This window comes from Rhinopithecus roxellana, chromosome 10, assembly GCF_007565055.1.
Source record: "Rhinopithecus roxellana isolate Shanxi Qingling chromosome 10, ASM756505v1, whole genome shotgun sequence".
NCBI lineage: Eukaryota > Metazoa > Chordata > Mammalia > Primates > Cercopithecidae > Rhinopithecus > Rhinopithecus roxellana.
The window spans coordinates 39098486-39386843 of NC_044558.1; the positions used below are offsets into that span (position 1 = coordinate 39098486).

The 288358-nt window shown below is 38.4% G+C and overlaps 1 protein-coding gene and 1 pseudogene across 2 annotated transcripts in view; one reads left to right on the plus strand and one right to left on the minus strand.

Moving 5' to 3' along the window:
- Nucleotides 1-22872: 22872 nt before the first annotated feature.
- LGR5 (leucine rich repeat containing G protein-coupled receptor 5) lies at nucleotides 22873-171183 on the minus strand. Its single transcript, XM_010370727.2, has 18 exons — nucleotides 170670-171183; nucleotides 103358-103429; nucleotides 83753-83824; nucleotides 73061-73132; nucleotides 54996-55211; nucleotides 51549-51620; nucleotides 48608-48676; nucleotides 46431-46502; nucleotides 42883-42954; nucleotides 42658-42726; nucleotides 42446-42517; nucleotides 37806-37871; nucleotides 36440-36511; nucleotides 31509-31580; nucleotides 30581-30706; nucleotides 28784-28929; nucleotides 26659-26742; nucleotides 22873-25540 (listed from the first exon to the last, which is right to left on the minus strand). The coding sequence occupies exons 1-18, from the start codon at nucleotides 170879-170881 to the stop codon at nucleotides 24453-24455; spliced, it is 2724 nt and encodes a 907-aa protein (XP_010369029.2). The 5' UTR covers nucleotides 170882-171183; the 3' UTR covers nucleotides 22873-24452.
- A 29853-nt stretch (nucleotides 171184-201036) lies between these two features.
- The window catches only part of LOC104668097, a 106387-nt pseudogene continuing 19065 nt past the window's right edge, over nucleotides 201037-288358 (plus strand). The window contains exons 1-2 of the transcript XR_004059723.1: nucleotides 201037-201146; nucleotides 201287-201611. The product of XR_004059723.1 is annotated as a 60 kDa heat shock protein, mitochondrial pseudogene (transcript). The remainder of the gene's footprint in view (nucleotides 201147-201286; nucleotides 201612-288358) is intronic.

Genomic DNA, 288358 nt, shown 5'->3' on the forward strand with positions numbered 1-288358 from the left:
TTTTATTTTGTTTTCAGTTTATATTTGGTTGTTTTAACCTTGGCAGGAAAAATGTTAATGACACACACACACCACCACAAATCTGGTCTTAACAACTTGCTCTTGAACTGTTAGAGGCAGAGCAGCAACCCCATGAAATACCAGGCAAACTTGTACATGTTTACATTTGTATAATGCTCACTAAAAATAGAACCATATTTTGAGTCCCTATTTTGTGCCTACTAGACAGGGCGATTTGGCTAGTAAGTGCTGTTTGATGGGGTCAGGAATGGAATCCATTTGTCTAGTGTCTTTCATTTAATCAAAAAGAAAGCTGGAGGCTTACTGGTTTTTCCCTAAAACCAAAAAAATGTGGGTGGAAGATAGTAATCCCAGAGGAATAGATATCTATCTACTCACTGTATGCATTTAACTTTATATAACTTTGAAAGCTTTTCCTGCTCTGATTTTTTTGAAAACAGTTGTTAGGTTTTTAATAAAATATTTCCAGTGTATGCCTCCATAGTGTAACAGTTTTTAATGTTAACTGAAATGTCTCAGTAGTTTTTAGGAGACAGTGCTAAGCTTGAACTTTTATTGCAGTAACAGTTCCATCAGCAGTAACTATTTTGTCTCTGTCTCTTTTTTTTTTTAATGAGTTCTTTGCATTGGTGTATGTAGAACTCCACTCAGTGCGTGTAGTCACAGGGTCCATCCATGGAGGCTGTACACTAACAACTCTAGGGATGGCCATTCACATGTTCTGCACAGTCTTGTAGGAATAGGCCCTGTTTCCTCTTTGATCCATTGTCATATTGCTATTTAAAGGTATCTTATACAAATGGTATTGCCTTAAAGATAAATTCTCATATCATCGTTTCTTCCTGTCAGTTTATAAACTCACTTTAACCTTCACATTAAAAAAAAATCACACACACTACTTAAGGGTGAGGTACATGTTCCTGTCATCCTTCCGTTATCAGTTTTACTTTTTTTTTTTTTTTAATGAAGTGCTTTCAGTACATGATAATTAAAGTATTAAGCAAATTTGGGTTAAAGTTTTTATGGTTATTGCAGAAACATGAATATAAAAATATTTAACATACTGTGTGACTAAAGTCTTTCTTTTGGACAGAGAAAAGACTAGTCATTGAGAACTGCAGTCCCTTGTATCTGCCACCCCTGCTGGGGGACCAAACATGCTAACAAAAGAGGCCTTTTTAGGCTGTGGGATTTTATCTCTGATAAAGGAAATGGAGTGGTAGATTATGATGTATTTTTGTGTGTTTTCGTTCATTTTAGAGAACAGCCTAATATTTCTATTTGCCTTTTAACGGAAAGTGGACCTTGTAACATTGTTTTTCACTCGATTATCTAAGGCGGTTTGCTTTCAATTAAAGGGTGTATAAACCTACATCATAAAGTAAGCAAGAATCTCCAGGTGCAACATCTAAGAGCTAAAGGCACTAAGCAGACAAGAAAAAAGTGATTAAGACTGACAACAAATGTAGAGGGACTTTATTGAAGATTGTAGTTCAAATATTTATTTTTCAAGGTTGTTGAAAAGATAGGAACATGTGGCTAGAATACAAACAGGGCCAATATTCTTGGTTAAAGCTGTCATGTGTTCACAGATAAGTCCTAATTTCCTCAAGTCTGCTTTCATGTCTGTATGTTAACATTAATGTGAGGGAAGAATGGGGAAATACAATTTTAGTGACCTTTCAGGTTTCAGGATTATGCCTGCAGGTGTGTCATTGCCCTTCAGTGCATATTAACAGTAATTATACAGAACATTTTGAACAAGAGCTGGTCAAGAAAAGGCAAGCTTCTGATGAACATTTCTGATATTGTTTCTTTTTTGTTTAAAATTAGGACTATATCTTTCTAAGCTGTGATGCTTCTTAATGTAGGTGGTAGAGTCAAACTGAAAAAGAGCTTTTTCTTTCTTTCGTCTTTTTTGGGGGTAGAGGAGTTTATTCCATATGCCACCAGAATGCCCCCTTTCTACAGGTGTTCCTCAGTTGCGTGTTTCACTCTCGGGGAGAGGGGCAGTGAACAGCTACCTCAGGACATGCTGTTCCATCCTGTCCTCATTCCCGTCTTCCACCATCATTCACATAACCTTCCTCACTACTTTTTCAGTACTACCTGATTTAGATTATGATAAATGTGAAAAGATTTTTCAATTTTTTCTGACATCTTTGAGGTAGATAATGGAAACTTGCCTCTGTCTTCCACAAATGGTAAGATGGATATAGAGTTTGTCTCCACTTCTCATTTGGTGACCTTCACAAGAGGGACCCCACAACATGTTTTTCAGAAGCCTCATGGAGAGAATCAGGCATTTTTTCATTTCAGAATCCATTTGAGCTCTGTGCTAGGCATTCTCAATACAGAGGAGAGTAAAGGGATCCCCTTTTACATTCTAACAGAAGAGGAACGTATGCCAAGGAAGCATCTCCAAAGGGTATCTATCCTAACTTGAGTTAAAAATTGGGAAAGGCTTCCTGAATGGAAGTGAATCATTGAGCTAAGGGGGAAAATGGAGGAAAAGATGAGACCAATAATAATTTCAAAAATCGTGTCACTTCTGTCTGCACATTTGGAAACCTGTACATTTTTTTAAAACTTTCTGAAAAAGCTTTAACTTTCCAAATTCATTCACAACTGAAAATTTATTAAACATGGTAACAGATGTGTAAAAATCCATAGCAGCCTAACTGTTCAGAAGAGAGTGCCTTTGTGGCACCCTGTGCTTCAAAACCCACATGAGCATGAGTGACTAGGAGTAATCCTATTAGAAGACCCAGTTTAAACAGCCTTGATTTCCAAAGTCTGATTGTAATTGCAGCAGCTGCTACTAGCTTTTACTTTTTTCCCTCTCTCTAACTTCTTGGGTAATGCATGAATAAAATGTTACTTTCAACATTTATTATCTACAACTTGCAGAGCACTATTTCAATTCCAATCTACATGGTTTTTCCATTACTTTTTTTTAAACCTTTCCTATGGTGTTGAGCCATTACGTTTTAAGAGTCATGGTTATTTTTCTGTTTATATAGAACTACCGAAAGTGGGCTGGGGGTGGTCACGGCTTACGCCTGTAATCCCAGCACTTTGGGAGACCGAGGCGGGCAGATCACGAGGCCGACGGATCACGGGGTCAGGAGATAGAGACCGTAGAGACTATCCTGGCTAACATGGTGAAACCCCATCACCCCTTCTCTACTAAAAATCTAAATTAGCTGGGCGTGGTGGCGGGCCGAGTAGTAGTCCCAGCTACTCGGGAGGCTGAGGCGGGAGAATGGCGTGAACCTGGGAGGGGGAGCTTGCAGTGAGCTGAGATTGCGCCACTGCACTCCAACCTGGGCGACAGAGCGAGACTCCATCTCAAAAAAAAAAAAAAAAAAAAAAGTGGCCCAAAGTGTCTTCACTGCTTTAAACTGCTTTTTCCATATGACCCAATACCAGAAATGTTTTCAACCAATGTAAAGCTAATTAAAGCCAGGAATAAAATGATTCTGTTGAGGAACAACAGTAACAAAAAAAAAATGTTTAAACTTAGAGGAATGTGTGCTTCCTAGTTTGATAAAATGCAGAAGTTCCAGAATATCTGAAGCCATTACTACTCTTAAGTGGTGGGTGCTGTGATTGATCTGAATTTTCCCTCCAGTGTAAGAACAAAACAATACAAAACAGTGAATAGAGCATTAAGAGTATGTGAGTTAATTGTATTTCAATTACCATAGAGTAACATGAATATTTTACTTTTACACAAGACTATATAATAAATTTTGAAGACTATCCAAACTATAAACAAATACGACTTTTCAAGGGCTATCTTCTATGAATTAAGTAAAATTTTAAATTTAAACATGAAAACTATTTGCATAGCCTTTCTTAAAAAGTATATACATTTGCCTTTTGGGAATCTGAAAGTCTCAAGACTGATTATCAAGTCTGCTGAAATCAAAGGTAGGTTTACAATATTGTTTGGTCAATCAAGCAGCTTAAATCTTGCAAAAGTTCTTACCTAGCGAAAGTAAGCCATATGAAAGAGAATGATAGCCAACAGTCTAAAGGAGCTGAATCAATTAGGAAGAGTGACAGACTGGTGAGCTGTTTGCATTAGTGGACATAATCAGGGCATCTGCTGCCAAGGCCAAAACAAACACTCAGCTTGGCACATCATACAGTGAAATTTATGAGATTGCCAGGAGATAGATTTAACATTTCATACTGTTTGAAATGGAGCTACAAAGAAATAGTTTCAGGAAATGGAGAAGTGTGAACCAATGTGAGTGATGAAAAAGTGTGTATCTAAAAGATCTGGGTATTAAGATTCAGCTCTACCATAAACTAGCTATGTAATTGTGACAGGCCATTTCACTGCCCCCTGTCTCTTTTTCTGCATTAAAATGGGGAATTATGTGTACTTACCTCAGGGGTGTTGAGATCAAATAATAGGAATTACCCTTAAAATAAGAGAAGTATTTTGAGTTTGGAATCATGTTCCAAAATTTTGAAAGCAGAGATGCTGCAAAATAATAGTTTGCTTCCTCTGGACCTAATTTTTCTTCTTCTTCTTCTTTTTTTTTTTTTTTTTTTTTTTGAGACAGGGTCTCTTACCCAGGTTAGAGTGCAATGGTGCAGTCATGGCTCACTACAGCCCCGATCTCCTAGGCTGAAGGGATCCTGCCACCTCAGCCTCGTGAGTAGCTGGGATCACAGGCACACACTACTATACTTGGCCTTTTTTTTTTTTTTTTTTTTTTTTGTAGAGACAGGGTTTCACTGTATTGGCTAGGCTGGTCTTAAACTCCTGAGCTCAAGCAGTCTAACTGCCTAGGCCTCCCAAAGTATTGGAATTACAGGTGTGAGGCACCATGCCCAGCCCTGGACAGAATTTCATTGCTGTCACTTGATGAAGAGCATATAACTCTGCCAGTGCTCAAGCATGAATTAGTTGCTGTTTGTAAGAGAGACAGCAGAAAATTGTAGTGTAGGCCAGGTACCATGGCTCAGGCCTGTAATACCTGCACTTCGGGAGGCCAAGAAAGGAGGATTGCTTGAGACCAGCCTGGGAAACAGTGAGACCATGTCTCTTAAAAAAAAAAAAAAAAAAAAAAAGCTGCTGTCTAAATTCAGTGGCTCATTCCTGGCATTACCAAAATAACAGATAAAAATATCAGTTAAGAGATGGTCTTGGCTGGACGCGGTGGCTCACGCCTGTAATCCCAGCATTTTGGGAGGCCAAGGCCGGCAGATCACGAGGTCAGGAGATCGAGACCATCCTGGCTAACGTGGTGAAACCCCGTCTCTACTAAAAATACAAAAAAGCCAGCTTGGTGGCAGACACCTGAGTCCCAGCTACTCAGGAGGCTGAGGCAGGAGAATGGCATGAACCCAGGAGGCGGAGCTTGCAGTGAGCCGAGATCGGGCCACTGCACTTCACCCTGGGCGACAGAGCAAGTCTCTGTCTCAAAAAAAAAAAGAGATGGTCTTGAGACAGGCGTGGTGTCTCATGCCTGTAATCCTAGGACTTTGGGAAGCCAAGTTAAGACCATCTCAAGTTTAGGAGTTTGAGACCATCCTGGGCAATATAAAGAAACCTCATCTCTTTAAAAACAAGGTCTTTAGGTTTTAAAGTCAAAAGGAATCAAAATTTAGTCTGCTCCTGTTTTCAGTTCTGAGGATTCTCAGCATGTTGGCTGTATTCCCTTTGTGGTGAAATAGGGGATAAAAACTACCCCTTAATTCAGTACTCAGAATTTAAGTGTAGAGAGTATCTTAATAATCAAAGCCACTTTCCACACTTTTTGTAGTTGCCTATAAAAGGGCATGAGAGTATTGACCAATTAAGTTTACTTATTTCGTAGGCAGCAGTCATAAAATGACCTAACCAGGCAAGAGAACTTGCGTAGAGTTTGCATATAAGATAATCCTCCAGGAACATACTTTTAAGAGAAAAGAATTGCTGGGTTTTTTAAACCATAATTAGACCAAATTTGGCTGAAGCTCTGGCCCAGTGATGAAAAGAAAAATCACAGAATGCAGAACAAGGGGTAATTGGTAGTGTTCATTTGGTGATTAATACTGTTCTAAATAAACGTAGTACCTAATTTGGGGGTGGGGAGGAAAGGATGTGAGTCAAAATAGCCAGTAGTAGCTTACAATTCAATGTGAATGACGCTTTCTATATTAGGATTGACAGATGAAAATAGCAGTGGTTTAAAAGTTTAAGTAGGGTGGACCAGGGCTGACTGTATGATACTCCACTGTAACAGAGACCTAGGCACCTGTTTGTCCTGTGTGACCTCCTTTCCCAAAAGAGGTGCTACATATCTTTGTGTTAGTCATGTCCTGTGCAAGGACACATGGCCAAAGGCTGAAATAGCAGGGGATGAAATTAATTCCATGATCAACTCATCAAGCACCCTAAGGCACTAGTTGAGTCAGCATGGAGGAATGGTGGCCTTTTAAAAATCCACACAAAGGGATCATTAAGAACCCAAGCTCTATGGGGAGGGTTGGCGTTTTTCTAAATTGCACAACAGCACCACGTGGGCTGGTGGTCCTGATGATTCTAGATGGTTGCTCCACACCCAGCTCTTTTGTTCACATTCTATTTAGCAGGAAGGAAAAATGAAGGGAAGCAAGACCCGCCTCCTTTCTTAAGAGGACTCAGAAGCTGAACATGCCACATTTGCTTTTGTCCGATTGTTCAGAATGTAGACACATGGCCACTGCAGCGAGGCTGGGAAATGTAGTCTTTATTTTGAGTAGCTACGTGGACCGCATAAATTCAAGTATGAAAGGGAATACGTATCTGAGGAACAACTAAATACCTGCCTACACTACCATCAAGTGGAGTAAACAAACTATAGAGTGAAGTTAGTGGCTTCAACCTAGCTTGTTTGGAGGTCTAAAAAAGTTTTAAATAGTGAACCTGTAAAATCTCTTCTAGTTCTGTAATTCTACTCTATAATCTTGAGTTTGGAATAGGGAAGCTGAAAGCACATTTCCCAGACCTAGCTGGTCTGGAAATTTAATAAACGGTTATTTAATAACAACTAACACTTTGTTGAGATTTTAGTCTGTTCCACCATTGTAAGTGCTCAAGGAATATTTATTTACATTTTCACAACAACCCTATGAGATATTGCTGTAATCTCCATTTTATAAATGTAAACTGAGTCATGAGAAATTAACTCAGCCAGGTCACAAAGATAGTAAATGACAAACCCAGGAAGTTGACTTCCGAGTGCGTGCCCTTAATTTGCAACCTAAAAATCCCCTAGAGTAAAACTGGTCCACTGAGAAGCAATCCTGAGAACTTTGAGGGAATTATTGAGAAAGAGGCACTTTCTTTTTGTTACTAAGCTACACCAAGTTAGGGGAATCTAAGCCTGGAACAGTGGGTAGTTGCCTTGACACAGCATTGTTAGAGCCCACTGGAAGTGAGACCCAGGAGGAAAGCAGAGCCAAGAGCTGAGGAAAGACATATTCTTGGTAATAGCAGGATTTGTTGTGTCTGAAATAATCCTGAATTATTCAGGCATTTAAATGTTTTCATTCTCATTGACTACCTCTTCTCCCCATTTGAAAAATTGACCTGGCTCTGCACAGTGTCTCACACCTATAGTTCCAGCTACTATCACACATCTCTTATGGCTAAGCCCTTTACTAGCTACTCAGGAGGCTAAGGTGGGAGGATCATTTTGAGCCCAGTTCAAGGAGGCAGTGTGCCATGATCACATCTGTAAATAGCCCCTACACTCTAGCCTGGGTGACATAATGAGACTTTGTCTCTAAGAAAAATTTAAAAACTAAAAATTGAGCTTCTAAGACTCAGTATAGGTTCTTGTCCTCTGAAAACACTAAATTTAAACATTTGTGGGTGTATGCCTGCAGAATGTAACATCACTGATTAAGTCATTGGACAATCAGGACAAAAGATGGTGTAAGTTCTTACAATTGTATGAATTGTGATCTAAGTTGAGAGGTATGAAAGTGAGAGAATTGCATATTTAGATATGTAGGGGGTAGGGCTGAGAAGTTTCAGCAGGGAAATAAATACAGCCATAGTGCTTAAATTCTTTTTGGATTTTCCTTGGATTGAAAACTTGGCTGTATGATCAGGAGAAAGTTCACTTAACAATTCTTAAGTCGACATTTCTTCATTTTTAAGATGGGATTAGTACTAGTGCTTATTTCACCTGAAGTTGTCAGGATAAAATAAGAGCATACTAGTAAAGGGCTTAGCCATAAGAGATGTGTGATAGTAGAAGCTATTTGAGGATAGAAGGCTTGGAAATGTGGGTTAGGGCAGTGTTTCATAACAATAAGAAAAGGGTAGGCAGGTGCAGTGACTCATGCTTGTAATCTCAGCACTTTGGGAGGCTGAGGTGGGTGGACCACTTGAGATCAAGAGTTCAAGACCAGCCTGACCAATGTGGTGAAACCTTGTCTCTACTAAAAATACAAAAATTAGCTGGCATGGCGGCTTGCGCCTGTAGTCCCACGTACTCAGGAGGCTGAGGTGGGATAATTGCTTGAACTTAAGAGAGCAGAAATTGAAGTGAGCCGAGATTGTGCCACTGCAGTCCAGCCTGAGTGACAGAGCAAGACTCTGTCAAAAAAAAAAAAAAAAAAAAAAAAAAGGAATAAAACAACTTATTAGTGGTGGGGGGGGTCTCATTGCTTGATAAAACTTTTCACTAGAGGAAGAACAACAAGTAGAGACAAAAAGTGGAATAATTGAGTTTGAACTGTTATTTGGCGAAAGAAAGTTCTAGTAAAGGTTTGGAAACTAGTATTGATGGATGGGATGGCACTTGCAAAGAGATGAAAAGAAAGTACGGCTTTTTCAGTTGGAGATTCCCTGGTGTAGGGAATGTGCTAAAAAGACTACAGTGATCTAGGCCTTTGCCACTCAGTGTAGTTCTGGATCTACAGCATCAGGGTCATCTGGAAGCTTGTTAGAAATGCAGAATCTCAGGCCCTACCCAGACCCACTGAAACAGAATCTGCATTTTAATAAGATCCCAAGGTGATCTCATGCACATTAAAATTTGAGGAGCACTGCTCCAAGCTAGAGAGCAAAACATGGATTTCCATTGTTTAAAATGCAAAAGAATGAAGAAATGTGGTCCCAAATCACTGGGACATCTGTTTTAATATCTGTGATACAGTAGCAACAAGTTGCGTAGTTTTCTTTAGGCTTACTGTTTCATTATGCAGTGTGTGCCTGCCGGGTTTCAGAAACACAAAACTAACTACTAATTTTCATCCTTATAAATGCTCTTTCCTCCAAAACTGATGCTAAGGAATACTTCTGGCTTCCCAAGTTTTAAATATGGAAGTGCTCTTGAAATTTAAGTGAACTATAACTCCTTGCTTACCCACAGTATTAGTTATCTATTGCTGCATAACTATCCCAAAATTTACCAACCTAAAATAACAAACGTGTCACAGTATCTGTGCTTAACTGAGTGATTTGGCTAAGGGTCACTTGTGAAGTTGAATCAAGCTATAGGCTGGGGCTTCAGTCAGTCATCTGAGGTTCCACTGGGGCTAAAGGATCTATTTCCAAGATTGCTCATACAGTTATTTGCAGGCCTCAGTTTGTCACCATATAGATGTCTCCCTAGGCTGCTTGAGTGGTTTCATGGCAGGACAAATAGCTTTGCTCAGATTTAGTGGGCTGAGAGAGGAAAAAAACAGAAGCTTTGGTCTGATAACCTAATCCTGGAAATGACATGTATTAATCCATTTTCACACTGCTATAAAGAACTGCCTGAGACAGGGTGATGTATAAAGGAAAGAAGTTTAATTGACTCACAGTTCAGCATGGTTGGGGAAGCATCAGGAAACTCACAATCATGGAAGATGGAGAAGGGGAAGCAAGGCACCTTCTTCACAAGGCAACAGGAAGGAGAAGTGCTGAGCAAAGGAGGAAGAGCCCCTTATAAAAACATCAGATCTTGTGAAAACTCACTCTCACGAGAACAGCATGGAGGAAATGGCCCCCATGATTCAATTACCTCTACCTGGTCTCCTCCTTGACATGGAATTATGGGAATTACGATTCAAGATGAGATTTGGGTGGGGACACAAAACCTAACCATATCAACATACTATCACTTCTGCCATATGCTGTTAGTCACACAGACCAAACCTACCTAATACAATATGGGAGGGGATTACACAATGGTGTGAACACCAGTGAGTGAAGATCACTGGGAGGTTGTCTTGGAGCCTGGCTACTACAGTGATGGGAAAAACACTTTGCTTTGTGCAACCAGACTCATCAATAGCTCCAGGTGCAGCTTACACAGCTGGGAGCCTCTTTAGTCTCTATGGAGAGGAGGGAGTGAAACAATGAGTGACTTGCAGATCTCACACCCATATTCACATTACTTCTAGGGCGGCTGATCCAATCAGAAATGAATTTTAATCTTGCTTGGATGGGGGAAATAGGGGAGTATGAAAACAAAGAACACCTATTTGGTTGAGACTGCCTTTACATTTCAAAAAAGTTTAATGCAGAGTAGTCTCATCAGTTCTTTAATTCATAATTGTATCAACATTGGGGAAGGATGTTTTGCTGGAGAGTGGTCAGACTAACTCTTTGAAACAGGTCGTATCTACTAGGCATACTGACTTTCCCATGTCAAAACTTGTTTTTTTTTGTTTTTCTTTCTTTTTTTTTTTTTTTTAATCTAGAGCCAAAGAAGCAATGAATGATGTGTATAACCAAATGATGGGATAACTCCTTTTATCAATAGGCTTGCATCCATTTCTCTTTATCCTGATGCTTCTTAATCAGCTCTGTGCACCTTTACTCTCTGCAATTCTCCATACTTAACCATGCACATAACCAGCCCAACACACTATACATCCTACGGTCCATAAACTCTTAAAATTAGAAAAATAAATTGTATAGAAGAGTTGTCAGTCTCCACTGAAATTTGGCTGGGATAGATCGCTCCAGTCATACATTAAAAATATTTAAAATTTCCTTCTATTACAAAGGTACTCAGAGAAAAATCTCTGAATATTCCAGAGATTGCAGAGTGTAAAATCAGCTACACAATATTTATCTAATTATTGTAGCAAAACAGCATACCAGGAATTCTTATTTTGCCATTGGGAAATAAAGTTATGATGGCAAATAAAATTATGCTAATCTGAAGCAATGACATTTGGTCCACTTTAGATCAAAGGCCTCTCTGTACCCCAGAGGGCCAATTCTGCTCTTGTTAGGACAAAAGGCTTGGGTAAAAAGTACAAGTATTTCTTTTTCTTTTTTGTGGGTCACCTTCTTGTTGTTGCTTCCAATAAACCTCTCAGTGGTTAGCAAGTTTTAACCAGAATATCAAGCAAGATCATTTTCTTACTATTAAATGGAGATTTAAAATTTGATAAGTTAGATAAGTATCAGGTATACAGGAACAGCGTATTCCTCCAATGAAAATACAACCTTTCGTGCCGGGCGCGGTGGCTCAAGCCTGTAATCCCAGCACTTTGGGAGGCCGAGACGGGCAGATCACGGGGTCAGGAGATCGAGACCATCCTGGCTAACACGGTGAAACCCCGTCTCTACTAAAAAAAAAATACAAAAAACTAGCCGGGCGAGGTGGCGGGCGCCTGTAGTCCCAGCTACTCGGGAGGCTGAGGCAGGAGAATGGCGTGAACCCGGGAGGCGGAGCTTGCAGTGAGCTGAGATCCGGCCACTGCACTCCAGCTTGGGCGACAGAGCGAGACTCCGTCTCCTAAAAAAAAAAAAAAAAAAAAAAAAAAAAAAAAAAAAGAAAATACAACCTTTCGCATAATTAATATATCTCCATGACATATATTACTGTTTTTTTATTTTTACAGTTAATTGGTGTCTTAGTTCATTCAAGATGCTACACCAAAAATACCATAAACTAGGTGACTTATAAACAACATTTATTTCTCACAGTTCTGGAGGTTGGGAATTCCAAGATCTATGAGCTGGCAGAGTTGGTGTCTGCTGAGGGCCCATTCTTCATAGATGGTACCTTCTATCTGTGTTCTCAAATGGTGGAAAGGCTATTTGGGGCCTCTTTTCTTCTATCTGTGTTCTCATATGGTGGAAGGGCTGTCTATCTGGGGTCTCTTTTACAAGAGGACTCATCCCATTGACAAAGGTTCTGCCGTCATGACCTAATCACGTCCCTAAAGGCCTTACCTCCTAATTCCATGACCTCAGGGATAAGGATATAATACTTGAATTTTGGAGGGACACAAACATGCAGACAATAGCAATTGGAAAGTGAACTTTGCTGACAGACACAGTATAATATGATTGTATCAACTCCATTTTACTGATGAGCACTCTGAAGAAAGAGAACTGAAGATCTCTTGAAAGTTGGAGTTGGGATTGGAATCCAGGTGTACTGGTTCATTTTATGTTGCTATAACAGAACACTACAGGCTGGGTAATTTATAAGCAATGTAAGTTTATTGGGCTTATGGTTCTGGAGGCTGAGAAGTTCAAGACTGAGGGGCCACATCTAGTAAGGACTTTCTTTCTGTGTCATCCCATGGCAGAAGGCAGAAGGGCAAGAAAGTACAAGAGTGTGAGAGAGAGCCCAGAAGGGGGCCAAAGTCATCCTTTTATTAGGAATCCACTCCCTTGCTGCCACATCCCTTGATGGGTAGCATTTATCTCTTCATGAGGGAAGAGCCCTCATGATTTAATCACCACTTAAAGATCCCACCTCTTGGGAGGGGAACAAGGGTTAAAAAACTAACTATTGGGTATTCTCCTCAGTACCTGGGTGATGGATCAATTGTCCCCCAAACCTCAGCATCACACAATATAACACAGGTAACAAACCTGCACATGTCCCCCCTAAATCCAAAAAGAAAGTTGACATTATTTTTTAAAATATATATATTTATGAGGCACAATGTAATGTTTTGCTACATGTTTACAATGTAGAATGACCAAATCAGGCTAATTAACAAAATAGCCTTATCATAGTCTATCTTTTTTTTTTTTTTTTGAGACAGAGTCTTGCTCTGTTGCCCAGGCTGGAGTGCAGTGGCACCGTCTCGGCTCACTGCAAGCTCAGCCTCCCGGGCTCACACCATTCTCCTGCCTCAGCCTCCTGAGTAGCTGGGACTACAGGCGTCCGCCACCATGCCCAGAGAATTTTTTGTATTTTTAGTGGAGACAGGGTTTCACTGTGTTAGCCAGGATGGTCTCAATCTCCTGACCTCGTGATCCGCCGGCCTTGGCCTCCCAAAGTGCTGGGATTACAAGCGTGAGCCACCGCGCCCGGCCCACAGTCTATCTTTAAATAATACACTGCAACACCCATATTATAAGAACCCCATAGCAGCATATTTGCATTTTTTCTTTGTCATCATTTGCACTATTATTCTCAAATATTTTACTTTTACATCTATTCTAAACCTCAAAATACATTCTTAATATTTTTGCTTTAAATAATTATCTCTTTGCCAGATTTATTGAGTTATAACTGGTATACAGAAAACAGCACATAATTAATATATACAATTAGGCAAGTTAGTAGACATTATCATCACTGCAATCCAGATAATAAACAAATCCATCATCTCATAAAAGAAAAAAAAATCTCGACTCTTAACATTTGCATTGGGGATTAAATTTCCAAAACATAAACCTTGGAGGACATTCAAACCATAGCACCAGGCTACTTGGATTCAAAGTCTGAATGCTCAGTCACTGTATTATATTACCCCTGAAGGTACACACTCAATGAATGTTTACAGAATAGTTACATTTTTCTAAATGTGTGCTACATAAATTTTTTATAGACAAATTTTTTAAAAATACAAAAGGATATTTATCCAATTCTATAAATATTTCTCCTAGTCAATGCTTTAGCCAACATTTTTACTCATTTTTTAAAAATATGAAATAAAATGTCATGCCTCCACTACTCCCCTTTACCCTGGACTCAGGATAACCACTTTTTCTTTTCATTTCCTATTCTCCCTTGTCCTAGGAATGATAGCTCAATTCTCTCTTAAGGTCTACTCCTGTAGTCAGTAAAGCGGTTCTTCAACTTTAACCTGCATCAGAATCACCTGGAGGCCATATGAAAACACAGATTGCTGGACTCCACTTCCAGAATTTCTGATGCAGTAAGACTGGAGTGATGCCTGTCATTTCTAACAAATGTGCATTTCTAACAAGTTCCCAGGGACCATAATTTGAAAATCACTAGTGTAGCTGTTAAAAGAAATGTCTCTGAGACCTGTCTCCCCTATTTACTACGTAAATGATCTTAGGCAAGTTAACAAATCTTTGTGCTATTGCTTAATCTACAAAATGGCAGTGATAACAAGACACATCTCATAGGCTTGTATCCTAATTAAGTGACATATTGTGCATAAAGCACCCAACATGCCACCTGACATGGATCAAGTCCTTATAATAACTATTATGACAGGCTGGCTTTTCTAGACAAGCATCCACTTAAAATATATTTAATAATAAAATAATAGTTATTAGCAGTAAAAAGATATTCCTCATTCTTTTTGTTTGCTTGTTTTTGAGACAGTCTTGCTCTGTCACCAGGCTGAAATGCAGTGGCATGATCATGGCTTACTGCACCCTCAACTTCTTGGGCTCAAGAGATCCTCCTACCTCAGCCTCCTGAGTAGCTGGGACTATAGGTGTGTACCACCACGCCCAGCTAATTTCTACGAATTTTTGGTAGAGATGTGGGTGTCATGTTGCCCAGGCTGGTCTTGATCTCCTGGGCTCAAGCAGTCCTCCTGCCTTAGCCTCTCAAAGTGCTGGGATTACAGCATGAGCCACCACGCCCAGTTTATATGCCTCATTCTTGATACTTCCTTCTCTGTAGAGGGAGCTCCATTAATGTCACTATCCCTGCCTTTTGGTATATTCATTCACTGTCTTCTCCAAGGGGAGCAGGAATAATAGATTTTATTGGAGCATTTGGGAAAGGAATCTGGCCTGCTTGGGTAAGCCCCGTCCTCTTTTTTTAAAATTTTGGAATGAGGTTGTCCACTTGGATCTAAGTTCTGCAGCTCCACGATTATAGGGCGTCTTGCCTCCCAGTGGGGAGTATGGCCATCCAATGCTGCCAGCGACTGGGAAAAGAATATGACTAGCTCTGGAGAGCTCATTGCTGAGATATTTAAGGCACATTCTAAATATTAAGTTTATGATTAAGAAATGTGGCAGATTGATACGTATCTGCCTTATTATTTTTTCTTGTTTCTCACTGTTTAGAGCTCAGGCCAAGGGAAAGGATGCTATTTGTCAGAACCTTTCAAATCCAGTATGAGGTTTGAATCTACAGCTATGTGGTATTTTTGTCTTGATAGATTATTGAGGTTTATAGAGGCTGTGTCCACAGATGAGTGTATGTTTTCATATAGACTACCCTGGTCTTTAGCAAGTCTAAGATATTCGAAAGCTGAGAAAAAACAGGGTATTTGGGGAACATGACATTACAGAGCCTTCTAGAGACCAAATATCCTGCTCCTCCTGGTCCCGGGAAGATATCTCCAGAAGCTGGGAAACAGCTTTGTGAAGGTGGAATAAAACTGCCCTGTCTGCAGTTGAGATCCTCCTCTGAGAGGACAGCCACATTTCTGGCTTATCACAGTCCCACAGGGTAAGCCTCTAGATTACACTGAAAGAACAAAACGTAATGAAGTCTAGGGGAGAAATCACACTCACTCCCTGATGTTTCCTTCCATAGGAGGGAGCACTATTAGAGTAACACCCCTGGCAGCATGCCAGCCTCTTACTGGTTTTTCCATAGGAAGGATAAGTGACATATCTATTTTTTTCTTCCTTCTGTTACTGTCCCCAACAAGGTTACATTTGGCTCTGTTCTCCCATGATGTTATTTTATAGAAGCACACTTTTGTGTGGGGAGGTGTGTGGTGGTCTGATGTTCTCTGTGTCTCAGTGGACAAATCCGCCGAATTCTCACATTAAGCATTAGGAAGCCTAGTTGCTGGTGGATAAAAACCCTGCTATCTTTGATCAGCTTTATCGGTAATGAAGGTGATGTTTTACCTCTGTTGCTTTTCTGTTTGTCCCATTTTTAATAGGTTTGGGGCAAAGGTGGTTCTGTTTATTGTGCCATTCCAAACTCTAGACAATGGCTACACCTTTATTGAGCATGTATGATATACTAAACACTTTGATATTAATAATTCCTCAGTAGGGAGTAAATAAGCTGTGAGGAAATAAGCCATTATTATTCCCATTTTATAAACAAAGAAATTACCACTTAGAGGAATTAAGTAATATGCCTAAGGTTACCCAGGTGGTAAATGGTGGTGCTGGCACTCAAGCCTAGGGGTGTCTGTTGCAGTTATTTCTAGCACTCTCTTTGTCCAAATTTCTTACTTGAAAACAGAAAGGAAGTTTTTAAAGATAGAGTTTTAGGTTGTAAACTCCGAGAATCTGAGACAGATCTCAGTTAATTTAGAAAGTTTATTTTGCCAAGGTTGAGGACATATGCCCATGGCACAGCCTCAGGAGGTCCTGATGACATGTGCCCAAGGTGGTCAGGGCACAGTTTGGTTTTATGCATTTTAGGGAGACATGAGACATCTCAATCAACATATGTAAGATGTACATTGGTTCCATCCAGAAACGTGGGACAACTCAAGCAGGGAGGGGGCTTCCAGGTCACAGGTGAGAGACAAATGGTTGCATTATTTCAAGTTTCTGATTATCCTTTCCAGAGGAGGCAATTAGACATGCATTTCTCTCAGTGAGCAGAGGGATGACTTTGAGTAGAATGGGATGCAGGTTTGCCCTAAGCCGTTCCCAAATTGACTTTTCCCTTTAGCTTAGTGATTTTGGGGTACCAAGATTTCCAAGATGTATTTATTTATGTATTTATTATTTACTTATTTTCCTTTCACAAGGTAAAAAAATTCCATCTGTATGTACTGTATGTATTATATATAAATGCCTACTTTGTTTTGGATGTTGTATAAATGTATCTAATGTAATGAACAGAGCAAGTGACCATAGCAAATGAGGGATAGAATGATGATTCATGGATGGGTCAGTGGTTTCCTGCTGTATATCCCCTGTGGCAATGGAAACTGTACCTGAGCTGGGGAAGAAAGGCTTAAAAGATTTTGTCCAGACATTTAGGAAAGACAATACAGCTATACTTACAAACGTTTTGGACAGTTAGGGGTGGGCATTTTAGTTGGAGAGTGGTTTTTTTGTGAGGGATAGTAACAACTACAAAAAGTTCTTCAAACTAGTTCAAGTATAAAAGGGGTTCATTGAAAAAATACAACAGGCAAATTCCCAGACACCTAAAAATAGGACCAAAAACCATGACCAAGCCACCCAGGGAATGGAACTGTCTAGAAACTTTATTCATAGAGCTGCTTGGCATCTTCTACTCCTTTTTGCTTGCTACCCCAGTCTTTTGTTTTTCTCACCATAGTGGCCATTTCTACTTCTCAAAACTTAAATTTACACATAATTTTGGCTTCTCATGGTGTCATTGCCAGCCAAAATTCTGTTTGATCTTTCAGTTCAAGCATCTTCCCTTCATGATCTGACTGAGTGTAGCAGTGAGGATGACCAGACGTCACTCTTGTCGCCATCTTGGTCTTGGTGGGTTTTAGCCGGCTTCTTTACTGCAAGCTCTTTTATCAGCAAGGTCTTTATAACCTGTATTTTGTGCCAACCTCCCATCTCCTCTGTGACTTAGAATGCCTTAACCATCAGGGAATGCAACCCAGTAGATTTCAGCCTCATTTTACCCAGCTCCTTATTCGAGACGGAATTGCTCTGGTTCAAACACCTTTGACAGTTGCAGTGAGTCGAGATCACACCACTGCACTCCATTCTGGGTGAGGGAGTAAGACCTTGTCTCAAAATAAATAAATAAATAAATAAATAATAAATAAATAAAAGTGGAAGGCTTATAACCCAGCCCTGGGATAGAGTGTTCATATTGTCCCCTTCACCCTATGGATTTCTCACCAGTGTGGTGACCCAGTTTTTCTTTGTCTTTGCTTCAAACACTTCTCTTGCTTCCAGTTGATCATCTCTATTCTGTATTTTTTTCTTTTCTTTTCTTTTCTTCTTTTCTTTTGTAGAGATAGAGTTTTGCCATGTTGCCCAGTGCCCACGCTGGTCTCGAAATCCTGGGCTCAAACTCCTGGGCTCAAGCGCTCCTCCAGCCTTGGCCTCCCAAACTGCTGAGATTACAGGTGTGAGCCACCCCACCCAGCCCAATCATCAAAATTCTGTAACTTTTCTCTATGGCATAACTGTATTTGCTGGTGCTTGTTACTTCAGCCAATTTCCCCAACACTTCCCCTACAAGGTTTTCCCTGAGGGCATGCACTTAACTACTAAATTGTCTTGCCTCAATTTGAATCTTCTGCTTCTCTAAAAGGGAAAGAATCTGGTTGTTCATTGTCCTTGTGGGACAGAGCCCTGGGGGCTGGGCCATCCAGAGGTTCAAGGACCAAGACAGATTTTCCTTACTAAGGGAGGCAGATTGGGGGTACTAATCCAGCGCATGCTCCCATATTTGCAGTTGTTTTCCAGCCACAACCCCTAACACATCCTCTGTGGATGCAGCATCATGACAGTTTACAAATACCATGGCAACGCCAGGGTTACCCTATATGGTCTAAAAAGGGGAGGCATTAATAATACACCCCTTGTTTAGCATATCATCAAGCAATAACCATAAAAATGGGCAACTAGCAGCCATTAGTGCTGCTCTGTCCATGGAGTAGCCATTCTTTTATTTCTTTAATTTTAATTTTTTTTTTTTTTGAGATGGAGTCTCACTCTGTCGCCCAACCTGGAGTGCAGTGGCCCCATCTCAGCTCACTGCAACTCCACCTCCCGTGTTCAAGCTATTCCTGCCTCAGCCTCCTGAGGAGCTGGAATTACAGGCACATGCCACAACACCCAGCTAGTTTTTTGTATTTTTAGTAGAGACGAGGTTTCACCATGTTGACCAGGCTGGTCTCGAACTCCTGACGTCAGGTGATCCTCTGCCTTGGCCTCCCAAAGTGCTGGAATTACAGGCGTGAGCCACCGCGCCCGGCCAGATTCCTGTTTTACTTATTTCCACATGTGTTCTCCCAGTAACTCTCTACTCTCCATCTGAGTTATGATCAAAAGAGGCTGACTAACCACAGTCATTGAATATTTCACCTCAGTAATCTAATATTTACAGCCTTGGATCAAAAATGATATGAAGAAAGAAGGAAGGCAGGCAGCAAATAGAGTGACGGGTAGACATCTGAGGACTGTCAGCAGCTAAAGAGACAATCTGATGTGTGATGTCTTAACTTTGCCATCTATTGCTGTTTGGTGATGGTATTTCTATGATTTGGGGCTGTGGCTCTGGCTTACTAGACTTTTATCTGTACTTCTTACTACCTGGGGAGAGAGAGGAGTAGAAAGAACAGACATCAAACCTGCTAGAACCTTAAAGAGTTGATATTGTTTCATCAGTAGTTTGAGGGCAAAGATTAGATTCAGTCAGGAGCCAAAAAAATGAAGGGACTTTTCTAGTGTTCCACAGCAGGTCTGTAACAAGTGGGCTTAAATCTCACGTCTTTATCCTTCACCATGCTGAGTGGACTGGCGAACACCTACCCACTTGTGACAACTATACCCTCTGGTTTCAGGATGTTGATATAAGGTCTCACTGCCTTCCTCAGCAATCTTCTGAATCTGGCATTCCTTCTGAGAAGACTAACAAGCATTCATCCAAAACGCTGGTCATCGGAAAGTGAGTTGTAATTTGATCTAACTTCTCACTCAGTATGATAGTTCTTTTTGGTATAGACCTGATGGAATCTTTCTTAGGTAAGCCAAATCTGTCTCTCTGAATTGTTCACCAGTTGGTTCTTGTTCTCTTAAAGAGTAAGTCAGCTTACTCTATGACTGTTTTTCAGTGCTATTAAGTGAAACTTGGGTTTTAATCCTAGTTCCTCATCTGTGACCTTCGAAAGTCACTTATTCTTCTGACTCTATATTTTCATTGGCAAAATGACAAGTCCTGCTTTGCTCATTCCATAAGGCTGTCAAAAAAGGGGGAAAAGACAGGATCCATTTATTAAATACGTACTATTCAATACTTTTCAGGTAGTGTGATGATAACTTTATATACACTGAGTTATTAGTATTTCCAATCCTATGAGACTGGTGGTATGATGCCCATATTTTTGAGGAGAAATTTGAGGCTGAAGAAAAAATTAAATACCTTGTCCAAGGATTACACAGATGGTAACAGAAGTAGGATTTGAACCCAGGCCTGTCTGGCAGTTGAGTTTAATCATTTTACTATTTGGCCTACTATAGGCTGGTACTTAGGAAAGCACTTAGTAAATTTCAATTATTCAAAGATTTTAAATATTTTCCTTTAGCCTGCTTTTCTCCAGGTGATACATTCTCCATTTTTTAGGCTATTATTTGATAGGATATCATTTCCCTATTCCACTCACTGTTTCATTCACTGTTCTCATGGAGTAGCATGTTTTCAACATTCCCATAAAGTACAGTCTCTAGAGTGGAAAGTCATGTCCACAATGAGTATGAACCTGTATTCCATAATGCTTCTCCAGCCTATCACATGCATTTTCTGCCTGTTTCTGAAGTTTTATCATCCTACCCGATAGGCTTCAGGAACTTGTGTGAGATGAATGAGTCAGTGTAGAATCTGAGTTGAACGTCTTTGGAGATGTTCATAAGGACATTGAAATGGGGATATGGCTACACAGCCCCTCCCCACTTCACTTGCAAGGAAAAGCGACCATAACCTAATCGTAGTTAAGGGTCTTTGTGGCCTGAGAGAGAAAATGGTTAGTGTTTAGTGGCCCGTAGGAAGACAGTCTCTTTTATCTGCATAGTGGAACTGTAAAATCAAATCTCCAGTACTGAAGAGCGTGAATGGAACTAGTAGAGTCACAGCAATCCCGTCTATTTATCTAGGACTTCTTTCTCATCAGATGGGCCCCTCAACTAAATGTGGTAAGATTAACAAAGAAGCAGGACAATGTTATTTTTTCATATGTTAGAATTTTTCTGGTTCTAAATGAACAGGGTGTGGCTACTTTTATTTCCTTTTACTACTTCATTTTTCTATTTTTAGCCAAAACTAAATGAGTAGATGTTTTTTATTTCATATAAGAATGATTTTCTCTTCAGTAAGAGTTGAACAAAAATTATGTGTGGTAACAGCCACCTAATATATTTTTCTATTAAAATGTCCTTCAAAATAGTTTGTTATGGGTGACATATGAAGAGAGGGACTAGAGATGATGAGTTTTTTGATGTAACTGGTTAAATTCAAAAGCATAGGTAGCTCCATTGTGAGCATAAGGTCTTAGCTTAAAAGGTGGTTTTCCAGAGAGGCCTTTCCTGAGCTCCACATCTAAAGCAGCACACTAAGCATTCCCAACAGGCTATTTAAAATAGCTTCATTTCCTTCATTTATGTTCCTGTCGGATATTTACATGTTTATATGTTTATTGTCTATCTCCCCTCCACTGTAATGCGAATTCCAGACCTTGTTTTTTGTTATCCCCAATGCATAGAATACTGCACATAATGGTGCACAGTATTTGTTGAATAAATGAACCTGCTTTTGGAAACAAAATTGTTACTCCCTTACTTAAAGCTAGTTCACAGTTTATGGTTTTTACAAATTTGCTCCATGGTTTGTTCTTTACTGTTGTTCAATCTGTCCCCTTCTCACTGTAGATTTATTTATTTGTGGATATAATTCAAGTTCTTTCTGATTATGCTGTATTAGAGTGAAGAACATTTATCAGATGTCAGTGTTTTGTGTAAGGTGTATTATAACTAGTGTTTTGTCAATAAAATAATAAAGCCTGTGGATTTATCTAAAGAAATAAGTTGCAGTGAATTTAAGTATCTGTTTTTTTTTTTTTTTAATTATATTACTGTCTTGTGTTTTCTTGAGTGGGAGACAAAGGGGCTGCCAGGACTTGTTCCTGACTTTGGGCAAGTATATTAAAAATATTAAAAAGAAAGAATGAGATGCATTGCTCTAGAGGCAACTTTTATATCTGCTGGCTGGGCTAAGAGGTGTGAGAGTAGCAGGAGTGAGTTCTTGTTTCAGCTGAAGATAAGCCAAGCCAAGCATGGACTGCACAAGAGAGGATCCCATTGGATACCTGTTAACTAGGTTTGGGCATGTGGTTAAGTCTGATGGGTAGGTGGAAAACTCAGTGCCAGGTGCCCTGTGGGTGCTCTGTAAACATGTTAATTTTAGCAATAATACTGTGCCTATCAGTACTTGAATCATTTCATTTTGCAATCCATGCAAGGAGGGCAGGAATCACCACTGGAGTTGGTAAAGTCTGGCACAGATGTCTAGAAAAATAATTTCATTTCTCATGTTTTTGGGGATGGGGACTGAAGGGGAACAGTGTGTTTCTTTGTGCCCTGGGAATTGCATGTCCTCATGTTTTGGCCTTGACATAATCATCAAATGAATTATTTAAGGTTGATTTGTTATTCATATATTTCTTTCTAATTGTGAGGTTTTTTCCTTACATTGCAAAAGAGGTTTGAGACCAAAAAAAGTTCTAGCTTATAAAATCCAAACTATCATAAGCTTCACAACAGCCAGGACAAAATGGCGTATCAATCATAAACAATTCAGGAGTTGGTAATGATATTTTGATTTGTTTTGTGAAAGATTGATTTTTTAAGATAAGTCCAATATATTTAGAGTATTAAGAACAAATATTAATACTTAAATAGCAAAGGTACTTATACTCCAAAACTTAAAAACATTTAGGAGACTATATATCTGCCTGTGGGCTCAATAAATAGACTTGAAAATATTTTGTTTTATAGTCACATTTTATTACAAATTTATTTTTTACCCAATAGAAAAGCAAATTTAGAATCTATTTACAAGTACTATATATTTACATATATACAGTTCATGAATCTAAAGAAAATGGACAGAGAAACGCAATATATATGGAAGAATATGCCACTGTACAAGGTTTATTATCATTATCATGGTCCTTAATGTTACTGAACCTTTACTATAGTAATAAATACAGTTCTATATTTACACATCTTATAAAACATCTCATAAATGTATTTTTTCAAATCCAAGTTAAAACATCTGATCAAAATAAACATGCTTATATAAAAATAAATCTACCTAACAACAATTTGGTTTGGATGTGTTGAAGCTAATATAGGATAATAGAAGGTAAGAATTAATACTTTGACTTTTCTTATTTAATAACTTGCTTCTTAAAATACCTAACACAGTATTAATATCGAATAAGCAGAGAAGTAATGTTCCTGACACAAGTGGGTTATCCAGAGAGAACACAGCTAAACCCAAGCTAAATAAACAGGATAATATGTTACTGAGTCTCTTGAGTCCAAAGTGGTGTCAGATATTGGGTTTGCCAGAGCTGCTAGAGATGCATGTGTGAGAAGTTGTATCAGTGGACTTAATTTATGTCATGTGCACATTTGATCATTAAGATACACATCAGTTTGAATCAACTGATAAAACCTCTTGCAAAAATTATTTACTAACCCAGGAAAAAAAAAAAAAACCCAAATTGCTTATTGTCTTTTCCAGGTATGTTCATTGCTGGCAGTGGAATTCCCTTCTGAGCTTTGGGCACCAAGGAGTTAAAAGCAAATCAGATAAGACATACATCACCTGTGCATGATTGCCTTTGTAACAATTTAAGAATTTCGGTCAATTTTCCTTTCAAAATATTTGTAAGCAGTTTTATTCCACCATGAGGGTGGAACCATCTAGCGCTAATATATAAAACCTGGTATCTCTAAAAATGATCTCAATATGAGTGAGTTAACAATACCTTACATTATCCATCCAAGGGATTGGTGCCTTGGAAGGATCCTTTCTGAGGAAAGGCAAAGGAGGGCTCAAACATCTTCACATGGTCATTAGAATGAAATCCTATGGATCACAGCCTCTACCTAGTAATGCAGTTCCTTGAAAACCCTTATTTTCCTAATTCCCCCAACAACCTCTTGAGTTTGTGGGTTTGAATAAACCCATTTTTGGAAAGTAAGTGGGTTCTCCCTCCTCCCAAAATGATTACATTGGTGAGTTTAAAGAGAATGCAATTCAAATCATAGAGAATCTTTTCTAAAGGAAATTTCAATCTGCTTTTTTGATCTGGGCTCACTTAAATAGTGTGACCAGTCTATCCCTTAGCTGAACAAATTATAGAAGCAGCATTTAGACTTATATTCACTCTCAAGTATCAATAGGTTTTCAGCCTTTTCTCACTAACTGAGAGATTCTCTTTTGGTTTTTAAACCGAGTTTCACCTCAGCTCTTATTAGTTACTACTCTGATATACTCAATCTCACATTTCCAGGTTCTCAACCTTTGAAAACATTTTCTTTCACATATTAATTAGAGACATGGGACAAATGCCACAGAGGAAAGATGGCAGTTCTCAGTCACTGGATAAGCTGGTGATGGCACGGAACTGGGAGGCAGGTCATAAGCAATGCTGGAGCTGGTAAAGGTTACCAAGGCTTGGGTCGAGTCACAGGACTGTTTTTCGACATCATCAGAGTTAATTGACACCAGGCTTGGGTGTTTTGATCTCGTCCAGAAGTAGGTTTGCTTTCCCAGGCTCACCAGATCCTCCTTAAAGTGAGGATTGAAGAGGATGTAGAGAAGGGGATTGAGACATGCAGGAAGTGGGACTATCACCAGAAGGATAAACTTAATTACTTCAGGACTGATAAATGTGAGGTTTAGTAAAGAGGAGAAGGACAAGAAAGCCACGGGGCAATATAGGATGCAGTTGGTGAAGAGCAACAGGGCAATGTGCTTCACCATAGAGCAGTCCCAAATATTCTCCAGGTCTCCCTTGTCCAAATTGCAGTAGAGCTTGGTGTAGGCAATGGTCATCATGAGGAAGCAAAGGGAATTGAGCAAGATGAGAGCGACCATGTAGCCCGTGGTGCTGGGCTCCCCAAAGGGCAAAGGCAGACAGAGAGGGGAGGCGCCATACTCGCTGCCACCCAGCAGGGGAACTGTGGCCATGGTCAAGGCCAGCAGGGCGCAGAGAAAAATGATTACTTTCAGGCTAGAAAAGGGAGCTTTCGTTTCAAATTTTGCAGAACATTTCACAGAGAACCCACGCTCCAGGGCTGCCAGAGTAAGCAGGAAAACAGATGATTCTGAAGCAAAAATGGACAAAAAACCAATGACTTGGCAACCGACCCCATTCTCCCACCAGGCACCATGTCGTGCAAAGCTGCCAAAAGTGAATGCATCCACACCAGCCAGCACAGCACTGGAGACTCCCGTGAGCATGTTCACCACTGCGATGGCCCCAATTAACAGTTTAATGGGGGAAATGTACAGAGGAGATCTGAAAACTGTTGAAGTCACCAAAGCATTACAAGTAAGTGCCAGAACTGCTATGGTCCACACTCCAATTCTGATCAGCCAGCCATCAAGCAGGTGTTCACAGGGTTTGAAGGGGCCTAGAAGTCCAAGGAAGGAAAAGATTGAGTATCAAATTAGGGTTTACAACTTTTGCTGAATTACCCTTTTGTCTCTTTATTTAGGATGCCAAAAGATAGTGGTCAAAAACAGCCTGATAACACACAGTGCCCATGTGCATGCTCCACTATCTCAAGCCACTGTCACCCTGGATCTTCTGCAGCACTAGTTGGGTAAGTACACCAAGGTGCTCCTGTTCCAGGGTATTGATGGAGAAATGAGAATGGAGTATTTTGATCACTTGATTGAAGTCCCTAAGATACAGCTGTGTTGGCGCCAGGTAAAAAGCCAGATCTCCTGGACTTTTCATTACATAATTTTTCAGAATATTTCCACAAGTTTCCATAGGCAGACAAGGAGAATCCTAGGGAAATATTCCATAATATTATGAACGTGCATTTCATGAAAATCTCATCTTAGTTTTAGATTAAAATTTGAGGTTAGGGAGCAAAGAACAATCTATTCATTAAGAATAAAATATCAACTCCTCCTAGCTGTCTTTTTTCAACTGGCTCATCCTGTTTTTTGGAATGGGACAAACTATTAAGTGAATTCAACTTCACTTTCCTCCCCTCCCTTCCCATCTCTTCCCCTCCCCTTCCTCTTTCCTTTCCATTCTTCCCTTCCCTCCTCCTCCCTCCTTCCTTCCTTCCTTCCTTCCTTCCTTCCTTCCTTCCTTCCTTCCTTCCTTCCTTCCTTCCTTCCTATCTGTACAAACTATTATTTACTTTTACCAAATAGTTATTTATAAGAAAAACCTAAGTCACTTTCAAAAGTCGGTGATTACACAAAACAAGATTATAGCATACTATTTCAGGGTAAATTGCTAATATCATTTTAAAAATTACATATACCTCTAACAACACACTTGATTCTTTAGTTTACATTAAGTTAAATCAAAAGTCCTCCCACCTCAATCCTATTGGCAAGTGAAAACTCCAGGGAATGAACATTTGTATTTGACAGGCCACTATGAGGGTTACTGATGAGCTGCATAGTTGGCACAGATTTGGCTTTTAAAGTATAGCTGCATTGTTTTTCATGGACTCAGAATCAGTGGTGCATACTGCTGTTGAGGAAGTTTTGATGCCTTTCTCACCTGGGGAAGGTGAACATTGCACTGAATGAAGAGCTTTCAGGTCTTCCTCAAAATCAAGCAGGAAATCTTCAAGGTCACGTTCATCTGCAGGCACAAGAAATCCTGGAATGATTAGTTCTGCCTCTCTTTTCAAGGGACCAAATCCCAGAGTGGAGAGTCCTGGGTTATTCTGGAGACATGAACTGTCACAAATTCCTTGTGCTCTAGCTTTCTTGCAAGTCTATTATAACGTTGCCTTTGGATGTTCAACTGAAGCTGCTGTGACATACTATTCTAGTACAACTGGGGATGAGGGAGAGTGACCCAAGACTCTGGGTATAACATATAAACTCTCCCATTCTGCTCTTGTTTCCTGCAGCTCATGATGTTCCCACATTGAAGAGCTAAATTAGAGGAGGCTATGGGCCTCTTCATTCAGAGCAGAAACCACTTTATCCAAATTTCTAACACTACAATAGCTATAGTGCAAATGTTCTAGGCTGTGTTCTCTGAACACCAGAGGAAGAATCAGATACAGTACGTTTCAATCTTCCCTGGGAATTCTGCATAACAGAGGACAAATCAAGTAACTACTTGGTGCTTGGTTTAGCTATCCACGAAATAGGAGTTTTGTGATCTAACATATTTCCCCAAAGACACAGATTTAATTGGTCTCATGTGGGAATTGGGGACCAATATTTTTTAAAAGTTGCTATGTGATTCTAATATGTGGTCCAGGGTTGAGAATCACTGCTTTTGAAAATAAACTCCATGAATGACCGTCTCTCTCTGTTGTTCATTGTGTGCTTTCAAGGCCTAGAACAGTGCCTGGCACAAAGTTGGCTCTCTAATAACTTTTTGCTTGTGTTTTTATTTTTTGAGTGAACATTTTTGAGAGACATTAGAGTGGGTGAGGCAGGAAGAGCAAAAACTGAAGCAAGAACAGGAACAAGACACATGCTGTGGCCTAAAACAAAAAAGGCAAGGACCAAGATATCAGTTCCTTAAACAGATACGCAGACAGGAAAACCTGGTAAGGTTATCTGCCGACAGACTGATCATACTTGCTTTGGAATCAACAAACCATTAAGGCCCAAAGGGTGAGAAGCCATCCTTCTGTTTAGTCTGTTTAGACCTTGTGCAAACTCGCAGGGTTGGCAGGGAAGGCAGGGGGTGGTGCCCAAAGCACCTCCTCATTACCACAGGTGTGGTTTGAGAGGCATTGTTGTCTGTTTAGGTAACGTCTTAATTCAAGGAAAGCCAAGCTTTACAGACATTATCTCATTTCACCTTCCGGACAGATACCTTGGGGTGGGGTAGGTGAGGAGAATGATTTAGAATCAGTTGAACAAAAAGTAGGATTCTTAAGCCCTTCTGCTGAAATACGAAGGAATCTAAAATGTTTATATCTTTCACTCCTTCCAGGCCATAAGAATGAAAATGGATTTTGCCTTCTGGAGAAAAAGTTTCTGAAGTATGTATGAAAAAGTCATCCTCCGAAAAAGCACCCTGTAAAAAGCTGATGGAACACCATGTCAGTAATCACCCCTGAGGACAGTATATGCTAAGGGGGAATCTAATTATAAATACAAATAAAAGAATTCACCTACAGAACAGATGAAATTTTAGAATGAATCCTGAGCGAGTTTTCTCTTTCTCAGGTAGTCTTTAAAAAGTGGGATTTATTCACAATTTGCTGAGGTATAAGGACTTGTCTGAAGTTCAGATAATTTGTTTGATAATTATTTTTTTCTTTTTTTTTTTTGAGATAGTCTTGTTCTGTTGTCCAGGCTGGAGTGCAGTGGCGCAATCTCAGCTCAGCTGCTTTGGAATCAACCTGCCTCCCGGGTTGAAGCAATTCTCATGCCTCAGCCTCCCAAGTACCTGGGATTACTGGCATGTGCCACCATGCCTGGCTAATTTTTTTGTATTTTTGGTAGAGATAGGGTTTCGCCATGTTGGCCAGGCTGGTCTCAAGCTCCTGACCTCAAGTGATCCATCTGCCTTGGCCTCCCAAAGTGTTGGGGATTACAGGTGTGAGCCACCACGCCCGGCCTGTTTGATGACTTTTCATCGAATGTAATTCATTTTCATGTGTTCCGTCGAACACAACACAATTTCATTACCATGGCATAGCAAGTCCTACCTTGAACCTGAAACATTCCAGCGTCTTTCTTATGAAGGTTGTCCATACTGCTGTTGTCACCTTTATTCCATTGATTAGAAATCTTATAGGCATTCTCACACACTCCAAATGCACAGCACTGGTAAGCATAAGGCATTTCTATAACCCTTTAAATGAACAAAACCCAAACAAAAAACACTTAAAGAAACGGATAATTAAATATAGTATTCATCTTCTTTCACCCAATTATTCTGCCTTGGATTTTAGCCTAAATAAATAATCCAAAATATAAGTTATGGGCATAAAGGTGTTCATTACAGTGCTATTTATAAAAACAATGAAGTTATTAAAAATGATCACTATGAAATCTTAATTGCTGAAACTGAGAGATGCAACTTCCATTACTCAAATGATGGAAAATTTCCAAAATAAAAAGGTTAAAAAAATGACTGCTAGGAAAAATTGTAGCAACATGAAAAACTGCTTATGGCAGAATAAGTGACTAAAATATGACATATATTTCTATGCACCTTTTGAGTCTAACAATTAAAAATGCACTGGAAATAAAGCTTGGAAGGAAGTAACTTAAAAATGTTGTTTAGGGGGGCATTTTCAAGATTTTTGTTCTTGGATGCTTAACAGAGACTGGGAAGGGTAGACTTTTGGGGAGGTGGGGCTGGTTAATGAGTACAAAAATAGGAAGAATAAATAACACCGACTATTCAATAGCACAATAGGGTGACTGTAGTCAATAATAATTGGGAATTTTAAAATAAATAGTGTAATCGGATTGTTTGTACCTCAAAGGATAAATGCTTGAGGGGATGGATACCCCATTTTCCATGGTGTGCTTATTACATATTGCATGCCTGTATCAAAACATTTCATGTACCCCATAAATATGTACACCAACTATGTAACCATAAAAAATAAAAACATTAAAAATTAAAAAAAGATTTTTGTTCCCTCTTATACTTTCCCAACTCTCTTTTGGGGTTTTATTATTTTCATAATTTTAAAAGTATGTAAAAACTACCGTGGGTTAAAAAATACATAATCTTGGCCGGGCGCTGTGGCTCAAGCCTGTAATCCCAGCACTTTGGGAGGCCGAGACGGGCGGATCACGAGGTCAGGAGATTGAGACCATCCTGGCTAACACTGTGAAACCCCGTCTCTACTAAAAAATACAAAAAAACTAGCCGGGCGAGGTGGCGGGCGCCTGTAGTCCCAGGTACTCGGGAGGCTGAGGCAGGAGAATGGCGTGAACCCGGGAGGCGGAGCTTGCAGTGAGCTGAGATCCGGCCACTGCACTCCAGCCCCGGCGACAGAGTGAGACTCCGTCTCAAAAAAAAAAAAAAAAAAAAAAAAAAGCATAATCTTTCAAGATACTTCTTTGTCTATAATAAGCATAACCAATTTTAAGCAGCATTACGTCCTCAAACAAATATTAATTTAGTACATTTTATTAGATACATACAAGCTAAATTAAAAATTGTAAACAAGAGTAGAATAATGTTATAACGTTATTTAATGACATGCCCTAGTTTATATATATCCCACGGATCAATGGTGTTCAAACTCCTCCAATGAACTCTGATTCTGGGAGGCATCTTTGAGAAGGAAAGGAAATATGGTCAGGAGGACACATTTTCCCACTGCAGGGCTTGTCCTAACAATGCTCCAGGGTTGGGAGACTTGAGGGCATGAAATGCAATTCAAAAGGGTTTCACGACCTCATAAATTTAGAACACCACTATAATACATCTATTATTTCACATGACCACAAATGCATCTTATTAGTTTTAATGACAAACTCACTTGAGTTCTGGAAAGTTTTCAGATGATATCAAGCTCTGTAAGGCATGATTTCCTGTTAATTTTAAGTGAGTTAAACCATGTAACCCAGTTACAGGAAAAGACGACAGGAGGTTGGACGATAGGTCCCTGCAAAACATCAAACAACAATTGGCTTTTAGTCTATGTTAGCATAAAACATTTATGTTAAAAAAAACAACAACCTGAAGATCGTCAAACTACTCAATAAAAACTTCTAAGCAGGGTCCTTACTCCTAATGGTAAAAGTAACCATTTTGGTTTAGCTAGGGATAACTTTTCTATTCACAGTCAGGATGGCAGGGGAGAAAAGGTTTTAATTGTATTCAAATTGTTCTATATTCAGCTTCATTTTGTCAGGTGGGGACATCTAAAATCAAGGGGAAGGTGCTATATTTAATCTGAAAAGTGATGCTGACTAGATTAGGAGTGAGAAGTAAAAAGTGTAGGGGGTGTATTTACTCCCGTTCCTCTTATAACTTCTGTCTAACCAATTTCTTCTTTCTTTATTAGATAAGAGATGGGGAAAGGAAGGAGCAAGAGATGGGAAGTTGGGGCTGGGGGAAGGGACGGGAAGATTCTGTATCAGTCAAAATGGCATAAAATAAAATGGAAGCCCTTCAGACCTGAATTGACATCTTATTCCATTCCACCTGATTACTCAGCAAGAATAAAAAACTTTGGCTGAATAATGAGAACCAGGTGTCACCCAGATCAATTATCCACTTAAGGGCCCATGTGGCCCTGGAGGAGCAGAACTCCTCCTTGGCTCTGACAAGCTCTAGGCACGGAGAACACAGAGGGCAGGTAATCTGCGCATTTCCAGCCTCTTCAACAAAACCAACTTTTAAAATTAACTAGATGGTCCCCAGTTATTAAGAGACATAGCATAAACAAGTTATGGAATACTCACAGCTTTATTAGGGATGGCAAAGTGGAAAATGCATTGGGGTGAATAATAGCAATTTTGTTCCAAGCCAAATTCCTATTTTGAAAAAAGGCAAATGAGAGAATTAAATAGAATCAAGAACATGTGAAGTTTTATCATAGGCATTCAGTCTTCTACCAAAAATAATTTAATTTCCATTCAGATCAGAAACAATTAACTTATCAAACTGCCCTTCAGATTAAGATGTTAGTGGTGTAAAATGACTAATGAGAGAACTTTAAATCAAGCTTGTTAAAACCAATTAAGGAAACATCATTCAGGTGGATATTTTGGTTTTTACTCTTGCTAAAAGGTTAACTTTAATATGGTTGTAAAATTTTATTAGGGCCTTTCTAAAATGAGTGGTTGTAGCAGTGTGGGAAGGGACAGAAACTTCTGAGTCTCTTCTTCTGACAAGTAAGTTTTAAATTACAAAATGTCCTTGGATGTGTAATGAAACTCAAAAAAATTTGGGCACATCACTCATATATGTTAGGCCTTGAGAGAAACACAAAGATGCTTTCAAGAAAATTTCCAGGAAGGATACTGACAGGTAAATTATTAGCCAGGATATGAATAAAATAGGGGCCAACATATGTTAGAAATAAAATTCTTTGATAGTAAAGAAAAAGTACAGTTTATGGGGAAATAAAATTCACTTCCCATGTACACATAATGAACTGCAGATAATTAAGTAGGAATAAAATCTTTTGCAAAACTTCTGTAGATAATTTATCAGGAATAAGAACTACATTTTTAAAAAGGAAGGATGAATTTAAGATTTTTAATTTTTGTAAATGACTAACAATGGTAACTAAGATGTAGGCATTTGAGAGAACTGAAAGTAAACAAAGTCAACTTTTCTCAAGTGTAGAAAAGTTTATGATATTGGGCTCCAGGGTTACCTTAATAAATGGTATGCACAAAATATTTACATTCTCATTTGAAAGGTTCCTTACGGACCTGTCCTCCTTTCCTGGAGGAAACCGGAAGTCTTTTTCCTAGATCCCAGAACAGAAGAAAATTGCAGCTAACAAGGGGAGGAAATGTATGGAAGGTAGAAAAGCTACAAATGGCGGCTGGGCTTTGGGTAATTGAGTGAGAAGACTGTCTTCTGTTGAGCTGCTCAAGAAATACGTGTCACTGAGGTGAGCAAGTAATACCATCTGTCAGAGTCTTTTTGGCAGCTTTAAGTAGATCACGGTGCCCTGGGAGAGCTTCACAGAGCAGAATATCTGGAATGTAGGCCAAGTCCTGCCATGGTGCTTAGAGTGATTTGACTGGGGTTTAAGTAAATATGTGAGAATTTATATGTTCAAAGGCCTGTAATTCCTTTTCAATTCATGAGCCTGTGTGCTGGAATCCTCCCAGCAGCCCCAGAGGAGTCATTTTCTGCTTTCCTGCCCTGCTCTGTGCCTGGGGCTGATTCTGCAGGCTGCATCCCCAGAGCTCCCTAATGGCCTCAGTTGTATTCTCAGGAGAAGACCCAGGAGGAAAGGGAGGTCAGGGCCCTCATGGTCTTCTCTTCCCTGTTTTGGAACCATATCTCCCATGGCAGCTACAGACTTCTCAAGGGCTGCAACACTTCTCCATGTTTAAGCTCTTTCTGTGTCCTGGAAACATCATTTCCTCCCTGTGACTCTAGCCCCAGATGTTACTGGTTGCTGCACACCTATCCTTTGCTTGTTCCCTGCCAGCACCTATGTAAGTGTCTTTTCATTTGAACTGTCTTTTTTAAAAATTTAACTTAATTTTAAGTTCCAGGATACACATGCAGGACATGCAGGTTTGTTACATAGGTAAACATATGCCATGCTAGGTCTGCTGCACCTATTAACCCATCACCTAGGTATTAAGCCCTGCATGCATTAGCTATTTATCCGGATGCTTTCCCTCCCTCTGCCACCCTGATAGGCCCTGGTGTATGGTATCCCACTCCCTGTGCCCATGTGTTCTTATTGTTCAGCTCTCACTTATAAGTGAGAACATGCAGTGTCTGGTTTTCTGTTCCCGTGTTAGTTTGCTGAGAATAACGGCTTCTAGCTCCACCCATGTCCCTGTAAAGGACATGATCTTATCCCTTCTTATTGCTGCATAGTATTCCATGGTGTATATGTACAACATTTTCTTTATCCAGTCTATCATTGGTGGGCATTTGGGTTGATTCTATGTTTTTGCTATTGTGAATAGTGCTGCAATGAACATATGTGTGCATGTATCTTTATAACAGAATGACACACACACACACACACACACATATTTTCTGAGATGGAGTCTCACTCTGTCACCCAGGTTGCAGGGCAGTGGTGTGATTTCAGCTCACTGCAACCCCTGCCTCCCCGGTTCAAGCGTTTCTCCTGCCTCAGCCTCCTGCATAGCTGGGATTACAGGCACCCATCACTATGCCCAGCTAATTTTTTTGTATTTTTAGTAGAGACAGGGTTTCACCACATTGGCCACACTGATCTCGAACTCCTGACCTCAAGTGTCCTGCCCACTTCAGCCTCCCAAAGTGCTGGGATTACAGGTGTGAACCATTGTACCCAGCATTATGATTTATATTTTTGGGGGTATATACCCAGTAATGGGATTGCTGGGTCAAATGGTATTTCTGCATTTCAACCATCTTAAATGATTTCTGTTTCTTGCTAGAACCCTCAAAGGTTATATACTTATTTTCATAATAATAATGTTGCATAGTTACAATGTGCCAGGTACAGTTATGAGGTTTCTTTTTTTTTTTTTTTTAACAGGTTTTAATCTCATAACCCTCACCACAACCCTAAGAGGTAGGTATTATCATTTACCTTCATTATACTCATGAGGAAACAGAGACACTGTGTGATAAGTCACTTGAGTAATAAATTACAGCGTAATCTCAGGAGCTGCGATTCAAACCCAGGCACACTGACTTCACAGTCCCTGATCTTGTGCTCAGAACATGTTTAAATGCTTAATAATGAAAAAACCACTGCACTAGACCCTGGGCTAGAAGTTTTACTGAAATTTGAATTTATGGGAACATAAAAAAATTCTTATTGTTTTCAGGTATGGCATAGTCTACCTGATGACAGTGCTAAGTATTAAGTTCTATAGTAGGGAATGTGCAAAGTGCATCAGAGTGAAGTGGGCCCAAAGATAGAAGATCTTGTTCTTGTGAAATGGGCAGGGGGACAAGTCACAGGTGGCGAGGAATCCTATACGCAATGGGAATAGGAGAAACAGTGGCTCATGTGTCAGGGACCTGGAGTGTGTTGAGGAGCGATCACACTGTACCAGGCGGCTGGAATCAGATTTTGAAGAGTGTTGCTGGGAAGTTTGGTCTGATCTTGAAGACAACAGGGAAAATAATTAGAAAGTTTTTGAAGCAGGAAAATAACATGATTAGATATTTATTTAAGAAAGAATAAAATGAATGGGTAGAGAGATGATAGAAGGACTGGTTGGGAGGATGACAGTGATCCAAACGAATCATTAAGGGCCTATGGTAGAGGAGTGGAAAGGATTAATTGGAGTTGAACCCAGTTTGGTGAATGATTGAATGTGAGGTCACAGGGGAAGGAGGAATTCAGGGGGATTCAGACAATTATTCTTCAGAGTCTGTGTCACATTCTTTTGGTATCTTTAGAGATCGCCTTTTTTTTTTTTTTTTGACAGAGTCTTGCTCTGTCACTCAGGCTGGAGTGCAATGGCGTGATCTTGGCTCACTGCAACCTCCACCAGCTGGGTTCAAGCAATTCTCCTGCCTCAGCCTCCTGAGTAGCTGGGACTACAGGTGCATGCCACCATGCCCGGCTAATTTTTTGTATTTTTAGTAGAGATGGGGTTTCACCATGTTGGCCAGGCTGGTCTCCAGCTCTTGACCTCGTGATCCACCTGACTTTTAATATAGAACTGACTTTTGGGGCAGCCAGAAATCAAACTGGGTGAATAAGACAGGTAATAAAAGTATTTTCCTTTTACACTTTTTTTGTTTTTTAAAAGTAAAACATTATATAAGTAGATTTCAAACAAAAGTAAGAGAAGGGCAACACAATGAAATTCAGAACAAGATATTATTCTGGTAAACTTTTGGGAGAAAGTGACTCTTAAAAGTAAATTTAAAGTCTTTTGAGGAATAGTATTATTTTACCAAACGTATAGTCTCTTAAGTACAAAAAACAACTTTAGAAGTCAGCAAAAGAGAACAGTTTTTAACAAACGTACTATAGTTTAAACATTACCTATCATCACCATTCATCAAAATCATGTTGAAATCCAGTTTCAGTATTGAAAAGTTTTAACTGTTATTTCACAAAATAATCTGCTAGTAAGTTAAAAAAAATTAATATATAACATTTCAATCATAAAATGGAATTAAATACAAGTATTTACAAATCTTAGTTTCCTGAGCAACAGAAGTGTTTCCTAGAACAGCTGTGTTCAAACCTTAGTGTACTTGTTAAAATGCAGATTCCCAGTCCCCACTCCAGAGATTCTAACTCATGAGGCAGATAAGGGTCTGGAATCTGTATTTTTTAGTCTCCTCCAGGTGATTATTAAGCACTTTGAGACACACGTTGAAAAACTGCTTAACCAGGAAAAAAAGCAGGCAGATAGAATTATGTGATTATCCCATTTTTGCATGTAAAATGTTTCCTGTTGATTCCAGGTTGTGGACAGAAAACAGAGTAGGCTAGTCAACAGCTTAGCCTCCTTCCTCTTCATTAAAACTTCCTGCCTGCTGACTGGTAGAGAGCATAATTGCAAACTTACTAGTTTTAGATTTATTCTTGGAAATTACCAGAAGCAAAATACTTGCTGTTTCATAGCAAATACATGCACAAAAGTCCAACCAGAACAGTACACAATGAAAAGAAAGCATTAGGGGAAGGCCATGCTCTGTGCGGGGGAACGAACTGGGAGGTGATACTCACAGAGATCGGAGGCTAAGCAACTGCTGGAAAGTGTCAACTTTAATTTCGTAGATTTCATTATGTCTTAGGTCACTGAAATGACAGGGTTCCAAAGATTGATTTCAAAGTTACTGGTTTCAAAGATTACAGACTTCAGATAACTTTTATAGAGGGACTACCTGCCCTCAATCAAAGGAACACGTGAAGTGTATCTATCAAGTGACTGATTTTTGTTTGTTTAAAAAAGAACATTACCATTTACACACTCAAGTATTGTCTCTTTCAAAGGAGCTAGTTTGCTTGGAAGGACGTAAAACCATATTCCAAACATGCAATCATCATTCAAAACACTGGAGGACTCTTCTCGTGCTGCCTTCTGAGTCTTTCTTGGATTCTTTGAGGGTCTTCAGGAGGGTAAATTCTTTGCCTTTTACAGATAGATTTTTTTTGTTTTTTTTTTTTTTTTCCCTTAAGCACCCAAAGGCATTGAGAGAAAAACTAAATGTGAAGGGATAGATGGTTAATATTGTTCTGATCAAAACTGAAGTATGACTATAAAACAACAAGTCTGGCCGCATGCGGTGGCTCATGCCTGTAATCCCAGCACTTTGGGAGGCCGAGGTGGGCAGGTCACGAGGTCAGCGGTTCGAGACCAGCCTGGCCAACACGTGAAACCTCGTCTCTACTAAAAATGCAAAAAATTAGCTGGGCATGGTGGCGGGTGCTTGTAATCACAGCTACTTGGGAGGCTGAGGCAGGAGAATCGCTTGAACCCATGAGGTGGAGGTGGGAGTGAGCCGAGGTCACGCCATTGCTCTCCAGCCTGGGCGACAGAGCAAGACTGTCTCAAGAAAAAACAAAAACAAGAACAAAACAACAAGGCTGATGTTTTGTAGCAGAGTCAATATTAAGAGAGGAATTCTAAAGGGTTTCAGGCATAAGTAGCATCTGTAGCACCTTAAATACGACAAATATGGCCTTCCCCTAAAGTTGACTATTGTGAAACAAACACACCAACAAACCCAAGTCCCCACATATTAAGAAATAACACCACTCATTGGATATGTAAGTTTGGTTGTACTTCTAAAATAAGAAAAATTTCAAAGCCCAAACACACCCAATTCACTAGTACCCTGAGTTAGGGGGAGAAAAAAGCAAATATATAATAAATGTTTTACTGGTATTATGCTACAGTTCATGAAAAAATAATATTATCTATGTTTCCCAACTTTCTAACCACCCTGCACAGTCACACCTTGTGTGTGTAAGAAGGAAAAGGATCACATGTCTCCCCAGTGAACTACAGGGTAAATGAACCAATGACCCTGAGAAATGCAAGTTTTGATTCTTGATTTTTGCTAGATGACTTAGAGACTTCTAGACTTACATTTTCTGAAGCCTTTGGCAGACCGAAAAACTGGGTAAATCTTCTAATAGGTTGTAAGACAGATCTCTGAAAAACAGAAGGTGCAAAAAGGGGAAATCTGTTACAAATAAATCATAAAGAAACATGCTTTGCTCTCCTTTTCCCTCCAAGATGCTATATTTCCCAAAGGCAGACTCTGATCATTTTCACAGCCCTGACATGGAGCAGGTAGTCACAGGCATTACTGGATTAACCAGTAGATTCAAATGTTGACTGAAATGTAACTGTTAGACTTCTTTAATTGATTTAAATAATTTACTTAATGAATTCATTTATATTCTGTTAGTACTTCTCCATAATGCTCTAGCTATTATCTTACTGCAATGAGTACAAATTAAATTAAATAATTGTTCCTCTGTCTCTAAGAGCTGCTACATTTCTATAGCTAAGATAAATCATTGTTGTTTCTTTTCTAATCAACTCTTTAAAAAAAAAAAACTAACAATTCAAAACAGCAGGAGCTTTGAAATCAATCGCTACAAGAAGGAGGCGGGGGAATGGAATCTAAGAAAATCTTCAGCCAAAATTCAACAAATTACAGAATAACAAAAACATCTGGACATATTTATAGTATAATATAACTAATCTAAAGCAAGCCATCATAATTTGCAGAAAGTTTGAAAGAAAAGAAAGTTGGTAGATAACGTAACATAGATATACAAGAATAATTTTGTTTCATGTTTTAAAAGTTATCAGCTAATCAACTAACACATTTTCATGCCTGATTCTAATTCTTAAAATCAGATCACCACTATGCAATGGGAAAATCATGCTTTTTCTAAGAGGCTTTAAATTATTCTTATAATTGATCACTTTATCCTAGATTTATTGAATAAATGGGATTTATAAAGGAATGAAGTCCATTTACTCCACATAAATAGTACAAATGAAGCTGCCTGTAAACTCAAATTTGTAACTTTCTGAAGGTTTGAAAGATACCCCCCCAACCAATACCTCCAAAACCTCACACCTATGCACAAATATACCTGATTATTAATATGGTATGTATTTTTGAATAAGTAGTGGATATAATACAATGGACACACATATTATCAAAGCTGATAATTGGTTTACTCATCTCTGCAGACTGCAAAGGGGATAATCCTTCATTGTCTACCTCTTAATAGAGGGAACATAAGACCTTCTACATAAAGGCATAGTGTTGCCTTCTACCTAATGATTTTCATGGCTAACACTGACCAAGCACTTTAAAAAAATTATTACTTTTTAAAATTCTGGGGTACTTGTGCAGGATGTACAGGTTTGTTACATGGGTAAACGTGTGCCATGGTGGTCTGCTGCACCTATCAGCCCATCACCTAGGTATTAAGCCCAGGATGCATTAGCTTTTTTCCTTAATGCTTTTCCCCTCCCACCTTCCCCCAGCAAGGCCCAGTAAGTGTGGTTTCCCTCCCTGTGTCCATCTGTTTTCATTGTTCAGCTCCCACTTACAAGTGAGAACTTGCGATTTTTGGTTTTCTGTTCCTGCATTAGTTTGCTGAGAATAATGGCTTCCAATTTCATCCATGTCCCTGCAAAGGACATGATCTGATTCCTTCTTATGGCTGCGTAGTATTCCATGGTGTATATGTAGCACGTTTTCTTTATCCAGTCTATCATTGGTGGGCATTTGGGTTGATTTCATATCTTTGCTACTGTGAATAGTGCTTCAGTGAACATACATGTGCATGTATCTTTATAATATAATGATTTCTATTCCTTTGGGTATATACCCGGTTATGGGATTGCTGGGTCAAATGGTATTTCCAGTTCTAAATATTTAAGGAATTGCCACACTATTTTCCACAATGGTTGGAAATTATATTCCTACCAACAGTGTAAAAGCATTCCTATGTCTCTGCAACCTCACCAGCATTTGTTGTTTCTTGACTTTTTAATAATTGCCATTCTGACTGGTGTGAGATGGTATCTCATTGTGGTTTTGATTTGCATTTCTCTAATGATCAGTGATGCTGAACTATTTTTCATATGTTTGTTGGCTGCACGTATGTCTTTTTTTGAGAAGTGTCTGTTCATATTCTTGGCCCACTTTTTAATGGGGTTTTTTTCTTGTAAATTTGCTTAAGTTCCTTGTAGATTCTGGATATTAGCCCCTTGTCAGATGGACAGATTGCAAAAATTTTCTCCCATTCTGTCAGTTGTCTGTTCGCTCTGATGATAGTTTCATTTGCTGTGCAGAAGCTCTTCGAATTAATTAGATCCCATTTGTCAATTTTTGCTTTTGTTGCAATTGCTTTAGGCGATTTCATCATAAAGTCTTGGCTCTTGCCTATGTCCTGAATGGTATTGACTAGATTTTCTTCTAGAGTTTTTATAGTTTTGAGTTTTACATTTAAGTCTTAATCCACCTTGAGTTAATTTTTGTATAAGGTGTAAGGAAGGGATCCAGTTTCAATTTTCTGCATATGGCTAGCCAGTTCTCTCAGCACCATTGATTAAACAGAGAATGTTTTGTCCATTGCCAAGCACTTCTTATATAAAGCTACCATGTTTATAGCTTTATTTGTATTATCTGGTTTAATCCCTGTGGCCACCTTATGAGGGAGGCACTATGATTCTAACCATACGATATGAAATGACTTGCCTAAGTTGACCCAGCTAGTAAGTGGGGAATGTTACACATAGCCTATAGAATGGGCTAAATAATTCCCATGCACATGATGCAAAACTAGGCATGTACAGTGAAATTTCCTCAAGTAACAAGTACTCAGTGGAAGATTTAGCCGAAGGGGGAGAGCTCTCAGATCTGTATCTCCAGGAGAACATACAGCACCTTATACTAGGGGTGAGGCTCCTGGGTTCTAGTCTCAACTTCAGCTAATTCTACTTGGTTGATACACTGGCTAAGCACTGGCATCTTTCTCAGGTCTCCTAAATGAGAAGACACCATTTTGCAGGGTCACTGGGAAGAAGAAATGATTATTATAGGTGAAAGTGCTTTGAAAATGACAAGATCTACTATGAATGTTATGTGTATTCCTGACGGCTTTTCAAGTTCCTACTTGAGGAAAGAATAATGGTTCCAAGGAAGTGAGAAAGATAATAAAAGCTAACACTGACTGAGAGTTACGGTGTCCCAGGTACTGCTGTAACTGTTTGACATGTAGTCATTTAATCAGTTCTCATGAGAACCCTCTGAAGGAAGTGGCTACATCTCCCTTTTATAAACTGGGAAACTGAGCTGCAGGAGGAATAATAATGTGCTCAAGATCCCATGCTGGCATATAGAGTCTGGATTTGAACCAGAAAAGCTGTCTCCACAGCCTTTGCTTTTAAAGTCATTTTGCCAGTGAGCCTCCATTCATGCAACTCTAGACCTCAGTGGTTACCACTCTTGGTGTGACATAGCAGAGACAGAGGCAGTTTAAACACTGGCTCCTTACTTACTAGCTCTAGTATGTAAAACCCTAATCATATAACTGAGACAGTTTTCTGGAGAAATGGGGATGATTATACCTGCTCTGGGTGTGGTAGGCAGAATTCTAACATGGTCTCCCAAATTTCTGCCACCTGATATATACACACTTCCTCCCAGTTATTCAATCAAACTGGTTGTATTTGAATTCAAACTCACTTCTTTCTTGCCTTGTGACTTTAACATATTAACTTCTCTAATTCTGTTTTCTTATCTGTAGCTGTACTTCATGGGGTGGGGTGGGGAAGAAAGATTTGCTCTATACTCCCCTCTTTCAGATGTGAATCACTGACTCCAAGGCTACCAAGTGGTGTCACTACACCCATTGAGCAACTGGAGCCTGAAGTGACACGGCAGGCTGGGGCTGGGGAAAGGCAGAATCACAGCAGCAGCCATTCCCGCTCATCTACTTAATATTCCGAGTGCTGCTAAGTAAAGCTTATGGCGAATTTACAGGCACTCAACGGCCACAGGTGCCTTCTATGTGAGTGCAGAGCCATGGCAAAAGATTAAGAGTCCTTTTATTAAGTCCCTACAATGCTTGAGAGGACAATAATTGTGTTGAGTGGAAGTTGAGGGAGAAGGCTGAAAATGGAAGGTCAAAACAAGGCTCCTTGAATCCATGTACTTGTTTTCATAACACATGGGAAAGGCAGAGGAAAAAAGTCCCAAGTCAATAGAAATAACATATGCAAGCTGTTTAACCATTACAGGAAACATTAGAACATGGCACTGACAACTGTACTGGAAGAATGTTTGATCACCTTTATCAAGGATTGTGTGGATCTGATATCTCAATGTTTGATTTTGGCATCCATATTGGGTGGTTGATCCATTATGTTATTTTGTTCTGCTCTGCAAAGCCTTTAGAGGGGGAAATAAAGTGATTTGGCCTGTTCATATCTTTTCTGAAAGAAAACATGTGCCAACTGAAAGTCTAGTGGGAGCTCGTTTGGGACTTAGAAAACAAAGGTACATTACCATTGTTATCAGGATCATGTCAGAGAGTCTGGACCAAAGAGGGCAAAGGAGGCCTGACCTCCTACAGATCTGCAGGGAAAGAACTTTCTCCTCTTTTAAAGAGATTATTGAAATCATGTCTGCCATTTCACCCCTAAATGGAAGTTGCCTGTTTACACAACATTATTGCCTTACTGATACGCACAGCACTTGGAGATTAGGTAACTGATTGCAGACGGTTTGAGGAAGAGATGAGATCTGTGCTCCAGTTAAAGTCCTGTTAAAACACAAACCAGACATAATTCTTTCATTTGGGCATCACACAGTGACATATTTTGACTCACTGATGTTAAGACTGATCAAGCTCTAGTGGCAGTGTATGTTCTGGGCGAAGTCAAGAGTCTACTCAGTACTTACAGACTCTCCAGGTTTGCAGTTCCAGTTAAATCAGGAAATTCAGTTATTTGTGAGGCACTATTCAGAGTCCTAGAAGGAGGAGTATATGAGTATTACTGGCAGAAGATTCTAGACAGGGGTAATTTTTATTGCCATTTTCAAAGGACTTCAACCTATAATATTCATTTGGTTTTTCACAGCAACCCTGTAGAGGGAAAGTGATCCATAAGAGACATAGAAACTTACAGTGTTCTTAGCTCAGGTAAATGTTGAAAAGCAGATCTCCCAACAAACTGGATGGGATTGTCATAGAAATGTCTAAAAGAAAGCCAAACAGCAATTAATATCTTAGTATAAAATTTGAAAGATGAGTATCTGTTCAAAATTTGAGCAAATACATTAAATGTACTTATGTAATTTTTGATTATACTGTATTATATAACATTCCCAATTCCTTGGTTTCAGGCAAACCTCAAAAGTGTTTTGACTCACAGTATGAGACTTCTGGTAGGGAATCTGTACTATATAAAATTGAAGATTTCTGACAGCAAGGGAGATATGAGTGATAGTTACTAAGGAGAAAAGCAAGTAAACTGAACACTTAACAGTTTCCTCTCCCTCCAACATCTGTAGAATATCCATTGAGTGGCAAAAAGGTAATTCCAAGTACTGGCAATCAGATCTTTAATTAATGAAAGATGAAGTCTGTCTATCGATATCTACTGAAGGTTATTATATCTGCTGGTCACCATAACATACACAAGAGACTCATCAAATTATTGGAGAGGAAATGAGCTATTCTGCATATGTCTAAAATTAGAATTTTCTTGAATTAATTATTGTTTTAAAAGGTGGGATATTATTAGAGCTTAAATAATATTTCGTTTTACAGATGTTTTCAGTGTAGTGGTATTTGAACTGCCTTGTCCATGGAGTGCCATACGCTTTTTAGCTGAGTCTTTCTTCTAGTCCAACTAAACTCAACAAATATTCATGAATGTCTACCATGTTTAAAGTATGAGGGTAGGTATGTGAGGATTTAAATATTGATTTATTAAAAAGCTGTCACTGGGCAACTACTTTGGGCCTGGCATTATACTAGATGCTGGGGGTTTGAAGAAGAATGATAAGATGTTCCTGCAGTAAAGGAGCCTGGATTCAGCTGGATAAAGCAAATAAATAACAGCATATCACTTTCTATTTAACAAAGCCCTTGCATATATATATAAGCTCTCGCATATATATATATGTAAGGGCTTTGTTAAATAGAAAGTATATATATATGCAAGTGTGATATATATATATAAGCTTAATCGATCCATGCAACAACTTTATAAGATTCATAGTGTAGATACTATTTTCTTCACTTTTGGAGGAGCAAATTGAGGCTCAGATACCTTGGCAAGCTCATTACCTCCCAGAGCCTCAATTTTCTAATTTGTTAAGCTGAGATAATAATGCTTAGTGGTAGGGTTTGCATAAAAATTAAAAGAGCGAATGCATGTGTAACATTTGAAACAGAACCTGGGATACAGTTGTTACCCAACAAACCTAAATCCTCTTCTGTCCTCCTACCCACTGAGCTCTTCTTTTCTCTTGGGATTAATCAGTAAGAGAAAGAGCTAGAGCTGGAATATGGGCCTTATGATGAAAAAATGGAGCTTTCCTCTTACTAGCTTATTAGCTCTTAGCTATACCATGTACTCATATGCATAAAATTGTGTTCACATACATGTACATATACACACACACACACTATATATATATATGTATATATATACACACACACACTGGGCAGGTATGAATATACATGTTTGTGTGCATAAGTTAGAAGTATCATAAACACACATAAGGAGTTTTAGGGTTCTCAGGAGGGAACTCTCTCGTATGTTCGGGAGAGATTATAAAAAACTTCAAGAAATGGCATTTGAAATGGGCCCTGAAAGACAGAATTTCAAGAAGCATAGTGAGGGAATGGGATTGTAGGAGCAAAGGAAATAAGAAAAGAGCTTTGTTCCATGAATGTAACTTAGTCAGTCTGGTTTATGACTTAGGGTGATTGAGGAGAGCTTTGGGGAACTGGTTGAGAAGGTTGGCTTAGGCAATGTGTAGCCTTAGGCTGTGAATGTTAGGGTGAGGAGTTTGAATTAGTGTAAATAGGCATCTTGAACACACGTTTCACAGCAGGAGCAACAAGATGGTTGCTGTGCTTCAAGGAAGATGACCCCGCCAACAGTGAAGGGAGGGAGGCCAGCCTCATGCAGACTGGTGAAAATCTAGATGTCATGGCTGGCAGAGAGGCTGGTGCAGTGGAGGTCAGGAGGTATGGATAGGATGGGGACTACAGAGGTGGAAATGAGGAGTGCGTAGCCAACTGGACCTGGAAAGCATTCACAGAAATGCGGGCTTTGAAGAGATGGAAACAGATGCAGGAGCAAGGAGAGGAGAGTTTCAGGGAGAAAGTGGCCACTACTGTCAAATAGTGGATAGGAGCTCTGATACTTATGGTGGGGGGCCGGGGGGTGCGCTGCTAGTTCCTCAGGGAGTATTAGCATATCAAAAGAGTGATGAAAAACCAGTACTGTGGCTGCAGAAGGAGGAGCAAAGGCAACGTAATTTGTCAACCTCTTAATATGCAAATACTCTCTAATGAGGGCTAATGTTTACTGTCAATATACTTTAAAACTCTTAGTTTGGCAAAATATTGCCAGAACATTTCAGAAACAATGAATAGTTTTTTTCTTCCAGTTGTCAGGGCTAATTGGGACTCCTGCTCATTTGTGACAAATAACACATGGTTCCAGAAAGCCCGTCAATCCAGTTGGCACAGGACCAACATCTGCCGAGAAGTGCCCCTAGAGTCACGTTTAACAGTTGTCCTTACTCTCCTCCTCTATATTCAGGCTTCTCATTCACAACCTCAGGTTTGATGGTGTCCCAAACCTGCCTTGGAGAGAAGCCTTTTGTCTAAGAGCCAGCCTCATACTTATAACTATATATCATCATTCTTCTATATTAAATGTGAGACATAACATTAGTTATACTTTGTAGTTGTAACTCTGTTTTATTATTTTGTTTGAGACAGGGCTCTGTTGCCCATGGTGGACTTCAGAGGCGTGATCATAGCTCACTGTAACCTCCAACTCTTGGGCTCAAGTGATCCTCCTGCACTGGCCTCCCAAAGTGTTAGAATTACAGGCATGAGTCACAGTACCTGGCCTATTTTATTCTTTTATGGCATATAAATCCTCATATACACCTTTCTAAAACATTATTTATCTTTCTAGATTTACATTCCAGTTTGTATAAATGTGATGTTTGGGCATAATAATGAATGAAGATAGAGGCTTAGCACAAAACAGTATAAACCCCCTACCATCAATTTAGGCTGGAGTCTATTGCTATAAAAGACATCTATTTGTATATAATAATTTATATTTCTAGTATACTCGGGTTTAAGTTCAGAATGACTATGCAGACTTGACATTAATGCTCTAAAAATCAGTTTTATTCCTTGGAAAATAGAGGTAATAAAAAGCATTATACAAGATTATTTTAAAGATACCTAGCACATCTGGAGATACAAATCATAATGTGATCTTTAAAAAAATCTTTTATATTATTTCAGTGTTCAGCTAGAACCTGGCAAAATGCATGCGTATATACTTTTCTGTATGAGCTCTTAGATTGACTGAGATGAAACTCAAGCAAATATAGAATATTCATTGTATTTAAAAGTATAATATATGCTATATTTCAGGATGGAGAAACCAAAAAGCATTATAGTCACTTACATTGTAATAAGAGAAGGGTTGCCTACAAATGCTTTCTCAGGTATTGACCTGATATTGTTGCTATGAAATCCTCTAGAAAGAGAAAAAACATTATAAAAAATCATGTGTGGAGTAAAATTATTTACTAGAATCCCCCACCCTGACCACAGTGGCAATAATCAGAAGCTTTAGTAACCAGAGGACAACGTTAAATTCCTCTATGCATCTCGAAACTTAGGTGCCGTTATTTACTCTCTAGGGGATAAAAAAAAGTCCTGTGCTGTCATCTTAAAAGAGAAATAAAGAATCTGAAAATAATAACTGCACTTCATGAAAACTCACAATCTAATGTTATAAGAAGAAAATTTGTTAATATCCAATAGAGCATCATTGTATAAAAGCCGGAGAGAGTGGAAACCATTTTTGGAGAGATTATGATCACTCCTACTGACCCCATTTGAAGCTAGAAGAGAAAATTGACTTAAGCTGCAGTGAAGTAAAGATTTAAGTAGTCTCCTTATGAGGACAAAATTTTCTGACTTGAAGAAAGATGCCCCGGCTCAGTGAGTCTGTAGTTATAAGCTGATTGTCATCTGTTGTTGTTGATGTTGTCTGAATGGCAGAGAAGCAGATTCAATGATCTTTGGAGCTTATTTGGGCTTGTGGCTGTATGGGGTGACCCTATGCCACGAAGCCCAGCTAAGCCACACATGGGGTTTCCTGAGTCAGAACACCCTAAGGGTTTTTCTTATAAACAAACTCCTCTGTGTCTCCTTTAGCTGTATGTCTTATTTCTCACTGCTAGGGAAATGAGGTTCTATGTTTATTTTCCTTTCCAAGTGTTAGGACATTACTCACATAGGTTATTTATCTTTTTAGATACAAAAAAGCTAATTAAATTTTATCATCTAAAAGGCAGTATATGCAACCCAATGGCTGAAAGTCAGCTTTTCTTTACTAAAATTATGGGGCTTTAGAATTAAATAAGATTCATTAAACATTTACAAATGAAATACAGTTGACCCTTGCACAAAATGGGTTTAAACTGCATGGATCCACTTTTTGTTGTTGTTGTTGAGACAGAATCTTGCTCTGTCTCCCAGGCTGGAGTGCAGTGGTGCAATCTTGGCTCACTGCAATCCCTGCCCCTCTGGTTCAGAGCAATTCTCGTGCCTCAGCCTCCCAAGAAGCTGGGATTACAGGCATGTGCCACCAGGCCCGGCAAATCTTTGTATTTTTAGTAGAGACTGGGGTTTCACCATGTTGGCCAGGCTGGTCTCGAACACCTGGCCTCAAGTAACCTGCCTGCCTTGGCCTCCCAAAGTGCTGGGATTACAGGCATGACCACTGCCTGTGTGGCTCCACTTATACGTGAGTTTTCTTCTGCCTCTGCCACCCCTGAGATAACAAGACAAACATCTTCTCTTCCTCCTCAGCCTCCTCAATGTGAAGATGACAGGGATGAAGACCTTTACGATGGTACACTTCCACGTAATAAATAGTAAATATATTTTCTCTTCCTTAGGATTTTTTAAATAACATTTTCTTTTCTCTAGCTTACTTTTATAAGAATACAGTACAGAATACATATACAAAATATGTGTTAATGGACTGTTTATGTTATTGGTAAGGCGTCTGGCCAACATTAGGCTATTAGTAGTCAAGTTTTTAAGGAGTCAAAAGTTTTACGTGGGTTTTCTACTGTGCAAGGGTTGGTGTCCCTAACCCTGAGTTGTTCAAGGGTCAGCTGCAATGTATGTGAATGCATCTCATACTTTACTAGGCACAGTTTGATTCATCTATTTCTAGACTTATGCAACCCAGAAATGTTCAAGTTCTCAGAAATGCTCAGCAACTAAATTCCATTTTAGTTCTACTACTAAAAATCTACAAATATATAAAGTATATAAATGTTGGGAGAGTATGTACGGCTTAGAAAAAGAGAAAAGAATATGACTTACAGAAATATATGTATTTCTTTTATATATATATTAGAGAAACCCAGCATAAATAAAAAATATTATCTGGTATTTGCTAGAGATAGAATCAATTAAAAGATATTTCAAGAGTACTTTAGCATTGTTTATGTAAAGTTAAAATTTTCTAGCAAGTCATATTATGTAAAACAATCACATGTATTTTTAAATACATTCACAAAAGGATAAAGTTCTCCCATTAAAATTGTCCTAAATACTTACAGTTCTTTAAGGTTGGAGAGTGTTCTAATTGCAGTGGGGAATTCATCAAGGTTATTGTAATTTAAATCTCTGAAAATGAGTAAATAGTATTTTCAGTTTTTTATTTAAAACTTCATATATACTCTACAAGGAAAGTTAACATGCTATTCCAATGAACCCATATGACTAATGGAAGTTCTCATTGCTTTTCTGGATGGAAAGAGATTTTCTTGGCTTGTTGATTACCAACATTCTGTAAGTATCTGCATTAAAATGGTCATTTGACTAATCATAAGAAATTTGAGAGTCAAGGCTCAATGGCACTGGGGCGTCTCAAAAAGAAAGAGAGTGTGCTGGAGTATTAGCTTCTAAGTAGGAAAGATGCCTCTTTGACCAGGTGTTGATGGCTGCCTGATGGAGCTCTTCAACTGAACCCGGCTCACTAATTGGCCAGTGTGAATTTGCACTCCTCAGGGCTCCTGGATCACATCAGTTTTCTTGTTCCGTCCTTCACTCCCTTGTGACATGACATCTTGCAGGGCTGCTTTGTCTTTGACTTTCACAGGGTTCCCATATCCCTCCCAGCCTGAAGTCCAGGATGAATCTTACTTCTGGAGAAGTTTATGTGAGACAGGGTACTCTCAGAAAGGACATTTTGTCTAGAATTTCTTCAGAGTCATAAATGATTCAGAAATAGGATGTTTTCCTTGATCTGTGCAGCAAAGTTCTATGTTATCCCTCATGACCAGAGATGAAGTGGTCAAATTATCTCAAATCATTAGTTTCTGTATCTGTTATAGCACAGTTGGCTTCTCAATTTCATTGCTCACAAGTGCTTTACAGACTTACTCTACCTTATATCTAGATCTTTGTATGAAAAAGTAATTGCCTCCTGGTCTCTGGGAATGGCAGATTTCCCAGATGACGCAGAAAAATCTTTTGGTCAGGCAATCACATGTGGTTAGATTCTCCTCTGTGGAGAATTGCTATTTAATTTTAAGAGAGAGATAATCTGACTGAGTTAAACATGAATCAAGGTTCCTACTTGTCTGGCACAAACCATCCTTAAGCTATACTGCAGGCAGGAAACACGTGTCTTTTGTAGACATAAATTTTCTTCCTGTTTGTAAATCTCTCCAGATGCTCTGTTTTGATTAAACAAGGATTGGGCCCTTATAAATTACTTGGATTTCTAGTGAGGGAAAGGAAGAGGCTGGAAATAACCAAATTGCTTATCCTCTGTAGCCCTGGGCATGGTAGGGGAAGGGGAGACAATAAGACTCACATGAACTTTTCCCTGACATGTTTTGCTCTATGTTATTTACATGCAATCCTGGGTCCTTACCCCAAACATTGAGGGGGGGCGTGGGGGGGAAGCTATTTATGGAAATACCCATCAAAGCCCATCTTGTTTTTCATTCCTGTTATTGTTCAAAAGGGCTGGAAGGTGATTTCCATTGCTGAGATTTCTGAGCCCAGCCCGGTGTAGATAAGAGTTCTAAGTTTTCCTAGCAGCTGATGGGAACTGCTTGTCTATGCCATTAAGTTGACGTAAAGGTCCTGCCTGGACAAGTTCATCTTTGCCACCTAAGAGGAAACACAGGGTGACTTAACCCTGGAAAGAGCTGTTAACGCTCATAGGCTAGAAGAAGAATACCATCAACACAGGGTCCCTCAGGAAATTAGTAACCCAGATCTGGTTAGAAGCTAAATTAATCATGAACAAATTGCTAAGCTCTGTATGCAGATGAACAGTGGGCCCCAAGGGCACAGAAGTGGTCTTTGGTCTTTTCTTTTTGCGGTTCTGGTCAGAGCCAGCATTGCAGATTCAGTGACCTGTGTGGTTTATTGCATTTGAGTATTAAAAATGTGAGGGTAGGGATGGTGACATGGCTGCAACCACCCTCCTCTCCCAGCACACTCAGGACCCTCCCTGCCTGTCACCTCACTCTCATCACACCTTTCACAACAGGGCAATGAAGAGCAGCTCCTCCCCCGGAAAAAGCCTGGGTCCCTGCTGTGGCCCACAAGAACCTCTACCTTGGCTCTGTGAGAGTGTCTAGGATATGGTCAGCTGACTGGACTCTATTTTTACCATAGGTACCAATTAAGAACTGAACTTTTGACTTATTCTTTGGAAGTAGTATATAGTAGTAAACATGGATTTCAGAATCAGACTAGAGGAGGAAGCAAATCTCAGTTCTGCTACTGACTAGATATGTAATAACTTTACCTCACTACAGCCTAAAATGGGATACTGTAAGAAGTAATTAAAACAATGTATGCCATAAGCTCAGTGCAATATTTGATTATAGATATACTCCATAAATAGTAGCTATTACTACTTTTCACCATTTTTTCTTTTTTGAGACAAGGTCTTGCTCTGTCAACCAGGTTGGAGTGCAGTGGCATGATCACAGCTCACTGCAGCCTCAAATTCCTGGGCTCAAGCGATCCTCCCGCATTGGCCTCCCAAGTGTTAGGATTACAGGCACCAGCCACCATGCCCAGTCCCTTTTTCATCTTTTGAATTGCTTTAGCATGAGCTGTCACTGTTTCCTAATGAGATGCCTGTTCATCTGAGATTGAAGATGCAGGCATTGGCCTGGCCTGCATCCTCTCGTTCAGCAGGGAGTACCAGACTCATGAACAGTGAGCCTGAGTGATCCTTGACAGAGACTACACGTTTCTAAGCAAATAGTCACTGCGCAGTAGAGAACATCTCATTTAATCTATAATGATTCTAACTAATTTATCACTCTCATTAGATTAAAATAAAATCCCAGTTTTATTGTTCAGCCCTGTGAAGGTTGTGTGTGTAAGATAATGCCACTGTAAATATCTGTTGAAAGCTTAGGCAATTAACCAAACCAAACAAAGTCTGGCTTTAAGGCTATTTTGATTCTTTCAGAATATTCATGAAAATACTGAAAAAAGGGAAACAAATAAAAGGTCAACTCACAAAGTCTCCAGGCTGTGGAGCCCATCAAAGCATTTCTTTCCCAGGGAGTGGATTCTATTGTTATGGAGATGTCTGCAGTAGAACATTACAGATAGTTAGTAAGACACACTGCACAGAGCACACTTACCATTTTGATAGCTTAAATCCAAAGAAACGTACACTAAAGAATGCACTACTTATAAGAAGCTAACTTAAAAAATGGCTATATGCTGCATTCACTCATACCACAGATGATTCTATACCACAGAATTTAAAAAACAGTCACAGTTTTTTTATCTTTTAGCTTCGGGACATCAGGGTGTGTATAATAATATGAGCAACACGATTGGTATAAGTAAGTTTGGGTTTCAAGGCTTTTTAAAAAAAATTTTAAGTTCAGGGGTGCATGTGCAGGTTTGTTACGCAGGTAAACTTGTGTCATGGGGGTCTACTGTAAAGATTATTTCATTACCCAGGTATTAAGCCTAGTACCCACTAATTATTTTCCTGATCTTCTCCCTCCTCCCACCTTCCACCCTCTGATAGGTCCCAGTGTGTGTTGTTCCCCTCTGTGTGTCCATATGTGCTCCGATCATTTAACCCCCACTTCTAAGTGAGAACATTCAGTATTTGGTTTTCTGTTCCTGCATTAGTGTGCTAAGGATAATGGCCGCCATCCATATTCCTGCAAAGGACATGATCTTGTTCTTTTTTATGGCTGCATAGTATTCCATGGTGTATATGTACCACATTTTCTTTATCCAGTCTATCATTGATGGGCATTTACGTTGATTCCATGTCTTTGCTATTGTGAATAGTGCTGCAGTGAACATACACATGCATGTGTCTTTATAATAGAATGATTTCTATTCCTTTGGGAATCCCAGTAATGGGATTGCTGGGTCAAATGGTATTTCTGTCTTTAGGTCTTTGAGGAGTTGCCACACTGTCTTCCACAATGGTTGAACTAATTTACATTCTCCAGGCATATTTGTAAGCATAGTTTGTTCAGCATGGCTTTGGGATATAGGATGTTAAGCAATGATACTGACCATCATTGACACCTGGAGGATAGATGTAGCAAGCACATTTTCCAGTAAAGCTGAAGGCATATAATGGCTACCTTCCCAGGGCAGGGGCACAGGTTAACAGGAAACAACAATTTCAGTCACAGGCAATGGTGATCAGATTTTTCTGCTGCCCAAGGAGATTAGTTATCTTGACACAGTATTAGTGTATATAATTATCATCTTTGGCTCAATTGGTAAGTCAGTTAGGTCAGAGCCAGTGAGAAGAGCTGTGCACAACTGAAAACTGGACCAACTCTCAAAAGGATTTTAGAAAATGGGCTTAAGGAGGACAAGGTTTAAAAGTGTAGCTGGATCTGTATAAATCCATTTCCTCTAGTGGAGGAAAAGAAATTAAAGCATATACCCAGCTTCTGGTGGGTCAGTAGCATCATCTTTATATGTGAAATTCAGTGTAGAAATTTCTAATATCACAAAAAAATTCTTTTCCTTCTATGCTAAGATTTTTGTTCTAATAAATAAATTTTCATTTTAGGTGAGATTTATGTAACATTCATTGAGGATCTTCTACACACAGCATATGAGGAAGGAGATTGAGGGGAACCTAAAAAGATAAATAAGATATTGTCCAGCCCTCAAAGGAGTATACACTACAGTGCAAGGGACGGACATGTCATCAAGTGGAATGATTGAAGGAAGTGGTGGGTCAGTGGGTGGGCATGAAGCAAAGAGAGAAATAGTGAGACGAAGCTTTCCTCGATGATTGGTGATTGTATTATACATGTGGGGGTCATATTGCTACATTTTTAAAGAAGACTGATTATTTTTCAAACTATTACTTCTTTGAGAATCATTTTTTGATTCACTAAAATAATGAAATCTAGACATATGTGGGGAAAAGCTGTGCAAATGCATAACATGCTGTCAATTAAACCACCTTTGCAAAAAAAACAACAGTGAGAAAAATATGACAATGAAAGAGATCTAACCTAACCGACTCCATCTTGCCTTTAACCTCCAAGCTGCCCTTGTCTATTCCTGGGCATAGGCTGAACTAACTTTGGGAGGAATTTAGTTTATAGTTTAACTTTGAAACAAAATGATAACAGCGTGTTTCCAAAACAAACTCTCTCCTTGCCTGGGGACCAGACTGCCTTTGTAAAAGTAACAAATTAGCCACAGATTAGAAATTATGGTTTAGGAGACATGCAGCCAGAGGCCACAAGACTCCTAACCTCTGAGTTGCTCCTATGGATAACATCGCTATTATAAAACTTAAGATTGGTGTTCAAGATATTTTTCAGACTGTGCATTCTGATAGATCAGATGGAACCACCCAGATGGGTAAACTGGCCCATCTGGTCTCAAGGCCCTCACCCAGGACTGACTCAGAGCAAGGTATTACCCAGGTATTAAGCCTAGTACCCACTAGTTATTTTCCTGATCTTCAACCTCCTACAATTTCATCCCTGACCCAACAAATCAGCATTCCTCATTCCCTAGCTCCCTGCTAGCCAAAATATCTTTAAAAAAACTCTTGCCTCTGAACTTTCAGGGAGGCTGATTTGAGTAATAATAAAACTCTAGTCTTCCATTGAGCTGGCTGTATGTGTGTTAAACAATTTTTTTTTTTTTTTTTTTTGAGACAGAGTCTCACTCTCTTCCCCAGACTGGAGTGCAGTGGCACAATCTTGGCTCACTGCAACCTCGGCCTCCTGGGTTCAAGTGATCCTCCTGCCTCAGCCTCCCTAATAGCTGGGATTACAAGCGTGTGCCACCATGCCCAGCTAATTTTTGTACTTTTAGTAGAGGTGGGGTTTCACCATGTTGGCCAGGCTGGCCTTGAACTCCTGACCTCAAGTGATCCACCCACCTTGGCCTCGCAAAGCGCTAGGATTACAGGCGTGAGCCACCATGCCGGCCTTGTATGTTACTCTTTATTGCAATTCTCTTGTCTTAATAAATCGGCTCTATTTGGGCAGTGGGCAAAAGGAACTCATTGAGCAGTTACATCATTTGTTCTCATTTCTCTTTCTTGGTAAGGGTTCAGAAAGTTCTTATTAGAGAATAAGAAGAGCATCTTTCAATTTGCTGAATTATCAATCATTTTTAAAAATGAGGAATTTTTATTAGGTTACTGTACTAACTGTACAGTGAGGTGACTCCTTGTGCAATATGCAATGGGCTCCTCTAAGGCAGAGGTCATATTTCATTATCTTTGTATGCCCTGCTGTGCTTGGCACCTAGCAGGTGCTTGGTAAGTATTGTTTAAGTCATTTGCACAATTGGAGCATTTATAAGTCATTTGGGGAGGGGCTCAGGAGGTTTTCCTCCCTTAAAATGTTCCCAATTAAGCTTTGAAGAGCCAGCATTTTAAGGCCAAGGTCTTCCAGTGACATTAGAAACTGTTAAAAGAGACAGCAAAATCAATAAAACTTACAGAACTACCAAGCTGGAGAGGTTCCCAAAGGCATAGTCTGGTATGTGGTGTATTTTGTTCAGGGCCAAGGTCATGGCTTGCAATGCTGATAAACTTCTAAAAGCCTGGACGGGGATTTCTGTTAAAGCGTTGTCATCCAGCCACAGGTGCCTCAGGGAATGCAGCCCACTGAAACAGCTTGGGGGCACATAGCTGATGTGGTTAGCATCCAGACGCCTGTGGAAGAAAGAAAGCAAGAATGGAAAAGAGAGCAAAGCCCAAGCAGAAGGTCAACTTTGCAGGAAAACCCTCCCCATGCATGATGAACAAGAGTGGAACAGGGCCTGGGGTCCCCAGGAGCCCTGACATCTGGAGCATTTTCTTCTCCAGATGAGCTCTCCTTCTCATTCATGTGTAGACTGTTGATTCTTAGGTCCTCTGGCTCTAAAATTCCATGGTGCTATGATTCTCTTCCAGGCTTGTAGGTAATGTTCTTTCATGGATGGAAGTGGCCTCCCCTGAGGTATGGAGTTTCAGTGTGTTGATCTTTTAGTATCTTTCTGACACTAGCATAGAGATACCCTTTTCTTCCTCCCACCCTAAGCCAAAAGAATGTCTTTGCTTTCCCTGTTTTGAACACACTAAACATACTAGTCTAATAGGTTGTTCAGTAAGCTCTGAGAAAAGATTATTTCATTTCAGTATTTGAAGGAACTGAGTATTATTATTATTATTATTATTATTTTATTTATTTATTTTTTTTGAGATGAATTCTCTCGCTCTCATTGCCCAGCCTGGAGTATAATGGTGTGATCTCGGCTCACTGCAACCTCCACCTCCCGGGTTCAAGCGATTCTCCTGCCTTAGCCTTTGGAGTAGCTGGGACTACAGGCGCCTGCCACCATGCCCAGCTAATTTTTGCATTTTTTGTAGAGACAGGGTTTCACCATGATGACCAGGCTGGTCTCGAACTCCTGACCTCATGCGATCCACCCACCTCGGCCTCCCAAAGTGCTGGGATTACAGGTGTGAGCCACCGCACCCTGCTGAGTAATTTTTTTTTAATTTTTAATTTTTTATTTTACTTTAAGTTCTGGGATACATGTGCAGAACGTGCAGGTTTGTTACATAGGTATACATGTGCCATGGTGGTTTGTTGTACCTATCAACACATCATCTAGGTTTTAAGCCCCGCATGCATTAGGTATTTGTCCTAATGCTCTCCCTCCCGTTGCCCCCCACCTGCTGACAGGCCCCGGTTTGTGATGTTCCCCTCTCTGTGTGCATGTGTTCTCATTGGAACTGAGCAAGTTTTCATAGACTGCTAGAGACACGCCTCAGGGAAAACAGAGAGGGGGCCCCTCCCTTTTTCTTAGGACAGCACTGAAAAGCCTGAAAACTGCTGGCTTTCTTGCTTATCCTAACCATTTGTGTGAAGAAGATGTTTGTTTTTCTGGCATTCTAAATGAATAATAAAATTAACAACTTTCCAGCTTTTGCTTCCTTTTCCTACACTCCATTTTCATCTGTTTTAAAATGGGGAAATACATCTAAAAGTAAGTCTGGTTAATGAGCTGTTGCCACCTCAAAGCCAGCAGAGGGAGTGCAATACATTTATTTTGCCCCAATCCAACATAAACAGTGGCTATAATGTAAAGGTCCTCACTTTTCGTATGGAAGTGACAAAACTCACATCATTTGCAATTTTCTGTAAGATGTATGAATACTAGAACCACCATCACTCAAACTATGTTTCCAAGAGCCCTCACTTGTTTTTTCTCCCAATCTGTTTTTAAGACCCACACATTTGCATTTTCAAAGATAGGATTAAAAAAAGAAGAGTTGTATTTTAGTAGCCCATGTATTAGGTAGGATTAGAAAATCACAAGTGGATTCTGAAAAATGTTTTCGGAAGTATTTAAGACTAAACAGATGCAGGAAGCACACCAGGATCACAAAATAATCTCCAGCAAACCAAAATTAAACAATTTAGAAACGAAATTCTTTGTTGGGAGGAAGCTCATTTCTATGGAAAGCAGTTTCCTTACTTTTGGCCACTATGCCACTTCAATCATCTTCTGATTCCTACTTCTACGGACTGAATGGGAAGGAACAAGCAATGCCTCAAAGGCCCTCCCTCAGCCAAATTTTGATAATAGCTGAGATAAGGTCACTTGGAGCAAATTTTAAGAGTTGGGTGTCATAGCCCATTTACAATTAAATTTCCACAGTATAACTATCATTGTAGGCAACAGAAACATAGCTTTCAAATATCTTAAGGTTTTGTCAACAAATGGAGCCAGAAATGTTTAGAAAACTCAACACCATCTCTCTTTCCTTTCTCTAGCAACAATGTGCTTGGCTTATGCTCACATAAGGTATAATTTCATCAGGAGATAAAGAGGTGATTGCTTTTGTTTGACTAGAAGTAAAGCACACATGTAAGCTCTCCTTAACTATTGCACTGATTAAAGGATAGAGACTTAATAATATGAGCTTCTACGTTTATGCTGATATGTTGACTGATCATCGCCAGTCATTTATGCATTGAAAGTATGAGTGGTGGCTGGGCCCAGTGGCTCACACCTGTAATCCCAGCACTTTGAAAAGCTGAGGCGGGCAGATCACCTGAGGTCAGGAGTTCCAGACCAGCCTGGCCAACATGGCGAAACCATCTCTATTGAAAATACAAAAAATAGCTGGGCGTGGCAACGCACACCTGTAGTCCCAGCTACTTGGGAGGCTGAGGCAGGAGAATCACTTGAATCCAGGAGGCAGAGGCTGCAGTGAGCCGAGATCATGCCTGGCCAACAGAGTGAGACTCTGTCTTAAAAAAAAAAGAAAAAAAAAAAAAGAATGGTTTCTAAAAGTCTTGGACTGGGCACAGTGGTTCATGCTTGTAATCCCAGAACTTTGGGAGGCCGAGGTCAGGGGTTCAAGACCAGCCTAGCCAACATGGTGAAACCCCATCTCTACTAAAAATACAAAAATTAGGCGGGTGTGGTGGTGCATGCCTGTAATCCCAGCTACTTGGGAGGCTGAAGCACAAGAATTGCTTGAACTCAGGAGGCAGAGGTTGCAGTGAGCCAAGATCTCGCCACTGTATTCCAGCCTGAGCAACAGAAAACAAAATAAAATAAAAAAGTCTTGAAAATGACAAACCTTAAAATTCATTGCAAACGTTGGGATGCATTTATGGAAAAGGCTCTTTCAGCATGAAGTCATAGGATTGTCTTCTTCTGTATTTTATGTTGCTACCAAAGTTTCTGCTTTATCTTGAAGTGACCCAGGTATCAGTTCCCAATGTTAATATAGCCGTTTCTCTGGACAGATATCTTTTATGAATCATGTTTCTTTTCCCCCCAGAAAAAAGGATGTAATCTGGCCTCCACACTATCATCTTATACCAATTTGCTATCTGAAATGAAATGAGTAAGACAGGAGAATTCTTCAGAGATCAAACACTCTAAATACTAATATTCCCAGATGTAATGCTCAACAGCATAGACCTCCAGATGTTCCGAGTGAAGGATCAACACATCTCTCTACTAAACAGTTTCTTCATATAAGAAGCTCTCGATAAATGATACTCCTTCCAAATGCAGTGTTTTAGAGTTCACCTGACCTCAGTGGTCTAAATCTAGTTCATGTATATTGTTCACACTCAAAGGCATTATCTGATTTCATTTCCTCCTCCAGCTTTGTTAAGGAATGATTGACAAATAAAAATGGAATATATTTATGGTGTACAATGAGAGGTTTTGACATATGTATATATTGTAAAATGATTAAATTAAGCTAATTAACACATCCATCACCTCACATACTCAACATTTTTTTGTGGTGAGAACATTTAAGATCTAATCTATTAGCAATTTTCAAGTATAAAATACATTATTATTAACTGTAGTCACCATGCCATACAATGGATCTTCAGAAGTTATTCATCCTGTCTCACTGAAGCTTTGTACCCTTTCTCCAACATCTCCCCACTCAACCACTCCCACTCCCAGCCCCTGGCAACCACTATTCTACACTCTGCTTCTATATCTGATTTACTCTTAACAGAAGATCCCAAGGGTAAACAGGTGTATAGAATTAATTATCCAGTCACTCATACAGGAGGTTCTTTCACAACAAGGTTAAGACTGTGGACAAAGCAGCTGACAGGGCAGAAGCTGTGTCCATTCAGTAAGTAAACAAAGAGTTCATATTATGTCAATCTGGCCTTTTCAGGCAGCTGAACATTCTCTATTCATATATTTGAAAAATGCAATATTTTAGCAGTTGGGTATAAGATAACATCACTATCCAGTACAAGAAGACATATACATACAAAATATGGTTCCATAATAGACTTATTGTCAGTAGCAACAAAAATAACTACATTATATAGTTCTGCTTTTAAGTATTTCTTTGTTATTTCCATTTTATGCAAGTCACAGAGGCTGTGTGTGTGTCTCTGTGTGTGTGTGTCTGTGTGTGTAGGCACCTTAGAATCCATAAATTAGTGCAGAGATTTGGAATGGGAAGTTCCAGGTTCCAGCCAATTCTAGAAGCTGTATGAGCTTGGCCAAGTCAACAGACGTCAGCTTTCACATCCGTAAAATGGGGATAACTCCTCTCTGTCTTATAGGGTTGCTTTATGATTAAGAAAATAACGCAACAGGACTTTGCAAATATAAAATACCTTAATGATTTTAAATATTATTATATGAAGTTGGTTAGCACTTTGTATTTTTGTCTTTTGACCATTGAAACCATTCAGAAAAATAAAGGTAAATTCAAATTTTGTTTAAGCAAAAGTGGCTAAAATGAGTGCTGGATTGTCACTGAATTTCAGTTCTGAGAAATGCAGGCTATTTCTTTCAACCCTCATAATAGAAATAATTTAGAGGTGCCTGCATTTAGACTTATAGAAGTCACCCTTATTTTTTCAGCCTTTACTATTATTGCTACGCGTGTGTATACACACACACACACACACACAATGCAACAAGGCAAATAGTTTTGTTCCTGATTCATCATCGATTACAGTGTCTGCATTCCGAAGGTCAAAGAAGTGGTGACATTTGCAGAGAAAGTTTCTAGCAACGATCTTGGCATCTTGGCCATTTAAGCATCCATTGAAATTGTGACAGAAGCAGCCCCAAACCTGTCTGCAGTTATGCGCAGCAAAGTAAAACACTTTCAATAACGAGTGGCCTTGTCTTCATTCAAATAAAAGCTCTTAATTATGATCTTGAAATGCCATCTGTAAAGTGATCACTATATGGGAAATATAGTGATTTTATGCTCCTTTTGGGGGAGGTCTGTTACATATAGTTTATAGTATGTATAATTTATAGGTAAAACAAAAATTTTCCCTACATCTTATGCCATCTACAACCACCTACATAACGGGCATGTGGTAAACTGGAAAGTGCACTGAATTAGGAGACTTGAGACACAGATTTAGGTCAAGACACTGTCATTTAATTCCAAGATTTGAGGGCATATTGCTATCTCTCTCTGTGGGCCAATATTCACATGTATAAGGCAGAATCACTTGTCACAGAATTGCTTTGGGAATTAAATGAGAAAATATGAATGTGTTTTGTAAACAGTAAGCATTCTACTGTTTAATGACAGGCTTTATTATTTGAGGAAAACCTTCAAAGTTAGGAAGTAGTATCATTTTTTTCCCTCTAAAAGTTTATTTTATTCTTCCTGAAGTTTTTTAACCCTTTATCATTTCACATCTGTCTATGGGAGATTGCCATTGTCTTGCCATATGGGCTGGTGATTCTCTATTTACCATACATTCTTTAATCCGTACGTGACGCTGCATGTTTTAATCAGTATTATAGTAAGGTTTCCATCACAGAGAAAAGAGGATGCACATCTTCTGTGTTAGGCCAGCAATAGAATAGCTGGTGTCCAAAAGGCTAAAATGGCTGAGAAAAAATATTACAACACCTGGTGCAAGAACAGAGTTTTATTAAGTATGAGTCTTTGCAATGTTACTTAGAGGGCTACAACTGATGAGGAGGGGTCATGGCATGACTTTTGGGTGTGTGTTGAAATCACTCCTTCTCCAGAGGGAGGGCTTGAGGTTGAAGACTCCACAATTACTGACGAGGCTCTGCTGCTCAAGCTGCTTGGCCAAGGGGACTGTCTCTTATGAACCTAGTTGTTGCCTCCCCACCACTGAACCTGGTCAAGAGGCCTCAATAACTTTGAGTATCCAAAGTTAAGTAGAGTCTGGATGACATCACTCCCAGGTTTCCGGGCTACCTGTCTGTGAGAAATGACTCATCCTCTCCCAGCAGTCTTCAAGGTTTGCATAAAAGTGTTTCTCTGAAATGAGGGTGTTGTAGGCTTTCTGACCGGAGGCCCTAATAATACATGTGCTGTAGAAAGGTCACTCTAATAGCAGTGTCTAGGAGGGCCTAGTGGGAAGTACATGAACAAGGCAGTTGCAGTCATCAGGGTGAGAAAGATGAGTGCCTGAAGGAAGTGTGGAAATGGCGAGGAAGGGCCTACTATGAGGGATGTTAAATATGTGGGCCTGGTAGAACTTGGTGACTCCCCAGATGTGGCCAGAGAGGAAGGTGAGGAAGCTATGGTGAATCAGCATTCTGGCCTGGGCAACTGGATGGATGGAGGCCATGCAAGAACAGAGATGAATGTTACCCAGTATTAGGTAAAATAAAAATAAAACATAATTCCAAGTTCACTGTGAATGTGGTTCTGTCATATCAATGTGTTCTACGTGGCAAAGAGCTAGAAGGTAACAGTCAAACTGTTAATATATATATATATATATTTTGATACCGAGTCTCACTCTGTCGCCCAGGCTGGAGTGCAGTGGCCCAATCTTGGCTCACTGCAACCTCCACCTTCTGGGTTCAAGCAATTCTCCTGCCTTAGCCTCCTGAGTAGCTGGTATTACAGGTGCGTGCCACCGTACCCAGCTATTTTTTTTTGTATTTTTAGTAGAGACGGGGTTTCCCCTTGTTTGCCAGGCTGGTCTTGAACTCCTGACCTCTGGCGATCTGCCTACCTCAGCCTCCCAAAGTGCTAGGCCTCAAACAATTAATCTTTTATGTTCAGGCAACCCTACCTGCCCCCGCCACCAAATAAAATAAGCTCATTTTCTTTGTGTTTAAAGTTTTCTTCCTAATATTTCTATGTAAAAATGGTTAACTATGTAAATTTTCTCTTTCACAAGAAACATTTTGCCAAGCTACTCCATACTTCCTGATAAAACTTTCCATTTATAAATGGTGTTATTGTGAAGATTAGAAAATGAGATCATTATTGCTATTGTTGTTCCACAAAATGGCCCTTTATACATATCTCATATATGACACATTGTCAATGTATCACACAAATTTATATATTTGTTTAAGAATGTCTTTGATGAGCCATTAACTACAAGAAGTAAAGTGTTAGTCAAAAAATAAGCCATTGATCTTGGTTAATTCCATATCTGAGATGACTGTAATAATGTCAATTATTAACATGGATGACTTGGAGGAAAAAAAAAGCCAAAAGTGTGAAGAATGTTGCAGCTGCATAATACAGTTTATAGGGATTCTTGTAATAAACAGAGTTATGAAGCAATGCATTTTTATGACTGATATTGCTATTTTATATTTGGATGAGCATTTATTTATTTTTTGAGACAGGGTCTCACTCTGTCACTCAAGCTGGAGTGCTGTGGCAGGATCTCAGCTCACTGCAACCTCTGCCTCCTGGGTTCAAGTGATTCTTCCACCTCAGCCTCTCGAGCAGAGCAGCTGGGACTACAGGTGTGCACCACCATGCCCAGCTAATTTTTTGTATTTTTTGGTAGAGACGGGATTTCACCATGTGGGCCAGGTTGGTCTCAAACTCCTGATCTCAAGTGATCCTCCCGCCTCAGCCTCCAAAAGTGCTAGGACTACAGCTGTGAGCCACTGTGCCCAGCTGGATGAGCATTATAAAAATATTTATTTTTATTTTTTACTTTTGTAGAGATGGAGTCTTGCCATGTTGCCTAGGCTGGTCTTGAACTCCTGGGCTTAAGCAATCCTCCTGCCTCGGCTTCCCAAAGTGCTGGGTTTACAGGTGTGAGTCATGGCTCCCGGCCTGGATGAGCATTTTTAAAAAATAAGTTTTAAAGAAGTGACCAACACTCTTAAAAAGTACATTGTACATTTTGTGAGAACACTTTGAATAAGTCATGATAGCCAAAAAACCACAGCAATTTAGTTCATTTATAAATTTTAAGAAATGAAAGCATTCTTGATTATTATTTTACTTTTTCAATAAAGTGAAAATCGTGTAGTTCTGTATCTGCATATATTACAGTTTAACAAAGTACATACATTTTTTGTTGTAATAAAATTTACTGCATTGAAATTTTATTGCCCTGGAATCAGTGGATCATTGGAGCTAAATTTGTCACAGAATTATTATAATGCTATCGGGCTATTATTTAATCTATATGTACTCTTACATCTTGAATCCATAATGATTTATATTAATTCTTCACAATAACACCAGAGTCACTTTTGTTGTGGTGGTGGTTTTTAAAAAATATTTATGGAGACCATAATGTGTGATTCCAAATTAATATCTAGGGAGATATTAAGCCTATCTAGGAAGATATTAAATAACATGATTGCTTATATGGGAAATTTGTGCTTTTGTCTTTCTAATCACCATCTTATGTACTGGTAAACTTAAGGTGGCCAGTAGGAAGAAAAATTATTGCTTTAGACTTACCTCTGAAATGGTTAACAAAACAAAACAAAACAAAACAAAACAAAACAAAACAAAACAAAGAATTTCCCCCTCTCCAGCTTGGGGAGAGATAAAAGTCTATAGGTTCATTGAAATGCAGTAATTTAGAGACTAATCAGCTGTCTTGACTAGGAGCCAGATGAAGTGTCTAAAGGAACCAAACCTCTGTCTTTCTGGCATCTTTGAGAAGTGTAAGACTCCAAGAAGGAATATATTTTAAAGTCAAATGACATTAAAAGTTGCTTGGTGAGCTCAGAGATCACCACTGCTGTGAATACTGTAGCAAGGAGATGATTTACAGCCAATATAATGTGAGCAATAACTTCTTCAGTTTTATTCTTCTTCATAGAAAACGAAGACCCTTTTTCTATCAGGGGCACCATTAGTCTTCCAGGTATCACCAGGGTTTAAAATCTAGGGGTCATTTTTGAATCTTTCATTGCCTTCCAAACAATCATTCACCAAGTTCTTTCCATTTATCTTCATCTCCGAGACTTTCCATTTCCACTGTCTAGTTAATTCTCTTATCTCTTCACACCTGCATTACTGCAACAGCCTCTGAGCTGGTCCTTTTGCCTTTGATCTCTTATCTCTTCAATTAATCCTGTAGGCTGCTGCCAGATTAATCTCCCTAAAGTTACACTCTAAATAATCCCCCTGTTAGAAATCTACAGTTCTTCCACATTATCATTTCTTTTAAACCCTAACTTTCTGTTCTGATATTCAAAGCTCTCATCTTACCTTATCTGGCCAAACTTTTATCTCATTTCTCTGTCCCAGTCAAATCTCTTTTCTGGCTCTTTCCCACAGTACTTCTGGGCCTTGTGTTTATGAGCATCCTCTACCCACTGCCTATCTGAATCTCATTAACCTTCCAAGACTTAATATCATGGTTCTTTCCTGTGTCTTACTCTTGGAATGGGGAATCCTCAGCTGAGACAATGGGAAAACTAATTCTGGCAGATAGATCAACTCTAAAATCTCTGCAGGAACCACTGGGTCCAACTCCCAGCCCAAGAAAGGCATGTGGGAAAGCCAGGGTACAGAAGTAAGAGTTTGGACCCAGGGAGATGAATGAATGCAGGTTACAGTTAAACTAGGGGAGATGAACTGATCTTGAGTGGCTGTCTAGCCTCTGGTCATATCACCCTGAATGTGCCCAATCTCGTCTGAGTAGCCATCTAGATCAACACTGAGTTTGAGGTTTCAGTTCACTTTGATAAGTACATTCTAGTGCTTTCTTTGTCATAGGTACTCTACCTGGTGCTGAAGATCTAGCAGTAAACCAGGGAGGCATGGTCCCAACCATTATGGAGCATGTTTTCTAAAGGGTGGTCAGACAAATCAATCATTATAATAAAGTGTTAGGTGAAGAGAAATGCATGGTTGGGGGGCCTAAACTAGATTGTACTTTTTTTTCTTTCAGTCCAGATCTGTATTTCAAACTATGTGGCATCTCTACTTAGTTGTTCCTCCTTAAACACAAGCGCTCAAGACCAAACTCATTATCCCAGAACCACATACTCCCCAAATATGTATAGCCATCTCCCAGTGTGTCTTGTCCAGTGACTGGCTTCAGTAAGCACATGGCTGTATAAACCAGAAACTTAGAAGTTATACTCCACACCTCTTTCTGCTTCATTCTTCGTAGCCAATTCATTATCAAACACTGGTCATTTCATCTCCTAGATATTTCTCGAATCCATCTCCCTTTCTTCATCTCCACTGTCCCCACCCTGATGTTTTCCTTTCTCTCCCAGACTATTGCAGTGACACAAGTCTGAGTACCCCCACCTGCCAGCCTTAAAACCCTCCAAAGGATTCCCATTGCTTTTACAATAAAGACTGAGATCCTTGACATGTCCCAAATATCTTTCAAGGGGTCTGGCCTCCACCTGTCTCACTAGATGTGCTCTTCTTGCAAGTCTCTCCACCTCACTCCTGCCTCAGCTGCACTGACCTTCTGTTTCTTGATATACCAGGTTTCCCCCACCACTGTAAGGAGTTGCACACATAGTTCCTTCTGTCTGGAATGCTCTTCTTTCTTGTCTTTGTCTAATCAGACCTTACCTTTGCGTTAGTGGCAGGATGCCTTTCAATTTCTCACCTACGGTTTCCTCATCAGAAAAGTGGAGACAGTTTTTACCTCACAGGTAGTGAGGGACCAGACAAATAAATGCACAGAGAAACAGTCGAAAAGGCTGACTGGCTCACGCTTTGATACTGTTGCCTTCCCTTCTTTTATTTTTTTTCTTTCCGTTTTGCAACATTCCAACTTCCCTTTCTTTTTATAAACATTCACAGTTATATGTCTACAGGTAATATGTGTTTCTGTCAAGCCTTTCCTTCTCATCAGTGCCCATTTTCTGCAGAGGATTCTCTGAGAGAGGTAAGATAATGTGGTGGTGAAATGGGCAGATTCTGAAATCTGGTGGCAAAACAGGGTTCTTATCCCAGACTCAGCTCTAGCCTGACTCCGTTACAAACCAAGTGACCTTGGGAAGATCAGCTGACCTCTCTGCACTCTTTGCTTCCTCAGTACTAAGGAGAGAATAATCTCAGCACCTACTTCATGAGGTTTCTGTGAGGACAAAATGTGATGATGCAAGTAAAACTGTTTAATAAATATGGAAGGCTGCTGCTTTGATAACTATGGGTGTGTATTCAATTCCACATTCTGATTTTTGTCTTTGCAATATTCCCATTCTCTGCTGCTTTCCTTATGTGATTTCCTCTTCTCACAACTGATCACAGACCGTGTTTATCCTGAAAAGGCAGAAAGACTGTGCCTCATTTATATGGCTGTCATCTCTGTAGCCAAGAGTTCAATCTACTTTCCAACGTTAACCTTCATTTTACATCACAAGCTTTAAACAAATTTATTTTACTTCTCATTCCATAGCACCCATGTTCTCTTTATTTCTCTGATAGGAGGGCCATGTATGCAATTTATCACAGGACTGGCAGGTAACCTAATATAAGAATCTTTCATGCATGGCTATTGCATAAAGTATTCGCTTTTCCCTCCTTATATGATTCTGCGGACAATGCTCCAATTTTAGCTCTCCCTTCTTGTAAACATTATGTAGAAAGAGCTTTTCCTGTTAAAATAGTTCTCCCCTAATGTTTAAATTGGAGAAGAATCAGGGCAAAACTTTGCCTCCTCCTAAGAATTCACTGGGTGCTGATCTGCATATGGTTCTGTGAAGTGAATGCTTCACTGTGCAATAGACAAATGCTTTGGCTTCTAGAACTTCTAAGTCCACCTCCATCCCAATACGTACCTAATATCCTGGCACTTTTGTGAAGAAAGCAAAACAAACTAAAATCACGGCTCATTTTTATTGTGTAGGTTTGTGATTTCTGTTTCTGGAGACTATTTTAGTGGAAGGAATGTCACCGATACTAAAACCACTGTTTTTTTTTTTTTTTTTTTTTTTTAACCCCTTCGATCCTTTAATCTTACTCTTTTGGCTACCTCATCTTCCTTCGTTTTGGTCTGCTTACACTTCCTTGTCTTCTGTTTCCTCCTTCCCATTCTACATCCAATGTCTGAAGCCCAATAGGCTCCTGGATGCTAATGGCAGAAAACTGTTCCTAGTCCTAGGCTTGTCTTACTTTCTGCTCAGCACTGTGAGCCCCATCTCTTCCACCTACCTATTCCTCTCACTTAGTTTCTCTCTTTTTTGACTTCTGTAAGGAAAAGACTACCATGCAGAGTCTGATGAAGTTATTGACATTTTATAGAGTCCAGGAGTGGGTTCTATAGCCCTGAAGATGATATCATAATAAGATGTGCCAGGCAGGAATTATACATTATTCTTGGGTTTTAAAATACAGTCATATTCTGAAGATGAATATTAGTTAATTGGAGAATAGAGACAATAATAAAGATACGTTTAATTCTTCTTTCATTTCCTATTTACCAACCTATTACCTTTGCGATTATGCACATTCCACAGTTAGCTTCACTTGTGCACACTTGGAATAAAAACCAACATGCATTAAATAATACTCTGGTTATCTGGACAAACATGAATACGCAACTCTCTCTGATCATCTTGAACTTCACTAGTGATAGTGAGTTGCTTAAAATTCATTAATGATGATCACAAGTGAAGTAATGATTTTTCTTTATAGATTGATTTTTTAACTATTAACATAAAAGTGTGAGGGTACGGGAGGGTTAAGTTTTGAGTTTCCATCAAATCACTGTAATCTGATTCTAGTCCTCAAATGTCTATACTGCCAAAAGTTTTTTGGTAAAATACAGCTTACTGTGAATTCTGATTACATTTCCTATTCCCTTCCAAAAAACAGAAAGGAAATTAGGTTATATTTGATTACATTACAAAAAATCTAATTGGTGTCTGGGCAGTCATTGCCATGTCAGAAGCCAAATGTACATGCTGTACAGGGGCAGGCTCTGGGCTTCGGGGCTCTGGCTTGTGGGCCTGCACTCTTATTCCTTAGCCCAGCAATTTGTTAGCATCAGAAGAGTTAAAAGAACACAAGTGTCCTGGGCACTGTGGCTCACTCCTGTAATCCCAGCACTTTGGGAGGCCGAGAGACAGGCGGATTACTTGAGGTCAGGTGTTCAAGACCAGCCTGGCCAACATAGTGAAACCCTGTAGCCAGCCATGGTGGCAGGTGCCTGTAATCCCAGCTACTTAGGAGACTGAGGCAGGAGAATCGCTTGAATCTGGGAGGTGGAGGTTGCAGTGAGCTGAGATCGCACCACTGTACTCCAGCTTGGACGACAGAGTGAGACTCCATCTCAAAAAACAAAACAAAAAAACCACAAGTGTACCTATGTGTTTCCATTATGAACAAAACAAAGTATCTTTTGTACATGTGTAATAAATGGAAAATTAACATTCCTTGAAACATGAGCACAATTTGTTTCTTCCTCACAGCAATGTTACCAATTTCAATATATCAAATTTCCTAAACTTTATTCAAGGAAGCCAAGTGTATATGGGTGGAGCAAAGAATGCAAATGATCTATGTCAGTTGTTTTCAACCATTTTTGATTTGTGGACCACTTTGTTAGTGTTCTAGAACACTAACAATTTTAATTTCTCGAATGCATTTTGCATACGAATCACCTAGGATTTTGTTAAAATGAAGATTTTTATTAAGTAAGACAGAGCTGAGACTCAGTGTTCTGCATTTCTCAGGCGGTGCTGATGCTGCTGGCCCACAGAACAAATCTGAATAGCAGGGTGATAGAGCATGTGGCCTCTTAACTTTATCTCCCTGGGTTATCAGTGGAATGCATAGGCATGCAAGCTGTTTTCAATTAAACACAAATGCGACAATGCCTGACTTTTATATTTTAAGTATATTATTAGCTCATAGTAGAATGCAAAGTATGGATTTTGTTATTATTTCAGGTATTTCTTTTCTTTATTTTCAGAGGCAGGGTCTTGCTCTATTGCCCAGGCTGGAGTGCAGTGGCAGGATCATAGCTCACTGCAGCCTTAAACTCCTGGGCTCAAGTGATCCTCTCACCTCAGCCTCCACCATGACTGGTGGGACTACAGTCATGCACGTGACACCCAGCCAATTGTATTTATTTACTTAATTATTTTTAGAGACAGCATCTCACTATATTGCTCGAGCTTGTAATTTCAGGTTGGAAAAGAGTTCAGGAGAATTCTTTGCAGATCATCTGAGGGAATGCTCCAGGTCAAGTCAATAGTTTTCCTAATTTTCACTTAGGAAATACTTAACTATGCAATCGAGCCAGTTAGAAACCACTAGTGCATGCATGAGTCTGATCCTCAGAGATTCTTTTTTTTTTTTTTGAGATATGGTCTTGCTGTCTCACCCAAGCTGGAGTGCAGTGGCATGATCAGGGGTCACTGTACCCTTGAGTTCTTGTGCTCAAGTCATCCTCCCACCTCAGCTTCATGTGTAGCTGGTATTACAGGCGCAGGCCACCATGCCCAGCTAACTTTTTAATTTTTTATAGAGAGACAGGGGTCTCACTATGTTGTCCAGGCTAGTCTCAAACTCCTGGGTTCAGGTGATCCTCCCACCTCAGCCTCCCAAAATGCTGAGATTATAGGCATGAGCCACCACACCTGGCCAGAGATTCTGATTTTAATTGTTCTAGGCTGCAGCCTAGGCATCGGGTCTTTCCAGATGAATCTTATTTGCAGCCAGTGTTCAGAAGACCCACTGCAGAAGTTATTCAGTTGGTGCAAAAGAAAATGTGGTTTTTGCCATCACTCTTTATACAAGGCCAGGCATGTAGAAAGACAATGAGCACACAGCCCCTATCAAGTGTAGAGTGCTTCTTAAAGAGTGAATGTATAATCCAAGAAATATAATAATGTGGAGGAAGATAAAGTGAATTCGAGAGAGTGAAAAGAAAAAAAAAGAGAAGCCATGTAGAAAAAAAGGCTAAGTGAAGATCTAAGGGTTGACTCTAGTCCAAGAAGAGATGGCAATGGAATGGAGGCTTCCCAGATGTTGGCAGTGTAGATGAGGCAGAGTCCTACCCTCATCATTACTTCATTGATATGGAAGCACAGAGGCTAACATATGGCCCGGAAAATGAATGGAGAATCGATAAGGAAAGTATGTTTGTAATGACCAGTAAACTCAAACTAATGTTTTTATTTTTATAAGTGCTTAAAGGAAGAAGGAGAAGCTACAATTAAATAGTTTAAAACCAGGACAACAATAGAACTTTAAAGGGGCACAATGTGCCCTAAACCTCCAAACTGGCCTGGTGTATGTATAGGTGGGGCACTCCTTTTGTTGGTACAATATGGTATCTGCAGGGTTGGTGGTTCAGCCTATGTTTATCATGCTCTTCTCTTCTCTTCTCCTCTCTTCTCTTTCTTTGCTTTGGGGTCTTGCTCTGTAGCTCAGGCTGGAGTGCAGTGGCATGATCATAGCTCACTGTAAACTGTAACCTCAAACTCGTGGACCCAAGTCATCCTCCTGCTTCAGCCTCCCGACTAGCTGGGACCGCAGGCACATGTCACCACACCCAGCTAAGTTTTTTAATTTTTATTTTGTAGAGATGGTGGGGGGCGTCTCACTATGTTGCCCAAGCTGGTCTCAGACTCCTGGCTTCAAGTGATCCTCCCACTTTAATCTCCCAAAGTATCATGGGTTTTTTTTTTTTTTTTTTTTTTTTTGACAACTCTTAAGTCTTGTATCAGAGCAGCACAAAAAATATCAGTGAGAAAGAGTGGTACACTGGCACACATTGCCAACATTCAGCACTCACACTGGTCTGCCTGTGCTCTGGACAAAGGGGCCCCTGACAAACATTGCATAACCCAGCTGATACAATCCAATGTGAACTGGGGGCCGAGGATCTTTCTAGATCCTTTAGTTTGGATGTGGTCACTGTCAAACCAGAAAGTTAACCCTTGACCTTTTCACAGGGAACACATATTTATAAAGTTTCAAAACGTTATTCTTTTTGCAAACCAGAAACCAAATGTAGAGACACCTGGTGAACAGTAAATATCTAGACTGTAAGAAACTAAATCTGGACACCTTTATCAGAGAGGCACCACCAGTTCCAGCGAACAAAAGATTCATGGTTTTCTCTTTCTCAAAGAGTTCACTTCTGCTTGTGTTCTGTTTGTGATCTTCTTTCAGCTGATAGTGGCTTTTGGTTACAAACTCTTATCCTTCTATCTACTGCCTGCCTGGCAGCTGTTTAAAGTTCCTATTGGCTACCGTCATTATCTCCGTTTCAGTTTAGCCACTAGATCCCTGTACTTTCACACAGATGCCCCAACTTGAGGCTGTTTTGCTTCTCCAGCTGTTTCTTCTTTCCTTCAGGTAAAGGCTTGTGCAACAAAGGAGAAGTGATACTGTCATGACATTAAGGAGCTCCAGAAAATACAACAGACCTATCCCATACCACAAAGGGGCCCTTGTGGGCTTGTTTATCTATAGGCTGGTGAAAACCTAGGAAGTCACTTTGTTTGACTGGAGTAAAAGGCTTAAAATGATCTTGAGCACAGATTTTCTTTCATTTAAAAAAAAAAAGATCAAAGGACGAAAGTATCATCTTCAAATCTCACAGTCTCCCTCTATGTTACCTCAGTAAAAGGCATTAAGCAAACTATATGTAATTATTAACCAAAGGATTCTTTACAACAATTTTCAGCTGGAGTCCACAATGTTTATCAATATTTATTTGCCCTTTTAATGCATTTATCTTCCTCATCACGAACTACAACCCAGTATTTTGTTTGGCAGATGTGCACCTCCAGTGTAAGATTAGAGCATATATCACACATGTGTGATATATTGGAAATCATGCAATACATTGTAAACACATACATTCTAATGGGAGGAAGATTTACTGACAAAACAGTAGTAGTATAGACTTGCCAAGTAATCACTACAATCAACTGCTTACAATACAAGCTCCAAAACATTTAGCTGGTGAGAATGTTCTTTTGTGAGTAATTTTATTTATTCAGAAGTTTTCAATCAGTGTGTGTAGGGGGGTAGGAAACTCCCGATGGAAAAGTTGTGGATTCAGAGTAGGGAACACCAGCACCTCTGTGAGTCCATGGGTCTGTGTGTGGTGTGTGAGTCTCAGGGATGTTTGTATCTGTGGGATTGTTTATGGCTACATCTGCACATCTGTGTTCTGTGATGGGAAAGCTTCAGAATATACCAGTAGATCTTAGGCTCCTGACTTGAGGATCCCTAATGTATTATATAGGCAGTACTAAAAAAGTAAGCCTTTATTTGACTCGAAAAAACTTGATTACAAGACAACTCAATCTAAAAACAGAATAAATCAAAGATGTCAAAATGTCTAGATTACAGCATCTATTTTTTTATTATTTATTTTTTTAAATTATACTTTAAGTTCTAGGGTACATGTGCACAACACGCAGGTTTTGTTACATATGTATACATGTGCCATGTTGGTGAGCTGCACCCATTAACTCATCATTTACATTAGGTATATCTCCTAATACAGCATCTATTGTTTTAAGTACAAGGAAAGCATTATTTCTTATTTGAATTCCGAAGCAAGAATATTACAGGGGAATGTAGGACAGGATCTTGGAAGTAGTGCTTTGGACTAGAGGTGTTGAAATTAAATGTCCACCCTAAAACCCCAAACTCTAACACTGGTTCCTCCCATACATATCGCTCAATGAGATGATGAAGAGTTGTTACTCTAATGGGCTCTCATTCACAATTTATTTAGATATGACTCCCAACCAAGGAACATACTAAAATGGCCAACTGAACATTTCAATGCTTTTCCCAAATTGATCTGAAATATATTTTGCAATGTCTACTATACTTACAGGGATTGAAGGCTTCGCAAATTCTGCAGAGCTTCTGTGGGTACCTGTCTTAGCTGATTATTCTGCAGCATACTGTATGTTAAAAGAAATAAAGAAAAATGTTTAAAGAAAATGAACAATAACAGGCCATAACAGGGCCAGACACTGTTCCAGGTGTCAGAAAAACAACAGAGCATCAGACAAAGTCTTCTCTTTTGGGGAGCTTAAATTTCTGTGAAGAGTGAAGATAATTAAAGATGAACAAATGAATATATTAATATAACATGAGACAAATGATAAGTACTATGAATAAAAAACAAAACTATGAATTTGGGATAGATGGTATCAGGGAGTGAGATTTTTATTTTAAAAGTGGTCAGGGAAGGTCTCTCTGAAAGGTGATATTTAACTGGAGGCCAGAAGGAAGACAGGTAGAAAATCCTTGTGAACATTTGGGAAGTTACCAAGGAAAAGGGAAGAGTAAGTACAAGGGCTGGAGGCTGGAGGGAGCTTGCTTGACTTGTTAAAGGAGCAGCAAAGGACCAACTGTGTCTGAGGAATGAGTGAGGACTTGAGGTTGGGAGAGAGAGAGCCTGAGACTATCTCATGGAGGGCTTCCCGGCCAACATAAGGCCTTATTTTATGTGTGATGAGAAACCACTGTTGAAGGGCATATGTACGAAAATGGCATGCTCTTATGTATGTTTTTAAAGGATCATTCTGCTGCTTGTATAGATTACACCAAATGGAAATAAGGATAACGGTAGGATGCTAAAATTGTCTACCTTCTCTGCATGGCTGTATTTTGATATAAGCTAAATTCTTTTTGTGAAGTATTTGTGTTTTTGCACTTGCACTTGAAAAACTTGAACAGTTTTTCAGATTATGGGGATAACAGAATGGAAACACCTGGGAGCTATGAAATAAAAATATATCATTGCTAATGAGGAAACAGCATGGAAACAAATTCCCACGAGATTCCTTATAGTTTGCTACCTTATTCGTAAATGTTTATAACACAAGAATTTTGCAGCACATTTTTTTTTCTCCCAGTATTTGTAGTCTATGTAAGCCTGAGGCAGAAGACTATTTTAGGAAAGCAGAAATTTGAAAGAAATATTTCTACTTATTAAGTTGCAAACTTGTGTTTGTATTTCGGAAACAATCTGCCTGGTTCTTTCATCTCTACAAAGGAAGTTTCTGTTTACTACCTGACTAGCTGGAATTCCACCCAGGTGTGTCTAACTCCAAAGGTTGGTGTGTTTTCCAGCGCACCAGGCAGCATTCTCTTGAGGCATATGTGCTGACTGTGCAAATTATCAGATTGCATATGAACGGTATGGTTAAGAACATGGATTCTCAAATCTGACCACTTCTTCTCCGCCACTAGAGATGGGAAAATCACCAAATCTCTCCATGCCTCAGTGATCAGTAATAACACCTACCTTGCAGGGCCCACTGTGATGATTCAATGAGTGATGGTTCATAGAACAATGCTTGCTACATGATAAGCATTCAGTAAAAATTGGCCCTTTTAATGTACATTAATAGGCCCTTTTTCAAAACTAATAATTTTTGTACTGGATTTGACAATTTAATGAGCCAGAGAAAAAGAAAACTCTGTGCCAGTGGTTGTCAAACTTTAGGGTTCATGAAAAGCCATTGGAAGGTTATAACAGAATGCTGGGCCCCACCCCAAAGTTTCTGGTTTAGTAGGTCTGAGTAAGGGCCAGGAGATTCATGCTTGTAATAAGCTCTCAGGTGATGCCAATACTGCTGAGCAGGGCACCACCCACTGAGAACCACCCCATGCTGTGCTAAATATTTATGTATGTATGTATGTATGTATGTATGTATTTATTTATTTTGAGATGGAATCTCACTCTGTCGCCAGACTGAAGTACAGTGGCACAATCTCGGCTTACTGCAACCTCCACCTCCTGAGTTCAAGCGATTTTTTTGCCTCAGCCTCCCCAGTAGCTGGGACTACAGGCACGCGTCACCGTGCCCGGCTAATTTTTGTATTTGTAGTAGAGACGGGGTTTCACCATGTTGGCCAGGCTAGTCTCAAACTTCTGACCTCAAGTGATCCTCCCACCTCAACCTCCCAAAGTTCTGGGATTCTGTAATCCCAGGTGTGAGCCACTGCACCCAGCCTATTTATTTATTTTTTTAGAAAAGAAAGATAGGAGAGTCTCGCTTTGTTGCCCAGGACTGGACTCGAACTCCTGAGCTCAAGGGATTCCCCTGCTTCAGCCTCTAGAGTAGCCTGGACTATGGGTGTGAGTTACTATACCCAGTTATCTAAATATTTCTAATAGGATATTTTCACTTGGGGAAGTAGGAGTGGTTGCATGTACCTGTAGTCCTACTTACTCTGGACAAAACGAGACCCTGTCTCAAAAAAAGAAAAAAAAAAAATCTTCATTTGACCTTGAGGAAGAGCTGCATTGGGCTTGGAGATAAGACCTAAGCTTTTAGTCTTGGCGAGGAAACTCATTTAACCTCCTGACCTTTGGTCTTTTATCTGTATAACGGGAATAAAATCATCTGGTTGAAAAGGTGTTGGAGGATTAAAATATGAAAGTATTTATAGTACTTTTATGTATATAAATACGTGCTCATATACAAATAAGACTTGAAAAATATTTGGAGATCATAAAAATTATGCCTTTCTCACCATGCCTGAGATTGTTTTCTAAGGAACGTAATTATGTCACTTGTATTCCAATAGTTCTACTCAACTAATTTCATTATGTTAAACTTGGATTCAATTAAAATTTCATAAGCCAAGAGTCTCAAATGTATTTGTTCCTTAGGAATAAAGTTGAGTTTTAGGAAGATCCCTACACTTCACTTACCAGTTAGGGAATTAGGAGAATTGAAACTCGAATTCTATGTTTTGCATAATTTACCTGAATATTAAAAGTTTGGATTTCTGTGTTATTTTATTGTTATTTTACATTTTTGTCATTTTACATTTTCCCAAGCAGTTTCAATCCATCATCCAATTTTAAGTTCACAAAAATGTTTTCTAGGTATTGCTTTACTTTTGTGATACATTTAAATGATAAGATAAAGATAATAGAATTAATTGATGTCTGAACTGTTTATTAATAAATAATATATTATTGGTACAAAGTATGTACTGCATTGTCCTTTGCTTTACCAACCAAACAGTGAAACTCTTAAAGTATGATTTCCCTAAAATATCTGAAAAATTGAGGTGGAAGATAAGAGAGTTTCAGATAGCTTTTCGTCATTGAATAGTGGAGAACTTTCTCTGCTGCTTTATGTATCTTCCTTCAGAGAATGGAACTTAAATGAACTTTAGCAATGATAACTTTTTTTTGTGGGGTTGGGGGACAGGGTCTCACTCTGTTGCCCACATGGGAGTACAGTGGTGTAATCTCCACTCACCGCAACCTCCGCCTCCCGGGTTCAAGCGATTCTCCTGCCTCAGCCTCCCGAGTAGCTGGGATTAGAGGCATGTGCCACTACCGCCTGCTAATTTTTATATTTTTAGTAGAGATGGGGTTTCACCATGTTGGCCAGGCTTGTCTTGAACTCCTGACCTCAAATGATCCACCCACCTCGGCCTCCCAAAGTGCTGGGATTACAGGCATGAGCCACCGCGCCTGGCCAATGATAACTTTTAAAGCTACCCTCAAGCTACCTCCCAATGACTTAAATTTTCAACTATGTCTACCAGTAAAACACCAAGAATATAACTTAAAAAAAAATTTAAGCCCTGATCACTCCCTAAATAAGGAACTTTTGTTTAATTACTTTCAAATGACAAAACAAGAGCAAGTTATCTTTATTATATCATTATAAGTCTCCAGTGGGTTAATTAGAAAATTCTGTTTTTGTTTAAGATATTCCAATGGGAGACAAAACAATTATAAGGTTTATAGTGCTAGGGGGTGCAATTAAAACAAAACATTTACACATGGCTGCTGATTTCTTTTGAAAATACTCCTTACTGAATACATGCAATATAAACATACTGAATATAGGTGTAGGCATGTAAAACTTCATTTTTATCATTCACATATGATTAGGAAAAGAAAATGAAACACTTTCTCTAGAGACAAAAGATGACTTCTATATTTTCTTAATTTCTTTGTCCCAGGAGCTTTAAAATAATCACTATTTCATACAGCATTCCCATGCTACTCTATACAATTTTTTGGTCCCTCCCCCACTTTTTTTTTTTTTTTTTTTTTGCCAACAGGACTAAGTAAGAACAGGTACAGTGACGGAGAGGGAGATTAAATAACCTGCTGAATGGGAACTTGGTTACAATGGATGGCTCAATTCTTAGGTATTTCCTTGGCCTATTTGTCCTCTGTGTGGATATAAAGTAACCATCAAGGCTCTATTCTGGGTCTACATGAGAATGGGGGAATTTTGGCTAATTGTGACTTTTCTATGGCTAGTTTTACCCATCACCTCCATGTGGCTTTGGTTTTGGTGTTGGGTGGCAGAAGGATGAGCCATTCTTTCATGGAATGACTTACACTGGAAAATGAACCTTTGCTGAGGACAGCCTGGTTCAGAATTCCACGGACTGGATATTTTGCCATATAGAACCAATTACTTATTATTTTTATTAGGGCCAATATTTACAGGAAAAATAACTTTAAATATTAGGGATGTTTTAGCATTCACAGTAATAAGATTTCAGATGTAAAACAGACCTAGCCAAGGATAGCTGCTGCTGTCTTCATTCTCCATCTTAATAGACTGGATCAAGATTATTTTTCTCTTCTTTGTCCATGTGCCCTCTTTACCATCCTTATTCAGGTCAGGGCCCAGACAAATATTACTCTCACATTATCTTCCTCCCCATATCACAATACCATCAGTTATTTCTTTTCTCCAGCCACTTTTGAACTTTATAAAACAGTTAAGAGAGTTTTCATGAGAGTAGGGACAGGTCTATCTTGTTCAGCATTTTACCTCTAGCACTGTGGTTCTCAAGTATATTGGATGCAATGTTCCCTTTAATAACAAACATTTTGTAATGCCACTTCTATTATACTTAAGTAAAATTCATAGAATGGTAGCCTATTTACACACATTATTTCAAAGAAAAATGTCAGTATAGTTTATTGATGTGCCCTAAATGTATTATAAAGAATATAAGAAAAGTAATTTATAGTAAGATGATATAAATGTCATTATATACATGATGCTCATATGCAACTACCTCAGGAAACATTTTTATGAATGAATCAGATGCCTGCCTCTACTTTTTTTTTGAGACAGAGTCTCACTCTGTTGCCCAGGCTGGAGTACAGTAGTACTATCTTGGCTCAGTGCAGCCTCTGCCTCCCAGGTTCAAGAGATTCTTGTGCCTCAGCCTCCCGAGTAGCTGGGATTACAGGGGTGCACCATGACACCTAGCTAATTTTTGTATTTTTAGTAGAGATGAGGTTTCACCGTGTTGGCCAGGATGGTCTTAAACTCCTGACCTCAGGTGATCTGTCCGTCTCAGCCTTCCAAAGTGCTGGGATGACAGCCGTTTGCCTCTACTTTTAATAAATAAGGTTGGGTGTGAGAAAAATAATGTGATCAGAAGCCATTCTGCATGAGAATGGGAACATGAGAGTAGAGGTCTAGATGGATACTAGAATAAAAACTAGTTGAGACACTGATATGGTTTGGCTCTGTGTCCCCACCCAAACTTCATGTTAAATTGTAATCCTCACAGGTTGGGGGAGGGACCTGGTGGGAGGTGATTGGATCATGGTGGGGGGGTTTCTGCCATGCTGTTCTCATGATAGCGAGTGAGTTTTCACGAGATCGGATGGTTTAAGAATGTGTGGCAGATCTCCCCTCGCTCTCTCCCTGCTGATGCAATGTAGGACATGCCTTGCGGCTTCCGCCATGATTGTAAGTTTCCTGAGGCCTCCCCAGCCATGCAGAACTATGAGCCAATTAAAGCTCTTTTCTTTATAAATTACCCAGTCTCAGGTAGTTCTTTATAGCAGTGTGAAAAGGAACTAATACAGATATATAATAACAGATCATAACTTATATAAGGGAAAGAAGGAAATAATCTTTATTAAAATAAATATAATATGCCAAGTCAAATTACAAATGTCATGGTGGAGAAAATCAGGAAGTGCGATACTCACAATTGAGCATGAGTATTCTCCCAAATGAGTGTTCCTTACAGATGAATAGTGTCAAAATAATTCTCTATGTTTTAGGGCAAGATAGTGTGGAAATATCACAGAGAATATTTATCCTGTCTTAAAATTCCATAACATTCTGAAGCAAGCATTCGTTCCCCAGTACTTTAAAAGGCCCTGAAAATCCCTCCACAGGCAACAGAGAATTGAGGCTAAATTGGAAAAAGAAATAGTCACAAAACTGCCTTCTCAGAAGTTGGGTGGTAGACTTTGCTAGGTAGTAAAAGAGTAAGATTAAAAAAGCAACAAACCTGCCACACTCAGATAAGTAAGTCATTATATAATTATCACAACATAAATTTCATATGATTGTGCTCTAAAAACCTTAAAAGACAATAATACAAAATATTTATAAAGCAAACTTTGTTGATGAAATTCAATGAGATCCTGTGTTTCTTGTTACTCTGGTAATTTAACAATAGTTATTTTAAAGAGGTTGCACATTTCCATGGTTCCATATTTTTAATTTGTTTTGTGACTTTTGAGGTAAGTCTTCTACTGCATTATTTTATTTTATTTATATATTTTTTGAGACAGGTCTTGCTCTGTCACCTAGGCTACAGTGTAGTGGTGCAATCTTGGCTCACTGTAGCCCCAACCTCCTGGGTTCATGAAATCCTCCCATATCAGCCTCCTGAGTAGCTGGGACCACAGGCATTCATCACCATGCCAGGCTAATTTTTGTATTTTTTGTGGAGATGGGGTTTTGTCATTCTGCCCAGGCTGGTCTTGAACTCCTGAGCTCAAGTAATTCAGTCACCTCTGCCTCCCAAAGTGCTGGGATTATATAGGCGTGAGCCACTGTGCCCAGCTACTGACACGATTTTAAACTAAATGTGTGGTTAGAAATCTTAAAATGTCAGGAATAGACAGGATGTATAAACTAGTTACTTATTTAATTATCTTGAGAGAAAATGTTTATTCCATTTAATTTTTCCTGTGCAAATTATTAAGCATATGCAGAACTTCTTATAAAACGTTTCAATACAATTACACGTTAAAGTATTATTGATTTATAGTTGATATGGAGGGACAGTCAGAAGCCAGAATAAGGGAGAATTCTTTATGCTGGGCTGTGCAGCGCATTGCAGGACAGCTTACTACATGCCAATCATCTGGACAACCAAAGATGCTCCCACAAATTTCCAAAACACTCTGTAACAGACAGAACCAATATTGCTGAGAAAAATTGTTTTAAGGCTGTTATGGTTTGAATGTTTTTGTCCCCTCCAAAAATTCATGTTGAAACTTAATCCCCAATGCAACAGTGTTGGGAGGTGGGGCCCTTTGGGAGGTGTTGGGTAGAGCCTTTGGGAGATGTTTTAATTAAATTAGCAGAAAATTAAGAAATGGTGATCTCAATGAATTTCCTTAAAAGTTTGCTTTATAAATATTTTGTATTATTGCCTTAAAAATGTTTGGAGTACAATCATATGAAATAGATTAATTCCATTGTAAAAAGCCTTGTTGGAAGAAGTTTATTCCCTTTTTGCCTTTCCACCTTCTGCCACAGGAGGACACAGCATTCCTACCCTCCAGAGGATTTGGCCCTCAAGATGCCATCTTGAAAGCAGAGAGTGGCCCTCACCAGATGCCAGCACCTTGATCTTGGACTTCCCAGCCTCCAGAACTATGAGAAATAAACTTCTCTTCTTTATAAATTACCCAGTTTGTGGTATGCTGTTATCATAGCACAAACAACCTAATACAAAAACCAAAATACTTTCAAAAATATTTGACAATTTGAGGCCATTCATTGAATATTAGTCTTCAGGTCAGCAAAGTAAAGAGAAGAGTGAACACAATTTCTGGCAAGATTTTTTTCCTCTTGAACTCTCCTCACACTGACAGGGACCCAGCTATAGTACAAAGTCTGAACATGGCCTTTCCTCACTTACGTACATCTTTTCCTTGACTCCTCAGCATGCCTAGGATATAATAATGTCCACTTTTTTTGACTTAACATATGGGATCCCTGCAACTGGGACTCCTGTCTTTGCGAGCTCTTCTCCAAATGCTCTGTAGCGTCTCCTGAATGCTCAAGCACTAACCTGCTTGGAGCTACCTGTTCATCCCAGGTCTTTCTTGACTCTGTGTTGCTGTACATATTGTCCCCTCAGTCGGCTATCTTATTTGAGGGGCTAATTCCTAGTTGTGCTTCAAGATTCAGCTCCTGGGTCATCTCCGGGAAAGACTCTCCCAGGAAGCCAAATCTGAGCCACCGGATGGGACGACATCAACTCCCCAACCTCTGTAGTTTCACAGTACCCTGCACAGATATCTGGACACACTTTCCACAAAAATCAGAAGTGATCTCTGTTTTTATGTCTTTGCCCCACTATCTTGGTCCCACAGTGTGTCACTACATTACAAACTCTTCAAGGGCATGAACAATATTTATTGATCTTTATATTTCTAGTAATAATTTGTTTAACGCTAATTTGAGCATGACATGCACTAGGCTTTGCTGAACCCTTGATTGTACAGGAGACAGGAAACATTGGTTAGTAGGAGTGGATAAAAGAGAGGGTCTAAATATCATTTTTTTTTCTGATGGAAAGGGTACATTTTAATAGATAGCTTGAGAAATAACCTATGCTTTTCATTTTTGAATCAGATCAATCCAGTGCTCTCTGGAGTGTTCAGGTAAAATGCACCTTAAGAAGCAGCAAAGTGTGTGCAGGAGCATTCTGGGTAAAAAGCCTGTTTGTAAGTAAAAGAACATATCAGATATGAAGGCACAACTTTTTTGTTTAATACACAATAGATATTCTATTAATAAACATATAGCATTGGGTCAATATCATACAAAATGAAGAAAAGGTTGAAAAGTCTAGAACTCCCTTATTCTCTCTAGATCATCAGCCTGAATCATTAATTCAACAAATATTTATTAAATGTCTACTATAAGTAAGGAAGTGTCCTAGGAGCTGAGGATATACCAGTGACCGAGACAGATGATATCTCTAATTTCATGGATCTTTAGGGCATTGTGGGAAACAAACATTCACTAGTAATGCACTGGTGAATGCAATTAGAAATATATAATGGTATAATTATTAATATAAAATATAAAAATGTTATGATAGAAAAATTAGTATGACTTCATACTAATTAGTATAATTCATATTTAAGAATTCAAAGTTTAAAATTATAATTATATGTAATTATAACTAATTTATATATAATTCATATATATCCATATTAATTTATACATATTCACTTTACATATTTATAATTAAAGTATAATTATGATGTCTGGAGACACACACACACACTAGCTTGTATATCCAATATACACTTTGTTAAGTGAAATAAAATAATTGATTCTAGTAAAATTTATTTAAAAAGTATCCCAAATACTTAGTGGTATATAGCTCGACATGAGAAAAAAAAATCACTTTAGTTCTTACCTAAACTTGACTCTCACAATACATTTTGAACGGTTCCAGATATTTTTGGGGGGTTTGTGAAACTATGTACAACTCAGAATTTTACCACAAAAGGAATTACTATTAGGGTTTGGCAACATTACAACTTAAAAACATTTCTTCTTAGTAGCAAAAAAAAAAAAAAAAAAAAAAGAAAAGAAAAAATTCAGACAGAGGAAGGGAAACCAAACCTAATGTCCTAAGGTGATCAAATAACGGTTCTGCTGTTGAATTTCACTTTTAACGAAATATTAAATTGAATTAAACTGTTTTTTTAACCTATGTGTCTTTTAGGCCACTGAAATGCAATTTTCAATAAGCAGAAATATATCAAAGTTAATAACTTTTACGTCAAAGAAAGAAAATCAGGATTTTTTTCTGAGATAAACTTTTTCTTGCATTAACTATTTTATCTACATAAGTGCCTCTTTTTTCTACACAGAATAAACTAAAAGAAAATTAAACAATGGGTACCAGAAGAAGGAAGTATTTAATAATAATGAGTTTTCTGATAAACAAATTGAGAAATTGGACATTAAATAATGAGAAACCTCATATATTTACAATTTTCAATGAATTAACAAATAAACCACTGCTCAGTGTATCTGCTATACACTAGGTTATGCCCTATATATTCACAGGTGGAACACAAACTTGGTTTTTTCAGCTGATGCTTATTCACGACCCTTTGAAGCCAGTTTGAAGCTGTGGTCTCATTATGTCAGCATCACAGTGATTTACTCACCCTGTCATCAAAGTGCTTTTGAAGACATGCACCCCAATTTTATAACACAAAAGGAAAGGGAAATACTCTTTTAAAAGTCTGAGTTGATAAGGTAGTTATTTAAAGGCAAAAATTTAAGATATTAAAATTAGAAATGGAGAGACGAATTTTTTTTCACATACAAATTTAGCCAAGTATGATATGGCTCTATGGTACCAATGAAGTAAACTTGAATTTAGATGAATTATCCCATGGATGTAAATAGTTTATTAGAGACAATCAACTTTTACAAGTTAATTAGCAGCCATTTGACACTAAAATCAGAAATATATCCAACAACACTCAGTTTACTTACAGAACTTTAAGACTGTAAAGGCCGGTGAATGCTCCCTTGGGAATGTATGTCAGAGCGTTTCCCGCAAGACGTCTGTGGGTTTCAACGGAGAGGAGAGAGAGTGAGCATACCTCTTCATGTGGAAGGCATTTAATTGTTAAAAAAAAATGCAATACAACTATGTTTAAACCACAAGTATCAAAAGCAACTGTCAAGAACTTTGTTTTGTTATATTTTGCAAAAAAATCTATAAATTTCTAATTAAAATGTTGGCAGAAGTGCCTAAAAAGAAATGTAATAAATTACCTACTTCACAATAAACCATTTAATAGCTTATACCATATGTGCATATATATAAAACTTTCCTTTAAACAATTTTTAAGCAAATGCTAACACCATATGATAATTTGCAAAAAATTATAATGTCAAAATGTGACTGTCACATGAGTTTTACAACTATTCTTTGTAAGCATAAAATAGATTAGATAAACATTAGAATATTTCTGTTGCAACTATACCTCGAAATACCCAACTTTCTTATTAAATTTGTCAAATAAGAGTGTAGACTATCACAATCACTTTTTTCTAAACTCCACCAGCAAAGGACAGAGTAGCTTAATTTAACATGATTTGATAGAGCAATACTTAAAAAAATTGAAAACAAAGAGATATTAGCATGAAGGACATTAACATAGGTTATTTAATGGAAAATTCTGACATTATTAAATGGTAAAATTTTAGAAGGTTACTTTATAATATTTTTCTACGTAGGAGATAGCCACAGTGAAAAATTGTGCAAAAGATCAACAAGATGTGGTACCTGAAACATGTGATTCAGTATTTTTTCTGCAGCCACATCAAAGCCATAACCTCATATGTTAAAGAACAAAATGGAAAATGCAAAAACAACAATGTGACTCCAAAGAGCACAGTATTTTGAGAAGCTGATCATACAGAATGGTGAGTAGAACTGGGACTCAATATACCTTTGCCCTGTTTCCTTTTTTTTTTTTTTCCTTTTTTAGAGATGGTTTATTGCCAAGGCTGGCCTTGAACTCCTAGGCTCAAGCAATCCTCCTGCCTCAGCCCCCTGAGTAGCTGGAACTATAGGGGTGTGCCATAGTACCCAGCCCCCTGCTTTTTTTGATGGAGATGGGGATTTGGGGATAAGGATTCGGTTGGTCCAATTGACCAGTGCTTATTTCTGAAGGACCTAACAGCCTCAAATGTATACCTTTGATACTATCTTTAAAGGAAGAGTATTCAGTCAGAGATCCACTGACTGGACTGAAATAAGCCATTTCTCATACAACTTTAAATATACGTCCCATTGCCACTTCACACCACTGATAATATACTATAAATGAATATTTAAAGAAATGCTACACTTATCATATGAATAGAACTTCAGAGTAGTATTTGTGGTATGTGTATTTAAAGCATTATTTATGCAATGCAAATGAAATAAAATTAAAATACAACACACTTTAAAAAATTATGCTTAAAAACATTAACAACATAAGAAGGTCCTAGGATCTCTCCGAGAGGCTCTGCTTATCCTGCGTCTGCAGCACTAACTTGCTTTGTGTTGTTGAATTGAAGTTAGTTAATATTGCTGAGCCTTGCTGTCCCACTAATTACAAGAAATATTAAGATAAAATGGCTTCTTGGGTCCCTTCCAGATCCAAACCTCCATGATTTCCCTACCTTGTCTTGTGGTCATTTGTGTTTGTCCCTGTTTTTCCTTTTCTTAACAGATACAATCTTTTAAAAGACTTGGATAGCTCTTATATTGTATTCTTCCTACCTATCTCATGGTACCTAAAGAAGTGTTTTTTCAAGTGATAAATAATTTAGTGGCCCGCTCTAAAATTAAGAAAAAGAATAGAGTAGACAAACAGCAGAATGAATTGACTGAAGTATTGTTTTATAATACTTTGTTTCCAAATATATTTGTGAAAATGGATTGAGGAGAGGAAATTTGTTTCTTCCTATACATGGTCAGAAAGGTTTGAGAGCTACTAGCCTAACTATGGTGTAGGCACTTAATAAATATGTGTTATTAACATGTAATTCAGCATAATATTTGACCAGGGTAACTTAAGAGATGTTTTATTTCTTTATTTCCTATAAAACTGTCTTATCGGAAAACCCTCTTTAGACACTAACTCTGACCTTCCATCTTGTCTCCCCATATTCAGTCTCGACCTACTCCCACCCACTCCATATTCACTGATGGTCTTTATAAAGACAACTCTGACCATATTACTGCCCTATTCGAAAACTCTCTGTCAGTTTCCATGCCAGGTAAATAGAAATGAAAAGTCCTCAGACTCTTTTCTGAAAATTCCCTGATCCCTACTGGATGCTAGAACTGAACTAGACCACGAGGTTTGCTTTTTTTAGACATGCCCTCCACATTCCCTGCTCTAGCCCTTTGTTCCACCTAAAATACTCTCCTTTCACTCCGTTTTTCAAAGCAACCTCAGTGCTACCAAAGGACTTCAAAGTAGAGAGATTGCCCATGAGTTTGGAAAGCATTTGGAAAGCTCAGTTTCTGATGGTCCATCTCTCTACTTTGAACTCCTTTGGTAGCACTTTGTGTCTTGCTATAGATTTTACTATATACCTTGTGTTATATTGTGTACTTGTCTTATGACACATGAAAGACTGGGAACTCCTTGAACCTGGGTATTCTCTTGGTATCCGTATAGGGCCTTGAATACTGTCTGAAAGTAGGTTGCCCCAGTAGTGTCTAACTAACCAGTTGAGTAAAGACTACTGACTGTCCCCCAGTATCCATTCTCCCCTTGTAGAATAATCCCCCCACCCAGAATTTTAGCAGATTACATGGCCACCCAGCTACAGTCTGATTTTCCAGTCTTCCTTGCATCTAACCCTGATTATGTAACTAAATTCAACTGTGATCAAAAGTGATATATGAAACACCTGTATCACCTCCTTAAACAGACATTGCTTGTTCTTAATTTCTTCAATTTCCCCTTCCTGCAGAAGGGGTACTGGTGAGACATCATCAACAATTCTGGTTTGGAGAACATTCCACAGAAGGCAAAACAAGAACAACAGAAAACCAGAAGGAACCCGGGCTCCTGGATGACCCTGTGGAACTGAGCTGTCCCAAAGCTCTGAAGTCTGTTTTGGGTGAATAATCGAATCAGGATGGACCCTGTGGTATCCTCTGAGAGTCAAGGACTGAAGGATTATTTAGTTGTCTGGGCTGGTAAACCTCCATTGCAGGAAAGAAAGGTATGGTATCATACTTGCCTAGATATTGGCCCCAATGCATCGTGTTTGCAAAGCTGTTTCAATCTATAATATTCTCCGTCTCTCTGCTTTATTTGCCTTTTGTCTTCCTATTGTTAGCTTGCAATTGGTGCACCTGAACTATCACAGACATCGCATGTTGCTATTTTCCTAAAAGTCAGTCTAAGTTGGGAAGAAATGTTATTCTTTCAAGCTATCTTTTTTTCTGGTCTTGGTTATGCATATTTTTATTGTGGTAAAATATATATGAAATAATATTTACCATTTTAAACATTTGTATGTGTAGATTCAGTAACATTTAAAAAATTTTCCTCCCACACTAGCCTGCCTGTCTAGAGATTATTTTTTATTATACTTTAAGTTCTGGGGTACATGTGCACAATGTGCAGGTTTGTTACATAGGTATATATGTGCCATGTTGGTTTGCTGCACCCATCAACTCATCATTTAGGTATTTCTCCTAAAGGTGTCCCTCCCCCAGTCCCCCATCCCCCGACAGGCCCCGTGTGTGATGTTCCCCTCCCTGTGTCCAAGTGTTCTCATTGTTCAATTCCCACTTATGAGCGAGAACATGCGGTGTTTGGTTTTCTCTTCTTGTGTTACTTTGCTTTGTGTTACTTTGCTGAGAATGATGGTTTCCACTTTCATCTATGTCGCTGCAAAGGACATAAACTCATCCTTTTTCATGGCTGCATAGTATTCCAATTCAGTAGCATTATATATATTCGCAATGTTGTCTAACCATCACCACTATCTACACCCAAATTTTTGATTATCCCAAACAAAATCTCCATACCTGATTAGCAAGATCCCTCCATTCCCCTTATTTCCAGCCCCTGGTAATTTCTATTCTACATCCTATCTCTATGAATTTGCTTTTTCTAGGTATCTCATATTAGTGGAATCATATAATGTTTTCTTTTTGTATCTGACTTATTTCACTAAGCATAATATTTTCAGTGTCCAACCGTGTTATATCATATATCAAAATTGCATTCCTTTTTGTGATAGAATAAGGTACTGTTGTATGTATATACTGCATTTTGTTTATCCCTTCATCTGTTAATTGAAAGTTGTATTATTTCCATCTTTTGGCTCTTGTGAACAGTGATGCTATGAATATTAGTGTACAAATATCTGAGTCCCTGGATTCCATTCCTTTGGGTATCTATCTAGTAGTGGAATTCTTGGGTCAAATGGTGGTTCTGTGCATAACCATTGGAAAAATGATTACACTTTTATATATTCCTACTAATAATGCATCAGGGTTATAATTCCTCTACATCTGAAGCTATCTTTTTTATATCCCACAGTATTTATTGAGGGCCTGCTCTGTGCTCGTGCCACTTTATTTTTTTTTAATATTTATTTATTTATTATTATTATTTTTTTGAAACAGGGTCTCACTCTGTCACCCAGGCTAGAGTGCAGTAACTCAAACTTGGCTCACTGCAACCTTGCCTCCCAAGCTCAACCAATCTTCCCGCCTCAGCCCCACAAGTAGCGGAACTACAGGCATGTGACACCATGCCCGGCTAAATTTTGTATTTTTTTTTTTTTTTTTTTTGTAGAGACAGGGTTTTGCCATGTTGTCCAGGCTGGTCTCAAATTCCTGGACTCAAGCGATTCGCTGCCTCAGCCTCCCAAAGTGTTAGGATTACAGGCGTGAGCCACAGTGCCCAGCTTTGTGTTAGTACCTCTTTAGGTGACAGTGATACAGCAGTGAATACCAGGATAAAGTCCCTAACCTCATGGAGCTGGTATTCGAATGTGACAAGATAGTTATTAAATAAAAAGTCAAGTGAATAATATAACATGAAAAATGCTCTGAAAAAAGCAAAATCAAAGCAAAGGGATAGAGAGCAATGGGTGGTGGTTGTGGTGGTGATGGGCTATTATTTCAGATAAGATGGTCAGAAAAATCTCTCTGCTAAGTAGGCATTTCAGTAGACGCCTGCACCATGCAGGTATTGATATAAAGACAACAAAATTTCTGAGGTAGAGTGTGCCTGGTGTGGTCCAGAAGCTGCAAGGAGACGAGCATGGCTGGAGTGGAATGACAGCAGGAGGATGGCAGGAGGTAAGGTTGGAGAGGTGTCCAGGCCCATCCCATAAAGGTCTTTGCAAGGATTTCAAATCAGAGAGTAATGTGATCAGATCTGTGTTTTAGAAATGTCCTTCTGATGGGACCCTTTTGTATATATATTTATTTAACTTTTAAGTCCAGGGTACATATGCAGGTTTGTTATATAGGTAAACTTGTGTCATGGGGGTTTGTTGTACAGATTATTTCATCACCCAGGTATCAAGCCCAGTACCCATTAGTTATTTTTTCCTGATCCTTTGCCTCCTCCCATCCTCTGATAGGCCCCAGTGTGTGTTGTTCCTCTCTATGTGTCCACGTGTTCTCATCATTTAGCTCCCACTTGTAAGTAAGAGTATGTGGTACCTGGTTTTCTGTTCCTGTGTTAGTTTGCTAAGGATAATGGCCTCCATCCAGCTCCATCCATGTTTCTGCAAAGGACATGATCTTGTTCTTTTTTATGGCTGAATAATATTCCATGGTGTAAAGGTACCACATTTTCTTTATCCAGTCTACCACTGATGGGGATTTAGGTTGATTTCATGTCTTTGGTACAGTGAATAGTGCTGCAATGAGCATATGCATTCATGTGTCTTTATAATAGAATGATTTACATTCCTTTGGGTATATACCCAGTAATGTATTGCTGGGTTGAATGGTAGTTCTGTTTTTAGGTCTCTGAGGAATAGCCACACTGTCTTCACAACGGTTGAGCTAATTTTCACTCCCACCAACACTGTGTAAACATTCCTTTTTCTCCACGATCTTGCCAGCATCTGTTATTTTTTGACTTTTTAATTATAGGCATTCTGACTGGTGTGAGACGGTATCTCATTGTGGTTTTGATTTGCATTTCTCTAATTATCAGTAATGCTGAGCTTTTTTTTTTCATATACTTGTTGGCTGCATGTATGTCTTCTTTTGAAAAGTGTCTGCCCACTTTTTACTTTCTTTGTTTTTTTCTTGTAAATATTTTTAAGTTTCTTATAGATACTGGATATTAGATCTTTGTTAGATGCATAGTTTGCCAGCATTTTCAATGGGACCCTTTTAAAGCGGAGAATAGACCAGGGGGTCAAGAGTGGAAGCACAGGAGGGACTAAAATCTTCAGATGGGAGATGGTGGGATAGTGTAGCAGTGGCAGAGGTGGCATGAAGTGGTGGGATTTGGTGTGGAAGAAAAATCCAACCTGATGAGCCACTAGGGTCGAGGTGGAATGTAGGCAGTCAAAGAGGAGCAACGTTTTATACTTACAGTTACATTATGTATGATCCTCATGCATTTGATTAGTTATCCAAAGTGCTATGTAGAATACTGAAGCAAATGAAATGGGCATGATGTGATATAAAAAAGTTGCTTTTTGAATTAAGACAGATTCAGGTTTGGTTGACCATCATAGACAGCTTAATTGATCAGACTCAACTGACTCATAACTTATTTTGGTCAAAATGCCCCTAACTCTCCTGTTCACAGTCAGGACTTCAACAGTGCATTTGTGAGCTCTAAAACATAGCCTTCAACTAGGTGTTTATCAGCTTTCACTGCTGTGACAGTATCATCAAATAGCTGGATGGTTTTTGAAATAGTGACTTTGGGAATGAAAAGGAGAAGATAAAAACTTTATTTTTTTTAAAACTAGTTTAAATTATTATTAGGGTGAATGCCTTTCTGTTACATTTCCTGAAACTCACTTCACACAAATTGGTTTTCTTTTTTGGGCAGGGACTTTCGGTCTCCTGAGTCTATATTCGGAACTAACCTGTGGAACCACTGACCTGTGATATCAGGGCGGTCTGTCTTAAAGCAAAGGAATTTATGATCTGCTATTAGCTCTTTGCTGGGCTGGTGACAGATCTGTCTCATTGACAAAAACAGCAATTTAAGGAAATCATTTCCCTTTTATTTCTTTACCATGTGGGGTGGCTTTAGTACTTTTAAAACCGAAATGCATGCAAACATAGGAATAAAACAGGCTTTCAAATGTGGTCACAGTACACAAATAGGAAGAAACACACACATCTTTCTTGTGATGATTTGAACTAACAGTTTGCTAAGTAATTATTTTCCAACCCTAGAGAGCAACATAACATTTGGTCAGAAGTTTTTTTTTTTTTGTAAACGCTGTCTCTAAAATTATCATTTCATGGGAATATTTTTTTCATCATCTTCGCTTCTGTAATAAGATATAACTTGTTAAAAAAAAACTTGTCTTTCTACATAAAATATTTTTAAAAGTTTTTATCCCTTAAGTCATTGCTCCAAATATGACTCATATTATCCCACCATTGTTAGTTTTACTGACTTAATTGCTATTAAAAGAAAAAAGCCATTAAGTTACAAAAGACAATAGGCACATTCCTATTTCAATAAATCAAACAGGTAGATGTTTTGGTGCTGTAAAAACCATCTACAGTATTTTGGAGAATGTACAATTTTCTTTGAATTGCTAAAGTAATTTGAATCTTTAAAGGATTTTATTTTATATTTTGTAGCTTCCTTTTGTAAAACGGAGGGATGAGAGCAAAGCAATCATACGTAGGTCTAATTTTTCCTCTCTAGACATAGGGAGAGGTATGTGTACAAGATTGGGGGAGTACTGAGGATGGAAGGGGGCATTTGACCTTGCATTTGAGACCCTTGGGAAATTATTGTGCAGGAAACTATGATCCAACATGGGTCCACTTGGCTGAGTAGCATTTTCAGAGCTAAGTGAGAAGGCCTGGCTAGATCTACTAGGCCTCCTGGGTCAGTTCTTGCCCAAATTTCTTCTTGACTTCTAATTTAGTTATTTTTTTTCTTTCCCTTTTTGATTTTCTTCCTTCTCACCATTAACTTGCTGTGAGACAACACAAGTTACTTAACTTCCATGGGCCTTATTTCCCTTACATTAAAAGAAATGAAAGGGTTCTTTCATGAAAGTCTTTTTCTACCCTCAATTTTTAAAAAATTACACTTGCATTTCCTACTGTTAGTTTTTCCTCCCTCAGTCTCCTCTTCCTCCCTTTTTCTTCTTCTTGTTTATTGTAAGATTACTTTATTATAACATGTCATTAACATTGTAAAAAGCACTTTCCCATAATTTATATCACTGAGTAGGTCAGGGATTATTATTGTCCACATTTTGTAGACGAAGACACCAAAGCTCCGAAAGGTTTTATGTAAAGTGAAAAACATTGTCGCTCTCCTTATTTATTTAAAGGTAGTCTAGTCTTCTTATGGAGCATAGAAGCTATGTAATAGCAGTGCTACTTAAATAATTGGAGTAGAATTAACTTGAACATCATAATTCTTGTGATTTAAAAGAAAATGTTTCATCAGACTACTTAGTAAATTCATGCTGGCTCCTAGAAAGTGTCGCTTTATTTTCCAACTTTTACAAAGCACACGAGAGTGAAAGGGCATACACTCTATAAATGTTAAATTAATTTCTTCTAGAAATTTGATGAGGGCTATCAGGCTTAATGGTAATAATTTTCCCCCTTTTTCCATTCTAAAGATCTGGATGGTAGTTGCCTATTTCCAGTTTTCTGGTGCTGTTTTCCTTCTCTGTGATTTTCCAATATTGATTTCAGCAGTTCTGTGACTATTTCTGAATTTTCCCACTCTTTAGAGTTGTAATTTACCTGAATAATTAATTGCTGTTAAACTATCATTTAAATGTAAAATTTCTGAAAAGTCTTTTATTCTTTTATAAAGTATCAAAATATTCTCATTTGGAAAAAAATTGTCCTAAATAAAGTTAGCCAAAACTATGATAATATAATTAGGGACTCTCAAAAGATACATAAGTGATGAAACCAGGATAATAATAGTCAATTAAAATTGATATTCATGATTCAATTCAATTAATTGATTTGCTTTTGTTACTTTTCGGGCCAACTACATTTATAGGTTTGGCTTTGGTTTATCCATACAGGAGCCAAGTATCTGAGTCATATGAAGAATTAGAAATATGATGAAACTTATAGTAAGATGTAATTTGCCTCAACTTGCAGTAATGCATGACAGCAATAATTGACTAAGCCCACCATGGTAGGTGTTGTTTTACGAGGTGCCCCTGCTGGTCAGATGGGAACAGATACATAAGAACTTAACCTTCTTGTGTTCATCTTTGGTAAGATTTGCAGAAGCCAATTTAGTGCCTTGGATACAAGAATCATGACATTTCATCAACGAATTTTCTTCCCATTTGAGAAGAAAATGTCTTTCCCAATACTCCTTGAAAAATTGCAATTTTCAAAAACTGTATCCACCCCCTTCCATTGTTCTAGCCAATGCCTCAAGTGCTGCCGTCATTGTGTCAAGCATATCCAATTTGTGAAATCCAGTCAAAAGGCTTCCTTTCTTAAACTATGTATTCATGAGCTGTGCATTTTGCTTTCATTATTTGATATAATAAAAAATATTCAGATTTCAAGGTTCAAGGGCTAAGAATTGTTAAGGACTAAGACCACTGGACCAAGTAAATGAACTCTTTCAAGTCATTAAGGAGATCCTTTAATGTGCATAGGGCCCTGTGGTTTCTTTAACCAGACTAAGAGAGTTCAATTTCAATTCCTTCATGGAATCTTCCTTAACCATCTCAGTTAACAGTCAGCTCTCCTATAAGATACATTCTATAAAATCTAGCCTATAAAGGTTGATTTTCTATCCTCTACCCTTTCTTTTAAAGTTTGCTTTTGTTGTTGTTGTTGTCGTTGTTGTTTTTTAAGATCCTGGACTTTAGGATCCTCCCAACTCAGCCTCTCTAGTAGCTGGGACTACAGGTACGCACCACCATGCCTAGCTCATTTTCTACCCTTTTATAAGCAGTCTATCGGATTATAGACTCCTAAACTCAAGAGTCTTATTGCATGCACAGAGCAGGGAGCTCAACTGATATTTATTGATCGTTTGATCTTGTTTCCAAAGGCAGCTGGCCATACTGCTGCAGTTGCTTCAGGTCTGGCATAACTATTCCAAGATAGCTAGTCATTATAGAACCAGATTAGAAACAGCTGAGGAATATTCCTTCTTTGTTACATATCAAACTTAAATTCAGCAATTTCTTAGAGCACTTTCAATATGCTACGTATAGTGCTTTTGGGCATATAAAGAGTAGCTACCATTTATCAAACAGTTCATAAATGCTAGGGCACAATATTCAGTACTTTATGAGCATGGTACTATTTGTTTAAAACAATCACATTCAACAATTGGCATCATCTCTATTTACAAATAGCAGAATGAGCCAAAGAGTGGTTATTTGCTCACACTAGGTAGAAAAGTTCATAGAAGAAAATTTGGTTCAAATATAGCATTTTGACCCCAAATTTAGGGTTTGTAATTATTACTCTAAGGAGTAATTACTAAGGAGTATTACTAAAGGAAGGTTGGTCTGAAGCTTAGGTTGGTTAGGAGCAACCCTGACCTAAAACAGGAAAATGCAGGGACACAATGGTTGTATCACTTGAGGCATTGGCTATCAGAAAACCATTGCCCATTGCTTTTTATTTAAATTCCTCTGACTGCCTTTCAGATTCAGCACAATCTTACTACTCTTACCGCTATGACTGGTCGTCTCTTCTTACTCTTCCTAGGCTCTCTTTTAGTCTTCATCTTCCAACCATAGATGTTCCTCAAGTTTCTGTCCTCACACCTTTTCTTTTTTTCTGCTCTGCTTAGTGGTACTCAAATTTTAGTGTGCATTGTCATCACCTTAGAAGCCATAAAAAATTCAGATCCCCAAGGCCCCAATCCTGACCCAGGGAACCAGACATTCTGGGAGAAGGACTTGGAAATCTGCATTTTTAATAAACAGTTCCAGTGATTTTATTGTAGACTGAAAAACTACACCAGGAAACACAGACCTCTCTCAAGGTTCTCTCTCAAGGTTCTCATCCACCCAGCAACTTCAACCATCACCTCTTCGTAAACTACTCTCCAATCATTATCTCTAGAACAGACCCATCATGCTTCACACTTACATTCTAACAATGTTACTGACATTCCCATTTAGATGTCCTGCCGCCCCCTTACTCTTAGTATATCCAGAACTGGGCATCTTCTTGCCTCCAAAATCAGTTCTTCCCTTGAATTCCCTGTTTCTGTCCCTCACCAGGCTCCTGACACCTGATTTCATAACCCTATTCAGAGTCATCTCTCATCCTTATACTTTCCCTTTAGTCCCTATGTTCAACCAACTGATGAGTCCCTGACTGTCTTTGTCTGTTAGGGTGCTTTCATATATTCCAGTGGTTCTCAGCCCACCTGTAGAGCTTTGAAAAAATGATGTCTGGGTCCCCACTGAGATCCATTAAATCGGAATCTCTGGGGACAATCCCTGGTCATTAGTAGCTTTTAAAACTGTGCTAGGCGATTCTAATGCATATTCAAGGATGGGAAACTTTAAAGTAGTTCTCTCTGTTTAATATTTGTAAGATCACCTGAAGACCTTCATGGTCTCCATCCCCAGAAACAATGATTAATTCATTAATTGTTGAGAGAATTAGGACAGGTGATTTGTTAACGGATTTTAACAGATACTCAGGCTAGGCGCGGTGGCTCATGCATGTAATCCCAGCAGTTTGGGAGGCCAAGGCAGGCGGATCCTTGAGGTCAGGAGTTTGAGACGAGCCTGGTCAACATGGTGAAACCTCATCTCTACTAAAATACAAAAATTAGCTGGGCACAGTGGTGGGTGCCTGTAATCCCAGCTACTTGGGAGGCTGAGGCAGGAGAATTGCTTGAACCCAGGAGGTGGAAGTAACAATGAGCTGACATTGTGCCACTGCACTGCAGCCTGGGTGACAGAGTGAGACTCCGTCTAAAAAACAAACAAATAAAACAAACAAAAAACGAGTTACCCAAATGAGACAATGAGAACCCGAACTAGGTGGTGATAAAATCGACTGAACAAACAGGAAAGACAAGGTGGAATTATGAGCTTTAAGACTTGAAAATTGGCTGAATATAGGAGGTAGGAGAAGAAAATGACAGCAAATGACTGACAGGGCAGGCACAAGTCTGGATAATAAGAATGCTGGTGGCAAGCAGGCAAGGTAGGAGAAAATGCTTGTGGGAGGCTGGGCAGGTGACACATGATTGAACTTTGTTCTGCACATGTTGAGTTTTGAAGTATTGGAAGATACTTGGTGGAGGTGTCACTTAAGTAGTTGGGGATTTTCAAAATGTGGTAGCTAAACCAGCAGTATTGACATCACCTGGAAGTGGCTTATAAATGCAAATTCTTGACTTTCTCCTCCCAATCCCCAGCCTGCTGAAGAAATTCTGTGGTGGGGCCCAGAGATGTGTGGTTTTACAAGCACTACAGGTGATCCTGATGTCACTAGATTTCAAGAGTCACTAGCCTAGGGTAGTGGTCCTCAAGCTTTACCATGCATCAGAATCACCTGGAGAGCTTGTTAAAGGCAGTTTTCTGAGTTTAATCCCCAGAGTTCCTGATTTACCAAGTTGGGGTGGGGGCACATGAATGTGTATTTCTCAAAAGCAAGTTCATATAAACAGCAAGTTTAGATAAAGAATAAATGACAAGGTGGTGCCAGTGCACCACTGTCCAGGGACAATATGTTGAGAACCATTGGCCTGGCAATCAAAGGCAAAAGAGATCTGATCTGGAAACATAGCTTTGGAGGTCATCTATATATAGAAAGTCATGAGTTTCTTGCCCAGACACCTATTGTAGCCTCCTACTGGGTCCTTTGGCTTCCATAATTCCCCAATCTATTTTGCATGCAGAAATCAGAGAAATCTTTTAGGTTCATAAATCCTATTGGTTTGCTAGCTGCACATAATCCTCCAATGGCTTCCCGTTGCTCTTATTTGAATTCCATACATGGCTTAACTGGCCCTGCACGATCTGGTCTTTTCCTTCCTCTCCAACTGCATCCACATCACTTCCCTCTCTCTTACTCTGCTCCAGCCATATTGATTTTTTTACAGATCCGCAAACACATCACGTTCTTCCCACCTAAGGCCTCTGCTCACACTGTTCTCCTGCTTGAAACACTGTATCGCAGCTCTCAAGTTCCAATTCCTCCTGCACCTTCTCATCTCAGTTTAGACACCACCTTCTTAGAGAGGGCTTCCCTCCTTCTCACCGCTTGTTATTTGTTCCCTATCTATACCATGTTTGTGTTATTCACTGCTCTTGTCACAATTAGCATATATCATATGCAGTTCTGTCCTTGCTTATTATTTGTCTCCTCCACTCAGTTGACAACTTCCTGAGGGCAGGGGCTTGCTGAATGAATGAATGAAACAAACACAGCAAGTCCTATTTGCTCTTATGTTCTCGGTGGCTTCATAAATGTGTGTTGAATGGAGGAAGTATAGAAAAAGGAGACAATAAAGTTAAGTGGAAAAATATGAGGGATGTCTACATTTTATAGGGTGTGGGGGAGAATGGAATGCTAAGGAGAAAAAGGAGGCAGAGAGGTAGGGCACTTTCAAAACAGTGGCCTAATTGTCATAACAAAAGATATACACCACAAACATATATATGTGTATATATATATATATATATATATATATACATACACACAGTGACAGATATCTAAATGTCTATATCTAACTGGATGTATAGCCATTTGGAAGACTACCCATACAAAATAAGTGCCATGAAATAACACTTGAGTTTCAAGGAGGCAGTGTTTATAATCAATGGTCAGATCTATGAAGACAGGAGACGATCACTGTGAGAAGGCCAAGGGCCTGAAGATTATTCATGGGCATGAGGGTGTTTTTATTTTATGAGCACAACTCAATATGTGGATTATAGTTACCAAAGTTCTTTGATCATTGTTTCCTTTGATTCTCAGTAAAAAAAAAAAACCTCAAAAGACAGTCAGGACAGCTATACAGACGCTATTTTCAGTAACATGCTGGGGAAGTAGAAGTAACAAGCCTAGATTATGCTTTCAGAAAGTTTAGTGATCTCTCATTACAAATTTCATCTGTAATAATAGATATCTACTATTTATGTAGAGATTCTTCATGTCCAACCATAATATGAGCAAACAGTTCCAGGGAACAATAGTAACTTAAAAACAGACCTCCCTAGAGCTTCTCATGTTTCTTTTCTAAATCGAGTATTTGATTCCAATAGCACTAGAATCTGGGAAGATTTTTTTAAATGTTAATTGGAAATAAAGGCTTTTAACTTGGACAATTCTAAATGGTAACAATTCGTTCCCCCCTCCTTATTTAGTCAGACTGCCAAGCTAAGTTTAATGTAACTTGTAGATGCCAGCAATAGTCACCATCTGCTATTAGCTGCTAACATCTCTACCACACTCTGATGGATCAAATGTAGGATCTTTTATTTGTCCACATAGCAAGCGTTAACGGAAGTACCTAGAACTGAGTAAATAGGAGGAGAGATACTGTTGGAAGGAAATACAATGATTTCTCAGGTTATTAAAATAGTAAAGAACTATCTGCAATCGTTGCCTATATCCATTAAAACTCAGAATTGGAAACAGTTTTTCAAGTCCAGGATCCCTGAGATTCCTGCAAAATCAGGCTCATGAAATAAGAACATAGGGAGTTAAAATCTTTTGGAAGGTGTTTTCATTTTCCTAATACAACTCTATATACAGAATATAGTTTACCAACATTCTTTCATCATCCTTTCATTTGATTCTTGGAAACACCTTAAAAGGCAGGCAGCACCATTCTCTTCCGAGGCTTAGTGAGCATTAAGTGGATTATCAGCTAGTAAGTGGCAGAGCCAGGATGGGAATCCTGGGCTTCTGGATCTAGATTCTGTGCTCTTCTTTCTATGCAATACAGCTTCCCTAATTTAGATCTGCTTTTCTTTCTTTCTTTTTTTGCAAAAGAAAAAGACTCCCCTTCTCTATGCACAAGCACATTGCCACCAGAAGGACAACTGGCCTGTGCATATCTGGTCACCTTGTAGAGTCACAAAAACAAAACAAAACAAAGCAAAACAAAACAAAACAAAACTAAACTAAGCTAAACAAATACAAAATAAGACTGAAATGTGTCAAAAACTTGCAGCATAGGTAACAAGTGTTCTAGACTGTCAGGAAGGAGAGAGGAAGACAATTTTCCGTGATGGCTGTTCTTCTTAAATACTTTCTGTAACTCGTCATTCAATCAAGAGTTACGATGCTTTTTTTTTTTTTTTTTTTTTTGAGACTGAGTCTCACTTTATCACCAGGCTGGAGTGCAGTGGCACCATCTTGGCTCACTGCAAACTCTGTCTCCTGGGTTCAAGCGATTCTACTGCCTCAGCCTCCTGAGTAGCTGGAACTACAGGTGTGCGCCACAACGCCCAGCTAACTTTTGTATTTTTAGTAGAGATGGGTTTCACCATATTGGCCAGGATGGTCTCGATCTCTTGACCTCGTGATCCACCCGCCTCGGTCTCCCAAAGTGCTGGGATTACAGGTGTGAGCCACTGCACCCGGCTGAGTTACGTGCATTTTTAAACATTAAGTCAGTGGATACCTCTAGCACTTTATTGATTCTTACAGGATTTTGAACTGTGACACCTTTGTTAAGGCTTAGCCATGGATGAGAGGTGAACCATGACATGGCTATCTACACAGTTTATAATATAGTTAAAGAAATTAAATGAGGGAAATGATGTATCAGGTAATTAGAGCTAAGGGGAAGAGTGGTAATGTCACTTTATTAATAGTGATTTATTTTTATTTTTTATTTTTTCAGACAGAGTCTTGCTCTGACGCCAGACTGGAGTGCAATGGCCCAGTCTTGGCTCACTGCAAGCTCCGCCTCCTGGGTTCAAGCGATTCCCCTGCCTCAGCCTCCTGAGTAGCTGGGACTACAGGTGCCTGCCACTACACCCAGCTAATTTTTTTTTTTTTGTATTTTAGTAGAGGTGGGTTTCACCATGTTGGCCAGGATGGTCTCAATCTCCTGACCTTGTGATCTGCCCGCCTCGGCCTCCCAAAGTGCTGGGACTACAGGCGTGAACCACCACGCCCAGTTGATAGTGATTTTTAAAGACTGAGTTTTATGGTGGGGGGTTTCTTAATATTATTGATAGTATCAGCGGCAGTTTCATATTTAATGTATAAAGAGATAAAGCACAAAAATGAGCTGAATAAGCTGAATGAAAGACTTAACATTTTCATACAGTGTCCTAATTGTCATAACACACACACACACACACACACACACACACACACACACACACAGAGAGAAAGAGAGACAGAGAGTTAACATCTCTATCTAGCTGTATGGGTGGTTGTTTATTAGTTCAAGTAAAATATATGCTATATAAACATGGTGCTTAAGTATATGTACTTACATGTACAAAATACGATCTAAGACTCTTTTGGACCTATTGAACAATGCTAGATTGGTGAAATTCTACACCTGAAAGTTCTGATGATACTTTTTTCATAGATAGTATATAATAGTCATAGATTAATAACCTGAATATCCAATCTCTTCCTTCTGGGAAGACAGCTCTTTATTGCTTTCTTTCTCATTCCCAGACACATGCACAGACACGTATATACACACTGATCACTACACAACTCAGTTTATAGAGCATTTAAAAGTGTTCCACTATGCAAACTACTGTGAAATCACAGTGCTAGGTGCTACTGGAGAAAAGAAAAGCACAAATAAACCATGCGCAATTCCAAACCTCCCTCCACTTTCCAAGCATGGCTTTGAAAGTCATTTTGAATCTTAGCTTTGACCTAGGTTTGAATCTTAGCTCTGATACATACCAACTCCATTATGTTGGGCAAGTTCCTTATTTTCTCTGTATATAAGTTTTCTTATCTGTTAAATGGGAATAATAATATCTACCTTTATGGGGTTATAATTCGCTGAAATGATGTGTGTAAAGCACTTTCAACAGTGATTGGCACAGAGTAAGCTATTATTGTTGTTATTACACTTATATTATTATTTTTGAAGATCGTATAGCCTAAAAGAGAATATAGACTTAAGCATATGTCTACCAGAAACAATCAACAGCATAATAAAAATGTTCTGTTAAAGGATTTTTTGTTTTAAACAAAAAATCATAGAACCTCCCCAAACCCCTAAATTTAGCTTTGGGAACAAAGGAATAAACCAAGAAGAGTTGATCATTTTTCCAGGTTTCGTAAATACTAACTTCTTTTGCCACTAAATGAATAATGATGTCTTTAAGACATCAGTTAGGTGCAGCACAGAATTATATATGGAAAAGCAGTCTTGATTTTAAATTCAGCAAGTCAGCCGGCTTAGCAGAAAGAATTCCAGAACAGAATGAGGCAATGGAATGAATAGTCTTTAAAGGGTCTCCTTTATTTCTGAAATTCTGTGATTCTATGGTCAAGATACTTGATGAAGTTTCCAGAGAGATAAAAATAAGACAATGCAGAAAAGTATTAGTAGTAGCATTTTCAAATGGTAGTTCTCTCCCCAAACACCATTGCTTTTTTTGTGATTTTTTTTCAACTATCTTTTTAAAAACTGGCCTTGGAACAGAATTAATATTCACCTCATGAAGAAAGAGGAGTTATTTTGAATGAGTTGGGTCACTGAAAGAGGAAATCTATTAAACAAAGTCCTTGGGGAAGTGAATTATTTATTGATTCAGCTTGTGGTCTAAAGTTGAGGTGTGTGTTGGGGGAGAAGGGAAGCATTTTGCCATAGGATATTATAAGGGAATTAAAGGGAAAAGGATAGGAAGGGCATACCTTAGAAATACGGTGGGTAAGCAGGGCTAACTATTGTATATTAATTGTGACAGTATAGGGAGAACAAGGCAGATATAATTTTTTAAAATTCTGATGTTTGGAAATTATTTAAAATAATGTTTAAAAGTGTTGACTAATGTCAATGAAAATCTGTTACTTTTTTCTTAGGCAGTTAACGTGTATAAGAAACTCCTTTTACATATTTTGCTTTCTCATTAGTTCATTCATTAAAAATTTACAGATTATTTATTATGTACCAGCCATGACTAAGACAGACATTGTTCCAGCTCCTATGAAGGTTAAATCCTAGCAATGGAAATGTCCTGAGACAAAAGAGAAGGCGGGGAAAAAAAAAAAAAAAGGCCTAGGACCTAGAGTGAAAATCCATTCCCTGAATGATAAAAACTTGCTGTACAATCTAGAAATCTAAGATTCCCTACCATAACCCTTGATATCAATTTGATCACATGCAACTGATTTCAGTAGTAAAACGATAGCATTTCATAAAACATAATGCCGTCAAAAATAAATATAGATAAAACTCCAGAGGGGAGAAATTTCAATATGTTATCCTCTTATTCTCTTGAGAAAATGATTAATGTAGTATAATTTGGTTATGATGAAACATTCTTTCCACCTCCCATGGTAGATTCTGGGGTGCATTAATAATTTAAATTACCCCCCAAATTAGACTCTGACTTCAGGATTTATAAAGAAAATATTTTCAGAAGAGGTCGTTACCTAAACAGTTCCTTTAATCAACAGTCAGAGGACTGACTCAACTGATGATGCCAAACGTTCTACACCAGGGCTGTGATGGGATATCACCTCCTTATCCCCATCATTCAAAAGCGTAAAAGGATCAAGTGAATTTTTAAATGCAGATTTTTGATTTACACAGTTCTTTTTCATCTTGTGAAAAGTGGTTACTAGACTTAATCAAAATTCCTCTGTGCATCATTAACTAATTTTAGCTTCCTCCTTTTTTAGTTTTTATTTTTAGTGTTTGGAAGAGCCCAGTTTTAAATCTTCTGTGGATTTCACATTTTTATACTGAAGCCTTGGGGGAAGCTAAATTTAAAAGTAGGGAAATAGTAATTAAAAGTGATTAGGACAAGAAGTTTTGGTGCTATACAAATGTGGACTCAATTCTCCCTGTCACAAGCCGAACCAAGCAGGAGTTTTTGGTTTTGATTATAGCTTTACTTGCGATTTTAATAAACATGAACCAGTATTCAAACTTTTAATATCCTGCTGCTTAACTATTTCCAAAGAGCTATCCAGTTCTTTTAAACAGGCTTTGTTTTAAAATTTTAATTTGTTTGGCTCAGTCTCACCTTAGAAAGTTGTAGCCTTATGGTAAACTCTTTTATAAGTTGATTTCCAGAATCATAAGCAATTCTATTTTTGCCCCCTCCCAACTAAGTGTTTCCTCATGTTCCGAAACTGTTGGTGCTGACAGGTTTTCTGCCTTGTTTTATCTGGTTCCCACAGTAAGTATGAGAGACAAACACAAGAATGTGCCCAGTGTTGACTGGATGCATCAAGACTACAGTGATACTTACAACTCCTCCAGGAACCGGAGGCTGGGCAGGGGATTCGGGAGCAGCTGACTGATGTTGTTCATACTGAGGTCTCTGGAGGGGAAAACAGACAGCGTGTGAGGAGCAGCGAATGCCACCACAAGGAAATCCAGCTGTTCAATTCACACATTTCCAAACAATATAGTAAAATGAACTCATTCCTCTGCTTGACAAATGAATCGCTATTCTACGTCTTAAATATATTCCTTTTCTCTAACATTCCTGGCAACATCATGGACTCTCTATCAAATTAGAGACTGTAGGAGGAACTTACATGGAATTCAAAATGATTTAGGCCATTCATGGGCATGGTTGTTATTCTTTATGTTTAAAATTATGTGAGTGGACAGCAAAGGAAACAGACATAACTCAACTCTAGACATAACTTTGTGTCTTGCTTTAAATTGTGTGACAAAGAGAAATGTCTTCATCGTGCAACTCTAGAAGTCCTGTCTCTCTGGGACTTTAAGCACCTTGTAAAAACAAATGCTTTGATTCAAAGAAACTTAAAAACAACAACAACAACAAAACAAGACAAAAAGCCTATTCCCTCCTTCTAACATGTTCCTTTTGCAGGTTCTCAGATTGCATTAAATAAGTGAAATGAACCATAAAACGAGGGTGTAAGGTGATCCCGCTCTGTAGCACACTTCCTGCTGGGCCTGCACAGTAGTTCCTGGCACAGGAAACAGCAAGCCACTTTAGGCAGAACTCAATGAATTTTTGTTTTAAATGAAACTCTGTGTAATTATATTTTATTCTTCCCCCCCCCATCTCTTTACTGTCTCTTATATAACCCCACAGCATCATGGATATATGCCCTCTGTATCTCAGAGGCCAAAAGACTGACAGCTGGACAGATTCTAATCAAGACCAACTCAGATTTTATGTAGTCAGCTACAGGTCACTTAAGAAATGACTTGTTGCACGAACCTGAAGATTCAGAACTTATGGCATTGTATTCTCAGACCAGGCCTGCATTAAAATTTATCTTGAGAAAAGATAATGAAGTTCTTTTCAACCTGAATTATTGCTTTTATTAAAGTGGACACATGCATTGCACCTAATCAGCTGATTCCATTCGCAACATTTTGGTTCCTTTATCAAATATTGACTTTACATCAATGACGCTAAGAATTGAAGAATCATTCACTCTTTGCCTTTAAAAAGTCACAATAATGTGCAAAGAATATAAAATATTTTATTAATTGTTTCAGAGTATGGTACCACCCCGAAATTGCTATTAATTTTATTATCTGTTAGTGAATAATAAATAATGAAGCCAAGTAAATGCTATGTTCTTAAGCTAAAACTAGACAATACCATAAGTATAGACTATACATTTTTGCATTGTCCATATTCAGAAGTCTGGATTTTTCTGGCATTGTCTAGATAAATAAGTCAAGTAATTGATAAACAATTTCATTTTTTTCCCAAATATTCCTGTGAAATAGCACAGTCATTAAGTTCACTGAACAGCCATGTTTTAAACTGATCAATGCAGTTTCTGGATTCCTCACATTGATTATAGAATCTCTGCAAATACTTGATATTTCTCAGGAATATTCACTTTTTAAAATTTGATATCCTACTGATTTCCTAAGAGGATCAAGGTGGTTTGATTTGGGGCCATGTCTATTGGTAACACAGATCAAACCAGTCTTGACATCAAGACATATGGTGTGGAGAGCATAGATTTTCTCTCATATTTTTCTGTGTGATGTACAAATCACTTCAGAACAAACATTGATCTTGTCTATCTGCAGAAAGCTCTAAATAGAACATGGTCGTTTACATATTAAGGTGATTCATAAGCACTCCACATTATTTTTAATATTTGTTACCCTATTTCAAGTACTTGGAAGTGAGGCTTATGTAAGCATTCACCCTCTGGTTCCCACCTGAACACTTCTTATGGCAGAGGAGACTAGGGCAGCAGAGAAAGTGCAGGCAAGCCTGAGAAGAGCGTCTTGGGTGGGAACCTAGACTTTCCCATTCACTAGCTGCATAATCTTGGGAAAACCAACCTCATTATGCAGCCTTCCTTATTTTTAAACAAGGGTGTCTCTATATTAATAGCTTGAAACCCTATGATTAGCCATTTCCAATCAGAAGGGAGTGACTTAATTCTTTTCTCAAAAAAGAAAGTACTTGGCTGGGCATAGTGGCTCATGCATATAATCCCAGCACTTTGGGAGGCTGAGGCAGGTGGATCACCCGAGGTCAGGAGTTTGAGACCAGCCTGGCTAACATGGTGAGACCACATCTCTACTAAAAATACAAAAATTAGCTGGGCATGGTGGTGGGCACCTGTAATCCTAAGCTACTTGGGAGGCTGAGGCAAGAGAATCACTTGAACCCAGGAGGCAGAGTGAGTTGCAGTGAGCTGAGATTGTACCATTGCACTCCAGCCTAGGCAGCAAGAGCGAAACTCCGAAACTCCATCTCCAACCAACCCCTTACCACCTGTTTTCTAATACAGGCTGTTTTCTTTTAAAAAGCCTCTAGCAGTTTATATAAACTTGTAGCAGAAAATAACCTTTTCTTTTTTTCTTTTTTTTTGAGACGGAGTCTCGCTCTGTCGCCCACGCTGGAGTGCAGTGGCCGGATCTCAGCTCACTGCAAGCTCCGCCTCCCAGGTTCACGCCATTCTCCTGCCTCAGCCTCCCGAGTAGCTGGGACTACAGGCACCCGCCACCTCGCCCGGCTAGTTTTTTGTATTTTTTTTTTAAGTAGAGACGGGGTTTCACCATGTTAGCCAGGATGGTCTCGATCTCCTGACCTTGTGATCTGCCCGTCTCGGCCTCCCAAAGTGCTGGGATTACAAGCTTGAGCCACCGCGCCCGGCCGAAAATAACTTTTAATAGCCATGATCTAAGACCAAATGAAATGGGCCTCTAAAATAAAATTCAAAATAGGCAAGGTAAAAATTAATTTGCCTGCATTTGCTTTTTTCCCTTCTGTGTGCACGTTTGCATTGATGTTAAAATGCAATTATGATTCTCCAGCTTAGTGTATTCCAAACTATCCATGGTGAAAGATGAAATTTTTAAAATTTCTAATTTGCTGTGGACTTACACTATTATAAACTATAATAAAAATTGATTACTAACAAGATAAAATAAAAATACAAAGATATACAAAATACAAGGCTCAATATTTTATTATGTGATTTAACAGAAATAGTTAAATAACTACAAAAGTTTCCAGACTTTACTCTGAAATTCTTATCTGTTGTGGATCAGTAAAAACAGCGGTGGCCTGGGGTGGGTCCTTGTCTTTGGCAAGCAATGCTCCTCTTGCCTTCATATCAAGAATGGTGAGGCTTAAATTACTTTTAGCCTGCTCATCTTTGACTTACAATGATAGAACAGAGAATGTTTGGCTGCTAGAGAGGACTGAAACTCACCAGGTGAGAATGCTTATTATAGATGAGGAAAATGAGGCTCAGTGAGGTGAGGTGGCCTCTAAGTTTCAGTGCAATATTTAGGGGGAAAGCCCAGGCCTAGAATCTAGGTCTAGGCCTTAGGGTTTTTTGTTTTGTTTTGCTTTTGCTTTCTTTATTTTTGTGTACCACCTTTCTAATTTTTGCAAAATATCTTCATTCTGACCTTCAGATTATTTTTAAACTGTTCCTTTTATTTTTCTATAGCATTTGGTCTTTTTGACTCCTGGTACACATATAACCTTAGCAGAAAATGAGAGGTCTTAAAATAATTTCCAAGCCGGTGCATTATTTACTCTTTAAGTTATTATTTTAAAATGCTCTGTTTTTTTAAAACCACATCTTGCCCATGATTGAGTTTCATAAAAATCAATGAAGCCACATAATGAATTTCTTGATGTTTTGTCAAGATGTAGAAATTAATTTTGAAGAAGTGGTCACTATGTAAAAGGATTTTGTAAGAAATGGATGATTGATTTCCACTGTGACAAGATGGTCAAATAAGTTAAACCGTTCTGCTCTGTCTCTGATCCACCGCTTATCTATGCTATACTACTGATCACATCTAGAAATCTAGAATAGACATTGCAAATTCCATGAGAGCAGTTGTTATATATAGGAACCACCCCAGGAGCTTTAAAAAATGTTGATGTCTGGACTGGCACAGTGACTCACACCTGTAATCCCAGCACTTTGGGAGGCTGAGGTGGGAGGATTGCTTAAGGCCAAGAGTTTGAGACCAGCCTGGGCAATATAGGGAGACCTTGTCTCTACAAAAAAAAAAAAAGAAAAAAGAAAAAAAAATAAGCTAGATGTGGTGGTGTGTTCCTGTAGTCCCAGCTACTTAGGAGGCTGAGGTGGGAGGATCACCTGAGCCTGGGAGGTTGAGGCTGCAGTGAGCCATGATCCCACCACTGTATTTCAGTCTGGGCAACAGAGTGAGCCTCTGTCTTAAAAAATGCTGATGTCTAGGTTCTATCCCCAGGATTTTGGAGTTAATTGATCCACTGTGGGCACTGGAGTTTTTAAAAGCTTTTCAGGTGATTGGAATGCTCAGCCAGGACTGAAAACAACTGCCTGGAGTAACCCTAAATTTTCAGGCCAGTTCTCTGACCTCTGCAACTCACTTGAAATTGAGGAAGCTTATGATGACGAAAGGTACTGTTTCTTATGAGTTCCTATGGGTTCCATCCCAGCAGACAGTATCTTTCCCTTAAAAATGTTTTTGTTACTTGCAGCTCTATTTCTTTTTCATTTGACAGATGTTAATTGAGCATTAATGTTGTCAGGTTTTATTCTAGGAACACAGTGGAGAATATATCTGAGTCATCTTTAACTTTTCCCTTTCCCACCATCCTACGTCCATAAGCCCCTGGTGTTAATTGCACTACAGAGTTCGCTTCTGGATCTGGCCCCTCTTCTTTCTTCTTGTCTGCCTTTGGTTAGGCCAAAGGCAATACTGCTGAAAACTGTTCTGCTCTCCATGTTTACTGTGTCTCCTCATTCTGGGTCATCTTCTACACCATGGCCAGAGCAGTCGCCCTGAGAAGTCTGTCTGCTCATCACTCTACACAGAGCCACTGCTAGCCAAAAAGAAATGCAGCCCCTCAGGTAGATGAATTAAAAGAGGACTCCCTCTCCTGAGGGGTTGGAGAATTAAAGAAAATATCCTCTTCCTCCTGGGGTAACAGCTACAGAGCAAGCAGGGTGAATGGCTTGGCAAGCAGAGCTCAGCCTAGAGTTTAGACCCCATGAAGGAGTCTCTGTGCAGGATACAACCTGTCCAGCCATAGCCATACAGCACAGTGCTATCTGAGAACTTCTGCTGGCTCCTGCCTCTGGGAGGAAATGATGCCCAAACTCCATAGGCTCTTCACAATCTGGCTTAATGTGGGTTTCCATCTTGATCTCATGCCACTTTCCTCCATGCAACGTGTGATCTAGTTACATGGAAATTCTTACCGTTTCCCTTTGCATGTGTCTTTACACGTGTGGTTCTCTTCCCTGGAATGCATTGTCCTCTCCAAATCCAAATTACCACTCCCCCATGTCTCTTCCAAGGCCATTCAAGATCTAGTTCAACAGACCCTTGTCATTCTCACACAACCTCTTATCTTTCCATCTTTGTTGTTTTCTATTTCAACCTCCAGTCCTTTGATACTTCCTGTATCAAAGCTCATCTTAGCCCCAAAACCTAGGCTGTTGATCTCCTGGATCACCATGTCACCAACACTCTCAACTCCCTAACCCCTGTCTTTTGTTTTACTTTCCTGGAAAAACCTCAGCTCTGGAAAAACACCACAATTCCTTCATCTTCTCTGTTATTATCCCAGGATACTGAGTGCTACCAGAAAAAAAAAAAAAAAAAACAAAAAAAAAAAACAAAAACTCATAAATGTGCAGATCGGTGACTATAAATTCACGGTCTTTGTGTGTTTGTAACACCAGTGCCCAATTCTGTGCTTTGCTGTTGCTCAGCTTACTCCCATGGGAACTGCTGCCTTGAACCTCTTCATCAATGACCACCCCCATCATGCTTATGGGGCACCTGTCCTCTTACTTCATGGAAATAACTGGGATTCTTTGGACCACCAAGGATATTCTTTGTCCCCTGCTTACCACACCTATACCTTCCTCCTTATTAGCCTTCCTTATGGATCCCTTCCCCTTTAGCATACTACAGCACATTACTGTGTGCTATGGACTGAATGTTTGTGTTCCCCCAAATTCATATGCTAAACCCTGAATCCCTAAGGTGGTGATATTCAGAGATGGTGCCTTTGGGAAGTAATTAGGTGATGAAAGGGGAGCCCCCGTGATGAGATTAGTGTCCTCATAAGAGACATGAGAGAGCTCCGCTGTCTGCCATTTAAGGATACAATGTGCGTAAAGCAGACATACTAACCACTACACTATGGAACCATGTTAAGGATACAGTGTGAAGTTAGCCAACTGAAAACTGAGGGAGCTGACCCCCAGAGGACACTGGATCTGCTGGCACCTTGATCTTGGACTTCCTAGCCTCTAGAACTGTGAGATATACGTTTTTGTTGTTTAAACCACCCAGTTTATGCTAATTTGTTGTAGCAGCCTGGACAAATGGCTATACTGCCTCTAAGAGCATGAGGTATAGAACTGTTCTGAAATAAAATGCTCTTGGAAGCAAACTCTCTTTGAGTTTTGCTCACCTTTCACAATGTTTGTTTTTGCTTGTAATTAAGTTTCCCTCTTCAGTTGATCCTATTTGTTTTCTTTCCTAGGGATTCCTCAAAGATTCTCATTCATTGAAAGGTGCCCTTCTACCCCCATGCCCAAGTGCCACTAACTGCTGCTTCTCCTCTTTTTCCTTCTGCTCCCCGCTTCTTTTCTCCTTCTTCTCATTCTTATTCTAAAGTATCTTTCCTATCATTTCTATGGATTTGTTGTGAGGGAGATGACTAAAGTAGATACTTTGTTCATCATCTTAAAATTCAGTCATAGTTGAGATTTGGTATTTGAATCAGTGAATAAGGAAGCCCTTTCTTATAGTGTTACTATTTTAAAAAATTAAGGAAACAAACAAACAAAAAATGGATGCTCTTTCTTTAATCTCACCACAGTTGAAGACAAATATTTACTTCTTTGGCAGCAAAGTGTAATTCCTATTTCTTCTGAGTACAATCATTTTAAATTTGTCTTTGGAGATCCAGTAACATTTAGCTCTCTGCCAGATACCTTGGATAACAATGGATCTAGGCTGGAGACATTCCAGCACTTTTTAATCGATCACTTTTCAAATATACTTCTAGAGATAATATGCTTCTTGTGAATCTCAAAAGGCAAGATGCAGGCTTGAGTAGCATTTTATTATAGTATGAATAGTATTATTTCCAGGTACTTTAAAAATGTTATCATTTATAATTCTAAAACACTGTATCCTTAAGAATTTTTTTTATTGAAGTATAACATATACAGGAAAATGCATAAATTCTGTCTCCAGCCTGATAAATTTTCCTTCCTCCTTCCTTCCTTCCTTCCTTCCTTCCTTCCTTCCTTCCTTCCTTCCTTCCTTCCTTCCTTCCTTCCTTCCTTCCTCCCTTCCTCCCTTCCTCCCTTCCTCCCTTCCTCCCTTCCTCCCTTCCTCTCTTTCTCTCTTTCTTTCTTCTTTCAACCAAGGTTTAACTCTGTCACCCAGGCTGTAGTGCACTGGCATGATCATGGCTTACTGCAGCCTCAACCTCCAGGGTCCAAGTTATCCTCCCACCTCAGCCTCCTGAGTAGCTGGAACCACAGGTTTGCACTACCATACTCGGCTAATTAATTTTTTTTTTGTAGAGATGAGGTCTTATTGTGTTGCCCAGGCTGGTCTTGAACTCCTTAGCTCAGTTGATTCTCCCACCTTGGCCTCCCAAAGTACTGGGATTACAGGCATGCTACCACGCCTGGCCCCTGATGAATTTTCACAATATGAACACACCTTATGAACTAGCACAAATCAATAAATAGAATATTGGCATCACCTCAGAACCCCCTCATGTTCTCCTCCATTCATTGCTCCTCACCAAAAGTAATCATTCTCCTGACATCTAACACTTTACATTAGTTTTGCTTGTTTTTAATCTTTCTATAAATGAAATCACTTATAGACATTTTTATGTCTAGCTTCTTCACTCATTATATTGGTTAGATTTATCCTTATGTTGCACCTAGCAATCCTTTATTCCTTCTTTTTTTTTTTTGAGACGGAGTCTGGCTTTGTCGCCCTCGGCTCACTGCAAGCTCCACCTCCCGGGTTCACGCCATTCTCTTTCCTCAGCCTCCAAGTAGCTGGGACTACAGGCGCCTGCCACCACGCCCAGCTAATTTTTTGTACTTTTAGTAGAGATGGGGTTTCACTGTATTAGCCAGGATGGTCTCTATCTCCTGACCTCGTGATACGCCTCCCTCGGCCTCCCAAAGTGCTGGGATTACAGGCGTGAGCCACTGCGCCCGGCCCTTTATTCCTTCTTAATGCAATATAGTGTTTCATTTTATCATCACACCACAATTTATGTACCCACTCAACTGTTGATGGAGATTTGGATTGTTTTCAGTTTGTGACTGTTATGAACAGTACTGCTATATTCTTAAACAAATTTATTGAACATTCATAAGTGTACGTATTTGTTAGGTACATATCTAGGAGTAGAACTGCTGGGTATTGGTATATGCATATGTCTGCTTTAATAGATACTGCCACATAGTTTTCTAAAGTGGTTATATCAATTTATACTCCCGCAAGTAGCCTATAAGAATACCAATTATTTCATATCCAATAGTTTCCATTTGTTGTCACCAAAATTGGTATCATTTCTCTCTCTCTCTCTCTCTTTGTTGAGATGGAGTCTCGCTCTGTTGCCCAGACTGGAGTGCAGTGGCGTGATCTCAGCTTACTGCAACCTCCGCCTCCCAGTTTCATGCCATTCTCCTGCCTCAGCCTCCCAAGTAGCTGGTACTACAGGCGCGTGCCACCATGCCCAGCTAATTTTTTGTATTTTTGGTAGAGACTGGGTTTCACCATGTTAGCCAGGATGGTCTCGATCTCCTGACCTTGTGATCCACCCGCCTCAGCCTCCCAAAGTGCTAGGATTATAGGCGTGAGCCACCGTGCCTGGCCTTTTTCTCTTTTTTATTTTAGTCATTTTGGCATGTATAGCGATATCACATTGTGGTTATAATTTGCATTTTCCTCATGTTTCATAGAGCTGAGCATCCTTTCATATGACTTTGACCATCAGGATACCTTTTTTTGCAAAAGAGCAGAACATTTTATCTTATTTGATGACTTTTGAATTAGAAGTAAAACATACTTGCTGTAACAAGTGAAACTATACACTGATATGTAAGGAAAAGGCTGGTAAACTTTCTTTTTCTAATATTACTCTCTTTTTCTAATATTATTTCTCCTCCGGTTTCAAAGGAATTCTTTTGAAAGAGTTAATAGTGTAATAGTTAAAAGTGTGTATTCTGTAGATATTTTGCCTTAGTTTGAGTTCTGGCCTTGATATTTCTGAGCTAAGTAACCTTGAGCAAGTTATTTAACATCTTTGTACCTCAGTTCCTTCATCTGCATCATCTGTGAAATAGAGATAATAGTATCTACTTCATAAAATTGTTATGAGAAATGTTAAAGTAAAATTAAAATGGAGACCAGGCCTGAAAACTTTCTGAGCAAATAAAACCAGTTAGGGCTTAAAAGTAACCTTCCTCTAGCTTAAATTGCAAATATAGGTGGAACCTGACTGGGGTCACACTCAGATATAAGCTAAACTTGACTGGGGTCATTTCTGGTAAATGCTTATGTTGAACAGAAATTAAACTTAACTCTAGTTAATCAGAAGCAGCCAACTAAGATATAATTATGTGACTAAGAACTTCCCAAAAAAGTACCCCTCCCCAAAAGATAACTGTAAGTCAATCAGATTTCTTTGTTTTACTTTTGCATCTTCCCATAAATGCTTGCCTCTGATGTTCTGCATTGGAATGCGAAACCTCTGTTGGTCTGGTGTTCACCAACTCATGAATTACTTCTTACGCAAATAAACTCTAAAATTTTACTGTGCTTTAGATTTTCTTTACGTTTGGTGTCAGAAGTGGGATTCAAAGGAGACACCCCACCCACCCTTGGACCATGCCACTGGGTGTATCAAGGAACCAGGCAAAAGGTACCTGCTGAGTCCATGGAGCTCACTGCTTTCTCACTGCATCTGGAGGTCCTGGTTAAGTCCCTCTCAGATTTCAAGTTCCACAATTTGCGTCCTGAGCGCTCCAAGTTTATCTGAATCATTTTATTCCCTGTTGGACCCAGAGATCAAATTTGAGTGCTTGACATAATCTAGACTGGGTCCAGTCTAGTACACTAGTGCAGAGAATAGATCTGGAATCCAGATTGGGATCTGGAGGTTAAACTGGGTATTCAATAGGAACTAGACTGAGTTTGTAGTTGGAAGCCTCAGGTAGATAGATTTTAAAAAGACAGAATATTATGGGTTTGTCAATATCTAAGGAGTCTGGGACTTCTCTGCTGGGAACACCATCAAATTTTATGTTTAGAAATTATAGACCCCAAACTTGTGCCTTTCTAGAAAAATGGGTGTGCCTACAAGAAATAATTAGAAGTTGCAGTGGCCGCATTGGGGAAATTTTAATATAGATAAAATTGTTCACTTATGGGACATAATGGAAAAGAATGGATCCTAAATACCTCAGAAACAATGGCATGCAGTTTTTGATTGGTATACAGAGGCTTACAAAGAACTAGCTGATCCAAAATTGCCTCTCTAAAAGACTCTGTACTAAAGCCAGGCTCAATGGTTCATGCCTGTAATCTCAACACTTTGGGAGGCCTAAGTGGGAGGATTGCTTGAGCCTAGGAGTTCAAGACCAGGCTGGGCAACATAGTGAGACCTAGTCTCTACAAAAAAAAAAAAAAAAAAAAATTAGCTGGCCCATGCCTGTGGTCTCAGCCACTCAACAGGCTGAGATGGGAGGATCACTTGAGCCTAGAAGGTCAATGCTTCAGTGAGTTGTGATGGCACCACTGCACTCCAGCTTAGGTGACAGAGCATGACCCTGTCTCCAAAAAAAAAAAAAAAAAAAAAAAAAAAAAAAAAAAAAAAAGCTTATTTACTAAAATCAAATAAGACAACTGAAAAGCTTAAGCAATAAATTGAGGGCAAAAGTAAGGAAATTATGTGGTAACTGATGTGACTTTTTTTCCTGCCTTTATTCTCCTCTACCTAATTATTCTAAATTCACAAATTCCTTTGTGAAACCATCTCTTTCTCCTAAACCTACTAATCCTTTTGCTGAATTACGTTTTTATCTGGAGAACAAAGAGAGAAAGGAAGTTAAGTAAATGCCTCATAAAGTTAGGCCCTCAGAATACCCAGGTTTGGTTCTTATAAATAATTTTACTCCTTGGTCAAAAACTGAACTCAGAGCCATAGCAAAATATTTTCCAAATTGCAAAGAAAATCCACAAAAATTTTCTGAGGAATTGAGAATTCTCGTAGGAGTCTATGACCTTGGATTTCCTGATTTATATCAGTTTATACACATAATATTAAGACACAGAGATGTACACAAATGGATAAAAAGAGCAAGATGGGATAAGCCTGAGGAAAGGACTGCTGACTCTTCAATAGTTACTTCTAGGGATGGTAAAAATGATGCCAGAAAAACAGCTGAAAAACTGCTGGAAATAATCCCTATTGTTTTCCCACAAAAGATTGGTCCATTATTCAACTATGTATACAAAGAAAAAGAAATAAATTAGTTTCTGATCACAAGCTAGATTTGTTAAATATTCTGGTCTTAAAATACAGCAGGGAAAATTTCCTGTTGAAACTAAAATAGCTCTTACAGCCTTATTCATCCATGGACTCTGACCAAAGCTTGGTGACCTGATTAAAAAATGAAAGATTGGATGGGAAGTTACTGATACAGCTGAATTAGTCATCATGGTTGAACATTTTTAGAGAGCTTTAGAACAAGAAAAAGGTGAAACGCTGAAAGAAAAAATATCAAAGGCTTCTATGTTTACAGCTGCAACAGCTACAGGGACAAAGTCCAAGAGGGCCTCTTCATTCATATCATAACTCAAAATCAAGAGGTCCTGAACAAAGAAACCCTGTACCTTAAGATGTCTGCCATCATTAGAAATAGGCCATTGGAAAAAAGATTGTCCACTCTAGTATCAGTCTCTAACTTCCTCTGTTAGAGAAAATTCCCAACGCTTTGACTCTCAAGACAATAATTAACATGAATGGGGTTCTGAGGGATTCTCTGGTAAGTTACTTCCTATAACACCCTTATGTTTTTAAGGAAACTCAGATCCAGATCAGTGGGGAGTCATGTATACACAGTGTTGGTGGATAATGGAATCACCTTATCGACTTTAAACCCCATCCTAAAAAACCAACAGATATCTTGGAGTAAAAAAATATTTCTGTGGTGGGGGTTTCAAATCTAGTTCAGAGAATTCCTATCACTAAACCAGCTGAAATGCTGAACTAGTTTCAGAGAAGCATGCCTTCTTACTATGTGACACCTCTCCAGTATAGGTACTGGGATGAGATTTGCTTTCTAACCTGAGAAGACACATAAAGCTCTCTTCAGAAGGAGAAATAACCCTAGAAGTCTCTGATCCTCCTGAACCTAAACTGCTTTGTTCTTACAAGTGGGAGTTGATAACATTGAAAGCCAAACTTATACCAACCCCAACCTTTCCAGAGTTCCCCAATATCTGTGGGCTTCCTCTTCCACTGACAGAAAAAAAATAGCAAATCCTGAACCTGTAAATATCCAACTAGACCATTCTAAGCCATTGCCTAAATTTCTCCATTTACCTCTAAAGTTAGAGGCAATCCAAGAACTTTCACCAATTGTAGAGGAGTTGATAAAACAAATACTTGTAATTACTTGTACTAGTCTCTATAATACTCTAATTCTGTTAGCTAAAAGAACTAATGGATGAAGTTGGAGATTTGTTCAAGACTTGTGTACAATAAATAAAATTATAATTCCAAAATTTCCTGTAGTTCCAAATCCTAACACTTTGTTATCTAGTGTGCCTACAGCTGCCAAATGATTCACAGTGATAGATCTCTGCTCTGTCTTCTTTAGCATTCCACTTGATAAGAAGAGCCAATACTTGTTCACCTTTATTTGGAAAAACCAGCAATACACCTGGACTGTAATGCCACAGGGGTCCACTGATGCCTCATGTTATTTTTTTCAGGCATTACACCAAGACCTGTCAATCTCACAATTTCCTAGAAATTCTACTGTATTTAACATGTAGATAATTTATAGTTATGTTCTTCTACCAAATAAAACTCTGTCATAGATTCAACTTCTTTCTTACAACCATTACCTTACAAGGGACATAAAGCCTCCGTGGGAAAACTTTATTCTCTAAAGAAAAGGTCTATTAAGACATGATTTGACTGAAAAGAGAATTTTCCTGTCACCTGAAAAAAAAAAGTCAATCCAAGGTTTCCCTAGACTCATGACTAAGAGATAATTAAAAGGATTCCTTGGACTTTGGGAATGCTATAAAACTTGGGTCCTCAACCTTTTTCTGTTGGCATCCCCCTCATATAAACTTACAAAAAAATCTGTCTTAAAGTCTGTATTAGTTCATTTTCACACTGCTTTGAAGAAATATCCAAGACTGGGTAATTTATAAAGAAAAAGAGGTTTAATGAACTCACAGTTCCATATGGCTGAGGAGGCCTCACAATCATAGCAAAAGGCAAAGGAGGAGCAAAGGCACGTCTTACATGGTGGCAGGCAAGAGAGCATGTGCAAGGGAACTGCCCTTTATAAAACCATCAGATCTCTTATTCACTATCATGAGAACAGCATTGGAAAAATCAACCCCCATCACTCAATTAACCTCCTACCAGGTCCCTCTCATGACATGTGGGGATTATGGGAGCTACAATTCAAGATGAGATTTGGGTGGGGACACAGCCAAACCATATCAAAGTCTTTGCTATGGGAAGGTAGTCATGAACTTCCCATCAAATAAAACTGGCCTTACAACAGCCTTCAGCTTTAAGCCTCCTGAATTATACAAAATGTTTTACATTGTTTGTTTACAAACATGATGATCAGGCCTTGGGAGTCCTGGCTCAGGAACGAGGGGAAAGACAATGATTGCTTTTAGAGTCTCCAGTTAGATCTAGTGGCCAGAGCATATTCAAGTTGTCTGAAAATAGTGGCGGCAGCAGCTAAATTAGAAGAAACCTCATCTGACCTAGTATCAGGAAATGAAACTGTACCTACGAGTCCCACATACAGTTATAAGTTTATTAGATTCCAGTCAGACCCAAGCAGACTAACATCTTATGTAGTCTTACATCTCCTGTAACCTCCAAATCTGCATCTCGAATATTGTAATCTCTGCTTAGCCCTGTCACTTTGCTACCTCTGCCTAATGATGGAGAAAACCATAAATGTGTGAGTGTGGTATCTCAACTATTGACCCCTCACATTGATTTATGGGACATTCTATTAGATAATCCTGAGTTAATACTTTTTGTTAATGGGTCTTATGCCAAAAAATATACAAAGGAGATACCAAACAGAATATGCTGTAACCACTCAGTATGAACTAACAGAAAAGGGAACTCTTTCACAGTTTAAATTAGCACAACCTGCAACATTATATTCTCTTACTAGGGCTTGTCATGTAGCCAAAAACAAAACAAGTAAGTTACTATTTGATTTTTACGGTTTTTTTTTTTTTTTTTTTGGCTGGTTCTCAATCTGTTGCCCAGTCTGGAGGATAGTGGTGTGATCACCAAAGCCTCAATATCCTCTCAATATCCTGGGCTCAAGTGATGCTCTCACCTCAGCCTAAGTAGCAGGGACAACAGGCATAAGCCACCATTCCTATAGTCCCAGCTACTTGGGAGGCTGAGGTGGGAGGATGATGACCTTTCCATGACCTGGCTAATTTTCTTTCTTTCTTCTCCTTCTTCTTCTTCTTCTTCTTCTTCTTCTTCTTCTTCTTCTTCTTCTTCTCCTTCTCCTTCTCCTTCTCCTTCTCCTTCTCCTTCTCCTTCTCCTTCTCCTTCTCCTTCTCCTTCTCCTTCTCCTTCTTCTTCTTTTCTGTAGAGATGGGGTCTCACTATGTTGCCCAGGCTGGTCTCAAAGTTCTGGGCTCAAAGGATCCTCCTACCTCAGTATCCCAAAGTGCTGAGACTGCAGGTGTGAGCCACCATGCCTGGCCTAAGTTAACATTTATACAGATAGTAGATACACTTTTGGAGTGGTCCATGATTTTGGAGTGGTCCATGATTTTGGAGTGTTATTGAAACAAAGAGCATTTCTCATTTCTAGCGGAAATCCCATCAAGAAGGGTCATAGGTAGATTAATTTCTTTCAGCTATTCTACTGCCCTGATAGGTTGCTATTATTAAAACTGAAACTCATATTCATAAAACTAAACCTAAATGTTAATGGAAGGGATTAGCAGATTTTCACACCAAGTTGACTAGTACTGAAATTGTTAAAATTTGCAATCTGTATGAACTCCATAAAGTCAACTCAAATCAAATTACTTATGATCATTCGTTCAATAAATGATGCTGTGCACCTGAATTGGAACAACAAAAATGTTGTTTAAAAGGATGCAAACTTAATGCTAAATAAGGACTTGCCAAGAGCCTGGATAGCTGCCTAGTCTTTCCTGAGGCCCTGAAAATGCCACTCTTAAAAGTCCTATAGGGCCGGGCGCGGTGGCTCACGCCTGTAATCCCAGCACTTTGGGAGGCCGAGGCGGGTGGATCACAAGGTCAGGAGATCGAGACCATGGTGAAACCCCGTCTCTACTAAAAAAATACAAAAAATTAGCCGGGCGCGGTGGCGGGCGCCTGTAGTCCCAGCTACTCAGGAGGCTGAGGCAGGAGAATGGCGTAAACCCAGGGGGCGGAGCTTGCAGTGAGCTGAGATCCGGCCACTGCACTCCAGCCTGGGCCACAGAGCGAGACTCCGCCTCAAAAAAAAAAAAAAAAAAAAAAAAAAAAAAAAAAAAGTCCTGTACTCCATTATTCATCACCGTATGGATAAAATGGTTCAAATTGTTAAAAAGTACTGGTGGGATGGTTGTTCTAAAACAACAGAAATGGTTTGTAACCATTGTGTGGCTTGTCAAACCAGTAATCCCAGAAAGACCCTTAAAGATTCAAGTGGTATATTTCCATCACCTGCTGGGCCATTTAAACATCTACAAATGGATTGCATTCAATTGCCACCCTTAGTGGGATAACAATATATTCTTGTGATAGTGTGTCTGTTTTTAGAATGGATTAAGGCTTTCCCTTGTAGAAAAGCTGATGTCACAACAGTAACAAAAATTTTATTTAAAATCATTTTTCTTCTGTAGGCATCCCCGGACAGATTTCCAGAGATAGGGGAACTCACTTTACTGGACAAGTTATCAAACAATCAAATAAGATTTTACAAATCCAATGGCATTACTATTGCCCTTATCATCCTCAGTCCTTTCAAAATGTTACAAGGATGAATGGCATCTTGAAACTAAAATTAGCTAAATTAATAAAGTTTATTGGATTAACTTGGCCAAAAGTTTCACCACTGGCCTTAATGGCAATTAGATCAACCCCAATGGGAAATTACAAATTGGCCCCTTATAAAAAGGAGTCCCGTGTCTTTGAAAATAGAGCCTCATGTATCTCCTGGACTTATTTGCTAATATAAGTCAATACTGCAAAACACTGATGCATTATGCCAAAGTATATTTTCACCAGGTGAAGAAAGCTTTCCATGACCCATCTGCTGATGATTAAGCCTTCCATAACCTAGAACCTGGAAACTGAGTCTTTTGAAAATGACACCAGAGAAAATCTGCCCTATTTCTTCTTACTACTCACGCTGCAGCAAAACTTCAGAGTCTTGAAACTTAGGTCATGTCTCTCAACTAAAGAAACTTCCCTTAGACTTTTGGGCTTGTCAACCTATAGGTGACTTAAGTAGATGGCATCACACAGTAGACAGCTTTCCCAAGATCACAAAACAAGACTTCATTTGACTATTTTCCATTGGCTAAAGACTTGTTTTTGTTTTACATTTAACACAAAATGTTCAAACTTGTACTCTTACTTAGTTGGGGACTTTCACTTCTCAAACTGAACATCCTCTAAAGTCTACTGTTCAAAGTATAGCTCACTAACCAAAGCAACTGCTGCCTATATAGTCATCTGGATGAATAGGAAAAACCACAGTTAATATTAAAACTTGCTCCCACACATACCCGGGTGAGCAATTCAGGAAACTGGCTTTCTAAAAAAGCTTGGTAACCTCCTCTTGGCATGTCAGTTCATATTCATAATAGACTAATTTGGAATTAGAAGGAAGCTATTAAAGAAAAAGGGATGGTGTATAACTACTGTTGATTTTATTACTGGTAATTTATCCTTACACATAGAAAACCTTCATGGAATTGGGTTCTATCTAGGGAGTATTCTAGACTCCTTCTGTAATCAAACTCTTTGGTTTGACACAGATTATGAAGACTGGACCTCTACGTATAATAACACAGATACAACAGCAAAACACGACCATGATATGCTTGACCATACCATTAGAAAATTCAGCCAGGTGCAGTGACTAACACAATCCCTCAGAGGCTAAGGTAGGAGGATCTCTTGAAGCCAGGAGTTAGAGATGAGCCTGGGCAACAAAGTGAGACCTCGTACAGAAATAATTTTAAAATGAGCTGGGTGTGGTGGCACGGGCCTATAGCTCCAGCTACTTGGGAGGCTGAGGTGGGAGGATTGCTTGAGCCCAGGAGTTTGAGGCTGCAGTGAGCTATGATTATGCCGCTACACTCCAGCCTAAGTGACAGAGTGAGACCCTGTCTCAAAACAAACAAAAATCACTAGAAGTAGTGTTCAGTGAAAACACCGAAGACAAATGAAATTCCTCTATGGTTTCACTGTATAAAATTAATAGTTTCGTTTATTGAATAGAGCAATATTTGAGACATATTTGAAAAGAAAGCCAATCATCCTTGTTTAGTGATGGTATGCATGGGTTACTATATCACATTTATGAAATTATTTTTGTTCCTACTCTAATTTAAACCATAACCATTCAACCTGGTAATGTACAAATGTAGATATGACAAAAAATAACCATGACATTTATATTACTCCCAACTGGTGAGTCGTGGGATCCCCTTTGACTTTTTCTCTCAATAATGCTGGGCTGTTCATCTTGTGTGACAACAAAATATATAAAGGTTTTCCACCTAAGTGGTCTGGATACTGTGGTTTGGGCGATCTCTTACCCAAAATGATCAGATATGACTCTTTAAATGCTAGTGAAATCCTTAACTTAGGGTCATTTGTACATGAAGTGATCCCTCATAAAAGAGCCCTCTGTGGTCTTCCAAACCCGAGCATACAAAGGGGTTTTCAAATTTCATTCTATTGTAAGAGCCCCTCTTTTTAAATTCTCAGCTAGAAGTCTCTGAATTAAAAAAAAATCACTTATTAGTATTTCAACAACTCTTTTAAGAAGTTTTAATGATACTTTAAATTCTCTTCAAGGAGTACAATCTGAGATAAATAATTTAACCTCAGTGGCACTCCAAAAGAAACAGGTTCTTGATATTTTTAGCTGCTCAACACAGAGCACAACACGATTGTGCCCTACATGGCAAAACAAAGTTGTTTTTATGTTGACAAATCAGATATTGTTGCCCAAAATGTAAAGAATATTAACAAACAAATCCAGGTTTTACATCAGATAAGCACTGCCTCCTCCATTGATCTACTCAGTTGGTAAAATCATGGCTCCTGGAATTTTTGCTTAGAGGAATTTTTCAACCTTTGATTTTTATTTTCTTTATAGTCATGATGTTGACTCCCCTGGTGCATTTGATCCTCTCACAGGTTTTTAATATATTTTTAACAGTCACTCACATGTCGAATGATTGCTGTCAGGCTCAGACAACTCGAGGACGCTGACTATGTACTTCCTGATGGCAGCGATGTGACTCTAATGATGATAACAACATCTACCTGACTTTACATCCCAATAACTGTGTCAACAGCGGTAACTGAGAATAACAGTATGCTATTTGGACACACTTTCAGCTTGTTGAGAGGATGACCAAAAAGGGGGAATTATTGAAGTAAAATTAAAATAGAGATAAAGCCTGAAAAATTGTTGAACAAACAAAACCAGCTAGATGTTAAAAAAAAAAAAAACAGCCTTAATTGGCCAGTCGTGCTGGTTCATGCCTGTAATCCCAGCACTTTAAGAGGCCAAGGCGGATGGATCATGAGGTCAGGAGTTTGAGACCAGCCTGGCCAACATAGTGAAACCCCATCTCTACTAAAAATATAAAAAATTAGCTGAGTATGGTGGCGGACACCTGTAATCCCAGCTACTCGGGAGGCTGAGGCAGGAGAATCGCTTGAACCCAGTAGGCGGAGGCTGCAGTGAGCCGAGATTGTGCCACTGCACTCCAGCCAGGCAACAGAGTGACACTTCCTCTCAAGAAAAAAAAAAACAACAAAAAGATAATTGTGTAAACATAAGCCAATCAGATTTCTTTTTTATTTTTGAGACAGGGTCTTGCTCTGTTGCCCAGGCTGGAGTGCAGTGGCACAATCGTGCTTCATAGCAGCCTTACCCTCTCTGGGTTGAGCAATCCTTTTGCCTCAGCCTCTCCAGTAGCTGGGAGTGCTGGTGAGTGCCACCACACCTGGCTAATTTTTATTGTATTGTATTGTAATTTTTTGCAGAGATGGGGTCTCAATATGTTGCCCAGTCTAGTCTTGAACTTGTAACCTCAAGTGATCCTCCTGCCTCAGTCTCCCAAAGTCCTGGGATTACAGGCATGAGCCACTGGGGATTACAGGCATGAGCCACTGTACCTAGCCCCAGATTTCTTGATTTTATTTCCTCAGTTTTTTTTTTTTTTTAATTAAATGCTTGCTTCTGATGTTCTGACATTGGAACACTAACTTTCTGGTGGTCTGGTATTCCTCAATTCATAAATTACTTCTTACACAAATAAACTCTTTAAAATTTTATTGTGCTTCAGATTTTTCTCTAACAGAAATAATTGAGCTAATATATGTAAAGTACTTAAAACAGTACCTGGCACATTATAAACATTATATATTTGCTATTATTATCATTATAATAACACAGACTTTCTCTCTCTTTCTCTTTTTTACCTGAGATATTTACTGTCACGCATAGAATCCCTTAATGTTTTTACAAATTACAACTCTTGCTTATACAGCTGTATCAAGAGTACAGTAATGCTAGCATGTTGATGTTCATAGTCATCTTGAAAAAATGCTTTTAAATTATAGGATCATTCTAAAAAATGTTTAGAGCTAGCTGCCTTAGGTTTTACTGGTCCCTTATTAAATGGTTATATTAAAACTGTGTTAATTTTTTAGTGGGAACTTCAAAAAGAGAGACTTAAACCAAAGCTCATTTGAAACTTTTTACATTATCATTCTAATCTCCATAGACAGAAATAGTTAACGTGACTGGGCATTCCTCTGCCCTATTTATATTATGTCAACAACAAAATGATAGATGTAGATGTAGTTATTTGTGGAGAGGTCACTTTCCTAGGAACCATGTGTACTCAGCTCACATCCCAAAATAGAGAAGGAAGCAAGCAGTCAACACAACAAAACCAAAGCAAAACATACACAGAAAACAACAATAATGACAGCAAACCAAACCCTTTGTGAACATCCAGAATCAAAAGCCTGTAACTTCAGGCACAAAGGTTTATGCACTTTCCTCAAGAGGAAAAGACCCCACTCAGAGGGAAGTATTCCTTGTTCAAGCACTCTTGGTGTTTGCTTGTTTTGGTTTTAAATCCATAGTAGTGAATTACCAATAGGAGGTGGACTCAACAAGGCTGGCAATAATGTGGGAAAACAGATTTACAAGCTAAAATAATAATAGTGATATCAGCCCTGTAGCTGTTTGATCGTTTAGCATAACAGTTCTACATATCTCAAAAACTCTCAAGGGCAACCAGTTTCTTTCCCCCAAGATAGTGTAGCACTTTATAAACTCGAAAGGGCTATACTGTTATTAAAATCATCGGAAAAGCTTAAGTATCCAGGAATACCCTGAGGTTCTGTTTCTCCTGCCTCTGTTTTGTCTCTCTACATGTTTTTCTTGGGAAATCTTATTTAGCCATGTGAAATCAATAATCACAAGAAATTATGAACAATTTCTAGCCTTGAACTTTCATCTGAGCTACAGATTCTTACCTGTTCCCGAAGGAACTTCTCCAGGTGGTTAACTGACCCGTTACCTAACTCATCTCAAATTAAATTCATTATTTTCTCTTTTTTCTCCAAACCAGCTTTTCCCTTTCTGTTTTCTCATTTTGATTAATACGTCCCCATTCTCTCTATTGATCAAGCCAGAAACCTCTGGTTTACATCATCCTGTCATTCATCCCCACTCTCATCTAAATGGCCATCAGTCCTATTGATTATATCTCTGAAATGTTTCCAGAGTAGTCATAACTGATGTTATTTATGCTAAGCACTTCACACACGCATGTACACACACACACACACACAAACACACACACACACACAACCTAATTAATCTACAGACAACAGTCCATTTTACAGGTAAAGAAACAGAGGCATGTAGAACTAGCTTTCCCAAGGTTAGACGGCAGTAGGCAGCAGAGCCAGAGTCTGAACCCAGTTAATGCGACTCCAAGGCTTGTGAGGCCAACTCCTTTGCTGCTATGCTGTACATTGAAATCCATGATCTAATTTCCACTTTTTTGCTGCCGTAGTTTGAAATTCAGGTTCTTATCTTTGTGTGATCATTTTCACTCTTAAGAAGTACCACACACATGAGGAGGTACCCCAGAAAAAGTCTCCGCTCCACTTTTCTGGTTTCTCGTGCTTTCGTGCCATTTCTGGCTTTCCTCTTTGATAGTCCCTTTGGAGTGACTCCTTATTCAGTCCCCTTCTCTGAAAAATCTACTCTACTTCCACCTAGCCTTTGGATCTCATTTTTTGGGTCCTTTTTGACTCCATCAGTTCATCTCTCTCCCAGCCCCAGATTCCACAACTCCAGTTGGAGTCCTGAGCTTACCACTTTTCTGGGAGAAGACAAGCAATAGCAGTGGGCTCTTAATGAACTTCTCTGCCTCAGTCTTTCCCCCTTTGCAATCCATCTGGAGTTAATTTTTTTCTTTAAGGATAAAGGCGTTAATATTTTATATTGTGCTTCCTTTTTTTTTTATAACAGTAACTTATTTGTCTGGAACTTTACAGTTTACAAAGCACTTTGATGCCCACAAATTTTCCCAAATTTGTCTTAGGGGTGGAGTAATGTCAGAACCCAATTTACACTATATTCCCAAGGAGCTGCTTTGAAATCTGGAGAAGAAATATTGTTTCTGTGTGTGATATATGAAGATGGATATTTGCAGAGTCCTAACGAAGACTGTGCATAATTCATAATATGAGTGTTCACTAGAGTAATATATTCTGCTCTTCTTTATGCATAAAAATATCAAACAACTGGTTTTGGAAGTAGGACAGAATTTCCCAACCTTGACACTATTGATATTTTGAGCTGGATGGTTCTTTGTTATGGGACTGTCCTGTACATTGTGGGGGGTTTAGCAGCCTCCCTGACTTTACCCACTAAGTGCCAGTAATACCCACCCTCTTTCCAGTTGTGACAACAAATACTTTTCTAGGCTTTTATGGGGTGAATTGTGTTCCCTCAAAATTTGTATGTTGAAGTTCTAACCCCTACTAACTCAGAATGTGACTTTTATTTTTTTTGTAGATAGTGTCTTTAAGTTTAAATAAGGTCATTAATGTGGCCTCTAATTTTATATGGCTGTAGTCCTTATAAAGAGAAAATTTGGACATAGACAGGTGGAGGGAAGGCCACATGGAGACACAGAGAGAAGACAGCCATCTACAAGCCAAAGAGAGAGGTTTCCGAGGAAACCAACCCTGCCGACACCTTAATCTTGGAATTCCAGCCTCCAGAACTGTGACAAAATAAATAAATTTTAGTGGTTTAAGCCACCCAGTCTGTGGTACTTTGTTATGGCAGTCCCAGGAAACTAATACATTGCCAAATAAATGTCCTCTGAGGTCAAATCACAGTTGGTTGAGAATCACTGGACTGGGACATATGAATTTCCCACAGAAAAGTATTAGTTTTGCCTTTTTGATGAAAGAAAAAGTAAATTTCTTTTTTTTTTTTTTTGAGATGGAGTCTCGCTCTGCCACCCAGGCTGGAGTGCAGTGGCCGGATCTCAGCTCACTGCAAGCTCCGCCTCCAGGGTTTACGCCATTCTCCTGTCTCAGCCTCCCGAGTAGCTGGGACTACAGGCACCCGCCACCTCGCCCGGCTAGTTTTTTGTATTTGTTTTTTTAAGTAGAGACGGGGTTTCACCATGTTAGCCAGGATGGTCTCGATCTCCTGACCTTGTGATCTGCCCGTCTCAGCCTCCCAAAGTGCTGGGATTACAAGCTTGAGCCACCGCGCCCGGCCGAAAAAGTAAATTTCTAATGACCTTTTTTTTCCTTCAAAGGAGGGAATCTGAAGTACCTTCCCTCTCCACTTTCTTTTATACCAAAATCTCTTCTAGCAGATAATTTCATTACTTTATAATTGGACAATGAAAAGAAAAAATAAAAAGCAGACCAAAAGGCTAAAATGATGCACTACATCTAGGAGATGACTCTGGTGTTGTGTCATTGAGTGTGTTATGTCTGTTAAATAATTTGGAGCTGTGGCTGCACCTAATGGTTCCATAATAATTATACAGAAAATATCCCTCAGGCAACATTTCAAAAAAAATTTTTCCAGAAGTTTTAATTAAAAGAACTAGGTCAATTTCATTTCTCTCAGACAGAAACTCCCATTGTTGTCCCTACCTTGTGCAAAAATCAATAAACAGAAATATCTTGCAGTTAACATGGTGTGACCCTGGGACCCTTTCATGCCAACAGGATGAAATCTTCCTTTCCCCACCCACTTTTCATCTAATATCCTGAAGCACATGCAAAGGTTCTGAGTATAAATCATTTTACTATAAAGACACATGCACACATATGTTTATTGCAGCACTATTCACAATAGCAAAGCCTTGGAACCAACCCAAATGCCCATCAATCATAGACCGGATAAAGAAAATGTGGCACATATACACCATGGAATACTGTGCAGCCATAAAAAAGAATGAGTTCATGTCTTTTTTTATATACTTTAAATTCTAGGGTACATGTGCACAATGTGCAGATTTGTTACATATGTAACCATGTGCCATGTTGGTGTGCTGCACCCATTAACTCGTCATTTATATTACATATATCTCCTAATGCTATCCCTCCCTCCTCCCCCCACCCCCCAACAGGCCCCAGTGTATGATGTTCCCCTTTCTGTGTCCATGTGTTCTCATTGTTCAATTCCCACCTATGAGTGAGAACATGCGGCATTTGGTTTTCTGTTCTTGTACTAGTTTGCTGAGAATGATGGTTTCCAGCTGCATCCACGTCCCTACGAAGGACATGAACTCATACTTTTTTATGGCTGCATAGTATTCCATGGTGTATATGTGCCACATTTTCTTAATCCAGCAGGCCTGCCCTACAAGAGCTCCTGAAGGAAGCACTAAGCATGTAAAGGAACAACCGGTACCAGTCACTGCAAAAACGTGCCAAAATGTAAAGACCATCGATGCTAGGAAGAAACTGCATCAACTAACGAGCAAAATAACCAGCTAACATCATAATGACAGGATCAAATTCACACATAACAATATTAACCTTAAATGTAAATGGGCTAAATGCTCCAGTTAAAAGACACAGACTGGCAAATTGGATAAAGAGACGAGACCCATCAGTGTGCTGTATTCAAGAGCCCCATCTCACATGCAGAGACACACATAGGCTCAAAATAAGGGACGGAGGAAGATCTACCAAGCAAATGGAAAGCAAAAAAAGGCAGGGGTGCAATCCTAGTCTCTGATAAAACAGACTTTAAACCAACAAAGATCAAAAGAGACAAAGAAGGCCATTACATAATGGTAAAAGGATCAATTCAACAAGAATAGCTAACTCTCCTAAATATATATGCACCCAATACAGGAGCACCCAGATTCATAAAGCAAGTCCTTAGAGACTTACAAAGAGATTTAGACTCCCACACAATAATAATGGGAGACTTTAACACCCCACTGTCAACATTAGACAGATTAATGAGACAGAGTTCATGTCTTTTGCAGGGACATGTATGAAGCTAGAAACCATCATTCTCAGCAAACTAATGCAGGAACAGAAAAACAAACACTGCATGTTCTCACTCATAAGTAGGAATTGAACAAAGAGAGCACATGGACACAGGGAGGGGAACATCACACACTGGGGCCTGTCAGGGGGTTGGGGGTAACTGAGGGAAAGCATTAGGACAAATACCTAATGCATGCGGGGCTTAAAACCTAAATGATGGGTTGATAGGTGCAGCAAACCACCATGGCATATGTATACCTATGTAACAAACCTGCATGTTCTGCACATGTATCCTGGAACTTACAGTATAATAAATGAAAAAGAAAAAAGGTCAATTTGATCTTTCATCCCATTCCATTTCATGGGTTCAAAAAGCCGTTGCTGGTTGCTCATGATCTGAAGAATGGAGCCTGAATGTTGTTATCTAGCTATCGTATGAGGAAAGATAAAATGAGTTACTGATTTAGGAAAGAGAACAGGTTCTCAAATGACAGTTTTGCCACCATATTGTTGTTAGACCTTGGTCACTTTTAGGCTTTTGTGGACTTAACACCCTAATGTACTGTAACACCTATTTCATGCCACCATGTGAGGATAAAAGAGATAATGTAGGCAAATGCCCTTAGAGCAGCATCTGATACTTGGAAGGATCTCATCAGCTGTTGGTTGAAGTTTCCATGGTCCAGTCCTAATCCATTGGATTAGGCTTATTTCTCTCTAAACCCTTCCACAGTCTATATTCCAGTCAAACCAGACTACCTTTTATTCTCCCAATGGGTCCGGAGGTTCCCCCTTCGGATTGACACAAGAAGTACATTTCCAGTAAACTTTCTCTTCAAGAGAAGAAATCTGGAGAAAGATTGTCCTATGGGCTTCTGCACCCAGGCTTTGCTGGGGTTGTGCAGACTTGAGACACTACAAGTCAAGTGTCTGGTACAAGGTCCTGTCCAGAGGAAGCATTTCACCATCTCTCTCTAATCACACCTCCCGGCCTGCCTGCTTGCATCCCATTTGTTCCTCTTTTTTTTTTTTTTTTTTGAAACAGAGTCTCATTCTGTCGTCCAGGCTAGAGTGCAGTGGCATGATGTTGGCTCACTGCAACCTCCACCTCCCAGTTCAAGCATGTCTGCCTCAGCCTCCTGAGCAGCTGGGATTAAAGGTACATGCCACCACATCTGGGTATTTTTTGTATTTTTAGTAGAGATGGGGTTTTGTCATGTTGGCCAGGCTGGTCTCGAACCCCTGACCTCAAGTGATCTGCCTGCCTTAGTCTCCCAAAGTGCTGAGATTATAGGTGTGAGCCACAGCACCCAGCCTCCTTCCTCATTCTTAAGTGCTTGGCCACTTCCTGCTTCCACTCCTGCCCCCTCCATAGGTTGTTCTATATGGCAGCCAAACAGATTTCCAAAACAGAACTAGATAATTCCCTGGCACTACCTAAAATTCTCCAATGGATTCCTGTGCTTTCTTTAAATGATATGCAAATGCCTAAGCGTGGTTGACAGGGCCCTGAATGCTTGACCAGTGCCTAACTCTCCATCCTCATCCTGAGCCACTGGTCCCCCCATTCCTCCATCTACCTTGGTTATTATACCCACCACTGTGAAATTCCTCCTACACCCCAAGCCCTTCCCTTTCTCAGGGATTTTCTGTACATTTACTTCTGCTCATAATGCTCATCTGCACCCCACCATCCCTTCCAATGGCTGGCTCCTCTTCATTCTTTAATATCTTTTCTCCCCCCAGATAAGTCCTCTTGATCTTCCAATATAGAATATATCCTTTCAAAGAATATGTCCTTTCCTTGATCATCTTGCTGCCTCTCCCTGCCTCCCTCCTCTCCATTCTTTTCACTTAGAATAGTTTGTGGTTACATCTTTCTTTACTTACTGCCTTATTTTCTTGAATGCCATAAGGGGAAGGGGGTGCTGAATCACCAGCTTCTAACAGCATTTGGCACGTGGTTGAAACACAGTAAATACTCCTGTTGATTGATCAGCTGAATGAATGCTGCATCCTCTGGCACTATTCCCTTCCTTTCTTACTCTAGGAGGCTTATTTTTGATAAATATGTTTTTTGTGGGTCTGGGAGGATAGTACAGCAAGCAGATTAAGGATGTTAAAGATTACTGTATCTACCTTGTGTTTCCTTTAAACAGTTAGCTAAAATACACTTCTAAAAATTACCATAAATATTTATCTATTTATCAAGGAGACATTACTGAACAACTCATAGAAAAAATAAAAGGAAGCCAATAAAACGTATTAACTTTTGAGTTAATTTCCAGTTGAATGTAGAAGATGTAGAAATATGATTGTATTTTAAAATCAAATTGAGAGGACACAGATTCTACTCTGATTTGCGACTGAATAGTATGTGAGCCTGCACAGACACATAAACTTATTCCTAAAGTGACAATGTCCTTCATGAAATAGAAGAATCTTCACTTTCTTACCTTAGTGATACAGAGAATGTGAATGTAAGGTTTATAAAGCGTATTCTGAGCTTCTGTGAAGTGCCCACAATATAATTAATGAGTTCTTGTTACTTTTGCAATGCTTTCAAGCATTTTAAACCCAACACACAGGAGTAAAAACAGAAATGTAATTCTCCAAAAGAACAAAATATTACAAGATAGGCCCTGAATTGTATTTGGTGACCTATGTGTTTGTTTTAAACATTCCCTTTCTTAAACTAAAATAATCCCATAGATACTGATGTGCATTAGAAAAATGAGAGACAAAAAAATTTCCCCATGCCATACCTGGCACTTTAAAATTATGCTATGGGAATAATTTTCTAGCTAAAGTTTGTCTTTACTTCAATCTGGGACTTATTGACCAACACAGAAAAGATATCATTCAATTTCAAGTAAACAGTTTTCCCATTCAATTTAACCAAGGTTCCAGTAGAGGGAGCAGAGTCAACAATTAGAGAAGGGAGATCTTTAAAACTCAGATACCAGTGAAAAGACCAAATGCTGAATTAATTTGAGAAATATGTAAGACTTCATTTTCGCTCCCAATAATGTGGCTTATTTATTTGCCTTCCAAAAGCATAAAGTTGGTCATCTGTCTTTCCTTAACATCTACCATAGAACATTCATTCATATGCTGACAAGTGTCTCAAGAGCCAGTAAGTCACTGATGCACTTTCAAAAACAACCGAAGGTATAATAATTCACTGTTATTGGTTAATAAGTTACAAAGTGTAAGAAAATATAAAAATAAGTATAAAATTTAAAGTCTTTTTAGAACAAGTAATTCAAAATGTCAATGTAAGTTATATCCAATGTAAAATCAGTTATTAACTAAGAAAAGATGCAAGAGAAAAAAAAGAGCGTATCTCAAAAAGAAGAAGACCCATGTTTATATCTTTATAACGAACCTGTTAAAGTAACTGAGGTATGGGTGGGAACTCAAGAAGCACATATTGATGATTATGCTAAAGGAGCCACAGAGGCAAGGAGTTGTATCCACCATGAAAGAGTGAGTTTGCAAATATTACTATAAATGAAACAGTAGGAAATGGAGAGCTAATACTCATGGAAATTTACTACTAGTTGACACACGGCCAACTCCAGCTGCCCTAGAGTTGGGGCATGCACAGCTTGTGTGGCTGTGTTAGTGCCACTTACTATGTCCCTGGAAGTTAGTGTCATGAAAGGAGACCATCATTAAAAAGAAAAATGTCCAAGGCAATTAGTAGACTACATTATCAGCAGTAAGATAAGGATTTTATCAATTCATACAAAAGTGTGTAGTTTTAAATCTGTTTAATGAGTATGAAGCTTTTTATTTTATTTTACTTCTTTAAAATTTTATTCTAGGTTAAAATTATATATATGTACAATATATATTATATTATTAAATATATATATATTTTCATGCTTTTTAAAAGAACTACAAGCCTTATAATGAAGAAACAAAAAAGCCATTGGGTCCCTCTCCCACCCTTTCCACTCCTGATTCCCATTTCCCAGAGGCATCCATTTGTACCATTTAGCGTGGAGTCTCATAGGGGTCACTGTCTTCAGATTGTAAATCACCAGTCTTCTACCAGGGTGATTGTTTGTGGTGAGAAAACGGGTGGTGAGGAGGCAGTTGCCTGGCTGTGTGAGCTGAGAGATGTGTTTAACTGCTTATTATTAAGACTTTCAGTGGATCTTCCTATTTTTGCCAGTACTCTGACCTTCCAAAGTACCCTTTTTAGGGTTTTATGGCAGGAATTGGCTTGCTTCTTGACTTATTCCATGTCATTTTCTCCTAAGACATTTCACAAATTTGTTAATGTATCCTGTCTACCATAATTTCTTTCCTGTTTTCTGTATCTTTGTAGGTTTATGCTTTTTAACTTACTTTTCTGTCACTTGAGATAAACATTTGTTTAATCTGCTATATTTTTCTTAAGTTGGGCCACATACCAGTTATGCAAATATCTGCTTCTTTAGGTATAACGTTTTATTTTTCTAATCCATGCCAACCTGATTAAAAATAGCCACAACATATTCTCTCCATAACTTTGCTTGTAGTCACACTTAGGAACTTAGTTCCCAAAAGATTTATTTCCCAAAATCATGCTGAAAGTTCCAGCCTTGGCTGGGATGACTCATCTCCCTGCCAATAACTAGTTCTTTTGACCATAGTGTGGTGTCTGTTGTTTACCTCCTCTCCTGCCCTGACTTGGCTGTGGTGATGTGTCAAGATGCCATCAATGATCCGCCAGTCAGCTATTTTAGATGCTTAACTTTGGCATTTTATATCTGAGACCAAAATGTATTCAGAGCTCCACTGGTACCACCATCATCCATGCTACCACCATGGCAAATCCCACTGCCCTTGACCCAGACTTCTCCAGTTAGGCACAGTTCCTTTTAGATACTTCCTAGAAGTAGATGGACACTCCATGTAGATGGATCATTCCTCAGTCAGGCTTGAACCCCAGTGTAGACACACGTTGGGGACAAGTTAATCAATTTACTCAGAATGATCTCACTTAAAAGTTTGTATGCTTATGAAGAACATGTCCTTAACTACTGCACGTCAAGAAAACTGTCAATGCATTTTCCATTAGCTGGGAAGGGCTTCTTGAAGGAGATGGGATTTCAGTAGCTCTTTTTCAGTATCAAATGAAGAACAGTAATATGAGGTTGGTATTCAGAGGAAATGGTTGGTGTTCCAGGGAACCACTGGAACTGGTGGGTTTGGGTGAATTTACTGTCTACCTATTAATCTGGCTGACTGGATAGTGTCCTAATATTCCCTCATATGTGAGCTCCACTGAACCTTCTGCTCAAAGAGGACAACCTTCCTAAACAGAGGAACCCTGTGTGCCAATCCCCAACATATCAGTGATTTTTCTATCCTGTTAGAATCTTCAAGCTAACTCTCAAGGTTCGTCCAAGGAGGAAAGGATGTATAGAATAAAGGTCTTCATTTTCTAAGTAAGATAAAAATGGTAAAAGTTTCATTGTCCTCTCAGATTTAATATAAAACCTATCTTCCCATAAAAATCTCTCCCAGATCTTAGCTGATTAGGAATTAATCTCTTCTTCCACTAAACTCTCTGAGAATTTTCTTTTTACTTATATTGAACCGTTAATCACAACCTTTCTTTTGTCAGGGTTCCAAGAGGCCCTGACACTTAAACTGAGTCTTGAAAAGAAATATCAGCTATGATAAGGGAATGAGTGAGAGAAGGAAAAGCATTTCTGGTAGGAGAACAGCATGTACAAGAGCATCGCAGCGTAAGAGAGCAGGCTGTTCTGCAGCAACTACAACAGGTTGGCATAGTTGAATGGAAGTGCCAGTGTTGCAACACCACCCATTAGGAGGCCTGAAAAGCATCAACAGCCAAGACCAGATCAAACTGGCCTCAAATGTCACATTGAGAAGTTCAGACTATCCTGGAGGCTCTGGGAGCCACTCTAGGACTTTAAGCAGGGAAATGACATCATCTTTGGATTTAGTAAATCTCTTGGGTGGCAGTTATTTTTCTTTTCTTTTAAATTAAAGACGTATAAAGGGAACAATGTTTTAATTTTGGAGATTGTATAGTATGTTTTAGTTTATTTTCCTTCTTTTTTGACAGTGAGCATTTTTTGTCATTTTTGTGTCATTATTCCATATTAATTTTGAATTAGACACACTAACAGGCTTAAATTAGAACAATTCTTCACACGTTCTTTCATTTGTGGTCAAGCAATCTTCCTAGAAGCATTTCTGGGAGACTTACACGTCTGCCAGCCTCAGACTGGCTGTGAGAATCCTCTTGAACCCTACTTGCAATTCCAATTAGTCATAGATCAAAACATTAATGTGGACAGATTAAAGCAGAAGCCCTCATGCTTTGTTTCCTAATATCATCTGTCTTTGCTTTGAAAAGCACACCAACGGAATCTTCTGCATCTGTATACCCCAAAGGCAATTTAATCTCCCTTGGCCAACATTAAAGCTTTAAAGTAACTCTATGCTATTATGTATTTTTCCTCCTTTTCCAAGTTCAAGATTATATAATTTACTTTTTATCAGACTCATTCTAGAAGACGATCAGTTGCCACATTGTTTATAGTTTTGAACATTATCTAAAAGAAGCCCTACAAGCTTAAAATTAAGTAAATTGATTTTTCCACATACTGTCATGTGAAATTGAACACAGGCAAGGACATAATCTAGAGAGTATTCACATATGTTGCTTTGTAATACATTTACTAATGGTAGCATTTTAAAGGATTGGGGAAGTAAACCATCCGTTTATAAAACTTTAAATACCAAAATAACTTCTCCCCACTTACTGGGTTGATTTTAAAATAGATTTTTCTGTAGGTGTGGGTCTCCCACCTTAAAGCTTATCCTTTGAAGTACCAAGACATTTTCAATGTTAAAAATTGGTATAGGAATATTTTAGTAATTTATTCTATAGTTTACCATCTTAAAAAGAATTTTAATTTTTCTTATCATTCATGGTCACCATGTTCCTGCTTGGGAGCAACTTTTGAAACTAATGAATGAAATCTCTGGGATTCTTTGTTCACACACCAAATGGTGATAGATAGCTTTGTTTTATCTTTTGGATCTAATTTCTGAATTCTTTCTCCTTTGCTGTTTTTTGGGTTGTTAATTGATAAATCCTGCATTTATCAATGAAAAGCAAAAGGGATTTTTTTTTGTATTTAGTTTTTAAATAATTGAAATACATATTCAACATACATTCAAAAGCCAAATAAGAAAGCTTATCTGGATTATATGTAAAAGAAAACAAATAGGATGTGAAAGAGATCCCAGGGCTAATTTTTGAAGAGATTTTAGTGTATGAGATTTGTACAGTAATATTTGACACTCAGCATCCTATTTCAACTCTTGGATCTGTTTTAAGAGGCTGAAGTTGCAAGAAGACTGACCTCTGGGAAAGTGAGGTGTTGTTACTTAGCTGCTTGGTAGGATGGTAAACTGACTCTAACTTTCCAATGATTGCAAATGAATACAGAGTGTATTACTTCAGGATTTGAGGATATATAGACAACTGTTCTGTAATTACATTTGTTTTATATATCATAATAAAACACTAGTAATCTGGTAAATTGAATAATCATATTCTTAAAATTAAGGATGACTTAAATTATCACTCCAAATTTATCCTTCTTTTTAAACCAAATTCTAAATTTTATATTTATATTTATTTACTTATTTATTTAATAAAAACATTTTGTAGACACAGGGTCTCAATATGTTGCCCAGGTTGGTCTTGAACTCCTGAGTTCAAGCGAACCTCCCACCTCGGCCTCCTGAAGTGCTGGGATTACAGGCATGAACCATTATGCCCGGACTTAAAATTTTTTTTTTTTAATGAATAAAACAGACAGGGCTGTGGAAATTAACCAAAACTCCATTCATTTTTCAATTTCTTTCTGAAAACTCAGCTTGTCATATTAATTCATTTAAAGTCCTGCCATTCATCATTCAACAAATTAATAAAGAACATTTTTTAAAGTGTTGAAAAGATGCTAATTTATAAACCTATGACACAATTTCCTCCAAAATCATAATTCATTCACTTATTTATTCACTCAACCAACATTTCTATAAATGTTGATTGTTAGAATCTTCTGTGTGCCAGATCCATGATGTGCCGGGAATGCAAGATCCTGTAAGACATGGCCACTGTTAAAATCTTTCAGACTAGATTGTAGTCTCTTTGAGGGTGAAGATTTAGCAAGAATTAAATACTAAAATCTGATTATGTTCATATATGAATTATTGATAGCATAGTATATGTGAACTGAAACTTGTATCACTCTATTCGTTGAATACTCACTCTTGGGGAGAGAGAATTTAACCTAAAGCCATAAAGTTTGCTCCCAGATGTTCCAAGTGAATTCTGCTATCCACTTAGGATTAGGTTTGCATTGTCCTTTTTGATCATAGAATGTGCTTTATACAATCAACTTGTGCTGTGGTATGCATATGCCATGTGTAACACATATTTTGCTACTGACTAGAGTGATGGAAGTCAGATGTTAGAAACTGTTGTTTAGCCAGTATTCTTAATAGTGTTACAATGCCAGTGTTGAGAGACAAGGATCACACCCTTGTGGTACGGATCTCCCAGCCCTATCCTTTCTCAGGTTATGTTTGTTTAACAACATTCTTGAAACAAAGGCTTTGCCTATTTTCCATTTCAAAAGAATATTTCTTCTTGTAAAATCTCACACAAGATAGGAGGACATGTTGTAGTTGTTTGATGTGGAAGATATGTTTGAATAAGGACAGCTTTGTGAAATCTATTATATCCACCGGGGCAGCTCTCCCTCGGAGTGATTTCCCTATTTACTGGGTAGGTATCTGTGGGCATACTTGCTTCAGGGACAGCCTGGTGTCCTGGAAAGAACACTGACCTGGAGGTCAGAAGGCTTCTGTTCTGCCATGTATGAAGCATGGAAACTTGAGCAAGTTACCTTGTGCATTGGTTTCCTTGTTTATAAAATGGGGATAATAATAGTTATCTCATAGGGCTATTCTAAGGTTTAAATGGCATTATAATGTTTGTATATGAATGCATTTTGTCATGAATTGTACATGATATATATGATTAGTATATAAGTAGTAATAAGCATACTTATTAACTAAAAATGTTATATATGCTGCAGGCATATCACTATGTTTAAAAAAGTTTCAATAAGTTTTTGAGGAACAGGTGGTGTATGGTTACATGAATAAATTCTTTAGTGGTGATTTCTGAGATTTTGGTGCACCCATCACCCAAGCAGCGAACACTGTACCCAATGTGTCGTCTTTTATCCCTCACCTCCCTCCCACCCTTTTCCCTGAGTCCCCAAAGTTCATTTTATCATTCTAAAGCGTGTCACCTTTTTGGAAAGCACTAAGACAAAGACAAGCATATGAGAATATGTTGTTTTTTCCCTCGTGATTCAGAATATACTACATACTCTTTTAGTAATAATGATAGCTAATATTTATTGAGTGCTATTACAGCACAGGCACCGTGCTTGGCACAATCAATCTCCATAATGATCCTTTGTGGTGGGTGCTCTTATTACTCCTGTTTTATAGGAAGGAAACTGAGTCACAGAGAAGCTAAATATCCTGCCCATGATCACTAGCTGGTAAATTGTGGAGGATTCAAAACAAACTTGCTTAGAGCCCTCACTCTTAAAAACAAAACAAAACAGCTGTATTGAGCTATAATTCATATACCATACAACTCACCTAAAGTATTACAATTCAGTGATTTTTAGTACATCCACGTAGTTCTTCAACCGTCACCAAAATCTAACTTCAGACATCTTCATCACCCGGAAATCCCATGTCCATTAGCAGTCACTAACCAGTCCAACATCCTCCTACTCCTCAGTTCTAAGCAACATAATCTGCCTTCTGCCTCTAGTTCTGTCAGAATAGATTTGCCTATTCTGGACATTTTGTACAAATAGACTCACACACAAGGCTCATTCATATTATATCAAGTATCAGTACTTAATTTCTTTTAACTGCTGAATAATATTCCATTGTGTAGATATACCACACTGTATTTATCCATTCAGTTGGTGACATTTGGGTTATTTCCATGTTTTGATAGAGCCTTCATTCTTACCCATTATGGTTGACTTCATTATTTATTAATCATTTACTATTATTAAAACATTTTGATTATTAGGTAGCTCTGATCATTTACCTTCCTGATAAAAATAATTTTTAATTCATTAAACACTTACTGAACAAATACTGTGTACCAGATAGGTATGTCAGGGACCTGAACAATATTCCTGTCCTCATGGGGGGGGAGACAAACAAATAATTATGAAAGTGGTAAGCGCTCTAATAAAGATGTAACCAAAATGCTGCGGGAGCTCAGTGGAGGGGACCATACTTCAGACAAGGGGAACATGGTTAAGATGGGGCAGAAAAGCTCCATTGAGGGGTGGCCTAGAGCCAAATCTAGGGATGAAGAGGGATCATCTAGGTGGAGTAGAGTGAGGAAGACAATCTTGGCCTCATGTGCAGGGACAGCACATGTCCTGTCAGAGATGGTTTGTTATAAGGTGTCCATGAGGCAGTGCAGAAAGTTGAGCCTGCCTGGAGATGGGGTGGGAATAAGATTACAGCAAGATTTATAGGCTGCGTTTAGATTTTATCTCATACTTTAGTGTTTCCCGAACTCACTATTTAGCTATATAAGGACAGTAACTTAAATATGATTCTATATACATTTGTATATGTGTGTGTATACCCACCCACCTACATGCATAAAGACATATATGTGTGTATGTAGGCATATCTATAGACCTATGGATATATATTATTGGACTCAAATTACCTAGGGAAGTTAAATAAAAGTGGAAAAGATCTATCTTTACCCATAAATAGAAAACCAGTATCATCTGTCATACATGGAAGGAAACTGTTAAAGTGTATACAATAAAACCAAAAAAATGTTAATAAATTCTAGTTAGATTCCTAGTTAGCTCTTGCCAAGTCAAACTGAGCCTGAAGCCTGTTCTCCCTTTGATAAAAAGGGAATTTAGTGAGAGCAACAGAGGTGTGGAAGACAAACTAACCCTCGCTAAGACTTTCTCATTGATGAAGCCAGAGTTCTGAAGGGAAATTGAAAAGGGAGCAACTTTCCCTTCAGGTGATAAGATGTTTTAGACTTCATGACGCAGTACCAACTAAGATCATTTTGAATACCGCTGGTGGTATGGGTACACCCAGGAGGCACCGCAGGTTTTTTAGCAGAGGTAGAAATGTCGCCCTGGTGGTGGCCTGGGAATGAATTAAAGGACAGTCAGCCCATAAGGGGCCACTTCAATAATCCAGGTGAGAAGGGAGGACAAGAATGGGCCCTGCATACTGGAATGTGCGTTGTGCGATAGTACTCTGCCTAGAGGTGAGCCTTCATTAGGTTCCGGCTTTTAAAAGAAAGAGCCTAACTGACCACAAGACTTTCTAGGTGTTGGCGGGTGGGGCAGCGGGGAGGCAGTGGGATTTAAGGCACTTGTGTAAAAACCTTTCCTTCCTTCATGGCACTGGGCCTTTAATTGTTACCAAGGCAGTTAAGTGGGGGCATTTCTTCCAGGGTTCAGGGGAGGTGTGGCCGACTGAAGTGGGCCGAGAAGCGGCTCTAAGCCTTCATGCGTTTATCCTTTCAGCTTCCACTTCACTGGATTTTCTCAGTTTCTCCGCTTTGACCTCACCCCCATCTCCTGGCCCTCTTGGCTTCTTTGTGTCAGTGTCGCTTTCTGTCAGATCACTGTCAGCGGCCCAGGGAAATGGACAAACAAGGCCAGAGCGTGCTGCTCCTGAACCGCACTGATTCCCACTCCCAGCGCCCACGCGGAGGCAGGCAATTGGAGTGACAGGCCCGCCCAGCACACAGTGACTCATCTCAGCCTCTAGGATCAGGCCAGGGGACGCCAGGGGTTTGCCCTGTTTATGAAATCACCTCGAGATTCCACTGAAGTTAGTAGCAGAAGGCAATGACAAAGTGTGAAGTGAGGCAATTCTAATCCACATTATGACTGGGTAATATTTTAAAATTGCATTCAGATTTTTACCCTATGAAGAAACGTTTTAAATATAATCTCTTTGGAAGTGGGTTACTTTTCAGGCTGAATAAATTTACCTGGCCAAACACCAAAGGCAAAATGCTCAGAGAATGAATGTAGAAGGAAAATGATGCCCACAGTCATTCTGGAAGTAGAAAATAATCTCCACGTTAAAACTAAACATAAATTTAAACTAAACTAAAACGTAAAAATTGAACAAAATCTAAACACCTTTAGAAAGCATCAGTTCTCTTTTTGAACAATGTGACATTACACTTTTAATATTTAGGGGGGCTATTTACAGCTCCTATATTTATACAAAGGTAATTGAGAAAGATATTCTCTACATACATAATTGTTTTGCAAGAGTTTATCTAATTCTCACTGACAAACAAAATTATGAGTACTTTCTGAACCCAGAAATATATTACTCCTTTTCTGAGCCCCGTGTTTTAGCAATTTAGCAAAGATGTGGAAAAACAGGCAGGAAAGAGAAAACTCAACAACATGTCCACGCACCAAAAAAAAAAAAAAAAAAAAAAAAAAGAGGCTACCACAGAGATTCTTCAAAGTTGTCTTCTGTAGTGGGAGGATTTCCTTTAAATCCTTTTCAAAAGCATATGGCTGGCTTTGAAAGCTTAAATGGCATTTGTCAACCATCAGTAAATCTTTAAAATTGTTTCCGCAAATAGGCCAACTCAGAGTTTCGGCTTTTCCCATTAATCTTTAGGTAGGACCACTGAAGACTTTTTCAGAGCCTAGATAATGCCTTGATTAAAAGGCTCATTCAAGAGGGAAGGCTTTAGCATTCACCTTGGGTACATAGTCATTTCTCCAGGGTATTCATGGGCTGTTATTTCAACTCTGCAATTGTGCCCCAAACAAGACATTTTTTGCCACAAAGCTTTGGGTAGAGACATTCTTTAGTGAATTACTGAAACTTTGCCCTTCTATTTGTCACAGCTTGTTATTTTTTATCAAGAGAAATCAGTGCAAATAGGAGACTCAGACTGACAATTTTACAACTGTTGCCTTTAAAAGCTGACAACATTTTATTTTATTTTTCCAAATGCCCTGGTAGTCTTGCTAAAATTATATGTACCTGTCTGGGTACTGTCTTGCCTACCAGTTTGTCATTTACAGCACAGTTTCTGGCCATGAAAATAAATATAGAAACAAATTAAATAGATGAAGGCTAGAGCATTAAAAATATTCAATTACCCTTTTAAACTCTCACAATATTTAGTGAAATTTAATCGGCTTATCCCACATTAATATGACATAATGTTCCTTAGCCTATGTAATATTTTTAAAAGCATTTCTCTCAACTTTGTGAGAATTAATAAGGAATCAGATAGACTCTGTGAAATTCTTAGATGGAATGTGTTTTGCAAGTTTAAACAATAAAATACTTCGAATTTTCATGAGGTTAACATACACCCATCTCTAGAACTTACAGCATTCCTATGGAAATGACATGAAAAGAACAAGTAGTTTCTAGGCAGAATATTCAGAATTATGGCAACTAAAATTACTATTGCTTGCAACCTGCCAAATTGGCATCATTTGTCCACTGAAAATATTAGTTTTGATCTCTACCATCATTCTAAGATATTTTTGATATTACTAATTATTACTGAAGTTACGTGTAGCTAATACTTTCCTTAGCAAACACTGCTATCTGGCAAACAAACAAACAGACAAATGAAACAACTTTGATTTCCCCAAGAAAGATAGTGATAATCAGAAACAGAGGAAATGACAACCAGCCATTCCTGATGCAGATGTTAAAAAGGACAGCAAAGAGGGAGTACCTACTATCTTCAGTACTGGGTTCCTGCATTTATTATGCCCCCAGTTCTTCAGTCCAAATCCCCTCCAAAGGCACTTTCTCATCAGTGAAATCTTGAACAAGTCTCTCTCAAATGTACAATTATCTTCACTACCTTATAAAGTAACTTTAAAACTTCAGCCTTCTGGAAGCAAATTAGAATGGCCATGAAAGCTGAAATTCTCTTGGAGTCCTGGGGAAAGTATAGGCTTTGGAATCAGACAGATCTCTTTTCAAATTCCCTCGCTCCACTATTTATTGGGTTTGTGACCTTGGAAAATTCCTTAACTTCTCTGATTTCTTATTTATGGAATAGAAAAAACCCCACCGGTTTGATGTCAGGAGTAAATAAGTTAACATATGGGAAGTCTGGCAGATTATAAATGATGACTATTTTTGTTAAAAAAAAAAAAACAAACAAACCTGGTCCACATTATTTGCCTTTTTGCCTTCCTCATCCTCCAAGCATTCAGACCCTACCTTACATAACTATCTTGGTAACTCTCATTATCACTGAAGATTCACTACAACTTTAAAGTCAGATGCGTTCTCTCTATTTCCAAGGAGGACATGTTACCAATTTCACAAAATAAGTAACTCCCGAAAGAGCCATCGTTATGTTCCTATCTCCTCAGTTTCCTTAAATTTAGGAAACCTGAAAATGACAACCAGACCTTAGATACCAAAGGAAACCATTTAATTTTTTCAATTCTTTATAATTTTCCAGCTCTTCCTTAGCTACTACTCATAAAAAAAAGCCATGGAAGACAGAGGAAATTATTATCACATGTATTATAGGATCAATTTTTTTTTTTTGGCAGGGAATCCAACTGCAAAATAGTATGATCGTGAAGAATTATGGATGCAGAACATTCTTTTTATCCCCAAAATAAGTGAATTTTTTATTTAGTCTGCTACATTTACTTTCCATTTCTTCATCTTCTTCCCATTCAATTTAAATAAGTCAATGCAAGGTGACTTCTTTACATGATATTCTCAACTTTACGCCACCTAGTATTTTACCAAGCCAGGAATCCTAAAGAACTATAAGTTTAGTAAAAACACCTTAAATGTTTGAACTCCATTTAATAAAATAAAATCTTTGCTAAAATGAAATGATGGAATGTTAAGCCCTTTCAGAGTTGATGATACAGAAGAAACATAATTTCATAATCCTCCTTGCTCCTTTGATTTGCCTCTTGATTCAGAAAGAAGGATTATGCCAGTATATTTTGTCCTTATTCTAAAAATACAAACAAAACAAAACTGTTCTATTCAATGGATAATCCTCATAACTGTCTGTCTAGATGCTGTAATTCATGACTTTCTACTTCTACATAAAGGCACAGGAATCACTGAAGTACACCAGCCATCTAGTTGGTGGCACCTTGCCAGTCCTCCCAGGTGCAGTGCTGGATAAAAAATGATCTCATTCTATTGAGTTCTAACAGTGTGCTAGACATTGTGCAATGGAAAGGAGTATGGAACAGGTGCAATTGCTGCCTTTGAAGAGTTCACAGTTGAAGACCAACAAAATACAGTGGCTGCTGTTGTTTCACTGAATTATTTTTATTTAGACTTTCCTGAGTGGTTAGGAAGTGGCCATTTGATAATTTCTGTGCTTTGGATTACCAGAGACTTCTTGTTGTCTCATTTCCAGTTAATTAGTTTATGTTACCTGAAAAAGGAGTCCTGAGGTAAGTTTCTAACAGAGGAATTGAAAAACATCCTTCTGCCAGGTGTTAAATAGCGAGAGTTTACCTGATGGACATGGAGACTATAAATGCAGGAAGAGAGGAAGTTTATGCAGCTGGATGGGAGATGGAGTTGGGCTAGTATGGTAGTATTCCGAGGCTGTTCTGTAATTCCCTGAGGAATCCTAGTACTAGGAAACTGAGTTTTGTTTAAAGCACAGAGGGAGGAAAGCCAAGGATCATAAACATTCTTTGGAGCAGTAGAAATGCACACACATACGATAAAGACAGGAAAGGAACTGACTAGAAAGTTAAAGGAGCCTATGAAACAGAAAAGCAGGAAAATGGAAAAGAAAGAGAAAGTCTGAAATAATTTTTAGGATCCTACTGAGGGTTGGCCATTTTCAGAATAGTACCACCTTACTGTGGTGAGCCCACTTTCGTGATTCTCCTAAGAATGACGGCAGTCTTGCCTGTTCACTCCCTCTTCCCAACTAAATCCTTTCAGACCAGTTTTAGGAGATGTTAGGGTATGCTGTCCAGTCACCCCCGCTTCAGGACTGAGTCACTCATTCCTGCAGCTGGAGCTCCAGCTGAGCTGCCTTCGTGAACGATTAAAGACAGCCTCCTTGCCCAAGGTCATACTTCGAGGAGGGACTAGGGAGGGGGATGCCTGCATCCAATAACTGGTCAGTCTGAAGGTATGAAGGGACATTTCTGAAGGGCCACTCCATGCCAGAGCTCCCTGTAGTATTGGTGGAGGATCTTGTGACTTCATCTCAGTTTAACTTCTCCCTCTGCCCAATCCTGCCTTCTTCAGTCCTCCATCTCTCTGCAGGTTTGATCCTGAAGGTATACCCCAGGAGATTCTTTACTCAAATCTCCAACCCCAAGTCTGCTTCCCAGGAAAACTTTTTAACCTACACCCCTGTTTTCTGAACATAAAAATCTCATGCCAACTTTGAATGTTCAAAGACATTTTAAATTAAATATCACTATTAAAATCAAAACAACTATGATATTGAATGTATTTATTAAAACAACAGATATATCCTCTAGCCGGCTGAAACTCTCTTTAATACAGACTTATGATTATTTTCCTTCTGTCTACTCTAGGGCCATAATTGTAGCTTATGTGATATAATTCTGATTTTTCTTAACTGAGTTCATTTTTTTGTCTCTTTCAATCCATCTTCTAGATCAACCTGGGGCCCTATGTCTCCTCTATTTGTGTTTAACCCTTCTGGAAAGTCATCATTTTCCTAAAACACTTATTAAGTGTATTTCATGTCCTGTATTTCTGAATATGTCAGATACCCCTAACCAGACTGTATTCTTCATTTGTAGTTCAAAGTTGATTCTGGGTACTGCTCCTGGGTCTGTGATAAATATGTGGACATACAAAGATTCATCCCTCCCTCCTTCCTGTCCTCCTTTCTTCCTCTTATTCAACAAATATTTACTTGGCACTTATGTGGTAGGCATAGTATTAGGCTCAAGGGATTCAACAGTGAACAAGACAGATATAATTCCTGTCTTTTTAGAGTCTTCCTTTGGGATATTTTTCATGGAGACAAACATTAAGCTGGTCATAATGCAAGTAATTATTTAATTACATTTGTAAATATTGTGAAGGAAAATAAAAGGTATTTTGATACAACATACATGATTTAAAGAATCTTTTATAAACTGACATTTAAGTCCACCCTACAATAACATATTTTTGCAGAGGTTTCTATATTCCTTTGGCCAAAAATTAACACTTCAAAAAGTTATCAGTTAACCTCTCAGACAGTATTTTTTTGCCTATACTGACAAAGGCCTTCTTTTAAACTTTTGGTTTGAAAGTCAGGTAGGATCAAGACCTTTTACATGGTCATTTGATGTACTAGAGATTATGTATATACACACATACATATGTGTACATATACATATATTATAATTTATATATGCTAAAATATATTCCAATAACCTGTAGATAAATAATAAATGCAAGAGAGCCATTTGTTGCAGAGATACTAATCTTTACAAGTATACAAGTAGAATGATCAATTACCTTGTGTTAATATTTTCTTTAGTACTACCGTAAATTGGTCTCAAAGCTACTTAGTCAAGTAGGGATTTGGAGAGACGGATTTAAATAATCATCATTGTCATCATAATGGTTGACATTTATTGATTGTTTGCTATCTGCTAGGTGCTGTACTGAGTATTTTGTTGAACCAATCTCATTTTATCCTCTACAGTGAGTACTATCACTGAAACATTTTATAGATACGGACACTGAGATTTAGAGAGACTTAGTAATTTGTTCAAAGTCACACATCAAGTAAGTGACAAAGCTAAGATCTCAACCCAAATGCTTCTAATGCTAAAGCCTAGGTAAACCTCTTGACTGAAGCTAAGAGAATACACAGTCTGAGTCTACTTTGGGTCACTTCCTAAAGCTGTGGAGCTGTCCACTGCACAATTCCTTGAGTTGTGCAATCCAGCAATCTTAATCACTGTGTCAATGTTCAAGAACAGATGCTCAGGTTTTTCTGGAGGTGGTACCCGGGAATGTGAACTTTTTTTTTTTTTTTTTTTTTTTGAGACAGAATCGTGCTCTGTCGCCCAGGCTGGAGTGCAGTGGCGTGATCTCGGTTCAGTGCAAGCTCTGCCTCCCGGGTTCATGCCATTCTCCTACCTCAGACTCCCGAGTAGCTGGGACTACAGGCACCCACCACCACACCTGGCTAATTTTTTGTATTTTTAGTAGAGACAGGATTTCACCATGTTAGCCAGATGGTCTCGATCTCCTGACCTCGTGATCTGCCCGCCTTGGCCTCCCAAAGTGCTGGGATTACAGGTGTAAGCCACCGCACCCAGCCCAGGAATGTGAACTTTAAAAAAATCCCCATGAATGATTCTGATTTTTGCCCCAGTTGTAAACTACTGGGCTGGAGTATAAATGCACTCAGATATTTATAGAATTTTACTTAATCTATTGTAAAGTGACTAAATGTGCTAAAACCATAATACTAAATTTTTAATAAAATAGAATCACAGTTGAAGTTTTTAAAGTATGGCTTTGCTTTTTGCTGATTTTATACTAACTTGTAAAGGCATTAGCCTAGTTAGTGACACAATTCATATTAAAAATTCAAGCCCCTTAATGCCCTATCCATATACGACATGACTACTTTGGTTTGGGTTTTCCCTGAAGAGCAGTTGGCAGGTGAGAGAAGTAAGATTATCTGGGATGTATTAATGAAGTGTTTTGAAGCCTTGGATGAAGATGTTGGATTTGAAGCACTGGACAATGTTGCAGCATGATGGGTCCTTAAGTGAGGTGTGGCACAGTCAAAGCTGGCAAGAGAAAGATGGAATTAGTCAGAGTGCAAAGCTTACACCAGTGGGGCCATGAGAAGAGTGAGGAGAAAATTGCGGTGGTCCAAATGAGACTTGCCTGACATGAATGCACCATAAAAGATGATTGGCATCTATTGGATGAGACGATTACTCCCAGCCATTGATGAGGAGATGGTACTTGAGAAGAGCTTGCAGGAAGGACTTTTACCCATGGGAGAAACTGGTGAGAGCAGAGACAGGAGAGGAAAGTAGAAGCAGGTTAGAAAAATGGAGCCCAGGCCGGGCGCGGTGGCTCAAGCCTGTAATCCCAGCACTTTGGGAGGCCGAGACGGGCGGATCACGAGATCAGGAGATCGAGACCATCCTGAACACGGTGAAACCCCGTCTCTACTAAAAATACAGAAAAAAACTAGCCAGGCGAGGTGGCGGCGCCTGTAGTCCCAGCTACTCGGGAGGCTGAGGCAGGAGAATGGCGTGAACCCGGGAAGCGGAGCTTGCAGTGAGCTGAGATCTGGCCACTGCACTCCAGCCTGGGTGACAGAGCGAGACTCTGTCTCAAAAAAAAAAAAAAAAAAAAAAGAAAAAAAAGAAAAATGGAGCCCAGTCCAATTTTCCTGAACATATAGAAAACTTGAAAAGAGAGTATGGAAAAATAAGGCCAGAAAGGTCAAATCTTAGCATTTTATAGCTAGGAGGAGCTTTAGCTTTAAATTAACCTAGGATTTCCATCTGCTAATGAAGATACTAGAGAAGGAGATATTAAATGACAGCCATTCAGAGGCCTAGTTGACAGAGGAAACTCTCTCCAGACTCTCAGTCCTGCATGAGTCTGGCTGTTGGAGCACAGCTAGGTATGATTTGAGCTGATTGTAGACATCTTGCATGCAGGGCTACGGATTTGGAGTTTTCCCATCCCTGGGCATTGGTGGAGCTTTCTGAGCCGGGAAGTGACATGATCAGCATGCAGTTTAGAAAGACTGATTTGGCAGTGGTACACGCATGAGAAGAGAGGGAGGTTAGGAGGCTGAGCAGACATGTGCCAAGCACAGTTAACAGGGTCTATTAACCCATTTTACAGATAATGAAGCTGAGCTTTGGACCATGGCCAAATTCACACCCGGCAGATTCCAAAACTTGTGCATTTAAGGCAGGATTCTTATTCACCCCACTTCAGATGGGACAAGGGGATGGTCATCAGGGTGCAATGCTGGAGAGTGGTCCAGGATGATTAAGGACTAAGAAAAGGCCATTTGGACTAGACAGTAGGAGGTAGGAGGTCATTGGTGGCATTTAAGAAAGAGTGATTTAAGTTGAATGGTGGAGGTGGCAGGCTGATTTCAAAAGGGATGAAAGAGTGACTGGGTGGTAATGAAATGGTGGCAATGAATATGGCCTTCTCTTTCAAGAATGTAGGTAGAGAGGGGAAGGAGACAGAATGGAAACAATTTGAGGAAATTGAAGAGCATAGGAAAGACGCTTTGATATTTGAAGTGAGGAATCTATCATTCCCCCAATAGAAAATATGTATATAACACTTATATGTGCCAAGTGCTATGCTAGTGGGGAACATGATAATAAATAGACTAAAAGGGGGAAATAGAGGATGCTATGGTGATATCTTTAAATGGAAATCCCTTTATCAAGTAAAATGCCAAGTTACTAAATTTAATACAGTATGAAATGATATTAACCTTTAGATTTCAAATGTCTGGAAGAGAATTAACTGATATTATCTCCATTTGTGTCCTCCATAGCACCTTAAATAATTCGTTCGCAATAAAAATTTGCTGAATGAATAAACTATTGGTCCCAGGAGATAAAAGGGAATGGAATGACAGATTATAGATTCATGATAACTTTGGAAAAGAGGCAAACACGTCCCTTCTGAGATATGAGGAAGGGGGGCAGGGCAGACACATAGGTCATCAGAAGCCCGGAGATCTAGATAAAGCTAAACTGTGGTTTCCGCCTGCTATGCTTACTACCAGAAAAGGTGCAAGACAGATTATAACCCCCAAATGTAGATGCTGTGGCAAGGAGAGTGGATAAGGAGCAATTCCTGGGAAGATCTGTCATGGTTCTGTTCTCAGCAGAGCAATGATTTCTGAAAGCCTTTCGAAGTGGGTGGGATTGAGTTTCAAGATAATGGCCTAGTTGAGTGTTATGTAGAAACCATTCATTCATTCACTTATTTTGTAGGGGTAGGGTTGAGCAAAGATGTGGAGAAGTAAGAAAACTATCCCTGTTTTACAATAGGAAATGGAAGCGCTGTGTAAGGCAGGATGAAATGGAAGTCACTATGTAGGAGAGGAGGAAGAATGGGGATGGATGATTCCTGAGAAAATAAGCAAGTTATAGAGGAATCCCAATCTGATTCTGCCTCCACTTTTCCACCGGTTCAGGGACACATAATGCCTGTGGGTTAAACATGACATTAATTTGCAAGCTAAGCATCACTTACTGTATATAAAGTTAATCCAGGGGGATGCATGCACTAAAATGAGCACTGGATGAATTCTCATTTAGCAGAAGATATAACAGATAGCAGAAGACAAAACAGATCAGGAAGAGTTAAATGATACTTGCCAGTCATATCGTTAATCAATGACAGAGTGAGATGAAAACCCTGAGCCTCAGACGCTTAGCGTGCTGTGAAGGAAAACTTGAAGAAGGACCTTAGGCTTTATTTGGCAGTAGAAGTCATGATTGGAACTGAGAAGTAAGTTTACCCAACTTCTCCCCACTAAACTTTTTGTGTCTTCCCATGAGTCCTTGTGACTCTTAGGATCCTTTTTGTATTTCTCTCTTCATCATTTTCTCATTTCCAGTCACTGTTGTCTCATGTTCAGCAAATCTGAAAATTTCCTTCCACATGCTTTCACACTCTTGTGCCTGCGCTGATGTGGGTCCTGACTTCTAGAGGGTATGCCCCATCCATATGGTGAAAACTTCCCCATTCTTCAAGAGCAGGGCAAATATGACCCTCTCTGTGAAGTATTTTCAGCTCCAAGTGGAGTGAATGATTTTCTTCTCTCTGCTTCCACAGGACATTATATCAACCTCTGTTAGTAACAATAGCTAACCTTACCTTGTCTTTTCTACCTGCCAGGCACTATTCTAAGTGGTCTGCAAACAAACCCTTGGAAACAGCTCTAGCCCAAACATTCTATTTCACAGATGAGAAAAACGGAAGCCCCAGAGGAGTAATAATTATTTATAACAATAACAATAATAATAATTATAAATTATTATAATTTATAGGAGTAATAATTATTATAAATGATCAGTACAAATAATTTGTCCAAGCAAATAAGAGGTAGTGCCAGGATTCCAATACCAAGTGATTACCCCAGAGGAAGGCTCCTAACCACTACACTACTTTTGTTTTCTTGAATGTCTTCCTCAATTCAATTTTGAACTCCAGAGAGCAGAGGCTGTTCCTTAATTCATCTTTGTTTCTTGGGCCTGGTCTAGAACTGGCCTGATAGGAGGTGAGGAACAAATATCAGTTGAAGAGTTGAATTAATAAACTTAGATTTGGCCAGCTCCCCCTTGTGAACAAAAATTGGGAGAGTTTACCATGAACGAGAGAAGAATAGAGAGGAATCATGCTTTCTACTTCCAGTGGGGAGTAGGGCTCAGCATATGGACCTGGCCCTCAGCTCCTGGCTTCCCCATCAAATGCAGGGAAAATGTACAGGCTCGTATATCATGATTACCACCTTCTCCTTATGTTATTATTAGGGGTGCAAATAAATGAGTTCATAATTGTATTTCAGAAGAATTGAAAATGAATGAGATTATAACCCCCAAACTTACAGCCCAGTAAAACTATAAGCCAGTAAAGCAGAAGGTACATTTATGAAATCAGAACATAACTGCAGAGTGCCTTGCCTTATAAGAGGGCTCCTAGTAATGAGAGGTCAGATCTCACAGGAGGATTCTGCCTCTTAGGGACTGCATTCAGGCCTCCTTTGGTATAGGGTCATTACTAGTCTTACTAGGACATGCTATATATTTTAAGTGCAGAAAGCACAGAGGAGAATTTAGCCAGTGCTTAGACTTAAATGGGAAAGTCTAGAATATTCCTTCCCTCTCCTTTCCTTGGCTAACTCTAACTCATCTTCCAAGTTTCAGATTAAATGTCATTTCCCAAGAGAAGTGTTCCCTGACCACCAAGACCAGGCAGGTTCTCTTTTAGTGCACTCCTGTTTGCCATCAGAGATCTTTCATCTGAATAATTTACATTTAAATACGCATTTAAAAAATTTCTGCTGCCATACAAAGGCAAGAATTGTGTACATCTTGTACACTGTTATACCCTCAGCATCTAGCACAAGGTGGGCAGTTGATAAATATTAATTGTGTGAATAAATGGATAAATGAGCAAATAAATTTGCAGGCACACGAAGCTGACACTCTGAAAGATCTCTTCCACAGTCATAGATTGACTTCTTACTCATTATAGTCGCCATCTTTTCTAGACTTTATAAAAACTAGCAAGAAAGTAAAAACAGACTTATTTAACATTTTTAAACACTGCTTAAGGACTTTTAACACAGTGAAAGAAGAGTTAAAATGTTTGTTGACTGCAGCTTTCCAAGAAATAGAAAAAGACAGAAAACTAAATCCAATTATTTTAAGTAATTTTAAAAGTAAGGCAGAATATTGGTCTTTAAATCATATTTTCTAGTTTCCTTTAGAATTATTCCACAATAATAGTTTCTCTATAACCTTGAAGCTTGTTGAGCTCCAACCTCACAGAGGCCCTTTTAAAAGATCTACTCATTTTATAAGGAACATTAAATCTGACTGGAAATACACACTTTGGTATCTAAGAACCCTAGCACAGGAGATTAGTAGCCAAAAAAGCAATTAAGTTTACAGTAGGGTTACAGATACCATATCTACTACAACAGTTTGAAAAGGGAAGTAATGCAAAGGTCATATCAACAAGAAAAAAAGTAACACTAAATAGTAGATTTTATTTAAGAAACAAAATCCCATATTCCAAAATCTTTCCTTCTCATCTAATGACTACATGTGTTTGGGAGCTTAGAAAAAAACAAGAAAGGAGGAGGCGGCACTACTGAAGTTGGTAACTGGCACAAAAACCATGAACCAGGCTGTGAAACTGAAGCATCTGTAGTGTCAGGTTCCTGATTAACTTTTTCAATTTGATCTTAGATCCCATTCTAGTATGTCCAGGATTGTAGGATCCCAAGCTGGCTGGGTCTGTGTGCATGAGAGAAGCAGCAACAGCTTAGGGTTCAAATAAACACAGGCAACTGCCTCCAACAACTCACATGTGAAAGACTGAGCTCCAGGGAAAAACCAACAACACTTTAGGACCAGACAATAATTGCACCTTTTTACGTGAAGGTAAAGGTGTTCCCACAAAACAGCGGGACTATATGACACAGACACCAATTATAAGTCACTTTTGGTAACCTTGTTTAGTTACACAGCACTATGTAAATCCCTGGATTTACAATGGTTGTGTAGCCCACGAAACTATCTTTAGCTGAAGTTCCTCTTCTGTGTCAGTATCCTATTTTGAACGAACAATGCTCTTAGATGAGCAGAAAAGATGTAGTTAGCTCCCACCATTACAATTTCTGATCCCCTTTACTTTAGCTCTTTTGAAATAACATGAAAGCTTTGGCTTGCTAATTACTTTTAACCAGCTCATAGAAAAATTAGTTTATCTTCCTGATCAAAGCAAATTAGGCAGATCATGGTTGATTAGAATGCAACAGTAAAATCTCCATACTTTCTCTTCCATCCCCTTTCTCTCAGAAATAGGGTCTGTGTCAAATATGTAGGTATTTCCCACGGCCAGGCCGGACTCTGTTTCCAACAGGGACTGCGGCTTGGACAATGGTTCTTACACAGACACTAAAGTTCTTTAGTTCAGTCATTGTGTTCGAAAAGAACTAGTAACCCCTTAGCTAGCATTTGATGAAACATCTAGATTTACATATTTCCTTAATTGCATTTTTGAATGTGAGTGAGATTTATCTGACCAAAGTTAAATGCCTCCTTTATTCCCCTACCATAGGCAAAATTCAACTCCATGCTCTTAAAAAAAAAAGTGAAATGGGGGTATATGGAATCTTATTCAATTTCCATCTGAACAAATTTTAGGGTTTCAGTAAAGTGGGACGAGGGAGTTATGTTACCCAAGACGGGAAAGATATATCTTTACCTTTCAAAGTGGAAATGTCAGCTTCTAAAGCTTTGGCTTGCTCAGCTCTTTCAAAAAGGCTGTTTTTATTTTAAATGAATGCTATTCCTTGTTGTCGAATTCCCCAAATTGGTTGCTAAAAAGCTCTGAAATGATGGTCCTTAATAATTTCCAGCTAAAATGTCTGTTATGTGATTGTAAAAACCGGAAAGCTAGGTTTTATTTTCTTTATTTATTTACTATAAATTAACAGTAAATCTTGCATTTAGCTCCATTTAAACCTCCCTCTGCAGCTGCCCATTTGAAAAATAAAATGGTTGCCTTCTTTCACTTCAGTGGGTACAATACAAAACATCCATTGAGCTTTCCCTTTATTGCAGCTGCCAATGCCCAGCCGACTTTTAACAAACCAACCAAGCGGAATCACAATGCAGCTGCAACATTTTATGGTATTTCTGTTGGTTCTCTTTTGAGACTGAAGGTGTTAATTAGGAATCAAAGAACACAACCCTGCCAGCTTTCTTTCACAAACCATACCCTGGTCACTGCAGTTTTCAGAAGAAAAATAAATCTAATAAAGGGATAAAAATGTTGTTTGTCACACCAGTAAAGTGTACTTAAGACCCTTTGATCAAAAGCTTTTTATGTAGTCTTGTCAGATGGGCTGGAAATATTGTATTTTTTCCTTTTCTCCCCCATCTTCATGTGGACTTATCTAAATTTTGAATTTAATGTAAGACTGGAATATAAAAGTATAAGCAGTCACGTGTGGGAATGCTTTGTAAGTGATAACTGGTCTCATAGAGTAGAATAATTTTTTCTTAGACAATTTCTCATAGTCAATGTTCCATCATGTGAAACTAGGTCTTCTATCAGTACTTATTATAATATTCTAACCATAAATTTTTATGCTTACAATTTACAAATACATCTGTCAATACTCTATTTACTGTGATTATTTATTACATAAATTTCTCAGTGTTTTAGGGGATCTTTTTATATACAGAATTGAGTAGTTTCATAAGCATAAAAACCATATCTATATGAACATATATATACAATGTTAATTTATCAAATGGTTTGTCATTTTTGTGTAATTTTTTGTGTATATTGAGTATCATACATCTAAACAACAGCGTGAAGTCATTACCTTTAATCTTTAGTCAAAGTTAAAAGCTTAAAGTAAGTTTATGAAGTTAGCACTACTGGGAATTAGTCAAGCCTGCTAGCTTTCTCAGCACGAGGTTTTGCTGCTAGGTGCACAAATCATGCCAAAATCCATTAATCCTGCTAGAGAGAGGCAGAAAGAAGGTCTGCTTGTTGATTTAATGTTAATGAAATGAATGGGCTCCTGAGGCTACCTACAGAGGCTCTCTAAACTGTAAAACAAATAAAGTCATTTTAAGTAATGCTCATGGCAGGAGAGTAAACAATGCTTCCAGATTTGCTGCACAAAATGGGAGTGGGTGTGGGTCTGTGGAAACCTCCCATTTTCTACAATCCTGCTACACCTGCCCTATTGCAATACACACAAATGTCAAGTTGATAGACTCCTAGAATGACTGAATTAGGAGAGACCTCAGAACATGTGTTCACCTCTCTTATTTTACAGATGCAAAAATTGAGACAGGGAGGATATGCATCTTGCCAGAGATTCTGTGGCTGATTAGTGGAGTGGGCCCAGATCAGTGGTTCTCAAACTTGGTTGCATTTTGAATTTGCCTTGGGTAGTTAAAGTACATTCTGATGCCTAGCCCCTTCCCTCAGAAGCTGTGATTCAGTTAGTTTGGTGTGGGATCTGGGCTTTGAGATGGTTAAATTAGCTCCCAGTTGGAACTAATGTGTTGGCAAGTTTCAGAACTGCAGACCTGGACTTCTAATCTACTGTACTACTCTCCTGCACTTTTTTGTTGTTTTGTTTTTTGTTTGCTTTTTTTCCCCTGCACTGTAGTGATACTCCCAGTTCCTAGGAGTATTCCAGTTGCTTTATCCTGTAGGTTAGATATATATTTTGAGATTTTGAGGGTATTTCCACAATGAGTGTTTTTTTTTTTTCTTGTTCCTTCGTGTATATGCACAGATGTGGCCGTGGGGTGTGTGTGTGTGTGTGTGCACGCATGTGTGTGTGTGCCTTGTGGATATCTCGAAGGATTGTACTCTACCCACGGGGTGAGCCAGCTCCACAGTGGAGCCAGTAGCCAAGCTCTGTGCTATGCTTGGCAGGTTGTCCTCTTGCCTCACTCTTCCCTCTGTCTTGCACTTCACCTCTCCTTTGAGTTCCTTTGGGTATTGTTTTATTTCTTTCTAATTTGCCACAGTCTCGTCTCCTCTGGGCTGCCACTTTCCTCCTACCCTCTCCTCTCCACTTGAAGGATTTCCCTTTGAGAGAGATGCTCTGACTCTTCATTGAAAATTGTTTGACTTTTGCTGCCTTCTGCTTCCCTTGGTTTGGTGATTACGCTGTTTGATAAAGGTGGGTTGACAGAGTCTACTTCTCCAATCTGTACTGCTGGATGATATGTAGTAGATGTCTGACGATTTCTTCCATGTTGGATTTAGAGTGGTGAAATAAATCAGCTTCCTGGTTTATTAATTCAGTAGGCACTCGGGAATTCCAGAATCATCTTTCTACATGTAGTAAGATATAAGGAGATTTCCCTTGTTTTTTTCAGAACTGCTCTCTTGATTTCATCAGTTATGGAAAAAGTCAGCTTTCCCCTTTTGCAGAAGGGTACAGGACATCCGCAGGGACAGTAATACAGGCTCATCCAATAGGATTAAAAGACTCTCTGCTCCAAGAACTGCTCACCTATCTCTCTTCTCCCCTGAGGATCACTGGGCCTAATTCCAGAGGCTTCCTGTTTGAAACACAAGTCCAAGTGGTACTTTGACCCCCTATTTAACTTTGAATCCCCTCTCCTACACAAATTCACATCATTGATACCTATTATTCTCAGGGAATGATATTAGCCTCATCACCATCACTGACTGAAAGATCCTTCCCGCAATTATGTTGAACCAACTGCTTTTTTGTCAAAGATGAGTACTGAAGTTCCTCATGAAAATTACATTATTTCGAATGTATTTTCAGGTAGACACAAGCCCATTCCTTAAATCAGTGTTTGTTCTTAAAGTAGAACTATTTTTTCAGTTAATAAAAAAAAAAAAAAAAAAAAGAAACATTTTTGTTGTGTTGAAATCTTGGGTTTTCCTGAATGTATTTTTGGCTCTGAAGGAAGGTTGAATTCCCAACCTTCTCTCAGTCCCCTCAAATCCATCATCTCTTGCCTGCCACTGTAGCAAATCAACGGCTGATACTGGAGCTTCTAAGAGCAGAAGAAGCTAGCAAGCTGAATTTTTCTTTCACAGTCAGGAAAAGTCATGAGGGTGGATGAGATTAAAAAAAAAAAAGAAAGAAAAGAAAAGAAAAGAAAAGGATAAAAGCACTTCAAGCCCAGGACTACAAATTCTGAGTCATTCATTAAATTGTATCTGAAGAGTAGAGTCCTAACATTGTGCCATCAGCCTACTCTCTGTGACAAAGTGTTCACTCAGCCCTCAGCTATCCTGGAGATTTGTGCAGTGTCTTCAAAATGCTACACACTCATGTGCAAATATGAAACTTCATTTAAAACACATAATCTTTTGTCTATTTGATACCAAGGATCAGAAACAAAAGTTAGAATTTTTTTTTTTTTTTTTTTTTTTTTGAGACGGAGTCTCGCTCTGCCGCCCAGGCTGGAGTGCAGTGGCCGAATCTCAGCTCACTGCAAGCTCCGCCTCCCTGGTTTACGCCATTCTCCTGCCTCAGCCTCCAGAGTACCTGGGACTACAGGCGCCCGCCACCTCGACCGGCTAGTTTTTTTTTTTTTTTCTATTTTTTAGTAGAGACGGGGTTTCACCGTGTTAGCCAGGATGGTCTCGATCTCCTGACCTCGTGATCCTCCCATCTCGGCCTCCCAAAGTGCTGGGATTACAGGCTTGAACCACCGCGCCCGGCCAGAATATTTTTATTTATAACAGTTGCTAGGTGATGCCAAATTCATTTGAAGATGCCCCTTCTTTCTCCTCTAGTTCTTTACCTAGTAGGTGCCTTTCTGCTGTTCTTTTCTTGTTTTTAACATTAAGAAATCTTGTTTAATAAACATTACATTTACTCTTTTCAACATTCAGGACAATTAATTTAGCTAAATGAGGGAATAACTGTAAGAGATAGCATGGTATACTTGAAAAGCATGGGTTTACTGTGATAGTAACTGTACCATCATCAACAGAAATAATTGCACCTAACATTTAATGCATCCTACACAAGTGAGGTGCCATGTAAAGTGCTTTATGTGCATTATCTCACCAGTCTTCACAACAACTTAGTCAGGTAGATGTCATTATTATTGCCATCTTACAAATGAGAAAACTGAGGCATTGAGTAACTTGTCAAGGTCACTGAAGATAAGGCTGCGATAGACATCAAGAAATGTTCTCATTTCTAACATCAAGAGATGTTCTCATATTGATAGTAATAACTATTTTACTGTTTGTTATGAGGGTCAAATGAGGAACTACGGGTAAAAGCATCAACAGCACTTTTTGAATTTTTTTCCCTCTGTCTTGGGATATTCCAAACAATCAGTCTGCCAAATTTAGAGGAAAGAATCTCTCTGTCATCACATTATAAGATTATATCAGAAATTATATCAAGTAGTCTCACTCGTTGCACATTTGGTGGCTAGAAAATGGCATCTTATGTCTTAGGCATGTGGACAGTTTTTTACATAGAGTTTAGGGGAACAGAAGAGTACCCTCCAGAGAGAAAACTGTGCTGACTGTCCTTTAAGTGTGCCTGGGCTATGTGCCCCTTTGAAGTTGCCCAGACGCAGACATGCATGGACACCAGGTGTTTTAAAATGTAGGTGTTAATATTATTCAGGTGTGATGAGGCCAACAGATCAGGAGATGACTGCCATTGAAAAGGGAGTTTGTTACTCACAGTTCCCAAGAGGAGAGGACTCACCATTCCATGCAGAGCCACACAGGAAAGCTCTGGGCTCAGTCTGGAGATAGAAGGAGCAGAAGAAAAGCATGGGCGGGTCCTTTATTGCGGTTTCCATGGGAAGGAATGGACAAGGCAGGGTAAGCAGGTTTAGGATCAGCTAGTTGGATAATTTCAGTGTGCTGTGGGGTGTAGGAGCTATCTCAATTTATTGACATCTGAGCTTGGGGTGAGTAGACCAGGGGAATATTGACCTAGAGTGTAAGAGCCCTGAAAGAGCCTGGGAAAGGGAGTGGTTGGGGGTGGGGTGTGGCCTTTGGATTGGTTGGTTTGCATATGAAAGGTGCACTCCAGAGAAAATCATTTGCTATCTCCAGGAATTACTTAGCCCTAGGAGGGGCAGTCTCTCCAGGAGCAGCAAGGCTCCAAGATGTCAAAGCACCATAAAATAGAGAATATGAAAAACATGATAAATATACAAGAATTCTGTGTTCTGATCCAATTTTCAAGGGGTATATAGTCCAATACTGGAAACAGACAAGTAGATGAAATATTGTGATCAAGTGTGCTGAGCACTATGATCAAAATGGGCTCAGAATGATGTGGGAGCATCAAAGACAAGTTTCTAAAATGTGGGGTTACAGAAAGCTTCCCAGAGGAGGTGACATTTGAGCTGAGTATGGGAAGACTAACAGAGGTTAGCAAAAGAAGAAAGGCAATCCCAGCAGAGGTCAACACATGTGAACACCTGGAGGCATGAAATAGGGAAATTGTAAGATGCAGTTTGAAATGGCTGGAGAGAAGAGAGTTTGGGGTGTTAAATTCAGACTAAAGCTACCCCTTTACATATTCTAAGTTTGGCCTAAAGGTTTCTTCGTACATAGTAAGCTGCAACCTAACTGGATGTGAAAACAGACTGTAACCTGCTCTTGACCCAAGCACCGAGTTTTGTTCAGTCAAAGATGGCTAACTATTCAAACTCTGTTCAAATAAGGCAAACACCAAGCTGTAATCAATCCATCTATTTCTGCACCTCACTTCCATTCACTGTTCTTCACTTTCCCTCTTCTGTCCATAAATCTTCTTCAAACCACATGGCAGCACCAGATTCTCTCTGAACCTATTCTGGTTTGGGGGCTACCCAATTTGTTCTTTGCTCAATTAAACTCTGTTAAGTTTAATTTGTCTAAGGTTTTTCTTTTAACAGGGAGCTAGTGAGGGGAAATTGGCAGCAGGGGTTGCAGGTTAGGGATGAGGCAAACAAAGTTGACTTTGTGGGCTAAACTGAGGTGTTAAAAGTTATTTTGAAATCACAGGACACCATTGAAGGATTGAATATAGGTAAGACATGACCAGAGGTGCATCTTGAAGAGACTAGCAGGATAGTAGGGAGTGTGTATGTATGTGTTGGGGGTCTATGTAGACCATGACAGGAAACTGCTACAGTTATCCAGGAAAAAAGTGAGTAGACCCTGGACTAGTGCAATTTCACTGCTAGAAGAAAAAGAGAACAGTTACAAGGGACATTAAGGCAACCAAAATTTGATAAAATTAAGGTCATAAATGAAATTTTAATTACAATAATCAGAGATTTAACTACTGTGAACAGAGGCTAGACCTGGTGGCTACTGCCTATAATCCCAACACTTTGGAAAGCTGAGGTGGATAATTACTTGAGGCCAGGAGTTTGAGACCAGCCTGGGCAACATAGCCATACTCCCATCTCTACCAAAAAAAGAAAAAAGAAGTAAATGACAACTATGAACAGACATTTGGGGGTTTAATTATGCTTAATTATTTTTCAAGCTAAATCTGAGTGTTCCTTTTTGCTCTGCAGATTTTTAGGTGATATGGAGATACTGCATATGTATTTACAATGGACCAAAATAAGATGATACTGTTAAAATTCAGGTACACATCTAGATATGGACATACATAACATGTGTAAACAACAGGATATTTGGCAACATCTGGAAAAAGTAACTGGGAGTTTTTGAGTTCATTCGAGTATCTGACATTGAAATATAAAGGTGACCAAGAAGTAGTACTGGGCTGGAGTTCTCGGGAGCTCTGGAGTGCAATTCTGTCTTTGCTAGCTGTGTGATTTTCAGAATGTCATTAACCCCTTATGAACATAAATTTCATCATCTGTGAAATAAAGACGTTGATTAGGTAAATTCCAAGGTTCTTTCCATTCTAAATTCCCTGGGTAGCCATGGCTTTTGACTCACTGAAATCCTTTGTAACCCATCTAAGTGATTTTAATTCTGTTTATTTGGGCAATTCGGGTAATGCTCTAGCAATCACGATTAAATTTCAGTCTTGCATTGTGTAATGTGATCTTAGATATACAGCTTAGTCATTCTGGTAATTTGTGGATAAAAGATTATCCTTTTAGTTCTTCACAGTAGAACTTACTCTAAATGTAGTTAGGTATTAATTCAAACTCTAAATTAGGTTTATTATAATTAACATAAATCTCCCCAAATTTGCTTTCCTTCACAATATACAATTAATTATATTCTGAGATGTTCCTACAGCTGAGGCAAAGAGGGTTTCAAATTACTATGTAGTAGTCATTCAGGACCAGAACATATCTACCTAACACTTATGACTATAAGACTCTGGGGAAGTAGATGTTTTCCTAGAAGGCCAGCAGCTGGAAGGTGGAAGGTGGACACTTGCTGTCAGTTAATCATGCTGCTAAACCTTTTGAGATCTTCAAATAAGATATGCTCACAACATGGGAGAATCTGGTTTAACTAGGATTTCCTTTTGCTACCCGAGCTTGAAGACTCAATAAAAAAAGATCTTGAACTTCCTCCTGTACTATATTGCACTGAGTCCCAGAGAACAACAGCTGCTGAAGAACAGGGACTGTGCATGAGCTAAGATCTTCCACCATAGGAACAGTAATGTAGCTTTTCCAAGTTAAAATCAGAGACCCCAATTTTGGTGACTGGAGTTGATACTTAAATCACAAGGACTCTTCTCTCTAAACTTCCTTTCATCTTCTAGTTTGAAGCCCTTGGTGGGGAAAGTGTCTGAGATAAGGACAAGGCATCCTTTCGGTTCTCTGATACTACCTTGAAGCGAGGGATGGAGAAAGGTAAAGAGAGACACAGGAGAAGTGTATCCCCTGGGAACAGGTGTCTAGTGGAGTCCAGTAACTCACAGTCTCTCAGTTCTGTCAGCACTGTCCCTTGGGTAGCAAATTTCTTCCGTTAGCCCTTCCACCTCTCTTGCCATTGTTTTTCTAGGCTTTTCTCTATTGTACAGTTAACACTGTAACAATGATAGAGTAGGCCTATTGCCAAATGCAGGCATGTCTGCTAAGGGTCCCTTCAGGACAGAAAGTACAAAGACAAAGAGGAAGATTCTTTATTCTCCGTCTTTACTAGAAGACTCCAAACTCACTTTGCAGATTCACTCAACAAATACTGTGAAATAAATGTTTATTGTGAAAACGTCAATATATATACAAAATAGTTCATCAAGGAATATAACATCTATGGAAATATTTATTTGGTTTTCATAATCAAATAATAATCATCACTTATGTAAAAAACTGAAAGGTTATATTTTGTGCTGATAGATTTAAAGACCAATTGATTATGTAACGAGTTCCTTCAAGTAAGTGCCTCACGAGAAAATTTATAACCTAAAACCTTCAAGCACCATGTGGTGTTTTGTGCATCGAACCAATAAACTCATTAAAATAACATTGCATAAACCCAAACACAACACATTGAAAGTTCTAACACAGCCCACATTAACCAACCAACTTTAAAATAATATCCTTGTTATGTACTAAGGTTAAAAATCCAGCAAATTCTTTATATTTTTTCCACTTGAGATCATGTGTGGTTTTCTACTTTCCTGAGAAGTACACTTTTGTGGCTTTTTGATCAAAGGAAGGTTATTTTTACAAATCGACATCTTTTGTAGAGGTCTCTGCTCCACTTAATTCAAGGTTTCAAGAAAAAATGAGAACAAAAGTATTTACCAGTGTTTTAGTGAAACTTAAAAATTCTAAGGTTATTTTCTCAGTGTAGGCTTTGAAAAGAAGGCACGCATGTAAGGTTAGTCACCACAGTTGTGTGTGTGTGTGTGTGTGTGTGTGTGTGTGTGTGTGAAGGACACAAGGAGGAGGAAGGGGGAAATAAAGGAATTTGGCTGCACATTGAGGAACAGTTTGAAACACTTGGCTTCTAGTTGTGAAAGATGAGCAACACGGAAAAAAGGACGGGCTAACAAGGGACCACTTGAGGAAAGCTTAATCTCGCCTGGCAGGCTGAGGAGGGAGGTCAGCTCCATGCACGCGTTCTCAGCTGGAGTTGGGCTCCCTTTGCCAGGACGATTGTCTTCTGCATTTCAGTTTCTGAACCGAACTGAAGGTGCCTTCAAACAGCCAGTTCCACAGTCTCTCCCTTGTAAAGGGTCGGCCCTCCACGGCTATGCCCTGCCAACGTTTGTATCATTTCTGCCAAACAAGTGCACAAAGGGAATTGTTTCTTGTTGGTGTGTGTATTAGTGTGTGCACGAGACACTTTCTTCCCTCTTGGCCATCACAGTCCTTGCTTGAAGAAGAAGCAAACACTCCTTCTGAAGGCAAGAAGGATAAAACAAGTATGTGGAAAATGTGCATATATAAAAAATAGGACATTTGAAAATTAGAGATTGTTGAATAATTTTAAATTATTAAGTCAGTAAAAAGCTGGAGTATGAGAGTACTATTTTAAAACATTCTAGATACCGTACCCCAAACATATCCTAATTTTTCTAAACATCAGTACTGTTTTTTCTGTTGACTTTGTAATACAATAAATGATTAATGTATATCAGGTTAATAAGCTGAATTAAAGGATTGAGGAAATTAAATGCATAGTTCAGAAAAGGTTTTTCATTGTTTGAAGGAGGGAACTTTTCTATGACTTATCCAGATTTCTAATTGTCACGTAAGTCTGTATCACTAATTGTCTAATGGTTAAACCATGCATAGTTTAAAAATATGTTGGGGAATTTGATAAAACTTTGAAACAATTTTCTATTCTGAATCAAATGAATAACATTATGATACCTTTGTGACAACAATTTACCTCATTTCATCCATTTTAAAGGTGAATACAAGCTCAAATAGAATTTGTCTGTTAAGAAAGTTCATGTCCGTCTGAACTGAGAAATAGTTCCAAAGAATGCAGCTACTTCATTTGATATATAGATCTGGTTGTAGGAAAAAAGTTTTATTCTTGCCTAGGTGGTTACTAATCTATTGATCACTCTTCACAATACTCTGGCAGCTACCACAACTTATCTCTGATTTGGAGACAAGAAAAATTGTTTCTGTGGTAGTAAGAAAATGGATATATAAAATGATGTCTACTAAACTTATAATATTGGCCTGAAACTATGTAATGTAATGCTCACATTATTGGAAAATTGAAAACTGCATTTTGCTCTGGAATTCCCTGAAAAATATTTCTGGTATTAGGGCTTCATACATTGTGTTCCTGAAAAGAAAAATGGGCTGAAATATTTCAGCACCAGTTAAAATGATTACGAGGCATAAGTATAAATTGGAAAGCTGGTTTTCTTGGGTTGCTGTAAATTGGCCCTGAAGATAACTTCAAAGGAAATATAAATATTTTGAGCAATGGAAATACTTGAAATAAGCTTACAGTAAGCTTACCTGTTAAGAGGTACTATTAATCACTCCTAAGTTGTCACAAGTTGCCCCACCACAAGGGGGACACTGACTGAGTAAAGTATGTAGTACCTTTGTGGGGCCTATGACTGAGTAAAGTATTTAGTGCCAGATACTTAGGAAACACAATACAACTATCAGTTATTATGACTATTGCTATTAAAATAATAAAGTAATTTATACATGTAAATCTTGGCATGTGTTAAACAACTCATTGCATCATTTAAACTGAACACAATTCAGCCGTATTTCAAATGGGACTGGACAATAATTGTGGCCAGCAGCCTTGTGTTGTTTGTACTTGCGGACTAGTAGTTCTCACCTGTCTTTCTCTGACTTCTATTAGCCACTGGGATTTCAGCAGCTGGTTCAGCCAATTCTACTCAATTCAACATTACCGGTATTTACTGAACTCCCTTAAGAACCAGGCGTTGGAATGGGCGCTTGGGATATAAAATGGAAAATGTCCTACCCTGGAGGAGCTCACTGCCAAATAAGAAGAATAAGCCCTGAAGGAGAGAGCCTATCATGAAACCCTGGGGTGTTATTCCATCTGACTTTCAGGAAATTGTTTATACGGTCAGGAGTTGGTTCCTTTGCGTACTCTCCAAGTAAATCTCAGTGTCTCCAATTCCAGACTTAAACATTAAAAAGAGAAGTAATACTTGAGGGTATACAGAAGCACTTCTGCTTATGAAACATCTTTTAAATAGTTTTCCACTAATGCTAACGCCTGTTGAGAGCCTTTTAGCATTACCACTAGATATATTATTCCATTTCTTGAAATCAAATGACTAATGTTTTTCTCCCTTCCAATTTCAAGCCAGGCATTCCCACTGGGCTTACTCCGTTTAACAGAAAAATGCCACAGATTTTAAGAATGGACCTGCTTCCCACCATATAGCTTATGGAGAACAAAATCAATTTTGAATTATGAGAATTTAATCAAAAATTCCACATTATAGACTGTGAAATGTCTCCTTTTTTCATAGATAGAGATCCACAGGTGAAACTGGGCATGTAGTTGGTTATTTACAATGGTTAAATGAAAGTGTAGATTAAAGCTGACAGATCTGGGAATAAAAGAGTTGTAGTGGGCTAGAACTCATGGGCAGATTTAACAAGTGAAATTCCACCAAGATACATCAAAAATAGCAACAGGACTAGATATTCAGCTCATTTTGCTTTATATGTAATATACCAGTTGTGGCTTTAGTGCCAGTCTGATTCATCTCTCTACTACAAACTGAGACTCTATAAAGGAAAATATTGCAACTGGAGTAAGGAAGTTGAATCTTATAGGAAGGAATTTGTCTTCTCATGAAGACTTCAATTTACCAGAAGTATCTATTGGGGAAGTGTTTACAAGAAAATGTGCCATTTAGCCTTATTCTAAATTTGCGTAATAACTGAACCAAACAAAAACATTACTTCACAAAATTGTTCATTGGACAACCCACTACTGTTTTTCATTTCTATCTTATGGCATGTGATTTAGATTATTCAGAAACATACTTAAATTTGTAGCTAAAATGACTTCAATGCATGAATTTGATAGAAGAAATATAAAAAAATGCTTTGCTATAAAATTATAAATATCCTATAATGTCTTTAATTTTGATAGCTTTATTGGGTTGTTTGGTCTGATATTTCTATGCCTTTGACAGATACATATTTTGAAAACTGAAAACAATAAAATAGTTCAGATATAATACTTAACTCTCAGAAATCATAGACCAGTTTTGTGTTTCTGAACTTCTTTAAACACATCCAAGTGTGACTGGTCTATTACCAAAACATGATGTTATTTACACAGGCTATTTCTTGATTCCGATCTTCTAACTCATTTATGATTGCTACCTTTTGTTGCTACATCAGAACTCCTTTACTTTGAGGAAAATGCATAAGGAAGAAAGAAAAAAACTGAAGATCATGTTTATTATATGTAAAAATTCATTCTTGTCACACCAACTCTGCCATGCATACGTTAAATATATTCAGTAAAATATTCATTTTAAATTTATGCTACAAAATTGTTTGAATGAGCTCACTACTTTAAAAAATTACTTAGGCTAATTATCAATTAGTTTTAATAATTCACCCCATAACAAAAACACTATAGAAAAAATCCCCAGGAATCCTGGAGAAAAAGAAAGAACTTCATTAAAATGAAGAAAATTTACTGGCATCATTATGTTTTAAACAATTCTAAAAGTACATTTTAGAGCAAACTGTATAATGTTTGTGATTGATCTAAATGTTAAGGCTGTTATAAGAGTTACTATTTTTGTAATCATTTCTAAAGTACATTTTCTTTTATTTAAGATAAGAAGAGAAGCAGAACTATATTAAATCATTTTCAAAGAAGATTCTAAAAAGGATCTTTCATTTTGAAACTGCATCTTAAATACTTAAAACACATTTATGATATTAAGGTAGTGCCTAATTAATGGTGACTTTTGTTCTGTTCTTATTAACATCAGTTTTACTAGTTATGTGTAAAATTAAATTTTGTTTCAAAGTTACACATGAAAAAGTAACCAAACTACATAATTTAAAAAAAATCTTTTCTCTTGGTTCCTTTGGTTTATATAACATAAATTTGCTTATGGATGAAATGTGAATGCCTTTAAGCAACAGCAAAGAAAACTCAGTTTTCTTTTTAAAATAAAATAGCTGTTCTGGACCAATAAAGAAAAGTATATTTATTATGTTAGGATGTTCATTAGGATTTAGTTTTCTATCTGAATGTCACACTAACTAGATGACAGACACATCAAAGTAGCAGAGAGGACTTTACTTTTAAGATCCTATTAACAAAAATGTCCACATTTGATTAAAGTAACTTACCTATACTAAGATTAGATGCTAGAACTACTTTATTTAGAACAGATCACAACTGGTAGATAGAGATGTATTAAATGTTGTAAACAACTTTGTCTGCTTTCATATCTCAATCTTGGTGTGTTCCTTATTTTCTCCTAAGTAAACTTTGTTAGCCCCTGTTAGTAAAATCAGAGCCCATAACCACTTGCTGGGGGGCAGGGAGAGAGAAGAAATGAAGATCAAGATTTTTCCAGCGTTTCCACTCTGTTCACTGGTCGAGTTAAAGACCTACTGTGGAAGGCAGCTCAGTAAGAAAAGAGAGTCAATATTAATATTTGGACTGGCTTAAAATTTTGCTTTTCTGGGAAAAAAAAGATGACAAAATGGCACATAAATAATGCTTGCATTCTATGAAGATATGTAGGAAACTTTCTTTATCTACAAGTCTGACTAGCTGGCTATCAGATTGTCGTAAATGTGTACAGCTACTTGCCAAATGTGTACAGCTGGAACTTGCCATCGTCAATCTGTTTGAAGAAAAGTAAATGCTTGTTCTTTTTTTGAAGGGGATTAGGAGATAACATTTTGACTAAATAAATGATGATAACCTCTTACAAATAATAAAAGATAGGAGTTCTGGCTTTTCACCACATCAGTCTTTGTACACTGCAACTTTCTCATCAAGGATTAATTTCTACTGGGCCCCAGTGGAGTGGAGCTATAACTTCGTGTTCCCTTTCAACATCAAAGGGAAGTTATTCTTTCAAATAAGAAAATCAGTAGAACACACACTCGTGTATTTGAATATGAGTAAATAAAAGTTCGTCTTTTATGTTTTGGCTGCACAAGTGAAGACAGAAATGGTCAGAGAATACTATGTGTAACCAAAACAGGGCATCATCTACTCTTAAGGTCTGCACAGCGTTCCTGTGGTTGTAAAAAACCAAAAAAAACCCCAAACCCTCAACACCTGCTCAAAGGGCATCCCATGGGCCCTGGCATTTTTTAGTATATAAGGACACCAAATTATGAAATCACACATCATAAAGAACACCACATTGGTTATTTACTTCAGGACTGACTTCTATATTCAGCACTCATATTCCCTGAACTGTGTTGCATTAGAAATACGTATTTAATATTTACTGTATCACTTTTTACAGACAGTCTGAGTTTAATATTTCATAGGGCCCTGGGAAAATGTCTTCTTAGGCCAGTGTACAGGCTGTCATCAAATAACATGAGAATAATATGGCCCTTAATTTCCTAATAGTATCTTAACTTCAAGAGGTTATCTATAATATAGATAGAGGGTTCTATCTATAGATACATAGGGAACATTGGCAGTAGGTGGCAGTAAGTTCTCCTGAGCACATGGAGGACACAGTTAAATGCATTTGAGGTATGTGGGAAATGGTTTAAAGCAGAATTTTATGCCAACTTTTAGTAACGGAAGCCTAACAAATGTTTGTTCTTTCAAGTGAGAGAAGAAAGCAATCTGGAACTATTCATAAGCTTATTTTCTGTATTCTTAAACATATTTTATAATGAATGTATGATTTAAATAGTAGGTTAAGGGTTTGGGGGTACTGCACACCTCCCTTGCATACAGTCAAACTTCAGCGTGATGGGAAAGAAGAGTTATAGACTGCTAGGCAAAATTGCCAAACTGGTCTCAGAAATTCACTGCATTGGAGAGTGCGGAATCCTTGCAACACTGACTACAGCAGTTAAACCAGAGAGGCTGGGGATGAGTATTCTGCTTTGTAGTAGAGACAGCTGTTCAGGAGGAGGAAATGTGAATTCTGAGAGCTTGATCATTTAGGAGAGCAGATTTCCATTCCTGGAACAATATCACTACCACATGTATGAGTGCAATTGAGGGGAAACCTGGTGGGGAAAATAGTTTTAACACTCTTTCAGGTAAAAAAGAAAAAGCAGTCAAAATAGCTTTACCGTAGACGAGGAGGCGACCTGCCATCTACCAATCCTAAAATCTAGCAGGATGGTACCTTTCTTTAAAGACAATATTAAAGCAAGTAAAAGATTTTTTTTCTTCCTCACTGTCTCCAGAAAAAGAATCACTACCTAGTGGAAAATGTTGTGCAAGCCTCTTCATGTTTCTTCCCTCCAGAAAACAACTAAACAGATGGAAAAACTGGTTCACAAACATCCCAACTCTCCCCTGCCAAGGTACATCAGAGAAGCCGAAAACTGGGATTGCATGGGCTTGGGGTGGGCTCGCTGCAGTGTCTTGAACTAAAACCTAGATGTTTCACCTTGTGGTAAGGAGCACCTGTTTCCCAGAGTGGCCTAGACCCTGGTCTCTGCCGGAAGGAATGAAGCCCCAGATGCTTTGCAAGGGGGTAGGGAGAGTGGTCGCCTTGGTCTCCGAGGATAGGGTTCCTCCTGGGTCACCGCGTTCACCCAACCACCTGTTACCTTCGGGCCTGCGTTTTCCACAGACAAAATTATGCAATGAGCCGCTGCCTCAGGGCTTTGGAAGTTGCAGTGGGGGAGAGAAGGGGTGGGAGAATCCCCCAGGGATGATAGAGAGCTTCAGGTCTCCCTTTGGGTGTCGGAGCCGCTGTTTACTAGCCCAACAGCCTTCAGCCCACTTCCCCTTTCCTCCCCGGGGGAAGAGATGGTTAAAGATTACACTGCAGCCGCGGGTACTTCAAAGGGCGGCGCGGGCAGCCAAAGGTAAAGATAACGTTCTGGCAGCTCTAATCGGGGTTTGTGGTTGCCACATTTTAATCACGCCGTTAAAAAAAGAAAGAAAATAAAAAGAAAGGAGGGAAGGAAGGAAGGAAGAAGGGAGGAAGAAAGAGAGGAAAAGAGGGAAAAAAAAGAAAAAGGTTACATCACGTCACCGTGCAAGAGATGCAGACTAAAAACCCTTTGGAGCTGGGCAAGTTGTTTCTCCTTTGGGGAAACTTTCTACAGACCATCTTTTCGTGGAATGCGACTAGACGCAGAAAGGCGGTTGGGACGGTAACCAGATGGCAGCCTGCCTTTGGGTACCAGGTTCTGGGTCACAAATGCCCACTCCACACGCAAATGCCTGAATTTGCAGGAATTCACCCAGCGATGTTTCTAGCGCTGGACTGGGAAGCTGCGGCGCAGCAGCGCTTTCCCGGGTTGCACTCGAAGCCATTTCTCTGCGGGCCCAGAAAGTGCCGGCACGCTACTCCCCCAAGACACGTGCATTTCTCTGGGGGCCCTAACAGTCCTGGCCAGGATGCCCTTGACAAACTCGCCCGCCCCCACCCCCACCCCCAGAACAGGCTGGCGCGGAGGAGACTCCAGCCTCGCCTTGGACGAACCTTCCTTCTCCTCTTAGCCTGTCTCCCGGAGTGACGTGGGGAAGCACTTACAGGTAGGAGGTGAAGACGCTGAGGTTGGAAGGCAGCTCTGAGAGCCCCAGGTCGGAGCAATCCACCCTGAGCAACATCCTGCCGTCGGGCTCGCAATGACAGTGTGTGGGGCAGCCCCGCAGCAGCGCACCAGACCTGGGCGAGCTGCTCCCGGCCGCCAGCTGCAGCAGCACAGGCAAGGACAGGAGCACACCGAGCCGGGAGGTGTCCATGGTGCCCGAAGTAGGGGGCCACGAGCCGGATGCGGGCGGAGGGCAGCACCGGACTGCTACGGGCCGTAGCGCGCCTGGCGCAGCTCCGTGGGCTTCTGCAACTCAGCGAGAGTCTGCAGCACCAGACGCAGCGTTCCTGCCCCGCCGGCGTGGGCGGCTAGGAGAAGCGCGGCGGGGACTGAGGTGCCGGTTGCCGCCACGCCGGCCTTCGGAACAGCCCTGGCTGCGGCGACAGTGGCGGTGCGCCTTGCTGCTGCTCGCGGTCTGAGCGGTGTGGAGCAGCATCTCTGCTTGCACGCTCGTTTTTTAAAGCGCTCCAGCCCGAATTGCGCGCCCAGTGACGTCAGCGCAGCCTAGCTTCCCAGGCACCCCCTGCCCGGCCCCACTTTCCCTCCACTTGTCCCCTCCCTCCTTTCCCAAGTCCTGGGCTGGGAGACAGCAGGCAGCGCGCGGTGCTGGCCAGTTCTCGGCGCTCTCACTGAGCCTCCGCGGGGAAGATTCAGCGCTCAGCGCCGCGCGCCCGAATGGGGATCCCCACCCTTACCCCTTCGTGAGTCCTGGAGACCCAGATCTGAGAGTCGAGGGGGACCCGCTTCGAAGAGACCTAAACAGACGCACAAGGACTGGAGGATGCAGCTCGTTTCCCCCGAGCCCACTTCAAATAATGGATGAGATACTTGGAGTGATTAAACACAACAAAACAAAACAAAAACACAAAAACTAAAATTCGATGCAGAGAAATAGTTACGTTATCAGGGTAAGGAGGCAGGCGTCCCCGGCGAATGATAGGTGGCCTTTTTGATCCTTACGTCTGCCGCACAGTCTGGCTCGCTTTTGCCCTAAAATCAAAGTGCTAGGCTAATCGCTAAATAAATACAGCTCCTGAGCGAGCACTCCACTGCTGCCTTCCTTACTCTTGCGGGGTGAGGAAGTCGAAGTGACTAATTGTTTTTAAAAGTGGTTTAGAATACCTTAGAAATCACTTTTAGTAAATCGATGCCATACAGACAGATGGCTGTTTGCTAACTTCCTGGGACTTTTCATCTTAAGTGTCAAAGGGTTCTCTGAACTGAGAGCAGTCCCACCTATGTGAGTGACACTGGGCTCTGAGAACCGCTGCGGAGCGCCAGGGGGAAAAATGCATGTTCTTGCTTCAAAAAGTGTCCTATAGTAAATGTGCAGGAGAAAGGAGGAAAAGGATTCAGGGCTTTCTTGGAGAGAAGCCCTCAGTGAGGTACAAATAGCCCTCGCCAGACCTGAGTGAGCTGCTGAAAGAGGTGGTATTCCAAGCCTGCCACACCAATTCACAAAAATGCAATTTTCACTCTGGGGCACAATGCCTCACAGCATCATGAAGGCAGGAAACCCTTTTGATTTTCCAAGTCCTTTTAAATCTTCCTCCGCTTAGACTGCCCAACCAAAATTTCCATATAAACGTCTACATTTTAGAGTTGGGAAGATTTGTTTCTCTGTGCAGTGTATGTGCCTTCCTTCATTTACGTCCAAAGCTCGCTGTTTGTTCACCTAAAATATCTAATTTCTTGACTACAATCTGTAGTCTAAACATCTTCCTTTCTTGGGTGAAAAAACAGACAAACAAACAAACAAAAACCTTGACAGTGCTAGTGCCACTGAAAATTGTGAGTTAACTCCGGTTTCTGCACAGTCAGTACAGAGAGCCCGCGTCTCTGGACACCCTGTTCCTTCACTTTTCCCTATGTATACCACATTCACTGCTATTCTGTGCTTATTCTCACATTATTCTTGCTTCCCTTAGCCACTCTTTCCACATTTAAAGAATGCCTACCCGGTGTCTTTCTTCCTTTTTTGAAGATGTTTTAAAAATTTCAATAGCTTTTGGAGTACGAGTGGGTTTTGGTTACATGGATGAATTATATAGTGGTGAATTTTGAGATTTTAGTGCGCTCATCACCCAAGTAGTGTATGTTGTACACAATATGTAGTTTTTAATCCCACACCCTTCTCCTACCCTCCCCTTTTGGGGTCTCCAAAGTCCATTATAACACTCTGTATGCTTTTGCATATTCATAGCTTGGCTCACACTTGTAAGTGGGAAAATATGGTATTTGGTTTTCCATTCTTGAGTTACTTCACTTAGAATAATGGCCTTCAGCTCCCTTCAAGTTGCTACAAAAGACTTCATTTTATTCCTTTTTATGGCTGAGTACTATTCCATGCTGTTTGTATACCACATTTTCTTTATCCACTCACTGCTTGATGGGCACTTATGTTGGTTCCATATCTCTGCAATTGTGAACTGAAACACAATAAACTTACGTGTGCATGTGTTTTCTTCATGTAATAATGTCTTTTCCTTTCAATAGTGATATGATTTGGCTCTGTGTCCCCACCCAAATCTCATGTCGAATTGTAATCCCCAGCGTTGGAGGAGGGGCCTGGTGGGAGGTGATTGAATCATGGGGGTGGATTTCCCCCTTGCCATTCTCATGATAGTGAGTTATCATGAGATCTGGTTGTTTAAAAATGTGTTGCATTCCACCTTTGCCCTCTCTCTCTCCTGCTTTCCCATGTGAAGACATGCCTGCTTCTCCTTCTTCTTCCACCATGATTGTAAGTTTCCTGAGGCCTCCCCAGCCATGCTTCCTGTACAACCTGTGGAACCATGAGCCAATTAAACCTCTTTTCTTTATAAATTACCCATTCTCAGGGAGTTCTTTATAGTAATGTGAGAACGGACTAATACAGAAAATTGGTACCAGGAGTGGGGCATTGCTATAAAGATATCTGAAAATGTGAAAGCAATTTTGGAACTTGGTAATAGGCAGAGTTTGGAACAGTATGAAGGGCTCATAAGAAGACAGGAAGAAGAGGGAAAGTTTGAAAATTCCCAGAGACTTGTTAAATTGTTGTGACCAAAATGCTGATAGTGACATGGACACTGAAGTCCAGGCTGAGGTGGTCTCAGATGGAGATGAAGAACTTATTGGGAACTGGAGCAAAGGTCACTTTTGTTATTCATTAGCAAAGAGGTTGTAGGCATTGTGCCCCTGCCCTAGAGATCTTGGAACTTTGAACTTGAGAGTGATGATTTAGGGTATCTGGCAGAAGAAATTTCTAAGCAGCAAAGCATTCAACATGTGACCTGGGTGCTTCTAACAGCATAAGCTTATATTTGTAAATAAAGAGATGATCTGAAACTGAAACTTATATTTAAAAGGAAAACAGAGTGTAAAAGTTTGGAAAATTTGCAGCCCTGTCAAGTGGTAGAAAAGAAAAACCCATTTTCTCAGGAGGAATTCAAGCTGGGCCTAGGAAGGAAGGATGATTTTGCAGGCTGGGCCCAGGGTCTGGGTGTCCCACTTCCTTGAGCCCCACTGCCCTGAACAACCTCAAGACACTGCTCCCTGCATCCCAGCCAGTCCAGTTCTAGCCATGACTAAAAGGGCCCCAGATATATCTGAGGCAGGCTGCTCCAGAGGGTGTAAACCATGAGCCTTAGCACCTTTCACTTGGTGATAAGCTTGTGGATGTGAAGAGGGCAAGAGTTGAGGCTTGGGAGCTTCCACCTAGATTTCAGAGGATATATGGAAATGCCTGGATGTCCAGGCAGTTTTCTGCCTCAGGGGTGGAGCCCTCATGAAGAACCTCTACTAGGGAAGTGCTGAGGGGAAATTTGGAACTGGAGCCCCCACATAGAGTCCCCACTAGGGCACTGCTTGGTGGAGCTGTGAGAAGAGGGCCACCATCCTCCAGACCCCAGAATGGTAGATCCACTGACAACTTGCACCATGTGTCTGGAAAAGCCTCAGGCACTCAAAACCAGCCCATGAAAGCAGTCACCACAGAAACTGTTACCTGCAGAGCCACAGGGGCAGTGCTGTCTGAGGTCTTGGGAGCCCACCCCTTGCATCAGTGTTGCCTGGATGTGAGACATGGAGTCAAAGGAAATTATTTTGGAGCTTTAAGATTTAATGACTGCCCTGCTGGGTTTTGGACTTGCATGGGGCATACATCCCTTTTGTTTTGTGAAATTTCTCCCTTTTAGAATGTGAACATTTACCCAATGCCTGTACTCCCATTGTATCTTGGAAGTACCTAACTTGTTTTTGATTTTATAGGCTCATGCACAAAAGGGTACAGGTACAGCACTCTTTCGGACTGTGGACATTTGAGTTAATGCTGAAATGTGTTAAGACTTTGGGGGACTGTTGACAAAGCATGATTGTGTTTTGAAATGTGAAAAGGACATGAGATTTAGGAAGGGCAAGGGATGGAACGATATGGTTTAGTTCTGTGTCCCTACCCAAATCTCCTGTTGAATTGTAATCCCCAGTGTTGCAGGAGGAACCTGGTGGGATGTGATTGAATCATGGGGCAGACTTCTGCCTTACTGTTCTCATGATAGTTCTCATGAGATCTGGTTGTTTAAAAGTGTGTAACACTTCCCCCTTCACCCTCTCTCTCTCCTGCTCCCCCATGTGAAGAGGTATCTGCTTCCTCTTCACCCTCTGCCATGATTATAAGGTTTCTGAGGTCTCCCCCGCTATGCTTCCTGTATAGCCTGTGGAACCATGAGCCAAGTAAACTTCTTTTTAAAAAAAATAAATTGCGCAGTGTCAGGTAGTTCTTAATAGCAATGAAAGAACAGACTAATACAGGTAGATACCAAATATTGGGATTGCTGAACTGAATGGTAGATCTACTTTTAGCTCTTTAAGGAATCTCCATACTGTTTTCCGGAGGCTGTACTAGTCTACATTCTCATCAGCAGTGTATAAGTATTCCCCCTTTACCACATCCATGCCAATGTCTATTGTCTTGTGACTTTTTAATAATGGCCGTTCTTGCAGGAAAATGCAAGTTGAAACCACAATGATGTTTAACTTTTTTTTCATGTGTTTGTTGGCCGTTTGTTTATTTTCTTTTGAGAAATGTCTATTCATGTCTTTAACTCAATTTTTGATGGGATTATTATTTTTTTCTTGCTGATTTGTTTGAGTTTTTTTGTCGATTCTGGATACTAGTCCTTTGTCAAATGTATAGTTTCCAAAATATTTTCTCCCATTCTGTGGGTTGTCTGTTTACTTTGCTGATTATTTCTTTTGCTGTGCAGAAGCCTTTTTTTTTTTTTTTTTGAGACGGAGTCTCGCTCTGTCACCCAGGCTGGACTGCAGTGGCGTGATCTTGGCTCACTACAAGCTCCGCCTTCCGGGTTCACGCCATTCTTCTGCCTCAGCCTCCCTCCCGAGTAGCTGGGACTACAGGTGCCTGCAACCACGCCCGGCTAATTTTTTGTATTTTTAGTAGAGACGAGGTTTCACTGTGTTAGCCAGGATGGTCTCGATCTCCTGACCTCGTGATCCACCCGCCTCAGCCTCCCAAAGTGCTGGGATTACAGGCGTGAACCACCGCACCCGACCTAAGCTTTTTAATTTGATTAGGTCCCATTATTTGTTTTTGTTTTGTTGCATTTGCTTTTGGAGTTTTAGTCATGAATTCTTTGTCTAGGCCAATGTCCAGAAGAGTTTTTCCAAGGTTATCATCTAGAAGTTGTATGGTTTTTTGTCCTAGATTTAAGTCTTTGATCCATCTTGAGTTGATTTTTGTACGAGGTGAGAGATAGAGATCCAGTTTTATTCTTCTACATGTGGCTTGCCAGTTTTCCTAGCACCATTTATTAAATAGAATGTCCTTTTCATTTCTGTTTTTGTATGTTTTGTTGATGATGAACTGGCTTTAAGTATTTGGCTTTATTTCCGGGTTCTCTATTCTTTCCCATTGAGCTAGGTGCCTACTTTTATAGCAATATATGCTGTTTTGGTAACTACAGCATTGTAATATAACGAAGTCTAGTAATGTGATGTCTCCAGATTTATTCTTCTTGCTTAGGATTGCTTTAGCTAGTTGGGTTCATTTTTGGTTTCACATGAATTTTAGGATTATTTTTTCTAATTCTTTGAAAAATGATGTTGGTATTTTGATAGGAATTGCATTCAATCTGTAGATTGCTTTGTGCAGTATGGTCATTTTCACAATACTGATTCTCCCAATCCATGAGCATGGGATATGTTTCCATTAATTTGTGTCACCTATGATTTCTTTCAACAGTGTTTTGTAGTTTTCCTTGTAGAGATCTTCACCCCCTTGGTAAAGCATATTCCTAGGATTTTGTTTTTGTTTGCAGTTTCTGTAAAAGAGATTGAGTTTTTGATTTGTTTGTTGGCTTGGTCATTGTTGGTATATAGCAGGGCTACTGATTTGTGTACATTGATTTTGTAACCTGAGACTTTACCAAATTTGTTGATTAAATCTAGGATTATTTTAGAGGAGTCTTTAGGGTTTTCTAGGTATACCAACATATCATCAGTGAACAATGGTAGTTTGACTTTCTCTTTTCCCATTTAGAGGTCCTTGATTTCTTTCTCTTGCATTATTGCTCTGGCTAGGACTCCCAGTACTGTGTTGAATGAAAGCGGGCATCTTTGTCTTATTCCAGTTCTCGGGGGAATGCTTTCAATATTTTCTATTCAGTATGATGTTGCCTGTGGGTTTGTCATATATGGCTTTTATTAATTTGAGGTAAGTCCCCTCAATGCTTGTTTGTTGAAGGTTTTTTTTTTTTTTTTTTTTTTTTTTTAATCAAAAACAGATGCTGGGCTTTACCAAATGCTTTTTTTGCATCAATTGAGGTGATCATATGGTTTTTGTTTTTAATTCTATTTATGTGATGTATCACATTTATTGACTCAAGTATGTCAAACCAGTGATCCCAGCCTTTCTGAGGGAAAGTAGGGGATGGGGGAATAGTTTCATGATGAAACTTTTCCACCTCATAAGGAGTGTGCAATTTAGATCTCTTGCCATGCACAGTTCACAATACGATTCACGCTCCTATGAAAATCTAATGTCGTTGCTGATCTGACAGGAGGTGGACCTCAGTGGTAATGCTCACTTGCCCACCACACACCTTCTGCTGTGCGACTCAGTTCCTAATAGATCATGGACCAGTATCAGGGCATGGCCCAGTAGTTCATACTGCATCCCTAGTATGAAACCCACTTGATCAAGGTGTGTTTTATTTTTGATGTGCCATTGAATTTGGTTAGTTAGTATTTTGTTGAGGATTATTTGCATGTTGGTTCATCAGGGATATTGATCTGTAATTTTCTTTTTTTGTTATGTCCTCTCCTGGTTATGTATTTCTCTAAGTGTGTCTTTTACTTCCAGAAACTGTGATTGTTTTTTCTTTATGATATCTACGTCTCTGGAGAATTTTTCATCCATATCCTATATGTAAAAATAGTTCTTTAAGTTGGCTTTCACCTTTCCCTGGTACCTCCTTGAGTAGCATAATAATCAACCTTCTGAATTCTTTATCTGGTAATTCAGAGATTTCTTCTTGGTTTGGATCCACTGCTAGGGAGCTAGTGTAATCTTTTGGGGCTGTTATAGAACCATGTTTTGTCATATTACCAGAATTACTTTTCTGGTTCCTTCTCATTTGTGTAGACTATTTCTTCTAATTATGTTTGAATTTGTGATTTCACTGTGTATTTTTAAAAATTATTTTTTTCCTTCTTAAGGATGTGACTTTAATGTTTATAGTTTATTGTAGCTTAATTTGGCTCTTGATGCTTTCAGGAGTGAAGCCTCTGTATGGGTTCCTTGGTTATAGAAAGTCTTGGTATGATGACTTTCTCAGTTTCTGGTTGTAGTAGCAATATGCTTAATGTGTGAGCAAGTTCACAGTCTGATATAGGTTGGAACAGTAGATGTTTCTTGAAGCTTATCTCATTCCCGTGGCATACACTTTTTTCTTTATTTACTCTCCCTATTATTTTATTTACTAGATTGAATAGTTCAGGCATCATGCCAATAGGGGTATGGTGTCCATGGGTGATAACAGGATGTGGCTAAAGCACGTGGTTAAATACAATACCAAATGGTGGGCAGGGGTGGCTGGGGAAGCTCTCAGTGAAATGCACTGAGGCCTTATCAGAGGGAAGGACGGCACCCACCCCTACCCTTGCCAGGCCAGCAGGAAAGCCATCCACCTCTCAAACACCACTGAGCCAGTGTTCTGGCTATTCTGATCAGATAGACACCTCTTTTTATGTACAAGCCTGTTGATGTTCCAAGTAGAGAGGAATTGTGACTTTATTTCTCATGCAAGCCTGTACCTGGAGAGTGCCCCTCCTGTGGGGAAGGAGTCACCCTGAAGTGTTCCAGAGAGGCTTCCTATGGGTATGCACATGCTGAGCTCCCATGGGAAAAGCCCCAGCTGTGTCTGCAGTGATGGATGAGAGGGAGAAGACGTCCCCTACTCTAAGACCCTTCATAAGCATCGAAGTTGCCTGACTTTTGGAGTAGGGCCTAAGACTTTGTCTGCTGAGCCTAGCACTGCAACTGTGTCTCTTCTGAAAGAGATTTCCCACCAGGGGAAAGATTGAGGACTTAAGGCCTACTCTCTGGGTTCCTTTGTCCCACTGGGTATTCCCTTGATGTGGTAGATTCCCCCTTCTCCTATGAGTAGGAGTCCCTGAGAGCCAGACTACTTGTAAATGCTACTGCTCCTCTGGGTCTAGCCACCCAGTGTGACTGTGATGCTCCAGGCTGGTGCTGGGGAATATCTGCAAGAGATCCAGAGATGTTGCCTGTTCTCAAGTCTTCCAGCAGCAGATACCAGCTCTAGCTCTGATGGGGGTGCCAGTGGAGTGATGTAGACTCTGTAAGGTTCCTCAGCTATGGATAATCTTAGTGTATTGGCTTTTCCAATGCTGACTATAGTACCAATGAACAGGTCATACGGACAGACACAGGGCCTCCTGGTTAACCAGGGTGATGCAGACAATAGTGATAGCTGAGGTCACACACAAGTTTTCTCCTTCCTGGGTGAAGAGTTATTCTTTCTACCTGCCTTCCTTTTTAAATAAAAAAAAAAACAAAAAAAACAAAACAAAACAAAAAAAAACCCACCCCAACCATACCCCTACATTATTTATTGAAGGCAGCTCAAGACTTATTCTTTCTGTGACACCTCCCATGAGCATAGTCCGCATTAATCACCAATCAGCAGATATTTAAACAACTACAACTGTGATGCAGCAGTGTCCTGGTGGAGCTTGCAGTCTATAGGGCATGACACTCTAAACAGGAATCCCAAGGGTGATGAGTCTCATGGAAATGTATTTATAAGTATCACATGGTTTAAAGCTAAAGTTTTTTTTGAATGCATATTTATTTTGTTTTTCCAACTTAACCACTTTGGAGGCAGGGTCTAGACAACTTGTCTGTTCTTTACCTGTAGGACTCATATTATGGACTCACACTAGTGAGTACTTAACAAACATTTGTTGACTGATTGACTCATCCACATAGGCATCCAAATATGGTTGTGCCCACTATCTGTTTAAGGACATTAAACAACACTTTCTTTGATTTCAAAGTTCCTAAAAGAAGCATAACACTTTGGTTGTGGAATGAATCAGGCAGAACTGTGTTTGAATCCAGGTTTTGCCAGTTTCAGATTGTTTGATCACAGGTACAGAATGAGCTTAAGTGTCAGTTACCTTTTCTGTAAATGAGGAATATTATTAAAACAACCTAGGTTGTTGTTAATGTTAAAATATCTAGAAATTGGCCTAGACCAGAGTAGATTTTCAATGTGTGTCATCAGTGTCTTCTCTCTTCTTTTCAGTAATTTAAGTTCGTTAACAAATTTATGTACAGCAGAGAGATTTTTAACTCAATAAGTAGGGAAGATGGTTCTGCTGGATGAGGTTAGGCATAGTAAAAATCTGTTGCTTTTCTTTTTTTTTTTTTTTGGATACCCAACATTTCTCTCCTCTCCTTTTGGTAACAGTGCCCTTTGGGAAACTTTCCCCCACACCTTAGGACTCTAAGTCATATGACCCATCTCCCTGTCTCTGGTGTAGGAATATAACCCAAGCAGAAAAATCTGAATTTGGCTGGGGGATTGTCCTAGACCCTGGGATGAGAAGGTCTTCTCTGGCTTCATGAGCTCTAAGGACAAGCAAACCTGAAGCTTATGGGGACTAGTGTCCTGCTTCGTGAAGAAAGTTCACTGGAAATAGAATATTACCATTAAAAAGGAGAGAAGCAAAATGCTGAGGTCATCTTCTAAACAACTAAATCTAAAGCCACTTCTGCTCCATCACCTCTTCATTGGATAAACCAATTAATTTTGTTTTATTTTGTTCTTGGAACTGGTGAGTGAAAATTCATCTGTGATCACTTACAATCAAGCATATTAAGTAAAAACTCAAAGCACAAGAAACATGAACATTTGAGAGTGGCCTGATGAATCTTCAAGGTCTTGTAAACCTTATTTCATAGAAAATCATATGGATGGAAACTAGGAATGGTTCAGCTGCTGCTGATTTTGTGGCTTGAATGAATGCATGTTAATCAGTTTATCTTAGCTAATAAATAAATAAGGATAAAAATACAGCAAACCAAATTCCTTTCACATGAAAATAAAGTTTCAGCAAGGCTGTTGAGCAGTGGTCTCTGTTTGGTGACAAATACCATTTAATTGATAAGATCAGGTTCTTAAATTGCATGATAATGACCATCAACATTGACTCAGCCCTTTACACAGCTACATGTTCTTCTTGTTGGGTCTTCATAAGAGGTAGGTACGATTCTTACCCTACATTTAAGGATAAAAAATGCAAGTGGTTTTCCTAATGATGGCCAGAAAGTTTGTGATGGACACCAAATTCTAACCGAGCCTTTTGACTTTAAGTCCTGGATCCTTTTCCAAATCCCTTGGGAATTCTAGTCACATAGAGACTTAAACTGGATAGAATATGGGTTTATTATTATTTTATTGAGAAAGAAATTCACTTGTTTTTATAAAGAAAAATGTGATCTTTGTGAACAGCAGTAGAACCAGTTGGAACAAAGAATGGCAGTTTATTATGTGAACAGTAGGGCCAAGTTATATCTTAAGCCTTCTTTCACCTGAAACATGTATATTTCTGCCTTCTTTCAATCAGTTACTCCCAGGAATGCATCCTGGTGAGACATCAGAGAAAAAGCATCACGACTCTTACATGTAAGGCGAGTAAGCTAATGTGATATTTATTTAGTATTTTGTTTGGGAGAGATGTTCTTATTTATAATTTTGGAATGTATTTCTGTGTTATTAAGCTGTGATATAATGGACTATCTCTAGCCAGGATAGAAACCACTCTTTATTCTTTTGACTCTTATATTGTAAGTTCTTAAAATTGACTCTGGTGAAGTGTATTCTGCTACGTGTCTACTTTCTGGGCTTACTGAACGGATGTTTTCCTAATTCTTTAATCTTTGATAAAAGTCCACAACTAAAAACATTCACATACACCACAAGAATTATTAATAAGCTTAGTTGAAGCATGCCAGGGTAATTTTAGTTAACAGGTAAGTCAATATTTCTTTTACAAGTATAGTGAAATAGTGTTTACACAACTGGTGGGCTATTATGGACTTATTTAACTTGTTTGAAAGAGTATAGAGCCCATTATTTGCCCTGCTCATTTTACATTCATGATATAATCAGGCTTATGTGGAATTTCTTAACTTCCTTTCACCAGCAAAATCTAATTAATTGAGAAGGGAGGAGGGGGATTGAGGAATAAAGATCTATTTTCTTTCAGAATTATTTATTTTGCGAGAAAGCATTAGTTCAGCTAATTCATTACTTTGAAATAGCCAATTATGTAAAATCAATCAGATCTGTCCTTGATTTTATCCAACATAAAGGAAATCTTTAAATATATCCACATGTTTACAACATTTGAAAAGAAAGGACAGTGGTATATGATATTATCAATTCTTTAACTCGGTTTGATCCCTTGTCTAATTCCATGTATGATAATGAACATACTCCTACTGGTATGCAGCCTGCTTCCTGAGAACATGTGTCCAATCAAACTCATATGTAAACCAGGGGTAGGTTTTCTTTTCAAACCAGGAATAAAATTAATGAGAAAAAATAGCAAAATATTTGAAATTGCATGATCTTCCTGCTCATCTGTGTGCTTTATTTAATTCTGCCAAATATTGCCTTCATTTCCAGACGTGGATACTTCCATATGCCCAATCTGATGGATCTTTTTCTGGTCTTGTTAGAACTTCACTTTTAGGATTTTTAACCATCTACCATGTCCATGTGTTCATATTTAAATGGCAGGGCACAGAGAAAGCTTGGGCTGTGCTCCAAAATGATGAAGTGCTAACAGGTTCCTTTTCTGCAAAGCTGCTTCCCCCAAATCCTGCAACTAGAGTATGTATAGACCCAAAATCCTTCATCTGCAGTTTTGAAATCCTAAGAGTTCTGAAAAGGGAAAGGTTTTTTTGAAACATATTTGGTGGTTTAAACATCGTTTAAACTGAACTGATGTGAATCTATTTATAAGCTTTCTCTCATGTCATGTAAATATTCATTGAAGTTGCCGCAGAAATATGGATGTGTTTGATTGTAGGGTATTTCCCCAAACCCCACTGAAGATTTTATGTAATATATAGGATATCACTTTTAAAATATTCTATTTCTAAAATCCTCCAAAATTCTGAATTCTGTAACATCTGTCACCCTGATGTTTTTAGCTAAGGAATTATAGATCTGTAAACATCACCCAACCATGGAATATCTATCCAATAAACTATTTTTTGAAGAAAAAGAAGACAGAAAAGCAATAGAACTCATTGTATGAGGAAAAGCTGGAAAGCGTCATTGAGAGGAAAACCTAGAGAGGGAAGAAAGAAAGTGGCCAGCTCAGGTGAGATGAGCAGCCATTACTGGGCACAGTCCCCTTTGCAGAGTACAGGGCAGAACTTCCTGTATTCCCACTCTTGACAAATATTTATGAAAAGGCTAGTATAAAGCATTCTGTATGTTAGGACTTAACTCTCTCAAACACTAGGGAATAAATAACAGTGGGTAAGCATATTTCAGAATAGAGAAAATCAGAGGTATTGAGCAGAAATAGTAAAAGGAGATGGAATGATAAAGCTCACCTAGAAGAACAAATTTTGTGGATTTTATTCCAAGGACATGCAGGATTTATAAAGTAAAGTAAAGTAAATATGTAAAAAGCATGTTATTTACCAAAATGTTTTATTTTGATAAGTCTGGTATATTTTAATTGAGTATGTATAGTAGCATTTCACTTGCAATTACGATCTCATAAAGCAGGGCAAAATATATTGCACAAACATTGTGGCTCTAGTCAATGGATCATAGTAAAACATTGTCCTGATTACCGCAATTAAAATTTACAGAAACCTTTTGTTGAGTGTTACTAGGTTTGTGGATTAATAAAATGACCCTGCTTGTTTTCATTGTTCTTTAATAAGAAATAATATTTTGATTTTAAGTTTCATTGATTATTTTTCTTTTGCATAGATTTTAGATGGGCACTTTGCCAAAGTAAATCTCATTGTTGTTTTTAAAAAAGTTGAAATACATTTTTAAAGAGATGATCCCTTTTGTTTTCTTACCAAGCTTTATTTGTTTTTACTCATATCTTGTCTGTTTTTTTCATTCATATTTTCTCCCTATCTTACCCTCAGGATTGCTGGAAATGGGTGGGATGGGGTGTGGGTCATTGGCTCAGTCACCTAGTAGAAGGGGAGTTTGGCATAATAACACAATATAGCCTTTGGATTCCTACAAGCCAGGATTCAAATCTCTACTCAGTCATTTATAAGCTATGATACTTGGAGAAACTTATCTCCGAGTTTCTTCCTCTGCAAGATGAGGATAATTGTACCAAGTTTGCAGAACTGTTAGTAGAATGAAAGCTAATGTGTGTTACAGGGCTTTGTGTGAAGTAACACTTATTACATAATAGCAATAAGGGACTTTTCATTCTTTTCCTAAGGGTTTTTCCCGTTAAGAAAGTCTTTTCAGCTCTTTAGAAATGGGAGGATAGAAACAGGCAAATAGATCGTTTCTCCTTCCTCTCTTCGTTCCTTGCTTCCTTTCTTCTTTCCTAATGACGTGAGTACTTTGAACATTTATCATGATTTCATGAAAGCAGAGTATGTCACAAAATTTTGGGGCCAGCTCTGTTGGGAACACTTGTTAGTGAAACATTCTTACTGAGTTACATTTAACAGGCCACAGTTTCCAGTTTTAGTGAAGCCTCAGTTCCCGATCTTAACCAGAATGAGTTTATTCAAAGACATTGATTGCCCATCCAAATAGATGCCAAGCACTGGGAATGTGGGAATAAATACATATGGAACCTGCTTTCAAACAATTCACTGCCGAGTTGAGAAGAGACATGAAAAACAAATACTTAAAACGTTGCACAATAACCAGGATGAAAACATATGCTATTAGGGTAAAAAGGAGGGGAAACTAATTCTGCTTCAGATAAAGGTTTCATAGAAAAGGTGCTGTTTAGAGTGAGTTCCTGAAAGATCAGCAGTAGTTTGTTAAGTGATGAGGAGTAGTAATGCATTCCTAGGAGTTGGATGGAGACAAAATATAATTTTAAGATAATGATTAGCATGGCTGTAGCTTAGGGCAAACATGTGTGAGTCTTGGGAGACTGGCATGAGGTGAACCTGAAAAGATATACTAAGGCAGAGGGGTTGTTAACATGGTGCTGTATGCTGTGTTATTAAGCTTGGACTTGGTTCTGGGTGCAACAGGGGGCCAGGGCATCTTTAAGCAGGGGAGTGACATAGTCTTATTTTATCTCTGAGAAAATAGAACTCTGGTGTCCACATTGGGAATCTGTGGGAGAAGTCAGAGATGAGTGGTAGAAGCAGGAGTCAGGATGTATTACTGATTTGATCAAGAGGCGAGAAATGCTGTAATCAATATGTAACAGTAGATATGAGAGGAGGCATGTGCTAGATTTCAGAGATATTTCAGGGGCAGAATTGGCAGTATTAGGTGATTATGGTACACACAGGGCACAGAATGGCTGTAATGTCTCCATTGCCTTTAGCCTGGGAAGTTGGGTAGGCTGTGACTATTTCCTGCAAAACAATTACGATTTTTGAGTCCTTATTTGTGCCAGGTGCTATGTTAAGTACCTTAAATACATTTTTCCCCATTTATGTCTCTCAAGAACCCTGTAGGATAAATATAATCATCCTCTTTTTATAAAGAGAAAACGAGGCTCAGAGAAATCAAATAACTTTCCAAAGTCACTCTGCCAATAAATGGCACAGTTAACATTGAATGTGTGGTCTCTACTTGACTCAAGCCACGTTTTTAAGCCCTGGAAGGAGAGCAGGCTTTGAAAAGAAGATAATCAATCTGCTTTGGACATGTCAAGTTTGCAGTTGAGAAGAGTTTCTAAAACAATGAAAGGTGCTGACTATAACATGTGCCTTTGCAGCTTCAAATCTTTCTTGACATGAATTCTTAGATTTGCGCCAGACATAAATTCTTGATCACAGACTTGATGCAATTGTCTCTATATTCATGTTTTTCTCTCCCCATGGTAGACCAGTTTTGGCTCTAAAATCCCAAAACTCAGGAGCTGTGTCAGTATTCTAACAACTTGTGATGGCAAATATTTTTGGCAGGTGATTTCCAAGGTTCTTTATTCTACTTAAGCTGTTTCCAATCACATTATGACTGAAATTTGATGCATTTTGAAGGCAGAAATGTCTTTTTTTCCTTTTTTGGATGGTACCGAGAGCCATATATCACACTAGTATTTTAAAAAATATTTCCTTTTATAAAAACCTTTTATAAACTGACTTTTTCTTATTTTTTGTATCATCAGATCATAGTATAGTGTCTGAAGGTATTCTATAAATGTTTGTTTGATGAGTCAGTTACAAGAGGAATACAAGCTAGTTGTAGAAACATTGGAAAGTAAGCAAGTATAGAACAAAATGAAAATCATCTGCAATATACCACTTGAAGATAATTACTGTTAACATTTTTCTTCTGTTTTCTTTCAATCTTTTAGTGTCTTATATATTTTTACCTAATTGTGATAATTTTTCACTGATAATGGGAAAAATATTTTCCCTTATCATCAAACGTCTTTGTAAACACGTTTTTATGTCTTCGTCAGCTATTATTCTCCCCACACTATATATAAGTAAGTTGATGATCAGAGAACTTGAGGAAATTGAGGCTCAGAGAACTTGACAGAACTATATATATTCCTAAATATATAGTAAATTTGCTCTGTCCTATACATTATGTGACTTCTCAATCTGGCGAGGAAGATTCAATGTTTAGGCAAATAACCATACTAGCGTGTAGCATACAGGAAATTCATTAGGAACAGTTCAAAGAGTTATAGGAGTTTGTAGGCAAGGGGAAGTACATCCTACTAATGGAATCAGGAAAGGTTTTATGGAGCAGTGCATTGAGATGGGTCTTACATGATCAGCAACAATTTGACGTTGGAGAAGGCATTTAGGAGCAGGGAAGAGTGTCAGCAAGAGGATGATGGCAGAAAAGCTTAGAATCCATTGAAAATTTAAACTAATACAATGTGGTTAACTCTTGGACTTTTGGAGAAGATTGCATTAAAGTTCACATGCTTTGTAGATAAATGGGAAACTTGATCAGAACCATGTCTTAGAAGGATTTTTCTGGCAGCAGGGTCTGGGACTGATTGAAGGGAGAATGTGACCAAGAAACCATTGATTTTGCGCATACTTATGGATTCAGCACATGCTATTACATGCTGGCTATGCCAGCTAGAAGAATACAATAATGAAAATTTCCAAGTGGGCTGGTTAGAAGAAAGGTGGTGCTATTAAAAACGAGGATATTTCAGGAAGGAGGGTCCAGATTTGTGTGTTGAATTTGAGTGGTTTGGACTCAGCTGGGTATTCAGGTGCATTAGAGAGAGGGCAAGGATAGATGTCCTCGCACTTGGGAATTTTGGCTAGTGAAGTGGTCATGATTGACATTGATATTGAGAGGTGATGGTTGTAGTTGTGAGAACTGATGAAATATCAGAGGAAGAGGTTATAGATAAATATCCAACATTTATTGAGCACTAAATATGTATCAGGCACAGTTCGAAGCACTTTACAAGTACTAGCTCATTTAATACTCACAGCCCCATCAGTGAGGTATTATTAACATCTACATTTTATAGATACCCTATCTTATACATGAGGAATATGAGGCCTACGATCACACAGCTAGAGAGTTTTAAATTTGGGATTTTACCTCAGGCAGGCTGACTCTAAACCCATGTTGATAGCCCCTATTTTATGCTGCTTCCCTGACAGAAGAGAGAAAGAAGACCAACCTGAGAAATATCAATAATAAGGGGACAGACCAGGAAGAGGAGTTTGCAGGACCAAAGAGGAGCAGTTAGAAAAGGGTATTAGAAAGCAGCCCAGGGAGGCTGTGACCAGGAGGACAGGTAGATGGTGTCAAATACTACAGGTATTTTCTCAATTGAAAGGTTTATCAATGTTGGTATGAAGCAGGCATGTAACAACATAGTGTCAAATTAAGCACATGCCTGAGGGAATAGTTGCAAATGACTTATAATTATTGTTTCAGTAGTTTAATTAATAAACTGGTAATTCTAAAACCACCTTCCTCAAGACTATTCTCTTAATGCAATTCGTTAACAATCTATTGACCAGTACTACAGATTTAAACTATGCTAGGTACAGAGAGTGCTAGAAAAGGGACATTTATTTATTCATTGACTAAATATTTGCTGAGAACTTACTCTGGGCTAGGCACTGTGTTTCATGCTGAAGATATACTGACTAGGAAAACAGAAATGGTTCCTGATCTTCTGGAGCTTATGATCTAGTGGGAGTGGCAGGCCTTCATAATACATACACACACACACACACACACACACAAAGTGTGTATTTACCAACTGTACTAAGTTTCACGAATGTTCTTTTTTGGAAACAAAATTTACCAATGAGAAAATAAAGTGGTATGCATAAATGAGCCACATTCCTTAGAATGGTTTTTATTCTACTTATCTGTTTAGCATTTCTTCTTTTCATAGATAGATAAAGTAAAGTTATTCTGAACACTAATAAAATTATTTTTTCTCAATTAGTGGGATGCAGTTTTACTTTTTACCTGCCTTTTTTCTTTAGGCATTTTTCTCTCCATTTTTCCTTTCCTTGTGAGGTTGTATAATTGTGGCAACAGCTTGTTGGTTGAGGTTTATTCTTGTGTGAGCAAAGAAAATGGATCAAGAAATCATATTGATAAATGGGGGTGGGGCCCATCAGGGGTTTTGGCATCTCAATTTCAAGGCTGCTTTGAGTGTTGTAGATGTGTGTCATCTCCAACATATAGGCAGGTTGCTATATTAATTAGCTCAACTTCCTTAAATACTTATTAAGTGGAAGCCTTTTCAGAGCAAAATCAGTGTTTTCTATAGAACATTAAAAAAAAAATCTCTTGAGTGAGCACTCCAGTGCCAAGTCACTGTGGACATTCAATTGGTAACAACACAAATGTGGATTTCTAATGTTTGTTTATACTGTTGATTTGTCCATATATGAAATTGATGGCAGTGGTGGCCCATTTGGAGCAGCCACTGTGGGGATGCCAGCTGCAGCAGGGGGCAGTGTGGCTGAGGCTGCACGCTCCACAGAGCTGGTGGGGGTTGGAAACAGGTGGGAGCCTGCCCCTTACCAAGTTAAAGTGGTGGGAGCCCTGCATTCCTGGGCAAATCTTAGGCAACCAGCTGCAGCTCTGGACCTGGTCATCCCTGAACTCTTAGACACCTGGGAAGCCCCCCTGCCCCTGTAGGCTTGGAAGTGCCTGCTCCCACTCCGTGGCCTCTCCCCACTCCTGGTGCCTGCTCTGATTTCTGGGCAAAGTTGAAGCCGAGCCTGGGTGCTGTCACGACCCAGCCAGGTGTGCATATGCTTGGGTGGCACTGACACACCAGCCCCCTGCCACGTTGGCCCCCTTCTGAAGATTTGGGCACCAATGAGCACAGGGAGGGAGGTCAAGGCAACTGAGAACTGCTCAACATGGGCCTGCAGGTGCCCCTTGTTGTGAGTAGCTCGGGACATGGTGGACAGCATGTTGATGAGGGCAGGTAGGCACCTGGGCAGAAAAGGGTGGGTCCCTAGTAAAACTACACCTTCAAGCCAGTGACTGCCTGAAGCCTGGGGCTGGGCTGCCAGTTTTTCTGGGCCTGCTCATGGCCACCCATGGACCAATTAGCATGTACTTCCTCCCTTCTGAGCCCATAAAAACCCCAGACTCAGCTAGACTCAAACAGAAGTCAAGATGACTTGCCTATGGAAAGGAGCTACCCACTGTGGGTGTCCTGAGAGCTGTTCCATTGCTCAGTGAAACTCCTCTCTTGCCCTCCAGTTGCCTTACTTGCCCTCCAGTTGTCTGTTTATCTTGTTCTTTCTGGACACGGGACAAGAACTCAGGACCTACTGCATGACGGGACTGAAATAGCTGTACCACAACAGGCCTGAAAGACACCCCCACATGCCACTTGCCATATTGCAGGTGACGAGAAAAACAGAAGAATGGTGGCCTTTTGGGGATCCCAGACCTAGGGGCTCCCTGAGCCAGAGCTGTGACACCCTCTTTGGGGTTCTGTGGTTCCTGGCATCTCCAAGCTTCTGGGTGCCACAGTGTTTCACCCATCCAGACACGAGTGACTGCAGTGGATGTGTGCAGTACATCTGGTCCAGCCACAGCCTTGCATGGAGCCAGCACCTGTGCGGGTGCCTGGAGCTGCCTGCCCCACTGCAACAGCCAGTGTGACTGTCTGTGTGCAGTGGCCGGACCCTGTGTTTGCTTGCCCACACACTTCTCACCACTCTGTGCCTGGTTTACCTTTAGCAAGTGTGGGATCTGGGCCAGTACTTTTATTTAAAAAGTTTTTAGAGACTGAGTCTCACTGTGTTTCTCAGACTGGACTCAAACTCCTGGGCTCAAGCAATCCACCTCAGCCTTCTGAATAGCTGGAACTACAGGTGGGTGCCACTGCACCTGGCTTGGGACTGACTATTATGTGTGCTATACTAGATTTTGTTTCACAGGCACATTAAAGTATTGTTTAAATTAAAAATTGACCTGCTTAAGTGCCAGAAGCCTTAAGGCTTTAACAATATTTAGGAGGTCAATTGACATCTATTTTTGGCTTTCCTTCATCATTGCCACTTATTCAACAAGTAGTTATTGAGAGCCTGCTATGGCAAGATCCTCTTGGTTCTGGAGAAATAGCAAGCAAACAAAAACAGATAAAAATCCCTGCCCTTTACATTCTACAGTAAGTTTACATGCTAGAGAGGCAGATAATAAATAGAATAAAATTAATAAAATATGACATATTCTAAAATCTAAAATATATAGAATGTCAGGTAGTAATTGGCTTAAAAAAAGCAGTGATGGGAAGGTAAGAAGTGTGAGGTCAGGGAGGGTGAATTTCTGTTTTAAGTAGAATGGCCGGGGAGGGCTTACTGAGATGTGATGTCAGATAAAAGACCTAAAGAAAATGAGAGAGTGGGCTGTGCGGGCATCCATGGGGAGGAGCTTTCCAGACCGAAGAAACAGCAAATACAAAGACCCTGTGCTGGCTGGAGCAGGCCGTCATGTTTGATGGGCAGTTGGAGGCCAGTGTGGCTGGAGTGCACTGAGAAGGAATGAGGACTTCAGGATGGTCTCTGACTGGCTATTAATAGCAAGGACTTTGGATTCCACTTTGAGTGTGATGGAGAGCCACTGGAGGGTTTGAGTAGAGGAGTGATGTGATTTAATTTATACTTAAAGGAATGTTTTTGTCAGTTGGGTGGGGAATAGATGAGTTATGAAGAGGGGTGAAGGAAAAGGCAAGGATATCTTAGCCCAGGTGACGGCTTGAACTAGGGTGATAATGGTGGAAGTGAAACCAGTGCCTGGATTAGGGGTTGGATTTGGGATATGTCCTGAAAATAGATTGGATAGAATTTGCTGATGGATTGGATTTGAAGTTTGTGAGAGGGAGGGAATAATCAAGGAAGAATTCAAGGTTTTTGGCCTGATCAACAGAAAGAATGAAGCTGTCATTAACTGAGACGTGGAAGAGTGTGGGAAGAAAAAGTTTGGAAGAAAAGAAAAGGAGGCAGGAATTGAATGTGTTAATTTAGAGAGCATATTATGTCTGAATACAAACACTGAATATGTAATAGAATATATGTGTACGGTGTTCACAGGAGGACTCCAGGATGGGTATCAAAATTTGGTAATTGTCAGAATGTACGTAGTATTAAAAGCCACAATACTTGTTGAGATCACTAATGGGGTGGGTACAGGTAGAATGGGGAAGAGGTCCAGGTACTGAACCTGAAGTGCTCTGAAAGCTAGCCTATAAAAGGTCAACTGCAGAGGCTGATGCACAGAATCATTACCAGCAAAGATTAGGGAGAAGAGGCCACTGAGAGTAGAGGAAAATTAGAAGACAGCAGTGTCTGGAAGCTATGAAAGAAACTATCTCAAGCAAGAAGGAGTGATCAATAGTAAACCATACTCATAATTAATTTAAAATGAAGAGGGAGAACGTCTATAGGGTTTAGCATTGCGGAAGTCTTTAATAACCCTTAGAAAGAGTTATTTTTGAGACAAAGTCTTGCTCTGTCACCCAGACTGGAGTACGGTGGCATGATCGTGGCTCACTGCAACCTCAACCTCTTGGGTTCAAGCGGTCCTTCCACTCAGCCTCCCACAAAGCTGGGACTACAGGTGCATGCCACCACACTTGGTTAATTGTGATGGAGACTGGGTCTACTTGGAATGAATTCACTTATTCTATTTGAAAATACCTGAAATAAACACCCCAAAATATTCTCTAAGCAAAAGACCTAAAACATATTTTCAGATATTGAGACAACAACAATAATATCAATGACAACTGACATTTATTCTGTACCTATTTGTGCCAGGGGCTGTGTTAAAGTGCTTTACAAGTACAATTTTATTTGACTCTTCACAATAAACCTATGAATTAGGTTCAATTATCTCCATTTCATAAATGAGGAAATTGATGTTTACAGACTTTTAAGTATGTAAAGTCACATAATGAGTAAGTGATGGAGTTGAAATACTGGAAATATTTTCATAATACTTTTACACTGAACGATTATTTAGTTTCCAGGGTATATTGATTGCCTTTGGAAATAAATAGTCTCATGCTTTGAAAATAAAGAAAAAATTTATTTCATGTCCCTTTATTTTCCTGATATCTAGCACTCCTACAATATTGAAAAGCTATAACCAGTTCCTTTATAGTTGTTTGTATGGTGTTTTTTGATGCAGAGAACTACCTAACATGTTTCAATTTATTAAATTAGATTAATATGTTCAATCAAGTTAAATGTTATTAAGGAAAATGCCATTTTCTAGAATGATTTCTATTTTTAATAGAAATTTATTTTGAGGAACTTTATTACATTTTTGGAAATATATTCTTAAAATAATTACATTGAAAACCCATTGAACATTTAACATACTCATTTCACATTCACAACGTTTCTGTGTGGTGGACATTATTATTATCTACATTTTACACACGGGGAACTGGAGGTTTAGAGAAGTTGAGTAAATTGCCTGAAGTCACAGAGCTTGTAGGTGGTTGAGTAAGGATTGACCCCATGTCCTCTGAAATTACATTCCATGCTTTTTCCACTACAACATGCATGTAAATTTAGTTAATTCCAATGCTCAGCTTGAAATATTATATCTTTACTCATCTGTGTTAAATTGATTACCCTCATTGATGCACCATTGTAACTCTAACAGCTGGAGCGTCAGGGTCCCAGAGTTTTAGGAAAGCACGTATATATTTTTAAATTAGGCATGTGTTCTCAGGGAAGCATGTAAGTAGTTTATTATTTTTTTCTTTTTTAGGATTGATGCTACATAACCTGAGAGAGGGAAAAGTAGCATTACTGTTGCTTGGCTATGCTCTTCATAGTTGCTGATTCTTTTTTGAGGATGTAGCTAGGATTGGTGTTAGCAGGGAAATGGAATGAACACAGACTCTGCCATGAATTCTGGAGCCTGCCCTGAAATAGGCTGGGGACTGTGTCATTGATTTTCTAGAATGACTTCCACAATTTCCCAGCCCTCCTGAATCTCACATTCAAGTCACAAAAAAATGTTGATTTTCTTACACTAGCATGCCCTTCTCACATTTGCTTTTGAGACTCTGATCAAGCTTCTACTCTATGGCCAGAATGGTTTATTAGAAATGCAACTATGATAACCCAGGTTTGGGTTCAAAATTCTTCAGTGGCTCCCCATTACATTTAATATAGAATATCAATCCCTTAACATGGCCTACAGGGTCTGACCTGGTCTGGCCCCTCCTTACTCTTCAACCTCAGCCAGCATCATTTTTCATTACAGCCCCCAGGCCTTCTTGAAGTTCCTTTAGTCTTTTCCTTCTTCAAGGCTCATGGAATACTATTTCCCCTGCCTAGAATACTATCTTCTCCATTCTTGGGGGTAAGTGCTACCTCCTCAAAGACCTTCCCTGACCACCCAATGTAAATTAGGTCCCCCCAGCCCCTGTTATAATTTCTCTTATTATTTTCCACCTTTCCTTCAAAGTATTTATTACAATTTGGTATTACATTTTATTTGTACGTTTATTCTATATCAAGACCCCTGCCCATATAAATATAAGTCACACAAGGGCAGTTTCTATATCTGCTTTTTTTTCACTACTGCCTGGTAACATAATAGACATTCAATAACATTTATAGAATAAATGAATGCCCTTTCTTTTTATTTTATTTTATTTTATTATACTTTAAGTTCTAGGGTACATGTGCATAACGTGCAGGTTTGTTACATATGTATATTTGTGCCATGTTGGTGTGCTGTACCCATCAACTCGTCAGCACCCATCAATTCATCATTTATATCATGTATAACTCCCCAATGCAATCCCTCCCCCCTCCCCCCTCCCCATGATAGGCCCCGGTGTGTGATGTTCCCCTTCCCGAGTCCAAGTGATCTCATTGTTCAGTTCCCACCTATGAGTGAGAACATGCGGTGTTTGGTTTTCTGTTCTTGTGATAGTTTGCTAAGAATGATGGTTTCCAGCTGCATCCATGTCCCTACAAAGGGCGCAAACTCATCCTTTTTTATGGCTGCATAGTATTCCATGGTGTATATGTGCCACATTTTCTTAATCCGGTCTGTCACAGATGGACATTTGGGTTGATTCCAAGTCTTTGCTATTGTGAATAGTGCTGCAATAAACATACGTGTGCATGTGTCTTTGTAGTAGAATAATTTATAATCCTTTGGGTATATACCCAGTAGTGGGATGGCTGGGTCATGTGTACATCTAGTTCTAGATCCTTGAGGAATTGCCATACTGTTTTCCATAAAGGTTGAACTAGTTTACAATCCCACCAACAGTGTAAAAGTGTTCCTATTTCTCCACATCCTCTCCAACAACTGTTGTTTCCTGATTTTTTAATGATTGCCAATGAATGCCCTTTCATAAGCTGTTTTATCAACCTGGGATATAACAAAAATAGCCGATGTTTATTTTGCAGTAATATCCTAAGCACTGTAATGACATCACAAATCAGTTGATCCTGGAGCAGGGGCAAAGCTGGGAGATGCATGTATGTAATGATTAGGTTTTAGGGGAGGATGTTAATTCTTTGTTTTGCTGCATTTTGTTGATGGTCTAAAAAGCAAGTGATAGGGAAAGAGAACAAAAGGATTTGGTCAAATGTCAAATTCTATCACATTATTTCTAGATATTCTTATGGAGAATATTGTGCAATCAAGAAGCTGTGATGTGTAAGCAGATCCATATGAACTTGTTTTAAAGAGATGAATATTCACATCAACTTTTCAACCCTTTTGATAAGTAGAAATAAGTAGGGACAAAATTCAACTGTCCCTAATTTTCTTTAAATTTGAAAATAGTCTTACTGTCCTCACAGGATGGGGGATTCGGAGCAGAGATTGGTTAACAATATCATTTTAGCTCCCTCTGCTGGTGGTGAATGATGCTTTTAGCAGAGGGCTGATGAAAAGTGCAACTGTTGCTAAAGATAGGGATGAAACACCTTTGCTGTTGCTGCTAGGCTCCTGTTGGTCAAGGTAGGAAGCAAACATGCTCTTTTTAAAGCAATTTTTAACAGCTTTATTGATATATACTTTATATATGATAAGATTCACTTGTTTAAAGTGTACAATTCAATAGTTTTTACTATGTTTACAGAGTTGCACAACCATCACCATAATCTAATTTTAGAACATTTTCATCGTCCCAAAAGAAACCTTCTATCCATTGGCTACAGCTCTCTTTCTTTAGCCCTACCTCCTCTGCCACTAGCTCCTGGAAACCACTAAATTACTTTCTGTCTCCATAGACTTAACTATTTTGGACCCATTTGATAAATGGGTTCATACAATATATGTTTATTTGTGTCTGCCTATTTCAGTTAGCACACTGTTTCTAAGGTTTAGCCATGTCGTGGATCAACATTTCATTACTTTTTATTGACAAATAGTATTCAATTATATGGACATACCGCATTTTGTTTATTCATTATTTGATGGGAAATGAGGTTGTTTCTCCTTTTAGGCTATTATGAATAAAGAAGCTATAAACATTAGTGCCTAAGATTTTAGGTAGATATATGTTTCAATTATCTTGAGTAGATAGATACCTAGGAATGGAATTGCTGGGTCATATCTATATTGAACATTTAGAGGAACTGCCAATTTTTTTCTAAAGTGGTTATACTGTATTACATTCTCACACACGTGCTTTTTTGGATAGGTTTACAAAGTAGTGCCTAAGAGAAAGACAGCTTAAATTGATTGTGTCTTTTGTCATTTATTCTTTTAAAAATTTTTAAATTTTATTTCAGTAGTTTTTGGGTAACAGGTGATTTTTGGTTACATGAATACGTTATTTAGTGGTAATTTCTGAGATTTTGGTGCACCCATCACCTGAGCAGTATACACTGTACCCAGTGTGTAGTCTTTTATCCCTCATCCCCTTCCACTGTTTCCTCCGAGTTTCCAAAGTCCATTATGTCATTCCTATGCCTTTGTGTCCTCACAGCTTAGCTCCAACTTATAAGTGAGAACATATATTTGGTTTTCCATCCCTGAGCTACTTCAGTTAGACTAATGGTCTCCAATTCCTTTCATTGCTGTGAATTCGATTATTTCATTCCTTTTTATTCCATGGTGTATATATGCCACATTTTCTTCTTTCACTCATTGATTGATGGGGATTTAGGCTGATTCCATATTCTAGCAATTGTGAATTATACCGCTATAAACATGCACGTATCTTTTTCATGTAATGACTTCTTTTCCTCTGGGTAGATACCCAGTATTGGGACTGCTGGAACAAACGGTAGTTCTACCTTTAGTTTTTTAAGGAATCTCCATGCTGTTTTCCATAGTGGTTGTTCTAGTGTACATTCCCACCAGCAATGTAAAAGTGTCACCACATCCATGCCAACATCTATTATTTTTTGGTATTTAAATAATGGCCATTCTCTCAGAGGTAAGGTGGTAGCTCACTCTGGTTTTAATTTGCATTTCCCTGATAATTAATGATGTTGAGTATTTTTCATATGTTGACTGTATATCTATTGTCTATTCATGTCCTTTGCCCACTTTTTGATGTGATTATTTGTTTTTTTCTTGCATATTTGTTTGAGCTCCTTATAGATTCTGGATATTAGTTCTTTGTTGGATGCATAGTTTGTGAATATTTTCTCCCATTCTGTGGGTTGTTTACTCTGCTGATTATTTCTTTTGCTGGGCAGAAGCTGTTTGGTTTAATTAGGCCCCATCTATTTTTTTTTTTTTTTTTTTTTTTTGGTGCATTTGTTTTTGGGTTCCTCATCATAAACTCTTTGCCTAAGCAGATGTCTAGAAGAGTTTTCCCAATGTTATCTTCTAGAATTTTTATGGTTTCAGGCCTTAGATTTAAGTCTTTGATCCATCTTGAGATGATTTTTGTATAAAGTGAGAGATGAGGATCCCATTTCATTCTTCTATGTGTGGCTTGCCAGTTATCCCAGCACCACTTGTTGAATAGGGTGTCCTTTCCCCACTTTATGTTTTTGTCTGCTTTGTTGAAGATCAGTTGGCCCTAAGTATTTGGCTTTATTTCTGGGTTCTCTATTCTGTTCCATTGGTCTAAGTGTATTTTTATACCAGTACCATGCTGTTTTAGTAATGATGGCCTTTTAATATAGTTTGAAGTTGAGTAATGTGATGCCTCCAGATTTGTTCTTTTTGCTTAGCCTTGCTTTGACCATGCAGGCTCTTTTTTAGTTCTAAATGAATTTTATGTTTGTTTTTTTCTCGTTCTGTGAAGAATGATGATGGTACTTTGATGGGAATTGCATTGAATCTGTAGCAAACGCAATACGATGCTTTGTATCATCAAAGCAATACACTGCTTTTGGCAGTATGGTCATTTTCACAATATTGATTCTACCCATCCACGAGCATGGGATGTATTCCCATTTGTTTGTGTCATCGATAATATCTTTCAGCAGTGTTTTGTAATTTTCCTTGTAGAGATTTTTCACCTGGTTCTGTATATTCCTACGCATTTTATTTTATTTTTTTTCAAGTGTTGTAAAAGGAGTTGAGTTCTTGATTTGATTCTCAGCTTGGTTCTTATTGGTGTATAGCAGTGCCACTGATTTGTGTACATTGATTTTGTATCCTGAAATTTTACTGAATTTATTTATCAGATTTAGGAGCTTTTTGGATGAGTCTTCAGGGTTTTCTAGGTATGTGATCATAACAACCTTGAACGGTGACAGTTTTACTTCCTCTTTACCAGTTTGATGATTTTTATTTCTTTCTCTTGTCTAATTGCTCTGGCTAGGACTTCCAGTACTATGTTGAATAGAAGTGGTGAATTGGGTCATTCTTGTCTTGTTCCAGTTCTCGGGGACAATGCTTTCAACTTTTCCCCATTTAGTTCAGTTTTCAGTCCAGCTGTGAAACCATCTGGTCCTGGACTTTCTTTTTGTTGGCAATTTAAAAAACTACTGTTTCAGTCTTGCTACTTGTTATTTGTGTGTTAAGAGTTTCTGTTTCTTCCTGATCTAATCTAGGAGGGTGATGCATTTCCAAGAATTTAGCCATCTTCTCTGTGTTTTCTAGTTTGTGTGCATAAAGGTGTTCATAGTAGCCTTGAATGATCTTTTGTATTTCTAGGGTATTGATTGTAATATCTCTCATTTTGTTTCTAATTGAGCTTATTTGGATCTTCTCTCTCTTTTCTTAATCTTGCTAATGGTCTATCAATTTTGTTTATCTTTTCAAAGAACCAGCTTTTTGTTTCATTTTTCTTTTGTATTTTTTTTAGTGTTAATTTCATTTAGTTCTGCTCTGATCTTTTGTTTTTTTTTTCTTCTGCTGGGTTTGGGTTTGGTTTGTTTTTGTTTAGTTCTTTGAGGTGTGACTTTAGATTGTCTATTTCTGCCCTTTCAGACTTTCTGTTGTAGACATTTAATGCCATGAACTTTCCTTGTAGCACCGCTTTTGCTCTGTGCCAGAGATTTTGATAAGTTATGTCACTATTATCATTCAGTTCAAAGAATTTTTAAATTTCCATCTTCATTTCATTGTTGACCCAAAGATCATTCAAGAACAGATTTAACTTCTATGTATTTGTATAATTTTGAGAGTTCTATTTGGAATTAATTTCTAGTTTTATTCCGTCATGGTCTGAGAGGATACTTGATATAATTTTAACTTTCTTAAATGTACTGAGACTTGTGACCTATCATATGGTCTATCTTGGAGAATGTTCCATGTGCTGATGAAAGAATGTATATTCTGCAGTTGTTGGGTAGAACGTTCTGTAAATATCTGTTAAGTCCATTTGTTCTAGGATATAGTTTAAGCCCACTGTTTCTTTGCTGACTTTCTGTCTTGATTACCTGTCTAGTACTGTCAGTGCAGTATTGAAGTCCCCACTATTATTGTGTTCCTGTCTATTTCTTAGGTTTAGTCATAATTGTTTTTATCAAATTGGGAGCTCCAGTACTAGGTGCATGTATATTCAGGTTTGTGAAACATTTTCCTTTTGGACTAATCCTTTTATCATTAAATAATGCCCCTCTTGATTTTTTTTTTTTTTTAACTGTTGTTGCTTTAAAGTCTGTCTTGTCTGAAACAAGAGTAGGTACTCTTGCTCACTTCTGGTTTCCATTTGCGTGGAATATCTTTTTCCTTAAGTTTATGAGAGTCCTTTTCTGTTAGGTGAAACTCTTGAAGACAGCAGCTACTTGGTGGGTGGATTTTTATTCATTCTGCCATTCTGTATCTTTTCAGTGGAGTCTTTAGTTTATTTACCTTCCCTCTTGGTCTTGCTGACTTCAAGAATGAAGCCACGGACCCTCGCGGTGAGTGTTACAGTTCTTAAAGATGGTGTGTCTGGAGTTTGTTCCTTAAAACGTTCAGATGCGTCTGGAGCTTCTTCCTTGTGGTGGGTTCATGGTTTCGCTGACAGGAGTGAAGCTGCAGACCTTCATGGTGAGTGTTACAGCTCTTAAGGCGGCGCATCTGAGGTTGTTCGTTCCTCCCGTCTGGAGTTGTTCATTCCTCCCAGTGGGTTCATGGTCTCACTAGCCTCAGGAGTGAAGCTACAGACCTTTGCGGTGAGCGCTACAGTTCATAAAGGTGGCGTGTACCCAAACAGTGAGTAAGATTTATTGCAAAGAGTGAAAGAACAAAGCTTCCAGCACATGGAACCCGACCCCAGTGGGTTGCCCCTGGCTGGCTTGCTGGGACAGCCTGCTTTTATTCCCTTATCTGGCCCCACCCACATCCTGCTGATTGGTCCATTTTACAGAGAGCTGATTGGTTCATTTTACAGAGAGCGGATTGGTCCACTTTGACAGAGTGCTGATTGGTACCTTTACAATCCCTGAGCTAGACACAGAGTGCTAGGCAGAAAAGTTCTCCAAGTCTCCAATAAGTTAGCTAGATACAGAGTACCAATTGGTGTACTTACAAACCTTGAGCTAGACACAGGGTGCTGATTGGTGCATTTACAATCCCCTAGTTAGACATAAAAGTTCGCCAAGTCCCCACTAGACTCAGGTGCCCAGCTGGTTTCACCTAGAGGATCCCATGCCAGGGCCGCGGGAGGAGCTGTCTGCTAGTCCCACAGGGTGCACCCGCACTCCTCAGCCCTTGGGCATGGATGGGACCAGGCGCCGCGCCGCGGCGCGCAGGGGGCGGCGCTCATAGGGGAGGCTGGGCCGCGCAGGAGCCCATGGGGGCGGCGAGAGGCTCAGGCATGGCGGGCTGCAGGTCCTGAGCCCTGCCCAAGCGGGGAGGCAGCTGAGGCCCTGTGAGAATTCGGAGTGCAGCGCTGAGGGGCCCGCACTGCTGAGGGATCCCGCGCACACTCTGCAGCTGCTGGCCCGGGTGTTAAGCCTCTCACTGCCCAGGGCCAGCGGGCTCCGCCGGCGGGGTCGGCCTGCCACTCTGAGTGCGGGCCCGCTGAGCCCACGCCCACCCGGAACTCGCGCTGGCCAGCGAGCGCCCGCGCCAGCAACCCCGGTTTTCACTCGCGGCCTCTCCCTCCACACCTTCCTGCAAGCAGAGGGAGCCGGCTCAGGCCTCAACCCGCCCAGAGAGGGGCTCCCACAGTGCCCTGGCGGGCTGAAGGGCACCTCAAGCACTGCCACAGTGGATGCCAGGCGGAGGAGGTGCCGAGAGCAAGGGCTACTAGCACGTTGTCAGCTCTCATCAGGATTTGTACTGAGATGTGAGGTACTATTTTATTCGTCCTGTTAGTTGTTGCCTTAATACCTTGTTTTTCTTTTTCATTGTGTTATTGTTTTATGGGCCCTGTGAGATTTATGCTTTAAGGAGGTTTTACTTTGGTGTATTTCAGGGTTTCATTTCACTATTGAGAACTGTTTTATAGCATTTCTTGTAGTGTTGGCTTGGTAGTGGCAAATTCAGTGTTTGTCCGAAAAAGACTTTATCTCTCCTTCATTTATGAAGCTTAGTTTTGCTGTATAGAAAATTCTTGGCTGACAATTGTTTTGCTTCAGGAGGATAATCATGGAATCCCAGTGCCTTCTGACTTGTAAAGTTTCTGCTGAGAAATCTGTTAATCTGATAGGTTTTTCTTTATAGGTTATTGGATGCTTTTGTCTCATAGCTCTTAAACTTCTTTCCTTTGCATTGACTTTAGAAAAATCTGATGACTATGTGCCTAGGTGATCGTGTTTTTGCAATGAATTTCCCAGGTGTTCTTTGAGCTTCTTGTATTTGGAAGCAAGGCCAGGGAAGTTTCCCTCAATTATTGGTTCAAATAAGTTTTTCAAAGTTTTAGATTTCTCTTCTTCCTCAGGAACATCAATTATTCTTAGGTTTGGCTGTTGGACATAATTTCAAAGTTCTTGGAGGCTTTGTTCATTAAATTTTTTTTCTTTGTCTGTCTGATTGGATTAATTTGAAAGCCTTTTCTTTGAGCTCTGAAGTTTTCCCTTCTACTTGTTATAGTCTATTGTTGAAACTTCCCAGTGCATTTTGTATTTCTCTAAGTGTGTCTTTCACTTCCAGATGTTGTGATTGTTTTCTCTTTATGATATCTCTTTCTCTGGATAATTTTTCATACATATCCTGTTTTTAAAAAAAATTCTTTAAGTTGGTTTGCACCGTTCTCTAGTATCTCCTTGAGTAGCTTAATAATCAAGCTTTTGAATTCTTTATCTGGCAATTCAGAGATTTCTTCTTGGTTTGAATCCATTGGTGGGGAGCTAGTGTGATCTTTTTGGGGTGTTATAGAACCTTGTTTTGTCGTATTACCGGAATTAGTATTTTGGTTTCTTCTCATTTGGGTAGAATATTTCAATGGAAAGATCTGGAATGCAAGGCCTGCTGTTCAGATTCTTTTGTCCCATGGGGTGATCCTTTGATGTGATGCTCTTCCACTTCCCCTAGGAATGGGGGTTCCTGAGAGCTGAACTGCAATGGTTGTTATTGCTTTTCTGGATCTAGTCACCCAGCGGGGCTACCAGGCTCTGCGCTGGTGCTGGGGAATATCTGCAAAGAGTCCTGCGATGTGACTGGTCTTCAAGTTTCCCAGCCGTGGATACCAGCACTTGCCAGTTTTTCAACTGTCTCATGGACTATGCAGTGGTTTTCTGCTTCTGTCAATGTATCTGTGAACTATTTTGGTTTGCCTGGTTCATTTCTGCAGTGGTTCTTGGAGCAAAAGTTAATGGTGTGAGTCTCCATGCATTTTTCTGTTTGTCCAGGTGAGAGCTGCACGTTAACCCTGTTTTCTATCTGCCATCTTGTCCCTCGACATATTCTTATCATTTATTCTTTTATATTACTTATGTATTTTCATATTTCCTCATTTGCTTTAAAAGTTTTTGCTTGGCTGGGCGTGGTGGCTCACACCTGTAATCCCAGCACTTTGAGAGGCCGAGGCAGGTGGATCATGAGGTCAGGAGATCGAGACCATCCTGGCTAACATGGTGAAACCCCGTATCTGCTAAAAATACTAAAAAATTAGCCAGGGGTAGTGGCGGGTGCCTGTAGTCCCAGCTACTGGGGAGGCTGAGGCAGGAGAATGCCATGAACCTGGGAGGCAGAGCTTGCAGTGAGCCGAGATCGCGCCAGTGCACTCCCGCATGGGCGACAAAGTGAGACACTGTCTCAGAAAACAAAAATGTTTTTGCTCAATCTATCTATTCTTCTCCATTACCACTGGGAAATCTCTCCCTCTTTCTCAGAAATGGGGTTTCACTTTGTTGTCTAGGCTTGACTCAAACTCCTACGCTTACGGGATTCTTCCACCTCAGCCTCCTGAGTGGCTGGGACTACAGGCATAGTCATTGTACCTGGCTCCAATTTCTTTAGTTTTCTTCTCTGTGAAGATGTACAGTGAGATGATTTCCAGGCTCTCACTCAGCTTAAATATACTAGGGTAGGATGAAGAACCTAAGTATCGTGCTGATTTCTAGTTTCCTCAGTGAGATTGCTGTAAAACTCCTTTTGGAGAAGAGTATCATGATGGCTTAGAGTATTGGATCTGGAAACAGACTATTTGGGTTAAGAACCTTGACCTATCATTTTCTGATTGCATAACACTGGGAAAGGAATTAATTTTTCCAGCTTTATTGTTTATAACTGACAAGAGTTATATATAAATAAATATAGTGTACAATGTGATGTTTTATGTATACATTCGAAATGATAATCACAATCAAGCTAATTAACGTGTCTATCACCTACGTAATTATCTTTTTTTTGGTGGTGAGAACATTTAAGATCAACTTCTTGGCAAATTTCTAGCATGTAACACAGTACTATTGACTGTAATTACCATGCTTTGTGTTAGATCTTCATAACTTATTCATCCTGCCTAACTGAAGCTTTGTACCCTTTGGTTAACACTTCCGTATTTCCCCACTTCACAGTCCCTGGCAACCACAATTCTACTCTCTGCTTCTATGAATGTCATTTTTAAAGACTCTGCATGTAAGTCGAGATAATGCAGTATTTGTCTCTCTCTACCTGGCTTCTTTCACTTAACAAATGTGCTCCAAGTTCGTCCATGTTGTCGCAAATGACAGGATTTCCTTCTTTTAAAAGGCTGAATAATATTCCATTGTGTTTATATATATATAAAATAAATATATTCACAATGACATATTATATTATATACACATATATTTTTCATTATCCATTCATCTGTCCATGGACACCTAGATTGAGTCTATATCTTGGCTGTTGAGAATAATGCTACAGTGAACATGGGAGTGCAGATATCTCTTCAAGATCCTAATTTCAGTTATAGTGGATATATACTCAGAAGTGTGGTTGCTGGATTATTTGGTAGTTCTATTTTTAATTTCTAAATATAGTTTCATATTGTTTTCTATAACGTCTATACCAATTTACATTTTCACCAACAGTGTGCAGGGTTCCCTTTTCTCTACATCCTTGCCAATGTTTGTTATCTTTTGTCCTTTTGATATTAGTCATTGTAATAAGTGTGAGGTGGTATCTCAGTCTGGTTTCAATCAGCATTTCCCTGATGATTAGTGATGTTGCACATTTTTTTTAAATATGTATGTTGACTATTTGTATGTCTTCTTTTAAAAAATGTCTGTTCAGGTATTTTGCTTATTTCTCAATAAGGTTTTAAATTTTTAACTATTGAGTTGTTTGAATTCCTTAAATTTTGATATTAACCCCTTATCAGATATATAGTGTGCAAATATTTTCTCCCATTCTGTGAGTTGTCTCTTCACTCTGTTAATCAGTTCCTTTGTTGCACAAAGTCTTTTTAGTTAGATGCAATACCACTTGTCTATTTTTGCATTTTGTGCCTATGGTTTTGGGATCATATAAAAAATTATTGCCCACACCAATGTCAAGAAGCTTTTCCCCTGTGTGTTCTTTCTTGTCGTTTTACAGTTTCAGGTCTTACATTTAAGTCTTTAATCCATTTGGCATTGGTTGTTGTATATCGTATGAGAAACTAATTTCATTCTTCTTCATATAGATATCCAGCTTTGCCAACACCATTTATTGAAGAGATTGTCCTTTCCCTGCATGTATTCTTCATACTTTTTATCAAAGATCAGGTAGATTTTGTGGACACCAGGTAGTGTGATGACTCCAGCTTTCTTTACTTGTTCAAGGTTGCTATGGCTATTCAGGGTCTTTTGTAGTTCCATATGAATTTTAGAATTGTTTTTCCTATTTCTGTAAAATGCCATTGGAATTTTGATAGGAAGTGTACTAAATTTGTGAATTGCTTTGGGTAGCAAAGACATTTTAACAATATTAATTCTTCCAACCAGTGAACATTAGATATCTTTCCATTTATTTGTTTTCTTCAATTTCTTTCATTCCTGTTCTACAGTTTTCAATGTACAGATCTTTCAGCTTCTGGTTACATTTATTCCTAAGTATTTTTAATTTTTTCTGATGCTATCATATAATTTTTATTTGATTTTTTTCCAGATTGTTTGTTCATAGTGTATAGAAATGCCACTGACTTTTTAATGTTGATTTTGTATTCAGTGACTTTACTGAATTTATGTATTGGTTCTAATAGTTTTTTTTAATGTAGTCTTAAGGGTTTTCTACATATAAGATTATGTTATCTGTAAACAGGAACAATTTGACATCTTCCTTTTTGGTGTGGATGCCTTTTTTTCTCTTGCCTAATTGCTCTGGCTAGAACTCCCAGCACTATGTGGAATGGAAGTGGCAAGAATGGGCATCCTTGTCGTCTTCTTTTTTATTTTTTTTATTTTGAGATGGAGTCTTACTCTGTCACCCAGGCTGGAGTGTAGTGCCGTGATCTTGGCTCACTGCAAGCTCTGCGTCCCAGGTTCACGCCATTCTCCTGCCTCAGTCTCCTGAGTAGCTGGGACTACAGGTGCCTGCCACCATGCCCAGCTAATTTTTATTTTTATTTTTTGTATTTTTAGTAGAGCTGGGGTTTCACCATGTTAGCCAGGATGGTCTTGATCTCCTGACCTCGTGATCTACCCGCCTGGGCCTCCCAAAGTACTGGGATTACAGGCGTGAGCCACCATGCCCGGCCCCTTGTTTTGTTCTTGATCATAGAAGAAAAGTTTTTAACTTTACACTGTTGAGTATTATGTTAGTTAAGGGCTTGTCATATATGTTTTTTGTTGTGTTGAGGTACATTTCTTCTACTAATTTATTGAGGTTTTTATCTTGAGAAAATGTTGAATTTCATTGTTTTTGTAATCTGTTGAGATGATTATATAATTTTTACTGTTCATTCTGTTCATGTGGTGTATCATATTTACTGATTTGCATGTGTCGAACCATCCTTGCATCCCAGGTATAAATCACTCATGATTATGGTGAATAATCCTTTTAATGTGCTGTTGAATTCAGTTCGTTAGTATTTTGCCATTATGTTCATCAGCAATATTGGCCTGTAATTTTTTTTTTTTCAATATCAGGGTAATGCTGACCTCGTAAAATGAGTTTGAAAGTGTTCTCTCCTCTTCAATATTCTGAGTTTGAAAAGGATCAACATTAGTTTTCCTTCAAATGTTTGATAGAATTCACCAATAAATTCATTAGGTCCTTGGGTTTTCTTTGCTGGGAGGTCTTCAATTATTGATTTAGTCTTCTTAATTGCTATTATTGTGATTATATTTCCTATTTCTTCATATCTCAGCCTTGATAGTTTGTATATTTTTAGGAATTTATCCTTTTTTTTTTTTTTTTTTTTTTTTTTTTTTGAGATGGAGTCTCGCTCTGTCACCCAGGTTGGAGTGCAGTGGTGCGATATCAGATCACTGCAAGCTCAAATTTATCCATTTTTTTAGTATTCAATTTGTTGGCATGTAGTTGTTCGTAGCAGTCTCCTTGATCCTTTGTATTTCTGGGGTATCAGTCGTAATGTTTCCTCTCTATTTACAATTTTAATTATATTTGAGTCTTTTATTTTCCCTCTTACTTATTCTAGGTAAAAATTTGTCAGTTTTGTTTGTTCTTTCAAAAAAACCAAATCTTGGTTTTATTGATCTTTTTATTGTTTTTCTAGTGCCTGTTTCATTATTTCTGCTCTGTTTTCATTATTTCCCTTCTTCTGCTAACTCTGGGCTTAGTTTGCTCTTTTTCTAGTTCCCTGAGGTATAAATTTAAGTTGTTGATTTGAGGTTTTTCTTTTTTTCTTACTGTAAGCATTTATTGTCGTAAACTTTCCTCTTTGAACTGCTTTGGCTGTATTCTGTAAGTTTTGTTATGTTGTGATTTCCATTTTCATTTGTATCAAGATATTTATTTTTTAGTTTCTTTTTTGATCACTTGGTTGTTCATCAGTGTGTTGCTTGATTTCCACATATTTATGAAGATTCCATTTTTCTCCCTTTATCAATTGGCAGAAATGGTGCTCAATATGATCTCAATCTTCTTAAATTTCCGAAGACTTGTTTTATTGCCTAACATATGATCTGGCCTGGAGAATGTTTCACGTGTGCTTGAGACTAATATATATTCTGCTGCTGTTGGAGAGAATGTTCTGTATATGTCTTTTAGGTCCATTTGGTCTAGTGTTGTCAAAGTTTGCTGTTTCCTTATTGATTTTCTGTGTGGATCATCTATTCATCATTAAAAGTAGGATGCTGAAGTTTCCTATTATTGTTGTATTGCTTTCTATGTCCCTTCTCTATTCTGTTAATATTTGCCTTATATATTTATGTTCTGAAATACTGAGTGCATGTATATTTACAATCATTACATTGTCTTAATGAATTAACCCCTTAATCATTTTATAATGGCTTTCTTTGTCTTTTGTGACAGTTTTTTTTTTACTTCAAGTCTATTTTGTCTGATATAACTACCCTGATCTCTTTTGCTTACCATTCACATTGAGTATCTTCTTTTTTCCGTCTCTTCACTTTCAGACTGTGAGTCCTTAAAACTAAAATGAGTCTCTTGTAGGCAGCATAATGTTAGATCTTGAATTTGTTTATCCATTTCATTACTCGAAGTCTTTGATAGGAGAATTTAATCCATTTATATAAATAATTTATTAATAGGTATGGATTTACTATTGCCATATTATTGATTGTTGTCTGACAATTTTGTTGTTCCTTTGTTCTTCTCTTGCTGTCTTCCTTTGTGATTTGATAATTTTTTAATAGTGGTATGCTTTGATTTCATTCTCTCTTTTGTATCTACTACACGTATTTATTTTTGTGGTTACCATAAGGCTTACATAAAATATCTTACAATAGTCTGTTTTAAACTGATAATAACTTGACTGCATACAAAACCTCTACACTTTAACTTCTCACCCACATTTTATCTTTATTTATGCTATAAATACATGATTGAATTTTGTTTATTGCTTATTCACTTACAAATTGTTGTAGCTATAGGTATTTTTAATATTTTATTTTTTAACTTTTATACTAGAGTTAACGGTGGTTTATGAACCACCATTACAGTATTAGAGTATCTAAATTTGATGATTTTTTACATTTACAGTGAGTTTTATACATTCATAGGTTTTCATGTTGTTTGCATTCTTTAATTTCAACTTGAAGAAATCCCTTTAGCATTTCCTTTAAACAGTTCTAGTGATGTTTCATAAATCCCTTAGACTTTCTTCAGCCTTTTTCTTTTATTTTGTACTTGTTCCTCAGACTGAATAATTTTAAATGATGTGTCTTTTAGCTCACTAGTTATTTCTATGCTTGATTGAGTTTGCTGTTGAAGCTCTTTATGGCTTTTGTTTTCTTCAATTCAGTCATGGTATTCTTCAAATCCAGAATTTATGTTTGCTTCTTTTTTATTGTTTCTATCTCTTTATTGAACCTCTCATTTTCTTCATGTATTATTTTCTTAATGTTGTTCAGTTGTCTATCTGGGTTCTCTTGTAGCTCACTACGTTTCTTTTAGGTGATTATTTTGAATTCTTTGTCAGGTGATTTGTAGATCCCCATTTCTTTAAGGTCAGTTATTGGTGACTAATTTTGTTCTTTTGGTGGTGTCATGTTTTCCTGATTATTCATGATCCTTTTGGTCTTATGTTGATGTTTGAAGAAACAGGCACCTCTTCCAGTCTTTACAGATTGGCAAGCCTTTCACCAGTAAGCTGTTTGAGAGATTCTGGGCAGGCTGGCTAGCGGGGTTTATGGAAAGCTTGCTTCTTGAATCCTTAGGCAGTGACCCTGGTACTTGGGTGAGTAGGTGGGTGAGCCTAGTGCTTGTAATGTTGGGCCTGGAATCTGAGTCCACTGGAGTGTGCCTGGATCATGGATCCACTAGATCCTGGGGCTGTGGGTGCTGGCATGGAGCTGTGGTGGGCCTAAAGCCTGAGTCCACAGGTGCCATCTTCATTCCTGAAGCTACAGAAGCTGGTGTGGAGCTTGAGCTACATGGGATAGCTGGGTGGGCCTGAAACCTGGGACCACAGGGTTTGGCTTGGAGCCTAGGGCTGCAGGCAATAGCTGAGAGCCTGAGGTATGGTGGTGAGTCTGGTGCTGGGAAAGACCTGGAGCCTGGGGCCAGAGGGTTTGGCCTGGCCTAGCATTGGGCCTGGATACTGAGTCTGTGGGTAGGGACTGGAGATACAAGGTGTGGGGATTGGCTTGGCATGGGGGCTCATGGGGTGGGCCTTCTGCTGGCTCTGTGGTAAAGCTGTGGTATTCATTTCATAGTCCTTTTCCCGTGCAGAGGGTATCACTTTTCATCCTACCCTCTTCAATGCATATTTTTTTGTTTATGTGCCCTACTCAGGTTCTGTAATCTCTCACTTGGATTCATTAGCTCTTATAAAGATATTTTGGTACATAGATAATTGTTCAAATTGATGTTTTTAGGAGCAGGTGTGTGCTGGAAAGCCTTATTCCACCATCTTGCTGATGTCACTCTGGTAAAGACTTAGTGTTTTAAGTCTCATATGTAAAATGAGAATAATAAAGGTAGTAATCGAATGGGATTGTTATAAAGGCTAAATGAGGCAAAGTGTTTTGCACAGTGCCGGGTGTATATATAGGGAGCTCTTTGTAAATGTTGACTGTTGTTATGAGTCTACCTCATTCCTTGTTAGCTCTCTGAACCTGGCAGGGGAACAATGAATAATTCTGTAGTTGTTGAGAGAGCTCCTGAAAGAAGATGGGTTCCTCACTAACACAGGGGCCTTTTTAGAAAGCAGAAAGAGAAAAAGAAAAGACAGTCAAAATGACTGCTATTTTATCTGTGTCTACATATACAGAATACTGCATCTATATCTCTATCTTCAGAAGCAAAGTGCTGACCCCTGCCAAAAAAGTTCGTGGCATTAAAAGACTGAATAATAAGATGAGATAAAAGTTTTGAGCTTTTAAATTGATCTCCCCTAAAGCTTTTTTTGATGCATTTTCCCTATTTAAAATATTATAAAAGCCATGATGCCTACATAAAATTCTCATATATGTATACACCCGAAGTCTCCATAAGTAGAGGTATATGGACACATTCTGGGTAGACATATACTGACATATTGATAACCTAACAATTCACGGACCCAGTGTTAAAAAGCACTACATTGGACATGAAGGATTATTTACGTAGTTCTCCCTTTATGCATTCTGAAGTTTTTTGTTTTTACTTTAAAAAAATTCTACTTCCATTCTTCTCAGAAAGCTTGAAAAAATGAATATAAATCACTATGCTGTCACCATTAAAATGGCCAATTACTTTTTCTTCACAGTTTAGAAAATATTATACTAATAGAATTTAGGAGAAAATTAGTTTTAAGATGTGGTACAACAGAAGCAGAAAATGATACTCAGAGAAAAATGCCATATATAAAGACTCTCAAGCTCAGCTGTGAGCACGTTGTAACTGTGTTTATGAAAGCCCTGAGAATTTTGTACAGAGAAGGTCAGAGAGTGTGATGGTCCTTCCTGTAGCTGGAATGGTTGGGAGGACAGCACTGAGGGGAGCTCTGTGGTCTCTTCTGAAATTTTTAGGAATGGTAGGATCTGTGAATGGTCCAAAATCTTCCCCTGGATTTGGAGCTCTGTCAAACTCTTTGTGACTATGAAGACAGAGTAGGTGGAGAGAACCTAGTGCCTTGAGGTTCATTCCTTATTGGCTGAGGAGTTTCTATCTCATCTGTAGTACTTGCTGCAATGTGGGGTGAGGTCAGATAAAGAATGATGTGGAATGAACAGAGATTTCTCCTTCTGTTCTGCCCTTCTCCTGGACTACTATTTCATTAACTGCTCTATTCCTTTCTGTTGGCTTCCCACATCCCCAAATTCTCAGCCCTGTGCTTACAATGTTGAGTCCTACTCTTCCTACACCTAGGAGCTCCAATTGGATTCAATGTCTAGTGTTTACTCCACAGATGTGAAGTTTCAGCTCTTCATTCTTTCATCCATAAATTTAAAATGAAAGTGAACTCTAAATTAAGAAGCTGAATCTCTAATATGGAAGTTGATTGAAAATGTTGTATGGTCATTTATAAATTAATTTTTTATGGCTATATTTACTCTTGGGAAATTGAAAATTATTAACTGCAAATCCAATATGCTACTGTGAGTAAAATGATAACCAAAAATTTTATTTTATTATTTCATGAGGGCTATTTGGATCTGTAATGCAAGAGGCATTTCAAAGTTTGGACTGTGCTTAAAAAAAGTTGCCAAGTATGTTAAATTGTACATTTAGTTTTCGATGTGGAGGAACAAATCCCAGATTCAATAATTCAGTGAACTAACACAGTTCTTCAGAGCTTTAAGTGTATTTGCAATTAAGACACTAATTGCTGTTCATTGGCTGATTCTTTCCCCTGGAAAGCTTTGTTCCTCTGCAAAAATGTAAAGTCTTACTATTGATCTGTACTCGCAAAACCCTATTGGTTTAAGCAGGACTGTCTGAGGTGAGAACAACAGCAAAACCAAGAGACTCAATTTACTCAGCTTGGGTTTCAGGAAACATATCTAATAGCAGACAGTTCCTGTTTTCATTGTTTTCCATTTAAGTCCCTGCAAAATCAGATTGTCTTCAAATAGATGCTGCTGCCATTGGTATAAGACTCAGTTTCACATCCCTAAAGAAATAAAGAGTTTTGTAAAAATTCACTCTACCTTGGCCTCATGTATAATGGGCCGAAGTCAAGCCGAAAGGATCAAGATGGATATCGTGCAAAAGCAGTGATAGAATGACAGCATCAAAGATGTAAAACACATACTCTTTAGACTCTTTAATGTAGCCCTCAATCACCAAGGAATAATTGCAGGTGGATGGAGGTGAAAAGGAATTTCCTTTGAGAGCAATTCCATTTTGTCTGTTTTGAAAGCATAATACAGGTTGGTGTTAAAGACTTTTGAGGAAAGAAAGCAGGGGATGTAGTTTGAGAAAACTGCTACCTATGATTGGTCTCATTGTTTGGAAAGGTCTTGGGCTTGGCTGTTTTCCTGGAGTTTTGCCTTGAAAGAGATGAACTCTGACCAATCATTAATAATGCTAATAATAATAATAATAATAATAATGACTAATGTTTACTGAGCACATAGTATGTGTTACAGGTAGGTTATGCACTAAGCATTATATATACATATGTATATATTATATATATAATATATATGAAATCTAAGTTAGTATAGCAACAGTTCATAATGGTTTGAATTAATGCTTTCATCCTCAGTGGCTGCAGAGTGTGATGGTTAAAAGAAGCTACAGGATTTTATTTCTTCTTCCAGCTCTATTTAACTATGTTACCTTAAGTAAGTTTCTCTGAATCCTGATTGATTAATCTGTATAATGGCATAATAAGGCCTATCTCATTGGGTTTTGTGAGGATTAAATAATGCTATCCAGTGGCAGAGACAGATGAATCACCTTACAATACAGTATGATTAGTAGGATATATTTTAGGGTGCTGGGAGCACTTGCAGGAGGACTTCCTGTTCTCACGGGACTTTGGGAATGCAGGACTTTCTGGAGGAGCTGCTCTTTAAGTGGTAGCTTGAGTTATTGATGGGAGTAAGTCCTGAGAAAGTGAGCGAAGAGTGTTCCTATTTGAAGGAGTAGAGTATTCTTGGAGAATTGCATTTTGCTGCACAACTGTGAAGGGAGTGTGGGCAGGTTGAGAGATGATGCCAAAGAACTCAACAAACCCAGCTCATAAAGCGTTTTGGATGGCATTTTGGGATTTTGGACTTTCTCCTGAGATCAGAGTGGGGGTAATGAAGAGTTTTAAGTAGGAGAGTAACGTAATTAGATTTGTTTTTTGTGACATTCACTCTCTTTGAGATTAAATGTACTAAAACAGAGACCCTTCCCTGACCCCATCTTTGAGCAAACCCATGAACCCTCTTTGGTTTGTGGACTGTCATCAAGTGAGCTAACAGGTATTTTACTCCAGCTGCACTGACTTCTGTTATAGCATTTTCTTTCTCTGAATTGTTTCCTTATCTGAGATAAATAACATTGTTCAGAGGATAGTAAAATAGCATATCTGCTCACAGACATGGCTAGACCAAATGAATACTTTTTTTCTTCAGTTGCTTTATTGTTTGTGGATTATATACTTACTATATTAAATGCAGCTAAAGTTTAATTTTAGAATGACTTTCAACTGCTTTCTTCTGAATTGAAACCATTTACTGAGAGTTGACATGTACTTAGGCAAAGCAAACCATTTTCTAATCACAGTAGAGTAAAACAATAGTAAACATTTGTAGATATTCTGCCTTCTCTTGTTTCCAATCTGGAAGCTTGTTACTCGAGCAAAACACTCAATAAAATCCAGTTGGTTGTGTGATTATTCTTTTTTTTTTGTTGGGGGGATTATCTGTGCTTCTGGTCACTTTGAATAGAAAATTGATTTTATTTTGTGATTACAATCTTATATTCCCAGAAGATTCCAAGAATATTATTTTTTAAAATAAATTGAAGAATAATGTATTTCTAGATCATGTTATATTGATTACCAATTACTATTTTATAAAGTATTTATGAAAATGTCAACACATACATAGTTAGATATAACAAAAATAAGTCACATTGGACAAAAATATTTCTGCTTTGGATTTCTAGTGAAGCAGGCATTAAACATGTTGAAATTCACTGAGAACTTGGTATGTTCTATATTTGTGGTAAAATCAGAAAGTTGCTAACATAACCACAAATACTAATCTATGCATAGTATCCAAAGGGTAGATAATTATAGTTTAACATTAAGAGAAATTAACTGTCAGAGGACTATGATAAAACTTTTACTGGAAAATTTTAGAATTTCTTAAGAAAGAAAAATATGTATAATGGAAATCAAATATATTTTCTTTGAGTTGTTCACAAAGTGACTTAGCACTTTTGGAGCATTTAATGTTTTATTAACACTGTTAAATCCCATCTGGTGTTTGTAAAGTCTTTTACTATCCCCTGCTGGGACAGGCAGACATTGGTTTGCATGACTGTGTGTTCCCAAAATATTTTTTAAAAGTATCTAGTGGATTTATACCAACTGTAGCAGGATGATAGAAAACCACATTTCCATTATAATACCTTTAAGAATGGAGACAAATGTCATCAGGTCACAAAAGATCCATTAGTTTTATACTGTGTGACATTTGAGGGGAAATGTGAATGATTAGTGGTTTTAAAAAGTTGTTTGGAATTCAACATCCTGTGTCAATATTACTTGAAAAATATTTATAGGTTCTGAGTCAGTGAGATGCAATTTTTTCTCCATGGAATTCATTCTAGAATGTGTGGAATACTGCCTTGAACCTTGGTCACTCCAATAAATTCCCTGGAATTATCTTTATTGTCAATAAACAGGTTGTTTTGCCTCCTTGAGTGATTTTTATTGTATTGTGAGAGCCTTATATCTCTGAAAATCAACAAAATCTTTGTATAGAGAGAAAATGATTTAATTCAGCAAGAATTTATTGACTAAATTCTATGCTCAATGCTTTCTATGATGGGCATTGGGAAAAATGAAAAAGAATTGATATGATCTTTATCTTCAAAGAACTTATAGTGTAGCTGGAGAGGTAGATTTTAAAAACCCAAGGTAATCTAAGTTTCAAAAATAAAATATAATAAAGATTTTTATACGGATATTGAGAAAGGAGTGATCAAACTTGATTGGTATATGAAGAGAAGTGCCATAGTGAAAGTAAAACAGGCCTTGAAGGATAAAGATAATTATAATTTAAAGGAGATAGACATCAGTATATGTAAAGTGAATAGAGATTAGCATATGTAAAGCGAATAGAGATCAGTGTATGAAATTGAATAGTAAATTTTACAATGTATAATATTCTAAGATAAAGTCATGGAGAAGTCAAAATATAGTAGAAAGAATTTGTGGATGAATACCTGAATTTTAATCTTGATTTGGGAATTAACTGTATATACTTAGGCATTTATCAATTACTTATAATGTCCCAGACACTGTTTTAAGTGCTGGAATCACAGTGCTATATGTGACAGGCAAGGTATCTTATAGCATGCATTTTTGTGGGAGGAGATGGAAAGAAAGAAATGCAAAAACTTTTTTTTTCTCTTAAAAAAGAGAAATTAGCAGGTAGTAATTCGTACTGTGGAGAAATAAACTGGGTGATACTATAGGGTGTGGTGATGGGGGCCTGCTTTAGGTTGTCAAGAGAGAAGAGCCATCTAAGGAGGTGACATGGCAGCTGAGAACTGAATGACCACAAACTTCTGTGTGAAGATCTGTGTGAAGATAGTTCCAGAGCAGGAGCCTTAAAGTAGGAACAAGCTTAGCGTGTTCCAGGAACAGAAATAAGTTCTGATTATTGGAGAGAGGAAAGATAAGAGCATGAAGTTAGGGTTCTTGGCGGATCATCCAGAGTTTTGTATGCAGGGTAAAGTAATTTGAATTATATTGTAAGTATGGTGGGGAATCATGGAAGCGTTTAAGTCAGTTTTTTTTATGATTTATGTTTTACAAAAATCATTCTGGCTGCTGGGCTTAGAGAATGGAGAGGGCAAGTATAAAAGCAGAGAGATGAATTAGGAGGCTATTGCAGTAGCCCAGGTAATAATAATAGTTGTTTGGACTGGTAGGAGCAGTGGAGATGAAGACGTGTCTAAGTGTTAAGGATGACACTTAGATTTATAGCTTGAGCATTTGAAGGGTGGTGGTGACATTAACTGAATGAGGAAGACTGGGAGATTAGGAGGTTAAGAGGGAAGGCCTCTTGAGATCACTAAATCTGTTTTCCAGTTGCAAAATGGCAGTGATGATACCTATTTTACAGGATCAATGTTGTAAGAATTAAATGAAATGAACTCATGGCTTCATAAAGTGTCTGGCATATAATAAGGGCTCAGTAATTGTCAGTTACCTTTTCTGTATAAAATAACAATTCTAAATAGTTTCCAAAAATATGGGGTTAGGAATATAGGACCCATTTTTCATGACTCCAGACTTCAAAATGTAGTCTTTAAAAAAACTACCATTTCATATGCTTTATACAGGACTGGCTATTTTATGCCTTGTATTAGCTGTGTTTGCAGCCAGGAAATGTTCTGTTCCAGCAATGACTCCTGGAAGAAAATATGAACGGAGTCATGAGTGTGGCAGGTGAGATCCTACATTATGAAGCCTAGTGGGGGCAGATTGTGAGTTGTTTTTTGTAGACCTGCAAGAATATTCCCTTCTAAAGACATGCTTGTGATGGTTGAGTTAGACCGTATCGTGATGCCCAAAGGCCCTAATTCAACCTTAAATTACAGCAGGACACTCATATCACCTTATTAGATGGTTCTGAGACTTGGGCCTGCAACAGAATCATTTCTTCAGTATTTTCTGTGTGCCTTTTCTTTTTCTTTTTTTCTTTTTCTTTTTTTTTTTTTTTGAGACTGAGTCTTGCTCTGTCACCTAGGCCGAAGTGCGGTGGCACAATCTCGGCTCACTGCAAGCTCCGCCTCCCGAGTTCACACCATTCTCCTGCCTCAGCCTCCTGAGTAGCTGGAACTACAGGTGCCTGCCACCATGCCCGGCTATTTTTTTGTGTTTTTAGTAGAGACGGGGTTTCACCATGTTAGCCAGGATGGTCTCAATCTCCTTGACCTCATGATCCACCTGCCTTGGCCTCCCAAAGAGCTGGGATTACAGGCGTGAGCCACCGCGCCCGGCCCTGTGTGTCATGTTTAACAGAAGATAGCAAGACAAGCTGATCACAGCTGACATCCTGGATACTCACCATCTTCTCGCTTCACAGCCACACTAACTGAAAGGAAATAGTTTTACTTAGGACCACAAATTGCCTCCACCTTTCAGTCCCATAAGGCAATCCCAAATGTGGTGACAGCAAACTGTGAGAGCTGAAGGGATTTTTGAAAGGCTTGCTATAGAATTTCAGGCATCGTAGCCTGGTTAGAAATAACTGAGAGACAGTTTCTACCATTAGGTCACTTTAACATCCAGCAATTGATCTGTATCTTTCAGTACTTGAAGTAAAAGAGGGAGAACCACGAATTGTGATGCAGCATCTAAGAATAGTTAATTAGTGCATGGATTATGTTTTCAAACTGGAAAACAGTGGGCAGTGCTCAGAAGTTAAGAGGTAAAATATGGAGGCATAATTCATTTCTCTGACTATAACTTATGAGTACTTAATATGTGCTCTGCACTGTTTTAGGAGCTGGGAAAACATCAGTAAACAAAACAAGTTTGTGCCACCACAAAGCTTATCTTCTAGTGCAAGATACAAATAATAAAAAGTTAACAAATGTGTAATTTAATATAAGGTAATAATAAATGCTTTAAGAAAAAATAAGCAGGATGAAGTGATAGAATGATAGGTGTTCTAATTTAGACAAAATAGAGACTGCTTCTTTGACAGGTGACAGATAGTTGAGCAGAGACCTGAGTGAAGTGATAGAATCACTTATTGGAATACTAGGAGGTGAAATCTGTTCAGCAGAGGGAACAGCATAGACAAAAAGCCCTCAGCTGGGAAAAAGAATGGCTTTTTCAAGTAGCAGCAAGGAGGCCAGTGTACAGTGGAATGAACAGGACATGTAATTGGAAAGTAGAGCCAAGGATCATATTAAGATGGGCTTGTAAACTAAGGTAAGGGGTTTGGATTTTATTTTGAATGTGATAAAAAGCCACTGGAGACTTTGAACACAGAAATAACACAATGTAGCAAGTTTTGGGCTATAACAGACAAGATTGGAAGCAGAGTATTTGTTATGAGGCAGTTGTTAGCAAAGTGAAGGTTTATGAAGAAAAGGATCAAAGTAGTAGCTGTGTAGTTGTTGAGAAGTGATGGGATTTGGAATGTATTTTGAAGGTAAATTCAGAATTTGCTAATGATTTGGGTATGGAATATGAAAGACATCTAAAGAGACAGCAGGTTTTGGGTCTAAGCTGTAGGGTCAATAGTATGCCATTAAATTACGTATCTACAGACTGAAGAAGAGATGACAGGAGGTAAACTGGAGGGAAGGCAGAATGACAGCCAAATAACTCTTATCAGGGCTGGACTGAAAGCAGGAAGTGGGTGAAGGTAGTCTGATGGGTTGGCTATGGAGTAAGTACATTAACCTGGTTTCATCATTTGCCTACATTTTTTCACATATCAATGTCTAATTACTGATGTTTCAGTAAGATGTGAACTCACTGATGTTTTGCTTTCACAGTGGTTCTTCCAATATCTTTTCATTATAATCTTGGCAGTCGTGTTAATCCATTAACTGCCTACAAAAAGTGGTTAATTGTTGCCACGTCTGGAAACTATGTCAAAGAAGCAGTTGGTTTCTTGGTTTCCTCTGCATTGGAGTGTGATCTGTGGTGACTTTTATGGATTGGGAAGAGAAGTGAAATAAATTATATGATGAATGAGCATTGGACTGGGAGTCAGGCTTACTGAGTTTCAGACAGCCCCAACTCTAACAACTATGTGACCTGGGATAGGACATCGAACCTCTAAGGGCCTTGGTCTTCTCATCTCCCTAGTTAGTGGCTTAGATAATCTATATAATAGAATAATCCTTAGTACACTAAACTCTAGCCTGTGGTAAGACTGCACATTCTAATCTAAAATATTTATTTATAATAGGTGTATTAGTAGGACGGTAATGGTTGAAAATAATAGTAGAAAACACACATGGAAAGCAGAGTTAAAAGTGAGAATAATTTATTATAATAATTTATTATAACAAAAAAAGATTCTGAGTTAAGGTGGCTCTAGGTTTGATTAGTATTTATTTCCTTATAGGATTATTATGAAGCTTATCCTATGAAATAATAAAGTTATCTCCACTTTACAGGTGTGTTAACTGACAAGCAAAAAGTTTAATTCATTTTCTTCAGTCACGAAGCGAGTAAGAAGTACAGCAAGGTTTTATTTACATGGGCTGCCTTACTCCTAACCACGCTTTTAACTGCTGGGCTCTACCGCCTCTTTTGGTCACAAAATCAGGACACTTTTAATGACCTTGTTTTCTTTGTCTCCTGATATCAAGATAAGTGGGAAACCATGTATATACTTGAAAAATAGTAATCACCAGATTGACTACCCAGTACCAGGCTGTGTTAAAAGAGCTGATTCATGATCTTACAAGAGAAAGGTTGCTATTTTTAACATGCAATGATAGCCTTTGACCACTAGAGGACACTTTGTAGACAACATCTTTTAGGATGCACCAACTACCTTCACTAGCCTTAGCTCTTTAGTCAGTACCATGTTTTATGCCTCAGAAAAGAGGGTCCTCTGGCTACTGCTCAAAGTCTGCATCATAAGCTCCTCGTGGCCATTTGGGGGTTCTAGCTTTGTCTCAGAGTGGCTCCCACGTTGGAGCTATCTTCCAAATTCTGTAAGTAATACAGGCTAGGTATTATATTTTCTACTTATGCTAAATGTACTCAGCTCTCCACTGGCACATCTGTTTCAGGTAAACACCTATGTTCTAAATTAAATTAAAATAAATTATTATTTTTATTCAGTATTCCTATGATCCTGCTCCTGAGTTATCATAATCATTTAACTATTAGAAAAAAATTCTAGGATTGGCTAATGTTTTTTGTAAGTCTAGGCTTGTCCATGTTGATATCACCGGATAAACTTTTTTTTTTGGGTGAGGGCACAGGGTCTTGCTCTGTCACCCAGACTGGAGTGCAGTGGCATGATCACAGCTCACTGCAGGCTTGACCTCTCTGGCTCAAGCCATCTTCCCACCTCAGCTTCCCAAGTAGCTGGGACTACAGGTGCATGCCACCATGCCCAGCTAATTAAAAAAAAATTTTTTTTGTAGAGACAGGGTCTCACTATGTTCCTCACTATGGGTCAAACTCCCTGGCTTATACAATCCTCCTGCCTTGGCCTCCCAAAGTGCTAAGATTATAGGCATGAACCACCATGCCTGGCAAAGTTGGTACACTTTCTAAAAGCAGATCTTTCTGTCTCTGTCTCTCTCTCTCTCTCTCTTTTCTTTTCAGTGAAGTCTCCAATGCATATGGGTACTTACAATGCCACCTAATGATGAAGTTGATTAATATTTGTAGTTATAATTAAGCAAGACAAGTGCGAAACACAAAGTTTTTCCAAATAATAAGCTTAAGTCCATTTACACGTTCACAAATATACTAGTCATATTAATAGGGTAGTAGTGAAAGACAGAGTGACCATGAAACTCTTGGTGGTGCATTCCAGTTCATGGAGATGTGTGGTTCCCTGAGGGTTTCAGGTATTTGTACTAGTACTAACTTTAGTTTTTAAAATAAATTGTCTATTTTTAAGCTCCTATTGTTAAACATTTTTAAAATCATAGTTTTTTATTTAGAGTTCTTGAACATATGGTATCTATGAAATTATTAATTGAGATTACTTGTGATAATAATAGCACAGTTTTTAATATATTTATAATCTATAAAATCTATAGAAACCTATTGCAGTAGTTTTTATTATTTATTTATTTATTTAAATCTTGAGACAGAGTCTCACCCTGTTGCCCAGACTGGAGTGCAGTGGCATGATTTTGGCGCATAGCAACCTCTGCCTCCCGGGCTCAAGCGATCCTCCCACCTCAGTCTCCTAAGTAGCTGAGACTACAGGTTCATGCCACCATGCCCAGTAAATTTTTGTAGAGACAGGGTCTTGCTATATTGCCCAGGCTGGTCTTGAACGCCTGTGCTCAAGCGATCCACCTGCTTTGGCCTTCCAAAGTGCTGGGATCACAATATCCCCAAACGTCTCAACCCATTTCAGCAGCAATTCAAAGTTTAAATAAATTCATCAACTCCAAATCCCCCAATCTCATAATATAATCAGCTATGGGTGAGGCTCTAATCCATCCCGAGATATAATAATTACTCTTTATCTGTTAACCTGTAAAACTTAAGAAACAAGTTAGTTTCTCCCAAAATACAATGGTGATGGTACAGGCATAGGATAAAAGTTATAGAAGTTCCCATTTAAAAAGGGAAAATGTGGAAGGAAAAAGGAGTCACCATTTCCAAGAAAAATAGAAATCCAGGTGGGCAAACATTATGCTTTTTAGATCTGGGGATGATCCTCTGTGGTTTTTGGCTCCACCCTCTGGGTTTGTGGCTCTGTCTTTCTTTTTCAGGAAGGGTAGCATGAGCACACAACTGGGTAGTTTGATCAGTTTGGTTTTCTGCCTGCAGAATTTTGTGAGTCAGCAGTGTTCTTTTATTTGGTGCTGCTCTGTTTGTTTTGTCCAAACTGGTCCAAATTGGTTCTGCTGGTGTAAAATTCTCAATGGATTTACTCCATTAGACAAGAGGCTTTCTACAGGTTTTTCCTAAATAACCTCATCCCAATTTTCGATTTTTGCTGAGATGGTTGGGAGGCTCTGAGTCACAGCTTAATCTTTTCAAAGAGACTTCTGTGTGACTAATTACACCACCTTTTGACCCTTCCAAGGCAATAGCAATATATATTCTACACATATTAATACTTACTTGAGGGATGATTAATATACAGTAAAATAAATAATTTTTAAGTGAAAAACATAATGGATTTTAACATATGTATGCATCCCTGTAACCATCACCCAGATCAAATAATAGAACATTTTAATTCTCCCCAAATTCCTTTGTGTGTTTTTAGTCAATACCCTCAGTGACTCCCTAGAGAAAATGATTATTCTGATATCTATCACCATAGATTGGGTTGGCCAGTTCTTGAACCTCACATAAATGGAATTACACTGTATATAGTCTTTTGCCTCTGGCTTCTTTGACTCAAAGTATTTTGGACACTTTTACAAGTATCTGTGTGTGTGTATGAATGTGTGCACCCCTTTTCATTGCCAAACAGTATTCCATTGCCTATATTTTGAAGGTGGAGCTTTTGAAAGAGTTTCTGATTGCATTGTATATAGGATGTTTCTAACACATTGCAATAGGATGTGATAGAAAGAGAAGAGTTAAAGATGATGCCAAGATTTTTGGCCCGAATAGCTAGAAGTTACCATTAATTGAACTGGGGAAGACTATGAGAGAAACAGCTTGTGGGAGAGAGGGGGAGGTTAAAATACAAGGATCTTAATTTTAGACATGTAAATCTTGAGATGTAGATTAGATAGCAAAATGGAGATATTAAGTAAGTAGTTAGATATATGAGTGTGGAGTTTAGGAGAGGTGTCCAGACTAAATTTGGGCATTGTCAGCATTTTGATGGTCTTTAAAGTAATGACAGTTGAGGTGATGGAGCATATGTAGAAGTCCAAAGATGGAGCCCTGCAACACTTTAATGAAGTGCTAAGAGATGGGGAAGTTGAGCAGGAACCAGCAAAACAGTCTAAGAAGGAGCAATTGGTAAAGTAGGAGGAAAACCAGTTGTATATGCTATTCTGGAAACCGTACTAAAGTTCTGTGTAACATTATGATAATGCTAAATATTTATTTATTTTAATATGAAAATAGTTTTTGTGGCTCTTAAAAGATTATGAACAGCTTCTGTAATATTTTCCAAGGATACAAGTAGTGACCTGTTGGCTATTACGAAAGTGGTCACAAATTGTATCACTAATAATTTTGAAATGACCGAAGATCTAGTAATCAATATTCTTTTATGATAACTGCTTATTTTGGACTTAAATTTAGTGTTTTGGGATTTGTTAGTCCTCAAAACAGAGCTTCTCTCATAAGAAAATTGGCCATGTAAGCTTCACAGGAAACAGATTATAAAACTAGAGACCCAAGAAAAATATCTCAAATCCATACAGCATTGAATGGGGGTTTTTAAAAAATCTTGTAATTCCACACAAACCATCAGGTCACGTCTACTTTGAGAGAGAGTAAGACATTTCTCTTTAGTTATCATCTAAAATTAGGCTTTAACAGGAATAAAAATTAGGCTTTAACAGGAGTAAGCTCAAAAGATGCACTGAATAAGCCAGGGCTAGTCTAATTTCCACCCAAATATCCTCTAACAGTCAGCTAAGTGACACCACATTTGTTCTGACTTTCAAGTAGTGATTGTCAACCCTGCTCATATCCTGCATTTGTTTGCTGGCTTTGGTTTTCTAATGAGAAAAAATGACTCCTGGAACTAGACTGCTACCATGAAAACTGTTTTTGATGTGACTATAAGCAACCATAGACCCTTATATTACTTGTGATATGTTTATGGAACTTCTGATGCTAATAATGAGAATACCATATGTGCTAGTCTGATAGTATAAAACTGGAAATATCCTGTAAATGGAAAATAATACACCATGTCATACTCTGCATCTTAAACGTTTTTCAGATTTCCTTGAGTTATTTAGCATAATAGTCCTGTGTGACCCCCACGCATTCAGAGAGGAAATGATATAGGAAAGGACTCTCAGCAGATTGACTGATGAGTTGTTAATGATGGTAGGTTAACCTATTCTAATGGAAGATTTGTCAACAGCATTTCAAATGGCTGATCACATGGTATTGTGATCTTAGTTACAGTTCCTGGTTGGGTTGGTTGGCAAATGCTTGTTATTTTAAACTGACTTTTGGAGGTGCGTCAAATAGGGCACTAAATTTACTGGAAGAGCGTTCCCTCCTATTTTTGAATATGATTAGAAGCCACCTTTTAATTTATTGAGGAGAGTGAAGTTGTGGCCACATAATCAAAGATTTGAGCAGTAAACTAAGCAGCATCAAATTCAGGTATGATTTTAGGTGTCTTACTGTTTTATACATTTTTCCCTTAGTTTTCTCTCTCTGTCTCTCTGTGTGTATGTGTGTGTGTGTGTGTGTCCTGAAGAGTAGCTCTACAGATGTGGACAGGTGTTTTCTTTCATGCAAATTTTAAATATCAAATAAAGAATTAACAAAAATTTTTTTTTTTTTACTCTAGAGATGTGAGAAATCAAATGCATCAGAAAAAACCCACTATGAGTGCTGATTAGATGAATTGATACTATGGTGTAGGTTTTGTACTTTTATAAGTTTAAGATGCCTGGCCCAGTGTGGAGGATCAAAAATATTCATTGAATTTAATTGGAGAATTGAATTGGGCTGGCCTAGAAATCTGACCATCATGAATTAATTTCTTTTTGCTAGTTTGTTTATTGATTAGCTAATATATACATTTGTTTTATAGTTAATGCCTGCTAGCAATAGAGTGTGCTATGTTTTCTAGGAAATATAAATCATATAATCTGAGACTTGATTTAAAAGGTTTTATAATTTCAAGTGGGAGGTGACATATATGCAAAGAACCAGGAAATATAGTAGAAAATTATAACAATGGGAAAATATATTCTGAGTTCCAACTTACCAGTTTATAGACTTTTGGAACCCAGAACTATGGTAAACTCAAGGTCTCCTGTGAATATTTATTTATTTTTGCATATTTACCTATTATAAGCTCTTTGGTAGTGATGTAATAGGAATTTTTAGATAATTAGATAACTTATTTTAAAATTTCACTCCTGTGATACAGAGGCTATAGTTTCTATAGTGAAATCGACATGAAATTGAGTGAAATTGACATGAAATCTGTAAGAGACTGGTCAATGTTGTCTATTGTTTTGTAGTAACTGAGGGTCTCTGAATTAGCTCTGTCTACTTTCTCCTATAATTTATATTTTAAACAGTTTTTAATATTGAATAATTAAAGCATAGTAATATGGTTTTATTGTTTTTTGTTTTAGAATTTTTCTTAAATTTTATGCTGTAAATGTAACTTTTCAGAATTAAAATGTACAACTAAACAGGTGATTGCTACTATCATCCTAACTGCCTTTGCATAGTGTTCCTAAGGTTTTGATATAATAGAATCATAAAAGTAACAACGAGTTCATATTTTATTTTAAAATATCCAATTTTGCTACAAAATATAAAAAGGACCTTATAATAAATATGGCATATGCATATTTCTATTAATGCTCAACTTTCACTATATTGAACTTTTAAAACCTGTTACTCGGATGATTTAATTCTATCAACAAGACAGCATTACTAATATTCTCTCCCCTCTTCTGAATTTTCTCCCGCTTTTTGCCTGAGAGAAGCTTATACATTGAAACTATAGTCTCATGCTTTTCTCCTTATTTAGTCTATTATGTAAATTAGAACTCAAGTGACCTGTTAATCTTAGGTTTGACATTTACAAAAACAAAGATTATATTCAAAACACTTAATAATTGGGAATTTGTGGTTACCAGACAAGCTGTAGTCTATTATGTAAATTAGAACTCAAGTGACCTGTTAATCTTAGGTTTGACATTTACAAAAAACAAAGGTTATATTCAAAACACTTAATTGGGAATTTGTGGTCACCAGCCAAGCTGTCCTCAAGTCCTTCTGCTGGTTGCGTGTTAGCCTTTCAGTTGCTGGATCATGGAGTAGGCAATGGGTTCCAGGGGAGAAGCTGGAAAAATGGTCCTGGGTCACTGGCAGTAACTATTTACCAGCTTGTATGGAAGGATCTTAACATCTTGACATCTCATAACAATGTGTCACTGTATACCCACTGAATATAGCCCTGTCTATGAATTTAATTTCTCTTTCCTCATCTGTACAATGAGTAAAAAATAATAGTCATCATAAGCTCTACTTGGCTCAGAGGTTTTGAAGAAACTAAAAAAGAAAAAGTTTGTGAAACACTAACATGATAGCTTTGTTAGCCATTGTTGTAAATTTTGTCATGATCAGATCATATAATTCTCACAAAACCTTTTTTTTTTTTTTCTGAGACAGAGTCTCGCTTTGTCACCCAGGCTGGAGTGCAGTGGCACAATCTCGGCTCACTGCAACCTTCACCTACCGGTTCAAGTGATTCTTCTGCTTCAGCCTCCTGAATAGCTGGGACTACAGGCGTGTGCCACCACACCTGCTAATTTTTTGTGTTTTTAGTAGAAACCAAGTTTCGCCATGTTAGCCAGGCTGGTCTGAATCTCCTGACCTCATGATCCACCTGCCTTGGCCTCCCAAAGTGCTGGGATTACAGGTGTGAGCCACTGCACCAGGCCTCTCACAGAACCTTTTAAAGTAAGTGTTATTATTCTCATTACAACAACCCTATGAATCAACATAGGGTTGACTGCACATTTTACTGAAGCAGAAAGTGAACTCAGTGAGATTCAATAATTTGCCTACAATTGCTAGCTAGTTTGTTCTTAAGCAGAGATAGAATTCAAACACTGATGTTTCCTTAATATATGAATGTGAAAACTTAATCTATAATAGTAAAAACGAGCTACATTTGTTACCTTATATTGCAGTGGTACAGAACCTGTGTATCCATAGTTCAAACCATAAATTATTTTAATCCCTTGCCTAATAATACTGTTGCACTCTATTCCCTGGGCCAAAATTTGGCAAAGAGAAATGAGAAAACCCGGGAGGTAAAAGCACAATTAAAACTATTTTAAGTTGCGAAAATATGTTCAGACTTTTAGTTTAGTTTGGAGCTTAGTATTATATTGGCAAGAAATTCTGTCTCTCAAAATGAGGTTTTCAATTTCTTTATTAATAAACACACCATTAAACATTGTATCGCCTCAGTGGTAGATATGGTAATAATGTTCAAATATCATACTTAATGGAGAAACCTTAGAAGTGTTCCGTTTAATGTCAGTAACAAAAAAGAATGCCTGCTATGATCCCTTCTTTTCTACAAAGGACTGGATGTCCTGGCCAATGAAATATGAGAAGTAAAATAAATAAGGGATAAAGCTATAAGGAAGGAGACAAAACTGTCAGTATGTGTAGATGATTTAAGTACATAGAAAACTCAAGAGAATCAACAGACAAATGGCTAAGCTAAAAAGAGAGTTCAGTATGCTTGCTGAGCACAAATCAGTAAGTAATAATAAATAGAATTATTTTACACCAACAGCCAATTAAAAATATAATAGACCATAAGATACTGTTTACAATAGCATATATATACACACACATACATATATATGTTTGTGTGTATATGTGTGTGTGTGTGCGTGTGTATATATATACAGACCTAAAATGTGAAAATTATTTTGGAAGACATTTTAAAGCATTATTAAGGGGCGTAAAAAAAAAAGACCTGATTAGGTAGAAATACCACACTTGTGGAAGGAAGATTTAACATAAAGATACAAATTCTTCCTAAATTAAAACATAAATTTAATGCAACTAAAATAAAAAATCCAATAGAGGTGAATTGGTCACACACAAATCCACAAATAGTTAAAATGGTTCATAAAAAGAAAAGAGGTTGGGAAATATCTTACCAGATATTAAGATATATTACTAAGCTCTAGTAATTCAGTGTGATACTGACACTAAAAATGCCAAATAGACAATAGAATAGAATCTAAAATAAAATAGGATCTAAAATAAATTCATGTGTATACGGGAACTTGATGAATATATAATTGAGAAAATGATAGATTATTTAAAAAACATTATTGTGAAAATTGGCTAAACAGTTGGAGAAAACACAGGCCCCAAATTCATACCACATACAAAAATGATCCCCCATTGTAATGAAGATCTCAAAGTAAGAGACAAAACTATAAAGCTATGATAAAAAATGTTAGACAATGTCTTTGTAACAATACAGTGGGAAAGCATTTCTTAAATAAGGTAAAGCCCAGAGCATACAGAAAAAAAAAATTGATGAAATTGAAGTAAAAAATAAGGACTTCTGTTTTGTGTAGGACACTATAGACATACGAGGAGAAGATATTTGAGGTGTGAACTATCAATAAAAGATTAAAATATAAAGAAATCCTATGAACTCACAATTAAAAATCCCGACAATCACATAGAAGAATGAGCAAAGAATTTAAAGGGACAATTCAAAGAAGGAGAAAAGTAAAATGACTAAAAGGCATAATGAAAAGAAGCTCAATTCAGATAATTGCAAACTAAAACTTTAACCTAAGAATGGCAACCATTAAAAACTTGCATAATATCAAGTATTGTCAAGTCTATGGGAATCGGCAACTCTTCATTTACTGGATGGAGTGTACACTGGTGCATCCAGTCTGGAGACCAGCTGGGGAGTACGTGGGGAAACTGTATATTTGCAAATGCATGGATCCAGCAGTTCTACAACTGGGCATATCCCCCAGAGAAAATATTGCACGGGGAAGAAGAAGACATGGATGAGAATAAACCTTTCTGTATTGTTTGTGATAGAAGTTTCTAAACTTGTTGAACATTAACTTCTTTTACTCTTATAATATCTAAATTGGATTGGTATTCTGTGACACATATGTTGGGAAATGATGATTTAAAAGAATAGCTTTTAAATTTAAGGACATGGCTAGGTAGGATGCCAATGCATCCAAAGTGCCTTCCTGCATCACTATCAAACAAAAGGAGCTTGTTGACATAATATGAGCTATTTTGTATGAAATATTTCACTCTTAATAAAAGTACTCAAGACTTGTGCTGCATTTAAACTATGGAAAGATACCAAACAAATTGAGACTTGAAAAAATAGAAATACAGTGTTTGTGAAACCATTTTTGTATATGTCATTTAACATTGTGTTAAGCAGGATCTTAGTTAATATGCCTGTACAAATCAAGATTATGGCCGGGCATGGTGGTACATGCCTGTAGTTCTAGCTACTTGGGAGGCTGAGGTGAGAGGATCACTTAAGGCCAGGAGTTTGAGACCAGCCTGGGCAACATGGTGAGGTCTTGTATTAAAAATAAAAAGATGATGCACCAATTACATATTAGTAGTATTTCTGGAAATGAAATTGCCTATGATGTTTACTTTTTTCTTTACACTTTTCTGTATCATGTAATTACTTAAAAACTAGTATTTACTAATTTTTTTTTTAGACGGAGTTTCACTCTGTCGCATAGGCTGCAGTGCAGTGGTATGATTTCAGCTCACTGCAACCTCTGCCTCCTGGTTTTAAGCAATTCTCCTGCCTCAGCCTCCTGAGTAGCTGGGACTTACAGGTATGTGCCACCACACCCGGCTAATTTTTATTTTTTAGTAGGGACGGGGTTTTACCATGTTGGCCAGGCTGGTCTCGAACTCCTGACCTCAGGTGATCCATCTGCCTCGGCCTCCCAAAGTGCTGGGATTACAGGCATGAGCCACCACACCTGGCCGTATTTACTAATTTTTAATCAGAAACATAATGAAACAATTTTCCTTTTGAAAATAAATTAAATGTGAGTTTATCAATGTCAGGAATTAAATAGTAACTACTTTCATATTCCATGTAAGTTGAGAAATGCATTCCACTTTTAATTCCTTCTTTGTTCTCTCACTTTTGAGTTTTTGCCAGAAGAATCTGGGGTTTTAGTTCTGAAATATTGTTAACACATTTTGTTAGAATCCTATATTTTAAGATCTATTTTTTACATTTGAATAGTTTTATTGTAAAATTAATTACAATTAGGCAGTACATTGTTTTACTACATTAATTGCTGTTTTGGGATCTATTTCTAGTATCTTTAAAAAACACCAATTTGTATTCTCTTTCATAGTTTTTTGAATATACTGAACTCATTTGGGTAGTTCTCACCTGGAGTATCTCAGGTGTTTACAGTCAGATAGAGGCTGAGGCTGGAGTCATTGAAGGCTCCATTGGGCTAGATGTCTGAGGTGCTCCATGCTCCTCTACGTGTCCTCTTCCTCCAGCAGAACCATTTGCCCTTCTTAAACACAACTCACAGCTCCAACAGAGCAAAACAGAAACTACCTGGCCAATTAAGGTGTATGTCTAGTCTGAGCAGAGCTTTATGCTTGCAGGGTGGCATTGGCCAAAGCAGTCACAGCTTCAACCCAGATTCAAGAGGATGAAATAGACTTTTCATGGAGGAGTAGCAAGGCCGCGTGACTGAAGAGCTTGTGGGAGGGGAGGTAATGTTGCAGCTACATTTGGCAACCTGTCACAATTGTTCACTCATTTTGTTGTTGTTGTTATGCTTTTTCTATCTGTTGGTTCAAATCTCAGTTGGCTATGCTACCCAAAACAGAAAGGTACTGGTATAAAAATAGATACATAGATCAATGGAACAGAATAGAGAACCCAGAAATAAAGCCATCTACTTGCAACCAGCTGACCTTCAACAAAGTCAACAAAAGTATGCAACAGGGAAAGGACACCCTGTTCAATAAGTGGTGCTCGGAAAACCGGATAGTCATATGGAGAAGAATGAAACTGGACCCCATCTCTCACCATATACAAAAATTAACTCTAGATCAATCAAAGATGTAAACGTAAGACCCGAGACTATAAAAAGTTTGATTGAAGTCTTTCTTATAGTAATTATTTTACAGAAGTAACATACTTCCTGAATCTTTAGCAGATCGTTTTGCCCTTAGATGTGAGTGATCATTTGAACGAATACAGAATCCCTGGATTACAATCTTTGTTTCTAAAACCATTTAGAGTTGTAGAGGAGACCTCTGTTTCTGAACATTTTTCTGTTTGCATATTATATTCTCTTTTCTCATCATACTCACCCCATTTTCTCTTCTATTTTAAATATATGTAGTTTTCTTTTTCCCAACTCCTTCAAATTCAACAATTTCACCAGTAAATGTCTAGGTTTGGGTTTTCCTTCTACATGTATTTGGCCTGGTACTGATTCAGGTAGGCTGAAAAAATAAGACTTCTCAGCTAAAAGGAAAATCTGTTCTATAATTTCTAATGATTATTGCTTTATCTTTGTATGCTCTATTTCTATATTGAGCTTCTACCATAAGTAAATTATATTTCTTAAATTTGTTCTTCATAGCTCCTGTTTTTTGTTTTGCATTTTTCAACAAGTACACTGATTCAGTTTTCTATAGTAACCTAGTATAAAATTTGATGTCTCTATAGTAATAAAGATTTTCATAGAAAATAATATTTATGGTACTTTAGGTTATTTTTCTTTTATAGTTTCAGTGTATTTTCAATTCTTGCCAAGAATAAAGATAAAAGATTCTGTAATCCCTCTTCCCATTTATTTCAGTAAGTCTGTTTGAAGGGAAATTTTTATCTAGTGCTTTGGATTGATCCTTATCTTTTTTCATAAGTCTTTTCATAAATTCAATGACTTTGCCTGTGAATTTTCACACTGAGGATACAGGGGTTGATGTCTATCTAGCATTTGGAATGATCAATTTGACAAATTATGTGGGTTGTCATTCAAGCCTTTCAGATCCAAACAACAGAAAAATAAAACATTTGTTATCTTTGCCAGTTAAAGGCTAGTGGGCTGAAGGAAGTAGGTGTGGCTCTTTCTTTTCTTCAGATCTTGGCTCAAGTGCCATTTTTTCAAGAGGCTTTCCTTGACCTTTGTATCTAAACTGACCTACCCCAACTTTTCTCTATTTTAAGGGTTGGCAAACTATGGCCCACAGGCCTAAATCTGGTCTGTTGTCCTTTTTTTTTTTTTTTTTTTAAATAATGTGTTATTGAATCATAGCCACATCTATTAGTTTATGTGTTGCCTCTAGTTGCTTTTTTTGTATCACAACAGCAGAGTTGAGTAGTTTGCAATAGAGTGCATATGGCCCACAAAACCCGAACTATTTTCTGTGTACCTCTTTGCAGGAAAAAATTTGCTGACCTCTGTTCTATCTCGTCATCCCGTTTGTTCCCTTAATGCCACATATCACACATTGTAATTATCTACTACTTTTTTTGGTTATTTCTTATTAAAACCTCACATAGATGGAAGCTTCATGAGTTCTGGTATTTAGTCTGTCTGGCTCACTACTGTATCCCAAATAGCCAGCACAGTGTCTGGAATATAGTAGACACTTAATAAATGTTTGGTGAATAAATAAATGAATTAAATAAATGTTAAAATGTTGTATTATTCTATTCATTTCACTGGGAATCTGGGAGCAGGATGGGGTGAATTAAATGTATTTTGGTTCAGTTAACATTTTAATGAATTAGTTAATTGTGGTAAGAACATTTAGCATGAGATCTACTCTCTTAAAAAATTTTTAAGTGCATAATGCAGTGTTAACCATAGGTGTAATGCTATACAGCAGATCGCTAGAACTTATTCATCTCTCATTACTAAAACTTCATTCCTGTTAAACAGCAGCTCCCTGTTCCCCCCTCCTCTTAGTCCCAGGCACCCACAGTTCTACTCTCTATTTCTATGAGTTTGACTATTTAGATTCCCCATATACGTGAAATCATGCAGTACTTTTTCTTATGCAACTGGCTTATTTCACTTCAGTTAATATGTTACATTGGAAGAAGGTAACAAGAATATTTAGGATATGAGTCAAAACAGAAGAGTTAGGAAGGAAAGGTGAGGTGAAATTGCCTAAGAGATGTGAGGAAACCAGTAGAGTGGTGTCTTAAAATCAAGGGCAGAAGGCTTTCAAGGGCAGGGTGTGAGGAATTTTGTCAAATGTTGTAGAGAGATGATAAATTTTCAAAGTTCTGAAAAGTGTCCCCTGGATTTAGCCATGAAGGGACTATTGTGACATTAGTAAGGGCTCGTTCAGTGTGGTGGATGGGGCTGTGTTAGTTTCCTAGAGATACCATAACAAAGTGCTACATATATGGTGGCTTAAAACAACAGAAAGTTATTCTCTCACAGTTCTGGAGGCCAGAAGTCCAGAATCGAGGTGTCAGCAGGACCATGCTCTCTGCTTTAGGGTAGGTGCCCCCCTTGCCTCTCTCCTGGTTTCTGGTGTCTGCTTGCAATCTGTGATCTTTCTTGTCTTACAAATACATCACTGCAATCTCTGCCTCCATTGCCACATAGCATTGTCTCTGTGTCCCTTCTCTGTGTCACATGGCCTTCTTTTAAGGACAAAAGTTATTTGATGTAGGGCCCATTCTTATCTAGTATAGCCTCATCTTAACATGATTACATTGGCAAAGACACTATTTCCAAATAAGGTCATATTCACAGGTATGAAGGGTTAGGACTTCCACATATCTTTTTTGGGGGGACACAGTTCAACCCACAACAGGAGCATAAGTCAGATTTCAACAGGCTTAGGAGCAAATGCAGCAAGAAGGTGAAGACAGTGAGAGCAAAGTCTTCATAAAACCTGGTGGAAAAGGGGAAAGAAGCAGAGCAGTAGCTACTACACAGGATTTAGAAAGATGTTTGAACAGATTAAAGAAAGACCCAATAGGGAGGTGGAATTAGAAGATAGAGGGAAGAGGAAATGTGAACAGAAAGAGCATGAGAAGGCAGGAGAGGACTGTAGTAGAGACTGTTACTTGTTCACTAATGTTCATTCTTCCACTCACCACTTCTCTTAATATTTAGCTGGGCTTATCATTTTCTATAAGAGAGAATGCATTATTTTGTCTCCCCTGCAGCTAGCTAGGCCTTGGGATTAGATTCTAGTCAATGGGAGGAACGTAGATGCATTGTGTGTGGACTGGATTGCACACATGTTGGCTGTAACTTCAGTAGTAATCTTAAACCATGGGGTAGAAACCATATGTTCAGATTAGTGGAGACCCGAGTCAGAAGAAGTCATACCTCTGATCATTGTGGAGTCATCATGTTAGCCCTGATTTAATTATGTAGGATCCTAATTTTTGCAAAAAAGAAACAAATTTCTATCCTGTTTAAGCCACTACCATTTTGTGTTTTCTTTCACTTGCAGTTTAACATGATTATGACCGAAACATAGGTAGATGTCAGGACACAGGACATGGTGTGGAAGGTTCAATTTAGGTGGAAGATAACCTTATTTAGTGAGGCAGGAGGGAAAAATGAAGTTATGGTTGCAGCTACAGATGTACTGATAAGTAGACAGTGAGAAGTTTAGAGAGTTGTTTTAAGGCACTGATTTTTAAAAGTAGAGTTAGTTGTTGAGAATAACAGAAGAGGTTTCAGTGGAGCATGTCTGAGGTGAGTCATGAAGATTTAACAAAAAATTATTGTGAGGCATGAGAGAGAGCGAGCTGAAAACGAAGGGCTTGGGATTGGCGTTTTGGTTAGAAACAACACAATTATAATGGTCAAGTAAATACATCCTATGGTGCTCTATGGAATGGAATAACATTCTCCGTTCTTTGAGGCATCCGTTAATCAATTATTAGACTTCTGCATTATTGGAATAAAGAAGGGAAAAGGGAGTTTTGCCGCAATACTTTAGCCATATTTTATTAGACATTTCCTATGTGATAGATGGGCTATGTGAATGTGCCAATGTGCAGTAACACAGACTTCACTCCTACTATAAAAGAAGCTAGTTTGGAAAGTTTGATCCTTGAAGACAGCTCTTAAACACAATGGCCGTGTATGGAAAGGTTGGTGGGTACCACTTCTGAACATGTCGAGAAGTCAAAAAATTCCCTAACATTTCAGAGGTTACACCATAATTGGCATCTTTAAGACAAAAGGCAACAATTTTAATTGGGTAGCTAACTCTTCACTGTTGATGTTTGATTCTGCCTAGTGTTATTAGGGCTGTTATACAATAGCACACAGAAAGAGAGTGCAACAACCTCTACTTCAGACTTGTTTTTTTTTAAACTTAAATAAGCCTTTATTAGACTAATATTTTGTTTTGATTTTATTACTCTGGTGAAAAAATCTTACCATTTAGAGATAAAATGAAACATGAACAAATAGTGTCATAATCATAATGAAATTTGTGTTACTGGTTTAATACTTGGCAGTTTTCAAGATACATCCAGAATATATGTTATCTAATTTAATCTACAAACAACACTGTAAGGTAGGTTAACTATACCTACCTTATTTCCAAATGAGAGCATTGAGGCTCAGAGAGGTTAATGATTTTTGCAGAATACAAAACAAGCAAACACTGGAATTTAATTTTGACTCCAGGGTCCAGTGAGTGCATTATGCTGTGTTCATCTTCAATATGATGATTACTTACAATAAGTAAGTAATCTGGACAGCTCCACTGTGAAGTAGGCAAGGTTTTCATTTTCCATGAAGGTTCTCCAAGTGTCTGAGACTTTTTCAAATTATTATTTAAAACTTCAATTTGTGGTTTGTGGTTGTTAGTTCAAGGCAACATATCCACCTAAAATGGAACTTCTTTTCTCTTTTGCATTTGCTCCATTTTTTAATGCCTATAAATCTTAAACTCTTGAAGATTGTCTTTGGAGGCACTGTTGAATGAGTAAAATATATCACGTTCCTGTTGGCCTCTAGAGGTCACAAATGCAACAGAATCTTGCTCTCTTCTCTTCAAGCGTGTTTTAGACAGCCCACAAACCACTATGGTTTTGATGAATGTGTGTGGTCACCATAATTCTTATGATTCTAATGATTACATTATAAAAATAAGGTTGCTTATGAATATGTGCGGAACATTACTTTCTTAACCAGAATGTTCAGAGTATCCATAGCCTTGGATAACAGGAAAAGGCAGTATAAAGATGTTTTTGTAATCTCTGGAAACTGTTCTTTAAGAATGTAGAAAGTGATGGCATATTATTCTGAGAAGCCAAGTTAGGATTATTTGCTGTTGCATTTCAAAGCTGGTTAATCAGTGTACCAATGATAAACTTAAAAATACTTACTTTATAAGTGTAAGCAATAACAAATCTTTAACAAACACTTTGTTATGTTTTTGTGTATAAAAATAAGAGGGAAAAGTATTGTTACTTTGCTATCTATGTGAAATAGTTAATTCACATTGGTTAAAATATTTTCTAAGAAGTAGTAAGTTTGTGGTTAGGAGTACTTTGATTTTTAAAAAATATTTAGAGCTATGGCATTTTCCTAATAAAAATCCCTACCACTTACTGGTCATTTATAACCCACTAGGCATCATGCTAAGCACTCTCTAAACATATTATCCCATTTATTTTCACAACAACTGTATACAGACTTTTAAAAGTTTGTGCTTTTTATTTATTTTTTCTTAGTAGTGTTTCCAACTCTTTGATACACACACACACACATATATACATATATATATAGAGAGAGATCTGGAGACAATAAGCATAGCCATTTCAAATTTGAGTGACTACTTTAAATGAAAATACAGTCATATGTTGCTTAACTATAGAGATATGTTCTGAAAAATGTGTTATTAGGTAATTTTGTCATTGTGCAAACATCTAGACTCAATCCTAAATGGCACAGCCTACTACACACCTAGGCTATATGGTATAACCTATTGCTCCTAGTCTACAAACCAATACAGCATGTTACTGTACTAAATACCATAGGCAATTGTAACACAGTAGTAATTATTTGTGAGCTACGCATATCTAAACATAGAAATGATACAGTAAAAACAAGGTATAAAAGGTAAAAACTGGCACATCTGTATAGGGCACTTACCATGAATGGAGCTTGTAGGACTGGAAGTTGCTCTGGGTGAGTCCATGAGTGAGTGGTGAGTGAATGTGAGGGCCTAGGACATTACTGTACACTACTGTAGACTTCATAAACACTGTGCATTTAGAGTACACTAAATTTATAAATGTTTTTTCTTCAATAATAAATTAATCTTAGCTTACAATAACTTTTCTACTTTATAAACTTCTTAATTTTAAAAAACTTTTTGACTATTTCGTAATAAAACAGCTTAAAAGACAAACATATTGGACAGCTGAACAAAAATATTTTCTTTCACATACTTATTCCATAAGTATTTTTCCATTAATTTTTAAAAAAAATTTTCTACTTTTAAAACTTTTTTGTGTTAAAAATGAAGACACAAACACACACATTACCTAAGACCTATATGGGATCTGGATAATGAATATCACTGTCTTCCACCTCCACATCTTGTCCCACTGGAAGATCTTCAGAGACAGTAACAGGCATGGGGCTGTCATCCCCTAGGAAAACATATGCTTTCTCCTGGAATGCCTCCTGAAGGACCCGCCTGAGGCTGTTTTACAGGTAACTTTAAAAAATATATGTGGCCAGGCGTGGTGGCTCACACCTGTAATCCCAGCACTTTGGGAGGCCGAGATGGGTGGATCATGAGGTCAGGAGATCGAGACCAACCTGGACAATATGGTGAAACCCCATCTCTGCTAAAAATACAAAAAAATTAGCTGCATGTGGTGACGCAAGCCTGTAGTCCCAGCTACCCAGGAGGCTGAGGCAGGAGAATCAGCTTGAACCTGGGAGGCAGAAGTTGCAGTGAGTTGAGATCATGTCACTGCACTCCAGCCTGGGCAACAGAGTGAGACTCTGTCTTAAAAAAATATATATATATACACACACACACACACACACATATATATATACACATACACATATATATGTAGAAGGAATACTCTCTAAAATAATAAGTATAATGTATTAAATACATAAACCAGTAGCATAATTATTTATTATTATTAAGTATTATGTACAGTACATAATTGTGTCATACTTTTATACAACTGGCAGACAAGTAGGTTTGTTTACAACAGCATCACCACAAATACATGAGTAATGCATTGTGCTACAACATTATAACAACTTTGATGTCACCAGGCAATTGGAATGTTTCAGCTCTCTTTTAATCTTATGATAATCTTATGGGACCGTCACCAGCCTGTCGTTGACTTAAATGTCATTATGCTGTCCATGACTGTATTTAAAATGAAAATATATGTAAATCAAATATGTTCACAATCATGTTCACAGTGATAAACACTTAAAATATTTTCAGGTCTTTTTTTTTCTTACATTTGTTGGCCACATAAACATCTTTTTTTGAAAAGTGTCTGTTCATATCTTTCATCCACTTTTTGATGGGGTTGTTTGTTTTTTTTTCTTGCACATTTGTTTAAGCTCCTTATAGATTCTGGATATTAGCTCTTTGTCAGGTGGATAGATGGCAAAAACTTTCTCCCATTCTGTAGGTTGCCTGTTCACTCTGATGATAGTTTCTTCTGCTGTGCTGAAGCTCTTTAGTTTAATTAGATCACATTTGTCAATTTTGGCTTTTGTTGCAATTGCTTTTGATGTTTTAGTCATGAAGTCTTTGCCCATGCCTATGTCCTGAATGGTATTGCCTAGGTTTCCTTCTAGGGTTTTTATGGTTTTAGGTCTTACGTTTAAGTCTTTATCAAACACAATGAGATACCATCTCACGCCAGTTGGAATGGTGATCATTTAAAAGTCAGGAAACAACAGATGCTGGAGAGGATGTGGAGAAATAGGAACACTTTTACACTGTTGGTGGAAATGTAAATTAGTTCAACCATTTTGGAAGACAGTGTGGCAATTCCTCAAAGATCTAGAACTAAAAATACCATTTGACCCAGCCATCCCATTACTGGGTATCTACCCAAAGGATTATAAATCATTCTACTGTAAAGATATATGCACACATATGTTTATTGCGGCACTATTCACAATGGCAAAGACTTGGAACCAACCCAAATGCCCATCAACGATAGACTGGATAAAGAAAATGTGGCACATCTACACCATGGGATACTATGTAGCCATAAAAAAGAATGAGTTTATGTCCTTTGCAAGGACATGGATCAAACTGGAAACCATCATTCTTAGCAAACCAACACAGGAACAGAAAACCAAACACCACATTGTCTCACTCACAAGTGGGGGTTGAACAGTGAGAACATATGGGCACAGGGAGGGGAACATCACACACTGGGGCCTGTTGGGGAGTGGGGGGCTAGGGGAGGGATAACATTAGGAGAAATACCTAATGTAGATAACGGGTTGATGAGTGCAGCAAACCACCATGGCACACGTGTACCTATGTAATGAACCTGCATGTTTCGCACATGTATGCCAAAACTTAAAGTATAATAATAATAAAAAAAAATTCCAGGTCAACACAGGTGGCTAATAAAATGTATAGTTATTACTGCTTATATCCTTATCCTATATTTTGCTGAATTTGTCTTGCCTAGAGATTACTTCATACACTTCATAATATATTGCCAACCAGGAAACAATGTTAAAAATTACTCATGGTGTCATTTCTATAGAATGAACGAAAGTTAAGATTCGATGAGATGTACAAATATTGTCAGGGGAACTGACCTGAATTTTGGTTCTGGAAAGTGGGTTTGAATAACTGACAATGTACAGTTAAAATGAGAGTGGAAATACCAAGTGATGAAATAGAAAAGATGAATAGCACCACCATATTCATGATTTTATACCAGACCCACAATAAAGCTAGGTTTGCTTTGAAACCAGCACCTTTGTTTTGTTTGGTTTGGTTTTAAAGAGTAGGTGGTCCCTAAAAGACAGTATGCCTTTGATAATTGTTTCAAAATGTTTGATGCAGCCTCAACATTTGAATATGTATCTCATAACACCATGTTGTATACCTTAAATACAAACAATACATTTTTTTAAGTCTATTTCATGTTCACATAAGAGTTCAACGTGCATGTTCCTGCCAGGTGATTTTGATTTTTTAATAAAAGATTGCCCTGATTTGCAAAATGCAGTTAAAGCCTCTAAAAAGGAGGACTAAATCTTGCCAAGTCTAGTACCATAAAAACCCAATGATATTACCTATCTGTCTACCTTTGTTTGCCTTTTCCTTTTTCCTTTATTTCTTTCTTTTTTTCCCTGTATGCTAATTTATAAAAACAAGCTTGAAAAACAGAATAAGATCTGAATGTAAACTGCATTTAAGTTCTTGGGAGTAAATAACTTCTCTTACATCTAGATGAATTTTTATATAATCTAGAGTTATGTCAAACTCAACACCCTCTAATAAAATTTATGTTCTCTCTCAAAACTTTATCATTTGCTGGTCACCTCTAGTTCCATTAAAAGTATCATCACTCACTCTGTTCCCCTTCTTGGATACCTTTGAATCACGGTTTTTATCATAGATCTACTTCATAATTATTCCACATGTAGATCTAGTGTCAGGTGGAATAATCTCTTTCATTCCCAGTACCAGCGTCACCCTCTGCCACCCTTGCCCCAGCAGTTTATGCTTGACTATGGATAGTCCAGGCACTTTTATGGTTTGGGGGTCTCAAATAAAAAATTCTGCAACAGATGTTTAAAGTATCTTCTTTTAATTATTCCCTAGAATCTCGGTTTATATTAATTAAAAAAAAAAATCAGCTTCTCCCTCCACCCACCTCGGAAATCTTCTGTTGTCTTTGTTTCTTGAAGAGCAGTATATGTCCTGGAATGGGGTTGATGCTTCATGAATGTTTGTTGAAGCACTAAATAAGCCGCCAAGTGTGTGAACTTACTCATGTGCCAAAATGGCTTCACACAAGGTGGTTTCAACTATAAAGTAGCTCCAAAAAACACAATGTAAGAATAAGTTGTTTAAATTAATGACTATGAGAGATTCTAGCTTCACAAACACGTATCTTTGTAGGAAGTCTAAGGTTTGAGAAATATTAGTGTAGACCAAGTTTTTCTAACAATCAGAGAGAATCATTAATTAGATCTGCAATCAGGTTATTTTTTGATATGGTAGAAAAAAAAATCCCATCAATTCCTCCACCTCTTTAAAAAAAATCTATGCCAAGAATAATCAGGTAGATGTCTTCCAGAGATTTGTGTTCTACCCTCCACAGTGTGGAGTTGTTGCTAGAAAGCAGTTGTCCAGCTAGCCCTCCCGGTTGTAGGTGTGACTATGTCATTAGTTATCACCAGTGGGTAAAGGAGAAAGAGCTACTTGATGTTTAAACTAAGGAGGATAAGGAGTGGCATGCCTTTTCAACTCTATCTTTGCTCATCCGCCAGTTGACATGAGGGGACTGTGGGGTTACAGTAAGTTGCAAACAAGCTGGAAAGAGCCTGTATCCCTGTATCGACATACAGAGAAAAGTCATTTTCCAACCAGGAACATGCACACTGAATTATTATGTGAACATGAAATAGACTTAAAAAATTTATTATTTGTATTTAAGGTATACAACATGATATTATGAGATACATATATATAGTACAATGATTACTACAGTGAAACAAAGTAACATATTCATAATCTCACATAGTTATCTATTTTTCCCTCCTGTGGCAAGAGCAGCTATAATCTACTCATGTAGCACAAATCCTAAATGTAATATACTATTATCAACTATGGTCCTCATGTTATACACTAGATTTTTAGACTTGTTCATCCTACATATCTGCTACTTTGTATTCTTTGACCTACATCTCCCTATTTTCTCTCCCTGTACAGATCCTGGTAAACATGGTTTTGTTCTCTATTTCTGTATATTTGTTTTTTTCCCTTATATTCTACATATTAATGAGATCATGCAATATTTTTTCCTTCTGTGTCTGCCTTATTTTACTTAGCATAATGTCTTCTAGGTTCATTCATTCTTTGGCAAATGGCAGGATCTGCCCTTTTGTAAAGGCTGAATAACACACACACACACATACATCATAGTTTCTATATCCATTCATCTGTCTGTAGACACATAGGTTATTTCCATATCTTGGTTATTGTAATGTTGCAGTGAATGTGGTAGTAGAGCTGTCTTCCTGAAACAGACTTTTATTGTGTTAGGTCACAGAAATTTTGGGGTATATTTGTTACAGTTGCTAATATTTTCCTAACTAGTACACCATCTGGTTCTTATGTATCTATATTAACTCTGTAACAATATTGCATGTTCCTCACCATCTGGCAATGTAGCTCATAAATTTTTGTTTCCACTATAACACTTAATATAAGGTAAGTACATTCTTCTCATTTCATAAGGATCTATGTTTATAAAATTCTGTAAATCAGATAATTGAAAGTTCTTTTGAGGGAAGCCATTTATGAAATATCTCTTACTGTCTTCTTAACACATGGAGCGGTGGTTTGGTGATAGTCATTGGATTTGATTGTTATTTTTTAATTAATAGACTTTGTTTTCTGGTCCTGGCATGGTGGCCCATGCTTATAATCCCAGCACTTTGGGAGGCCAAGGCAGGCAGATTACTTGAGCCCAGGAGTTCGAGACTAGCCTGGGCAACATGGCAAAACCCTGTCTCTGCAACCAAACCAAACCAAACCAAACACCCTCAAAGAGTTAGCTTGTTGTGATGGAATGCTCCTGTAGTCCCAGCTACTTGGGAGACTGAGGTGAGAGGATCACTTGGGCCCAGGAGGTTGAGGATGCAGTTAGCTGAGATTGTGCCACTGCACTTTAGCCTGGGCAACAAAGTGAGACCATGTCTCAAAAAAAAAAAAAAAAAAAAAAAAAAGACTTTATTTTCTTGAGTACTTTTAGATTTACAGAAAAACCAAGCAGAAAGTGCAAAGAACTCCCATGTACCCTCTCTTTCCACCCCTTTCACCTACAGTTTTCCCTATTATAACGTCACACATTAGTATGACATTTGTTATGACAATGAGCTGATATTGACACATTAGTAAGTCCAAGCTTACGTTGAGTTTCACTCTTTGTGTTGCACATTCTATGGGTTTTGAACGAATGTATAATGATGTATATCCATCATTAGAGTATCATACAGAATAGTTATACCTTCCTAAAAATTCCCTGTGCTCCACTTGTTTATCTGCCCTGTGCATGTCATTTTTAAGCAGAGCTATACTGTATATACTAATTTTGCATCCTGGTTTTTCCAGTTAATATTACATAATAAGTATTTTTTCATGGCAGTACAAATTTTCTCCTTTTTTTGCTTTTGTTGTTTTTAATGAACACAATAATTGTACATACTTATAGAATACAGTGTGATAGTTTGATACATATATATGTAATGATCAAATCAGGGCAAATAGCATATCCATCACCTCAAGCATTTATCATTTCTTCATGTTGGTAACATTCAAAATCTACTCTTGTTGTTATTTGAAAATATACAGTAAATTGTTTTTAATTATAGTCATTCTATAGTGGTACAGAACGCTAGAACTTATTCCTCTTACCTAGCCGTGCTTTTGTATATATTGACTACCTTTGGCTATTTATCTCCTCCCCTCTATACTTCCCTGCCTCTAGTAGCCATTATTACATTTTCTGATTCTGTGAGATCAACTTTTCTTAGCTTACTCATGTGAGTGAGAATGAGGTATTTATTTTTCTGTGCCTGGTGTATTTCACTTAACATAATATCCTTCATGCTCATCCATGCTGTCGCAAATGTCAGAATTTCATTCTTTTTTATGGCTAAATGATATTTCATTGTGTGTGTTTGTGTGTATGTGTGTATGTGTATGTGCATGTGGTATATTCTTCATACATTCATCTGTTTGTGAGTCACTTAGATTGATTCTGTATCTTTGCTACTGTGAATAGTGCTGCAATAAACATGGGAGTGCAGATATCTCTTTAACATACTGATTTCCTTTCCTTTGGATATCTACCCAGTAGTGGGATTGCTGGATCATATGGTAGTTCTACTTTTAGTTTTTGAGAAACCTACATATTGTTTTACATAATGGGTATACTAATTAACATGCCCACTGACAGTGTATGAGTTCTTCTTACTCTGTATTCTTGCCAGCGTTTGATATTTTTTGTCTTTTTGATAAGAGCCACTCAAACTGGGATGAGATGATATCTCGTAGTTTTGATTTGCGTTTTCCTTATGATGACAGATACTGAGTATTTTTTCATATACATGTTTATCATTTGTATGTCTTCTTTTGAGAGATGTCGATTTAGCTCATCTGCCCATTTTAAGAATCAGATTATTTGATTTTTTTTGTTGACGTTGAGTTGTTTCAATCTCTTGTATATTCTCGATATTAATTCTTTGTTGGATGAATAATTTGTAAATATTTTCTGTTCAGGTTTTCTATTTCTTCCCGATTCAATAATTGTAGGTTATATGTGTCCAGGAAGTTATCCATTTCTACTAGGTTTTCTCATTTGTTGTAGTATAGTTGTTCGTAATAGTCCCTAATAATCCCTCCTATTTTTGTGGTATCTGTAGAAATTTCTTCTTTTCATTTCTGATTTTATTTATTTGCATCTTTTTTTTTTTCTTGGTTAGCCTAGCTAATGGTTTGCCAATAAACTTGTTTATCTTTTCAGAAAAACACAGCTTTTTATTTCATTGATATTTTGATCTCAATTTTGTTTGTTTCTGTACTGATATTTATTTATTTTTCCATTAATTGTAGGTCTGTTTTTTCTTTCTGTTTTTTTTTATTTTTTTATTTTTTTATTTTTATTTTTATTTTTATTTTTTTGCTTTTCTAGCTCCTTGAGATGCATTGTTAGGTTGTTTAGTTAAAATCTGTCTAATAGAATGATTTTGAATACTTTATAATAGAATGATAATATAAACTATCATATTACAAAGATACATGATACATGCAAGTTTATGTTCTTTGCAGCACTATTCACAGTAGCAAAGACATGGAATCAACCCAGATGCCCATTAATGATAGACTGGATAAAGAAAAATGTGGTACATATATACCACGGAATACTATTCAGCCATAAAAAGGAATGAGATCATGTCCTTTGCGGGGGTATGGATGGAGCTGGAAGCTATTATCCTCATCTAACTAGTGCAGGAACATAAAACCAAACACCACATGTTCTCACTTAGACGTGGGAGCTGAACAATGAGAACACATGTACACAGGGAGGGAAAAACACACACTGGGGGCTGTTGGGGTCGTTGGGGGAAGGAGAACATCCGGATAAATAGCTAATGCATGTGGGACTTAATACCTCCGTGATAGGTTGACAGGTGCAGCAAACCACCATGGCACACGTTTACCTAAATAACAAACCTGCATGTCCTGCACATGTATCCTGGAGCTTAAAATAAAACACAATTTTAAAAAATCTTTCTACTTTTTAAATGTTGGTTTTTATTGCTATGTACTTCCTTCTTAAAACTGCTTTTGCTGTATTCCATAGGTTTTAGTATGCTGTGTTTCTATTTTCACTTGTTTCAAATAATTTTTAATTTATTTCTTAATTTTTTTCGTGACCCATTGATCCATATTGTTTTGCATAATGGCTATACTAATTAACATTCCCACCAACAGTGTATAACTGTGTATCCTTTCGGTCATTCAGTAGTACATGGTTTAATTTCCATGTATTTGTACAATTTCAGAAGTTCCTATTGTTATTGTTTTCTAATGTTATTCCATTGTGGTTAGAAAAGATACTTAGTATGATTTCAATTCTTTCAGATTTGTTCAGACTTGTTTTGTGACCTAGCTTGTGGTCTTTTCCAGAGAATGTTTCATGTGCTGATAAAAAGAATTTGTGTTCTGCAGCTGTTAGATGAAATGTTCAGTAAATGCTTGATAGGTCCATTTAGTTTAAAGTGCAGTTTAAATTCAATGTTTCTCTATTGATGTTCTGCCTAGATGATCTGTTCAGTGCTGAGAGTAGGGGTATTGAAGTCCTCAACTATTATTGTGTTAGAGTTGATCTCTCTCTTTGGTTCTAATAATATTTGCCTTATACGTCTGGGTGCTCCAGTGTTGGGTGCATTTATAGACATAATTGTTATATCCTTTGCTGAATTGATAATTTTATCATTATATAATGATCTTTTGGGCCTCTTTTTGCTATTTTTGACGTAAAGTGCATTTTATCTAATACAAGTATAGCTACTCCAGCTTGCTTTTGATATTCATTTGTATAGAATATTCTTTTTCCATTTCTTCACTCTCCGTCTATGTGTGTCTCTACAGGTGGAATGTTTTTCTAGGCAGTATATAGCTGAGTTGTTTTTTAAATCCATTCATTCAGTCCATGTCTTTTAAGTGGGGAAATTTAATTCATTTTATTCAAGATTATTATTGACAAGTAAGGACCTACTCCTGTCATTTTGTTAGTAGCTTTCTGTTTTTTTCTTTTTTTTGTATAGCCTTTGTGTCTTTTTCCTCTTATTTTGTATCATTGCAGTTTGGTGGTTTTCTGTGGTGATAAGATTTGATTCTTTTTCTTCTTTGTGTCTGCTGTACTAGTGAATTTTATACTTTTGTGTGTTTTCACGATAGTGATTATCATCTCTTTGCTTCTAGACATAGGACTGCCTTGAATATTTTTTATAAATTGGTCTAGTGGTGATGAGAGATGATTTCTATCAGTTTTTGCTTATCTGGGAAAGACATTATTTCTCCCTCATTTCTGAAAGATAGTGTTGCTAGGTATAGTATTCTTGGCTGGATTTTTTTTTTTTCCTTCAGCACTTTGAGTATATCACTTCATTATTTCTTGGCCTGTAAGGTTTCTATGGAGAAATCTGGTGTTAGTCTAAAGGAGATTCCCTTATATGTGACTTGATGCTTTTCGCTTACGACTTATAGAATTCTCTTTTTTTCTTTGACTTTTGACAATTTTACTGTAAGCCTTGGGAGGACCTTTTTGGGTTGTATCTGTTTGGGAATCTGTTTGAATCTATTTGAGCTTCCTGGATCTAGATACCAGTATCTTTCTCCAGACTTGGGAAGGTTTCAGGTATTTCATTAAATCAGTTTTCTATGCCTTTTCACTTCTTTTCTCCTTCTGGTAATGCCATAATACAGAATTTTGTTTGCTTAATGGTGTCCCATGTGTCTTGTAGGCGTTCCTCACCCTTTCATTTTTATTTCTTGGACTGGGTAATTTCTAATGACTTATATTCAAGTTCAGAGATTGTTTATTCTGTTTAATCATGTCTGCTGTTGAAGTTATCTATTGTTACATTGTATTTTAAAATTTTATTCCTATTGAATTCTTTATCTGCAGAATTTCTGTTTCATTCTTTTCTATGATTTCTATCTCTTTGTTGAGTTTCTCATTCACATCATAAATCATCTTCCTGATTTTATTGAATTGTCTATCTGTATTTTCTTATATCTCATTTAGTTGCCTTAAGATTATTCTTTTTAATTCTGTATCTGGAAATTTACTAATTTCCTTTTTATTGGGATTCGCTCTTCCTTATTGGGGTCTATTATGGAATTATGTTCCTTTAGTGGTGTCATATTTTTTGCTTTTTCATGTTTCTTTTGTCCCTGCATTGATGTTTGTATCTGACACCTCTTCCAAAATTTCTACAGTGGCTTTCATAGAGAAAGGCTTTCACCTGCAACTAGGTTTTAGTGTGATAGTTAGGAAGGGTGTAGGCACTCTGTTTCCAAATGAGTGCAGTCTTCATGCAGCTTCTTCAGCTGTGTTCAACATTAGCAATAATTCTGGGCACCCCGGTCACCTATGTTATAGAAGTTTGTGGCAGTGGCATAGTTTGTTAATGTCCTCAGTGTCCAGGGCTTTTGAGATCCTCTTATTTTCATATTCTCCACCTCCCCTGAGGAGCCTTAGGCAAGGGGATCCCTCTTGGTGTTAGGTCTGACATGGCCTATAAGCAGCTGCATGGCATAGGTTTCCAGGTGCAGGAGCTCAGAGTTGCTGTGGGGCTGGGGTCCTAGTCTCAGGATCTTGTAAACCTGTTGTGGCACCTGGGTCTTGGGGTACAAAATTGCTTTCTGTAGCAGAGTTGAATGTAGAATTGGGGTGCAGAATTGCTTTCTGTAGCAGAGTTGCCCACAGAACCAGGATCTGTGACTCTGAGGCACTTCCTAGTAGCTTGGGCTTGTGGGGGCTGGTTGTAGCTATGATTCTACCCCTGGGGGGCCAAGGCACAGCACTGGCCCAACTTTGGGGAAGAAGGAGTGTTCTGGAGGTTTGAGCATGGGGAACAGAGTACAGGTGCAATTTGGGAACCTTAGCCTATAGGGCTCTGTGACAACTCATGTCCTAGCATGTAAGTCACTTCATAGTAGTGACTCTAGACTCTGGGATGATGGGGCTCAGCACCATCCCAGACTCTGTTAGGCCAAGTACAGTGGCAGCAAGTATCGCAGAATGGCAGATAGCTGTTGAGAGGGTTCTGCAGGCGTCGGAGGGGAAGGACAGTACAGTGATGACTCCACTGTCCAACAAGAGGGATGTCTCAGCAGCTCAGACTCTAGGGAGGTAGTCCAGCTCCAGGGAAGCAGGGTAATTAGAGTTGTTTTGCCAGTAGGGATATACGGTGGGGTGTCTCATCTTAGCCATTGTCCTGTTTTCCTGGGATAAGTGTACTACATCAGCTCAGCCCTGGGATGTGCAGCTGATTAGCTCAGCGAGGGCACCAATTTTCCCAGGACAGTGTGCTGCTTTGGCTCAGGTCATGTGGTGTGACTCTTCTGAGTGATCCAAGCACCATTTACTGGGATGCAGGGCATTGCTGCAAGTAAGGTACCAGGGAGGCAAAATTGCTCTGAGCAACCAAGGTGCTATTTTTCCAGAAGTTTGCATACCGCTTCAGCTTTGGCCTAAGTAGATGGGAGCAGGAGTAGGTGAGCAGCTCCATCTCTACTTGGCCCCACAGGGAAGTGTGTAAAAGCTGCTTTCAGCTCAGGTTAGGGATGTTCGGCCACTAGGCTGGAGTGGCTCAGTGGTGGCTTAGGCTAAGGGATGAAGTGGCTACTCTCCCCTAGCACAAGACACTCCAGCTGTAGTTCCACTTCCAAAATAGCATAGCACTGTAGCTGTGCTGACCATGGGGTGGGGCACAGTGTCAGCTCCTTCTCCGCCGGGAACATAGCTGTGTGAACTACAGGCAGCTCCCTTATCTGGGCTTAGTGCTTGTGAGGACTGCAGGGGACCCCAGTGGTAATGTCTGCAGGTGTCCAGGGTGTTGATGGGGGTTGCTGAAATCCTCTTGCTTACCTCCTTTAAGTTCCTCCTGGTTCCCAGCTGATTCTTGTTGGGAGATGGGGTTGTGGGGTCCTGGTGTTTTCTGCTGTTTCCTATGTGGCCATCCTGGGATTTTGTGCTCACTAGGGTTCTGTTACTTCTCTGATGCATGTGGTAGGACTTGAGGTTTCTAGTCAGCCATCTTGCTGATGTCACTCTATTGCTTTCTTCATTTTTTTTTTTTTGTTAAAAAAATGTAATTTTGAACTATATTGAAGAATTTTCAGCTCAATCTTTGACTTTATAAAACAGTTCTTGAAGGCCTTACTTCATATCTCCCAATGTAGAAGTAACTAGCCTCTCCTTTATGCTTGTAAAGACATTTGTTTTAGTAACTATAGCCTTGTATTGCTCTTACTTACTTGTATATCTGTCTCCTTCCACTGTGCCATATGCTCTTTGAAATCAGGAACCATGTCATATGCATTTTTAAAATCTCAGAAGCCTAAAAATTCGATAAGATAAGTTTTGGCCCAAGGTGTGCACTGTCTTTTACTTACTAGTAAGGAAAGAATAGATGCTTTGGTTCTTAGCTTTGTGTATTGCTCTTTCTAAACTAAAGCCTCTGAAGCAAACTGTCATTTGTTATCAAGAGGAAAATGTCAAAAAAATCAAAACATTGCCATATGTGAATCTGGAAAGTAAGAATGTTTTAAAAGAAAAGTGCTAAACTTCAGAGGTACTGTTTCTAGAAATGTACTCATAAATAAAAGAAGGTGAGCAAGACAGTTGTATACTAAAACAACCTGCTATACAGTATGTGTTAACTCTCAATATTTTAATTTATTTTTCCTTTTAGGGTTTTTAGAGAGAGAGAATGTTAAAATAGAAATAATGCGGCTAGATGGTGAGTCTTGGTTCTGACTACATATTATTGGGTAAATCAGTCATTTAATCTTTCTGGGCATGAGTCAGCTTCTTATCTGCAAAATAGGATTGCTGTGTCATGCATTCTAATTTAATGGTTTCATAACTCATTTTGAAAATAGGATGATTAAAAGAACAAGTTCATTTAAAATGTTTTATTAAATAATTGTATTCAGATATATTAATTTTAAAAGGCTTATTGCATTTTAAATGTTCACAATTTTAATCTTGTGATTTACTTTCTGTTCTCATTTTTCATTTACTAATATTTTAAATAATGTAATTTTAAAATGTATTTTGATTTGATTAAAAAATACATAAAAGTACAAAGAAGAAACTTAAAGCCTCCTCATCCCAAAAAAGAAACGACTGTTCATATTTTGCCATAGATCATTCCAGTGTTTGTATTGTATACATTTTAAAAATCAGGATGATGCTATATGTAAATATTTTCTTTCTTTTTTTTTTTGATATTAACATTATCTTCAGAGCATTTTCTTTTGTCATTGATTTGATATTCCTTTGTGTGGAATATCCAGAATTTATTTAATCGTTTTCTTTTTACAGTGTAGTTATTTAGTTATTTCTACATTTCTAGTTAGAAAAAAAAAGGGGGGGTATAGACTTCATTCTCATCATCTCTTGTTTATAAAGGCTGCTTATGGACTATAATGAAGTGCACTTCAAGCAGAAAACATAAAATTCTATACTCTTAAATTAGTTTGCTATGCATGAGAAATCAGGTTGACTTTTGTCATCATCTAATAACTTACATGTACTCTCAATTTAGAGTTCCTTAATTATTAGTAAAGCAAGATAAACTAGAAAAATCAAGTAGCATGAGGAGAGGACATTTATGAATCAGAAAATGTTTCTAGAAACCTTCTTAATTAAGTGATTAGAATGGTTTATGTTCTGTTTTTAAAGTAGTTATTAATCCAAGTGCTACAGAGTCAGGCTAAGTAATGATAAATCCATTTATATAATTTTCTTTTAATAGCACATAGCCATTATATTTAGTCACAAATATCTTTATATTACTTGCTAAATAATTATGGATAATGATGGATAAAAGGAATCATTTGTAAATGTTTGTGATCGTATTTCCTGCAAATGAAGATTTTACTATTTAAATTAAAAAACTATAAATTTCCAAATATTGTTTTGGAAAAAAAGGCCTCATGAGTGAAAAGTTATTAGTACACATTATTTAAAAAGATTGAATACTCTGGGGAACCAGTATCATGGTTTGATGAAAGGGCGTAGATCCAGACCTTGGAAAGTCTACTTTCTAATGTTAGGCTTATAACCCTTTAGATTTTGTTCATAAGTTACTAAATCTACTTATGCTTCAGGTTCTGGTAAGCAATTTGAGAGCATAACACGAAAGTCCCATTTAGGTCTAAAATTTTACAGATCTGTAATTCTCTTTTTCTAAGTTGAATAAACAGAAACAAGTTGTTTCAGAAAAAAAATGGGTTAAGAAATATGATACATTGATTGTAAAAATGGCCCCTATTCTCCTTCCCTCTCTGTATTTATACCCATTGTATTATGACTTTGAACTTCTTCCCATCAAGAGGCAGAGTCTGTTTCCCTACCCCTGGAATCTGAGTTGGCCTTAGAACTTGCTTTAGTCAATAGAATGCGCAGAAGTAAAGCTGTGCCCAGTTGATAGGCCTCTGGAGGCCTTTTGTGCCTTTGCTTCCTCTCACTAAACTTTGCCAGTCCCTTGAGAATCAGTCTGTTGGAGGATGAGAGACCACAATAGCAGTGCTGAGACAGCCCTTTTGTTGCAGCCAAAGCTTTAAAGCTAGCTGAGATCAGCAATGTTAACCCAACCAGGCTTGCTCCTGACCAAAGTAGCACGAGCGAGCCTAGCTGGAACCAACAGAACCATCCAATCACCAGCAGAACCTTGAACGAAATAAATGCTTATGTAGTTGTTCATTATGCAGCATCATTGTGGCAAATAGATAGCTGATACATAAACCTTTAGAGTACTTTGACATATATCTAATTTGCCCCTACCCTTTTAAAAAATAGTTGGTTTTTTTTTTTTTTTTTTTTTTAGATTTTTAGTTGACGAGTAATAGTTGTATATATTTACTGCTCTTCCTCTTGAGTATGCAGGTAGGGTTGTTATTTTCATCTACCAGTACAATATCACACCTGAAGGCATTTGGTTCTGTGGGCATTACCCAAGCAATGTGTTTGTGATTGAAGTGGTCATTTCTTTCCATCTCTGTCACATCAGAAATGCTCCTTACATATTTCCTATCTTGTTGGATCCAGTACCACAACTCTCCCAGATTGCCAACCAGAAAAAACCTTAGAGGCATACTTAATATTTCTTCTTCTCCATTGCCTCCCTGCCCTTTCTGCACTGTGGCTGTCTTACTTGAAGCCTTAGTATCTTACTTCAGAAAAGTTATATTCATTGACTTCCTAGTTGATCTCTCAGTATAAGCTCCCCCAGAAGCTAAGTGTGGGAAACTGGTGAAAATAAGAGCATAGAGTCTCAAACGTTTGTCTCATAGAAAAAATAAATCAATCTTGTCAGAAACTTGATTTAACTATCAAAAGTACCCATTAGCTGTGCACAATATAAAGCAGAGGTCATAGTTTGTTTTTTCTTTTACAACTTTTATTTAAGAATCAGGAGGTACATGTGCAGAATTATTACAAAGGGATATTGCATGATGCTGAGGTTTGGGGTATGACCGAACCTGTCACCCTTGTAGTGAGCATAGTACCCAATAGGTCATTTTTTAGCCCTTACCCTTTTCCCTCTCCCCCACCTCCGGTAGTCCCCAGTGTCTGTTGTTCCCGTCTTTATATCTGTGTGTGCCCAATGATTAGCTCCCACTTACAAGTGAGAACATGTGGTATTTGATTTTCTGTTCTATGTTAGTTCGCTTACGATAATGACTTCCAGTTGCATCCATGCTGTGCAAAGGACATGATTTTATTCTTTTTTATGGTTGCATGGTATTCCATTGTAACCATGCTTATCACATTTTCTTTATGCAGTCCTCATTATTGATGGGTACCTAAGTTGATTCCGTGTCTTTGCTATTGTGAATAGTGCTGTGATGAATATATGGGTGTAGATGTCCTTTTAGTAGAAAGATTTCTTTTCCTTTGGATATATTCCCAGTGCTGGGATCACTGGTTCAAATGGTCTTCCGACCCTTAGTTATTTGAGAAATCTCCAAACTGTTCTCCGTAGTGGCTGAACTAATTTACATTCCCACCAACAGTGTATATGTCTCCCCTTTTCTCCACAGCCTTGCCAACTTCTGTTATTATTTGACTTTGAACAAAAACCATTCTGGCTGGTGTGAGATGGTATCTCATTATGGTTTTGATTTGCATTTCTCTGATGATTAGTGATGATGAGCATTTTTCATATGTTTGTTGGCTGCTGGTATGCCTTCCTTTGAGAAGAGTCCATTTATATCCTTTGCCCACTTTTTAGTGCGGTTATTTGTGTTTTGCTTGTTGATTTGTTAAAGTTCCTCACAGATTCTGGATATTAGACCTTTGTTGGATAATATTTTCTCTCATTCTGTAAATTATCTGTTTACTCTGTTGATAGCTTCTTTTGCTGTGCAGCAGCTCTTAGTTTAATTAAATCCTGCTTGTCAAGTTCTGTTTTTGTTGCGACTACTTTTGAGGTCTTAGCCATAAATTCTTTGCCAAGACCAATATTGAGAAGAATATTTCCTAGGTTTTCTTCTAGGATTTTTATACTTGGAGGCTTTACATTTAAGTCTTTAACCCAAAAACTAGGCATGATGGCTCATGCCTGTAATCCCAGCACTTTGGGAGGCTGAGGCGGGTGGATCACTTGAGGTCAGGAGTTCGAGACCAGCCTGGCCAACATGGTGAAACCCCGTCTCTACTAAGAATACAAAAATTAGCGGGACATGGTGGCATGTGCCTGTAATCCCAGCTACTTGGGAGGCTGAGGCAGGAGAATTGCTTGGACCTGGGTGGGGGAGGTTGCAGTGAGCTGGGGTGCCACTGCATTCCAGCCTGGGCAACAGAGCTAGACTCCATCTCAAAATAATAATAACAATAATTAATAATAAGTCTTTAACCCATCTTGAGTTGATTTTTGTATATGGTGATGGATAGGGGTGCGGTTTCATTCTTCTGTACATGGAGAGCCAGTTATCCCAGCACCATTTGTTGAATAGGTAATCTTTTCCCTGTTGCTTATTTTTGCTGAGTTTGTAAAAGATCAGATGGTTGTAGGTGTGTGCCTTTATTTCTGTGTTCTCTGTGCTGTTCCATTGGTCTATATGTCTGTTTTTGTACGAGTACCATGCTGTTTGGGTTATTGTAGTCTTGTATATAGTTTGAAGTTAGGTAATGTAATGCCTTTAGTTGTTTTTGCTTAGGATTGTTTTGGCCATTCAGGCTCCTTTTATTTGGGTTTTATATGAATTTTAGAATAGTATTTTTAGTTCTGTGAAAAATGACATTGGTAGCTTGATAGGAGTCTGCAGATTGTTTTGGGCAGTATGGCCATTTTAACCCTATTGATTCTTCCAATCAATGAGCATAGAATATTTTTCCTTTTATTTGTGTTGTCTCTGATTCCTTCCAGCAGTGCTTTGTAGTTGTCCTCATAGGGATCTTTCACCTCCTTTGTTAGATATTTTATTCAGTCTGCAATAACAGAAAAATATTTAAAATCTCAGCAGTAAAGAGAAACCAGCCATTACCACATCTATACCGTTTGCTTCATTAAAATATTGTTTCCTTCAGTGAACTTAACCACTTGTTGGGAAATTGTATGAACAAATTAATCAATCATGGCACTGAAATTGCCTACTAAAACTGTTTATTTAGTTTTAGTTTTAATTTTTTTAGAGACAGGGTCTTACTCTGTCACCTAGGCTGGAGTATAGTCGTATGATCATAGCTCTCTGAAGTCTTGAACTCCTGAGCTCAAGAGATCCTCCTGCCTTAGTGTCCTAAGTAGCTGAGATTGCAGGCACATATACATCTGGCAAATTTTTAAATTTTTTGTAGAATGTGAACACAGTCAGATTCTGTTTCTTCATCAAAAAGCATTGCTGGAAGTTGTCAGATATATTTCAATACCGAACTCCCCTTCAATGGCTAGGAGATGAGAGAGCAGCAGAGATGGGAAAAAAAGCTTTATAAAATTCTTCTGAAATTCTGCCCCCTTTCTTCATAATGCTCATGTTTCTCATGCTGAGAGTAATTGTGCACTTTGGGTGTTTAGAGAGAAAATGCTTTTAGGGGAATATTTTCTGGCTGACTTGATCAGTCTTGTATCTAAACTGAGCTTTTTCTTAAGATCGTTTTAACTTTTTTCTCTCAAAATTATCTTGCGCAGATGGAGATCTGTTTTTCTCTCCAATAATTTGGGTGTCTGTTTCAGAAGCCCTATTAGTATCCCATGGTGTCTGAATGAGGCAGGCTGTCACCGTTGAGCACTTTTGGAGCTATCTCTATCTGGACTCATGCTGGAAATGCATCTGAATTTTTTCCATGTCGTCATTATAGTTAAAAACTGGGACTGAAACACTGGTCACATTCCCATTATTGTGAAGGTGCAATTCCACTCACAAGGCCTGCAGGCTCTCCTCCTGCAGCTCAGGCTTTCCTCTGTGATGTGATACTGGAGTGCTGCTGTGGCAATTGTGGTTCACATAAACTGTGAGCTGTGCTCAAGGCTGTGCCTCAGTGGCAGATGATAGAGGTCAAGAGAGGACACTAGCAACCAGGAAAAAGCAAGCAGGAGTGCTGTAGCCAGTGCCATAGAGTGCAGAGCCACTGTTCTAAAATGTAAATAGCCAAAAGGATAGAACTCTTTACAACCATTTTTGTAGCAGAATGAAAGCCTACCTTCAGCGAGTACCTGGCTTCAAGCTGCTAAACTGCCTCCTGTTATGAAGATGTGAAAAGTTTTTTTGTCATTGAATATAAACAATTAGCATACACAGCCTCTTCAATCTCCATGTGAATTTATGATGAACTATGTATGACATGGTGCTGTAAATTCTTCTACTTGTGGACTAATTTTGGTGACCATCTTTCTGTCTGCAGTGGCTTAAGCAGAATGACTATGATGCATGTCACATTCAAGTTTGATTGTGTAATAAAGCAGTTTTCTTTCTGTTCTATTATTGTGGAGTTTTTCTGGGGCTGGATGAAATTTTTCTTTTAATTATTTTTTCCAAACACTGTCTATAATTACCAGACATGATATAAACACATAAGGTGCCAACCAGAATTTACTGTAGGGGGGACTTTCCCTCTCAGACTTCCGGTCAACTCACACTTGTGCAACACAGTGCATGCTGTCCCCTAAATATGCAGGCAGAGTTGTGTTTCTGCCTGTTTGGTGTCTATAGTCCTCTACAGTCACTTCTAGAGAGGCTGGACCAAATTTCTACCAACTTCACCGGGCCACAATCAATCATTTTATCTCCCTCAGTGATTCTTGTTCAGACCTGAAACTGATTCAGAGACCATGGGGACCACAAACCTAATCAGAGTAACATGTATTCATTGAGTATACATGTAGACATGAGAATCTCCACTTTCCCCTTTTTTCTGTTGGTAAAATATTCACAAATGTGCAGGTAAGACCTGCTGCTACTCCAGCCATTCAGGCCCTAAATCTGCAGCTCCACATTTTGTAACCAGGTCTCGAGATTTGGGAAATAGAAAATTTTTATCTAAAAAATGCACATACTTTTGGTTATCAAACTCAGACATTGAAATGAAAGTGCAGTTATGTCGTTCCCCCCTTTAAATTATGTATTCATCTCTTGAAACTGTTCGCTATTGCCACAAGTAGATATATATTAAACTAATAATGTCACATTGGACACTATCTCATATCCTAAACCATAATGATACATATATAATCAATAACCAGTGTTATTTCTTTAAGTTAATACAAATTTCTGACAAACAACTCTATCAGCCCACTCTCTGTCCCTTTGTTTTTGTCTTTACACCTCCTCTTGCAACTGCTACTAATCAAAGTGTAGATTCCAGGCAACTTGAGTCTTTGCCCCCAGGTTATAATCCTTAAACTTGACCCAAATAAATTGTCTACTTATATAAAAAAAAATTTGTAGAAATGGGATCTCACTCTATTTTCCAGGCTGTTCTCATATTCCTGGCTGCAAGTGGTCCTTCTTTCTCAGCCTTCTAGTTTTTGGGATTATAGGCATGAGCCACCACTTCTGGCCTCTAGTTGTTGTTTTTAAATAACGTGTTTGTTTATCATCTTAGTACCTGGCATATCAAGACACTCAGTAAATATTTGTTGTTGTTTAGCTTCCTTTTAATCATTATTGCTTATTGTCTGAATTTGTCAAGTATGATGGAATGACATAATGCTGCATTGAATTCCATAGTTTAAGTTCCATAAGTATTTTCACATACTTATGTTTGTAATCAAGGCATGAGGTGTTTACACTGATAAATGGTTTCTCTTTACATCGGAACTAGAAACAGTCACTGTATTTTATGGCTTCATGAAAAGTACACTTCTGTGTATGCACATCAGCCTTTCTTTTCTTTTTTTTTTTTTGAGACGGAGTCTCGCTCTGTCACCCAGGCTGGAGTGCAGTGGCCGGATCTCAGCTCACTGCAAGCTCCGCCTCCCGGGTTCCCGCCATTCTCCTGCCTCAGCCTCCCGAGTAGAGTAGCTGGGACTACAGGCGCCCGCCACCTCGCCTGGCTAGTTTTTTTGTGTGTTCTTTTAGTAGAGACAAGGTTTCACCGTGTTAGCCGGGATGGTCTCGATCTCTTGACCTCGTGATCCGCCCGTGTCGGCCTCCCAAAGTGCTAGGATTACAGGCTTGAGCCACCGCGCCTGGCCCAGCCTTTATTTTCAAAGACTGGAAGAGCTACAGAATGAAAGATGGTCTGTGATTGTTAAGACAGATGATGGGCTTATAGCAGGAGTAAAAAGGATTTTGTGGCTGACACCTGATTTTAGGTGAAGATCAAAAAGATGAAAAGAAAATCCACCTGCTGATGAGAAAAGGCATCTGGGGCCTTTCTGATTATCATGAGAGCTTTGACCAGATGTAGCAGTCTCACTGGGAAAGAGTCCTCTGTTGTGGGGTTCTGGAATCTGAAATGCCATCAGGACCAGCTGGAGAGCACCCCAATCAAAACCAACAGATTCTCCAGGCTGACCCTGTCATGGGGTCTAGTTGTCTGTAGTCTTAAAAACTGACCAGGTGATTCTAATATCTGGGGTTGAATGTAGGATACAATAGATACAATCTTTTTCTTCCTTTCTTTCGCCCTCCCCCCCCCCGCCTTTTTTTCCCCCGAATACTGCTCGTTTCCCTATGTGTAAAGCCTCTGGATAAAGATTTTTGAACTAAAGGTGTTAAAATGTACATTAGAAAAAGGGGTGGAAGTCAGGTAAATTTTTATGCCTTGAAAATGGAAAAAAATTTTTTTTTTGGTTAAGAAATTATATAGGCCACTGGTTATGATAAATTTTTATTATAAACCTTTAGAACCAACACTTCTATATTTAACCAGAAAAAAATCATTTATTTTGGGTGATCATAATTTTGATTTCCTTTATTTTGGCATCTGGGCATATTTTTAATAACGATAGATGTGAAAATGCCTTTACAAAAGTATTATGCTTATCATTTCAAAAGGTTTATTTGCAGTGCCATGTTGTTTATTTTGTACTGAAAGTTAAAAACTCACTTTTTAGCCAGTAAGCTATCAGTTGTGACAGTTGACTGAAAAGGGAGAATTCTTGAAAGGGAAGAAAACTTATGAATCCTTTCTGGGAATACTTGGTCAGAAAACAAATTCTAAAGACTCAATAATTTCTCTAGGGATAGAGAGGTGTTTTGCTTTGTTTGACAGTGTTTTGTCAAAACATTGGCTGCCTTCATTAAAAAAAAAAATCAGCTGCCGAAGTTTCTGCTAAAACCACTGAGCTGTCAAGAATCAACCAGATGGCAGCTTACCTGCCCTGATGAAACTGAAAAATTAAAACAACATGTGAGTGGGAACATGCGCATAAGAAACAGCTTTTAAACATGCCTATTTCTACCTGACCACTTTTAAAAGGAGTAAGTATATGCAGGGCCACAGCTTAAGTTTAATGCATCTTTTAATGATGTTTTGAAACAAGAATAAATTCCCTAACGATCAATTAAGAATAAAAGATAGTGGATAAATTAAAAATAAAAGATAGACTTTGATCTTTGGTATGAAGCTGAGTTTCAATTATTCAGCAAATGCTTCTCTAATGACAACCTACTTTATGCCACACTGACAGATATGGAATATTATGTAGTTGCTATTATGATTGACATGGAACAGTTTTGTGTTTTGAAGTTTATTTTTATTCATTTAGTTAATACATTTGAATATTCTTTGTATGATAGGTGCAAGAGGTGCAAGAACAGATAGTTTCCTGCCATCATTAACCCTTCAGTTTAGGTCAAGGGCAGCAAACTATGGCCCATGGGCCAAATCTGGCCTGTCACCTGTTTTAGTGAATAAAATTTTACTGGGGCACAGCCGTGTTCACTTGTTTACATGTTGTCTAAGGTTGTTTTCACATTTCAATGACAGAGTGAGTAGTTGGGACAAAGATTGTGTGGTCCTCAAAGCCTAAAATACTTACTGGCTGACCCTTTACAGGAAAAATTCGCAGACTCTGATCTGGGTTCATTCTGAGGTTGTATGTCTAAGATGGAGAAATTAAAGAACAGACACAAAACAGCAAGCCCATACACTTAAAAAAATCACCATGTCATACATATAGTAAATACTAAAAAATACTTGGATAGAAAATATCTCTTGCTGACTAGCTCATTTATTTACAAAATCATGTTAGTAAGTCTAAGGGTATGTACTTGATCCTCGAGTGGTACAGTAATCTTCTCTCTAGTGATATAATGTAGTCTATAAACACAGACAACTAACAGTACTGTGGCCTTATGCTCTAAATTCGTGGTGTTCATTATAAGGGGAACAGATTGAAGGAATGCGACATAATACAAAATTTTCAGCATGACAGAACAGTAATTTAAAGTATATCCCTTCTAATGGGCTCATAGTGTCTTTTTTGGGTTAGACTGAGAAAGAAGTGTTGGGAAAGAGTGATCACAGATAAGAAAGAGACTACAACCAAAATGGCAGCACCTCTAAGATGGTCTTTGTGCCCAATGTGGGTGGCTGATGTCCCAGCCAGATCACTATCCCCTTCGAAGTTGTTGTAGTTGAGAAAATTCAAGATTTGCATCTTATGTGATAGAATTTAGAGACAGAAGTGAATGCCACAGTGCCAGTTCTGTGTTACTAAACTGCTAGTTTAAGAATCTCCAGAATTGTCCCTATAACTTTCGAGCCATGTGGGGAAGACTTCCTTCTGACTGTGGGCTGTGACATAGAGGGATCTCCAGGGAAAATGTGGGACTTTATGTGAATTCGTTATCTACCTAAGATGATAAATCCACCACAATCTTTATGCTACCACGTGGAAGCCCACCAACTCTGTAAGGACGTAGAGGAGGAGACTAGGTTTTTCTTATAACTTTCGACTAGCGGAAGGATGCCGGGGTTCTCCAAGCCTCCTGAAATAGGGGCTAAAGAGATTCTTGTCTTCTTTACATCACCGATAGAGGCTAAGCTTAGTGCATGTGCACAGTGCCTAACAGTTGTTTGCAAAGTGACTGGGAAAAGTGGCCTCAGTGGCAATGCATTGGGTTGAAAGAGAAAGTGAGAATGAACAACTCTTAACTTTATTAAATTACCAAAGGATGCAGTATCTCATTTTCTTCAATTAAATTAGTTTCACTTGTTCATAATTTGCTTTATAATATCATACTTGGTAAAATATACACATTATCTGGCTTTTAATAAATAGGGATGACCAATTCAAGTAATAAACTTCATTTAACCCAGGAAAAATCAATACAAGTAAAAAGGGGAGAAAGAGAGAGAGAGAGAGAGAGAGAGAGAGAGAGAGAGAGAGAGAGAGAGAGAGAGAGAATATCCCAGTACCCAGTAGTGCAAATTTATTTAAAATGATGAAGCTTAGTGGATCGGGCAGACTATCTGGTTTCAAGACTTTGGTCTTCTATCTGGGCCTCATGAGCTTATTGCTGTATCACTCTAAATTAGCTTCTTGCCTTTGCTTTGTCTTGAATTTTTTTTTTTTCTTAACTAAACCAAACATCCCACCTGACTAAATATATAGTTCTATTTTCTTCTACTTAGAAAAAGAAACTAGAGTTTTGGGAAATTCAGTTTCTTTCCTAGAAAATATCTCTATAATAATATCAGTCCTATTTAACAGATAGTTGTGAACTACAAATGTAGGCTAATGTATATAAACATGAAAAGCCATCACCTCCCGACCCCCTCTTCTTACAATCTTATTCTTAGTGGTGGTTCCTTCTAGTTCTTATGTCCTTCAGCTCTCTGTTTAATTTGGTTGAGTAGACAACTAGGGAGGTCTCAGCTTTTCATCCCTGCTAGGATCAGGGGGAAGGACATTTTTTGTGATACTATTTTCCTTTTTTATCCTTTTTAAATAAAGTAGAAATTTTTATAATACTTAACTAGGTTTCTCATGAGGATTGAATAACACCATGCATATAAAATACTTAGCGGCAAGTCATGCACTTAGTATTAAATAAATTATAAGTATTATAATTCAAAGTCTGAAATAAAATGTGGCAAACATTTTCTTAAATAGTGATTGTGAAGTGAGGGGTGTGATCCTTGCCAGAAGTCAGAGTTTATGGGTTTGAATCTCAATATGAGATTTAAAATATTTAATTCAGGGGAATCCAGACTGATTTTCCATGCAGGGATAATTTCTGTTTCTCTAAAGCGTCAGATTCTCTGGGTATGTTAGGCTGCTTTGTCCTGGGTATCAGAGACGAGTGAAAAGGAAGTGGAAAGCCCTCATCTTCCCAGGAGAGTGTGGCCTCCTATGTCGTAACTATTTAAGATGGTTTTTATGTTACATCCAGGATCAGATAAGAGGCATGATGGTAAAGACCAGGAAAAACTAAGGATTGCTATTGTAATATGTATGTGTATTGTGAATTCAAATAAATATCTATATAAAGGTGATATGACATAGGTTGGGGAGAGGCAAATTATTTACTTAGTCACTACAATTTTATTTGATGACAGTGGAGTTGGGTGAGTGGTACCATTAGGGAGCTTTCTATTAAAAATAAGAATGATGATGTACAGTTGAGCATGATGGAATACTTATTGTGTTATGTGCTTCGTAAGTAAGTTATCTCATGTGAACCTCAACAACAGCCACATGAGATGGCTATTGTTACTCCACCTCAGAGATGAATAATTGCAAGAGGATAAGCAATTCATCTGAGACCATAGGGCAAGTAAATTGCAGGTTTGGGATTAAAATTCAGCCTTTAGACCTCCAAAGTCCATGTCCTTTTATTTATTTATTTATTTATTTTTTTATTTATTTTTAATTATAAAATATTGCCTTCCTTTAAAATAGGATGTTTAGACAAAAAGAAGGAAACACAGATAAAGAAAATCCAGATGCTAAATCCTTGAAATTATGAGATTGAGAAACAGCCTTGAAGAAAAACTCAAAACTTCAGGCTCCAAGAAAGTGAAAGTGGAGGCTGAGCCGTATTAACCAAAGTTGAAATGGGTGACTGGGAAGTCAGCCAGAGCCACTGTGCCTTTTACCCTTCTTCCTACTGCATTTGACATGTCTCTGCTTTAAAGTGATGTGGTTGGGAGACAGCATAATGTAGTGGAAGAAGCCCAGGTTCAATAGCCTTCGGCTAAAATCTCAGCTTTGTAATTGTTGGCTCTGTGACATTAGGCAAATCACTCAGTCTTTTTAATCTGTCAAATAATCTCTGAAAAGAAAAACTATCCAAACAAACAACCTAGTATAATTATAATACTAATTACTTGTAATCTGGAAAAAACCCTGCTTCTCACAGTTAAATTAATTTCCCCCCACTTCTGCTCCCAGTATTATCTTTTGTTCAGGGAAACAGACTGTGGGATGGGAATTGCGGTGCAGGACGTTTACTGGGGAGTGCTTTTCAGGAACACCTGTAAAGGACGAGGGAAGTGGGGTGGATGGTGGGAGAAGATGACCTGGGATGCATTTGCAATATAAGTCTCAGTTGATCCCGCAGGTCATTCTGTAGCTGGAATTTGCTTTTCAGAAGTGTCCTGAATTGCAGCTGTCTCTGGGGAAGGGACATGACTTTGATAGAGACACCCTCATTTTGCCAAGGGCCATTCCCTGAAAGGGATTCAGCTGTGAGCTGTTAGCAGGCAGCACCCTTGGTGTCTGCGGGAATGAAGTGGGGCTCTTGACAGCACAACTCATCATCCTTCAAATCTTTGTTGTCCTAGATATAGCTAGCTAAAATTGTCCATTTGTATCCTCAACTGTCTCTTCCTTTCATTTCTTCCTTCTCCTATCCCAGTCCTTCAATGTAGGGGACTGAGGATTCACATTTGCTGAGGGTCTGTTGTGTACCTGGCACTGTGGTAGGTATGTCACATACGTAATCTTATTTAAGTCTTAAAACAGTTCTAAGAAGGAGGAGGAAAGTGAGGTTTATAGAGTAACTTGCCCAAACTGGACAAGGTCCAGGACTGGGTGTGGAAGGCAAAGCAGTTTATGTACCCCTGCACATATGCTTACATCTCTTCACTGCCTCCACCAAATCTATTCTTCTTATAGTTTCTAATGTTGCTATTTCTAGTATTCCTTCAGTAGCTATGTCTAAAATATGCTATACCACAGAACTTTTTGGAAATGTGTTTATTTTATTTTAAAATGTCTATATTATCCCTTTAATATATTGTGTTTAATTTGCAGACTTAAAATCTGGCAATCATCAAGGATCTGTAAATATTAAGGTGAAGACAAAATAATTCCATCATGTTCATAGGCAGCTTGCTAATTTCATTTTGAAACCTTTATTAAAAATCCTTTTAGTATAATAAAAATATATCTTCAGATGGGGATCAGTTTTTCAGTACTCCACATAATGAGTCATCAAGTTCTATCCCCTCTTAATGTTTTCTAGTGACTTGGTAATTCTTAAAAGCAAGAACACAATCAAAGAGGCTCATCTGATTATAGTCAATTGGGAAGAGATTTTTTGTTTTTTGTTTTAATGAGGATAACACAGTGATGTCAACTTAGTAACAGAAAACAAGTATCTTCTGTGTTTGATTTTTTCCCCTGTGAGTTTTGACAATAGTTCCCAGCCCAAACTGATCACATTTTTCTTCTTCTTCTTCTTCTTCTTCTTCTTCTTCTTCTTCTTCTTCTTCTTCTTCTTCTTCTTCTTCTTCTTCTTCTTCTTCTTCTTCTTCTTCTTCTTCTTCTTCTTCTTCTTCTTCTTCTTCTTCTTCTTCTTCTTCTTCTTCTCCTTCTCCTCCTCCTCCTCCTCCTCCTCCTCCTCCCCCCTTCTCTTCTTCCTCCTCCTCCTCCTTCTGCTGCTGTTGCTGCTGCTGCTGCTGCTTCCTCTTCATCTTCCTCTCCTCCTTCTGCTTCTGCCGCTGCCGCCTCCTCCTCCTCTTCTTCCTCCTCCTTCTCCTTCTTCTTCTTCCTTCTTCCTTCCTCTCTTCCTCCTCCTCCTCCTTCTTTGTCTTCTTCTTTTCTTTTAAAAGTGCCAAAAGAGGAAAATATTTCTTGGTCAAATTCTTTCTCTGTGTCCTACAGAGTTGTTGGCAGTTTACTGAATTTAAACCAATTTCCAGTTGTTTCCTTACTTCCACTAAAATCTTTAAGATATTTCCAAAAATTTTTTGTGTGTGAGTCCCACATATTATCTCTAAAATATATTACTGTGAATCAAATTTCCATATGAGTCACTTTTCCTCTATTGTAAATAGTAATGTAATTCATTAGTTTTTTTTTTAACCACTAAATTTCCACATCCTGGAAGCTACTGATTTTCTATAGTAATCTGTGACATTGACAAATCTTGCTTATTATAAGGATACTTCTAAAGAATGTTGAAAAAATCATATTGCTTCCTTGCCTTCACAGAAGATGATTTTCCTATGTTTTATATTTCCTTAAAAAGTATGGATTTAGGAAACAAAATTCACCTCTCAAAGTCATGGTGTTCAACAGAGAAATGTGGTAAAGCACTGGGCAAAGTTCATGACTAATATACCACTCTTTCCTTCCATTCTAGGATAAATGGTAGAAGTGAAGATTTGTTTCTGATCCTCAGTATTTGTCTTAATATTTGATTTGCTTTCTTAGGTAGTTCACCCTTGCTGCACACACTCTGAGCTTTACTCATGGATGGTCATTCTCATGGATCCTTCTTTACTAAAGTTTCCAAAAGGTTTAATTCATACAGATTGGCCTCCTCATATTATAGCAGTATAACTTCTGGAAGGCTTTCTTGGTTTTTAAAAAGTGCCATCTCCTTCTCCATTCTTTTATTTTGTTGCTAACCAATAGTATTTTTTCAATACCTTATTGGTTAAGCATTTTCCATCAATGCTTAAAAGAGAAAGTGTTTTTGAGTTTTGACCACCCTGATTAGTAAAAACATTAAAGCACAAAAGGATTCAAAGTTTGTATGCTTTAAAGATCAAGTAATTAAGAAATACGCTTTGTTCTTAGTTTTATGTGTAGGAAAATGTTGAGGTTAATTATCTGGCCATGTGGGATAATTTGACTCGTAATCAGTAAATTTAAAAGATCTTTCATAACATAAAAAAGATCCAGCCCTGCCAAGGACAAATGACTGGCACTGAAATTCCGTTGTTAGCTTAAGTCATTGATATGTAAAACAAAAGAAAATTCTTTGGCAGAAAACAGAGGAATGTCCAGATGGTTTCTATCTATTTTCCCATTGATTGTATAATTAAAATCCCCTTTAATCATCAGAAAAATTGAGATAGAATGTTTGTAATAGAACAGTACTCTGTTTTAAAGAAATACTTTTTCGGCAGTAGGTTCACTAGTAGTGAAGTGTTTTGTGAATGTGCTCTATGGAGAAAAGGTATCCAGATAGCTCATTTGGGGATGTTAGTGCCTATTTGCAGCATTATGTTGGTTGTGCCAGATGAGATTAAATGCTAGCCCATTAAAATGAGTATGAATTAGCAATGATCACCTGCCTTCAGGTGGTATTTCCCTTTACCTGAAGCAGGATTTGCACCTTCAATGGATTCATAGGTGGGCTAGTTCATTTATGAGGTTAATTACTAAGGAAAGCACCAATAAAATAATTAGTAAACTTCTAATTCTTATCTTCAGTGATTATGGGGATGGAATTTGTTTACCCAGGAAACTCAGATCTAGTTTTGCTAATCTTTTCATATCCTGTGAAATGATGCATCTGTTGATATTGGTCAGTAGTGGAAATACATTCCCATGTGTTCCTGCTAAATTCCATCCACTGATCACTAGACAGTTATTGCTCTATACATATAGAAAGTGCATGTAAATCCATGGTTATAGTATTTTTAAGTTGAATGACTACTTAGAACCTTGCATAACATTATCTATATCTGTGTGTCCATATCTATATATCTATGTCTATCTCTATATCTCTATCTTTACCTGTGTCTCCTTAGTTTATACATGGTGTCAGTGATGATTTTAAAATGAAAAACAGAATAATAAACAAAAACAAAAATTCTAGTGCCTCATCCACAATCTCTAGGATATTTTTCTTATTTTTAATTCTTTTTACTTAATGGTTATTTTCTAGCACTCTAGGAGGCTGAGGTGGGTGAATCACTTGAGTCCAGGAGTTCCAGACGAGCCTGGGCAACATGGCGTACCCCGTCTCTACAAAAAAAATGCAAAAAATTAGCTGGGCGTGGTGGCACATGCCTGTGGTCCCAGCTCCCTGGGAGACAGAGGTGGGAGGATTGCCTGAGCCTAGGAGGTGGAGATTGCAGTCAACTGAGATTGAGGCAGTACACTCTGGCCTGGGTGAAAGAGAGAGACCTTGTGTCAAAAAAAAATTATTTTCAAGGTCTTTACTTTGGGCTAAGGAGATAATATTGTCATGAGTTTTAGGATGCCGGTGAGACAAAAATGCAGAAACAGAGGATCTCTTTACTAGTGATGGTGGATCCCGTACTCCTGAGAAAGAGTAACCCTTAGGGGAAAGAGTAGTGTTTAAGGAGAAAAAACAGGGAAGGATGTGAAGAGGATTTAGTTTTCTGTAGCTCCTGGTAAGCCTGTGTGGTTCCTGCTGGGCAGTGGCTCACAATCATGGAACCTAAAGACACAGGCAGGTAGGGCAGGAGGCATTGGTCCTAATAATTGCTATGCTTATTAAGAACTTACTATAAATCATGTGTGGTTCTAAGGACTTCACATAATTTTTCTTTTAATTCTTACAGCAGTACCTAGGGATGGGCACTATCATTATTCTCATCTTATGGATGAAAGACTTAGGTGAGTTAGGTAATTTGGAGGTCCGATCATTCAAATCCAGGTGATTTGACTTGAGAGGCAACCTCTCTTGATCATTGCTTTGCTCTGTCTCTAAGTATAAATAATGGCATAATCAAGCAGAGTGCTTGTCACCATTCAAAACAGGTCATTGGAAGATCTGTGTCAATACCAGGGAACATCCCTGAAGCAGACATTAAGAAGGAGAACTGATGTCTACCATAGCCAGCCATTTCCTTTCTGCTCTCTAAGTCTTGGTGGTTCCAGAGGGAGTGATGTTACAGAAATGATAGGAAAGGGGATAGGTGGCACTCAGGGATTGACCTATTTTGATTCTGCTTGCCAGTTACGAGAATGTCTCAATACCTGTTCTGTATTTCCAAACCAATCTTTGTTTTTGTATAGATTTTGTATGGTTTCGATTGGCATGTCACTATATTTTTAGTTGGCTAAGTTAGATCCTGTGGTGATCCTGCAACATGACTTATTATTTAGTCCTCCAGTAATCCAAGGGAACAGATATTATTACCATATGGCATAAAACCTGCCACATATTCCCTCCTTCCACGTACTTTAACGTCACTAAGTCAGGATGTCTCTTGCAATTGATGTGTGTCTAGTTTAATTAGCAGCATGACTTTCCTTCTTAGTGGCACATAAAATAATAGTGCAGCTTAAATATGATGGTGATTTGCCATGGAATATTATGCAGCCATAAAAAAGAACGAGATTATGTTCTTTGCAGGGGCATGGATGGAGTTGGAAGCCATTACCCTCAGCAAACTAATGCGGAAACAGAAAAGCAAATACTGAATATTCTCATTTATAAGTGTGAGCTGAACGATGAAAACACATGGACACATGGGGGTGGGGAACAACACACACTGGGGCCTGTTGGTAGGGTTGGGGGAGGGAGAGCATCAGGAAGAATAGCTAATGGATGCTGGGCTTAATACCTGGGTGATGGGTTGATCCGTGCAACAAACCACCATGACACACATTTACCTATGAAACAAACTTGCACATCCTGCACATACATGTACCCCAGAACTTAAAAGTTGAAGAAAAAAATGATGGTGATTTGGATCCAATGAAATATTCTATCTATATTTCACAGAGGCAACTGAGGAGGTTAAATAATTTATTCTGTGTTACTCATCTAGAGACTTGTTGTGACATATAATAGCTAATTATTGAGAAAATCAGCTTTTATTTCATCCTAGTCACAGTTGGTCTACATTCTCCAACTTCCCCTGCAGTTAGGTTTGGCATGAGAACGAGTTCTGGGCAATGGAATGTAGATGGATAACTGGACCCATAAAAATTATTGCTTTTCTCCTTTTCTCCACTCTTTCTTTTTCCCAGTCTGCCAGCTGGATACCAACTTCCATGGGAACCACATGTTGAAGATGGCTGGACTTCTGCAACGTGATTTATGAATGACTGTGTGGAACAGAGCTACCTTTTCTTTCCTACTTTCTTTAGTCTACTGATTGACTTTACATGAGTGAGAGATAAACTTACACTGTATCAAGCTACTGAAATTTTGGGATTAATGTGTTGCAAATAGATTATGTTACTTTAACTAATACACTGGCAGAATTGAGATTCAAACTTTGTCATTCTAATTCTAAAACCTGTCTTCTTAACTAGCATTTCTCAGAGTTAACAAGTGTTATATTGAATAAAGGTTTCCATTCTATAAGAAGTTTCGGAAACAGTTAAGCAAGTTTCTTGATGTAAGTCTTCTTGGAGCCATTCCAGTATGCACTGTGAATCTCTTAAAATTGTCATATGCAGTTTTAATAGAGCTGTATGACATTGGTTATGCTTCAGACTTCCTTTAAAGATGCTGAGTCTTGTAAAAATGTGTTAGTTTGGATAGGGCCATATTATTAATCAAACCTTGTAAATACATTTGAAATTATACTTATAAATAAACCTCTCTAATCCTTTTTTAAAAACAATTTCAACTTTTCTTTTAGATTTGGGGGATATATGTGCAGGTTTGTTACCTGAGTATATTGCGTGATGCTGAGGTTTGGGGTACTGAGCATAGTATCCAACAGTTTTTCACCCCTTTCCCTCCTCCTTCTCTCCCTGCTCTAGTAGTCCTCAGTGTCTATTCTTCCCAGGTTTATGCCTGAGAACCCACTGTTTAGCTCCCACTTGTAAGTGAGAACATACGGTATTTGGCTTTCTGTTCCTGGGTTAATTCGCTGCATAGACATTATTTTCCTGCATTAATTTGCTTTTAGGATAATGGCCTCCAGCTGCATCCATGTTGTTGCAAAGGAGAGGATTTCATTCTTTTTATGGCTCCATAGTATTCCATGGTGTATGTGTACCACATTTTCTTTATTCAATCCACTGTTGATGGGTACCTGGGTTGATTTCATGTCTTTGTTATTGTGAATAGTACTGTGATTAACATTTGAGTTGATGTGTCTTTTCAGTGGAACAATTTGTTTTCTGTTGGATGTATAACTGATAATGGGACTGCTGACCCAAATGGTAGATTCATTTCAAGTTCTTTGAGAAATCTTCAAACTGCTTTCCACAGTGGCTGAACTATTATATTCCCACCAACAGAGTATAAGTGTTCCTTTTTTTCCACAGCCTTGCAATCATCTGTTGTTCTATGACTTTTTAATATGAGCCATTCTGACTGATGTGAGATGGTGTCTCATTGTGGTTTTGATTTGCATTTCTCTGATAATTAGTGATGTGGAACATTTTTTCATATATTTGTTGGCTGCTTGTGTATCTTCTTTTGAGAAGTGTCTGTTCATGTCTTTTGCCCATTTTTAATGGGGTTATTTGTTTTTTGTTTGTTGATTTAAGTTCCTTATAGATGTTGGAAATTAGGCCTCCGTTGAATGCATAGTTTATGAATGTTTTCTCTATTTCTGTAGGTTGTCTGTTTACTCTGTTGATAGTTTCTTTTGCTGTGTAGAGCTCTTTAGTTTAATTAGGTCCCACTTGTCAATTTTTGTTTTTGTTGCAATTGCTTTTGAGGACTTAGTTATAAATTATGTCCCAAGGCTGATGTTCAGAGTGGGGTTTCATAACTTTTCTTCTAGAATTCTTAAAGTTTGAGGTTTTACATTTAAATATTTAATCCATCTTGAGTTAATTTTATTGTATGATAAAATATAAGGATTCAGTTTTATTCTTCTGCATATGACCAGCCAGCTATCCCAGAACCACTTATTGAATGGAGAGTTATTTTCCCATTACTTATTTTTTGTAGAGTTTGTCAAAGATCAGTTGGTTGTAGGCGTGTGGCTTTATTTCTGTGTTTTCTGTTCTATTCCAATGATCTGTATGTCTGTTTTTGTACCAATACCATGCTGTTTTGGTTATTGTAGCCTTATATATAATTTTAAGTAAGGTAATGTGATGCCTCCAGCTTTGTTCTTTTTGTTTAGGGCTACTTTGGCTGTTCAGGCTCTTTTGGTTTATATGAATTTTAGAATAATTTTATCTAGTTCTGTGAAAAATAATGTTGATAGCTTGATAGAAATCTGTAGATTGTTTTTGGCAGTATGGCCATTTTAGCAATATTGATTCTTCTAATCCATCCATGGGCATGGAATATTTTTCCATTTGTTTGTGTCATGTGTTATGTCTTTCAGCAGTGTTTTATGGTTCTCTTTATAGAGATCTTTCACTTCCTTATCTACCTGTATTCCTAAGCATTATTTTTTTTGGAAGCTATTGTAAACAGGATTACATTCTTGATTTGGCTCTCAACTTGAACATTATGAGTGTATGGAAATGCTACTGATTTTTGTACACTGATTTTGTATCCTGAAATGTTGCTGAAGTTGTTTAACAGTTCCAGAGGCCTTTTGGCAGACTCTTTAGGGTTTTCTAAGTATAGAAACATATTATCAGTGAAGAGAGACAGTTTTGACTCTTCTTTTTCCTATCTAAATGCCTTTTATTTCTTTCTCTTGCCTGGTTTCTTTGGCTATCACTTCCGGTACTATGCTGAATAGGTGTGGTGAGAGCAGACATCCTTGTCTTTTTCCAGGTTTCAGGAAATGCTGCCAGTTTTTGCTTAATCAGAATGATGTTTGTTGTGGGTTTGTCATAGGTGGCTGTCATTATTTTAAGGTATATTCCTTTAATGCCTAATTTCTTGAGGGTTTTTTAAAATCATGAAGCAATGTTGGATTTTATCAAAAGCTTTTTCTGCATCTATTGAGATGATCAGATGGTTTTTATTTTTAATTCTGTTTATGTGGTGAATCATATTTATTGATATGCATGTGTTGAACCAGCCTTGCACCCCAGGAATGAAGACTACTTGATCATGGTGAAGTAACTTTTTTGATGTGCTGCTGGATTTTGTTATTATTTCATTGAGGATTTTTTTGCCTATGTTAATCAAGGATATTGGTCTGTAGTTTTCTTTTATTATCGTGTCTTTGCCAGGTTTTAGTATCAAGGTGATGCTGGCTTCATAGGATGAGTTAGGGAGGAATCCCTCATCTTCAATTTCTGGGAATAGTTTCAGTAGTATTGGTAACAGTTTTTCTTTGTACGTCTGGTAGAATCTATCTGGTCCAGGGCTTTTTTTTTTTTTTTTTCTTCAGTTGGTAGGTTTTTTATTACTTACTCAGTAGTTTTGGAACTTGATTTCCGTCTCTTTGGGGTTTCAATTTCTTCCTGATTCAATCTTGGGAGATTGTATATTTCTAGGAATTTATTCATTTTTTCTAGACTTTCTAGTTTGTGTGCATAGAGGTGTTCATTAGAGTCTCTGAGGAGCTTTTGTATTTCTGTGGTATTGGTTGTAATGTCATCTTTGTCATTTCTGATTGTGTTTATTTGGATCTTCTCTCTTTTTCTTTGTTAATCTATCTGGTAGTCTATTGAGTTTGTTTATTCTTTCAAAGAACCAACTTTTAGTTTCATTGATTGTGTGGATTTTTGGGTCTCAATTTCATTCAACTCTGCTCTGATTTTAGTTATTGCTTTCCTTCTGCTAGCTTTGGGGTTAGTTTATTCTTGTTTTTCTAGTTCTTTTAGGTTTGATGTTAGAATGTCAATTTAAGATCTTTCCAACTTTTTGAGATTGGCATTTAGTGTTATAAACTTTCTCCTTAACATTGCCTTTGCTGCATCCCAGAGTTTTTGGTATATTGTGTCTCTGTTTTCATTTATTTCAAAAAGTTTTTTGATTTCTGCCTTAATTTTACGATTTACTCATTTCCAAGTAGTTGTATTGAAACGTCTCTAATATTAATGATTTTCTGGCATTATATTTTTCAGTCTAGTTGGTAAGTTTTCTATCTACTCAAGGAACTTTATTACCACATACTGTGCAAGTTATTAAGCAATAATTATTAGTAAAACTCTTGAGGAAAGGGTCTGAAATTTTCTTATTCACCACTGTGTTCCCAGCTCTCTGGTGCAGTGCCTATCACATAGTAGGCACTCAATAATTATATGCTGTTCTTATTAAAGAGATAGCTTGGTGAAATAAATGTTATTATAGCAGCTGTGAACCTTATATCTTCGATTACAAAATAAGGCGAATGATTTTTTATTTCACAGGATTTTGTGATAATCAAATGAAATAGTGTACATATGATGTAAGATATTTACAGTACTTAGTAAACCTATAATGTAAGATATTTGTACGACTACCAGAATGAAGAAGTATTCAATAGACTGTATTTAACACATATTTTTTCACAATTGTTAGGCTTTGGCACAGACGTTGTATTATGTATAGGTGATAAAGCTGAATCATGCGTCTCTTCTCCTTAGAACACAAGGAAATTTGAAACTCAACAAATTTTTTGTGCTTAGCCTTGCTTAGCTCCCAGAGCTAGTCTGTTTTCTTGGGTATACCAGGTAGCCATATGGAAATGCATTCAGCAAATATTGAAGGGAGGATATAAAGAACTCCAGAAGTACCAGAAAAAAGATAGTTAAAAATCATGTAATGAGTAATCTCTTGGACTAACTGGGAAAAACAGAATTCAAATTTGTAAGTCCTTTCTGAATTTTGCTATGTCTGTTTGTCTTGGAATGAGCAACAGATTAATAATCAAAACCAGACTAGTGTTTGAGTAAGTGTCCTTCACATCAACCCCTGATTTCCCTTTGGTTCTACACAAGAAAGCATTCATTACTTTCGTTGGTATAAGCTTCTCATTTTGAAAAGTACTTGGAGGAAATGTGTCCTGTGATACTGAGTATTCTCCCTGTTAATGTACTATGTATATAATGGATGTGTTGTCAAATTTATTTAGACCCTCTTTAAGTGTTAGTGGTGAAATTAGATTAGATTGCTTTCTTTCAAACATCTATCTTTCATCGCAGCAGGATGAGATGCTTTTATTGCCAACTGACAAGGACACATGTGTCGGTATTTTTAGGCCGCAATATATAGTGCTGTATCAAGGAAAGGAAGTAAAGCCCTTAGATTTTGGTAATGTACTGAATGGTCCAGGGAACAACTTACGCCCTTTTCCAAGAAACAATTCCAAAAACAAAATGTTTTCTCCTGAGCTTAAATGAAAAGCAGATACAACAAAGGCTTTAAACTGAAAAATAATAGATTCACTGGCATCAGGTACTGAAGGAGTTGTACATTATTTAGACTTCTCAAAAAGTTGGCTATGCCTGTTAGATGGGGGTCCAAAAATTCTCTGGAAATTATTGTCTATGTTAACCATAAAACTACTAAACAGTTTATTATTGTCAAATTCACTTAAAATGAATAACCTTGATCTCTCAGTAATTCCCTTTAGGGAATAGCCTGTAGCAAGAGTATATTTTACATGTCCATTGTTAAGCATTTCAATAAATCAACATGATGCAGGAAAATCTGATATTTCTATGGAAATCTCTATGCTTTCATTGCTCTTTTCACATTATTAAGGCTAGTGAATCTTATGCTAAAGAATTTGGGACTGACATTTTTCAGTTTAAAGTATAGTTTATTAACACTGATGGAAAGTATGTTTCTTTCTGTGGAAATTCATTTTTCTTAGTGTGCATGATCTCTCCTCTTATTCTCCAAGTTTACCTTATGCTCCTGTCAATTCAAATTAGTTCTATTATTCAATCACAGATATATCCCTCATATTTTCCATAAGAATGATGCAGGCATCAAATGTTTGGCTTATTTAATTTTTTGATGGAGTCTTATAAAAGCTATTGTTGAGATCATGTTGGGATTCTGTGGTATAGATTTTAGCTATAGGTAAACAGTCATCCTTGTTTGCCCATGACTGAGGGATTTCGTGGGACAAGGGGTAGTTCCATGCAAACTGGAACAGTTGGTCAGTTTAGTGAATTACCTAAATTAAAATTATATGAAAAATACCCTAGTAGCATTGATTATGAAATATATATCCCCAGAAGATCTTCATTTTTAAAAGGGTTTGCAATTCATTTTAGACTCATTCTTGGAAATAATGCTTATTAGTTCCTGATCATTGTTTAAAAAAGAGATAATTAATTTTATACCTCTGGCTTTTAAAAATTATAATTTATCCATTATATACTTGGCCTAGACTAGTAGATTTTGCTGTGTTCAAAATGCATAATTTATTGTAGCCTTCCTATAGTCTTTCTTGGTTTTGATTTAATAAGACATAAGAAATTATAGACCAAAACTTCATAAAAATAACTTTAATTGCTTTATTTTCCAGTTACCCATTTTCTATGTTGAAATATTTGCTTTTAGAGGTCATTACATGTATTTCTACTTCTTTGTGAATTTGATTAATTATAAAGTTTCCTATGCATTGTTTTCGCTGAGAATCAGACATTCAGGCTTTATATGTCTGAAAAATAAATCCCTTATCAACACTGCTCACTCCTTTTTATTATCCCAGAACTCTAGTTTGTAAAACAGGCTTGATATGTGTTGACTTTTTCTTATAGATGACTTTGCTCTCTCTCGTGAAATGTTATAAAACTCCAAAGAGCTTGGACTGTCCTAAATTTTGAATATTTCGAGATATATTCTAGTAAGATATAGTACATGGGGCAAAGAATACCTATATTCTTTGGAGACTTTGAGCTTGGAGGGTCAATCTTAGAAAATAACCTTCCTGTCTTCAACTTTGGTCTGAAGGGCATTCCTTTCAGATTTGCAAAGAATCACTTTTATACTACAGGAGTAAAGTGGGTCATAATATTGAACACAAAAAGTTACGTAAGCATATTAATTCACTGAGGTTATGGCTAATAACTGCAGTGTGTGAACACACCCAAGTGGCCCATTTACTCCTACTGGTGCAACATGGAATGACAGTTGGTCAGCAAATGTGTTGGATGTCTATTTCATTCCAGAAGAAAGTGAAAGGAAATAGAAGATCTGGCTGGCCCACCTCTCTATCTCTTATGGAAATAGATATTCTAATATTATATGTCAGAAGATGCCAATGGGCGACCATATTAAATAATAGAACTTGTACCTAGTTTTCTCCTTCTATGTGTAGTGTGTGGGCTGTTTTGTCATACTTCATATTATCAAGGGGTTAATTAAAAACCTCTAAGGTCTTCTACTCATCTTCATTCTTTAACAGTGAGCAGATCCTTATATAAAAAAGTGATGAGTTAAACTACATGTCATATCTAGTATTAGGTGAAATTATGCTTCCAAGAAGAGCTAAAAAAATGACTGCTGTTTCCTTTGTGCGTCTTTTGTAGAATACATGTTTTGATATTTTAGTACTTGGTATAATTAGTATTTTTAATACTTATATAATATTATAATTCTTTTCCAATGGGAAAAGATACATTTTAATTACATCACAGATAGCTTTTCATGACATTAAATCTACAGAACTGGCTATAGCTCTTCTATTCCTTGAGTCTGAAATAGATACATAGAGATAGATAGATAGATAGATAGATAGATAGATAGATAGATAGATAGATAGGAAGATAGATAGATAGATAGATAGATAGATAGATAGATAGGAAGATAGATAAATAGATAGATAGATAGATAGATAGATAGATAGATAGATAGATAGATAGGTAGATAATCTCCTATAAGGAAGTAAAGCTGGCTATTAGCTCTACCAATATGGCGTGCTGCCTTTCCTTACTTTAATAATTCAGTTGTCTATTGAAGATACATACCTGATAGCTGCACAAGAAATGTTTTTTGTTTTTAACTATTGAAGAGTAAATTTATGTTTTTCTCTTAGGATGGTAATGGGAAAACCAGGGAATGTAAATTTTAATTCCTAATGACCACCTTATTTTAATAGTTAATAATTTCTCCTGCATCTCTAAGCAATGTATATAGCAAGATTTGTATACCTTAAGGAATGTAAATTGCACATTATCTTTATTCAGAAATAGAATATCTTCTGGGTTTATCTCTTTCTCTAGCAAATTATACTTTAACCACATGTGCTGCTAAATTATTCATTTCCATCTGTCAGCAGTTTCTCAAATGGAACCACTGAGGAAGCCTGAAATAGTTAATGGTTAGCTGTCCTCTAGGCACTCATAAATATACAACGTGTGTGGCTGAGAACCCATGACCCAATGCCAGAGAAATTAGGTGTAAGGCCTGTGCAAAAGCAGGCTGAGGTCTCAAAAGGCCGTAAATGAACACTGCCTCTCCCTCTGTGGCATCTTTCGTCAAGCATATCATTTCAAATGAAACAGTAATAGTTCTTTAAAAAATGTATTAATATTTTTATGGGCAAATCATAATTGTATACATTTATGGGGCACAACGTAATGTTTTGACATACGCATACAATGTGGAATGGTTAAATTTAATTAACATATTCATCACCTCAGTCACTTATTTTTTGTGATGAAGCATTTTAAATTTGCTAAGTAATTTTGAAATTATGATATATTATTATTGACTATAATCACACTGCTGTGCAGTAGATATCAAAACTTCTTATTCTTGGCCGGGCACGGTGGCTCACGCCTGTAATCCCAGCACTTTGGGAGGCCGAGACGGGCGGATCACCAGGTCAGGAGATGGAGACCATCCTGCCTAACACGGTGAAACCCCATCTCTACTAAAAATACAATAATTAGCCGAGCACGGTGGCTGGCGCCTGTAATCCCAGCTACTCGGAAGGTTGAGGCAGGAGAATGGCGTGAACCCAGGAGGCGGAGCTTGCAGTGAGTGGAGCTCGCACCACTGCACTCCAGCCTGGGCGACTGAGCGAGACTCCATCTCAAAAAAACAAAAAAAACTTATTCCTCTTGTACAAAGTGAAACTTTGTACCCTTTTACCAACAATTCTCCATTTCCCCCTCCCCACAACTCAGCCTCTGGTAACCATCATTCTACTCTACTTTCATGAGTTTGACTTTTTTTTTTTTGTCTCAGTCTCTGAGTAGCTGGGATTACAGGTGTGAGCCATCACAACTGGCTAATTTTTGTATTTTTAGTAGAGACAGGGTTTTGCCATGTTGGCCAGGCTGGTTTTGAATTCCTGACCTCAGGTGATCCACCTGCCTCAGTCTCCCAAAGTGCTCAATCACAGGCATGAGCCACCATGCCTGGCCGAGTTTGACTTTTTAAGATTCTACATGTAAGTGAGATCATATGGTATTTGTCATTCTGTGTCTGCCTTATTTCACTTAACATAATGTCCTCCAGATTCATTCTTGTTATTTCAAGCGACAGAATTTCCTTCTTTTGTTAGGTTAAATAGTATTCCATTGTGTATATATACCACATTTTCTTGATATATATACACAATATTGATGTTGATGGACACTTAAACTGGGAAATGATAATTCTTCACCAGACTTTAATACTGAAGCAAGTGAATCATCTGGTATCTGGTGCCCAAAGAGAAGGTTTCTGGGTCTTTCTCCCTGCTTTATTCAGGTAAACAAAGTAAATATGAGAGGCCACTAAAAATCCCTGTTTTTTCAGAATTTCTATTGAGGAAGAAAATCTGAGGAATCTCACATCATGTGAAAAAAAAAAAGAACTAGTGAAATACTAGAAAGCAAAGTTTGAAGAAATGGTTTTAGTGATACGCTTTGTGAATTAATATGTTCTGAGTTTTTCACATCTTTTAAATTCATCTTTAAAGTGGTGGAGTTACTTGCTGTTCTTTCAACATGCCAAGATCCCGTGCTGAGCCTCAGGGCTTTGCATTGGTTGTTCTTTCTGCCAAGAATGCCCCTTTCCCAATCCCATATTAGCTTTTCCCCTTTATTTCAGTCTTAGCTCAAATGTCTTCTCAGAGGCTCTGCCTTGTACATCACACTATCTGATTTGGTGTTTTCATTAGAGCACTTAGACATAGAATTTGAGATTGAACATCTTTCATTCATTTATTATTTGTTCCTGCCAGTAGAATGTAAGCTCCGTGTAGGCAGGGAATTTGTTCCGCTTAAGACTGTACCACAATCTTGTACACATCATGAGCATGATGAATGCTTGTTAGCAAATCAGTGACTGATTTAGAGTAAAGCCAAAATGGTATATGGCTGTTTTACTATAAGAAGGAATCATTTCTTTTCCAAGTTAAAAGCACAGATAATCTGCTTCATTATAATATATGCCAAAATCAGGTGAGAAACTGAAATTGCTTTTAAGTGACACCTGATGATGAGTTGTATGGGAACAAAGACCCAACTGGGGAAAAATGTTAATCTGTTCCCAAACTGCTGAGATAGAAATCAAAGCAGTTCCTGGATTTAATGCTTCTCATGCAGCCAAGCCAGATAATTATCATCACCATATGAACACATATCTATTGCATAGCAAAACTGTACCTCTCTTCTGAGGATACCTACAGGCAACAAGGAAGAAGTAGGTGGTGCCTGCACATGAAAACCAGTACAAAAAACTGCACAAAGAATACAGGGATATTGGCTCTGAGCCTCATCTCAGTCCCATTTTTTTTAATCTCCCAAGAGCATATGGTGTTGATCACGCACTACTTCTTAAAAATACTTCCCACTCTTGATTGTAAACTAGTTCAACCATTATGGAAAACAGTATGGCAATTCCTCAAGGATCTAGAACTAGATGTACCATATGACCCAGCCATCCCACTACTGGGTATATACCCAAAGGATTATAAATTATTCTACTACAAAGACACATGCACACGTATGTTTATTGTGGCACTATTCACAATAGCAAAGACTTGGAATCAACCCAAATGTCCATCTGTGACAGACTGGATTAAGAAAATGTGGCACATATACACCATGGAATACTATGCAGCCATAAAAAAGGATGAGTTTGCGTCCTTTATAGGGACATGGATGCAGCTGGAAACCATCATTCTTAGCAAACTATCACAAGAAGAGAAAACCAAACACTGCATGTTCTCACTCATAGGTGGGAACTGAACAATGAGATCACTTGGACTCGGGAAGGGGAACATCACACACTGGGGCCTATCATGGGGAAGGGGGAGGGGGGAGGGATTGCATTGGGGAGTTATACATGATATAAATGATGAATTGATGGGTGCTGACGAGTTGATGGGTGCAGCACACCACCATGGCACAAATATACATATGTAACAAACCTGCACATTATGCACATGTACCCTAGAACTTAAAGTATAATAATAAAAAAAAAAATACTCCCCACTCTTTTGAAAAAGTCTAATGTTTGTCTACAGCACTGTTTTCTTTTTTTTTTTTTTTTTTTTTTTTTTGAGACGGAGTCTCGCTCTGTCGCCCAGGCTGGAGTGCAGTGGCCGGATCTCAGCTCACTGCAAGCTCCGCCTCCCGGGTTCATGCCATTCTCCTGCCTCAGCCTCCCGAGTAGCTGGGACTACAGGCGCCCGCCACCTCGCCCGGCTAGTTTTTTGTATTTTTTAGTAGAGACGGGGTTTCACCGTGTTAGCCAGGATGGTCTCGATCTCCTGACCTCGTGATCCACCCGTCTCGGCCTCCCAAAGTGCTGGGATTACAGGCTTGAGCCACCGCGCCCGGCCAAGCACTGTTTTCTTTAGCAGCTCTTCTTCCTTGGTCTTCTCCTTAAGAATGGATGTTCACTAGAATGCTGCCATTTTTTTCTTCTTACTCACACTCTACCTGGCAGCCTCCCTTATCATCTTTATGCTTATCATGATGCCTTAATATATGCCTCTAACACTGACTTTTATCCCATTTCCCAGGCTTAAATTTCCAACAGCTCCTGGACATCTTTGCATAGGTTTTCCCCTAGGCACCTCAAGAATATTATGTCGCAAACTAAATCTGTTCTATCATTTCTTCTCCTGCTTTCACCATTTTAGTTTCGATTGATTTAAGAAGCTATCTTCTGCTTCTTAGGTCACATCTCACTAGCTGTCTTTTTGTTTTTCTCCTCCCTACCATTTCTCTGTCACTGCTCTGTTCAGACTCTCATTGTTTTCCATGTTGGCTGTTGTCATAACTGAAATGGTTTCTTGCCTTGTGTCTCTGGTGTCATCAATTTATTTCCCTCTTTTGCAAACTCCTCAACCTAATTATCATTTCCATAATCACTTACTTCCAGAAGAAACATAATCATTTATTTCCAGAAAAAATTTGCAATTATTTTAATAAAGGCCTAGAAGTTCTGCTGAAATCTGGCCCCCAGATACCTTTCTAGTTTCCTTTGCCTCTACAGTGTTGACACAGCCAGCCCTGTTAGACTGTTTGTTCCCATTGGACACACCCTAGGCCTCTTCTCTGTGCCCTTAATCATGCTCTGCTGTAAGTCTATGTTCCTTTTCTTGATTATTCCCATTAAGAAATCCCATTCGCCATTTTATTTATTTATTTATGTGTTAATAATATTTTACTTAAGAGGAAGGGCAATGCAAATGAGGAAGTCTTTATACACTGAGGTTTGGATCTATTAATCTTGTCACCCAAATAGTAAACATAGCACCCAATAGGTAGTTTTTCAGCCTTTGCCCACCTCTCTCTCTCCCTTCTCTGGTAGATCAGTGTCTAGTATTACCATCTTTATGTCCATGTGTACCCAATGTTTAGCTCCCACTTATAACTGAGGACATGTGATGTTTGGTTTTCTGTTTTTTGCATTAATTTACTTAGGATAATGGTCTCCAACTGCAACCATGTTGCTGCAAAGACCACAATTTCATTCTTTTTTATGGCTGTGTAGTGTTTCATGGTGTATCTGTACCACATTTTCTTTATCCAATCCACCATTGATAGGCACCTAGGTTAATTTCATGTCTTTGGTATTGTGAATAGTGCTGTGATAAACATACAAATGTGTGTGTCTTTTTGGTAGTGCCAAGACCAGCTCGGTCGCTGAGACCCTAACTTAGCAGGGCTAGAGGAATTAAAGACACATACACAGAAATATAGAGGTGTAAAGTGAGAAATCAGGGGTCCCATAGCCTTCAGAGCTGACAGCCCCAAACAGGGATTTACCCACATATTTCTTAACAGCAAACCAGTCATTAGCATTGTTTCTATAGATATTAAATTAACTAAAAGTATCCCTTACGGAAACGAAGGGATGGGCCAAATTAAGGAGTAAGTTGGGCTAGTTAACTGCAGCAGGAACATGCCCTTAAGGCATAAATTGCTTATGCTATTGTTTGTGGCTTAATAATGCCTTTAAGCGGTTTTCTGCTCTGGGCAGGCCGGGTGTTCCTTGCCCTCATTCCCGTAAACCCACAACCTTCCAGTGCGGGCGTTAGGGTCATTATGAATATGTTATGGTGCTGCAGAGATTTTGTTTATGGCCAGTCTTGGGGCCAGTTTGTAGCCAGATTTTGGGGGACCTGCCCCCAACATGTCCCCCTTCTCTGATTTGCAAATTGATAAAAGCAAAGGCAGCTTTGTCACGGTGAGCTACTTCTCACAGGAGTCAGGATCCGCATTTGCAGACTATACTAGACAACAACATAGATTAAAAGCACAATCATCATTGAAATCACAGAGCTTCCAAGTGTTTTTATCCATTTTAGTGGGTTACTAGCTGTTAATTTGTCTGCCGCTCCTTTAAGCACTTCAGTTCCTGGCATTAAGGTCAGGTGTGACTGGGATGCTTTAAATATTTGTTCTTTAATTTTAAATTCTTATGTTCAGCTCCTAGAGCAGGCCATATCATTTGAGGTTGAGGTGCCACTATACTGCCATGGTTCCAGATAATAGGAACTTTTGCCATACTTCTTATCATTTCTACCATCTGACCATTTTGTTCAGATCAGCTGAACATAGTGTGGCCATGGCATGCAGACTGAGAGGTGCAATTCAAGCTAAACATCCCCTTAGGGGACCAAATAATAATGATTCCATAGGAATTGTTGCACAGCACCTCTGCCTGTTCTGCAAAGCAATCTTCCTAAACAAGTATGTTCATTTTTTCTAACTGGGTCCAATCCTGTTTACAAATAGGTTTTTGAGGGTGGTATGCCTCAATTATAGGAGCAGATTTATTACGGTAAATACTGAGATGAGAAAGCATGTGTAAATGTGTCAGAGTGATTGCATCCAGGCATTATTACCAGCCCTTATTGAAGGAATACTCACGGCAATGGTGATAACCGCAATCATAGCTACCATTAAATTATTCATTGTGACTGGTTGTCCCGCTTTCCTCAGGTTTTCTTCCACCATCTGTGACAACTTCTTGATCTGTCCCCAGGTGGGTGGTTGTGTTCGACGGGTGTTGCTCGTGACAGTTGGGGTCCTCCTCAGCATCAGTCTCAACATGGCTGCAACCGGCGGGGCGGGGTGTCCTCGGGATCCTCTCAGAGTCTCTTCCTCGGCATCTGGCTCATGATAAGGTTTCAGGTATCTTGATGATATCCAAATTGGCTGTTGATTTTGGCCTGGAGAAACACAAGCATAACCTCTACCCCAAGTTATTATTTTATCTATTTCCCAACTTTTTGTTATCGGATTTCTCCACCAAAGTTTTTGTCTTTGCAGCTGGTTTCTGTAGATGCTGTTCAGCTGCTGATAACATCTGGCCTTTGGGCAGGCTCAAAAACTTTAAAGTTAAAAATGCTAGGTTCAGTTGTATCTGTGGGGTTCCATATTCTCTGTCTTCCTTCTGCTTTTACAACTGCTGTTTTAGGGAGAGATTCATTCTTTCCACTATGGCTTGTCCTTGAGAATTGTATGGGATATGAGTAATGTGTTTGATATTACACATAGACAAAAACGTAGCTAGAGCTTGGCTAGTATAGCCTGGGACATTATCTGTTTTAATAGAAGCTGGAATGCCCATCACCACAAAACACTGCAAAAGGTGACGTTTAACGCAGGCAGAAGACTCCTGTTTGGCATGTAGCCCAGAAAAAGTGAGTATCCACACATACATGTACGTAAGCTGGTCTCCTAAACGAGGGAACATGTGTGACATTCATTTGCCAAAGAGAGTTAGGCTCCAATCCTTGAGGATTAACTCCTCCTGTAAAAGATGAGGAATGTACCATTTGTCAAGTTGGGTATCGCTGGATAATAGCTTTAGCTTCTTTCCAGGTAATGCTGTATCTGTGTTTGAGACCAGAGGCATTAATATGGGTTAAATTGTGAAAGTGTCTAGCATTAGATATTGCATTAGCAACTAGGTGATCAGCCATTTGATTCCCTTCAGTCAAAGGTCCTGGAAGAGGTGTATGAACTCTAATGTGAGTGATGTAAAAAGGATGCATTCGACTTCTAACTGGTGTTTGCAATTGGGTAAATAAAGTCATCAGTTGTTCATCTGTATAAAATTGTAACTGAGCATTTTCAATTTACCGTGTGGAATGAACCACACATGAAGAATCAGAAATCCCATTAATAGGAATATCCAAAGCAGTCAATACCTCAATTACAGCTACAAGCTTCGCTTTTTGAGCTGAAGTGTAGGACGTCTGGAAAACTTTACTTTTCGAGACAGAATAAGAAGCTTTACCATTACTAGACCCATCTGTGAAACAATGAAAACGCTTAGCAGGCTGCAGGTTGTTTACTGCAGGAATTGTAAATGCAAACCTTTCACAGTCTTGCTCAGCTAAAGGGTTAGTAAATAAACAGTCTTTTAAATCTATGACTATTAAAGGCCAATTTTTTGGAATTATAGCAGGAGAAGGCAATCCTGGCTGTAATGCTCCCATAGGTTGTATAACTGAATTCATGGCTCTTAAGTCAGTTAACATTCTCCATTTACCTTATTTTTTCTTAATTACGAAAACTGGAGAATTCCAAGGGGAAAATGTTGGCGCTATGTGCTCATTTTCTAATTGTTCAGCAGCTAATTTCTCTAAAACCTCCAGTTTTTCTTTACCTAGCGGCCATTGTTCTATCCAAATTGGTTTATCTGTTAACCATTTTAAAGGTATAGGTTCTGGAAGCTTAACAATGGCCGCCATCAAAAATTATTTCCTAATCTTTGGCAGGAACTTTGTTTTTCTGCTTGAAGCGGTGCTTTCAAACCTTGCAAATATTTTCTAGTCCCATACCAGGGACGTACCCCTTTTCATGCATTGTATGACTTTGAGGGCTATATAATTGTTCTGGAATTAGAACTTGTGCTCCCCATTGTTGTAATAAATCTCTTCCCCATAAATTTATAGGTACAGAAGTTATAATTGGTTGAATAGTCCCAGGTTGTCCGTTGGGCCCCTCACAATGCAAAATATAACTACTTTGATATACTTCAGTGGCTTTACCAACTCCAACTATGTTAAATTGAGCGGGTTGAATTGGCCACGTGGATGGCCAGTGCTGTAGAGAAATGATTGAAATGTCCACTCCTGTATCTACCAAACCTTTAAATTTCTTTCCTTGAATAGATATTTCACAGGTAGGATGTTTATCAGTAATTTCATTTACCTAGTAAGCTGCTTTGCCTTGTTTGTTTGTGCTTCCAAATCCTCCTGTTTGTTTAATTTCACTTTTTCCCATTCCCACATACAGCACAATCAGGAGCTGTGCTATGCGCTCTCCTGGCTCTACTTTCCAGGGAACAGAGGTAGATATAACAGTTTGAATTTCCCCATTGTAATCTGAATCAATGACTCCTGTATGTATTTGTACGCCTTTTAAACTTAAACTAGGCCTTCCTAAAAGTAATCCTATTGTCTCCACTGGCAAGGATCCACATACTCCTGTTGGGACCTTCTGTGGGGGTTCCCCAGGCAGAAGGTTCACAGCTTTTGTGCAGCATAAATCTACTGTGGCACTACTGGCTGTGGCAGGGGATAGACATTGTTCCGGGGTGAGGGAACAGCCTGAACTGAAAATGCCCCGGTTCAGAACAGGGCCCGGGACGGGCCCCTCATGGCATTTCCTGAAATCAGGTTCCCTTCTTTATCAAACTTAGAGTGACACTGACTAGCCCAGTGTTTTCCTTTTTTACATTTTGGACATTTCAGGTTCAACAGTTTTCTTTTTTCCCCTATCTGGTGGCCTGACTCGCTGATTTTTTTTATATTCTTTTTTAGTATGACCATGCTTCCCACAGTTAAAACAAGCTCTGGGAAATGGAGTATTTCCTTTATCCACTCTCAGTCCTGCCATTGCCTGTGCCAACAAGGTAGCTTTATGCAGATTACCTCCGATACCATCACAGGCCTTGGTATAATCAACTAAATGTGCTTTCCCTCTGGTAGGTCACAGAGCAGCTTGGTAATTGGGATTAGAATTGTCAAAATCTAATAACTAAAGCACTATATCCTGAGCAGCCGAATCTGCAAACATCTTTTTAAGAGACTCCTATAACTGAGCTATAAAATCAATGTATAGTTCTCTGGGTCCCTGTTTTATAGCTCTAAAGGAAGGGTATTGTTCTCCACCTGAAGTGATCTTTTCCCAAGCTCTAATGCACACTCCTCTAGGCTGTTCTATGGCATCATCCTTCATGACAAGTTGTGCATCTAAACCAGCCCAGCTGCCAACCCTCAAAAGTTGGGCAGTTATATTAATTTGAGGTTGGGCCTGGGCATTGTGAGCAGCCTGAATGGAAGCTTCATCTGCCCACCAAGTTTTAAATTGTAAAAACTGAGCAGGAGTTAGACAAGCTCGAGTAAGAGCATCCCAGTCAGTAGGAATCATCAGACTGGAAACAACAACATTCTTTAGCAGTCCCATTACAAAAGGAGAACCTGGTCCATACTGACTTATTGCTTGTTTTAATTCTTTGAGTAATTTAAAAGGAAAAGGCTTAAATGTAGTTATAATATTTTCCTCTTGATCTGGGGGGTGTATTCTAACAGGCAACTGCCAAGCCTCCAAATCACCCTCTTGTCTAGCTTACCGAATGCCTGCCTGAATAAAATAGAGCCGTCGCTCGAGGCGCTGCTCGAACAGTCACTGGGGCAACTACTTTTCACCCGTGTCCTCTGGAAAACATCCTCCGGAAAAGAAAGATCTGGGGGGTCATTTTCTTCAAAATAATAAGGAGAGGATGCAGAAGGGTAGGGATGAACCTCTCCTTCCTTTGCTGCTTTAGCTTTAAACATGCTCTGTAACCTCTTCTGTTACTTTGCTATACTCTTGTTCCTCCTCATTATCAGTGTGAAAAAGTTCCAAAGTGAAGCAAACCAGACCCCATACCTGTCCCATTGTTACCCTGATGCTTCCGAGCTCCCCTTTTTACTCGCCAGGGGGATTGCTTTAAGAGTACTTGGGTGTCCTCCAGCTGGTTTTCTGTTCCAAATGTTGCTCCGGGGACCCTTTGACCTGGATTTGAGCCCCCACAAATGGACACCACTTGCGGAGACCAGCTTGGTCAGGGAGACCCTAACCCAGCGGCACTAGAGGAGTTAAAGACACACACAGAGAAATATAGAGGTGTGATGTGGGAAATCAGGGGTCTCACAACCTTCAGAGCTGAGAGCCCCGAACAGAGGTTTACCCACGTATTTCTTAACAGCAAACCAGTCATTAGCATTGTTTCTATAGATATTAAATTAACTAAAAGTATCCCTTATGGGAAGTGAAGGGATGGGCCAAATTAAAGGAATAGGTTGGGCTAGTTAGCTGCAGCAGGAACATGCCCTTAAGGCATAAATCACTCATGCTATTGTTTGTGGCTTAAGAATGCCTTTAAGCGGTTTTCTGCCCTGGGTGGGCTGGGTATTCCTTGCCCTCATTCCCGTAAACTCACAACCTTCCAGTGCAGATGTTAGGGCCATTATGAACATGTTATGGTGCTGCAGAGATTTTGTTTATGGCCAGTCTTGGGGCCAGTTTATGGCCAGAATTTGGGGGGCCTGCTTCCGACATGGTAGAATGATTTATTTTCCTTTGGGTATATACCCAGTAAATGGGATTGTTGGGCCGAATGACAGTTTTACTTTTAGTTCTTTGTGAAATCTTCAAACTTCTTTCCATGGGGGCTAAAATAATTTACATTCCCCTCCCACCCCAACAGTGAATATGCATTCCCTTTTCTCTATCCCTTTTCTCTGCAACCTTTCCAACATCTGTTGCTTTTTGACTTTTTAATAGCCATTCTGTCTGGTGTGAGATGGTATCTCATTGTGGTTTTGATTTGCATCTCTGTGACCATTCGCCATATTAGATCTAGCTTAAATGTCTACTATGAAGCCTCTGCATTCCGAGAACTCATGCTTCTTTCTCCATTTATTTAATTCTACCTGTGTTAGAATGGCTTTCTCCCTCACTGACTGCAAACTCTATTCAGGTCGGCTGCTTTACCTGTCCTCTTCATAGTCTCTGTTAGCACCTGCAAGTGTGCTGTCTTGAAGGAATACAATAAATATTCCTTAAAATAACTTATGTTGTATGTCTTGGGTTCAGAGAAAACTGACCATTCTACATAATAGATGATA

What these genes read in the sequence shown, in the direction of transcription:
- LGR5 (XM_010370727.2), bottom strand. Translation starts at nt 170,881, where the DNA reads ATGGACACCTCCCGGCTCGGTGTGCTCCTGTCCTTGCCTGTGCTGCTG. An exon ending in CTCTCCAACCTTAAAGAACT is followed by an intron (nt 46,503 to 48,607) that starts GTAAGTATTTAG and finishes TTCTCTTTCTAG; the next exon opens with AGGATTTCATAGCAACAATA. An exon ending in TTACCTGAGCTAAGAACACT is followed by an intron (nt 42,727 to 42,882) that starts GTAAGTTTCTAT and finishes TCCTCCTTCTAG; the next exon opens with GACTCTGAATAGTGCCTCAC.